Here is a 288,358-nt window from a genome sequence, read left to right as displayed (position 1 = left end):
AGTGTTTCAAATTATATAGAACTCATGAAAATTTCATTCCAGGCCAGAACACGTATATCTAGAACCTGAGCTGACAAAAATGTCATGAGTCATCATGGGGAGTTATTTGTACCTTTACTGTTTGCTTAGAGAAAACAATTCCAAAAAGCAGTACATCTGTTGACAAAACCAGGCATAATTCTCAGTGATTAAAAAAAAATTTTTTTCTTTTTTTTGAGACAGAGTCTTGCTCTGTCACTCAGGCTGGAGGGCAGTGGCATGATCTCGGCTCACTGCAACCTCCAAATCCTAGGTTCAAGTGATTCTCCTGCCTCAGCCTCCCGAGTAGCTGGGATTACAGGCACACAACACCATGGCCGGCTAATTTTTGTATTTTTTAGTAGAGACAGGGTTTCACCATCTTTACCAGGCTGGTCTTGAACTCCTGACCTCGTGATCCACCCGCCTCGGCCTCCCAAAGTGCTGGGATTACAGGCGTGAGCCACCGCACACAACCTTTCTTTCCTTTTTCTTTTTTCTTTTTTTTTTTTCGAGCAGAGTTTCGCTCTTGTTGTCCAGGCTGGAGTGCAATGGCGCAATCTCGGCTCACTGTAACCTCCAAATCCCAGGTTCAAGTGATTCTCCTGCCTCAGCCTCCCGAGTAGCTGGGATTACATGGGTGCACCACCACGCCCAGCTAATTTCATATTTTTAGTAGAGACAGGGTTTCTCTATATTGGCCAGGCTGGTCTTGAGCTCCTGACCTCAAGTGATCTGCCCCCCTCAGCCTCCCAAAGTGCTGCGATTACAGACATGAACCACCTCACCTGGCCGAAAGTATTTTCAACACAAAGGCTGTTTGTGATGTCACTATTTCCAACTTTGGTTCCAGCAGGATCCACCTATAACATAGCTGATCCTTGACAAGAAGCTGACTTCTTCCTTGCCCAATGAACACATCTTGAAACTCAGTGGTAACCAAATAGTTAGAGCCACCATTCAATGAGAAATGTTCTCAAAAGAAATTATCTCAAAATTAGAGAAGAGTCATATTCAACCAGAAGTACTGACAGAGGCCTTACATAAATAACAACATAACCTCAGAAAGAGAAAGGTTTGTAGTGCTGGCAACACACTCCAAGGCTTTCTACCTCACAAACTGACAGATATCTACTATGTATCTATTTGTATCTATGTGTCATAGATCTGCTGGCCCTCGTCATTTAAAAATGTTTCAGGAGTATATCCTGAGTTAAAGCCCCTCCGCGGTTCTGCCGTGCTGAGACCTGAGCAGGAGGCGGCGATCTTCCGCTGTACACTGGCGTTTCGACCTCACCCTGCAGCTTGTTTCTTCCCGCCCTGACCCTCGAAGCCAGTTGCTCTGCCAGCAGCGGGCAGGGTGGCTGGCGCTGGTGAGGGCGGCACACACACCACCACAAGCACTTCGTCGCCTCCATCTCGTGATTTCCCTTAGTTGAAAAGGTAATATTTAAACTTGGCCTTAACAGATGGAAGGACACTTTTGGGGTGTAAAACCAACTTATGGTTTTCCCTGAAAGAAATTTCATTCATTCTGCAAAAGGAAGCAGTCATGTGCCTGGAACAGGGACGAGGAGGAGGAGCTTCCCAGCCCTAGGGAAAGGGCGAATATGCCTGGAGACAAAGGTTAGAACCTGCAAGGTGGCATCAGGAAATGCCCACCCGGTGGGGCCCTGCCAGTACAGCCCAATACAGCCCAGAAGACGCGGTGACGTAGGTGTGCACCCACAGGTCATCTACAAGGCGCCCGAGCTCAGCAAGGGGATGTGCCAGACACATCATAAAGATTACTGAACACACAGCCCAAATGGGAACGTTTACATGGGAACCGGTTTCCGTGATGTGGCAATGTTAAAATTTAAACATTTGTGGTGAAATTGCCCTCTATTCCCATCCCTAAAAAACACACACAAATACACCCAACACACACGCCCTGAGAGTCAGGAGGTCTCACGTCAAAAGTCTGGGGCTGGAGAAGAACACAAGAGGAAGTTCCAGCAGAGACCCATGAAAAGTGAGTGAGGAGAGAGTTCTGGGAGACAAAACCAGAACAGCCGAGGACGCCGTGGTGAGACCGTCCCTGCTCCTCTCTAGAGGAAAGAGAACTGAGTATGTGCACCTCAAACACAGAACACGTCTCCTACTCCACAGCGCCCGGTATATGCTGGACGCACCTCCGCTAAGCCTCCTCCCAAGCCACTGGTTATTAGGCCCTTTGCTCCTCAAAGTGTGGTCTACCAACCAGTGGCCATCATGGGAAGCCTGTCAGGAACAGAACCGCAGGCCCCACCATGGACCTACTGAATTAGAATCTGCACTTTAGGCCGGGCGCGGTGGCTCACGCCTGTAATCCCAGCATTTTGGGAGGCCGAGGTGGGTGGATCACGAGGTCAAGAGATCGAGACCATCCTGGTCAACATGGTGAAACCCCGTCTCTACTAATACAAAAAATTAGCTGGGCATGGTGGCGCGTGCCTGTAATCCCAGCTACTCAGGAGGCTGAGGCAGGAGAATTGCCTGAACCCAGGAGGCGGAGGTTGCGGTGAGCCGAGATCGCGCCATTGCGCTCCAGCCTGGGTAACAAGAGCGAAACTCCGTCTCAAAAAAAAAAAAAAAAAAAGAATCTGCACTTTAACAAACCCTCAGGAATGCCATTAAAATCGAGAAGCACTGGTCTATACCAAAATTATGTCCTTTCAAAAGACAGACTGTACACTACATGTGAATAAAACTATCATTCTGTGTGCCTCCCACAGGACCAGCAAGGTTCAATACACAGTAAAGCATTCTATGCTCTTAGAAAACGCACCATAGGCCAGGCACAGTGACTCATGCCTTATACCCCGCACTTTGGGAGGCCAAGAAGGGTGGATTGCTTAAGCTCAGGAGTTCAAGGCCAACCTGGACAACATGGCAAGACCCCATCTCTGCAAAAAATGCAAAAATTATCCGGGCACAGTGGCTCATGCCTGTAATCCCAGCACTCTGGGAGGCCAAGAAAAGTGGATCACTTGAGCTCAGGAGTTCACGACCAAACTGAGCAAGACGGCAAGACCCCGTCTCTACAGAAATGCAAAAATTATCCGGGCACAGTGGCTCATGCCTGTAATCCCAACACTTTAGGAGGCCAAGGCAGGTGGATCATTTAAGCTCAGGAGTTCACGACCAGCCTGGGCGACATGGCAAAACCCTGTCTCTACAAAAAATGCAAAAATTAGCTGGTCGTGGTGGCCTATACCTGTAGTCCAGCTATTCAGGAAGCTGAAGTGGGAGGATCACTTGAGCCCAGGTGGCAGGGGTTGCAGTGAACTGAGATCCCACCACTGCACTCCAGCCTGGGTGACATTGCAAGATCCTGTCTCAAAACACGCACACACACACACACACACACACACACACACACACACACCCCACAGTAAATGAGAAATTAAAGAAGTTAGCACCAAAGGTTTCTGAAATTGACTACTCCAGTTTCCATTTTGTCAAGACTAAACCATCATGAGACTGTGTGGGCTATCCAGAGTCTAGAGATAAAGCTCAGTATCATTAGAGAAAAAAAACTACCATAAGATTCCATCTCACACCAGTCAGAATGGCTATTATTAAAAAGCTAAAAAACAGATGTTGGCGAGGTTATGGAGAAAAGGGAACACTTACACGCTGTTGATGAGTGTGTAAATTAGTTCAACCATTGTAGAAAGCAGCATAGTGATTCCTCAAGGAGGTAAAAGCAGAACTACCATCTGACCCAGCAATCCCATTACTGGGTGTATATTCAGAGGAAAATAAATCATTCTACCATTAAGACACACGTGTGCAAATGTTCGCTGCAGCACTGTTCACAACAGCAAAGACATAGAATCAACCTAAATGCCCATCAGTGACATACTGGATATAGAAAATGTGGTACATATATACCATAGAATACTATGCAGCCATAAAAAAGGATGAGATCGTGTCTTTTGTGGGAACATAAATGGAGCTGGAGTGCAAGGTGCAAATGGAGCTGGAGGCTACCATCCTTAGCAAACTAACAGGAATGGAATACCAAATATCACATGTTCTCACTTATAAATGGGGTTAAATGATAAGAACCTGTGAACAGAAAGAGGGAAGCAACAGACGCTGGAGTCTGGTGGTGGGAGGGTGGGAGGAGGGCGAGGAGCGGAAAAGGTAACTGTGGGTACCAGGCTTAATATCTGGGTGATGGTATAGTATGCACAACAAACCCCCATGACACACACGTTTACTTATGTAACAAACTCACATGTACCCCCAAACCCAAAAGTTTAAAAAAAGCTTTTTTCTTTTTTTTGAGACAGGGTTTCACTTTGTCACCCAGTCTGGAGTGTCTGGAGTGCAGTTATACGATCATAGCTCATTGCAGCCTAAATGATCTCCTGGGCTCAAGTGATCTTCCCACCCCAGCCTCCCAAGGAGCTGGGACATGCCCAGCTATTTTTGTATTTTGTGTAAAGACAGGGTTTTGCCATTGTTGCCCAGGCTGTCTCAAACTCCTGGACTCAAGTGATCCACCCACCTCGGCTGGGATCGTACAGGCGTGAGCCACTGCATCCAGCCAACAATATAACTCTTTAGTAAATAATTACAGTTACCAAACACCCGGATGAGGAGCAAACTCGCTATATTTAAGTATAGTTTTCATTCTCCTTAAAAGACAAGCTACCACCGGGTGCAGTGGCTCACACTCATAACCCCAGCACTTTGGGAGGCGGAGGCGGGTGGATCACAAGGTCAGGAGTTCAAGACCATCCTGGCCAACATGGTGAAACTCCGTCTCTACTAAAAATACAAAAAATTAGCTGGGTGTGGTGGTGCGCTCCCGTAGTCCCAGCTACTCGGGAGCTGAGGCAGAATGACTTGAACCAGGGAGGTAGAGGTTGCAGTGAGCCAAGATTGCATCACTGCACTCCACCCTGGGTGACAGAGCAAGACTCCATCCAAAAAAAAAAAAAAAAGACAAGCTATCGATAACACTTGTTGTAGCGCTATTCAACAACCTTAGAAATTTAGTCCTGGCTGGGCATGATGGTTCACATCTGCAATCCCAGCTCTTTGGGAGACCAAGGAGGGAGGTTCACTTGAGCCCAGGAGTTCCAGACCAGCTTGGGCAACAAGGCAAAACGCCATCTCTACCAAAAATACAAAAATTTAGCCAGCCGTGGTGGGGCATGCCTGTAGTCCCAGCTACGCAGTTGGCTGAGGCATGAGAATCGCTTGAACCCAGAAGGCAGAAGTTACAGTGAGCTGAGATGGTACCACTGCACTCCAGCCTGGGCGACAGTACAAGACTTCATCTTAAATAAACAGCCTGCCTCTAAGTTCCATCACACTGTATGCGTGAGAAGAGGCGGTGTATCTTCAACATCTAACAGTGCCTGCCGGAAGGCAAGGATTAATAAGACAAAAGTCCTACTCTCAAGATTTGCTGGAAGCACCACCCACTGATGCTTATTAGAAGTAGAAATCGGCCGGGCACGGTGACTCACGCCTGTAATCCCAACACTTTGGGAGGCTGAGGCGGGCAGATCACGAGGTCAGGAGATCAAGACCATCTTGGCCAACACAGTAAAACCCCGTCTCTACTAAAATACAATAAAATTTGCCAGGCGTGGTGGCACGCGCCTGTAGTCCCAGCTACTCAGGAGGCTGAGGCAGGGGAATCGCTTGAACCCGGGAGGTGGACGTGGCAGTGACCCAAGATCTAGCCACTGCACTCCAGACCGGTGACAGAGCAAGACTCCATCTCAAAAAAAAAAAAAAGTACTAATCGACTTTTTTGTTTCACAATTCATATGACTTCACTGTGATTACATTCACAAGTGACTAGTGGAAGATAAGCTTAAAACGTAATCTCCCTTTTCTAATTAATCGTGTTTCTTAGTACGTGTGTTTACTTTACCTAGGTTGCATATATAAATGCAAATTTTATTTATTTATTTATTTAGAGACGGAGTCTCACTCTGTCGCCAGGCTGGAATGCAGTGGTGCGATCTCGGCTCACTGTAACCTCCGCCTCCCGGGTTCAAGTGATTCTGCCTCAGCCTCCCGAGTAGCTGGGATTACAGGCACCCGCCACCATACCCAGCTAATTTTTTTATTTTTAGTAGAGACGGGGTTTCACCATGTTGACCAGGATGGTCTCCATTTCTTGACCTCGTGATCCACCCGCCTCGGCCTCCCAAAGTGCTGGGATTACAGGCGTGAGCCACCGCGCCCGGGCCGCAAGTGCAAATTTTAACATAGACTAAGCGCTCTTAGATTAATAACATTAAGAAATGTTACCATTTATTGATCAATCACTCTGCACCAGACTCTGATTAAACCCATTCATGTTATTTCATTAAACGACAACTCAGAGGCAAACGCAGTCTTTAGAGAATAAACTGAAGGTTACGGGGCTAACTGCCACAGTCACAGGGCAGAGGCAAAATAGGTGTTTTCCCTAGGATTCGCATCTGGACTGCCCTTCAGTTAGCAGTATCACTACCCAGTCCAGCTTAGAACATTATACTCATTGGTAGACTCTACCAGAGAGGAGGTGCCAGATGAGGCACCGGCAGACTGGATCATCATCTCTTTAACCAAGAGTTGACAATGATGTACATATATTTACCTATGAACTCAGTATTCTTCACGTACAAGTACCTTTTATAGGGACTTAACATGGGGAGGGTTTAATAGCAAGCATGCCCAACATGTTTGATAAACAGAACTCGTTTTCATTTCATAAAAAATTACCTAGTTTTTAGCAATAAAGATTTCATTTTTTAACCAAAACACTATTCTAACATTTTCTGTAACCAAATACAGTGTATTCAAAAAGGTATTTTTAAAATTCTTTTGAAAAATCTCAAGCCAGGAGCAGTGGCTCACACCTGTTATACCAGCACTTTGGGAGGCTGAGGCAGGCAGATCACCTGAGGTCAGGAGTTTTGAGACCAACCTGGCCAACATGGTGAAACCGTCTCCACTAAAAATACAAAGATTAGCCGGGCATGGTGGTGGGCACCTGTAATCCCAGCTACTCAGCAGGCTGAGGCATGAGAATTATTTGAACCCGGGACGCAGAGTTTGCAGTGAGCCAAGATCACACCATTGCACTCCAGCTTGAATGACAAGGACGAAACTACGTCTGTCTCAGAAAAAAATAATAAGGTCCCACTATCTCTCAGCCCACAGTGCAATGCCACGATTATAGTTTAGCGTAAGCTCAGACTCCTAAGATTCAGGCAAACCTCCCACCTCAACTGGGATTGGCACGCGCCACCGCACCTGGCTAATTTTTATTTTTTGGAGAGATGGGCTCTACAAGTGATCCTCCTGCCTCAGCCTCCCAAAGTGCTGGGATTGTAGGGTTGACCTCCCATGCCCAGACTGTAATTTACTTTATTATTATTCTATTTATTTATTTTTGAGACAGTCTCGCTCTGTCGCCCAGGCTGGAGTGCAGTGGCACAATCTCAGCTCACTGCAACCTCCATCTCCCAGGTTCAAGCGATTCTCATGCCTCAGCCTTCCAAGTAGCTGGGACTACAGGCATGTGCCTCCATGCCTGGCTAATTTTTATTTTTTTTAGCAGAGATGGGGTTTCACCATGTTGGCCAGGCTGGTTTCAAACTCCTGGCCTCAGGTGATCTGCCTGCCTTGGCCTCCCAAAGTGCTAGGATTACAGGCATGAACCACTGCATCCAGCCTACTTTATAATTTTAAAAGATATTGCAATTTTATTACAGGTCTAAAGAAGAAAAAAAAAAGATCTAAGACCCTAAGTTCACACAATGTATGCATTAAACACTAGTTTAACAGAAGTAATTCAAGACAATACTAAGTCCACAAGAATTTTTCTTCTCAAAGGGATCCATGTTACTAAAATTTTTTAAAAACCCATGCAATTAATTTACTCTTCTTGTGAACTCAATTATTTTCACTTGAGTATTAGGATAACTGAAAACATGCCCATCACCCACTTAACATTTGTCTGAATAATCATTGCAATTATCCAGAATTTTTACATTATAGTAACAAAAAGACAATTTATAATAATGGATGTAATCAGAACATCTGATTGCCATTACTTAACTGGCTAATATGGCTTGATAAGGAATGAAACAATGTATTTCTCTTTATCAATTATCGACTGTGGAGAAAATCTGTTCTTCAAGTCGAAGGCTGACAAGCCTCAAGGGCTATCGAATGTAATAAAGCACTTGCCAAGTATCATGTTTATTAATTATAAATGGATATCAGTATCTCAATTAAAAAAGCCATTCAGTATTAAAACAAATTTTACTACATGTTAATATGAGGATGCCCTGTTAAAATCTCATTTCACAATAATGTGAATTTTTGAGATTACTTCGTAATCTATTATTAAAAGGAAAAAAAAAACTGAGCTGGGCAAGGTGACTTGTGCCTGTAATCCCAGCACTTTGGGAGGCCAAGGGAGGAGGACGGCTTGAGGCCAGGAGTTTGACACCAGCCTGGACAACACAGCAAGACCGTCTCTACAAAAACAATTTTTTTAATTAGCTGAGTGTGGTGGTGTGTGCCTGTGGTTTACCTGCTCTGGAGGCTGAGGCAGGAGGAATGCTTGTCAAAAGAAAAAAAAAAAAACAAACACAAAGGCCTCCCGGTCATTTTTGAACAACGTTTTTCTTTCTTACTCAACCACTGTACTGAACAAGCAACGGAAAGTATTCACTATGGATAAGGCCAACAAGCTGCTTTTCTATTGACCACAGGTTTCTTACGACTACGGGCTTCCTAGTGCCAACTAAGAATAACAACTCTGCTTTTGTATAATAAGAATTCACACATTAAGTCCATATATTTGGCAGCAAATGGATCACTGCACACCGCTTTCATGGTATTTGGTCAGTTCAACATTTGAGAAAGGGTAATAGGAATCTTTCTAATAAAACAAGATCTATCAGCCTTTATCACTTATTTCACCAATTAACCTGTAGCAAAAACTTTGAGATGGTCTTATAGACTACACAGAAATATGAGATGCTGGCCAGGCATGGTGGCTCATGCCTGTAATCCCAGCATTTGGGAGGCTAAGGCAGGAAGATCACTTGAGGCCAAGGGTTTGAGACTAGCCTGTATCATCTAGTGAGACCCCGTCTCTATCAAAAACAAAAACCAACAACAACAAAACAGACATGGTGGCACGCACCTGTAGGCCCAGCTACTCAGGAAGCAGAGGCAGGAGGATCACTGCAGCCCAGGACATCAAGGCTGCAGTAAGTCATCATCACACCAATGCACTCCAGCGGCATGACAGAGCAAGACCCTGTCTCTTAAAAAAAAAATTCTTTTTTAAACATGAGATGGAGCAGACTCTTAGAAATTTTCTAGATGAAAATATCCTACTAAGGATATAAACACCATAGCAACACCTCCTCACATCCAATGATTTTTTTTTCAATCATGTAACTCACTCCTTGAGTTTGCAAAACTCCTTTATTTCAACAAAATGACTTTAGCTTGTCACTTATTTCCTATATCATTAAATATCTTAATTTTCTCTTCAGAAAATACTTACAGTGTATCTTTATTTTCAACACTCCACAATACTTTTAAATAGACAACATTTTCAGTATGAATTATGGTAAGATTTCATCCATCCTATAAGGCATATTATTTTAGTGGAAGAGGCATTCCTTCCTATGCATTTCCTACTTCATAGTAAACTCAGTATCGGGTAAAAACTGCTAATGTTCCTATCAATCCTATAATACAATTCATCCATTACTTGTTATGACGCTTTTATTTTACATACAAAAAAAATACACACTTTTCCCAAGCCTTGAGGAGTTGAATTTCGTGTTTGTGTGTGTGACAATAATTAAAAGCCAGGCAAGCTGGTACAGAAAATGATTTTGATACTTATCAGAAAAGCAAAACCAGTGCCTTTCGATCCATCCCAGCAATAAATGATACTATGACATTACACATCACAGCAATAAATGATACCACGACATTACAGATACCTAAAAAGCATACTTACAAAATTCCTGAAATACCTCCAAAATCCTGTTATGCATGATACTAGACTTTATCATCAGTACGTATATTCTTCAAAATGTACCTAAGAATACAGTCACATGCTCATTAAAAGAGTGGATAGTTCTGACGGCGGGCTGCAGCTCACTGCTGTCTTCCCAGATGTACCAGCAGAACCATCCAAAGCCACACACACCAAACCTATTAAGAAAAAAGCATTCACAATTCCCACCTGTGTCCTCTACATTTTCAAAACAGTACTAATTTCCTATGTGTCAATATTACATATTTAGTGGGAATTGACATTAAAATCAACCTATTGTTAAGTAATCTTGACTAATAAACCATGAGTCCAATCCACTCTGCAAAAACCTTAAACTCTTAAGTGTGATAAATTATTAACATAAAACTATAAATTTTCTATTTTTACATTCAAGACTAAATACCATTGACTATCTTTCAAAATGTGGTGTTTTTTTTTTTAAGATGGGGTTTCACCATGATGGCCGGGCTGGTCTTGAACTCCTGACCTCAGGTGATCCACCCACCTCAGCCTCCCAAAGTGCTAGGATTACAGGCGTGAGCCACCACACCCGGCCTCCTTCAAAATGTTTATGTACCAAATTGCTGTAGTTCCAAAACCCATAAACCTACAACAAATGACATTAGAATGCTAGAAAACTTTTTTTTAAATTATCAATTCTTAAAATTAAGTAATTTAAATCATCAAATCGTAACATTGACCTAATAGGACAAGAAGTTTCTTTTGGTAATCTTTATTATGATCACCCTCAAGGGTCTCACTTGCTAGCCTTTTAAACAGATTTCTAAGGCAATTTTACAGTTCATTTAAAAGGTAATACCACACACTCCTACAACCTTAGCCACTTTACAAAACAAAGGCAAAATTTCTTCCAAATGTTACTATAATTTAGTGTGTTTCTGTATTAACTCCTCTTACAGTCTCGCAGTGTGTCTCAGATTGCCATGTACATCTAGACTGTGACATGCAAAATGGGTTCCGCTTTAGAATGGGCTAATTGGCATGCAGGTTTCTGCAGAGATCCATAATCCCACAAACAAGGGGGGAAATGAACATTTTAGGGCTGACTCTGACAACATGTACTTGGCAGGGGAAGGGGAAGCGGGGCTGGCAACTTCACAACGGTGGATATGGGGAAAAGAAAGAGGACAAGAGACTGAGGTGCCCAATCATCATCCTGCCAACAGCATTCAGGTACTTACTAGCTTCCATGTACGACAAGACACGTTTTCAAAGTGGAAAGAAAGTTATCAGAGTTGGATTCAGATCATCAGTTACCATTAGACTACAGTGTCAGTATAATTCAATTTAATCTTCAACCATTAAAAAATTTTTAAGACTGTATTTCAAGGTAATAGTTCATTTCAAATTTAACGAATTACATATGCACTAACTTGTACGTGTATGTTCTCTATGTGTCATCTTAAAGCATTTTAAACATTTTTGATAATTAAAATAGAGCAGCCATGTTGAAATTAATGTCTACATAAAATGTCAGTGACTTTAATGTACTACTGGCCAAGAAAAGGTGGCTCAAAGCTTTAACTTTGAATGAGCTTGATAAAGGCTTTCAGGGCATGTTTGAGAAGCTTGTTCTACTATAAAAGGAATTATTATTATTTTTCCTTTTTTTTTTTTAGACGGAGTCTCGCTCTGTCACTAGGCTGGAGTGCAGTGGCGTGATCTTGGCTCACTGCAACCTCCGATTCTCAGGTCCAAGCAATTCTCCTGCCTCAGCCTCCTGGGTAGCTGGGACTACAGCCACCCGCCACCGTCACCATGTTGGCCAGGCTCAAGCTCCTGACCTCAAGTGATCTGCCCGCCTCAACATCCCAAAGTGCTGGGATTACAGGTGTGAGCCACCGTGTGGCCAATACTTTACTTTATAAGCAAAGCTTGAAGATCTAATTTAAAATTTGATAATCAAGGTTTTGGTTGGCCTATATATAGCAGGATAATGTATGAGACAAATTATTAAGCTTGACAAAATAAAAGGAGACTTTACCTGACCACCTTTCTATATTCTTCAGTGAATTAATCAAACAGCATTTTCAACAAAGCTTTGTATCTCGTACACTGAAGTAAAAGTTACCTAAAAGCCTCACGTCACTTTGGTAAAAGCAGAACATAAATGAATTTTCAACTTCAGAGTTACATAAAGTGGAGAGTACATGGAATGAATAAAGTTATCCTTATTAGTGTTAAAAGCACTAATTGGAAGAGAAAATGTCTCGAAATTAGTTCACCCTATTTATTAACCAAAAGCTTCACAGAAAAATAACTAAAAAAGGTGTTAAAAAAAAGTATGAGGTGTATATTTAGATAATTTGCAACCTATAATTCTAAAAGAATTGCCAGAATGCAAAGATCTTTTCTTTTTTTTTTTTAATTTGAGACAGAGTTTCGCTCTTGTTACCCAGGCTGGAGCGCAATGGCGCGATCTCGGCTCACTGCAACCTCCGCCTCCTGGGTTCAGGCAATTCTCCTGCCTCAGCCCCCTGAGTAGCTGGGATTACAGGCACGCGCCACCATGCCCAGCTAATTTTTTGTATTTTTAGTAGAGACGGGGTTTCACCATGTTGACCGGGATGGTCTCGATTTCTTGACCTTGTGATCCACCTGCCTCGGCCTCCCAAAGTGCTGGGATTACAGGCGTGAGCCACCGCGCCCGGCCACAAAGATCTTTTTAATATTAATTCTGGTGAAATCAAGTTCAAAATATAATACCTAGGATTCTTCCTTATCCAAAGAAGAAATTAAACTAGGTAATTTCTTTTCTGAAATAGTCTGCAAATTCTAATTCAAAAGAAGTACACAAAATAGGATAAATAATAAAGGGTGTGTATAAAAGAAAAGCTACAATAATTCCAATTTTTGCTCCCTTAGTACTGTACAAACACTACATCAACATAATAGAAATGGCACAGCCTCTGAGGACACGTTCCACATTTTATTTACATTTTAAGACTAACTTTAATCTCAAAATCACATATCCATATACCTATTTCCTTTTTGTTGACTTCACTTAAACTTAAATGCATGGTTTATTAAACAAAGACTGTAAACAAATATTTGCCATGTCTGTTACATGTAACACACAAGAACAGCTTTTAACAGAAATTCATCAACTCCCCCCAACATTTTTTATTATAAATACAGGTATCAAAACAATCCTGAACATATTTTTGATACTACTAGTAGTCAGCTCCCACACCGCTTCAAAAATTAACACATTTGTGACAATATTCATTGTACCTGCTATGTTTTAAACAATTTCAACTGCAGCTCTTTCACTAAGCAAGATGGATAAAGCATGCCATTTCTGTTTTCTTTCTTGAGATTTTTACTTTTTAGAAACACACATGCTTCCACTGCCATCTGACACTTCTCCACACGCCTTCATCTTGTAAACCTGAATTCTATTTCGAGTACTCCAGGTTTGTTTAAATGACAGTGCCTTAACAAGAGAAAAAAAATTGTGCTGCATTTTTCCTCCTGTTACCTGAAAACATAATGGGTGTACATATATTAAATATATTCTTACAAATGTCCAGGTCATGTTTACCAGCTGGAATTCTTTTACTTAATGTGTGGGTATTTTGCATTGTGATATTTAATCAAGACACTAACATGAGTAGAAGGTTGTTGATTTAAGACAAGTTTGAGATCCACTAAAATTAATTGTTGTATGTTTGTCCTTCTGGTGGCTGTGGAAGCTTCATATTTTCTTTGGACATCATTAGACGTCTTAGCTCTTGAAGTACAACTTTAATGCTATATGAATTTTGCCATTTTGCTAACACTGGTATGCTCCGGGCATCCACCTGAAAGAGGAGGAAAGAGCACAGTTAACTAGCAAGTTTAAAGTACTATGGCACGATCTGTCAAGCATATTCTAATCAGAATGATTCTGTACAGTTAACTAGCGAGTTTAAAGTACTATGGCACGATCTGTCAAGCATATTCTAATCAGAATGATTCTGTACAGTTAACTAGCGAGTTTAAAGTACTATGGCACGATCTGTCAAGCATATTCTAATCAGAATGATTCTGTACAGTTAACTAGCGAGTTTAAAGTACTATGGCACGATCTGTCAAGCATATTCTAATCAGAATGATTCTGTACAGTTAACTAGCGAGTTTAAAGTACTATGGCACAATTTGTTAAGCATATTCTAATAAGAATGATTTTGAAAATTCATAGCTTGCCTCTATTTTCACAAGTACACTATTAAATTACTAATACCATAATTAGTATACTTTATCATAATTAGTTTAATATTTAGGGAAAATATAAACATATAAAACATATAGTGAACTTTGGTCATCAGAAATAAACGTTATATTAAGTAACTACTTTGTAAATAAATAGACCAATTCCTTCTTAATGGAGTAAGGCCAAAAGGTTCCTCTCCATTTCCAACGTCACTACCCAAAATCTGGGGAATTACCTCACACTGAGATTTAGACGAAAGCTACTAATCTGATCTCTTCTTTCAGATTTTAATTTCCAGTGTATTCTATGCACTATTCCAAATAAGTCTTTTTTTTTTGAGACAGAGTCTCACTTTGTCACCAGGCTGGAGTGCAGTGGCACAATCTCAGCTCACCGCAACCTCCGCCTCTTAGTTTCAAGAGGTTCTCCTGCCTCAGCTTCCTGAGTAGCTGGGACTACAGGCATGCCCCATGCCCAGCTAATTTTTGTATTTTTAATAGAGACAGGGTTTCACCATCTTGGCCAGGATGGTCTCAATCTCTTGACCTCATGATCCACCCTCCTTGGCCTCCCAAAGTACTGGGAATTTTTGTTTTGTTTTTTGTTTTCTGAGAAATTCTAGCTCTGTCACCCAGGCTGGAGTGCAGTGGTAAGATCCTGGCTCACTGCCCTCCCAAGTTCAAGCAATTCTCTTCCCTCAGCCTCCCAAGTAGCTAGGATTACAGGCACCCACCACCACGCCCAGCTAATTTTTTTGTATTTTTCATACAGACAGGGTTTTGCATAGTTGCCCAGGCTGGTCTCGAACTCCTGAGCTCAAGTGATCTACCTGCCTCAGCCTTCCAAAGTGTTGGGATTACAGGCATGAGCCACCGCACCCGGCCCAAATTAATCTTTTGTGAAAGAGTAACAGAATGCGGACGGACCTCCTTCCAAGCCCATTCCCAGTTAACTGTCAGCATTTGACATGTCCTGCAGTTCCCTGGAAAACTCCACTCACAGAGCTTTCCTTTATCTGACCTCAGAGCTCACCTATCTTCACTTACCTCCTACCTTGGGCATTTGTCAAAAAAAGTTGGGTCAAACAGGAAGATGGGTTGGGTGTGGTGGCTCAGGCCTGTAATCCCAGCACTTTGGGAGACTGAGGTGGGTGGACCACGAGGTCAGGAGTTTGAGACCAGCATGGCCAACATAGATAGTGAAACCCTGTCTCTACTAAAATTAGCCAGGCGTGGTGGCATACGCCTGTAGTCCCAGCTACTTGGGAGGATGAGACAGGAGAATTGCTTGAATCTGGGAGGCAGACGTTGCAGTGAGTCGAGATCGCGCCACTGCACTCCAGCCTGGGCGACAGAGTGAGACTCGGTCTAAAAAATATAATAATAAATAAAAATTCAAAAAAATAAAAATCAGTGTAATATATCACATTAACAGAAGAGAGGACAAAACCATCATCATCTCAATGGATGCAAAAAAATCATTTGACAAAATCCAACAACCTTTCATGATATAATTACTCAATAAATTAGGAACAGAAGGAATTACCTCAACCTAAGAGTGAGTCTACAAAAAACTTACAGCTAACATCATACTTAATAAAGATCAAATGCTTCCCCTCAAGATGAGGAACAAGAAAAGGGTGATTATTCTCATCACTTCTTTTTATATTTTCTTTTTGAGTCTGCTGCCCAGGCTAGAGTGCAGTGATACAACTTGGCTCACTGCAGCCTCAACCTCCCTGGGCTCAGGTGATCCTCCAACCTCAGCCTCCTAAATTGCTGGGACTACAGGTATGCACCACCAGAGGCCTGGCTAATTTTTTTTTTTTGAGACGGAGTCTTATTCTGTCACCAGGCTGGAGTGCAGTGGCGTGATCTCGGCTCACTGCAACCTCTGCCTCCTGGGTTCAAGCAATTCCCCTGCCTCAGCCTTCCAAGTAGCTGGGACTACAGGAGTGAGCCACCACACCCAGCTAATTTTTTGTAGTTTAGTAGAGACGGGGGGTTTCACCATGCTGGCCAGGATGCTCTTGATCTCCTGACCTTGTGGTCTGCCTGCCTCAGCCTCCCAAAGTGCTGGGATTACAGGCGTGAGCTACCACGCCCAGCCCCGGCTAATTTTTTTTTTTTTAAATGGAGTCTCACACTGTTACCTGGGCTGGTGTGTAGTGGCGCGATTTTGCTTCACTGCAACCTCCACCTCCCAGGTTCAAGCAATTCTCCTGCCTCAGCCTCCTAAGGAGCTAGGATTATAGGCGCCCGCCACCACGCCCAGCTAATTTTTTCTATTTTTAGTAGAGAAAGGGTTTCACTGTGTTGGCCAGGCTGGTCTCAAACTCCTGACCTCATGATCTGCCTGCCTCAGACTCCCAAAGTGCTGGAATTACAGGCATGAGCCACTGTGCCCGACCAATTTTTTGTATTTTTTATAGAGACAGGGTTTTGTCATCTTGGCCAGGCTGGTCTCAAACTCCTGTGCATCTGCATGCCTCGGCCTCCCAAAGTGCGGGGATTATAGGCACGAGCCACCACCACCCGGCCCCATTCTCATCACCTCCTTCCAATTCAACATTGTACCGGAGGTTCTAGCCAGGACAATTAAGAAAGAAGGTGAGCTAAAAGGCACCTTGATTAGAAAGAAAGAAGTAAAACTACTTCTATTTGCAGAAGAAATAATCTGGTATATAGATAATTCTTAGGAATCCACTAAAGAAATTATTAGAGCTAATCAACAAGTTCATCAAGGCAACAGGATACAGGATCCACATACAAAAATTAGTTTTTCTTTACACTTGCAACTAACAATCTGAAATAAAAATTAATAAAATACCCAAGTATAAATTTTTTAAAACTGCAAAACTTGTGCATTGAAAATTAAGTAGCTCCCTTCCCTCCTTCCTACCACCCTCCTACCTCCTCCTTTCCCTCCCTCTCCCCCTAAGAAAAAAAGAGGAAAAAAACTTTTAAATAAAAATAATTTAAAGGCCGGGTGCAGTAGCTCATGCCTGTAATCCCAGCACTTTGCGAGAGCGAGGCAGGCAGATCACTTGAGGTCGGGAGTTTGAGACCAGTCTGGCCAACATGGTGAAAAAACCTCATCTCTACTAAAAATACAAAAATTAGCTGGGCATGGTGACGCATGCCTGTGATCCCAGCTACTTGGGGAGGCTGAGGCACAAGAATTGCTTGAGCCCGGGAGGCAGAGGTTGCAGTGAGCTGAGATCACACCACTGCACTCCAGCCTGGGTGTCAGAGCTAGACTCCATCTCAAAAAAATAAATAAATAAAAATAATAATTAAAAGAAAACTGTAAAATACAGTTGACAGAAATTAAAGACATAAACAAATATACAGGGGTCTGAAGACTTATTACTGTGAATATGACAGTATTCAAGTTAATTTAGAGTCAGTATAACTCCTATTAAAATTTCAACTGCTTTCTTCTTTCTTGCAGAAATGAACAGCCTGATTCTAAAATCCGTATGTGAACGCAAGAAACCCAGAATAGCCAAAAAAAAAAACACTAAAAAAAGAAGAACAACGTTAATGATTTCAAAATACTACAGGCCAGGTGCGGTAGCTCACACCTGTAACCCCAGCACTTTGGGAGGTCAAGGTGGGCAGATCAACTTGAGGCTAGGAATTCAAGACCAGCTTGGCCAACATGGTGAAACCCCGTCTCTACGGAAAACACGAAAACTTAGCCAGGTGTGGTGACGCATATACTACTGGTAGCAATGTAAAATGGCATATTCACTTTGGAAAACAGTCTTGACAGTTCCTCAAAAAGTAAAACAGAGTTACCATATGACCCAACAATTCCACTCCTAAAATTATATACCAAAGAGATGAAAATATTTGCCCATTCAAAAACTTGTATACAAATATTCATAGCAACAATATTCATAACAGACAAAAGTAGAAAAACACAAATATCCACCAGGTGATGAGTGGATAAAATGGGATATCCATACAGTGGAACATAATTCAACAATAAAAAGGAATAAAGTACAAACATGAATACATCCTGAAAACATTACACTAAGTCACAGAAGAACACATACGGTATTAAACTACCTACATAACATCCAGAATGAACAAATCTATACAGACAAAAGGGGGATTAATGGTTGTTTAGGGGTGAGGGAGGTGGGATGGGAAATGATAACTAATGGGCACAGATTCGCTTTAGGAAGAAAAAAACGTTCCAAAACTGGGTCATGGCAGCGATTCTACAATGTTGTGAATACTAAAAAACACTGGGCCGGGCACGGTGGCTCACACCTGTAATCCAGCACTTTAGGAGGCCAAGGCAGGCGGATCACGAGATCAGGAGATCGAGACCATCCTGGCTAACACGTTGAAACCCCATCCCTACTAAAAACAGAAAACATTAGCCAGGCATGGCGGCACGTGCCTGTAGTCCCAGCCACTCGTGAGGCCGAGGCAGGAGAATCACTTGAACCTGGGAGGCGGAGGATACAGTGAGCTCAGATCACGCCATTGCACTCCAGCCTGGGCAACAGAGCAAGACTCCGTCTCAAAAACAAAACAAAAACCATTGAATTGTACACTTTAAATGGGTGAATTGTATGGTATGTGAATTATATCACCATAAAAGTGTTTACAAATAGAAAAGAAAAATAATTTTAGAGTGATATTTATCTTAGAAACCAATGTCAGGGGCCGGGCGCGGTGGCTCACGCCTGTAATCCCAGAACTTCGGGAGGCCAAGGCGAGTGGATCACGAGGTCAAGAGATCGAGACCATCCCGGTAAACATGGTGAAACCCCGTCTCTACTAAAAATACAAAAAATTAGCTGGGCATGGTGGCGCGTGCCTGTAATCCCAGCTAGTCAGGAGGCTGAGGTAGGAGAATTGCCTGAACCCAGGAGGCGGAGGTTGCGGTGAGCCGAGATCGCGCCATTGCACTCCAGCCTGAGTAACAAGAGCGAAACTCCGTCTCAAATAAAAAAAAAAAAAAGAAGAAGAAGAAGAAACCAATATCAGGTGCGGTAGCTCACACTGTAATCCCAGCACTTTGGGAGGCTGAGGTGGGTGGATCGCCTGAGGTCAGGAGTTCAAGACCAGCCTGGCCAACACAGTAAAACTCCATCTCTACTAAAAACAGAAAAAATTAGCTGGGTGTCGTGGCGGGTGCCTGTAATCCCAGCTACTAGGGAGGCTAAGGCAGGAAAATCTCTTGAACCCAGGAGGCGCAGGTTGCAGTGAGCAGAAATCACGCCACTGTACTCCAGGCTAGGTAACAAAAGCAAAACTCTGTCTCAAAAATAAAAAAGGGCCGGGCGCAGTGGCTCACGCCTGTAATCCCAGCACTTTGGGAGGCCGAGGCGGGTGGATCACGAGGTCAAGAGATCGAGACCATCCTTGTCAACAAGGCGAAACCCCATCTCTATCAAAAATACAAAAATTAGCTGGGCATGGTGGCTCATGCCTGTAATCCCAGCTACTCAAGAGGCTGAGGCAGGAGAATTGCCTGAACCCAGGAGGCAGAGGTTGTGGTGAGCTGAGATCGCGCCATTGTACTCCAGCCTGGGTAACAAGAGCGAAACTCCGTCTCCAAAAAAAATAAATAAATAAAAATAAAAATAAATAAAAAATAAAAAAAAGAGAAACCAAGAAACCAACCAAAAGAATAAGAAAAATGTTACAATGGTAAGGTACATTTATAATACTTCCTCTAACGATTTCACTTTAAAGAGTGGCAACCTCCTTAGCCTATTTTAAATAGACTCCATAACTGAACAGTTTTTAAAAATAAGTAGAGAGAATACCATGCTATTTCCAAAGCAGAAACAAACACTTACAGCTGTAAATGGTAGTTAAATAAATTTAAGTGATTGCAAATCCTGTGAAATACCAACAGGGTGCAAAAAAAAGAAAAACAAAAAAGATGGAGAGAGAGAAGGCAGTAAAGAGCATGGGAAAATAAATATCATGTCAGAACAAAATCTGCATCTTATCAGTGTACAATATACAATGACTTCCACAAACAATATACAATGAGATATGAGATCTCAGTGCATAAAACAATGACATTTACACTTCAGAGTCCTAACCGCCCACAAGGAATAATTTTGCCTTGTTGTATTAAATAAATATAAACCAAAATTACTAAAGTGACACCCACTATCACTGCCTGTGAACTACAATTCATGAGATACTTACAGCCTCAAAATATATAAAACTATCCTGGCACAATAACCAGTGTGAAATTCTACACCATTTACTAGTTATAAAAGTAACAATCCAAACTCTCAGATGTAAACGAAAACAGATGTCCAATACATGCACCCTACCCACAACCCTCTATACACACATCTACACTCCAATAATGATTAAAATCAATATTTAATTTTTCTATTTCCTAGTCCCCATTCCAGGCTGACAGTAAGAAGCGTTGGTGAGAATACACATTCGCAGGGTCCTGTTATACACCACTGGTGGGGCTGGCACTGGCCCAGCCCTGAGGAGAGCAGCTTGGCCACATTCAAGCTGAAGCCAGGCCCCAGGCCACAGCACACTTCCAGAGGTATTCCCGAGAGCAGCACTACTCAAGGTATGTCCACGGAACGGGGCAGGCCACGAACAGAATTCTATTGGTCCTTGACAAGATAAACATTGCAATGAGAGTAAGAATTTAGAAAGTTTTACAGAAATTTGATGGAGAACATTTTAATTTAAAAATTTTAAACTTGGCTGGGTGCAATGGCTCATGCCTGAAATCCCAGCATGTAGGGAGGCTGAGCTCAGGAGTTTGAGACCAGCCTGGCCAACGTGGTGAAACCCTGTCTCTACTAAATATACAAAAATTAGGCGGGCGTGGTGGCGGACACCTGTAATCCCAGAGAGGCTGAGGCAGGAAAATCATTTGAACCTGGGAGGCAGAGGTTGCAGTGAGCTGAGATCCTGCCATTGCACTCCAGCTTAGTCGACAAGAGTGAAACTGTCTCAAAAAAAAAAAAAAAAAAAAAAAAAGCCACACACAGAATTAACTCTACTTATAATGTAGTCTTTGTCCTAGTAAGAAAAAAATCTGTTAGAAATAAGACAAACATTAAGATTTGACAAAGCCAGGTGGAGAACACAAAGATGTTGGTTGTATCATTGTCTAATTAGCTAGGTGTGGTGGCACACACCTGTAGTCCCAGCTACTTGGGAGGCTGAGGCAGGAGAATCACTTAAACCCGGGAGATAGAAGTCGTAGTGAGCCAAGATCGTGCCACTGCACTCCAGCCTGATTGACAGGGTGAGACTGTCTCAATAAAAAAGGAAGTGGGATCTGCAGGGAGAAGTGAAGGACCCACAGGAATTAAGCCAGACTGAAGCGGAAGGAGGAAGAGGAGAAGTGCAAAGGTCTTGAGGCCAAACGAAAGGCATGTAAGCCAGTGTGCAGCTTGAGTGCTCCCAGTGAGCCACGGCAAGAAGCATGCATACTGAGGCCGACGTCCCGAGAGGAGTTTGAAGTGCAGAAATGACATGACACAATCCGTCTCTTAGAAGGATCCCTCTGGCTGCTGGCTTTGGAAGGATTAGAAGGGATTTTAAAAAGCAGATCAGAGATGTTGTTGCAAGAGTCCAGACAACAAATGATGGCAATATGCACTTGGTGGCAATGTAAATAGAAAAATAAGACCTAAATCAAGTTACACTTGGAACATAAAACTGACAAGGCTTAATGATAGATGGGTTGGGGGAAGGGAGGTAGAGAGGGAGGCAGAATATCAACTAATGGACCAGAAGCTCAAGAGATCAGATAAGCTTATTAGAGGTAGTTCTGAAATTTAATCCGAATTTCCTAACTCCCATGGCAATGTAAACACACCATTAGTTACTTAATTTACAGGAGCTATAATGTAAAAACAAACTAGTAATGAAGAAAAACAGATACATCTAGTAGCAAAATCTAACAAAGATCTTCTTCATAGAGGCAATGCTGTGTGTCACACAGGAAATTCCCTAAATAATATCCTTTCTGTACAGTCATATGCTTTATAATCCTGCTTCCATCAAACTTCTTAAAAATAGATGTGTATAAAAAACAAACAAAAAAAAAGATGTGTACTTAATTTCTAGAATAAGCACTGAAAGAACACAAACAGAATGAAAGAGGCTGAGAACAACCATTCCAAAGTAGGTAAGAAACACGCAGAAAAATAGAAACCACCAACTAAGATGATCTATTTAACCCTGAACGTGTCAGTAATTATGGATATTAAATGTAAATGGACTATATGCTCCCAGCAAATCATAAAGACTAACAAACTGAGGGCTGGAGAGACTCTCAGGTCCCAGCTCTGAGCTGGCAAGGGGCCGGGGGTTGGGAGGCTTGTGGGAGTGCTGATGGCCCAGCAGGTGCAGGGCTGCGGTTTCCAATGACCCTTCCCACCTTCTTCCTTTCTCAGGGTCATGCTTTATTTGGCCTGGTGCCTCCCTGCTGGATGCACTAGCCAAGCTGGGGCCCCGCCTCAGACCTACCTATTAGGCTGGGGTTAAGGCGGGGAGCTGACTTTGAATCCAGGAGTCAACTTGTTGCCAGAAGTACAGTTACATGCAGAGGAAACTGAGAAATAAGTAAATGCACTGGGAATCATGGAAGCCAGGTTTCTCAGTGCTGGAAGAGAGAATTACAGATATGGAAAGGAAGAATCATAGAATAAACCCCATAGTTTTAGAATAAAGTTGGCAGGAGTTGTTAATATAAACTTGTGATTTTTAACAGATGGTAAATAGATGGGAAGGAAAGAGAGAGGGAGAGAGGAAAGGGGAATGAATTTGTGTACAGGTGAGAAACATCTGTGGTACAAAACAGGTTACTAGACAGAGGGAACACAGGGATACGATGAGAAGTCGAGAATACTGAGGTCTTATTTCCTAAGATGGATGATACTCATTTTATGATGATGATATGTTATTTTACCTCCTAAAAGGTATTTTGTGTGTGGTGTGCTCTCAACATGGCACCAAGAGAGCCTGGGCTTCAAAGTCTTATCATGAACCTAACAATCTACTCATACTGGAAATTCAGCTATTTCTTGTGTGGGTCAAGCAGGGCATGCCATTTTGTTTAAAGGGACAATGGGCTGGACACAATGCCTCACGCCTGTAATCTCAGTACTTTGGGAGGCCAAGGCAGGTGGATCACTTGAGGTCAGGAGTTTGAGACCAGCCTGGCCAACATGGCGAAACCCCATCTCTACCAAAAAATACAAAAATCAGCCAGGCATGGTGGCGTGTGCCTTGTAGTCTCACCTACTCGGGAGGCTGAGGTGGGAGAATCACTTGAGGCCGGGGGAAGGAGGGGAGCCACTGTAGTCTGGCCTGGGGGACAGAGTGAAACCCAAAAGTCAATAGATGACGATGCTCAGCCATGACTTGTTTCTCAAAGAAGATAATCCTTCATAAATATTCATCCTTTTCATCTCAGGAAATGTACCTTAACCCTAACATTCAAAGAGAAATAATGGTTTTTTTGTTTTGTTTTGTTTTGTTTTTTTTGATACGGAGTTTTGCTCTTTCCCCCAGGTTGGAGTGCAGTGGCACAATCTTGGCTCACTGCAACCTCCACCTTCTGGTTTCAAGTGATGCTCCTGCCTCAGCCTCTGGAGTAGCTGGGATTACAGGCGACTGCCACCTCGTCCCACTAAGTTTTGTACTTTTAGTAGAGTCGAGGTTTCACCACGTTGGCCAGACGGGTCTCAAACTCCTGACCTCATGATCCTCTTGCCTCAGTCTCCCAAAGTGCTGGGATTACAAGCATGAGCCACCATGCCCGGCCCAATAATGGTCATATTTTTACCAAATAAGGATCAACTGAATATGACTACTGAGACAATTCAAACCCTAAGAAAAGTTTTGGCCAAGCACAGTGGCCCACACCTGTAATCCCAGTACTTCCGGAGGCCCAGGCGGGAGGATAACCTGAGGTCAGGAGTTCAAGACCAGCCTGGCCAACACTGTGAAACCCAATCTCTACAAAAATACAAAAATCAGCCAGGCATGATGGCGGGCGCCTGTTATCCCAGATACTCAGGAGGCTGAGATAGAAGAATCGCTTGAACCTGGGAGCTGGAGTTTACAGTGAGCCGAGATCACACCATTACACTCCAGCCTGGGCGACACAGTAAGACTCTATATCAAAAAAAAAAGTTCTAACCACAACATACATCTATTCTAGGCAAGTACATTAAGGTTTTTAAGGATGGTCTAATTTATACTAATAAAAGTAAAATAACATAATGCAACCTTCCTTAGACTTTTGGCTTAATAAAGTTCCTCTTTTAAAAACATTTTCCTAACTACATATTCATATCTTACATATATTATGTGTGTACAATTATATATAACTCTTTATATTATGTTCTATAAAAACAAAGTGACTATATTAACTTACCAGCCCACTGGAATTATTTACTCCATTCATATTAATTTTTGTTACAAATCTAACTGACGGAGGAGCTTCGGGGTATTTAGGTCCACATTCTACTTTCAGGCTATATATTCTGTTTTCATAATTTGTCTGGAAGGCAATAAAACAAAAGGACAATCAAAATAATATCTAAAAAATTAATGTCTAAGTGCTAAAAAAAATGAAAAGTACAATATGAATATACTTGATAAGGCAGTGCTTATGATTAAGAATTTACTTTTCTACATTCAAATTTATTTGACCTATATGGTGAGAAAATACACAGTAGGCAAACTTTTAAAACTGAGATTTTACAAAATTAATTCCACAAAGTATTATCAGTATGATCACAACTTGCTTTTATGATAAAAATGATACCTGTAAACAAATTAGAAAGAAAAAAAAGAAAACCACTTAAATTTAGATTTTGCTAAAATGTTTACTGGTAGAAGGAGGGGCTACTTGAGGCTTGTGTCAAACATCTATGAAGGTTTCTGTTTTCCAGAGCAGCTCTGCTTACTCCTGCTGTCCCATAATTAACTATGAGCAGTGCCTCTTTTCATTCTCAAAAGGGTCTTGTTGGATAACAAATTATATGATTACCCTACTTAATATGACAAGCACAACTTCTCGCAAAAGGGAAAACACCACATTACACCATTTTGTAACAATAAAACATAATTATTTTATGTCTCCTATTAGTTATACTTACGCTACTGCTTCATTAATTTTGAGATTCATTAAATCCCATTATCTGAATTCAGAGATACAATAGCAAACTTTATGTTTATACATCATTTTCAAATAGGGTTTCTGAAGCATGAAGTTTAATTAACATTAATACCCTATAACAGTCATTTTAAAGCTATCACACTTAAAGCTTCTAGATTATCCAAGGCTTATTTTCATGCTTATAAATTAACTCTTCTTTCTCCTACGGCTTTTGTTCACGTGGTTAACTTATTAGCGTACCATTAAAACAGGAAGGTAGGCCGGCGCGGTGGCTCGCACCTATAATAAAAGCACTTTGGGAGGCCGAGGCGGGTGGATCATGAGGTCAAGAGATTGAGACTGTCCTAGCCAATATGGTAAAACCCTGTCTCTACTAAAAATACAAAAATTAGCTGGGTGTGGTGGCGCATACCTGTAGTCCCAGCTACTCAGGAGGCTGAGGCAGGAGAATCACTTGAACTCAGGAGGCGGAGGCTGCAGTGAGCTGAGATCATGCCACTGCACTGCAGCCTGGCGACAGAGTGAGACTCCGTCTCAAAAAAAAAAAAAAAAAAAAAAAACCACAGCAAAGTAAAAAATAAATGAATTCTCACCTGGACTCAGGAGATTAAAAAGAAAAAAAAATGTTTAAGATAATTATAATTATTGAAATGTTAATACATTTTCTAAATTATAATTAAAATAATATAAAAATAAATGCATAAATAAATGAAAGTGACAAATTTAATACCTGCTGGCTGCTGTGTAAGACCAGAGAGGGAGGAAGCTAATCAACCATCTGTAGAGCTCACCTACTCAAACGGATCCTGTCCCCATCCAAGGGCTATCCAAATGGAGGTCATATTTGCAGCGTTAACTACTCTAACGTAAAGCCTGTGCAACGATCTTACATGTACGTCATTAAATATTTCAATGCTTCAAGGGAAAAAGAGAGCAATATAAAGCTCATCTGACGTTAATAGCGAGCAAATATTAATATGCCCAATGCTTTCAATATATAAAAATGACTAAAATCAGATGTATCTCAAGATATCTTGGCTGTGGTTCCCCAATCTGGATGTATATCAGACTCCCCTATGATACAGCAATTCTATACCTTGGCATTTACCCAAGCAAAATGGAAACAAACATGTTCACAAAAAGACTTCTACAAGAATGCCCAGAGCAGCTTTATTTGTAACAGCAGGAAAGTAGATTAAGTCCAAATGACCAGAAAAAGAATTGATAAACATATTGTGGTATGTCCATACAGTAAAATACTATTCAACGATAAAAAGAAACACATTCCTACTACCTGAGATAACACAAGTGAATTGCTCAGACTTCATGCTGAGTAAAGATAACAACCGTGAGTATACACACCGTATGACTCTACTTACCAAAGCTCTACAACTTGCAAATCTCTCAGGTGCAGGAAGCAGGGGTGGGAGTGAGAAAGGACGCAGGGAGGTTTCCAGAATGATGGGAATGTTCTGTATCTCAGTATGGGGTAGGTAACAAGCTACCTCATGGCAAACTCATGGCACATCTGCGCATTTCACTACATGTAAATTCTACATCAATTCCTTTAAAAAAAAAAAAAAAACCCAAAGCTCTTTTCTGAAAGATTTTACGTAAAGAAAAAAAAAAATTTAATCCCAAAGCTAACCTAGTAATCTAATCCAATGACTACAGTAAGTATCGCCCTAACTTCTGAAACCTTTGATTAATTTTATTACCTCTAAATTTTAAATTAACAGGCCGAGTGTCGTGGCTCACACCTGTAATCCTAGCACTTTGAGAGGACAGACTGCCCAAGGTCAGGAGTTTGAGACCAGCCTAGCCAACATAATGAAACCCCGTCTCTACTAAAAATACAAAAATTAGCAGGGCATGGTAGTGCACCTGTAATCCCAGCTACTCGAGAGGCTGAGGCAGGAGAACTGCTTGAACCCAAGAGACAGAGGTTGCAGTGAGCCAAGATCGCGCCATTGCACTCCAGCCTGGCACCTAGCAACAGAGCGAGACTCTGTCTCAAAAAAAAAAAAAGGAGAAAAACAAACTAATATTTACTAAGCCAGGTAGTCAGCTACTCTCCTATTAGCTAATCATTATTTCACTTAACTCTCACACTGTTTCTATTTTAAAGATGGGGACAGTACCCTTCATTTGCATATGAGAAAACTTAAAAAGTACTAAACTAGTGACAACAAATAGTGCTTCAGAAAACTGAACACAAAAACATAGAAAAACAAAACTGCTAATCATATAAATCCAAATAAGTACCCGAACAACATAAAAACTAGGGATATTAGTCAATAAAGTACAAAAAATAAAAAACAACTGGCCAGGCACAGCAGTTCACATCTATAATCCTAGCACTTTCGGAGGCTAAGGCAGGAGGGTCATTTAAACCCAGGAGTTTGAGACCAGTCTGGGCAACATAGTGAGACCCCTGTCTCTACACTCACACAAAAATTAGCCAGGTGTGGTGGTGTAACCCTACAGTCCCAGCTACTCAGAAGGCTGAGGTGGGAGGATTGCTTGAGCCCAGGGGTCCAGGCTGTGAGCTGTGATTGTGCCAGTACACTCCAACCTGGGTGACAGAGTGAAACTATCTAAAACAAAATTACAAAATAAAAATTAAAAAATAACCAACCACGTAAAGTCTTCTTCCTCTCCTGGCTATAGATATTCTACCCTGGGGACAAAATTGCTCTCAACATCATACCTTCTAAAGAGAAAACAACTGTGGTAAGACACCAACTCCTGCCTATTTTATGAAAAGGCAGCTGAATATACCCACCGTGATCTCCTGCCCTCAAGAGAACTGGAGAGAGGGCAATGCAAAGAAGATCATCAGGTGGTAAGCAGAGGCCAGCTCCAGAAGAAGCCTGTGCCTTCGCAGGGCACACCCTCACACCTCTGCCTGGCACTAAAAGGAAGTAAGGGCGGGGTCTCTGATGAGGTTCAGGACATACTATCCCAAAATACGGCACCTTGGCACTTGAGAAAACAGCAGAAGCAAGGCTACTTTTACCTTACCTTTGCACCCTTCTCCCCTGAAGCAGACCCTAAAATCGAGCTGACCTCTCCATGAAATACGTCATGACAACCACTCCAAAGGGGTCTTGTCTTATGCCAAGAAAGGAATAAAATGCAAAGACACAGGAAGAATCTGAACAACAGGCCTTGGTAAGTTCCCCCAGTTTATTACCTAGTATGTTACCAACAGATCCAATTACACTGTTGTACCACCATCCACTCTTCATCGATGTTAGCATTAAAAAAAGGTTTGATGGCCAGGAGCAATGGCTCATGCCTGTATCCCAGCACTTTGGGAGGCCGAGGCAGGCAGGTTACCTGAGGTTGGGAACTCGAGACCAGCCTGACCAACATGGAGAAACACTGTCTCTACTAAAAATACAAAAAAATGAGCTGGGTGTGGTAGTGCGTGCCTGTAATACCAGCTACTTGGGAGGCTGAGGCAGGAAAATCGCTTGAACATGGGAGGCAGAGGTTGTGGTGAGCCGAGATCACACCATTGCACTACAGCCTGGGTAACAAGATCAAAATTCCATCTCAAAAAAAAAAAAATACGTTCCCCTTTTTCCTTGGGTCTTCTTTTCTGAATGTTCCCATGTCATGTAAAACTTAAATAAGTTTGTATGCTTTTCTCTGCCTTTTATTATAAGTGCCTCAGCCATGAAGCGTGAGACAGGTGAGGAAAAGTCATTATTACCTTTTCTCCCCTGCAGCATCAAAACCACTACCCATAGAGTAGAGGACCACAGTAGCATCTTGCCTGTGTGCCCTGTGCCCCTTGAGAGAGGAGAGCTGCAGAGAAGCAGCCTTCACCCCACCCCAGTGGATGGAGTTTCCTGAGGTTTAGTGACACCAGGAATGGCAAATAGTTGGGGCAACCTGGTGGGGAACTCAACCAGGTGAAAGACCAAGCAGGAGCCAGTCCACCACAGCTGGCAACTGTGTTAGCCTACAAGACCACTGATGAACTCATCAGAAACTCCAAAACATTCATAAAGAATAAGGTCTGCAGGCCGGGTGTGATGGCTCACACCTGTAATCCCAGCACTTTGGGAGGCCGAGGTGGATGGATCACAAGGTCAGGAGTTCAAGACCAGACTGGCCAACATGGTGAAACCCCTAAACTAAACCTCTACTAAAAATACAAAAAATTAGCTGGGCATGATGGCTGTAATCCCAGCTACTCAGGAGGCTGAGGCAGGAGAATCGCTTGAACCCCAGGTGGCAGAGGTTGCAGTAAGCCAAGAATGGGCCACTGCACTCCAGCCTGGGTGACAGAGCAAGTCTCTATCTCAAAAAATAAATAAATAAATAAATAAAAATAAGTCTCTGTCTCAAAAATAAAGTCTGCTGCAGGCAGTGGCTGGAGAAAAAACAAATCTAAATAATTTCAAATTTATATTCCACCAAGTTCTGACTGTTAAATCTTCCAATCAGTAAGTCAGAATGTTCATCAATTATAAGCACTTTTTAAACCAAACAAACCATGGTAATAATGTTCACAGGCAGTGAAACTCAAGGCCTTCATTACACACCGAGTTATAAGGAATTCTATTATCAATAGTATATTTCCTCCCTCAAATGTCTTTAGGAAAAAACAGAGCAAGGGAGGAAACAGGAAGCCTATCACTTTGGGAGCGTGCATGAATTTTGCAAAGGAACACCAGAAAACAATGTAAAACACACAGTAATTCATTCTCTACCATTAATGTTGCTAATTACCTAATACATTTTTCTTTTATAATAATCAGGAGGGGCTGAGTACAGTGGTTCACACCTATAACCCCAGCACTCTGGGAAGCCAAGGCAGGTGGATCCCTTGAGGCCAGGAGTTCGAGACCAGCCTGGCTACATGGTAAAACCCCATCTCTACAAAAACTACAAATATTAGCCAGAAGTGGTGGCACACACCTGTAGTCGCAGCTCCTTAGGAGGCTAAAGTGGAAGAATCGCTTGAGCCCAGGAGGCTGAGGTTGCAGTGAGCCAAGATTGCACCACTGCACTCCAGCCAGGGCGAATGAACAAGACACTGTCTCAAAAATAATAATAAATAATAACAATCAGGAGGAACTCTATATTCTACCCAAGAGCAAAACAGCTGAAATGCTCTCATCATAAGGTAGCAACCAGTATGCAAAACCAAAGACTTAACCCTTCAAATGTATGCTCTTTCCAACAAGCCAAAAACAGTACAGAACATACATTTCAAAGACTCACTGCAGGGAGTGCAGTGGATGGGACCATTATGTAAGGAATTCAGTGTTTAAAAAAAAAAATCCCAAGCTAGAAAAAAAGATTTTGAGTAAAAATAAAACTTCATAAACCCAAGAAAGACCTAAGGACAAAGCACAACGGGCCGGCTGCCAACCACACTAGAAAAAAACGTACGAATCACAGACTTCTTATCGAGGAAGAAAGTGAGGCCTGCGGCATTCCTACTGTATGTGGAGTGTCAGAGGGCAAACAGCAACGTGCACTCGATGCAAACCACTCTAGAAACCCTCAGTCACACACAAGAGGTTAGCAACACGTTACATCAAAAGGACTGCTCTCCCCCAAACCCCTCCATTTCCTCACCTTTTCTCCTCTCTATCTGGAATGTTCTCCACCCCCATCACCACCTTCTGAAATCCTACCAGTCAGTCCTTTAGGGCTCACTCCAAAGGCAACTTCCTCCACTGTTCAGCCTTCCTCAATTATTCCAGCTAGAAGAAACATGTTCTAAAGTCCCGTAGTGAACTTGCTCTTTCATATTGAGAATCCGTCATTTGTACTGATTTTTCTCCTTTACTAAACTGCAAAACTTTGATGACAATGACCGTATCAACCTTCCTCCCCCCAGTCCTCTAGGTAATCAAGCATTACACCCTGCACATAGGAAGCATCAATAAATGTAAACAAAATAAATAAAAAGAACCATTTTAGAAGTTACCATAATTGTTTTTTTTGTTGTTTTTTTTTTTTTTTGCGACGGAGTTTCGCTCGTTACCCAGGCTGGAGTGCAATGGCGCGATCTCGGCTCACCGCAACCTCCGCCTCCTGGGTTCAGGCAATTCTCCTGCCTCAGCCTCCTGAGTAGCTGGGACTACAGGCAAGCGCCACTATGCCCAGCTAATTTTTTGTATTTTTAGTAGAGACAGAGTTTCACCATGTTGACCGGGATGGTCTCGATCTCTTGACCTTGTGATCCACCCGCCTCGGCCTCCCAAAGTGCTGGGATTACAGGCGTGAGCCACCGCGCCCGGCCACCATAATTGTTTAATATCGACAGTATAAAATTAAATACTTACTCTAAAGTAACAATAAATATTAATAGAAAAAATGTAATTTATAGCACTGACCCTTGGTGGCCCAATAATCATGCCTGTCCACCTCGTAAGCGTCATGTCTTCGTCATCCTCTAGGCCCCAGCTCACCGTGCCGTCGCCCACTCCTTTCTGTCCTTCTTCAAGTTCTTCCAACAAGCGAAAATTACGGGGAACTTTAACTCCTGTACAAAAGAACGTCAGTGTCAATGTAAACAGTTCATAATTGTAAGAGCTACACATATTTAAATTGTTTTTTCCGAATTAACCTTTATAAATTATTTTCCAAAAAGACAAAATCCCCTTTAAAAAGCATTCTGCTCTATACAAAAAAATTAATTAAAAAAAAAGCATTCTGCTCCAGAAAATGCTGAATCTAACAACCCCTCAAAATGAAAACGCTAAAGAAAGCACTGTAGGAACACTAACAGCAGTACAGAACGTGTATATAAATTCCTCATCAATTTGATGCTGACATAAGTCAATCAATCATAAGGAAATCATTACAAGTGAACATTTTCCCTTCTTGAGGTTTGTGTTCCAGCAAGGACTCTGCATCAAATAAACAGGCATGACCAGAAAGTTCATAAAAGCCAAAGGTCATTAACGTATACTCTCTAATGGCTTTTAAAGAGTAGAATTCCGTTCCCTCCTAGAAAGTGCACCAGAAGGTACTGCCGTTTAGAATGCTGAGGCAGTCCCACCCACGGTCCCCAATCTGCCTCTTTCCTCCTGTCCCTAACCGATGAGGCCCTACTTCCGCCAAGTCAGCACCATCAGTTAAGGAACACTTGGGGAGTTACTAGACTCGAGGACAAATCTCCTGATATTCCAGACAGTTTCCTAGGGTATCAGCCTTCACCTCCTTGCTGACCTAGCAAATTTTTTGTGATCCACTAACCCTCCTCACATCTCCACTCCATGCCATACATGTTTCTACCCTTTCAGACTTTATCACTCATTTTATTTCTAAAATCTTTTTTTTTTTTTTTTTTTGAGATGGAGTTTCACTCTTGTTGCCCAAGCTGGAGTGCAACGGCATGATCTCGGCTCACTGCAACCTCTGCCTCCCAAGTTCAAGCAATTCTCCTGTCTCAGCCTCCTGAGTAGCTAGGATTACAAGCACTACAGGCGTGCGCCACAATGCCTGGCTAATTTTTTGTATTTTTAGTAGAAACAGGGTTTCATCATGTTAGCCAGGCTGGTCTCAAACTCCTGACCTCGGGTGATCCACCCGCCTCGGCCTCCCAAAGTGCTGGGATTACAGGTGTGAGCCACCATGCCCGGCTATTTCTAAAATCTTAACACAGAAATCTCTCTGCCTAGAATGGTTCCCACTCCTTCACTTGCACTGAACCTGGTCTTTGCCATCATTCCAACTTTCAATCCCTGGAATCCAACCACAATTCCCCCAATTTTCCACAACCTGTCCTAGGATTACTGGCCTGGCCTCTCTACCAAAGGATGAACACTGTGGTCTTCCATGCCCTCCACAGCATCTAACATAAAACATCCTCTAACTTCATCACACAAGTTTGTAAAAAATATGGAAATGCCCTCAGAATCCTCTCTCCCCCTCTCATATACACACAATTATAAGGCAGAAAAAAAATATCTCCTTAAAAGTAAATGTAATTTTGTGCAGCTTCTCTCTCCCACTGAAAAAGTCGTTACAATTACTGTAATTGTTAATAGTCATTTGTTTAACAAATATTATGTGCGATTTTAAATAAATTTTCCCATTTAGTTCTAAAAGTACCTGAAACTGAAAAAGTGATGTGACCTCCTCAAGGTCACATAGCTATAAATGGCAGATCCAGCATTAAAATCCAGTTTCTAGACCACAGCAACCCTTCTCACCACTAAGTGGCACAGCACTACAAGCCACACTGACAGCACAGCCCGGTAGTCTGAGCACGCATATCAGACTGCCTGAGTTCAGCTCCAGCTCTGCTGCCCACCTGACCTGTGACCCCAGCACAGTTTTCTCATCTGTAGAAGTGGGATAACAATAATCCCTACCTCACTGGATCACTGTGAAAATTAGACAAGGTAACCCATCTCAAATGCTTACAATGTTGACTATGATCATTTCGGTGTCCACATTAAATAGAATGTTATAAAACTTCTATGTACCTCCATCTAAGTTGTTGAAAATAAAAGTTCTTTATAAATTCCTCTAGGGTGGCCCCTGGAAACTTTATCCTAAGGTCTAAGTTTCTATTTATATAACACCGGGACAACTACTTTTTTATTTTACTGTACTGTGTAGTTATGACCGCCAATACACTCTCTTGAATAGCTTTTTAAAATAACTTTAAACGAGCTTGGTCACCCTTGCCATTATTAAGTCATTCCCCCAACAATAATTTTAAATTTGTGTTGAATTTCTTTGCTTCCTTTTTATACCAATTCAGTGAGGTGACTTTTATGGGCGTCCAGAACCACAGAGTAAACAACGTAAAACTAACGTTTCCTTTTACGTAAGTGCCATAAAAGTGACAAGTCTAGTTCCTGCTAAACTTGGGGAGAATCGTTCTAAGATTAACAGATAAATTATTGGCAATACTAATATTTAAAGAGCTATTGCCGCTTTTTGTTTTGAAAGTATGAGACTAACATCAGGCATGCTGGCTCACAGCCGTAATCCCAGCACCCTGGGAGACCAAGGCAGGATTACTTTAGGCCGGGAGTTTGAGACCAGCCTAGGCAACATAGCAAGACCCTGTCTCTACAAAAATTTTTAAAATTAGCCAAGCATAGCGATGCATGCTTGTAGTCTCAGCTACTCGAGAGACCGAGGTGGGAGGATCCCTTGAGGCCAGGAGTTCGAGACCAGCCTGGGCAACATGGCGAAACTCCGTCTCTACAAAAAATACAAAAATTAGGGCCGGGTGCGGTGGCTCAAGCCTGTAATCCCAGCACTTTGGGAGGCCGAGGCGGGTGGATCACGAGGTCAAGAGATCGAGACCATCCTGGTCAACACGGTGAAACCCCGTCTCTACTAAAAATACAAAAAATTAGCTGGGCGTGGTGGCGTGTGCCTGTAATCCCAGCTACTTGGGAGGCTGAGGCAAGAGAATTGCCTGAACCCAGGAGGCGGAGGTTGCGGTGAGCCGAGATCGCGCCATTGCACTCCAGCCTGGGTAACAAGAGCGAAACTCCGTCTCAAAAAAAACAAAAAACAAACAAACAAAAAAATTAGCCAGATGTGGTGATGCTCAACTGTAGGCCCAGCTACTGGGGAGGCAGAGGTGGGAGGATCACTTAAACCTGAGAGGTTGATGTGTAGTGAGCTGAGATCACACCACTGCACTCCAGCCCAGGTGACAGAGTAAGACTCTGTCTCAAAAAAAAAAAAAAAAAAAAAAGTTTAAAATTCAAAAAAGCATTGAGACTCAAAAACAAAACAGTGAGCTGTTTTCAAATTCTGGGCTAGGGCACTGTGGTCTCATTTTACCAAACCACTAATGCCTGTCAAGAGAAAAAAATGTCACGAGGTGGGGCTGTCGCTCCACAAAAGTCGCAGCACGCACGCGCCGCCCTCGGATCTCTTGCTTTAGGCAATAACCTAAAACTTACAGAACCACTAGTGAGCTGCCAAAACAAGCTGAGAATCCAAGTCTCCAGGCTTCCCACTAATCCACTCTCCTAGTTAGTACATCACAATGAACCTCCACTCATGAGAGATATGGCCAAAATTAGTAGTGATTTCCAGAAACAAAACCCTGCATGCAAACATACTGGAAAACATGCTTCCAGTTTTTAATCTGAAAGTTATGATACCGAGTTACTTGCCTTCAAATGCGCCATGATACCCAAAACATGGCACAAAGACTGCCAAATACTAGGAGAATGAGTCTTGCCATGCTGTGCTTACCAGAAACACAGATTTTCCTAATTTGTAAACCTTTGACCTTTTTTAAGTTAACAGGGAAAAAGCAAAAATAGAACTTTAGATATTTTAAAATATTAGTCTTGCTAGTGGACAGGAGCAGAGATTTTGCCACCTTTTTTTTTTTTTTTTTTGAGAAAGAGTCTCCCTCTGTTGCCCAGGCTGGAGTATGCAGTGGTGCGATCTCAGCTCACTGCAACCTCCAACTCCCGGGTTCAAGCGATTCTCCTGCCTCAGCCTCCCAAGTAGCTGGGACTACAGGCACATGCCACCACACCCAGCTAAACTTGGTATTTTTAGTAGAGTTGGGGTTTCACCACATTGGTTGGCTGGTCTCAAACTCCTGAGCTCAGGCAATCTGCCTGCCTCAGCCTCCCAAAGTGCTAGGATTACAGGTGTGAGCCACCACACCCAGCCAGCCACACACTCTTTTACACTACTTGACCAGATGACTGATCACGCTACTCAAAAATTAAAGTAAAACACCTGCAGGAACAGAAGAACTGCTTTCCACCTTATTTATTTTCTAACCCCACAGCTGGTTCACATAAACATCCAGGTGTGTCAAAGGTCCCGTCCCCTTCCCCGCTGCCCAGAGTATCTGTGGGATAAAGGAAGAGGGTGTCTGGGGGCACACAGCAGTGAGATGACTGGCACCTGCGGGGATCCACACCCAGCTTGTGGGGCGCTGATGCTGCTCACCTGACCTCTGCAGAATGCTCTCAGATGCATGGCTCAGTCTCTCTGAAGACAGTGTTCACATTTTGTAGTCCCTGAGGGTACATCTTGTTAAGGTGGAACTCATTACAAGTCCACCTGTAATTGTAGCTCTCTGGTTCCCTCCTCACTGGGGGAGTTCTGAGTTTCCCTCAAACCCGCTGAGTTGGTTAAAAATAAGGTATTTATTGAGCACTTCCTACATGACAGACATTTGCTACAAACTTTAGAGGCAGAAGTTTCTCATTGTCTCACCTTGTCAACATGACCATTATACTATCAGAAAACTGAGGAATATATTATGTTAACCCTTATGAAACTGCTGATATGCAGGCATCTTTTTAAACAACAGAAATAGCAATTTCATAAGGCTCAATCTAACAACATGTAGAGTGAGTGGGAGGGTCAGGGCTGAAATTTGGTTTTCAAAGCCAAAGCCTGTGGCCGTTATCCTTCCAGCCTCCACAGGGGACCTGGTGAGGCCTGCATGGCACTCATTTGACTATCTTCCGGCACCACTGCTCGTAATTCCTGCAGATCTCATAAGGAACACGCCCTAACCAACTGTGGGAGGAATTTTGACAAAACATACCCTGAGCTGATCTTTTTTATTTCTTTTACAAGACAGGGTCTCACTCTATCGCCCAGAGTGCAGACGTGGAATCATAGCTCAATACAGCCTCAACTTCCTGGGATCATGCGATCCTCCCTCCTCAACCTCCTGAATAGCTAGGACTAAAGGCGCTCATTCTGCTCACTGCAACCTCTGCCTCCAGGGTTCAAGCTATTCTTCTGCCTCAGCCTCCCCAGTAGCTGGAACTACAGGCACGCACCATCACGCCTAACTAATTTTTGTATTTTTGGTAGAGACAGGAGTTCACTATGTTGGCTGAGCTGGTCTCGAACTCCTGACCTCAGATGATCCACCCACTTCGGCCTCCCAAAGTGCTGGAATTACAGCTGTGAGCCACCACAGCCAGCTTTTTGGTTTTTTTTGAGGCAGAGTCTTGCTCTGTCACCCAGGCTGGAGTGCAGTGGGGTATTCTCAGCTCACTGCAGTCTCTGCCTCCCAGGTTCAAGTGACTCTCGTGCCTCAGTCTCCCAAGTAGCTGGGATTACAGGTGTGCACCACCACACCTGGCTAATTTTTGTATCTTTAGTAGAGATGGGGTTTTGCCACGTGGCCCAGACTGATCTCGAACTCCTGGCCTCAAGTGACCTGCCCGCCTCAGCAATCCAAAGTGCTAGGATTACAGGTGTGAGCCACTGCACCCAGCCAAAAGCTCTCCATGATATTTTCCAATTTTTCAGAAATTTGAAACTGAAATATGTATTTGATTTTAACTTATTTTCCTTAAAGGAACAATAAAATTATGAAAACACCATGTAGAAAAAAACACATCAGGCAGCAAAATATCAAATGACCTATTATTATTATTCTGTCATCCATTCCCTTTTACATTATTCATTCCTTCACTCAATAAACATTTTTTTTTTGAGACGGAGTTTCGCTCTTGTTGCCCAAGCTGGGGTGCAATGGCACCATCTTGGTTCATCGTAACCTCCGCCTCCCAGGTCCAAGCGATTCTCCTGCCTCAGCTTCCCAAACAGCTGTGATTACAGGTATGTGCCACCACACCTGGCTAATTTTTTGTATTTTTAGTAGAGAAGGGGGTTTCTCCATGCCAGCTAATTTTTGTATTCTTTGTGGAGAGAAGCTTTTGCCGTGTTGCCCAGGCTGGCCTTGATCTCCTGAGCTCAAGTGATCTGCCTGCCCCAGCCTCCCAAAGCGCTAGGATTACAGATATGAGCCAGCACCCAGCCATGAGAAGTGTTGGTAAGGGCTTGCTATAGTCAGGATTTTTGCTCTTGCCACAGGGAGGAAAAACAGGTAACTCTAAGATGATTTACTATAGTAACCATTTTACTATATATATACACATATACCCTAACATCATCTATACATCTTAAATGAGCACAATAAATGTTATTTTAAAAAACAAAAAACGAGCCAGGTGCAGTGGCTCACACCTGTAGCACTTTGGAGGGTCAAGGCAGGAGGATCAATTGAGTCCAGGAGTTCAAGACCAGCCTGGCCAACATCGTGAAACCCCATCTGTACTAAAAATACAAAAATTAGCTGGGCGTGGTGATGAAAGCCTATAATCCCAGTTACTCGGGTGGTGGAGGCACGACAATCACTTGAACCCGGAGGCAGAGGTTGCAGTGGGCTGAGATGGCACCACTGCACTCCAGCCTGGGCAACAGAGAGAAACCCCGTCTCAGAAACAAACCAAAATCAATGAGGCTTTTTGCCTTGTAATGTTGTTAGAATATCTGAGGACACTAAAAAAAAGCCAAGTCTTTTCAAATGCATGAGTCCCTCACGTGATAACTTCCCTCTGCCCCGTGCTCTGGATGGCATGCTCCCGCTCCCTTCGAGGCATCCTCAGTGGAAGTCCCTGTTGAGTGGGTCTGCCATCCTACTGGTTTTTAACAAAATGAATATGAATCATAAGCCCCATCACAGTTCCACGCTAAGGAAAACTGTTCCAGAATCACCCCCACTGGCTGTTTCAAAAACATCAGTTACAACCGCACTCTCAAGAACACTATTTGTTGACATCAATAATGTCAACAATGTCAAGAACACACAATTATTGATATCAAAGCATATGCTGGGGTGTGTGTGCATGTGTGTCTGTGTGTGTATTTATTTGTTTTGAGACAGGGACCCTGTTGCCATGGCTGAAGTGCAGTGGTGCGATCATGGCTCACTATCGACTCAAACTCCTGGGCTCAAGAGATCCTTCCCCCTCAGCCTCCAGAGTAGCTGGGACTGCAAGCATGCACTGCCACATCCAGCTAATTTTTTGTAGAGACAAGGTCTTGCCAGGTTGCCCAGGCTGGTCTCAAACTCCCGGGCTCAAAGGGTCCTCCTGCCTCAGCCTCCCAAAGTGCTGAGATTACAAGTGTGAGCCACCAGGCCCAGCTACAATTTTTTCTGAACTTTAAAACTAAAATACATCCATCATTTATACCTGTGAATTTATACAAATAGATTTAATATTAAAAACTATATTTACATAATTCACCAAAAAATCAGAAGGCAATATTATTTTGCTGAAATGAAGGTTTACCAGAAAAGCAATTTTCAACTTTAGCCACTAAAATATTTCAAAAAACTGTATGAGATTAAATATATTTCAAATAGAAGACATTTAAGTTTAAATTGATCACAACTGCTTAGTATTCAGGTAATAAAGGAGAACACATGTCAATATGTTTGTAGAATACAGTATTTTGAATCTATTATATATATCTACCTCAATGTGCGTGTCTTTACAGATTTTTAAGTACTGTCTTTCATCAAATCTAAGATGGCACAACCAACTACATGATGCCATAATTTTAAAAAATTTAAAAACTCTACCAATTAAACTACAACACATATACCCATTTTGGATATTTAAATGTGTTTCAGAATTGATGAAATATAGTAGTTAAAAATGTAACTTATAGGGCCGGGCGCGGTGGCTCACGCCTATAATCCCAGCACTTTGGGAGGCCGAGGCAGGCGGATCACGAGGTCAAGAGATCTAGACCGTCCCGGTCAACATGGTGAAACCCCGTCTCTACTAAAAATACAAAAAATTAGCTGGGCATGGTGGCGCGTGCCTGTAATCCCAGCTACTCAGGAGGCTGAGGCAGGAGAATTGCGTGAATCCAGGAGGCGGAGGTTGCGGTGAACCGAGATCGCAGCATTGCACTCCAGCCTGGGTAACAAGAGCGAAACTCCATCTCAAAAAAAAAAAAACATAACTTATAAAAACAAAATTCAAGTCAAACTTCATACACCTGAAGCATCTGTACTACATTTTCAAACACAAAGAGAAAAGCCTCTGGATTAGAGGATTTGCAAAGTATCTCAACGCTGTGGTGTAGAGAATACATTACACACAAGAGAGTATTAACGACACTACCGTTACTCTTTAGGCTGTAACCAACACCACCCTGCCCCCGCCACTGAAAAAAAATCAGCACCTACATGGAGACTTCATTTAGAATCTATTTGTTAGATACTAATTCAGCTAGATAAGGGGAAAATAAGCAGCTTCATGATTTTAGATTTAATAAATACATATTAACTAAAATCTTCTTTTAGTAGTTTCCCTTCAGAAAAGCAAACTAAAAATAAGAGTGAAATATTACAATATACAAAAAGGAAAAGCTATGTTTTGGGGGTTTTGTTTCTGAGACGGAATCTTGCTCTGTCACCCAGGCTGGAGGGCAGTGGTACAATCTCGGCCCACTGCAACCTCCGCCTCCCAGGTTCAAGCCATTCTCCTGGCTCAGCCTCCCAAGCAGCTGGGAGTACAGGTGTCCACCACCACACCTGGCTCATTTTTGTTTTTGTGCTTTGTTTTGTTTTGAGACAGAGCCTTGCTCTGTCACCCAGACTGGAGGGCAATGGTGTGATCTCGGCTCACTGCAACCCATTTCCCGGGTTCAACTGATTCTCCCACTTCAACCTCCCAAGTAGCTGCGACTACAGACATGTGCCACCACACCCAGTTAATTTTTGTATTTTTAGTAGAGACGGGGGTTTCACCATGTTGGCCAGGGCGGTCTCAAACTCCTGACTTCAAGTGATCCACCCACCTCAGCCTCCCAAAGTGCTGGGATTACAGGAGTGAGCCACCATGCCCAGAGGTTTTTGTTTTGTTTTTGGTTTTTGAGACAGGGTCTCACTCTGTTGCCCAGGCTGGAAAGCAGTGGCATAACCTCAGCTCGCTGCAACCTCCACCTCCCAGGCTTAAGCAATTCTCCCACCTCAGTTTCCCAAGCAGCTGGGACCACAGGCATGTACGACCACAATCAACTAATTTTTGTATTTTCAGTAGAGACGAGGTTTCGCCATGCTGCCCAGGCTGGTCTCGAACTCCTGGGCTCAAGTGATCGGCCCGCCTGGGCCTCCCAGTCTGCTGAGATTAGAGGCGTGAGCCACCTCGCCAGGCCTAAAAAGCTAGGTTTTACTTGAGCCATTTATTTTCTCATTATTAAATCCCTGACACAGAAACTGTACCACAGAAAGTGATGACACAACAGGCACTCAATAAACACTTGGTAAATTTGGCAAATGCTTACTTTTAATCTTTTGATATGTATGAACTGACAGCAGATGGTGCTGATACTGAACGCAGAATCCTTTCCTCAGGACACTACTATCTAGTGAGGAAGACAACCACACAAGTGAATACATCCAAATATAATGCAGTAAGTTACTGCAGGAGATTTCACCTGGACACACTACAAATATCCCAATGAGATAAGCCGAGGAGTGTAGCAGTTACTTCACATTCTCCAATAAGGGCAGCTAAGAGTGTTCACTGTAGAGCTATCAAGGGAGACTTCCCTTAGACTACACTAGGAGTGAAAGAAAGTTAAGTAAGCTAATATATTCTAGTTCCTCTCTAGTTTTAATTTCTAAGTAAAATTAGAATGCCATGCACTTTAAAAGATGGGAGTCCTTCTAACAGACCATTAAACAGGCGTAACTGCTCACCTGTGAGTCCAGAAAGCTGTAAGTGGCTTCCAGTCAGAAAAGCTTATTAAGCAAAATAAACAGGTACAGTTACCTCTCCAAATCACTGTTTATGAGGTGACAACTTTAGAAAATTAAAGACTTCTCAATAACAAAAGTATTTCCTCTGAGGGCATAACCACTTACATGAGTACTGTTTAGTAAACAACCAATAATTTAGGTAGAACATGACACTGGTATGAAGAGCAGTACACCAAGCAATGCACTGTCTGTACTTTTCAAGAACATTCCAATCCATAAACAGTGGCTCACACCTGTAATCCCAGCACTTTGGGAGGCCGAGGCAGGTGGATTACCTGAGGTCAGGAGTTCGAGACCAGCCTGACCAATATGGAGAAACCCCGTCTTTACTAAAAATACAAAATAAGCCAGTTGTGGTGGCACATGCCTGTAATTCCAGCTACTCGGGAGGCTAAGGCAGGAGAATCGCTTGAAGTGGGGAGGCAGAGGTTGCACTGAGCCAAGATCATGCCATTGCACTCCAGCCTGGGCAACAAAAGCAAAACTCCTTCTCAAAAAAAAGAAAGAAACATGGTTCTGGTGTGTGTGTGTTCGTTTTAGAGAGAGGGTCTTACTCTGTTGCTCAGGCTGGAAGGCAGTGGTACAATCATGTCTCACTGCAGCCTCGAAATCCTGGACACAAGTGATCCTCCTGCTGTAGCCTCTTGAACACACCTGCAATCCTAGCTACTCTGGCAGCTGAGGTGGGAGGATTACTTGAACCTGGGAGGTAGAAGTTGCAGTGAGCCAAGATCACAACATTGCACTCCAGACCAGGTGACAGAGTGAAACTCCAGCCCCAAAATAAATAAATAAATAGGCCAGCCGCAGTGGCTCACGCCTGTAATCCCAGCACTTTGGGAGGCCAAGGCAAGTGGATTACGAGGTCAGGAGACCAAGACCCTCCTGGCTAACACAGTGAAACCCCATCTCTACTAAAAATACAAACAATTAGCCAGGCATAGTGGCACATGCCTGTAGTCCCAGCTACTCAGGAGGCTGAGGCAGGGAAATTGCTTGAACCTGGGAGGCAGAGGCTGGAGTGAGCTGAGATTCTGCCGCTGCACTCCAGCCTGGACGACAGAGCAAGACTGTCTCAAGCAAAAAAAAAAAAAAAGTAAGTACTGATACATGCTACAACATGGATGGTCCTTAAAAACATTATACTATTAATGCCATTTCTTACAGTTTGTACAAACAAGAAAAAACATTATGCTAAGTGAAAGAAGCCAGTCACAAAAGGCCACATAATTATGACTCTACACATACACAAGTACAGAATGGGTAAATCCATTGAGACAGATTAGTAGTAGCCAGGAGTTGAGGTCTGGGGTTACAGGGCAGTGAGAACTACAGGGTTTCTTTCTGAGACGATAAAAATGTTCTACAATGATGCTAAGAATATGATGGCCGCCTGTGGGGAGAAAAAAAAAAAGGTCTAAAATGACCACAATTGCATATATCTGTGAACATGCCAGAAGTCAGTGAATTGTACACTTTAAATAGAAAACTGTACGGTTGGTGAATTATATCTCAGTAAAACTGTTTTGAAAAAATAGCTCCCTGAAACCAAACTCGATATTCATTTACAACTCCGTCCACCAGAAGTTCAGCGTTCTTACGAAGCATCCCTCAAAGGTATAGTCAAATACGAGAGGAAACCGGCTCTTTTCCACAGAACTTTAGATTTTGGTAACCACTTCATAACCCCTAGAGAGAAGAAGCCTGGGATACAAGGCTGTTGTCCAGTCTTCTCAGTCCCAAAACTCCTAGAACCAAGTTCTTCCTACCTGATAGTATGGTCTTATCTAGAGGTACCCTAGTTGGAGAAGTAGGTAAGAGGAAGAATAAAAGGAAGGAAGGAAGGGAGGGAGGGAGGGAGGAAGGGAGAGAGGGAGAGAGGGAGAGAGGGAGGGAGGGAGGGAGGGAGGGAGGGAGGGAGGGAGGGAACGAAAGAAAAGTTCTAAAAGGTCACCTTAGGAATAACAGCTGCAATACTGAGATGTTTAGTATAACTCATCAGGTTATAAATTCTACCTCCTGTACAAAGATAAGTTTCTATCAAACACAACACTCCCAAAAACCTCCCTCTCCCTCCACTCCCTTAGATAAACCTCAGATAGAAAACCACAGACAGACCAGGCACAGTGACCCACACCTGGAATTCCAGCACTTTGGGAGGCAGAGGCAGGCAGCGGATCACTTGAGGTCAGGAGTTTGAGACCAGCCTGGCCAACATGGTGAAACCCAGTCTCTACTAAAATACAAAAAAATTAAGGATCTCTTCGAGGAGAACTACAAACCACTGCTCAACGAAATAAGAGAGGACACAAACAGATGGAGAAACATTCCATGTTCATGGTTAGGAAGAATTAATATCGTGAAAATGGCCATACTGCCCAAAGTAATTTACAGATTCAACGCTATCCCCATCAAGCTACCAATGACCTTCTTCACAGAACTGGAAAAAAAACACCTTAAACTTCGTATGGAACCAAAAGAGAGCCCGCATAGCCAAGTGAATTCTAAGCAAAAAGAACAAAGTGGGAGGCATCACTCTACCAGACTTCAAACTATACTACAAGGCTACTGTAATCAAAACAGCATGGTACTGGTACCAAAACAGAGATATAGACCTATGGAACAGAACAGAGGCCTTGGAAGCAACACAACATATCTACAACCATCGGATCTTTGACAAACCTGACAAAAACAAGCAATGGGGAAAGGATTCCCTGTTTAATAAATAGTGCTGGGAAAACTGGCTAGCCATGTGCAGAAAGCAGAAACTGGACCCCTTCCTGACACCTTTCACTAAAATTAATTCCAGATGGATTAAAGACTTAAACATAAGACCTAACACCATAAAAACCCTAGAAGAAATCTAGGCAAAACCATTCAGGACACAGGCGTAGGCAAGGACTTCAGGACCAAAATACCAAAAGCACTGGCAACAAAAGCCAAAATAGACAAATGGGACCTAACCAAACTCCACAGCTTCTGCACGGCAAAAAAAACAGTCATTAGAGTGAATCGGCAACCAACAGAATGGGAAAAAATTTTTGCAGTTTACCCATCTGACAAAGGGCTGATATCCAGAATTGACAAAGAACTAAAACAGATTTAAAAGAAAAAAACAAGCCCATTCAAAAGGGGGCAAAGGATATGAACAGACACTTTACAAAAGAAGACATACATGAGGCCAACAAACATATGAAAAAATGCTCATCATCACTGGTCATTAGAGAAATGCAAATCGAAACTACATTGAGATATCATCTCACGCCAGTTAAAATGGCGATTATTAAAAAATCTGGAGACAACAGATGCTGGAGAGGATGTGGAGAAATAGGAACACCTTTACACTGTTGGTGGGAGTGTAAATTAGTTCAATCATTGTGGAAGACAGTGTGGCGATTCCTCAAGGACCTAGAAATAGAAATTCCATTTGACTCAGCAATCCCATTACTGGGTATACATCCAAAGGATTATAAATCGTTCTACTATAAGGACACATGCACACGAATGTTCATTGCAGCACAGTTTACAATAGCAAAGACCTGGAACCAACCCAAATGCCCACTGATGATAGACTGGACAGGGAAAATGTGGCATATACACCATGGAATATTATGCAGCCATCAAAAACGATGAGTTCGTGTCCTTTGTAGGGACATGGATGAAACTGGAAACCATCATGCTCAGCAAACTGACACAAGAACACAAAATCAAACACCGCATGTTCTCACTCATAGACGGGTGTTGAACAATGAGAACACACGGACACAGGGAGGGGAGCACTACACACTGGGGTCTGTTGGGGGGAAATAGGGGAGGGACAGTGGGGGGTGGGGAGTTGGGGAGAGATAGCATGGGGAGAAATGCCAGATATAGGTGAAGGGATGGAAGGCAGCAAATCACACTGCCACATGTGTACCTATGCAACAATCTTGCATGTTCTTCACATGTACCCCAAAACCTAAAATGCAATTAAAAAAAAAATTAGCTGGGTGTGGTGGCTCGAGGCTGTAATTCAGTACTCAGGAGGCTGAGGCAGGATAACTGCTTGAATGAAGAAGCAGAAGTTGCAGTGAGCCAAGACTGCGCCAGTGCACTCTGGCCTGGGCAACAGAGTGAGACTCCATCTCAAAAAAAAAAAAAAAATCACAGATTTATAAGAATCACTAAGGGAACAATTAATATATATGTATTTACCTACAACATCAAATATGTGCTTACAAAGAAGATTTATGTGAATATTGACCAGCATTTAGCCACTAAAATCTTCCTCTTTTTTTTTTCCTTTTTCTCTTGTTTGTAGCTTTTGGCCACAATATTAGCCACTAAAACCTTTCCCCAAATTTTTGTAACTCATTTCAACATAATCCTTCACACCTTAAAAGAATATGGAATTTTAATAATCTATTGATACCTTTAGACTCTCTCTAGGTTTTTGTTTTGCTTTGCTTTGTTTTAAAGATGGGGTTTCACCATGTTGGCCAGGCTGGTCTCAAACTCCTGACCTCAAATGATCTGCCCACCTCGGCCTCCCAAAGTGCTGGGATTACAGGTGTAAGCCATCATGCCCGGCAAGTATTTTGTCTTGATCCTTAACAGCATTTATCTGTTTTGTTTTTGGTTTTAATTTTTCTTTTTTTGAGGTGGAGTCTCGCTCTGTCACCCAGGCTGGAGGGCAGTGGCATGATCTCGGCTCACTGCAACCTTTGCCTCGTCGGTTCAAGCAATTTCTCCTGCCTCAGCCTCCTGAGTTGGGATTACAGGCATGCGCCACCATATCCAGCTAATTTTTGTATTTTTAGTAGAAACAGGGTTTCACCATGTTGGTCAGGCTGATCTCAAACTCTTGACCTCATGATCTGCCTGCCTTGGCCTCCCAAAGTGCTGGGATTACAGACGTGAGCCACCGCGCACAGCCCACAACGGCATTTACCCATAAAATAACATCACTGGGTTTCCAGGAAATAAAAGCAACCAATGCATACATAAGATACGGTGTGATACAAGGGCAGTATTAAAAACTTTTAAGGGGCTGGGTGCAGTGGCTCACGCCTATAATCCCAGCACTTTGGGAGGCCGAGGCAGGTGGATCACGAGGTCAAGAGATCGAGACCATCCTGGTCAACATGGTGAAACCCCGTCTCTACTAAAAATACAAAAAATTAGCTGTGCATGGTGGCACACGCCTGTAGTCCCAGCTACTTGGGAGGCTGAGGCAGGAGAATTGCCTGAACCCAGGAGGTGGAGGTTGCGGTGAGCCGAGATCACGCCATTGCACTTCAGCCTGGGTAACAAGAGCGAAACTCCGTCGCAAAAAAAAAAAAAAAAAAAAAAGGAAAAACAAAAACTTTTAAGACATCAACTCTAGACTCAACATCTAGCTAAAAAAAATCCTGCAAAAGCTATTTCATAATGTGTATTTCCACTGCTCATCTATAAAATGAACTTGGTCTACAGTCCAGGCAATCCATAATATATGTTGTATTAAACTGTTTTTTCTGTTTCTATTTATCTATACAAGGCCACAGGGATTTATCTCCTAAGATTTGAAACTTCTGCTGAGTTCCAACTTACTGAAAATACTATCTGCCCTCATTCAAATCAGCTAAGACTTAATAAACAAGAATAAAGCACTCCCAGCCAGGCGTGGTGGCTCACGCCTATAATCCCAACACTTTGGGAGGCGCCAAGGTGGGCAGATTACCTGAGATCAGGAGTTCGAGACCAGCCTGACCAACGTGGAGAAACCCTGTCTCTCCTAAAAATACAAAAAATTAGCAGGGCATGGTGGCGCGTGCCTGTAATCCCACCTACTTGGAAGGCTGAGGCAGGAGAATCGCTTGAACCCAGGAGGCGGAGGCTGCAGTGAGCCAAGATCATGCCATTGCACTCCAGCCTGGGCAACAAGATCAAAACTGTGTCTCAAAAAAAAAAAAAAAGAATAAAGCACTCCCAAATTCAGTCCTTAAGTTCCATCTTACATGTCACAGACTTATTTCAATCAGCTCTTTGAAAAAGAGAAATCTTTTGAAACAAACTTTCAAACATTGAATTTTTTTTTTTTTTTTTGACAGGATCTCATTCTGTCACCCAGGCTGGAGTACAGTGGCATAATTTTGGCTCAATGCAACCTCTGCCTCCTGGGTTCAAGTGATTCTCCCACTTCAGCCTCCCAAGTAACTGGGACTATAGGCAAGCCACACCATGCCTGGCTAATTTATTTTTAGTAGAGACGGGGTTTCGCCATGTTGGCTAGGCTGGTCTCAAACGCCTGACCTCAAGTGATCCTCCTGCCTTGGCCTCCTAAAGTGCTGGGATTACAGGCGTGAGCCACCACGCCCGGCCTGAACACTGAACGTTATTGTTTATTCTACTTTGCAATGCTCCTATCCATATCTATAAAGTGTTATGTTAGGCCAGGAGTGGTGGCTAATACCTGCAATCCCAGCACTTTGGGAGGCCGAGATGGGTGGATCACCTGAAGACAGGAGTTGGAGACCAGCCTAGCCAACATGGCGAAATCCCATCTATACTAAAAATACAAAATTTAGCAGACATGGTGGTGGGCACCTGTAATCCCGGCTACTCAGGAAACTGAGGCAGAAGAATCGCTTGAATCCAGGAGGCAGAGGTTGCAGTGAGCCAAGATGCCAAGATCGCACCACTGCACTCCAGCCTGGGTGACAGAGAAAGACTCGGTCTCAAAAAAAAAAAAAAAAAGCTTTATGTTAAACAGCTCCCAAAACAATGACTAAGCGGATGCTGGTTCCATATACAGGCAATCGTTACTGTGTATGGTTACCACATGCATGAATTTCAGTTACCATGGTTTAAATAACAAGAGTCTTCCAACAGTACAGTCCAAACTTCAGTTACCACAGTCTATTAACCATAAGTAATCACATAAAGTACAAACTTTGCTGCTAGCTCTTTAGTCCACAAGTCACTATGTAAATAACGGATACATATCTCATCAGGAATCAATCATATGGCATGATTCAAAGGCAGCTGATGACAGGTAATTACTCACCTGCTGTCAGTTCACGGACAATGTAACTGCTGCCTCCTTGTCTACTCGTAGTAAACCCATGCAACACTTTACAATTCATACTCAAAAAGGAAATTAATCAACTAAGATGAAAGTGCAGCAAAGTAACAAAAACCGTAAGCAGAGAACGGTGGCATGATCCCAGCACTTCGGGAGGCCAAGGCGGGAGGATCACAAGGTCAGGAGTTTGAGACCAGCCTGGTCAACATGGTGAAACCCCGCCTCTACTAAAAATACAAAAATTAGCCGGGTTATGGTGGTGCATGCCTGTAGTCCCAGCTACTCAGGAGGCCGAGTCAGGAGAATTGCTTGAACACAGGAGGCGGAGGTTGAGGTGAGCCGAGATTGTGCCACTGCACTCCCACCTGGGCGACAGAGCGAGACTCCATCTCAAAACAAAACAAAAAAACAATGCTGGAAGAGAAATTTGAATAAAATATAAAAAGTTATAGGACAGCTGACCATAGGAATGTTGACACTGCTGCCATCAAGAGACTCCAGACGCACAGCCAGAAAACCTTTGTCAAGGTGAGGTTGTCAATAGAAATAAGAAAACTGGTTGTGAGCAAAGGAGGATGTCCAATAGGAGTGAAAAACTTCACAAAAAGGAACTCACAGAGAAAGTTTCTAACATTGAAAGCACAAAGGATAAAATATTGAAAAGTGGTTCACATTTATTATAGGACTATGAGGATTCACCAAAGTTTACAAAAACGGCTTCCTCTGGAAGAGAGTGGTGCAAGATGGCAGCGCAGGACTTTCCAGCAATTGTCCTTTGCAGAAACATCAATCTGAACTATCCACACACAAAAATAACTTCATGAGAGCTATGGAAACCAGGTGAGACATCACAGTACCAGTATAATAAGGCACACAGAGGAAGGCAGAAGAACAGTTTTACATTACTCACAGCACCCTTCCCCCAAACCCAAACAGCTAGCACAAAAAGCGATACTGTCTGCTCAGGGGAAAGGAGGGGAAGCAAACACCAGACCCCAACTGTCCTGTGCTTAGACCAGGGTCAGCTGGCTAGGACCCTAATACCAGGCCTACCAAAAGTAAAATCCAGCACTGAACAGACTTGCACAGCCCAACTACAGATGGGTACTCAAAAACTGAGTCTTCAGACTTGCCCCAGCACCAGGCAGGAATGCACAGACTCATTCTGCAGTCTGCATCAGCACCGGCTAACGACTAGAACTGTGGGTTCTGGAAACACCTTAGCAGGCAGGCCTCAGTGACCACGGGCTTCAAACACAACCCCAGTGCTGTGCTAGCCTTACCAGCTGTGGGCTGTGGGTAGACCCCAACACTATGCCAACCTCAGTTGGTCACAGGATTCCAACCTGGCACTGCACTAGCTAGCTGCTGCAATCCTGGGTTTAGGGCACCCCCTAGCCCAGCGACATTTGCAGCAGTCACAGGCTTAGAGACTATTTGATTTGCCCAGAATTTCTGGACAAGCTTAAGGATGCTCCCAGACAAAGCCAGACAGCAAAGACTTCAAATAAATAACTACTTCTTCAATGTGCAGATATCGACACATGACCAAAAAGTTCAAGAACATTCAGGGAAACATGGCATCACCAAACAAATAAGGTACGATGCCAGTGACTGACACTGAAGAGATGGAGATGTGGCTGCGCACAGTGGCTCATGCCTGTAATCCCAGTACTTTGGGAGACCAAGATGGGTGGATTGCCTGAGGTCAGGAGTTCAAGACCAGCCCGGTCAACGTGGCACAACCCCATCTCTACTAAAAAATACAAAAATTAGCCGGGTGTGGTGGTGTGCACCTGCAATCCCGGCTACTGGGGAGGAAGAGGCAGGAGAATCACTTGAACCCAGGAGGTAGAGTTTGCAGTGAGCTGAAATCGCGCCACTGCACTCCAGCCTAGGCGAAAGAGTGAGACTCAGTCTCAAAAAAAAAAAAAAAAGAGAGATGAAGATGTATGAACCGCCTGCTAAAATATTCAAAAGAATCGTTTTAAAGGAGCTCAGTGAGAGTGAATAAAATAGAGGAACAGGCCGGGCGGGTGGCTCACGCCTGTAATCCCAGCACTTTGGGAGGCCAAGGCAGGTGGATCGTCTGAGGCTGGGAGCTCGAGACCAGCCTGACCAACATGGAGAAACCCTGTCTCTACTAAAAATACAAAAAATTAGCTGGGCGTGGTGGCACACGCTTGTCATCCCAGCTACTTGGGAGGCTGAGGCAGGAGAATCGCTTGAACCCAGGAGGCAGAGGTTGCGATGAGCCAAGATCACACCATTGCGCTCCAGCCTGGGCAACAAGAGCAAAACTCTCAAAAAAAAAAAAAAAAAAATAGAAGAATAATTCAACAAAATAAAAATAGTAACTGACCAGAAGGAGAAATTTAACAAGAGACTGAAATATTAATTTTTAACAATCAAACATATCCTGGAGCTGAAAAAATACAATAAACAAAATAAGTGTAATACAGAACACCGACAACAAAATCAAACGGAAAAATCTATGAACTCAAAGACAGGTTATTTCAAAATACACAGGCAGAAAAAAAAAAAAGAAGGTCAGGCACAGTGGCTCACATCTGTAATCCAGCACTTTGGGAGGCCAAAGCGGGCAGATCATGAGGTCAGGAGATCAAGACCATCTTGGCTAACACAGTGAAAACCCCGTCTCTACTAAAGATATAAAAAATGAGCCGGGCGTGGCGACACGCACCTGTAGTCCCAGCTACTTGGAAGACTGTGGCAGGAGAATCACTCGGACTGGGGAGGCAGAGGTTGCAATGAGCCGAGATCGTGCTACTGCATTCCAGCCTGGTGACGAGAGCTTGACTTCATCTTAAAAAAAAAAAAAATGTGACCAGGAAAAAAACTGTCCTTCTGACAAAGTTGTCTGTCCCAGGACAAAGCTATTCTTCAGAAAAAAAGGATAAAGACTTTCTCAGACAAACAAAAGCAGAAGGAGTCAATCATCAAAAGACCTGTCTTTCAAGAAATGCTATGGGAAGTTTTTCAAGCTGAAAGAAAAGGATGCTAATGAGTACACAAAAACATCTGAAACATAAAACTCAGCCGGGCACTTTGGAAGGCCAAGGTGGGAGGATCACAAGGTCAGGAGTTCAAGATCAGCCTGGTCAAGATGATGAAACCCTGTTTCTACTAAAAATACAAAAATTAGCCAGGCGTGGTAGAGGGCACCTGTAACCCCAGCTACTCGGGAGGCTGAGGCAGAGGTTGCAATGAGCCAAGATCGCACCACTGCATTCCAGCCTGAGCAAAAGAGTAAGACTCTGTCTCAAAAAAAAAAAAGTATAAAACTCACTGGAAAAAGTAAACACAAGCTCAAAGTCAGTATACACTAATACTGTAATGGTGGTGTGTAAATTACATATATCCTTAGTAGGAAGGTTAAAAGACAAAACTATTAAAGTAACTACAATAGTTTATAAAGGAATATGCAATATAAAAAGATGCAGCCCGGGCGCAGTGACTCACGCCTGTATAATCCCAGCACTTTGGGAGGCCAAGGCGGGTGGATTACCTGAGGTAAGGAGTTCCAGAAAAGCCTGGTCAACATGGTGAAACCTCATCTCTACTAAAAATACAAAAATCAGTGGAGTGTGGTGGTGGCCACCTGTAATCCCAGCTACTCAGGAGGCTGAGGCAGGAGAATCACTTGAACCCAGGAGGCAGAGGTTGCAGTGAGCCAAGATCACGCCATTGCACTCCAGCCTGAGTGACAAAAATGACACCGTCTCAGAAAAGAAAAAAAAGATGCCAGCTGTGACATCGAAAATTCAAAATGGGGCAGTAGGGTAAAAGTATAAAGGATTTTTAGGCAGTCAAGGCTCAGTTGTTATTAGCTTAAAAGACCTTTCGTAACTGTAAGAACTTTTCTGTAAGCCTCATGGTAATGACAAAGCAAAAGCCTGTAATAGAGAAACAAAAAATAAAAATCAAGGAACAACCCAGCAAAGGGGATCATGCCTGAAACAGCAGTGCTTTGGGAGCCCAAGGTAGGAGGAGCACTTGAGGCCAGTAGTTCAAAGCTGGCCTGGACAATATAGCAAGACTTCGTCTCTACGAAAATAAAAAATAAAAAAATTAGCTAGGCATGGTGGCACATGCCTGCATTTCTAGTCGCTCAAGAGGCTGAGGCAGGGGGATCGCTGCAGCCCAGGAGTTCAAGACCAGCTTGCGCAACATGGCAAGACCCTGTATCTACAGGAAAAAAAAAATTAGCCCAGTTTGATGGCACACACCTATACTCCTAGCTACTCCAGAGTGTGAGGCGAGAAGACTGCTTCGGCCCAGGAGCTGGAGGTTAGAGTGAGCTATGATCATGTCAGAGCAACACCCTATCTCAAAAAAAAAAAAAAAAAAAGGCAAAGAATCAAAACATGCTAGAGAAAATCAATCACCAAATAAGACCGTAAGAGAAGAGGAAAGGCGCTACAAAACAAATAGAAAACAACACCTCACCTATCAATAACGACTGAACGTAAATGAACTAAATTATCTAATCAAGGCCGGGCGCGGTGGCTCAAGCCTGTAATCCCAGCACTTTGGGAGGCCGAGGCGGGTGGATCACGAGGTCAAGAGATCGAGACCATCCTGGTCAACATGGTGAAACCCCGTCTCTACTAATACAAAAAATTAGCTGGGCATGGTGGTGCATGCCTGTAATCCCAGCTACTCAGGAGGCTGAGGCAGGAGAATTGCCTGAACCCAGGAGGCGGAGGTTGCGGTGAGCCGAGATCGCGCCATTGCACTCTAGCCTGGGTAACAAGAGCGAAACTCCGCCTCAAAAAAAAAAAAAAAAAAAAAAATTATCTAATCAAGACACAGAGCGGCTGAAGACCCAACTATATGCTGCCAACAAGAGATTCACCTCACCTGTATGGACACACGGAGACTGAAAGTGAAGGAACGGAAAAAGATACTCCACGCAAATGGAAATCGAAAGAGAGCAAGAGCCTGTATCCCCAGCACTCTGAGGCACCAAGGTATTTGAGCCCGGGAATTTGAAAATATCCTGAGCAACATGTTGAGGTCCCATCTCTAGATAAAATATAAAAAATTAGCAAGGCATGGGGGCACGCGCCTGTGGTCAACTACACGGGAGGCTGAGGTGGGAAAATCACTAAGCTCAAGAGTTTAAGGCTAGAGTGAGCCATATTCATGCCACCGCACTCTAGTCTAGACAGGGAGACCCTGTCTTAAAGAAAAAAAGAAAGAGAGAGAGCAAGAACCGCTTCACTGGTATCAGGTAAAATCCTTTTTGTTTTTATTTTCAGACACAGTCTCATTCACTCTGTTGCCCGGCTGGAGTACAGTGGCAGGATCATGGCTCACTGTAACCTCCACCTCCTGAGTTCAAGCAATTGTCCTGCCTCAGCCTCCCAAGTAACTGGAATTATAGGTGTGTGCCAGCACGCCTGGATAATTTTTGTAGTATTAATACAGATGGGATTTCACCATGTTGGCCAGGTTGGTCTTGAACTCCTGATCTCAAGTGATCCACCCATCTCAGCCTCCCAAAGTGCTGGGATTACAGGCATAAGCCACCGCACCCAGCTCCCAATAAAATGGATTTTTAAATCAAAAACTGTAAAAAGATATGTTTCTCACTGTATACAGAAAAAAAAAACTGTAAAAAGGGATAAAGACGGTCATTATATAATGATAAAGGATTCAATTTAGCGAGAACAATTATAAATATATATGCACCCAACATCAAAGCACCTAAATATATAAAACCAATTTTTTTTTTTTTTTTTTTTTTTTTTGAGACAGAGTCTTGCTCTGTCACCAGGCTGGATTGCAGTGGCACAATCTCGGCTCACTGCAACCTCCACCTCCTGATTCAAGAGATTCTTCCGCCTCAGCCTCCCGAGTAGGTGGGACCACAGGCACGTGCCACCGTGCCCGGCTAATTTTTCTATTTTTTAATAGAGACGGGGTTTCACCATGTTGGCCAGGATGGTCTCGATCTCTTGACCTCGTGATCCGCCCACCTAGGACTCCCAAAGTGCTAGGATTACAGGCGTGAGCCACCGCGCCCGGCCTATAAAACCAGTATTAACAGAGCTGAAGACAGACTGTAATACAGTAACAGTAGGAGACCTTCACGCCTCACATTTAGCAATGCACAGATCATGCAAACAGAAAACCAACACGGAAACATGAGACTTAGGTGACACTACAGAACAAATGGACCTAACAGACATCTACAGAACATTCCATCCAACAGTGGCATAATATACATTATTTTAAGCTGCATATGGAACACTCTCAAGGATAGATTATACGACAAGCCACAAAATAAGGTCTTAACACATTTAAGAAGATGGAAATCGTATCAGATATCTTTTACGACCACAATGGTATAAACTAGAAATCATTAACAGGAGGATCTTCAGAAAATTCACAAAAACATGGAAATTAAACACATGCTCTTGAACAGCCAATAGGTCAATGAATACATCAAAAGACAAATTAGGAAATTTCTTGAAACAAATGAAAATTGAAACATAGCATACATAACCTATGGGATACAGCAAAAAAGCAGTTTATAGCAGTAAACACTGACATCATATATCTTATACAAACAGGAACAATTTAACTTCTTCCTTTAGGCCAGGTGTGGTGGCTTATGCCTGTAATCCCAGCATTTTGGGAGGCTGAGGCATGTGAATCACCTAAAGTCAGGAGTTCAAGACCAGCCTAGCCAACATAGCGAAGCCCTGTCTCTACTAAAAATACGGAACATGAGCCGGGTGTGGTGGCACACACCTGTAGTCGCAGCTACTCAGGAGGCTGAGGTGGTAGAATCACCTGAGCCCAGAAAGTTGAGGCTGCAGCAAGCCATGACTATGCCACTGCACTCCAGCCTGGGTGACAGGTTGAGACTGTCTCAGGAAAAAAAAAAAGGCAATCTATGAAACTACTAGAAAGCAGGAAGAAAGGTCAATGGCAATGGTCCAGGCAATGATTTTTGGAGGATATGACCTCAAAAACACAGTCAACAAAAGTAAAACCAGACAATTTGGATTACATAAAACTAAAAAGCTCCTGCACAGCAAGGGAAACAGTAAAGAGAGAACCTACAGAATGGTTCGCTAGACTTGCAAACTATACATCTGATAAGGGGTTAATATCCAAAATACATAAGGAACTCAACTCAATAACCAAGAAAATAACCCCATGTAAAAATGGATAAAAGATCTGAACAGACATTTCTCAAAAGACATACAAATGGCCAAGAGGTATATGAAAAAAATTCCAAACATCGTTAATCATCAAGGAAATGCAAAACAAAACCACATGAGATATCACCTCGCTCCCATTAAGATGGCTATGATTGGGGGCCGGGCGCGGTGGCTCACGAGGTCAAGAGATCGAGACCATCCTGGTCAACATGGTGAAACCCCGTTTCTACTAAAAATACAAAAATTAGCTGGGCATGGTGGCGCGTGCCTGTAATCCCAGCTACTCAGGAGGCTGAGGCAGGAGAATTGCCTGAACCCAGGAGGCAGAGGTTGCGGTGAGCCGAGATCGCGCCATTGCACTCCAGCCTGGGTAACAAGAACGAAACTCCGTCTCAAAAAAAAAAAAAAATCTAAGCACACTGTTGGTGGGAATGTGAATCACAACCACATGGAGAAAGAACAGTATGGAAGTTCTTCAAAATTTTAAAAATAGAACTACCATATGATCTAGCAATGCTGCTACTAAATATATAGCCAAAGAAAATAAAATCAGCCTGTGAAACAGAGCTATGCACTCCCATTTTACTGCAGCACTACTCAAAATATCCAAGATATAGAATCAACCCAAGTATCCATCAGCAGACGAATGGATGGGCCAGGCGCGGTGGCTCATGCCTGTAATCCCAGCATTTGGGAGGCCAAGGCAGGTGGATTGCTTGAGGTCAGGAATTTGAGACCAACCTGGTCAACATGATGAAACCTTGTCTCTACTAAAATACAAAAATTAGCTGAGTGTGGTGGCAGGTGCCTGTAATCCCAGCTACGAGGGAGGATAAGGCAGGAGGATTGCTTCAACCCAGGAGGCAGAAGTTGAAGTGAGCTGAGAACACATCACTGCACTCCAGCCTGGGCAACAGAGTAAGACTCCATCTCAAAAAAAAAAAAAAAAAAAAAACAGACAAATGGATAAAGAACATGTGGTATAAATATACAATGGGATGCTAGTTCCACCATAAAGAAGAAGGAAATCCTTTCATTTGCAACGACATGGATGAACCTGGAGGACATTATGTTAAGCGAAGTAAGCCAGGCGCAGAAAGACAAATACGTATTATCTCACTCATATATGGAGTCAAAGCTGATTTCACAGAAGTAGACAGGAGAATGGCAGCTATCGGAGGCTAGGGTGCTTGCAGTTATGGCGGCAGGGGGGCGAGGGGGACTGAGAAGATGTTAGACAAAGGATACATCATCACAGTCGGAAAAGTAAGTTCAAGAGAACTCCTGCATAGCATGGTGACTAGACCACGACATACTGTATTATCGAAAAATACTGAGTAGATATTAAGTATTCTCACCACAAAAATGGTAACTATGTGAGGTAATAAATTTGCTAATTAGCTAGATTTAACCATTCCACAATGTACACATGGTGTACTTCAAAACATTAGTAGCCGGGCACGGTGGCTCACAACACTGTAATCCCAGCACTTTGGGAGGCCGAGGCGGATCACAACGTCAGGAGTTTGAGGCTAGCCTGGCTAACAGAGTGAAACCCCGTCTTTAATAAAAAAATATATAAAATTAGCCATGCGGACCAGCCACAGTGGCTCAAGCCTGTAATCCCAGCACTTTGGGAGGGTGAGGTAGGGAGATCACCTGAGGTAAGGAGTTCAAGACCAGCCTGACCAACATGGAGAAACCCCATCTCCACTAAAAATACAAAATTAGCCAGGCGTGGTGGTGGGCTATCTCCAGCTATCAGGAGGCTGAGGCAGGAGAATCACTTGAACCCAGGAGGCCGAGGTTGCAGTGAGCCACGATCATGCCACTGCACTCCAGCCTGGGCAACAAGAGCAAGAGCAAAACTCCATCTTAAAAAAAAAAAATTAGCAGGCCGGGCACGGTGGCTCACGCCTGTAATCCCAGCACTTTGGGAGGCCGAGGCGGGTGGATCATGAGGTAAAGAGATCCAGACCATCCTGGTCAACATGGTGAAACCCCCCCGTCTCTACTTAAAATACAAAAATTAGCTGGGCACGGTGGCGCGCGCCTGTAATCCCAGCTACTCAGGAGGCTGAGGCAGGAGAATTGCCTGAACCCAGGAGGCGGAGGTTGCGGTGAGCCGAGATCGCGCCATTGCACTCCAGCCTGGATAACAAGAGCGAAACTCCGTCTCAAAAAAAAAAAAAAAAAAAAATTAGGCAGGCAAGGTGGTGTATGCCTGTAGTCCCAGCTACTCGGGAGGTTGACGGAGGAGAATAGCTTGAAACCAGGAGGTAGAGTTGGTGGTGAGCCAAAATCATGCCACTACACTCCAGCCTGGGCAATAGAGCGAGACACTGTCTCAAATAAATAAATTAGCAAGCATTGTTCTAATTAGTTTTGAATATTTTTTCTTTGACAGTGTCTCGCTCTGTTGCCCAGGCAGGAGTGCAGTGGCACAATCACAGCTCACTGCAGCCTGAACCTCTCTAGCTCAAGCAATACTCCACCACAGCCTCCTGAATAGCTGGGACTGCAGGTGAACATCACCACGCCTGGCTACTTTTTCTATGGATTTTTTTATATTGCCCAGGCTAGTCTTGAACTCCTGGGTGCAAGTAATCCACCCACCTCGACCTCCCAAGTGCTGGGACTGCAGGTGGAAAGGTGGAGGCCACTGCACCCAGCCTCAAGCTACTCTTGACAAGTTTTTTTTTTTTTTTTTTTTTTTTTTAAAGACAAGGTTTCACCATGTTGGTCAGGCTGGTCTTAAACTCTCGACCTCAGGTGATCCACCCGCCTTGGCCTCCAAAGTGCTTGGATTACAGGTGTGAGCCACCACACCCGGCTGACAAGCTTTTTTTTTTTTTGAGACGGAGTCTCACTCTCTCACCTAGGCTAGAGTGCAGTGGTGTGATCTCAGCTCACTGTAACCTCTGCCTGCTAGGTTCAAGCGATTCTCCTGCCTCAGCCTCCTGAGTAGCTGGGATTACAGGCACGCACCACTATGCCAGGTTCATTTTTGTATTTTTAGTAGAGACGAGGTTTCACCATGTTGGTCAGGCTGTTCTTGAACTCCTGACCTCGTGATCCGCCCACCTTGGCCTCCCAAAGTGCTGAAATTACAGGTATGAGGCAATGCGCCCAGCCGACCAGTTTTTTTTAAATAAAATAAAACACTTTAATTCTTAATATCTGATACTTTAAATACAACATACTAAATATTAACTATTTTCATTTTCCTGCATATTTTTTTTTTTAAGATGGGGTTTCACCATGATGTCCAGGCTGGTCTTGAACTCCTGACCTCAGGTGATCCACCCACCTCAGCCTCCCAAAGTGCTAGGATTACAGGCGTGAGCCACCGCGCCCGGCATCCTGCACATTTGTAAACAACAGGGAGAGTTCTTAATGTTATGACATTTTCAAAGATCTCAGAATAACTGTAATTTTCCCAATTATTAAGATTGCTTTGAGCAGTTTTTTGCATGGCAATTTTTACCTCTGCAAACTGCTGTTCAAAGCAAGGAATGCCTGTACAGTGAGGTATCATATTATCAAAAGTGTTTTACATTTATCAATGCCATCCAGGCTCCCAAATGACCTAGAAAAATCAACCAGGGCTGGATGTGGTGGCTCCCGCCTGTAATCCCAGCACTTTGGGAGGCTGAGGTGGGTGGATCACAAGGTCAGGAGATCGAGACCATCATGGACATGGTGAAACCTCATCTCTACTAAAAATACAAAAATTAGCCAGGCATGGTGGCACGCACCTGTAGTCCCAACTACCCGGGAGGCTCAGGCAGGAGAATCGCTTGAACACGGGAGGCAGAGGTTGCAGTGAGCCGAGGTTGCAGTGAGCCGAGATCGCACCACTGTACTCCAGCCTGGGGACAGAGTGAGACTCTGTCTCCCAAAAAAAAAAAAAGAAGAAGAGAAAAGAAAAAAGAAAAAGAAAAATCAACCAAGCCAGTTACGGAAGCCTCATGAGGGAAATGCACTAGATTACCATAGTTCAGCTCTTCTACTGCTTAGCTCTGGGCTCTAGGTTACGATTTAAACCATGTAATTCTCTTCTATTACTACACCCAAGTTCTGTCCATATCCAATTAACTTCATCTAAAGAAGAGAAAAACAAGTTCATGTTGTCCAATCTTTTCACAGATGCGATGGGAAAAGCAACGTTTAATGATTAAGTGACACACCCATGGTGGCACAGTAGTCTGTCAGGGCTGCAGGGAACTCAGAACACTGCTCAACAAGCTCTTCCTCCAGTACACACATGCTGCCGACTTCTGAATAAGGCAGTTAGTAGGTTTGACTGTGGTCTGGGTTTCTGCCCACATAGCACACACAAATCTTCTTTTTTAATCCATTTTTTCTGAGTCTCTCACTACTCAAAGACATTTTCCAAGCATCTACAGTCAAAGGGACTAGAGCCTCATTGAACCACTATCATCTAAGTGATAATTTTTATTTTTTGAGATGGAGTCTCACTCTGTCACCAGGCTGGAGTGCAATGGCGCGATCTCGGCTCACCGCAAACTCCGTCTCCTGGGTTCAAGCGATTCTCCTGCCTCAGCCTCCTGAGTAGCTGGGATTACAGGCACGCGCCACCAGGCCCAGCTAATTTTTCTATTTTTAGTAGAGATAGGGTTTCACCATGTTAGTCAGGCTGGACTCAAACTCCTGACCTTGCAATCCACCTGCCTCGGCCTCCCAAAGTGCTGGGATTATAGACATGAGTCACTGCGCCCACCCTAAGTGATTAATGTAAAACATTTCATGTTACAATGTAATGTGGCATCCTGGATGAGGTCCTGGGACAGCAAAAGGACATTAGGGAAAAACTAAGAAAATCTGAACTTTAGTTAATAAAGTGTTAGTACTGCTTCCTTGTGACAAATGTACAATACTAATATAAAAATTAATAGGGAAAACTGAATGTGAGGTATATGGAAACTTTCTATACTATTTCACAACTTTTCTGTAAAACTAAAACTACTGCTGGGCGCAGTGGCTCACGCCTGTAATCCCAGCACTTTGGGACACCGAGGCAGGTGGATCACTTGAGGTCCGGAGTTCAAGACCAGCCTGGCCAACATGGTGAAACCCTGTCTCTAATAAAAAATGCCAAAGTTAGGGCCTGGCGTGGTGGCTCACGCCTATAATCCAAGCACTTTGGAGGCCAAGGCAGGCGGATCACCTGAGGTCAGAAGTTCAAGACCAGCCTGACTAACATGGTGAAACCCTGTCTTAAAAAAAAAAAAAGAAAAGAAAAGAAAAAAAATGCCAAAGTTAGCTGGGTGTGTTGGTGGACACCTGTAATCTCAGCTACTCAGGAGGCTGAGGCAGGAGAACTGCTGGAATACAGGAGGTGGAGGTTGCAGTGAGCCAAGATCACGCCACTGCCCTTCAGCCCAGGCCAACAACAGCAAGACTCAGTCTCCAAAAAAAACTAAAACAGTTTTATCGTGATTTTTTTTTTAAACTATTGTACATACTTTTCTATCTAATTATTATTTATGGTGAAATCTAATAAGGTTTTGAATCATGAGTACTAAACAATATTAAATTTCTATTCCCAAGAGCAGCTTCTTAAGCTTTGTCCTGTGAAACCCTCTGGAATCCCAGGGGTGCAACCTGGATGAGGGCTACTTTCCCCTTTCATCCATGAGAAGGGTCTAACAGTCTGAAACAACTGTGCCAGGAAAGGAAGTGTGAAAGGGAGTAACTAAGTTTCACGTTCTGAGAATATTCCAAATTCAGGGTTCCTCATAATGGAGAGACCATCAGACTGAGGGTAAAAGACCTGGATTCTAATCTTGCCTGTACTAATAACCACCTATATATAGCCTTTTATTTCTGTAAGCTTCAGTTTTCTCATCTACAAAATAAGAATACCAGATGGCGTGGGCAAAAATCTTTCTGCTTAAAAGTCTCAGTCTGGACAGGCACAGTGGCTCAAGCCTGTAATCCTAGTACCTTGGGAGGCAGAAGCAGGATGATCACCTGAGTCCAGTCCAGACTGGGTAACATATGAAGACCCTGTCCCTACAAATAATTTAAAAGATTATCAGGCTGGGCACAGTGGCTCACACCTATAACCCCAGCACTTTGGGAGACCGAGGCCAGCGGATCACTTTAGGTCAGGAGTTCCAAGACCAGCCTGACCAACATGGCAAAACTCCATCTCTACTAAAAATACAAAAATTAGCTGGGAGTGGTGGCAAGCGCCTGTAATCCCAGCTACTTGGGAGACTGAGGCAGGAGAATAGGTTCAATCCGGGAGGTGGAGGTTGCAGTGAGCCAAGATCACGCCACTGTCCTCCACCCTGGGTGACAGAGTGAGACTGTCTCAAAAAAAAAAAAATTAGCCAGGTGTGGCAGTGCATGCCTGTGTTCCCAGCTTCTCAGGAGGCTGAGGTAGAAGGATCACCCAAGCCCAGCAGGTCGAGGCTGCAGTGAGCCATGATCACATGCCACTGCATTCCAGCCTGGGCAACAGAGCAAGACTGCCTCAAAAATAGAAAAAATAACTGGGTGCAGTGGCTCACACCTGTAATCTCAGCACTTTGGGAGGCCAAGGCAGGCAGATCACCAGGTCAGAAGTTCGAGACCATCCTGGCCAATATGGTGAAACCCTGTCTCTACTAAAAATACAAAAATTGGCCAGGCGTGGTGATGCACCTATAGTCCCAGCTACTCAGGAGGCTGAGGCGGGAGAATCGCTTGAACCCAGGAAGCAGAAGTTGAGTGAGCTGAGATCACGCTACTGCACTCCAGCCTGGGCAACAGAGTAAGACTTCGTCTCAAAAAAAAAAAAGTCTCAGTCTAATTCGAATTTTTTTCCTCCCAAAATTCTCTTCCAGTAAAAGGAAGGGTTGAAGGGGTTAAAGTATATGATGTACACTAAACTAAAGATCAAAACATATTTGTCAGGGTTTTTCTTTTTGGCCTCTTAACCGTTATCAAGATACTTTGACTTAAACAAAAAACACAGGCCAGACGCGGTGGCTCATGCCTATAACCCCAGCACTTTGGGAGGCCGAGGCGGGTGGATCACAAGGTCAAGAGATCAAGACCATCCTGGTCAACATGGTGAAACCCCATCTCTACCAAAAATACAAAAATTAGCTGGGCATGGTGGCGCGCACCTGTAGTCCCAGCTACTCGGGAGGCTGAGGCAGAATTGCTTGAACCCAGGAGGCAGAGGTTGCCGTGAGCTGAGATCGCGCCACTGCACTCCAGCCTGGGTAACAAGAGCGAAACTCTGTCTCAAAAAAAAAAAAAAAAAAAAACACCTGCATTAGGCCAGGCTCAGTGGCTCATGCCTGCAAACCCAGCACTTTGGGAGGCTGGGGCAGGTGGATCACCTGAGGTTAGGAGTTCAAGAAACACCTGGCCAACATGATGAAACCCTATCTCTACTACAAAACTATATACAATAAATTAGCTGAGCATGGTGGTGCATGCCTGTAATCCCAGGTACCCAGAAGGCTGAGGTAGGAGAATTGCTTAAACTTGGGAGGCAAAGGTTGTCGTCAGCTGAGATCGCGCCATTGCACTCCAGCCTGAGCAACAGAGAGAGACTCAGTCTCAAAAAAAAAAAAAAGGTGCATTACACGCGCCCGGCCCGAAAACTATTACATTAAAATGCATTATTTTAGCAGGGCAAGGTGGCTCACGCCTGTAATCCTAACACTTTGAGAGGCTGAGGTGGGCGGATCACGAGGTTAGATCGAGACCATCCTGGCCAACATAGTGAAACCCCGTCTCTACTAAAATACAAAAATTAGCTGGGCGTCGTGGTGTCCGCCTGTAGTCCCAGCTACTCCACACGCTGAGGCAGGAGAATTGCCTGAACCCGGGAGGCGGAGGTTACAGTGAGCCGAGATCGCACCACTGCACTCCAGCCTGGCACCTGGCGATAGAGCAAGACTTTGTCTCAAAAAAAAAAAAAAAAAAAAAAAAAAAAGGCAAATTTATTACTAAATTCTCAAAAATCTCTAAGAGGTCCTAAGCACAACTCTTAAAAATATATGACCCCATTAACGAACACAGATTTCAAACAGCAAGCACAGTAAAGTTGTAACACTAAAATTCCTTTTTTTTTTTTTTTGGACAGAATTTCACTCTTGTTGCCCAGGCTGGAGTGCAATGGCACAATCTCTGCTCACTCAACTTCCGCCTCCCGGGTTCAAGCAATTCTCCTGCCTCAGCCTCCCAGGTAGCTGGGATTACAGGCATGTGCCACCATGCCGGGCTAATTTGGTATTTTTAGTAGAGACGGGGTTTCTCCATGTTGGTCAGGCTGGTCTCGAACTCCAGACCTCAAATGATCCACCCGCCTCGCCCTCCCAAAGTACTGGGATTACAGGCATAAGCGACCTCGGGAGGCTGAGGCAGGAGAATAGCTTGAACCCAGGAGGTGGAGGTTGTGGTGAGCTGAGCTCACGCCATTGCACTCCAGCCCAGGCAACAAGAGCGAAATTCCGCCTCAAAGAAAAAAAAACAAAAAACAAAAAAACATGCAGAATGTATCCTGAGGTATTACTCTAAAATAACAATTACAATATACATTCGAAGCCTTCCATTTCAGTAAATACAGATTTGAAAATTCACTTTATTATGCAATGACGGCATGAACTATTAAATCACACTGCTCTATAATCTAGTTTCAATGAAGTCTAGGAAAAGGCAGATCGTATGTGTTAACATTTTTAAATGTGTAGTAAAATTTAACATTTTTAACATTTTCGAAATGGTCTAAAACCTCAGCGTTAATACTTAGTTATGTGCTCACAGGAAACCAAACATTGTATTCAGTAGTAAAGAGGAGTTGGACAGCTTATCTAAGAAACCACTTGTTCTTCAAGTAGCTTTCATCTTGCTGTGCTTTTATTTTGTTTGCACTGCAGTTTTTCACTTAAATAAAAAAAAATACGTATTCTGTCAGGTAAGAATGATCCTCTAGCCCTCTCTTATTTTAAGGAGCAACTGATCTCTACTCCGACACCCACGTCAAGGAGAGTCCAGAGGAATGGGACCCCCGCTATGATCCAGAACACCTCTCGGCCTGACCCCTCTCCGGTGTCGGAGGTTGACACCCGCCCACCTTGGGCCTCCTCGCCTCTCTCCCGTAGAGCCTTCAGCCCACAACTAGGACCGGCACCCGCCGGACCCTGCGGGTGCACCCGCGCGGGAGACACCCCGCCCCCAGCCTGCTGGCGCGCGGCCGACGTGCAAGCACAACCCGCCACCCCGACGGCCGCCGGGGCCCTCGGCGCCGGTCCCACCCGGCCCCAGGCTTCGCTCCGCGGAGAGCGCAGCATCCGAGACAGCGCTCTAGAGCTTCTCCCGCAAGGTCAGAGCTCGGCCGCCAGCAGCAAGCGGAGAGGCAGAGCCGGGTTGGAGCGGAAAAGCAGGCAGCCCGGCCCGGGAACAGACCTGTGGAGACCGCCATCTTCTCCTGCAGCCCGACGCAGCCGCCCGCACGCACGCACGCACGAGCCGTGGCGCGTCACTTCCGGGAGAGCGCGCCGCCCTGCATGCGTCACGACGGGCTCCGCCCCCAGCCGGCGCGGGGCTCCCCGAGCCGTGAGAGCGCGCACGCGGGCCGAGGTGTCTCGGGTCTTGCTGCTGCTTCCGCAATTCCTTGTGACTCTGATCTGAAAATGAAACACTAAAGAATAAGTTCGTGAGGGCCAGGCGCGGTGCCTCACGCCCTTTGCACTCTGGGAGGCCGAGGCGGGCGGATCACTTGAGGTCATGAGTTCGAAACCAACCTGGCCAACATGGCGAAACCCTCTCCGCTAAAAAATACAAACATTAGCCGCACGTAGTGGCGCGCTCCGATAATCTCAGCTACTTGGGAGGCTGAGGCACAAGAAATCGCTTGAACCGGGGAGGCGGAGGTTGCAGTGAGCCGAGATCTCGCCACTGGACTCCAGCCTGGGCGACAGAGCGAGACGCCGTCTCAAAAAACAAAAATAAAATAAGTGGGCATTGACGCATTTGCGTTGATAAATGATTCAAAAGAGTTGGACAAAGTTAAGGAGCAAAGGAGACTGAGATGGGAGGATCGCTTGAGCCCAAGAGGTGCGCTGTAGTGAGCAGAGATCTCTGCACTCCAGCCTGGGTAACAGAGGGACACTCTGTCTCAAAGAGAAAAAAAGAAAGAAAGAAAAGTAATACAGGCTGGGGACCGCAGCTCACTACTTCTACTACTAATTTCTTCTTCTTTTTCTTTTTTTTTTTTTTTTGAGACAGAGTCTTGCTCCGTCACCAGGCTGGAGTGCAATGGTGCAATCTCGGCTCACTGCAGCCTCCGCCTCCTGGGTTCAAACAATTCTCCTGCCTCAGCCTCCCGAGTAGCTGGGACTACAGGCGTGCGCCACCACACCCAGCTAATTTTTGTATTTTTAGTAGAGACGGGGTTTCACCATGTTGCCCAGGATAGTCTCGATCTCTTGACCTCGTGATCCACCCGCCTCGGCCTCCCAAAGTGCTGGGATTACAGGCGTGAGCCACCGCGCCCGGCCTCTTTCTTTCTTTCCTTCTTCTTCTTTGAGACAGTCTTTGTCACCCAGGCTGAAGTGCAGTGGCACGATCTTGGCTCACTGCAATGTCTGCCTCCCGGGTTCAAGCGATTCTCCCGCCTCAGCCTCCCGAGTAGCTGGGACTACAGGCATGCGCCACCATGCACGGTTAAGTTTTGTATGTATTTGTTTTTAATTAGAGATGGGGTTTCGCCATGTTGGTCAGGCCAGTCTCAAACTCCTGACTTCGTGATCCGCCTCGGCCTCCCACAGTGCTGGGATTACAGGCGTGAGCCACCACGCCCAGCCAATTTTTGTATTTTTAGTATAGATGAGATTTCACAATGTTGGCCAGGCTGGTTTTGAACTCATGACCTCAGGTCATCCGTCCACCGCAACCTCCCAAAGAGCTGGGATTACAGCTGTGAGCCACCGCATCCGGCCCACAGCTCACTTCTGTAATCCTAACACTTTAGGAGGCTGAGGCAGGAGGATTGCTTAAGCCCAAGAGTTTGAGACCAGCCTGGACAACACAGTGGTGCCCTGTGTCTACATAAAATTGAAAAAAAAAAAAAAAACACCTGGCATGGATTGGTGGTTCATGCCTGTAGCCTCAGCTACTCAGGAGGTTGAGATGGGAGGATCACTTGAGCCAGAAGGTTAAGAAGTTAAGGTTGCCGGGCGCGGTGGCTCACGCCTGTAATCCCAGCACTTTGGGAGGCCGAAGCGGGTGGATCCCAAGGTCAAGAGATCGAGACCATCCTGGTCAACAAGGTGAAACCCCATCTCTACTAAAAATAGAAAAAAATTAGCTGGGCATGGTGGCGCGTGCCTGTAGTCCCAGCTACTCGGGAGGCTGAGGCAGGAGAATTGCTTGAACCCAGGAGGCAGAGGTTGCGGTGAGCCAAGATTGCGCCATTGCACTCCAGCGTGGGTAACAAGAGTGAAACTCCGTCTCAAAAAAAAAAAAAAGAAGTTAAGGTTACAATGAGCTATGGTGGCACCACTGTAATACAGCTTGGGCAAAAGAATGAGACCCTATCTTAAAAAAAAAAAGAGGCCGGGCGCGGTGACTCACGCCTGTAATCCCAACTTTGGGAGGCCGAGGCGGGTGGATCACGAGGTCAAGAGATCGAGACCATCCTGGTCAACACGATGAAACCCCATCTCTACTAAAAATACAAAAAATTAGCTGGGCATGGTGGCACGTGCCTGTAATCCCAGCTACTCAGGAGGCTGAGGCAGGAGAATTGCCTGAACCCAGGAGGCGGAGGTTGCGGTGAGCCGAGATCACGCCATTGCACTCCAGCCTGGGTAACAAGAGCGAAACTCCGTCTCAAAAAAAAAGAAAAGAAAGAAAAATAATACAGTATCCTTACAGTAAGCCACTCTAACTTGACAAGCCAAAATGAGACTTTTTCTCACAAAGGAACCTGATATAATAACCTAACTGAGGGCCGGGCGCGGTGGCTCACGCCTGTAATCCCAGCACTTTGGGAGGCCAAGGCGGGTGGATCACGAGGTCAAGAGATCGAGACCATCCTGGTCAACATGGTGAAACCCCGTCTCTACTAAAAATACAAAAAAATTAGCTGGGCATGGTGGCGCGTGCCTGTAATCCCAGCTACTCAGGAGGCTGAGGCAGGAGAATTGCCTGAACCCAGGAGGCGGAGGTTGTGGTGAGCCGAGATCGCGCCATTGCACTCCAGCCTGGGTAACAAGAGCGAAACTCCGTCTCAAAAAAAAAAAAAAAAATGCTTGATCTAAAGCCTACTCTTCTCCACTTCCGTTATCTTTTCCCTGTTTAGGATGCCATCCAATTATGGAATCTGATGGTTAACTCCCAGTGTTCATCCCATTTGACCTGCCAGCAGCTTCTAGAACAATCAGCTATTTTGTTATCTGAGAACTAAATTATCTCTCTCCCTTTTTTTTTTTGAGATGGAGTCTTGCTCTGTCATCAGGCTGGAGTGCAGTGGCACAATCTCGGCTCACTGCAACCTCCACCTCCCGGATTCAAGCAAATCTCCTGCCTCAGCCTCCCGAGTAGCTGGGACTACAGGTGTGCGCCACCACACCCAGCTAAGTTTTGTATTTTTACTAGAGAAGAGGTTTCACCATGTTGGCCAGGGATGGTTTCAATCTCTTGACCTCATGATCCACCTGCCTCAGCTTCCCAAAGTGCTGGGATTAGAGGTGTGAGACACTGCACCTGGCCAATTCTCTTTTTTTAAAAACAACATGTTATTTTGAAATATGTGTACATTATGGAATGGCTAAATCAAACTAATTAACATATGCATTATCATACACATCCTATTCTGGTAAGAACACTTAAAATCTATTCTCAGCAATTTGCAAGAATATAGTACGGTCTTAGTAACTATCCATCTCCTGAATTTATTCCTCCTGTCTAACTGAAATTTTGTATCCTTTGACCAGCATCTCCCCAGTCCCTCCCATACCCTGTAACCACTGTCTGGCCTTTCCTTTTCCCTTTCCCCTTTCCTTTCCTATTTTTTTTTTTTTTTTAATATTCACTCAGGTGTTGGTGGGCTGAGTCTGAAAAGAGAGTCAGCCTCCTCTTTTTTTTTTTGAGGCAGAGTCTTGCTCTGTCGCCAGGCGCCAGGTTGGAGTGCAGTGGCACAGTCTTGGCTCACTGCAACCTCCGCCTCCTGGGCTCAAGCAATTCTCCTGCCTCAGTCTCCCGAGTAGGCGCGTACCAGCACGCCCAGACAATTTTTGTATTTTTTTAGTGGAGACAGGGTTTCACCATGTTGGCCAGGATGGTCTCGACCTCTTGACCTCGTGATCCACCCGCCTCGGCCTCCCAAAGTGCTGGGATTACAGGCGTGAGCCACCACATCCGGCTCATTTGTATTTTTAATAGAGATGGGGTTTCACCATGTTGGTGAGGCTGGTCTTGAACTCCTGACCTCAAGTGATCCACTTGCCTCGGCTTCCCAAAGTGCTGAGATTACAGGCACGAGCCACTGTGCCTGGCCTGTTGCCCATTTTTTAATCAGGTTATTTGGTTATTTGTTTTCTTGCTTTTGAGTTGTTAGAGTTCCTTGTATATTTTTGATACTAAGCTCTTTTCAGATGTATGTTTGCAAATACTTTCTCCCATTCTGTGAGTTGTTTCTTCTTGAGAATCAGTTTTTCACCTGGCTTCAAAGCTTTCCTCCTGCTGTTCTGTTGTTTTGTTTGGACAGGTCTGACTGCGTTGTCCAGCCTGGAGTGCACTGGCACCATCACAGCTCAGTGCAGCCCTGACCTCCCGAGCTCAAGTGATCCTTCACCTCTGTCTCCCGAGTAGCTGGGACTGCAGGCACATGCCACCACACCTGGCTAATTTCTTTTATTTTTTGTGGAAGTGGGGTTTTGCCATGTTACCCAGGCTCATCTTAAACTCCGGGGCTTAAGCCATCCGCCCACCTTGGCCTCCCAAAGTGCTGGGATTACAGGCATGTCCTAGTGTTTTAAAGGTATTTCACATTTGTTTTAGACAGGTATGGAAAGGTATACAGACATGGAAATGATTGTCATGAAGAGATAATTTTCCACTCACAGATCCCTAGAAAGAGGAGGCACAGCAGGCCACACAGGGCCACATGGCACTAGGTTTGGTCAGGAGGCGGAAGGAGTAAGGAAAACGTGGGTAACAGCCCTAATTGTATCTTCCATGGGAAGGACCAGGAAAGGGATGATAAGCTTAGCAGCCGATGCTGAGCAGGCTCGGAGGCATCCAGGCTGTTCCTAGTTGTCAGTTACCTTGTCCTTGAATGATTAAGGCAGACAAACAGTGACCAGAGTGTGAGAGCTCAGTAAAGGTGGTGGGGGAGCGCTTCTGTTGGTTTGTATTTGAGAGCCATAATCCCCAAAGAGCTGTTTACCATCTCTAGGAATTAGCTAACACTGAAAGGAGCCATCCTCAAGGGTCCACAAGGCCCAAGTAGTCAATGCATCAGAACACAGATAGACGCCCGCTCCTTCTGCTACTTCACTTGCCATTTATTCTGTCTCCTTTTCTGAGTCTTCCTCTTCTCCGTGAAGTCACAGTATTGAGGACTGGTTCTTATTGGGCCTTATCAGAGCCCCAGCAGCAGAGTGGTTGGCTTGCAGGTGGGAAAAGAATTTACCAACAACAGTATAGGAATGTTCTAACAGACCGCACGCTGCAGCAGAGTGCAGCAGGGCACCTCAGCGAGAGCGGACTGAGCAGCACCGTGGATTTCCTTAGGCGTATTTGTGGCCCTTAAAGTGGGAGCCTAAGGGTCATTTGGACCATCTTAGCCACATATGTGGTGATAAATGATTGCGCCTGTAGGCATTTTGGTGCCATGATGTCAGCAACGGTTGCATAATTAGTTCCGACATGTGTGCATTCCGAAGATGTATAGAAATTCTAGTTACTTGTAAGCTTTTTGGAAAGAAGCCTGGTACCAGATGCTGGCCTTAGATAACAGGGCAGTCTAATTGCTTCTGACTTCCTCAGATGAGGACTGTTGACTCCGGACGGTCTGCTTGATGCCACCAGGTGAGCTTTGCTCTCCTCAGCTCTCAGTCCTTGTACATACATCTTTTTATCTCTTCTCTACATTCACTTGGTGATCACACGATTAGCCTCATCATTTTAAGTGGCATCCATATATATATATGTGTTTGTGTGTGTGTGTGTGTATATTTTGTTTGTTTGTTTGTTTGAGACAGAGGCTGGAATGCAATGGTGCGTCTTGGCTCACTGCAACCTCTGCCTCCCAGGTTCAAGGAATTCTCTGGCCTCAGCCTCCCAAGTAGCTGAAATTACAGGCATGCACCACCATGCCTGGCTAATTTTTGTATTTTTAGCACAGATGGCGTTTTACCATGTTGGCCAGGCTGGTCTCAAACTCCAGACTTCAGGTGATTATCTGCCTGGGTTGGCCTCCCAAAGCGCAGGGATTTCAGGTGTGAGCCACTGTGCCCCGCCAGAAGCCTTTTCTTTCTTAGTAAACAACAAATCCATTCTTGCTGAGGCCAAAATCCTTGGAGTCATCTGATTTTAATTTGCTTTCCCATATACCAGCAATAATCAAGTAGAATCTGAAATTTAAAACACAATACTGAAACTGCCTTTGCAAGAACCGTAACAGAAAAATATTACAATGAAAGAGATCTGACCTAACGGAAACCATCTTGCTTCTAAGCCCCAGGCTGTCGTTGTTCATTCCTGGGCGTAGGCTGAACTAACTTTGTTCTGTAAACAGGAACTTAGTTTACAGTTTAGCTTTGAAACAAAGACAATAATAGCCCTTTCCCAAAACAAGCCCCCTTCCTGCCTGCAGACTAGCCTGCCTTTGCAGGACTAAGCACTTAGCCACAAGATTAGAAATTATGGTTTAGGAGTCATACAGCTGGAGGCTGCAGGAGACTAAACCTCTCCAAATTGCTCCTGGGAATAACATCACTATTGCAAAAACTACGATCAGTGCTTGAGATATTTTGCAGACACGGCACTTGATGCATCAGCTGGTACCACCCAGATCGATAAACTGGCTCATCTGGCCTTGTGGTCCCCACCCAGGAACTGACTTAGCTTGGACAAGAAGACAGCTTTGACGCCCATCTCTGACTTGACCCAACAGAACTCCCAACTCACTGGCCTGCTACTCAGCAAATTATTCTTAAAAACTCCAGTCCCCAAATTCTTGGGGAGACTGATTTGAGTAATAATAAAACTCTGGGCCGGACACGGTGGCTCATGCCTGTAATCACAGCACTTTTGGAGGCCAAGGCAGGCGGATCACCGGAGGTCAGGAGTTCAAGACCAGCCTGGCCAACATGAAGAAACCCTGTCTCTACTAAAAATACAAAAAATTAGCTGGGTGTGGTGCTGGGCGCCTGTAATCCCAGCTACTTGGGAGGCTGAGGCAGAACAATTTTGTTTCATTTTTTTTTTGAGACAGAGTCTCCTTCTGTTGCCAGGCGCCAGGCTGGAGTGCAGTGGTGAGATCTCGGCTCACTGCAACCTCTGCCTCCCAGGTTCAAGCAATTCTCCTGCCTCAGCCTCCCGAGTAGCTGGGACTACAGGCGCACACCACCATGCCCAGCTAATTTTTGTATTTTAGCAGAGACGGGGTTTCACTATATTGGCCAGGATGGTCTCAATCTCTTGACCTCATGATCTGCCTGCCTTGGCCTTCCAAAGTGCTGGGATTACAGGCGTAGGCCACCGCGCCCGGCAGAATTGTTTGAACCTAGGAGATGAGGTTGCAATGAGCTGAGATCATGCCACTGCACTACAGCTTGGGCAACAGAAGGAGACTCTCTCTCAAAACAAAAACAAAAACACTCATGCCTGTAATCCCAGCACTTTGGGAGGCAGAGGCAGGCAGATCACGAGGTCAGGGGTTTGAGACCAGCCTGTCCAACATGGTGAAACCCTGTCTCTACTAAAAATACAGAAATTAGCTGGGTGTGGTGGCACGTGCCTGTAGTCCCAACTACTTGGCAGGCTGAGGCAGGAGAATCACTTGAACCCCGGAGGCGGAGGTTGCAGTAAGCCTAAACTGCACCACTGCACTCCAGCCTGGATGACAGAGCAAGACTCCATCTCAAACAAAACAAAACAAAACAGAAACTGGTGTGACACAAAGAGACTCAGGAGTCCAAAAGCTAGGGTTGGATTGGGATTCATAGTGGATTTTTAGGTGCCTGGCTAAAGTGTGGTCAAGGAGAGACTCTGTAACAATGTATATGTGAACCTCCTAACCACCTTGCATCATGGATTAGAACAAGTATCTTTAATATTCCTGTTTGAGGAATGAGGATACAGAGGTTTGGCGAGATTAAGCTGGAAAGTGAGTTCAGGCCTTCTGACCTCTTATTATTGCTCTTTTTATGAGGCTTAAAAGCTGGGGAGGAAACAGGATACATTTTTGCAGGTAAATGATAATCGCTACTACTAAGTTGAGGGCTTCCCCTGTACCAGTCACTGTGCTCAATTATTACCATTATTTTTATTTTTTTGAGACATGGTCTTGCCCTGTTGCCCAGACTGGAGTACAGTGGTGCAGTCTCTGCTCAGTGCAACCTCTGCCTTCCAGGTTCAAGTGATTCTCCTGACTCAGTTTTCCACGTAGCTGGGATTACAGGCAATCGCCACCATCCTCGGCTAATTTTTGTGTTTTTAGTAGAGACGGGGTTTCACCATATTGGCCAGGCTGGTCTTGATCTCCTGACCTCAGATGATCCTCCTGACTCAGCCTCCCAAAGTGCTGGGATTACAGGCGTGAGCCGCTGTGCCTGGCCTCTATTGTTATTATTATTTGAGATGGAGTCTGGCTCTGTCATCCAGGATGAGTGCAGTGGCGTGGCCTTACGAGCACTTCCCCACGTCCAGCACTGTGAGGAATAAATTCTATTCTTTATGAATTACCCAGTCTCAGATACTTTGTTACAGCAGCACAAATACTTAATAAAAAAGTAATTACGCTTTTACCTTGTTGTACTCCTGAGAGCAAGATGGGTCAGCAGCAGTACTGGAGCCACCCGTGAAAATTCGGCCAGGGTTCTCGCTCTTGTCATGTCTGTTCAAACCAGCAGGTCTGATCCGGAAATATGGCCTCAATATGTGCCACCAGAGTTTCCGTCAGTACTCGAAGGATACTGTTTTCATTAAGTTGGACTAAATGATCTCCCTTCAAAGGACTATCCAAGGCATCTACCATGAAACACCGTAATAGTTGGCCGGGCACGGTGGCTCACGCCTGTAATCCTAGCACTTTGGGAGGCCGAGGCGGGAGGATCACCTGAGGTCAGGAGTTCGTGACCAGCCTGACCAACACAGTGAAACCCCCGTCTCAAAAAAAAATACTAATAATAAACATTTTTTTAAAGTAATTAATTAATTTTTAAAATGTCTCTCCACCTTAGGAAGCCTAGCCACGGTCCTGCTTTCCCATGGGTTTAAGTGACTTCCCCTCTTCTTGAGATCCCCAAAATGTCCTGAGGTTCCTGGTGTGAGGTATATTGCCGAGTCAAAATGAGGAAACTGAGGCCAGTGTCAGAAAATGAGAATCCAATTTATTCAGCTCCTGGGTGAGGTTCTGTGGTCCGGGAAGGGGCCAGAGAAGTTGCACTGGGCTTCTCAGGGTGCGGGGTTTTATAGGGAGTGGAGGTAATTGATTGGTCTTTTTTTTTTTTTTTTTTTTTTGAGACGGAGTCTCGCTCTTGTTACCCAGGCTAGAGTGCAATGGCGCAATCTCGGCTCACCGCAACCTCCACCTCCTGGGTTCAGGCAATTCTCCTGCCTCAGCCTCCTGAGTAGCTGGGATTACAGGCACGTGCCACAGTGCCCAGCTAATTTTTTGTATTTTTAGTAGAGACGGGGTTTCACCATGTTGACCAGGATGGTCCCGATCTCTTGACCTCATGATCCACCTGCCTCGGCCTCCCAAAGTGCTGGGATTACAGGCGTGAGCCACCGCACCCGGCCTTGATTGGTCTTTAGGGAACCAAAGAGCAGACAGTTTCATTGGTGAGGAGGGTTGATTGATCATTAGGGAAACAAAGAGCAGACAGTTTCATTGGTGAGTTTCATTGGTGAGGGGGTTTGATTGATCATTAGGGAAACAAAGAGCAGAGAGTTTCATTGGTGAGGGAAAGTCAAGGTGCTGATGGGGCGAGCTGCCATTGGTTGCCAGGCGGGACTACTGGTGGGCTGACCGGCTGGGGAGGTCAATGTGAAGCTGCCGTTGGACAAATCTTTGGTGGGCTTTTTAAATTTTGAAGGGGTTGAGTGAGGAATGCAGGAGTGGGTGTGTGGAGCCTGCATAGAGAGAACAGATAGGAGTGGGTGTGGGGAGCGAGCATAGAGAGGCCAGCACGGGGAGAGATAAGTGTGTCCATTTAACTCCCAGTGAGGCAGCCGGCCTTACACCTGGTCCTGTGGAAAGTGACCGTGCCTTCCTCATTGTAAGGGAACCATGTGAGGGAATCTTGTGTACAAGGTACAAGGCCAGCTTTTTCCTTCAAGGGGCCTTATTGGCTCCATGGAGTCAACCTTAGTACCTAAAAATTGTCTGATTATATCTGAAAATATGACATTTCAGTCAAAGCCTTGGTAATATGACTATTGTTTCCAATTGTGTCTTGGTACAAACAGAACAGATTCTTACCGAACTTATGCAAATAATTATATTGCCATGAAAATAAAAATACTAATAGTTTCTAAATTCTGCAGGTATCATGTAGGAAGAAAGGATAAATGTGTACATTCTTGTACAAAATTATAATTTACCAAATTACTGTAAGCAATAGATAGTTTTGGAAAAAAGAAAATGGTATTCATATTTTAATGATACTGACAAGGAAATTTTGTCATTTCTTTTTACTTTTTATATTTTTTTCTTTTATATTTCTTTCCTTGAATTAAGAAATTTTGCTCAGTGGGCCGGGCGCGGTGGCTTACGCCTGTAATCCCAGCACTTTGGGAGGCCAAGGCGGGTGGATCACTAGGTCAAGAGATCGAGACCATGCTGGTCAACATGGTGAAACCCCGTCTCTACTAAAAATACAAAAAATTAGCTGGGCATGGTGGCGTGTGCCTGTAATCCCAGCTAGTCAGGAGGCTGAGGCAGGAGAATTGCCTGAACCCAGGAGGCGGAGGTTGCAGTGAGCCGAGATCGCGCCATTGCACTCTAGCCTGGGTAACAAGAGCGAAACTCCGTCTCAAAAAAAAAAAAAAAAGAAATTTTGCTCAGTGGCTCACGCCTGTAATCCTAGCACTTTGGGAGGCTGAGGCAGGTGGATCACCTGAGGTCAGGAGTTTAAGACCAGCCTGGCCATCATGGTGAAACCCTATCTTTTAAAAAAAAAAAAAGAGAAACTTTGCTATTTCAAGACATACAATTTTTTTTCTTTTTCGGTAGGTCAGTTGTTACACACTCCTTAGCGGATTCCAACTTCCATGGCCACCATCCTGCTGACATACAATATTTTAAGATAATAACTAGAATTATGACTAATACTATGGTATCAGGACTATCAGAATTCTAGGAACTTTATATAATTTCTTTTTTTTTTTTTTGAGATGGATTTTCACTCTTGTTGCCCAGGCTGCAGTGCAATGGCACGATCTTGGCTCACTGCAACCTCCACCTCCCAGGTTCAATCGATTCTCCTGCCTCAGCCTCCTGAGTCGCTGGGTTTATAGGCACTCGCCACCATGCCCAGCTAATTTTTTGTATTTTTAGTAGAGATGGGGTTTCACCATGTTGGCCAGGCTGGTTGAGAACTCCTGACTTCAGGTGATCTACCTGCCTGAGCTTCCCAAAGTGCTGAAATTACAGGCGTGAGCCACCCTGCCTGGCCACTTTATATAATTTCTTGAACACTAGTACTAAATATACCCAAAAATGTATAACTTAAAGAAGGCAAAATATAACTTTTCACTTGATAATACTTCCCGTGCAAATTTAGCACATCGAATAATCGTAATTATTTTAATATCTCTCTTTTCATAAAGAGGGAAAAGACTTCTTTTGAGATATTATAGGGGCCCTCAGAACATTCCAAAGTTATTTCAAGTTCAGAATAACTTAATTGAGGGGGCAGGGAAGGGAAAATAACCTTAATTTAGAAGTTGATTTTGGGGCTAGGCACAGTGGCTTATGCCTGTAATCCCACAACTTTGAGGGGCCAAGGTGGGCAGATCACCTGAGGTCAAGAGTTTGAGACCAGTGCCAATGTGATGAAACCTTGTCTCTACTAAAAATACAAAAATTAGGCCAGGCACGGTGGCTCACACCTGTAATCCCAGGACTTTGGGAGGCTGAGGTGGGGGATCACAAGGTCAGGAGTTCAAGATCAGCCTGACCAGGACTGTGAAACCTGTCTTTACTAAAAACACAAAAATAAGCCGGGTGTGGTAGCAGGCACCTGTAATCCCAGCTATTCTGGAGGCTGAGGCAGGACAATCACTTCAACCTGGGGGATGGAGGTTGCAGTAAGCCGAGATCACGACTGCACTCCACCCTGGGTGACAGAATGAGACTCTATGTCAAAAAAAAAAAAAAAAAATTAGCCAGGTGTGGTGAGTGTGGTGTCTGTAATTTCAGCTACTCAGGAGACTGAGGCAGGAGAATTGCTTGAATTCGAGAGGCAGAGGCTGCAGTGAGCCAAGTGCAGTGAGCTGAGATCACACCACTGCACTCCAACCTGGGCAACAGAGCGAGACTCCATCTCATTTTTTTTTTTTGATACGGAGTTTTGCTCTTGTTACCCAGGCTGGAGTACAATGGCACTATCTCGGCTCACCGCAGCCTCTGCCTCCAGGGTTCAGGCAATTCTCCTGCCTCAGCCTCCCGAGTAGCTGGGACTACAGGCACGCGCCACCATGCCCAGCTAATTTTTTGTATTTTTAGTAGAGACGGGGTTTCACCATGTTGACCAGGATGGTCTCGATCTCTTGACCTCGTGATCCACCCGCCTCGGCCTCCCAAAGTGCTGGGATTACACGCGTGAGCCACCACGCCCAGCCGGAGCGAGACTCCATCTCAAAAAAAAAAGTTGATTTTGGGAAGTTGTAAAAAATGTCAAAAGGTTTAAAATATTCAATTAAGGCCTGGTGTAGTGGCTCATGGCTATAATCCCAGCACTTTGGGAGGCCAAAGTGGGCAGATCATGAAGTCAAGAGATCAAGACCATCCTGGCCAACATAGTGAAGCCCCGTCTCTAAAAATAAAAATAATAAAAAAAGAAAAAGTAATTTTCGTCAACCCTTTTGAGTTCCAAATTGGGATGGACTCCTGTAACAAGAGCGATTAACAAGAGAAAACAAGTGTAAGAACACATACAGTACATACCATGCAGGAGAAATCTCAATAAAAAGTAACTGAAAATAGTGGCTTAGAACTCTGGCTTAGGGCCAGGGGCGGTGGCTCACCCCTGTAATCCCAGCACATTGGGAGGCTGAGGCAGGCAGATCACAAGGTCAGGAGTTCGAGACCAGCCTGGCCAACATGGTGAAACCCCATCTCTTTAATTTACTTTTTTTATTTTAAAATTTTAAATAATTTTAAAAGATGGGGTTTCACCATGATGGTCAGGCTGGTCTCGAACTCCTGACCTCAGGTGATCCACCCACCTTGGCCTCCCAAAGTGCTAGGATTACAGGCGTGAGCCACCGCACCCGGCCAGTGAAACCCCATCTGTACTAAAAATGCAAAAATTAGCCAGGCGTGGTGGCAGGCGCCTGCAATCCTAGCTTTTTGGGAGGCTGAGGCAGGAGAATCACTTGAACCCAGGAGACGGAGGTTGCAGTGAGTTAAGATCACACCACTGCACTCCAGCATGGGCAAGAGAGCAAGACCATGCCTTTAAAAAAAAAAAAAAAAAGAATAAAAGCAAACTTTTATGATATCATTAAAGGAATGTCTGAGTGAAGGGTATATGGAAATTACACTGTTCTTTTTTTTTTTTTTTTTTTGAAGACGGGGTTTCACCATGATGGCCAGGCTGGTCTTGAACTCCTGACCTCAGGTGATCCACCCACCTCAGCCTCCCTAAGCGCTAGGATTACAGGCATGAGCCACCATGCCCGGCCGGAAATTATACTGTTCTTGCAATTTTTTTTTTTTTGAGCCAGAGTTTCGCTCTTGTTAACCAGGCTGGAGTCCAGTGGTGTGATCTCAGCTCACCGCAACCTCCGCCTCCTGGGTTCAAGCAATTCTCCTGCCTCAGCCTGCTGAGTAGCTGGGACTACAGGCACGCGCCACCACGCCCAGCTAATTTTTGTATTTTTAGTAGAGACGGGGTTTCACCATGTTGACCAGGATGGTCTCGATCTCTTGACCTTGGGATCCACCCGCCTCGGCCTCCCAAAGTGCTGGGATTACAGGCGTGAGCCACCGCGCCCGGCCTTGTTCTTGCAACTTTTGTGTAAGTTTGAAATTACGGTGGCATTTTAAGGCTTCTTAGATTTAGTAAGCAACAGCAGTTTATTTATTTATTTATTTTATAAAAACCAGTCAAATTTAGCAGTGGGGAGTTGTATACCAACTTTAGTGACACTAATGTTAATAAGTTCTGATAACCCACTACCATCGGACCAGCCGCCAGCAGTTTTTTTTTTTTTTTTTGAGACGGAGTTTCGCTCTTGTTATCCAGGCTGGAGTGCAATGGCGCGATCTGGGCTCACCGCAAACTCCGCCTCCTGGGTTCAGGCAATTCTCCTGCCTCAGCCTCCTGAGTAGCTGGGACTACAGGCACGCGCCACCGTGCCCAGCTAATTTTTGTATTTTTAGTAGAGACGGGGGGGTTTCACCAACTTGACCAGGATGGTCTGGATCTCTTTACCTCATGATCCAGCCGCCTCGGCCTCCCAAAGTGCTGGGATTACAGGCATGAGCCACCGCGCCCGGCCAGCAGTTTTAAAAAGTATTTCCTAACTGATGTGCTGAGAGTCATTACATTCTAGGCTTCCTCATGCCTCTTCTTAGCCTGCACTCCTTTAGATGGAGAGATGGTTTTATCTATGATGGATGCTGAAGGAGAATGGCACATGGATTCTCCAATTAAATAAAGCAAGCCATTCTAATTAGCAAGACTAGATATCTTCCAGAGTCAATGTCTGAGGAAAAATTTCAAATGGAATGACATATTGTAGTCTAAAAATTGAAGAGAATTAAGCTGAGATTACATCATCTTAGTATGACTAATCCACACTGTCCTGACTTTTCACAGTAACAACTAAGATTTTTTGAGCATTTGTTGTGTTCCATCCACTGTTCAAAGCATTCCACGTTTTAGGCAAATGGTGAGTGGGATTTGAACCTGGGCAGTTTTGCTCCTGCACTCGGTATTTATAGTATCTTCCACCCAAAGCAGTGCTGTCAATCTTTTCTGACAGCAGTGATGTCAGGCATACCTGATGTGTGTGTTGGCTTCCACGAAATCATGAGGCATACCCTCTGGAAGGAACATTTATCAGAATTTATGGGGTATAACTGTTGTTCCTCTTATTCCTCCACTCCCCAGACTGATACTTCACTGTTTTCAAAAATGCCTTCTGACAACTTTTACACCTTCACCCTCCTTTTTTTTTTTGAGAGTCTCACTGTGTCATGCAGGCTGGAGTGTAGTGGTGTGATCTCTGCTTACTGCAACCTTTGCCTCCCAGGTTCAAGCAATTCTCCTGCCTCACCCTCTCAAGTAGCTGGGATTACAGGCACCTGCCACTGAGACGGGGTCATTTTTTTTGTATTTCTCTCTTTTTTTTATTATACTTTAAGTTCTGGGGTACATGTGCAGATCATGCAGGTTACACAGGTATACATGTGCCATGGTGGTGTGCTACATCCATCCCCCAACGTCATCTACATGAGGTGTTTCTCCTGTTCTCTCTCCCCAACATCCCCACACCCTGCTATCCCTCCCCTAGCTCCCCCACCCCCCCACAGGCCCCAGTGTGTGATGTTCCCCTCCCTGTGTCTGTGTTCTCATTGTTCAACATCCATTTATGAGAACATGCGGTGTTTGGTTTTCTGCTCGTGTCAGTTTGCCGAGAACGACAGTTTCCAGCTTCATCCATGACCCTGCAAAGAACATGAACTCACTTTTTTATGGCTGCATAGTATTCCATGGTGTATATGTTCCACATTCTCTTTATCCAGTCTATTATTGTGGGGCATTTGGATTGGTCCTAAGTCTTTGCTATTCTAAGTGTTTTTATAATGGAATGTTTTATAATCCTTTATATACCCAGTAATGGGATTGCTGGGTCAAATGGAATTCCTATTTCTAGACCCTTGAGGAATCGCCACACTGTCTTCCACAATGGTTGAACTAATTTACACTCCCAGCAACAGTGTAAAAGCGTTCCTATTTCTCCAGTCTCTCCAGCATGTTGTCTCCTGATTTTTTAATGATCGCCATTCTAACTGGTGTGAGATGGTATCTCGATGCGGTTTTGATTTGCATTTCTCTAATGACCAGTGAGGATGAGTCTTTTTCGTTTGTTTTCTGCATAAATGTCTTTTGACAAGTGTCTGTTCATAACCTTCGCCCGCTTTTTGATAGGGTTTTTTCTTTTCTTTGTAGATTCTGAATATTAGCCCTTTGTCAGATGGTTAGCTTGCAAAATTTTTTCCCATTCTGTTGGTTGGTGGTTCACTCTAATGATAGTTTCTTTTGCTGTGCAGAAGCTCTTTGGTTTAATTAGATCCCATGCCTATTTTGGCTTTTGTTGCCATTGTTTTTGGTGTTTGTTTCAGTAATGAAGTCCTTGCCTGCGCCTATGTCCTGAATGCTATTGCCTAGGTTTTCTTCTAGGCTTTTTATGGTGTTAGGTCTTATGTTTAAATCTTTAATCCATCTGGAGTTAATTTTTGTATAGGTGTAAGGAAGGGATCCAGTTTCTGCTTTCTGCATATGGCTAGCCAGTTCTCCCAGCACCACTTATTAAATAGGGGAATTCTTTCCCCACTCTTTTTTTGTATTTTTTTTTTTTTTTTTTTTTTAGTGGAGACAGGGTTTCACATCTTGGCCAGGCTGATCTTGAACTCCTGACCTCGTGATCCACTGCACCAGGCCCCCACCCTCCTTTCATGAGTTAATTAATTCTTTCTACCAACACGTTATAAGCATCTAGTGCCAAGCATGAGGCACTGCACTGACGGATATGACCATTTCTTCTCAAGAAACTTATGACCAGACTGGGTTTGGTGGCTCACGCCTGTAATCCCAGCACTTTGGGAGGCCGAGGCGGGCGAATCACGAGGTCCAGAAATTGAGACCATCCTGGCCAACATGGTGAAACCCCATCTCTACTAAAAATACAAATAGTCCCAGCTACTTGGCAGGCTGAGACAGGAGAATCGCTTGAACCCAGAAGGCAGAGGCTGCAGTGAGCCGAGATCACATCATGGCACTCCAGCCTGGGCAACAGATGGAGACTCTGTCAAAAAAAAAGGAAACTTATGACCAGTGGGCAGGCTATAGAGTTTACTAAATAACTATGCATTTTTAAGGCTGGGCGCAGTGGCTCATGCCTGTAATCTCAGCACTTTGGGAGGCTGAGGTGGGAGGATCATGAAGTCAGGAGTTCAAGATGAGCCTGACTAACATAGTGAAACCCCGTCTCTACTAAAAATACAAAAATTAGCTAGCCATGGTGGCTCGCATGTGTAATCCCAGCTACTCGGGAGGCTGAGACAGGAGAATTACTTGAACCTGGGAGGCGGAGGTTGTAGTGAGCTGAGATGTACCGCTGCACTCTAGCCTGAATGCCAGAGCGAGACTCCATCTCAAAAAACAAACAAATAAACAAAAAAAAAAAAAGAAAAAGAAAAGAGCAGCAACAAAAAAAACCTTACAATTTTTTTTTTTTTTTAGCTTTTAAGATATTTAATTCAGCATTCCACTACTTTATTATTATTTTTTTTGAGACGGAGTTTCACTCGTTACCCAGGCTGGAGTGCAATGGCGTGATCTCGGCTCACCGCAACCTCCGCCTCCTGGGTTCAAGCAATTCTCCTGCCTCAGCCTCCCGCCACTAACATTTTAATGCTATTTAAATATTCAATTAGAACTATCATTTTTTATAGCTACTTTATGAACAAATGTTGATTCTAAGTTATAAAAAAGGCCCAACACCTAAGATGTAAAGGTTTCAGGAATTCTTTACTGTAGTAGTATTTACACATAAGATTTCAGCCTATCATCATTTTATAAAGATGACTGCTCGGATTTAATTAATATTTAAAAAAAACAAGATCCATTATATTATGGTGAGTTTTTATTACCTATAAAATACTCATCACTACACATTTCCATAAATGTAGTGGTTAGTAAACCTTTTTCTTTCTTTTTTTTTTTTGTATTTTCAGTAGCGACGGGGTTTCACCATGTTGACCAGGATGGTCTCGATCTCTTGACCTCATGATCTACCTGCCTCAGCCTCCCAAAGTGCTGGGATTACAGGCTTGAGCCACCGTGTCCGGCACAGCTTTTTTCTTAATGAAAAATAATGCCAGATACCAAAATAAAAATAAAATGGCACTTGAAGAAAATAATTTCTACAGTATTTTTGAAAATTGGCATAGTATTTTTTTTTTTCCAAGATGGAGTCTCACTCTGTTACCCAGGCTGGAGTGCAGTGGCACAATCTCAGCTCATTTCAACCTCTGTCACCTGAGTTCAAGCGATTCTCCTGCCTCAGCCTTCCGAGTAGCTGGGATTACAGGCACCTGCCACCAAGCCTGGCTAATTTTTGTAGTTTTAGTAGAGACAGGGTTTCACCATGTTGGCCAGACTGGTCTTGAACTCCTGACCTCATGATCTACCTGCCTTGGCCTCCCAAAGTGCTGGGATTACAGGCATGAGCCACCATGCCTGGCCAGCATAGTTTTATTTATAATGTAAAAAATAAAATAAAACACAAGCTTCACTACAAATATTGAACCTAAGTTAGAAAATTTTTATGTAGCCAAACCATGACTTTAAACTCCATTTACACCGATGGCAGGTAACTGGGCTGCAGGCCGCACCCACGTGTGCAGCAAGCAGGACATGCAGGCAGCCTCGCTCACCAGGCTTCAGAGCAAGCGCACAGTCTTCCCAGTCACCGTCAGGAAGTCCTCATCTGCCAGGGCACGAAGTGCTTCTTCAAACATATCTTTGGTAATTGCCTGTGGAGAAGAGAAAGAAAATAAGTATTTCACACATTAAGTCCCTCCTTCACCTGTTAAGAGACATGGTAATTTTAAACTACCACCCAGAGTCTTCTCTTCTTATGGGTATCCACATGCCTTATACTCTAAAGCAGGAGTGGAGTGGTCAGTCAGATAGTCCGTATGGTACAGTTGGCATCTGTACAGTCCACGTTGTAACTATCAACTCTGCCCTCTCAGTGACAACACAGCCACGGAAAGTGAACTGGTGCTGAAAGCCTGCAGAGTTCTTCTCACTAAATAACTCACCTTACTTATTTACAAAAGGACACCTGAGTATTTCATACCTAAAACAAACTTATATTTGTAACAACTATGAAAAGGGCATAACAATTTTTTTTTTTAAGACAGAGCCTCGCTCTATCACCCAGGCTGGAGTGCAGTGGCGTGATCTCAGCTCACTGCAACCTCCACCTCCCGGGTTCAAGCAATTCTCCTGCCTCAGCCTCCTGAGTAGCTGGGGTAACAGGTGCCCGCCATCACGCCTGGCTAATTTTTGTATTTTTAGTAGAGACGGGGTTTCACCATATTGGTCAGGCTGGTCTCAAACTCCAGACCCCGTGATCTGCCCGCCTTGGCCTCCCAAAGTGCTGGGACTACAAGTGTGAGTCACCACGGCTGACCAACAATTTTTTTTTTTTTTTGGGGACAGAGTTTTGCTCTGTCGCCCAGGCTGGAGTGCAGTGGCGGGATCTTGGCTCACTGCAACCTCTGCCTCCCAGGTTCAAGCAATTCTCCTGCCTCAGCCACCTGAGTAGCTGGGATTTCAGGTGTGCACCACCATACCCAGCTAATTTTTGTATTTTTAGTAGAGATGGGTTTCACCATATTGGTCAGGCTGGTCTCAAACTCCTGGCTTCAAGTGATCCACCTGTTTCCGCTTCCAAAAGTGTTGGGATTACAGGTGTGAGCCACTGCGCCTGGCCGAAAAATTTAATTGTGATTATTTTTTGATGATGGGCTTATGGTTCATCTTCCTTTTCTTTATTCTTATCTATATTTATTTTTTAATAAATAAATAAAGGAAAAAAACCAAAAGCACAAGGAAAAAGAGAAAGCTCTATCAAACAAAAAATACATATAAACACTTACTATGTCAGATTGCCCCCGAATGTCTTCAAAAAGTTGCTGGTATTTTAGAGCTGGTATTTTGCCCTTAGATAAAATAAGCTTTTTCAATGCTTCTGCTAATTCTTCTTTCCGTTTACGAGAGGTGGCACTCATCCCTGATTTGAAAAGAAATCAATGAAAATATTATTGCTATGTTTCAAATTCTCAAAAATACTCCTTTGGTAGTATTGCCTGGAATGGTAAGGGGACAGGGCTGAGTACATTTGAAAGGAATGAGTTGTGACTGATTCCAAATGTTCTCTAAGCCACTAGTTGCCGCCTTCCAGGGAAACAGTCTACGTATTTATGCAGCGAGCAGATGCTGCTGATTAGGAAACACACAACTTCTCTAAAATGGGTTAACACAACTGGCCAGACAGCCAAGGGGACAATCTCCTTAAAACTATACACAGAACTCGGTATTAGTGAATATTTTTATTAAGAGATGATTAAGGGGCAACTTTCATCAGATTCTCAAAGGGGTCCTAATCCAAAGAAGGTTAAGAACTTTTGTTTCAAATGATTTAACTGTTAGCTTAAATCTAACATATGAACTACTCACATATTGAAATTATTTTCAAAAGCTTTTCCGTTCACTGAGAATAACGAACCTGTAGTAAGAATAGATATGTCCACGATGCCAGTCCGGGGGTCAGTTGCAGACTGCTTCAGAGCTTCCCGATGGAGGCGTTTGGCCTCTTCCACATCAATGGCTTCAACTTTGTTAGAAAATCTTACTTTAGCATGGGCTTCTGCTAAGCGGATTAATGATTCTAGCTGTCGAGGGTATGCAGAAACCATTCCACGGCTACTGCCAATCTTCCTCATATCTACATAAGCCTATTGTAGGTAGAAAAAGAAAAGCAAACGTCCTTGGTGATAACTTTAGTTTTGTGATTGAATTTTGAACACTCAGGCTTCCGTTAAATAAACTAAACTCGGATCTGGTCCTGGGCCCCAGAGCGCATCAGATGGTAAGTCTACAGAAATTTCTACAGAAATCCCATGTCCAGCGTGCAGTGGTGGGTGCACATATTCCAACTGGGAGACACTCGGGAAGACTTCTTGCAGAGGGTGGCATCTAACATAGCTTTAAAGAAGAGAAACGGGCATGGTGTGACAGAGGAAAGGGATGTGGCGTGTGGGGAGAGGAGCAGGCTCTGAGGACTCATAGGGCCAATCGGGGCCTGTCTGAGAAAAGTGCTCAGGGACGGTTATCCTGATCTACACCCCTGGCTAGGGGTACACTTGATGGGACACAAAAGTTGCTGGGAGAATGTTGCAAAGGTAAGTTGGATCAACTTCACATACAGGTGACACAGTCTTATTTCTTCATGAACCACCCCAAGACTATGACACAAAAAGTTACATAATGTCTGCAACTTTCATCTTAGCATTTTTGGGAGCTCAGTTAGGATATAAAGTTCATCAAAGCGCCAGGAACCTGTCTCTACTAAAAATACAAAAATTAGCTGGGAGTCACGGTGGGCACTTGTAATCCCAGCTACTTGGGAGGCTGAGGTAAGAGAATCGGTTGAACCCAGGAGGTGCAGGCTGCAGTGAGCCAAGATTGCGCCACTGCACTCCAGCCTGGGCAAAAGAGCCAGACTCTGTCTCAAAAACGAACAAACAAAAAACAGTATGTTATTAACAAAATAATTAATGTTTTCATAATTTTGTTTTTTTACCCATCAGCAGGAAAATAATTAATGTTTTAAAGGAGATGGCTGGGCAGTCATATTAATGCTGTGGGCTACAGGCACAGTAAGCCTTTTCTCAGCTGGGTTACCTCGATGAGAGCTTGGCTGGCTTCCTCACTTAGCCGTGGCATGATGGTGCTGTGCGCATAGGCAATGTAGTCCTTCAGGACCGCCATGTCCAGGAGCTCCTCCTCTGCCTGCTCCTCGCTCTGGTAGTACAGTGCGACCAGGTGGTGAGCCAGACGCCTGTCGTAGGCTTCGTCCTGAGGGTCCAGCATGAGGAAGATCAAGTCAAACCTAAGAAAACAAAGTAAAAATACTATTTTTTCAGCACTGGGAGGCCGAGGCGGGTGGATCACCTGAGGTCAGGAGTTCAAGACCAACCTGGCCAACATGGTGAAACCCTGTCTCTACTAAAAACACAAAAATTAGCAGTGTGCCTATAATCCCAGCTTTTCAGGAGGCTGAAGCAGGAGAATCACTTAAACTTGAGAGGTGGAGGTTGCAGTGAGCCAAGATTGCGTCACTGCACTCTAGCCTGGGCGACAGAGGGAGTCTGTCTCAAAAAAACAAAACAAAACAAAAAAAACTGTTTTCCTAGTTGAGACACCAATACACCAACAAACAATGTATTAAAAGACCGCTCGAGCAGCGCAGACGTGCAGTGAACGTGGACCCCGCGAGTGCCCCCAGGGAGAAGCGCCTTTGCCTGGTGCGGAAAGAGCCTTTGTGTCCATCCATTCAACCCACTCACCCTGTGCTGTCCCTTAGGTCTGCCCAGGGAACGACTAGGGACCAATCAGATGAGTCAAGGGAAGACTTACTTTCCTTAGGGAAAGGTTACTATAATTTTGACGATGGAGTTTTTTTTTTCTTTTTTTTTTTGAGACGAAGTCTCACTCTGTAGCCCAAGCTAGACTGCAGTGGAGTCCTCTCAGCTCACCGCAACCTCTGTCCCCTGGGCCCAAACAATTCTTGGGCTTCCTCAGCCTCCTGAGTAGCTGGGACCACAGGTGCCTGCCACCACACTTGGCTCATTTTTTTTTTTCAAATGGACCATACTGCCCAGGGTGGACTCAAACTCCTGAGCTCAGACGATCCACCCACCTCGGCCTCCCAAAGTGCTGGGATTACAGGCGTGAGCTCCCGCACCTGAACGACGATGAAAAGATTTGAACGAAAGCACATTCGACTATTTTTTTTGGGAAAAAAACTATTAAAAATACAAAAATTAGCCAGGTGTGGTGGTGCACACCTATAATCCCAGCTAGTTGGAAGGCTGAGGCGGGAGAATTGCTTGAACCCAGGAGGTGGAGGTTGCATGAGCCCAGCGCGTGTACTCCAGCCTGGGCGACAGAGAGACTCCGTCTCAAAAAAAAAAAGCAAGTAATTAAAACCTAAAATCCACTTATGAGATATGTCCAATATTTGCAGTGGGGCTGAAAGTGAAGATTATGTGACTACTCTTTAATGAATCTAACTTTTCAGAGCCTCATCTACTGTACAGAGTTGTTCTCTGTCGATTCTCAGCGGTGGCTTTAGGACTAAGGGTGGTGAGTGACAGCCATGTGAAAACGGCATGGGATTGAGATACCCCAACTGGTTCAAAAACAAATGAGAGCACACATCATCCTTGCCTCGAAAACCCTTGACCAACCAAATTTGAAACATCTTGATAAGAGTGAAGAGTTTTCATTAGCAGTTGCCAAATCTTAGTAGCTCCTTTTCAATCTCATCCTGAATATTACACAAATGAACAAAATAAAAATGTTTTAATACCTTGATAATAAAGTGTGAGGTAGCTGGATGTTTTCAATGGTTGTTTTTTTAGGATTCCACTGAGACTCAATGGGATTTGCTGCTGCCAGGACAGAGGTGCGTGCATTGAGCTGACAGATGATCCCAGCCTATCAGAGAAAACAGTGCAGTTAGAAGCCTCTCTCTGACACCAGCAAGAACAAGCACTGCCTTTGCCTGACCACCTATTAAACCCATATTCCCTCCGCTGTGTTTCTATGGCCTGAGCCAAGTTGCCTTCACTGACTTCAGCAGTTCACCTGGATAAGCCCTGTCCTCAGGTTGATGTCAAGGACTGAGTTTAGATGAGTGCGTGCTATGCCCACGTTTTTCTCAGAAAGCAAGCCCCTTGCAAGAGCTTTGGGACAAACTCAAGTTCTTTGAACATGACATCAGTGGGTTAGTAGAGTAAAAAAGACAAAACTTGATACCCTGTAGAAGATATGTAGAGATTTAGCTGAAATATGATGTGAAAAGCACTTATCGATCTCCCCAAGTTAGAACCAAAGTAGCACAGCACAGTTCCAGACACCGTCTTTCAAGGATCCACACATTTAAAACATGTCCGCGTTGACAGTGGAGAAGGCGACTTACCTTCGCAATGGACAGAGTCTGCTGTTCCATGACTTCATGCAATACGGATCTTGTACTTTCATTCATCTTGTCGAACTCATCGATACAGCAGATGCCGTTGTCACTCAGGACAAGGGCGCCTGTCTGCAGGACCAGCTGCCTCGTCTCAGGGTCTTTCATTACGTACGCAGTGAGGCCAACTGCACTGGAGCCCTTCCCAGACGTGTACTGGCCCCTGGGGACCAGGTTGAACACGTACTGCAGCAACTGGGACTTGCTGGTACCAGGGTCGCCACACAGCAAGATGTTGATCTCAGCCCGAAATTTGCCCCTTCCTGTGTGACTAAAATCCTTCCTTGTCCCACCAAAGAGCTGAAGCAAGATTCCCTAAAAAATTCAAACACACAGACATGTCTGAACATTCATGTTCTGCACAGTAACTGGGATGTAGTTTAAACTTTACAGATACTTTTCTCTTACAAAGAACTACGATTGAGAAGTCATCGGAAAGCATAAAAAGGCTTGTGAAAGTGCTTGATACGCTCTAAGTGATCACAGACCAATTTATTCATCAGCACCTATCAGTGCGCCAGAATGGTGGCCACGCAAGTCCCTACTCTGACACTGTGTGGCCTCTTCTGTTTAGAAACCTAAGCTCAGAGCAGAGATGAGGACAGACAGTGCTGTGATTCTCTTCAACCAATGGCACGTCAGGATGCCTGCACCTGCTCTAACAGGCCATAACTCATGTCCTTTATGGAGGAAGGCTCAAGGGGTAGAATGGATGTATATACTATTTGATCCCAAGGAACTGTAAATCCCAACGCCTTGTTTAAAATCCAGTTACCTTCTTTATGTCTTCATGTTCATAAATGCTTGGAGCCAAGGCTGAAGCAAGCCTCTCATAAATGTCTGGTTTCCTGGAAAGTTCCTTCAGCAATTCCACACGTTTCTCTGAAAAAAGTTTCTGTTCTGCTTCTTCATCGAGGCCATGCAGACGTTTTGCATCCGTTTTCCGATAATGAATGACATCAATGTGGGTTTTGTAGACAGACTTCACATTACTCACTCTCGGATTGACTCGAATAGGCACTGCTCGATAGATGCCTGAGGGCACAACCAGGAGATGCACTTTTACCTTCCCATGTCTTCCTCCGCGTGGCTCAGCAACCAGCGTAGGCAACAGATGCACTAGGGTGAAGCACTGCACTGCGCTGGCCCTGGAGGAGGTGAGCTCCACCATCTCCTCCATGACCCTCCCAAGCCCAGGACTCAGTCCCACATTGCAAAGCTCCCGCCCCCTCTGAGCAAGTTGGGAAAGGGCAGCAAGAAAGGGACAAACTCGAAAGAACCCAGATTGGCTGGGCGTGGTGGCTCACGCCTGTAATCCCAACACTTTGGGAGGCTGAGGTGGGTGGATCACCTGAGGTCGGGAGATTGAGACCAGCCTGGCCAACATGGTGAAATCCCGTCTCTGCTAAAAATACAAAATTAGCCTGGTGTGGTGGCACATGCCTGCAATCCCAGCTACTTGGGAGGCTAAGGCAGGAGAATCACTTGAGCCCGGGAGGCGGAGGTTGTGGTGAGCTGAGATCACACCATTGTACTTCAGCCTGGGCAATAAGAGCAAAACTCCATCTTAAAAAAAAAAAAAAGGAGACTTTGGGAGGCCGAGGTGGCTGGATCACGAGGTCAAGAGATCGAGACCATCCCGGTTAACATGGTGAAACCCCGTCTCTACTAAAAATACAAAAAATTAGCTGGGCATGGTGGCGCGTGCCTGCGATCCCAGCTACTCAGGAGGCTGAGGCAGGAGAATTGCCTGAACCCAGGAGGCGGAGGTTGCGGTGAGCTGAGATTGCGCCATTGCACTCCAGCCTGGGTAACAAGAGCAAACCTCCGTCTCAAAAAAAAAAAAAAAAAAGAACCCAGGTTTCTGCAAATGATAGACCCGAGGTTGTGTTCATCTTGGTCTACTCGTCAGCAGTGTTCTGGGGCAGCTGCAGCTCTGTGAGCACGCCCGCAGGCACACAGTCGCTCTCAGGGTGAAATGGACCTGCTGTGCTTCTAGCTCCATGCTGGGTTCATTGTGTGTTCAATAAGCAGTATTTTTACTTCCCTAAATTGAGTGTACAGAATCTGCCTAGCACTTACCTGACTGCAACAAAATGCTAAAATCCTCCAGCCACTGAGACTAGACTAGGTCCCCGCCTCCTGCCCCACAAAAGCATGCCAATCACATCCTCCTAGAAGCCAGGCTCCCCACACGGAAAAGTCTCATCTGATCTTCATCTTTTCTGGATTTCAAATCAGAAGGCTTGGACTTCAGGATGATTCCGGCAGCTTTTGGAGAAAGTCTGACCCTTCCCCCTTACAGCTATCTCAACGCAATGGCACCGAGTGCTGTCCTTTTTTATTTAGTGGGTCAGCGTAATTCTTGTTTAACACAACACACCAGTTTACACACATTCTTAGAACACACACTACTCTTCACTCCAATACAGGCTAGGGATGGACGATTATGTTTAAAGAGGCCCGTGATGATCTCACAGAACAGCATCGATACTTACATCTACACAGCACTTTCCACAGCCCCTTGGCCCCAGACAACTCGCACACGTGTATCATCACATTAACTCCACTTTGTAGGTTAGAACACTAAAATATTGGACTAAATACTCTTCTGAAGGTTACAGCGTGGCAGGACTGGAAATGGCGCATGTCATTTACTAAAGACTACACATTCTTTCAAATTCTCCATGACTACAAGTACTTTTACAACTGGATTGCTAGTGACAACCGCAGGACTTTACACTGGGGAAGAAACGGGGAGCACTGCCTCATTGAAAACAAGAGCTGATGTATGGCGTGCCCCAAGCCCTCTGCTCAGGACCAGATCCAGGCACTCCCTGCCCATCAATGAAGAGCTATGCTGCCATCAACACTCCCTTGCCCCCAGCCAAAATCCATTGTTCCTCTACAGAATCAGAAAGATTGCCACACTCAGGTGGTGGTGTGCTAACAGCACTCTCATGGCAGCAAGAAGGGACCCGGGTCCTGGGTCATCATTTACTGTGGCGTCTGAGCTACCGCACCAGCCTGTGTGCCCCTGAACCTCATGTGCTTTTGCACATGGAAACAAGGTGCTCTGACCTGTTCTTCTCCGTAATAAACAAATGTTAACCCTTGGCTGTACGTTTGGGAAACAAGTAAAAATTGCTTAAAACTCCAGCCTGTGGGCCGGGCGTGGTGGCTCACGCCTGTAATCCCAGCACTTAGGGAGGCCAAGGTGGGTGGATCATGAGGTCAGGAGTTGAAGACCGCCCTGGCTAACACGGTGAAACCCTGCCTCTACTAAAAATACAAAAAATTAGCCGGCCGTGGTGGTGTGCACCTGTAGTCCCAGCTACTCTGGGAAGCTGATGTAGGAGAATCTCCTGAATCCAGGAGGCAGAGGTTGCAGTGAGCCAAGATTGCACCACTGCACTCCAGCCTGGCAACAGAACAAGATTCAGTCTCAAAAAAATGAAAAAACAAACCAGCCCACCTCCAAGAGCACACGACTGCACTCCAGCCCGGTGGCAAAGTGAGACTCTGTCTCGAAAAAACAAATAAAAACTCCAGCACTGGTGATACTTCTCTGAGCTGCTGGCATAACTCAAAACTCTACCCATTCCAGCCATCTGAGGCTGCTCTCTCATGATGTGAACAGTATGGACTGAAGACACACACAACTCCAGGACACTGAGATAGCAAGAGGCGAGTGACCTCACGAACCACGAGCTCCAACATTCAAGTTCAGGAAGAACTGAACAATTTCATACTGCTGGGCCGTGGGACTCAGTTAAAAAGGTGGCAGATGAAGTGGGGATGTATCCCACAGTCTCAAAGACATGTAGTGACAACAGGAGGCAGAACTTGCCCATCCCAATGAAGCTGGGATTGAACCCAGTGACTCACTGAAGTGCAGCACTGAAAGCAAGACACGTGCTCACATGCTGGCAGAAACCTACACTCTTACCTGTAACATTCACTCTGTCCCCAGGCTGAACCTTGTCAACGAGATCATTGTGAGCAAACAGGATGACGGTGTGTGGTGTCTGCCCTGCAGGCATGTCTTCCGGAGACTCCTGAAGCTTGATCTGAAGAGCAAGAGAACATGTGGGCCACAGAGAGTGCAGGGGGACAAAATCTGCGTGTGTTTGTACTGCTTTGTACTATATTTGCCACACCTTCTCTTGCAATCCCTGTTTTTGCCATGTAAGTCTACAACGTGTATCTCTGCATGAATGTTTGTGCATGTTTCTCGTTATTTAAGAAGTTACTTCTAGATCTCCTGGGTGAAGCGGCACACTTTTTTTCTATTTTATCTCAGCTTACTGCAACCTCCGCCTCCTGGGTTCAAGCGACTCTCTTGCCTCCGCCTCCCGAGTAGCTGGGATTATAGGAATGTGCCACCACACCCAGCTAATTTTGTATTTTTAGTAGAGACAGGTTTTTTCCATGTTGGTCAGGCTGGTCTTGAACCCCTGACCTCAGATGATCCGCCTGCCTCAGCCTCCCAAGGTGCTGGGATTACAGGTATGAGCCACCACGCCCAGCCACTGCACACACTCTTAAGACTCACTGTCAGATTCACCTGTGCACCTCACAAACCCTGCCTGTGTCCACTCAGCTAACAGGTGTCTGTGGTGCACCTGGCTTGTGCCAGAGCCCATTCTATGTGTCAGGAACTCCAAAGTGAACAAAGTTCCCTCCCTCATGGAGTGGAGGGGCGGGGCCGGCGGTACAGATAACACACAGAAAAGTGAGCACATAACATCTGACCGTGGCAAATACAGCAAACAGCACAAAACAGGAAGGAATGCAGGGAGCTGCAGTGGGGGTGGAGGAAGGCCTTCACAAACCAGGTGCCCCTGGAGAGGCCTAAGGATGCTGGGCTTTTCTCTAAGCCACTTTGGGGGCCTTGCAGGATTCTGAGAATAGGAGGCCATGTGCCTGCCCTTCTGTGTCCAGTTCTCTGTACCATGCAACATTAAGGCAACTGTGCACACATCGTCACTGAAAACTCAAATCCTGTCCTCCCACATCAACTTTACAGTTACAATCAGGATAAATATGCAATTTTCTACCTTCCCCTCACTTATTTCTGTATCATTTTAATAACTTCATCTTAAATTTCATGAACAGAGAGGAAAAAGATCAAACTTTTTTTTTTTTAAGACGGAGTTTCGCTTGTTACCCAGGCTGGAGTGCAATGGCATGATCTGGGCTCACCGCAACCTCCGCCTCCTGGGTTCAGGCAATTCTCCTGCCTCAGCCTCCTGAGTAGCTGGGATTACAGGCACGCGCCACCATGCCCAGCTAATTTTTTGTATTTTTAGTAGAGACGGGGTTTCACCATGTTGACCAGGATGGTCTTGATCTCTTGACCTCGTGATCCATCCAACCTCGGCCTCCCAAAGTGCTGGGATTACAGGCGTGAGCCACCGCGCCCGGCCAAACTTCTTTTTTTTTTTTTTAAGACAGGGTTTCCCCATATCGGTCAGGGGGGTCTTGAACTCCCGACCTCAGGTGATCCGCCCGCCTTGGCCTCCAAAGTGCTTGGATTATAGGCATGAGCCACCACGCCCGGCCAAGATCAAACTTCTTAGACAACAAAATTTGTGAAAAAAATTCAGAAAAATTCCTCCATCCTTCACTGATGGAAAAGCTGCAGAATGACATCTAACCAAGTCTTCTGATCTCAAATGTTTAACGTTTACAGTAGAAAGAGGTTTTCTTTCATGAAAATATGGCGTTTCTGACAATGGACATGCTACTAGCAACAGCACAGGGACAGTGCCCCGAAGCAGGGGCTTTGTGTGCTCTGTGTATTCAGCCCACAGGCCACCAACAAAACCCACATGACCAGAGAGGGATGGAGCTGGATGACATTCGGGAAGCAAGGCTCAGGGTCCAAGTGACAAGTTAAAGTGGCCTTTTGAGCATACAGACAGAGGAAGAACAGAGGGAAAGCATAGCCCGGGGGGCCAGCGTGGCTGCGCACCATCTGCTTGTCGGAGAAGAGGGAGCGGTTGTGGATGAGTGCCATGCTGTGAGTGGTGTGGCAGCGCCCGCACACACTGGGCTCTGCAATGCGGCCGCGGTCCATCTCCACCCGTGTCGTGTGGGCGCACACTTGGCACTGGAAGAAGGCCTCCTGCATCTCGGGAATCAGCTGGGATGTCCTGATCACCATGCCACTGATGGTGATGAGCTGGTCAATATCTGTGAGGGGAGAGAGATCAGCACACAGGACCTGAGGTGAAGAGGTCCAGGAATGGCTGGGATCACAGGCAGGCACTAGGTGCCCGTAAGTCTGCCTAGGGTGCCCTTTCTGTGTCGTCTTCTTCAGGGTACATCTTCAGGAGACTCTCAAGCCCAGCGGATCTCTGGCTCTTTCTTCCTCAGGGCCCCTGTCCAGCACGCATCCCCTGCTCCCTTCTCGTCTGCCTACCCTGCTCTCTGCCTCCCGCCTCACTTACCCAGCACCCTGTATGTCATCCTGCTGTCTCAGGGAAAAAGTCAGATGGTATGGACTGAGTCCTGACCCTAACTTCTCTATGTACATCGTCTCCTCTATAGAATAGGGTGATATCAGCACCTACCTCAGAGCTGAGGACTGAATGAGTCAGTGTACCTCAAGCCTAGTAAGAGCACCTGGCAGAGAAAAAGCCTTCTGTACTTCATAATCATGACTGTCCACACAGGAGGACCCCTTAGATGGTGTGATCTTTCACTCTTGCTTGTTCCCTTTATGATTTGAACCTTCCCTGACCTACAACTTTTCCCCTTTGAAGGTCGTACTGCCCCAACCAATTTCCCCTGCTGGTTTCAGACGAGCTACCCTGTATTGGTCTGTGGTTAGCCATTGTTAGCCATAAACATCACCCTATCCTTCCACTGATTCATGAGACCTCTACAATTTGGTTGTTTTTGAGATGGGGTCTTAACCTGCTGCCCAGGCTGGAGTGCAGTGGTACAATCATGGCTCACTGCAGGCTCAAGCAAGCCTGTCACCTCAGCCTCCCAAAGTGCTAGTATTACATGCGTGAGCCACTGTGCTTGGCTAATTTCTTCTTAATTTTCATTTTTTTAAAGAGATGGAGTCTATGTCACACAAGGTGACCTCAAACTCCTGGCCTCAAGTGATCCTCAAGTCTTTAAAATCTATTTTTTTTTTGGAGACACTCTGTCACCCAGGCTGAAGTGCAATTGTGATCTTGGCTCACTGCAACCTCCGCCTCCCAGATTTAAGCACTTCTCTTGCCTCAGCCTCCCAAGAGTAGCTGGGACTCTAGGGGCATGCCACCATGCCCTGCTAATTTTTGTATTTTTGGTAAAGGGGTTTCACCATGTTGGCCAGGCTGGTCTCAAACTCCTGATCTCAAGTGATCCACCTCCCTCAGCCTCCCAAAGTGCTAGGATTACAAGTGTCAGCCACTGAGTCTGGCCTTAGAATCGAATTCTATCTTCCTTCCACATATTTACAATTCCTTCCTGCCTCCCTCACCACTAATCTTTTACTTTAAAATGCAATTTGGTAACTTTTGAAATCAGTTGAATACTTGGCAATTTCTTGACTTCTACACTACGATAATCTCCAATCTCACTCAGGCAATCTTTGTGTAACAATGCCTTGCCTCTGAAAGTTTAAACGCACCCCTCTTACCCAACCAAACAGCGCTCTACCTCCTCCCATGTTCCCAGCATCAAGATGTCAGGAGCCAGTTTCTTAAGAGAAAAAAACTATTCCTCCTCATGTTCACTGGCTATATCACCATGTTACTGACTTTTTGTGCCCTTAGCACATTTTATTTAGAGATATTTATTACTTTTTAACAGCTTTCATAGTTCAATCTTCATATGTGGCAAATCTATTTGTCCTGTACTTTCACTCCTATGGCCACTAAATAGGTTACAGCTTAATGCCCCATGTTTCAGCTATTGTCCAAGTATACTAGCAGAACTTCAATATGCCTTGCACATTAGAACCCCCACAAACTTCAACAGTGGCAAAATCTTTTGCCTCTAAAGGAACTAACAGCTCCTTATTTACTATGGAATAAAAACCTAGATTCTTTTTGTTTTTATGAGACAGGGTCTCGCTCTATTGCCCAGGTTGGTCTTGAATTCCTGGCCTCAAGTGATCCTCCTGCCTTGGCCTCCCAAAGTGCTACGATTACAGGCATGAGCCCCCATGCCCAGCCAAGTCCTCTCTCTTATAGGAGAAACTTCAGTTAAATTTAAAAAGTATAGCAGATTCATAAGTATATAGGATAACTGAATCTGCATTATTTTGTCAATTTATAATCCGTCACCTTGACTACCACCACCAATGACTTCTTTCATAGTTTCTTGATAAAACAAGGCTATTTTCATGCAAGGCATTTTCCTTCCACAAAAGTAATCCTATGAAATAGATTACCTTCTGGATTCAGGTTTCTCATATTCTTAGTCTTCAATGCGTTGAACGGTCTTACTTGAATCTGATGTTCTAAGATTGAGTCAGGGTAACGGTCAAAGAAGATCTCATTGACAGCCATGTCAAAAGTTGGAATAACTTCCTGTAAAATAAATTATCAAGATGCCAGGATGTATTTTTATTCATATTTCAGTGTCAAATACAATATGTTAGAGTAGCAAAGCATAAAAACAAGACAACATGGCATGCCCCCAAATGCTACCCTACAGAATCATTCACATGCTGTTTTCAAATTTAGGTATACTCAACTATCTACCTCTGCACACTCTCATTTGGTTTAATTTGACAATTTACACAAAAGTGCCTTCTCAACCAGGCATGGTGGCTCACACCTGTAATCCCAACACTTCGGGAGGCCAAGGCAAGTAGATCATTTTTTTTTTTCCTTTTGAGACAGAGTTTCGCTCTTGTTACCCAGGCTGGAGTGCAATGGTGTGATCTCGGCTCACTGCAACCTCCGCCTCCTGGGTTCAAGCAATTCTCCTGCCTCAGCCTCCTGAGTAGCTGGGATTACAGGCACGCGCCATCATGCCCAGCTAATTTTTGTATTTTTAGTAGAGACGGGGTTTCACCTTGTTGACCAGGATGGTCTCGATCTCTTGACCTCGTGATCCACCCGCCTCGGCCTCCCAAAGTGCTGGGATTATAGGCGTGAACCACCGCGCCCGGCGCAAGTAGATCATTTGAGGTCAGGAGTTTGTGACCAGCCTGGCCAACGTGGTAAAACCCCATCTCTACTAAAAATACAAAAATTAGCTGAGCGTGGTAGTGTGTCTGTAATCCCAGCTACTCAGGAGGCTGAGGCAGGAGAATCACTTGAACCTGGGAGGCGAAGGTTACAGTGAGCCAAGATCACGCTACCACACTCCAGTTTGTGCGACAGAGTAAGACCCTGTCTTTAAAAAAAGAAAAAGAAAAGTGCCTTCTTGATGTACATTGGCATATTTTAAGCTTTCTATTAGAAGAAAATATTTTTATGTCATATTTTCATTATCTTTCCCCCATAATGAAATGATACCAAAGTAAGCTAAATCCTATTTATTCAAATTTAACATACACTTCCCATTTTACAGATGAGGAAACAGCTTTTGGTTGGCTAAGGAACTCGGCCAAGGTTATGCAGCTAGTAATCAGCAAAACTGGGACTAAAAAACCAAGTCTGCTTTCCTCCAAAGCCTACACCCAGAGTCAACAGAGCTGATATTTCATTAATAAAAACGAATCCGAGGGTTAGAAGTAAGTCTACAGTACAATAAATATATTTTAAAGCAGGAAGTATGCAATGCGCTTAAAATATTTCCACTTAAGACAACTTACTTCATGAAACCCAAGAAGCTATCAGTTGTAAGCTTCACAATTTTTCTAGAGAAACGCTGCCAGTTAAACCATAACCTGTCATTGATAATAATACAAAATTCACTTTCAGAAGCATTAAAATGTGGGAAAAAAAAAAAAAGTTCATCTTAAAAGGAAATGATGGTTTTCTTTTTCTTTTTTTTTTTTTTGAGACAGTCTCACTTTATTGCCCAGGCTGGAGAACAGTGGTGCCGTCTCAGCTCACTGCAACCTTCACCTCCTGGGTTCAAGTGATTCTTCTGCTTCAGCCTCTCGAGTAGCTGGGACTACAGGCACCCAGCACCATGCCCCGCTAATTTCTGTATTTTCAGTAGAGATAGGGTTTCACTATGTTTGTCAGGCTGGTCTGTAACTCCCAACCTCAAGTGATCCACTTGTCTCGGCCCCCCAGAGCGCTGGAATTATAAGTGTAAGCCACTCTACCCGGCCAAAGGAGGTGATATGTGGTTTTTCTTACAGTGTTTGTGCATACTTTCTTCATTACTGAGGAATTTCTGTTATCTGGAAACATTATTTCTAGACAGTTACTAAAATTCATCAAGGTCAAAGTCAAATTCTTACCTGTGGGTAAGAGATGAGCTGTCTGTACATATTTTTGTCAAATGATTTGATGTGTTCACAGTTTACATTTAAAAATGGCTCGCCAATAACATTAATCTGTAAGATAAAAATGAACAAGTTATATTTTGCTAATGTAATCATTTTAAAACACATAACTGGAATTTAAAGAGCATTTGATTACCTCCCCAAGTCGTTGCATATATATAGGTTCAGTAATATCTATGCCAACATTTTCTTCTTCTTTAGCCAGAGGATCAATAAAACGCCGAAGAAATCTCTTCAAGTGAAGAGAAAAAATATTAGGCATATAGCATTTGGGAACAAGCAACTATTAAAAACACACAAAGTTATGAGTATGTCACTATCAGGAGACACTAATAAGTAACATTTTTTCTTCCTTTTTCTTTTTTAAATTTTAATTTAGAGATGAAGTCTCACTATACCAGTCAGGCCGCTATCAAAAACTCCTGGCTTCAAGTGATCCTCCCACCTTGGCCTCCCAAAGTGCTGGGATTATAGGTGTGAGCCACGACAGTAGCTCTTCTTAAACATCAGAAAGACATTAGTAATTCTAGGCCGCCTACAAACCTGCCCCTGGTCATATGGCTACTTAGACATAGGTTACAAACACCACTGTCTCCGAACATTTTCAGAGCCCAAACAAGAATTTCAATACATACAGCTCACCTGAAAATTTTCTTTGCATGCTGCCACATTTACATCTGTTCCCCAAATCACAAGCTTTTGGCCTAAAGACTGCTCACTTGCCACCATATCTTCTGCTGCTGCCTACACAAAAAACATGACAGAACCATGACAATGAAGTTACCCACGTGATATCTGCCATAAGATGGTTTCAGGAGACTGCATACCTACCCCGTCAGACTGCAGATCCACTTGCAGGCCCTTCTGTGCAGAGCCCAAGTCAGGCCTCTGTCTCACAGGTGTGCCTCTAACACCACTTCTTGGGGTTCCCTCTACCCGCGAGCTGGGAGTGCCATATGTTAGTGGCGAACTAACATCAAAGTCAAGAGGGATAGCTATAAAAACAAAATTAGGAGGTTTACAAGGAAATTCTGGTGGCATGTTAAACCTTCAACTTACAGAATGTTGTCTGTTGATCTTTATCATCTAATCTCATCGCAACAGCAAACTGAATTATTTATTGCAACCTGCGGTGGTTGAAATTCTGAGCACTATTAAATGTCATAGTAAAAAAAGCACAAGAAAAGCTGCTTCCTCTACTCACTAAGCCCTAAAACTACTATTCCCTGAGCTTTGTTCTCCAGGTCCTGTGGTTCAGAACATGCTCAGGCAGGTGCAGAGGGGATGCTTTAGGTATCATGACAACCACTGTTACCAAACTAGTAAACCTGAGCAGGTGAAGCATCAGCTGTGCATCAGGCACCCAGCATAACCTAGATCTTCAGACACGCACCTGAAGAATGCATTTGGGGAGGGCTGGAAAATAACGGGTCCTGCGCGGCAGGGCTCTGCAGGTCTGCTCCAGGCGAGGTAGGCATCGGCTGCAGCTCCCCAGTGGAGGTGGAATCCTCGCCTCTGCGTCTCTGAGAGGGAGATGACCTGGCATCCTCACTTCGAGCTTGTGTCACACAAAACAGAAAAGACGGTCATGAGCTTTCAGATCCGGCCTTCCTGGATTTGTCGGTCCTTTGGGGCACTACGGACCCACCACTGAACCAAACCAAACAGGGACACATGGGTCATCAGCACCCAGGCCAGGACTGCTGTGTCTGTGCGCACCACGGGGCAGCGCCCGGCCCGCGCACCCACCCAGCGCTGCCAGCTGCGGCGGGAAGGGCGGAGGGGCCGCGCCAGGGGCCGTGGAGGGCCGGGCTAGAGGGACTCACGCGTCTGAGCGGGGGTGGCTCTGCCACGCCGGCTGCCGCGGCGGCTCGGGGTCGACGCAGGGGATGACATGGTGCTCGGGGTACCTGCACGATAAGGATAAGGTCGCGCCGCGCCAGCCGCCCGGCTTCCCCGCCCGGCCCCGCCGCGCGGACGGCTCTGCCGGCCCCGCGCCACGCCCTCCCCGCCGGCGCGCGGTTACCGGTAAAAAGCGGCCGCTTGCAGATGCTCGGAGGGCTCCGGGAACACCTGGAGGGTCGAGCTCCCAAACCGCGAGACCGAGTTCCCGCCGGCGGCAAGATTTTCTCCGCCCCTGGCGGCGCCTCACCAATCACAGCGACGCTGGTGCGTGGCTCCGCCTCCGGGAGGCGCCACTGCACACCGGTAGGGGGGACACTGTAGCTTCCTTTGGCGCCCGTGCGGAAGCCAGATGCAGGCCTCGCTCAGGTCCCCCTCGGTCCAGATGGTCTGACCCCCGCGCTGCGGCGTTTTCGCGGGAAATCTGGGTCCGACAGCACCAGTTCTCGGGGGTGTGTTCCTCTAGTGTTGGCTGGGGAGCATGTGCCTCTTTATCCCTTAAGCGTTTTTGACTAATAAGGACATTACAGATGCATTTGTCACTTTTAAAAAATTAAAAAAAAAAAACCAACTAAGGACGGGGGGGATGGTCTCATTATGTTGCCCAGGCTGGCCTCGAACTCCAGCGATCCTTCCGCCTCAGCTTCCTAAAGTGTTGGGACTGCAGGCGGGCACCACCGCGGCCGGACGCGTTTGTCACATTTTATCGAGGAATAAACTTGGAGTTCTTGACCCAGGCCCCTTGCTTGTTTTATCTGCCTCTGGTATTTATTTAGTCAACTCCAACACCAAGTAGCCACCCCATCTACTTCCGCAGGTCACACCGATGGACGGCGTTTCTCCTGAGGTTTCGTGGTTGATACGGACCAAAGAGACGTAGCTCCAGGCCGGGGCCCTCCCGCAGGGGTCCCTGGGAAAGTTCCTGCCGCCGCACTCCATAGCCCCGCCCCCGCGCAGGGGCATTTCCGGGTCCGGGCTGAGCGGGCGCACGCGCGGGAGCGGGACTCGGCGTCATGGCGGGCTCCGGAGCCGGTGTGCGTTGCTCCCTGCTGCGGCTGCAGGAGACCTTGACCGCCGCGGACCGCTGCGGTGCTGCCCTTGCCGGTCATCAGCTGATCCGCGGCCTGGGGCAGGAATGCGTGCTGAGCGGCAGCCCCGCGTTGCTGGGTGGGTACCGGCCAGAGCTGGGCCGCGGGTGGGTCCTGGCTTCACGAGTCGTTCTGGGGCTGGGCAGCCCGGCGCTTCTTTCTGCTTAGATGACGGTATTTTGAAGTACAGCGTTTAGGTTCTTGGGGGAATTTCTGTGTATAAAAAGTGATTTGTCATACTGCTTTTTTCCCACTATTATTAGAGGAAAGATATTTTAAAACCAGAGTAGGTGAAAACGACTCGTAATTTGGCAATCATTGCTATGCAGAGTGGGGGGAGGGCCAGAGTAAGAGTGTGTGTGTGTGTGTGTGTGTTTGTGCGTGCGTGCGCGCGCGTGTGTGTGATGGAGTCTAGCTCTGTCGCCAGGCTGGAGTGCAATGGCGCGATTTCAATTCACTGCAACCTCCGCCTCCTGAGTAGTTGGGATTATAGGCGCGCGCCACCACCCCCGGCTAATTTTTTTGTATTTTTAGTAGAGATGTGGTTTCACCATGCTGGTCAGGCGGTCTCGAACTCCTGATCTCGTGATCCAACAGCCTCTACCTCCCAAAGTGCTGGGATTACAGGCGTGAGCCACCGCGCCCGGCCAAGAGAAAGTATTTGCTTTCACCTGAATCTCGACTAATTCCCAACAGTACCTTTTCCAAACCCTTATATTTGCTTTTCCTACTTTGAGAATAATTGAAAAAATATCATTGAAGTCTTTTAATTTAGCAATGCCTGGGTGGGAACTTTTTCCCCTTTGTAGTAAAAGTGCCTCTTTTCGGCATTTTAAAAATTCAGGTATTTCATTGTGTAGAAACTCCTATAATTCCTTCTTTAAAACACGAGTGTGCAGACCTCTTCTGGATGTTGTGCCCAGAACACCATCTCACCAAAAGTTAGGTGAGATTTTCTGCCGGAGAGGCTAGTACTGAATATGGTGTGGGAATCACATAAGCAGTTTAAACAAGATAGTGTATGTGCCCGGGTGCTGTGGCTTATGCTGTAATCCTAGCACTTTGGGAGGCCGAGGCGGGCGAATCACCTGAGGTCAGGAGTTTGAGACCAGCCTGACCAGTATGGTGAAACCTCGTTTCTATTAAAAATCCAAAACTTAGCCGGGCACGGTGGCGTGAGCCTGTAGTTCTAGCTACTCGAGAGGCTGAGACAGGAAAATGGCTTGAACCCAGGTGATGGAGGTTGCAGTGAGTCCATATCGTGCCACTGCACTCCAGCCTGGGCGGCAAGACTGTCTCAAAAAGATGCTATATATATGTATCTTACATATTCTATGTGTTGTCAAGAATATGTTAACAATGGGGAAATATCAAACAAAAAACTAACATTGTATAATTACTTTCTCTTCTCAGGGTTTCAAATTTATAATTCATTTTTGTTTGTTTAGCAACTTGTTTTTAAAGCACTTCCAAGCATACCTTCCATTTATGACATCTTCTTTCTTTTTTATTTTTTTATTTTTTGAGTTGGAGTTTTGATCTTGTTGCCCAGGCTGGAGTGCAATAGCGCGATCTTGGCTTGCCGCAACCTCCGCCTCCTGGGTTCAAGCGATGCTCCTGCCTCAGCCTCCCAAGTAACTGGAATTACAGGCATGTGCCACCACGCTTGGCAAATTTTCTATTTTTAGTAGAGACGGGTTTCTCCGTGTTGGTCAGGCTGATCTGGAACTCCCGACCTCAGGTGATCCACCCACCTCAGCCTCCCAAAGTACTGGGATTCCAGGCACTGCACCCGGCTAACGTATCTCCTTTTGAGAAATTCCAGGGGAAGTGTATTAGTTCCTTATTGCTGCTGTAACAATTACCACAGACTTAGTGGTTTAAAACAGCATAGATCTGTTACTCACATTTCCCATTGTAAGAGGGATTCTGTAAGTCAGAATTCCACACAGGTCTCAGGAAGCTAGAACCAAAGTACCACCAGGCAGGGCTGCTTTCTTTCTGAAGGCTCCTGGGAGGATCTGTTGCCTTATTCATTCAGGTTGTAGGATTGAGGTCCCTGACATTCCATACTTTTTGAAGCTGTCCCTTTCCTTGGATCACAGCTCCCTTCCCTCCATCTTCAAAGCCAGCAACAGCATGTCAAGTACCCCTAACCAGAGGTTTGGAATCTTCTGATTTCCCACCTTCTTGTCTCTGTGACCCACTCTTCTTTATCTTCTTACCTTTTTTTTTCCTTACGACTAAGCAGGTTCTCATTATCTTCTTACTTTTAAGGGCCTGTGTGATTACATTGGACCCTCTGGATAATCCACTATGATTTCCCCATTTTAAGGTCAGCTGATTAGCTACCTTAATTCCGTCTGCAAGCTTAATTTCCTTTTGCCATGCACAGTTAACATATTCACAAGGTGTGACCCCAGGAATTGGGATGCAGGGCCATTATTCTGCCTACTGTATGCCTGTAGAACATTGTCTAGAATTTTTTGCTTTCCTTGTTTTTTTTTTGTTTTGTTTTTGATATGGAGTTTCGCTCTTGTTACCCAGGCTGGAGTGCAATGGCGTGATCTCGGCTCACTGCAGCCTCCGCCTCCTGGGTTCAGGCAATTCTCCTGCCTCAGCCTCCTGAGTAGCTGGGATTACAGGCACGCGCCACCATGCCTAACTAATTTTTTGTATTAGTAGAGACGGGGTTTCACTGCTTTCCTTGTTTTAATACAGCAACCTTGGGTAAGTGTTTTATATTTTTAAGGCTGTGCCCTGAAAATCTGTGCAACCCCCTTAGGAGTAGTTTTACATGATGCTCTTGGCACTCTCTTAACTTAATTACTTGTTTTTTTGAACAGCATTACAGACATCTTTAGTTTTTTCCAGAGATTTTGGTTTGCTTGTATTTGTCCGAAAGTCACTCAACAGTATTGAAGTAAGTTGACAGTTTTTGTTTTGATTTTCTTGTGTATTCCTGAAATGACTCCTCTTACCCAGATTTACAATGTGTATCTCTTTCATTACAGTTTCGTGAATGTAGAGAAGAAATCCTAAAGTTTTTATGTATTTTCTTAGAAAAAATGGGCCAGAAGATGGCGCCTTACTGTCTTGAAATTAAGGTAAGAAGTAAAAAATATAACTCATTACATTATATATCAACTTATATTTAACTTACGGTGTGAGGAACTTGGATTATTATTTTAAAGATAAAAAATTCTCCTTTCTCAATGGGGAATTTGCTTATTTCTGCTTCATTGTATTACAAATGTAGGCTCTTCATTATTTTTTAGATTTAGTAAGCAAAGGCCTTTGTCAGGGAAACTACTTTGATAATTTTTTTGGTAACTACCTTAGTTTTTTTCCTGAGGAGACGGCAGTGCACCCCAGGCTCCCTGGCCCCCGACGGTATTTTACACATGAGATAAATAATACCTTTCACAAAAAGTCATCACAGGTAGTATTTTTTGAATTGTGGAGAGATTCTGGAACTTTTTTTGTTGTTGTCATTAAGATGAGGTTTCACCATCTTGGCCAGGCTAGTCTTGAACTCCTGACCTCCTGATTCACCCGCCTCAGCCTCCCAAAGTGCTGGAAATACAGGCGTGAGCCACCACGCCCGGCCGATTATGGAACATTTTAAAATACAATTTAAAAAAAGCCTTTTACTGGGTAAGATCGTGTTCCCTGTAGTTCGTGTATTCCCTTTGACAACAGTCGGAAAAGTTTGGCTCTCTTGGGTCTCTCATTCTCCAACCTGCTGTCCCCAGGTTTCCTCTTCATATGCTAGGAACTAGCAGTCATAAATGAGGTTGTTTCTTACTTGTACTGTCAAGTACCACATATCATGCATGGTAAGTTTTTATTGGTCCTGAATTTGCTTCTGGTTCTTTTGTGCTAATAGTTAATGAAGGATGAAGGAGGTATTCAATTGGAGGTCATTTCTAAGATGTTTTGTAAATTTTAACTAGTTAAAATATAAAAAATATTACTTATTTTTTTTTGAGACAAGAGTCTTGCTATGTTGCCCAGGCTGGAGTCCAGTGGTGTGATCTCAGCTCACTGCAACCTCCGCTTCCCGACTTCAAGTGATTCCCAAGTTCAAGTGATTCCCCTGCCTCAGCCTTCCGAGTAGCTGGGACTACAGGCGTGTGCCACCATGCCCAGCTAATTTGTTTATATTTTCAGTAGAGACGGGGTTTCACCGTGTTGGTCAGGATGGTCTCAATTTCCTGACCTTGTGATCTGCTGGCCTTAACCTCCCAAAGTGGTGGGATTACAGGTGTGAGCCACCATGCCTGGCCTAAAATATTACTTTTAATGGTTATCAGTCATTTTTGTTTTTGGAGACAGGGTTTCACTTTGTCTCCCAGGCTGGAGTGCAGTAGTGCTGTTGTAGCTCCCTGCAGCCTTTAACTCCTAGGCTCGGTGGATTCTCCTGCCTTAGCCTCCCTAGGGCCTGGCTAATTTTATTTCTTTGAGACAAAGTCTTGCTCTGTTTCCCAGGATGGAGTATAGTGGTGCGATCACGGCTCACTGGAGCCTCAAACCCCTGGGCTCAAGGGATCCTTCTGTGTCAACCTCCTACGTACCTGGGACTATAGGCACAAGCCATTATGCCTGGCTAAATTTTTTTTAATTTGCAGAGATGGAGTTTCACTATGCTGCCCAGGATGGTTTCCAACTCCTGGCTTCAAGCAATACTCCTGCCTCAGCCTCCCAAAGCTGTGGGATTACAGACATGAGCCACTGCATTCTTCCTGTTGTCAGTCTTTTTTAATAGGTGTTTTAAATTTTATTCCCTTTTGACTTCTAGATTATCTTGATTGGAATCTTAATGTTTTTAGTAATTGTCTCAGTAGTAGGAGTAGCTAATACTTTTTGTAGAGTGCTTTACAGTTCACAAAGTTCTTTAATTTATAGTTTGTCTTACTTAATGTTACCAAAACTCTGTGAGGTAGTTACTCCTAATCTCACTAGCTTGTGAATGAAACTTAGAAGGAACGACACTCACCTGTCTTTTGGAGCCAGGGCCTCAGTCCAGAACACATGTTGTTTAGTTACACTGTGCTCTTTTCCTGTAGAGTCCCAGCCATTCTTCTCTGAATGTCTTTTGTTTGTTTGTTTGTTTTTTCTGTAGCTGTGCCACAGAACTCTGAATATCTTTTTTATTTTTATTTTTATTTTTTTTTGAGACAGAGTTTTGCTCTTGTTACCCAGGCTGGAGTGCAATGGTGCGATCTCAGCTCACCGCAACCTCCGCCTCCTGGGTTCAGGCAATTCTCCTGCCTCAGCTTCCTGAGTAGCTGGGATTACAGGCACGCGCCACCATGCCCAGCTAATTTTTGTATTTTTAGTAGAGGCGGGGTTTCACCATGTTGACCAGGATGGTCTCGATCTCTTGACCTCGTGATCCACCCGCCTCGGCCTCCCAAAGTTCTGGGATTAAAGGCGTGAGCCACTGCGCCCGGCCTAGAACTCTGAATATCTTTAGTCACCCTTTTTATATTTCATTTCTTTCTCTTGATACATGGCAATAGGTACTATGAGAAGTATATAAGGAAGAGTGACTTTAAAAAAAATTCCACTGAGGTATCTGTTTAATTTGTATTTTTTTTTTTTTTGTTCTTGCTGATACCATTACCACAGCATATTGCATCAGTGCTTTTGATTATTTTTATTTTTTGGCTGGGCGCAGTGGCTCACACCTCTAATCCCAGCACTTTGGGCGGCTGAGGCAAGTGGATCACTTGAGGTTAAGAGTTCAAGATCAGCCTGGCCAACATGGCGAAACCCCATCTCTACTAAAAATACAAAAATTAGCAGGCATGGTGGTAGGTGCCTGTAATCCCAGCTACTTGGGAGGCTGAGGCAGGAGAAACCCTTGATCCTGGGAGGTGGAGGTTGCAGTAAGCTGAGATAGCTCCATTGCACTCCAGCCTGGGTGACGAGTGATACTCCATCTCAAAATAATAATAATAATAATTTTTATTTTCATTGTTTATTTTTATTTTGTGAGACAGGGTTTTGCTCTGTCATCCAGGCTGAAGTGCAGTGTGCGATCGTGGCTCACTGCAGCCTCCATCTCCTGGGCTCAGGTGATTACCCATCCCACCTTAGCCTCTGATGTTGCTGGGACCGCAGGTGTGTGCCACTATGCCCAGATAATTTTTGTATCTCTTTTTTTTTTTTTTTTTTTTTTGTATAGACAGGGTTTTGCCTTGTTGCCCAGGCTGATCTTGAACTCCTGAGCTAAAGTGATCTTCCCATCTCTGCCTCCCAAAGTGCTAGGATTACAGGCATGAAGCACAGCGTCGGGTCAATAATATTTAATCTTTACATTTACATACTCTTATTTATTTATTTATTTGTTTATTTTGTGAGACGGGAGTCTCACTCTGTTGCCCAGGCTGGAGTGCAGTGGCACAGTCTTGGCTCACTGCAACCTCTGCCTCCCAGGTTTAAGCAATTCTCCTGCTTCAGCCTCCTGAGTAGGTAGGCTTACAGGTGCATGTCACCATGCCCAGCTAATTTTTGTATTTTTATTAGAGATGGGGTTTCACCATGCTGGCCAGGCTGGTTTTGACCTCCTGACCTTGTGATCCACCCGCCTTGGCCTCCCAGAGTGCTGGGATTACAGGCATGAGCCACTGCGCCCGGCCTAATGTTACATTTTTGACAGCTAAATACTAAATTTTGGTATTGTTCCTCTTGGAGATGTAGTTTTAGATATTGCTGAGTCTTTTATAGCTTATTGATGATTTTGATTATGTCTTTTTTAAAACCTAGAATACTTGTACCAGTGTGTATACAAAAGATAGAGCTGCTAAATGTAAAATTCCAGCCCTGGACCTTCTTATTAAGGTAATTATGTTTCTAAGTACATGTATTTTATATTAAACATACAACTTTTGAAAGAAAGTCAGAATTTTGAGTTTTGTTTTGGGTGAGAGTTTTGGGGAAGGATAGAATCTAATCACATTGATGTATGGGTAAGATGCATATTTTCCGATGGTCACTTGACAATACCCTGGCTTTTTGTTCCCAGACTCTTCTGTGTAGTAAAAGAAGAATTTTGAGTTGTGAGGAGAATGAAGGAGGAAAATGACTAAGGAATTTATTGCTCTTTCATTTATTGCCCTTACTGGCTTTGGCGAAACCCAATGCTATCAGGAATTGCTGAAAGATTACCTCGTATCTCTGATGTTTTTCCTAAAACCTTAGCATTTAAGTTGCGTTTAAGTGGTTGTTGGGGTCACTGTGACCTCTTTCTGGTTTTTTTTTGTATCCGTATGTTAGAGTTCCTTTGTTTCTTGTTCGTCCTTGGTTTTGAGAGAATGGTTCTAGTCATCTCGGTTCTTTGGGAAGGTAACAAGCCTAAAGCACTCTTCCCCTGTGTTCTTCCACCACCCACCTCCCCAGATAAGCCGGGCTGGATGTGAATCCCGAGAGACCAAGTGTAAATCTTTGAGACATACCTGATTCTGAACCTTCGCTGTGTACAGACGCACTGAGAGAGAGGAATCCGTTTATTTTCCTCTTTAGAGAGAGTGCTAATTTTTATTTTTTTTCTTGATTCCTGCACTATACTGATGTACGAATTTTTATTCTTTTAGTTACTTCAGACTTTTAGAAGTTCTAGACTCATGGATGAATTGAAAATTGGAGAATTGTTTAGTAAATTCTATGGAGAACTTGCATTGAAAAAAAAAATACCAGATACAGGTGAGATGCATTTACATGTTATTTTCCAATAGTTTAGTAAATTAATATTAACAAATTATTAGTGTAAAATTTAGGTTTTCTGTACTAAGGTCTTACATGTTTTGCACATGAATCCTTTATTTTATTTTATTTTATTTTTTTTATTTTTATTTATTTTTTTTGAGACGGAGTTTCGCTCTTGTTACCCAGGCTGGAGTGCAATGGCACGATCTTGGCTCACCGCAACCTCCGCCTCCTGGGTTCAGGCAATTCTCCTGCCTCAGCCTCCTGAGTAGCTGGGATTACAGGCACGCGCCACCATGCCCAGCTAATTTTTGTATTTTTAGTAGAGGCGGGGTTTCACCATGTTGACCAGGATGGTCTCGATCTCTTGACCTCGTGATCCACCCGCCTCGGCCTCCCAAAGTGCTGGGATTACAGGCTTGAGCCACCGCGCCCGGCCTTATTTTATTTTTTTATTTGAGACAGAGTTTCGCTCTTGTTACCCAGGCTGGAGTGCAATGGCACGATCTCGGCTCACCGCAACCTCCGCCTCCTGGGTTCAGGCAATTCTCCTGCCTCAGCCTCCTGAGTAGCTGGGATTACAGGCACGCGCCACCATGCCCAGCTAATTTTTGTATTTTTAGTAGAGATGGGGTTTCACCATGTTGACCAGGATGGTCTCGATCTCTTGACCTCGTGATCCACCCGCCTCGGCCTCCCAAAGTGCTGGGATTACAAGCGTGAGCCACTGTGCCCGACCTGCACATGAATCCTTTTTGCTGAAAAGAAACCAAAATGGAACCAAACAAAAACAACGTGTGAAGATTTCCTTTCATAAAAACGTTAATTTTTGTTTTTTTTTGGAGACGCAATTTTGGTCGTTGCCTAGTCTGGAGTGCAATGGTGCAATCTCTGGTCACCGCAACCTCTGCCTCCTCAGTTCAAGCGATTCTCCTACCTCAGCCTCCCGAGTAGCTGGGATTACAAGCATGCTCCACCATGCCTGGCTAATGTTTTGTATTTTTAGTAGAGATGGGTTTTCTCCATGTTGGTCAGGATGATCTCGAACTCCCGACCACAGGTGATCCGCCCACCTCATCCTCCAAAAGTGCTGGGATTACAGGCGTGAGCCACTGCGCCTGGCCAAAAATGTTACATTTTTACAAAATGATTCCTTTAAAAAGAAAACTCATAAGACATGTCAAATATGATTAATACATTTGCATAGAACTTATCAGGAAAGAATGCAGTCCTAAAAGCTATGTGTTTTATGTGTCCTAAAAATTTATTTTGAACTTAACATAGTTTTATTTTGGTTATACATTTTGGTTTAACTTATTTAAATGTAATTTGAGGCCTTCACTTTTCTAAATTTTTTTTTTCAGTTTTAGAAAAAGTATATGAGCTCTTGGGATTATTGGGTGAAGTTCATCCTAGTGAGATGATAAACAATGCAGAAAACCTGTTCCGTGCTTTTCTGGGTGAACTTAAGACCCAGGTATGATGAACTTTCTGATGTTCTGCTTCCATAGACGTGGTTGTATTTTTCTCTTATAGTGACAACTTCTTAAATCTTTCCTTTTAGATGACATCAGCAGTAAGAGAGCCCAAGCTACCTGTTGTGGCAGGCTGTCTGAAGGGGTTGTCCTCGCTTCTGTGCAACTTCACTAAGTCCATGGAAGAAGGTATTGCTTGGCTTCACTTGATTTTCTTTATTCAAAATCTATAAGTCTAACGACAAATGCCTGGTCATTTCTTTGAACTCTTAAGCCAATAGTGAATTCATATACAATAGTGGGAAATAATCCAGAGGGGCCTGTGTGCCTCCCCATTTCCCCCAGCGATGACGTCTTTCCCAGCCACAGCACAGCAGCATGGTGGGTGTTAACATTGCTGTTGTCCACGGAGCTTTGTCGGATCCCATCAGTTTAACATCCACACATTTGTGTATGTGTATTTAGTTCCGTGCAATTAAACAAAATTAAAAAAATTTTTTTTGAGACAGTCTTGTTCTGTGACCTGGGCTGGAGTGCAGTGACACTTTTTCGGCTCACTGCAACCTCCACTTCGCAGATTCAAGCAGTTCTTCACCTCAGCCTCCTGAGTAGCTGGTGTTTACAGGCACACACCGCCACCCGGTTAATTTTTGTGTTTTGTTTTGTTTTATTTTTTAGAGATGGAGTCTCGCTCTGTTGCTCAGGCTGGAGTGCAGTGGCTCGATCTTGGCTCACTGAAGCCTCTGCCTCCCAGGTTTAAGCGATCCTCCTGCCTCAGCCTCCCGAGTAGCTGGGATTACAGGCACCCGCCACCTTGCCTGTTTAGTTTTTTGTATTTTTAGTAGAGACAAAGTTTCACCATGCTGGTCCGGCTGGTCTTGAACTCCTGACCTCATGATCCGCCTGCCTTGGCCTCGTAAAGTGCTGGTATTAACAGGTGTGAGCCACCGCACCCGACCAATTTTTGTATTTTTAGTAGAGATGGGGTTTCGCTGTGTTGGCCAGTTGGTGTGAAACTCTTGGGCTCAAGTGATCTGCTCAGATTCACCCGCCTAGGCCTCCCAAAGTTCTGGGATTACACATGTGAGCCACTGCTCCTGGCCCCTTTTTATTGCTTTTCTTTTTTTTTTTTTTTTGAGACGGAGTCTTGCTCTGTTGCCCAGGCTGGAGTACAGTGGTGCAATCTCCGCTCACTGCAACCTCCACCTCCTAGGTTCAAGCAGTTCTCCTGCCTCAGCTTCCCGAGTAGCTGGGATTACAGGCATACACCAACACGCCTGGCTAATTTTTTGTATTTTTAGTAGAGAATGGATTTCACCATGTTAGCCAGGATGGTCTTGAACTCCTAATCTTGTGATCTGCTCGCCTCAGCCTTTTTTTAATAATTGAGACAGGGTCTCACTATGTTGCCCAGGCTGGTCTTGAACTCCTGGGCTCAAGTAATCTGCCCACCTCAAAGTGCCGGGATTATAGGCACAATCCACCACACCCAGCGAGTTCTGTGTAATTCTGTCACATGTGTATGTGCCATTGCAGTCAAGGTATTGAACAGATTTATCAGCACAGATGTCCCATGTGCTACTACGTTAACAGCCATAGTTACGTCTTCTGCTGCTTCGAACCCCTAATCGCCACTCATATGTCTCCATTTGTGGTTTTGTCATTTCAAAAATATTACAAAGATGGACTCATAGTATGTAGCTTTTTCTGTGTGGCTTATTTCACTTAGCATAGTGTCTTTCAGGTTCGACCATATCCTGACGTGTCAGCATTGTCTTCTTTTTGAAGGCTGAATCATATTCCTGTGTGTATATGCTACATTTTGTTGATTCATTCATCTGCGTATGGACACTCGGTTTGCCTCTACTTTTTGGTTATTCTCAGTGGTGTTGCCATGATCATGGTTGTACAGATGTCTGTTAGCAATCCCTGCTTTTGATTCTGTTGGTTATATACTTAGAATTGTGATTGTTGGATTACATGGTAACCGTAGCTTTAATTTGCTGAGGAATCGAACCATTCTTTCACAGTGGCTGCAGTATTTTACATTCCCACCAGCAGTGCACAAGGGTTGCAGCTTCTCTGCATCCTCACTGGCTTGTCGTTTTCTGTTCTTTTGGTAATAGCCATCCTAATGCCTAATGGTTGTGAAGGGATGTCTCACGGTTTTGATTTGCATTTCCCTGATGAATGATGTTGATTGTGCAACTTTTCATGTACTTACTCGCTATTTGTGTGTCTTTGGCGAAACGTCTGTTCAGGTCTTTTGCCCAATTTTTAGGTTAATTGGTTTTCTTTCTTCTTTTGTTTCTTTTTTTTTTCTTTCTTCTTTTATTTATTACTATTTTTTGAGACAGGTTCTTGCTCTGTCACCCAGGCTCAGTGCAGTAGGCTCAGACATGGCTCACTGCAGCCTTAACTTCTTGGGCTCAAGAGATCCTCCCACATTAGCCTTCTGGGTAGCTGGGACCACAGGTGCACAACATCACACCCAGCTAATATTAAAAAACGTTTTGTAAAGACAAGGTCTTGCCATGTTGCCCAGGCTGGTTTCCAACTCCTGGGCTCAAGTGATCCTCCTGTCTTGGCCCCTGCAACGTACTAGGAGGATAGGTGTCAGCCACTGTGCCTGGCCAGATACCAGTTTCTTATCAGATACATGATGTATGATTTGCAAATATTTTCTCTCTCTCGCTCTTTTTTTTCCCCCCCAAGACAGGGTCTCACTCTGTTCCCTGGGCTGGAGCACAGTGATGGCTCTCTGCTTACCTCCAGCTCCTGGGCTCAGGTGATCCTCCCACCTCAGCCTCTCAAGTAGCTGGGACCACAGGCATATGCCACCAAAGATGGCTAAGTTTTGTACTTTTTGAAGAGATGGGGTTTCCCCATGTTGCCCAGGCTGGTCTCCAAGTGATCCACCCACCTTGGCCTCCCAAAGTGCTGGGCTTACAGGTGTGAGCCGCTGCACCCGGCCCTTCTCTCATTTTTTGAGTTGCCTTTTCACTGTGTTGTGTCCTTTGGTACACAAAAAGCCCTTATTTTGCTGAAGTTCAGTTTTTTTTCCTTTTTTTTTTTTTTTTTGAGATGGAGTCTCGCTCTGTTGCCCAGGCTGGAATGCTATGGCACGATGTCAGCTCACCACAACCTCTGCCTCCCAGGTTCAAGCGATTCTCTTGCCTCAGTTTCCCAAGTAGCTGGGATTACAGGTGCACGCCACCACACCCAGCTAATTTTTGTATTTTTAGTAGAGCCGGGGTTTCACCATGTTGATCAGGCTGGTCTTGAACTCCTGACCTTGTGATCTGCCCGCCCTGGCCTCCTGAAGTGCTGGGATTATAGGCGTGAGCCACCGCACCTGGCCCTTTTCTTATTTTTTTTAAGAGATGGGGTCTCACCACGTCTCCCAGACTGGAGTACAGTGGCTACTCACAGACACAGTCATCGCTCACTACAGTCTTGAACGCCCAGACTCAAGTAATTCTCCTGCCTCAGCCTCCAAAGTAGCTGAGACTATAGGCGCCACCATGCCTGGCTCCTTTTATTTTTTGTAGAGATGGCCTCTCACTGTATTGCCCAGGCTGATACTGAACTCTTCTCATCTAGTGATCTTCCCACTTCAGTCTCTCAAAGCATTGGGATTGCAGGCGTGAGCCGCCATACCTGGCCAATGAAATTCATTTCTTCTTGAAAAGACAAATATAATTTTTAATCCTAAAAGAATTTTAAGGGGTAGGAGGGGGAACTGCTTTGCTTCTCATCACTTTTTGTTTTTTTCTGAGACAGAGGTTTGCTCTTGTCATCCAGGCTGGAGTGCAACGGTACAATCTTGGCTCACTGCAACCTTTGCCTCCCGGGGTTGAAGTGATTCTTCTGCCTCAGCCTCCTGAGTAGCTGGGATTACAGGCATGTGCCACCATGCCCAGCTAATTTTTATATTTTTAGTAGAGATGGGGTTTCACCATGTTGGCTAGGCTGGTCTCGAACTCCTGACCTCAGGTAATCCAACTACTTTGGCCTCCCAAAGTGCTGGGATTAGAGGTGTGACCCACCACTACTGGCCTCTTTACCTAACTTTATCTTCAAGTAATTACCAAATGTTTTTACCTACTCTGTTTTTCTTCCATTAGGTTGAACTTACAAAATTGCTTATATCCAATAATTTTTTACCTGCAAAAACAGCGGTTTTGTTTTAAGCTAATGTTTCTACTCAAGCCTTCTTTGTTGCTTGTCAAGATTGATAAGAGTAGCCCTGTGTGATTTTTCTTCCTGTCTTCTTTCTCCTCTCTCCTGTGGCTCCCACTTCCTCTTCTATTTTTTTTTTTTTTTTTTTGAGACGGAGTTTTGCTCTTGTTACCCAGGCTGGAGTGCAATGGCGCGATCTCGGCTCACCGCAACCTCCGCCTCCTGGGTTCAGGCAATTCTCCTGCCTCAGCCTCCTGAGTAGCTGGGATTACAGGCACGCACCACCGTACCCAGCTAATTTTTTGTATTTTTAGTAGAGATGGGGTTTCACCATGTTGACCAGGATGGTCTCGATCTCTTGACCTCGTGATCCACCCGCCTAGGCCTCCCAAAGTGTTGGGAATACAGGTGTGAGCCACTGTGCCCAGCCCCAAATCTGTATTGTTTTAAGCTATTAAATTTGTGGTAAGTTGTTAATGACAACACTAGAAAATGAATTTGGCTAACAAGTGGCAAATCTGGGATTTAAGCCTTGGACTGAGGCTAAAATTGATATATTTTTTTGATGCCATGATCATGTGACTTCTAGCACTAAATACTAATCCTAATAATTCATTCATACACATATAGAAGGCACCCAGGAAATACAGAGTGTAAGTATGAGTTATAAAAATAATTATAAGGCCAGGCCTGGTGGCTCACGCCTGTAATCCCAGCACTTTGGGAGGCCGAGGCGTCCCAGAGACACTTAGGAAGCATCCTTAGGGTGGATCACAAGGTCAAGAGATTGAGACCATCCTGGCCAACATGGTGAAACCCCATCTCTACTAAATACAAAATATCAGCTGGGTGTGGTGGTGCGTGCCTGTAGTCCCAGCTACTCGGGAGGCTGAGGCAGGAGAATCACTTGAATACAAGAGGCGAAGGTCGCAGTGAGTGAAGATCATGCCACTGCACTCCAGCCTGGTGACAGAGCAAGTCTCTGTCTGAAAAAAATAGACAAACAAATTTAAAATTTTTATGTATATATAAAAATATATGTATTTATGTATATATATATTTTTTTCCTTTTTTTTTTTTTCTGAGATAGAATCTCACTTTGTTATCCAGGCTATAGTGCAGTGCTGTGATCTCAGCTCACTGATCCTCAGCCTCCTGGGCTCAAAACGATCCTCCCATTGTAGCTCTCCCCAAGTAGCTGGGGTCTAAAGGCGCATGCCACCATGCCCTGCTATTTTTTTTTTTTTTCTTTTTTGAGACTGAGTCTTGCTCTGTCACCTAGGCTAGAGTGTGGTGGTGCAATCTTGGCTCACTGCCACCTCTGCCTCTTGTGTGATTCTCATACCTCAGCCTCCCAAGTAGCTGGGCTTATGCCAGGCTGGTTTTTGTGTTTTTAGTAGAGACAGGGTTTCACCATGTTGCCCAGGCTGGTAAACTATTGGGCTCAAGCGATTTACCTGCCTGAGTCTCCCAAAGTGCTGGAATTGCAGGTATGACCCAGTGCACTTGGCCCCAGCTAGCTGTTTTATTTTTTGTAGAGACGGGGTTTCGCAGTGTCGGTTAACTCCTGGGCTGAAGCAGTCCACCTGCCTCACCCTCCCAAAGGTGCTAGGATTACGGACTTGAGGCACTGTGCCTGGCAATGGGTGCCATCTATCTAAACAGTGAAGAACCTGATGTTAAACCAGTGACTGAAATCACCGAATTCCTAAAATCATGAGCTCAGTCTAGTGGAGGAAACAGACGAACAAATAAACCAGCTCTGCTGATGTTGGGGTTCAGCAATGCCCAGAGGTGGGGTACAGTGAAGGGGAATGCCAGAATTTGGAAAGGTGGAGCACACGGCCTGCTGGTGCTTTCTGAGGTTGTAATGCAGAAACTGTGGTCAGTAGGAAGAGAGGGAGACAGCTGGGGAAGTACTGAAAAAGCGGTCATTCTAGGCAGTGGTTGCTCAGCGCCCAGCCCCATGCTTGGCCAGCCTCTGACCCTGTGCTTAGCCTGCGTGTTATAGTCTGAGAGTCTATAAGAGCTGGCGTGTCTGGAGTGTGAAGGCCAGGTGAGGTGGGCCAGGGTGAGATGGGAAGGACAAAGGGTTGGTGTGTGAGGGGCTTCTGAGCTGGGATCTCATTCCAGGTGGAGTGGGAGCCAGGACTTTTCAAAAAGGAGTCGATGTGGGCCAAGAGATATTTCACAGGGCTCTACCTGACTGCTGTGGGGTATGGGCTATGAGTTAGTGTAGGAATGAGAGACTGTTCCTTAGTGAGGGACTGAGGGCTGTTCACTGACTCCTAAGCTGAATGGGATTCAGAAAGGTAGAAACCTGGCCTTTGTGTTGGATGTGTTTAACTGGAGACACTTAGGAAGCATCCAGGCTTAGATGTCTTGTGTGTGGTTGCATGTGTAACACGGGATCTTGCAGCAGAAGTCAGACCTCAGACTATGCATTTGGAGGTCTTCAGCACATAGGTAGTATTTAAAGCTAGGAGTGTGAGCAAGATAAGCAGGGGGCAAGAGTGCAGGACCAGGCAGAGGGTCGCGGGAGAGTGCTGGGGAGGTGGTGCAGGGCTGCCTTGCCTCTGGTGGGGTCTGGGGAGGAGGCACCTGCAGTAAGTGGTGGGTTCAGCTCTACGAGAGCAGCATCCATTGAGCATTGGAGAAATGGGACCTCTAGGGTGAAGAGCAGGAGGAAGTAGAGGCCATTTGTAGAAAACACTGGTTAGACAAATCTGTTTTTTTTTTTTTTTTTTTTTGAGACAGAGTTTCACTCTTGTTGCCCATGCTGGAGTGCAGTGGCGTGATCTTGGCTCACTGCAACCTCCACTTCCCGGGTTCAAGCGATTTTCCTGCCTCAGCCTCCCAAATAGCTGGGATTACAGATGCTTGCCACTACGGCCAGCTAATTTTTTGTGTTTTTAGTAGAGATGGGGTTTCACCATGTTGGCCAGGCTGCTCTTGAACTTCTCACCTCAGGTGATCCACCTGCCTTAGCCTCCCAGAGGGCTGGGATTACAGATGTGAGCCACCATGCTCGGCCAACGCTAGGCAAATCTTATAATGGAAGAGAGCAAAGAAATGGGCTGTGGCTGACGGGAGATGTGGGTGTAAGAGAGGGTTTTTTGTTGTTGTTTTTGAGACAGTCTTGCTGGAGTACAGTGGCATGATCTTGTCTCACTGCAGCCTCCCCCTCCTGGGTTCAAGCAATTCTCATGCCTCCTGAGTAGCTGGGATTACAGGCATGCACTACCACACCCAGCTAATTTTTAAAATTTTTAGTAGAGATGGGGTTTCACTGTGTTGGCCAGGCTGGCTTCGAACTCTTGACCTCAGGCAATCTGCCTGCCTCAGCCTCCCAAAGTGTTGAGATTACAGGCATGAGTCACTGCACCTGGCCAAGAGAAGGTTTAAAAAAATAGCATTTGCACACCCATGTTCCTAGCAGCAAATCCACAGTAAGTCAAAGGACAAGAACCACCCAAGTATTCATTAAGGGATGAATGCATAAACAAGATGGGGCACATACACACATTGGAACGTTAATTCAGACATAAAAAGCCATGGAAGTCTGACGCATGCTGCCACTTGGATGAACCTTGCGGATGGGATGCTAAGTAGAATACGGCAGCCACGAGAAGCAAGCAATCTATGATTCTGCTCATACTAGGTACTTAGAGTAGCCAGATTCACACAGAAAAAGTAGAATAGTGGTTACTGGGCCTGGGGTGGGGAAATGGGAGTTAGTGTTTGAGGGGCACAGCCCTTCTGTTATTGATGGTGAAAACATTTTGGTTATAGACAGTAGTGATGGTTACACAACAGTGTGAATATATTTAGCGCCAATGAATTGTATCTGTACATATTGTTTAAATGATAAATATGTCTATTTTACCACATTGAAAACAACAGATAAAAGACCATGCTTGTACAGGGAGTGGGTTACTAGAGGGAGGGGCTGCAGGAGAGTGGATTGTGGAGGGCAGAGCCTAGGGAAGCCGGTCCTCGCTGAGTCCCCACACCCCAGACCCACTGTGCACTGTCGAGCGCCCGGTGCGCTTGTGTATGCACATTTGTGTTTATTAACATGATTACTTTCTATTTGAATGACCTTTTCCCCAACCAGTACCTATTCTTTGAGTCTCAGAACAAATGCTACCATGTCTGGAAAGCCTTAATAGAATACTCACAGTCAGAAGAAATCTGCTTGTCATGAATTCCAAAGTAGCTTTTTAAATGTCTTTTTTATTCCCCCATCCTGCAACCATGTTGATGTTTCTCTGCTTTAAGTCCTCTCTGGCCACATTCTTTATCCAGCTCCTGTCACATCATCATCAGGGCTCTGTCTCAAATATGTCAGTCCTTGCAATAAAAGCAAACAGTTCTTGGGTCTCTGCTGACTGATTACAAGTCACTGTTAGAAGGGTAGAGAAATTAGTGACGAATAAAGCATGATTCTTCATAGCTACAATGAATAATCTGATGTGAGACAGTTATACAGATAACTGTGATGTCTGTCAGGCCAGGAGTAGAGCCACATGCTATAGTTGTGTGCCTGTTTTTTTTTTTTTTTTTTTTTTCCGAGACGGAGTTTCGCTGTTGTTACCCAGACTGGAGTGCAATGGCGCGATCTCGGCTCACCACAACCTCCGCCTCCTGGGTTCAGGCAATTCTCCTGCCTCAGCCTCCCGAGTAGCTGGGATTACAGGCACGCACCACCATGCCCAGCTAATTTTTGTATTTTTAGTAGAGACGGGGTTTCACCTTGTTGACCAGGATGGTCTCGATCTCTTGACCTCGTGATCCACCCGCCTCGGCCTCCCAAAGTGCTGGGATTATAGGCGTGAGCCACCGCGCCCGGCCGAGTGCCTGTTTTTATCTTAACTTTTAGTTAATAAGTTTGCTGAGGTCAAAAGTCATATTTTATTTGTATTTGTAATTCTCATAATATCTTGGCAAGTACCTTTTTTTCTTTTTTCTTTTTTTTCTCTCTTACATGTACTGTGTGTTGAATAAGTGCCTGGGTGTATTGGGGAGAGACGGTATGTTTGGCCATGAGTAAGTTATTTTATTTAATCCTCTGAACGATCCTAAAAGAAAGGCATATACTGTCTCTGACGCAAATAAGAAAATGGAGGCTCTGAGAGATTATTTAACAGAGCTTGTAAGTGATGAGTTGATGTTTAAACCATGTCTTTGTTATCCCAGATTTCTTTGTTTTCTTGCAGTCATAACTGTGCAGCAGTAATAACTTGGAACTTTCTAGCTGGATGGAATGATGAAAGATGTTACTCTTGAATTCACAAGAGACTAATAGGGTTAATATAGGTGTCAAGCTATCTGTAAAGCGTGTCACGTGATACTGTTATTACTGTTTGTAACAGAGGCTTCTTGGTATTTCCCCAGATCCCCAGACTTCAAAGGAGATTTTTAATTTTGTTCTGAAGGCAATTCGTCCTCAGGTAGGATTAATATTACTATTAATATTACTCTAATGCCTTTGCAGTGCAGACTTTCGAATACTGATGGTGAATTTTTGTTTTCTAAAATAGATTGATCTGAAGAGATATGCCGTGCCCTCAGGTAGGATTCTGTATTTAATGAGGTATATTATCTTAGATTACTAAATTAACATCTCAGGTAAAGTTTTGCTTAAACTTTGAATGAAAGCAAATGTGATAACATCTGTGATGTTTCACACACAGTTATTTACAGGGAGACTTTTGGTGACTTAGTAAGCTCTGGTTGAAATGGTGATACTCAGGTTATATGGTTGAAAGCATTTTATTTTAGGGTATCTTTCAGGGGATCCAGGCTGTTCGATTCTGCCTTTGTCTCAGTGGATCCTGATTCCACTTCTGATTCTTGTTTTGGAATTTGTCGGCTAAGTTGTGGGCCTGTTGATTGTTGGCGTTAAGAGCGCTGACAGGGATCCCTGGGATACTGTAGTGTAACGGTACCGGATCTCCCTGAGCACAGTCTTGACTTTGACATATCCCTGCAGCTTTTTTGGTTTTCTGTTCTGTCTTATGTCCTCTGATTTTAAATATAACGGCTTTTGCATTTGCAGCTGGCTTGCGCTTATTTGCCCTGCACGCATCTCAGTTTAGCACCTGCCTTCTGGACAAGTACGTGTCTCTATTTGAAGTCCTGTTAAAGTGGTGTGCCCACACAAATGTAGAATTGAAAAAAGCTGCACAATCAGCCCTGGAATCCTTTCTGAAACAGGTACCACAAATTCAGATGTCATTTAACAATATTTCTTTCACACACAGAATTAAATTCCAATTGTATGCATGCATGTTTGAGAATAAATACAAGTTGATCCATTAGCTCTGTAGTAATGAAAGCAGAAAACTGTTGATCAGCCAGCCTCATGGGAGGCAGATAGGCTGAAGGAGAGCTAGGGAGATACCAGATTTGATTAGGGCCTCAGACCCCAGAATAAGACAGGTCTAATGGAGCAAAGACATGGTGGTAAGGAGGTGGTGGGAAGGGCTGGAGAGTGGGTGGAGGGCTGAGGGGAGCCCCGTCTCCTGGGAGCTGTCACCAGCGGATAGAGAGATGCTTGTGTGTCAGCTTGAAAACTGGGAGTTCCCCTTTGCCCTTGTGGATTTTCCTCCTGGTTAGGAGGTGGTTACAGAATCTGCACCTGCGTGCATGGCAGCTCATCTGGTCAGCTGAGGAGACTGTGATTGTCGTTCTGAGCGCTGGTCTCCAGGATGTCCTGGACGTCCAGAGGTGTCCACAGGGGCTTGGCCGCCAAGGAAGTAGACTTCTAGGGTTGCTCTGAGGGAAAGGACTGGAGATTCACAACAAATGTTTTCTTTGGGGCAGTTCCATACCTGGATAAACAGTAGCTGAATTCACAGGCTATCCATATAAACTGTGTGAACAGTGTTGCAGTTGTGTTAGCCTTAGAGTCACAGCTGGAATGTGCAGAAGGTGAAGAGAGAGAGCACTGCCATCCTTTTTTCAGGTCTGGGCCCACCTCCCAAGAAAACTTGGCCCCTGGCTCTGCTGCCTGTCCCTTTCGCCTCCTTAGCCTCCCTGCAGTACTTGGCCTTCCCATCCGGCTTGTGTTCTCCTTGAAGTGTTGGCTTTGAGGTTGCCTCTTCTTGGTCCTCATAAAACTACTGTTCTGCTTAACTTGCCTGGCCTTACTTGCTAAGGGAAATAAAAATTTGAGGAATTATTTTTTACTGATTCATATAATATGTTTGGATTTCAGTAAGCATTTGCTGAAATAAACATCTTGAGAGAGAGAATTTCATGCTTTGTTAGCAAGGAGGCGTGTCCGAGATGTGTACAGAGTGGTCATCATCCCTGGTGGCACCCTTGGAGCCTTGTTCCCTAGCAGTGCCTGCCTTTCCTGGTGCAGGGCTGGGCGGGGCGTGGGCCTGCAGAGAAACCCGTCAGCCCTCCCTGCACTGCGCTGGTTGTCTTTAACGAGCCACGCTAATCTGTATTTCACATCCTTGCCAGAGACTTTTCAGTCTCCTACTGCCCTTCTTCACAAAAACTACATTGAGTACACATTAGAGTTTCATTGAGGAAATATATTCTACCTGCTAATCTCTACCCTCTTGAGAAAGTCATTCGAGCTTAGGGGAGAAGTTCAAGAGAACAGTCCTCAGTGCTGCCCTCAAGGGCTGATGTCTGTGCAAGTTTGGGAGTTTCCAAGATACCCTCACATTGATACTCACAGCTATGGTTTATTACAGCTAAAGGGCTCAGATAAAAATCAGCCAAAGGTAGCAGCAGCACATAGTGCAGAAACTAAGAAAGTATTGAACGTTGCGCTTTCCTGGTCCTCTCCCTGTGGAATCAGGGCAGTGTGTGTGCAACAGCACGTGTGGAGAATTGACTGAGTGCTCCCCCGAACCTCTGTGTTTGGGGTTTCCCTTGGGGCCCCAGCATATAGGCATAGTAGGTTATTGGAGCTCAGTTTCCAGGGATGTCATGTGACCCAAAGCCCCCATTCTGAATCACATTGTTACCAGGTATGACCAGCCCCACCCTGAGTCCCATTGTTAGATTATCCCGTGTGACCTGAGGCCCTAAGCAAGGAGAGATACCTTCTTTCCCTCCTTATTCAGAAGAGGGAGTGAGGAGAGGAAGAAAGAGGACTTTACATAAAGGATGTGTAATTTTTTGGCCTTAAGATTTTCCACTATGTTGAATATATTTTCCTCACAGTGACATCTATATATATATATATATTTTTTTTTTGAGATGGAGTCTGCTCTGTTATCAGGCTGGAGTGCAGTAGGGCGATCTTGGCTCACTGCAGCCTCTGTCTCCTGCATTCAAGTGATTCTCTTTCCTTAGCCTCCTGAGTAGCTGGGATTACAGGCGCCTGTCACAGCTCCTGGATAATTTTTGTATTTTTAATAGAGACAGGGTTTTACCATGTTGGCCAGGATTAACTTAGGTGATCCACCTGCCTCGGCCTCCCAAAGTGCTGGGATAACAGGCATGAGCTTCTGTGCCCGGATATTACAGATGATAACATCTGTAATCATACAGATGATAACATCTGTAATCATACAGATGATAACATCTGTAATCATACAGATGATAACATCTGTAATCATACAGATGATAACATCTGTAATCATACAGATGTTATATTAATTCATAACATCTGTATGATTATCAATGGCAATGTAATATACATATATATATACACACACATATATATATGAAATTTTTTTTTTTTTTCAAGACAGTCTTACTCTGTCTCCAGGTGCCAGGCTGGAGTGCAGTGGCACAATCTTGGCTCACTGCAGCCTCCGCCTCTCGGGTTCAAGCAATTCTCCTGCCTCAGCCTCCCGAGTAGTTGGGACTACAGGCGTGCACCACCATGCCCAGCTAATTTTTGTAGTGTTTTAGTAGAGATGGGGTTTCACCATGTTGGCTGGTATGGTCTCGATCTCTTGACCTCATGATCCGCCCACCTAGGCCTCCCAAAGTGCTGGAATTACAGGCGTGAGCCACCGAGCCCGGCCTGTAATATATATATTTATGAGCCATAATGTTTTAATCTGTACTCAGTCTGCTGTTGAATAATTATTTTCAAGTCTTTAAATATTATATACAGAAAATCGTTGAATATAGATGCACTAGAAACATGTTTTCTGAGAATACAATAATAGAAAATTAGCAGTGTTTAAGTGGTTACACATTATAGTATATAATATTCCCTATTCTGTAATTAAGTAAAATGACGTTGTTTACTTGCTGAAAAACATTTGTGATGTGTTTTATGAAGAAGGAAATTATGAAAGAGTACGTACGATGTTTTATTCAAACACAAACAGGGAGCAAAGTTCCCAGAAGGTCACACGCTAAGACCTGTTGGCTTTAGGGGCACTGTGAAGTGTATGAGTAATTTGGCAATGGAAGGTGGATTTTTTTTTCTTCCTTTGATGACTGTCTGGATTCCTTCCATTCTTATCCTGGACAGTCTTTGTGCTGAAATGGGGAATGCTCTTTGAATACCTGTGTTAGTTCCTGCATTTGGGCTCCTGCCTCTTGATTTGGTAAATAATGATCTCTTTGCTTCTCAGATGACATTTTCCCCTTGCGTCACTTAATTTAAGCTTTATAGTTTGTAGCCTATATTTTTGGAAACTGAGATGCGTTGTCTTTCTGATTGTTCTGAACTCTATTTATTGATGATGTCTGAAGTCACTGATCCCCTGACAGTTCTCTTTCACCCTGTGGGTGACAGGTGAGTTCTAAAGACTGCTCTTTGCTTCATCAGAGAGCCTTAATTCAAAACCTGTTTTTTTTTTTTTTGGTCAGACTTAGGTGTATCCTTGGTCTCTTAGTCCCTTTCTCTAGGAAAAACATGTCACTTCGCCTTATTTAAGACACTTTTCTGAACCTGATAGAGACTAAGGAAAATGGAAGAAAGGGTCTTTATGGTTAAAAGCAATTGTGTGTAACTGTAACAGTACATTAGTAGCCTCTAAACAGTTCTAGTTTTTCCATGTTTGTATAGATTCCATTGTTATTAAATATTTCCAAAAAAATAAATATTATATATTTGCAGGTTTCTTATATGGTGGCGAAAAATGCAGAAATGCATAAGGGTAAGCTGCGGTACTTTATGGAGCAGTTTTATGGAATCATCAGAAACATGGATTCAAACAACAAGGAGTTATCCATTGCTATCCGTGGATATGGACTTTTTGCAGGAGTATGTCTCATTAACTTATTTTGTTTTGTCTTGGTTTCATGTGATTGTTTAAAGGAACCTAATTCATTTCATTTTGAGTAATATCTAATACTTGTAACAATACAGCAGGCCCTCTGAACTGCGCAGGTACACTTATATGCAGATTTTTTTCAACCATACATGGATCAAAAATACAGTGTGTGGCCAGGTGGGGTGGCTCACACCTGTAATCCCAGCACTTTGGGAGGCCAAGGCAGGTAGATTAAGAGGTCAGGAGTTTAAGACCAGCCTGGCCAAGATGGTGAAACCCCATCTCTACTAAAAATAGAAAAGATTATCTGGGCATGGTGGCACATGCCTGTAATCTCAGCTACTCGGGAGGCTGAGGTGGAGAATTGCTTAAACCCGAGAGGCAGAGGTTGCGGTGAGCCAAGATCGCTCCAGTGTACTCCAGCCAGGGAAACAGAGTGAGACTCTGTCTCAAGAAAACAAAAATACAGTGTGTGCTGGATAGGAAACGTATATAGAAGGCTGACGTTTTGTATTTGAGACTTCCATAGGGTAACTGTGGGACTTGAGTGCATGGATTTAGGTACACTGAGGAGGTCCAGAACCAGTCCCTTCACCACATATCCTGAGAGTCATTGTATTAGTGTGTTTATTGTCTACTGTGTACTAGAATTCTTTAGCTGTGTTATCTCAAGTTTTCCTAACTCTCTTAGGAGCTGAGTATTACTGTTTTACAGATTAGCAAACTGAGACCCAGAGAAATTAGGAAACTTGTCAAGAGACTCAGAATTGACAGAACCACGGCATAAGTCCAAGTCTGAAGAATAGAAACACCATGTTTCCCCTCTGTGTTATGCTGCTCCTTATTCTTAAAGTAAAATTGTAGTTGATTTCACTCAGTTTTAGAAAGAATTAAAAAAAAAAAAAAAAAAAGAAGTTTATATGATGGGAAGAGATATATTTAAGAATATTAGCTAGGTGTGGTGGCCCATACCTGTAATCACACCAGTTGGGGAGGCCAAAGCAGGCACATTGCCTGAGGTCAGGGATTTGAAACCACCCTAGTCAACGTGGTAAAACCCTGTCTCTACTAAAAAGACAAAAATTGGCCGGGCATGATGGCACACACCTGTAATCCCAGCTACCAGGATTACAGGTGTGCGCCACCATGCCTGGCTAATTTTTGTGGGCTTTTCTTGTTTAGTAGAGACAAAGCTTCATCATGTTGGCCAGACTGGTACTTGAATTTGTGACCTCATGATCTTCCTGCCTAGGCCTCCCAAAATGCTGGGATTATAGGCACGAGCCACCGCACCTAGCTGGATACTGTATTTTATATCTGTATGTCTTCTTAAATAAAAAGCTTATTAAACTTGTGTTTATAATCACATGGCTTAACACATACCTTATTAAATATCATTATTTTGATCTTGATAAGATTGCTGAGGACTTCTGTTTTACCTTTTCTAAAGCCTTGCAAGGTTATAAATGCAAAGGATGTTGACATCATGTACATTGAGCTCATTCAGCGCTGCAAGCAGATGTTCCTCACTCAGACAGACATTGGTGATGACCGTGTTTATCAGATGCCAAGCTTCCTCCAGTCTATTGCAAGTGTCTTGCTGTACCTTGACACGGTAAGTGAAATAGTGAAACTGAGCACAGTTTTAAGTATTTAATCTTCATTTCTTCAAATCATTTGATGGAGTCATATGATGCATTTAGTGTAGGCATCGTTGTGAACGACATAACATATTTAGTTAGTGTAAGGTTTGAATGAAGCAACTGAGATTTAATTGAGGCAACTGAGGCCAGTTACTGGAATAAAGAAATTTAATCAGCTCCTGGGCGAGGTTCTATGGTCCGACAGGAAGGGCCGGAGAAGTCGCGTTTCTCTTTTTGGGGCGTGGGGTTTTATAGGGAGTAGAAGTAGCTGATTGACTATGGGGGAAACAAAGACAAGGTAGTTCTATTGGGTGTTAAAAGACTGGGGACGGGCGAGGTGAACAAAGTGGGGGCATTTCCATTGGGTATGAAGGGAGTGAGCACGGACGAGGGGCTGGCCGAGGACGTACGGGGGAGCTACCATAGGGCAGGTTCTTGGCAGGCCTTTTCAGAATTTCTGGCGGGTGCAGGGCTGAGATTGGAATGCGGAAATGGGCAAGGGGGAGCCCGCGTGGAGAGGGCAAATGCTGAGCAATGCGCTCAGAATGATGACATAGTTTTTAGGCGCGGAGAGAGGAGGGCGTGTCCGTTCGGCTCCCAAGGAGGCACCGGCCTTACAGTTAGCATTTTGTGGCAATAGAATTATTGTCATGAAACTTGATTTTTTTATTATCCAGAGCAAGAAAAAAATTTGTTTCTCTTTCCATCTTTCTGAAAGATTCGGAATTGTTGCTTGGGATAGAATTGTACCTCAAGACAATTTTTACTCTGTGTGTATGTTTTTTATTAAGGCAATCACAGTAATAAATGTTAAACTTAGCAGGTTAGATGACAAACCATGTTTTTCTTTTAATAAGTATCTAATTCAGTTGTAATTACTTTCTTTTTTTTTTTTTGAGATGGAGTTTCGCTCTTGTTACCCAGGCTGGAGTGCAATGGCGCGATCTCGGCTCACCGCAACCTCTGCCTCCTGGGTTCAGGCAATTCTCCTGCCTCAGCCTCCTGAGTAGCTGGGATTACAGGCACGCACCACCATGCCCAGCTAATTTTTTGTAATTTTAGTAGAGACGGGGTTTCACCATGTTGACCAGGATGGTCTCGATCTCTTGACCTCGTGATCCACCCGCCTCGGCCTCCCAAAGTGCTGGGATTACAGGCGTGAGCCACCGCGCCCGGCCAATTACTTTCAATATTTGTATTATTCCTGTATTCCGTGATTCCCTCCTCTAACTCACCGTTTGCTATTTATTTCTGGTAGGTTCCTGAGGTATATACTCCAGTTCTGGAGCACCTCGTGGTGATGCAGATAGACAGTTTCCCACAGTACAGTCCGAAAATGCAGTTGGTGTGTTGCAGAGCCATAGTGAAGGTGTTTCTAGCCTTGGCAGCAAAAGGACCAGTTCTCAGGAATTGCATTAGTACTGTGGGTAAGTTTGCAATTTACTGTTTTTATGAGTAATGATGGATAATTAACACATTATTTGATATAGGTAACGAGAATCTGGTCACCAAATTATTTTGTATCTTTGATACAACTTCTGATGAACTAAATTTTGGTAGACCAAAATCTTTTCCTTTTTTCATCCTATTATCTCTGAATCTTAATAGTTTTAAGTTTTAAAATTAAAGTTATTAATGAACTTAGAAAATAAATTGAGAGGTAAAGTTGGGTTCCAAAATATAATGACTGTTGACTTTTTTTTTTTTTTTTAGTGTTTCATTGTATATTTTTCAGCATTTCCTTCATTTTTGTTTTTTTGTTTTTTCCCTTTTCAGTGCATCAGGGGTTAATCAGAATATGTTCTAAACCAGTGGTCCTTCCAAAGGTAAATTCTGAATTTTAATGTTTGGAAAATTAATCTGTTATCACAGGAAGTTAGGAATGTTGCTGAGTTTTTTCAATATAATTTTGCAAGTGGCTGTTCTTTTCTTTTAGCCATGCCTTACGTTTTGAAAAGGACATAATACCTCTATAATATTTTATTAGGTGCGCAGACACTTCTAAGGTATGAAACATCTTTAAGCATAGCTTTAGGTTTTATACATTTTTTTAAAACAGAAATGTTTTCTCTCTTGAAACTCTAGGACAATATGCTAAGGGAGGCATATCTTAGTTCCCAGAAGTTACAGGACACACAATGAGACGAAAGTTTGAAATATATAAGAAAGAGAGATTAAGGATCATAGCACATTCAGTGGATATTGTATTCAAATACCTTGTTGGTGTATCACAATTTTAGTCACAGAAGAATCACATTGTTTTCAGCTTTTTATCTATTTATTTATGTTTTGAGACAGAGTCTTGCTGTGTTATCATCCAGGCTGGAGTGCAGTGGTGCGATCTCAGCTCACTGCAGCCTTCGCCTCCGATGTTCAAGTGATTCTCCTGCCTCAGTCTCCTGAATAGCTGGGATTACAAGTGCCCGTCACCACGCTCAGCTAATTTTTGTGTTTTCAGTGCAGATGTTTTGCCATGTTGGCCAGGCTGGTCTCAAACTTTTGACCTCAGGTGATCTGCCCACTTGACTCCCAGAGTGCTGGGATTATAGGTGTGAGCCACCACACCTGGCCTCAGCTTTTTAAATTATGATTTTATAATACTATGTCTTCCTTAATTATATGGTCTCCTATGAGTGACAGTTTAATCTAGAAAATTCTGAAAACTGGCATGTTCTGTCAGCAGTGCTGCTTCTGAGAATCTGTCACTAAATGTTGTCATGCTGTCTTCCTGGCCAGGGCGCTGAGTCTGAATCTGAAGACCACCGTGCTTCAGGGGAAGTCAGAACTGGCAAATGGAAGGTGCCCACATACAAAGACTATGTGGATCTCTTCAGACATCTCCTGAGCTCTGACCAGATGACGGTAACATTTACCATTTGAAAGCCTTAAATGTACCCTACTTTCTCGATTAGTCTCTGTAGTTTAGACACAAGAATTGTTTATTTCAGAATTATATTTTACTAACTTTCAGAAGTTTAAAACTGTACTTCAAATAATAAAAAATTAAAACTATGGATCGGGAAGTTAGAATGAGAGTAGAAAAAAATGAAACAAACAAAAATATAGAACTCCTTTAACATGCATTAGTTACTGTAGCTGAGTCCTTATTTTAGCTTCAAGTAGCAGGATGGTACAGCTCGTGCTAAGCTGTTCTTCCTCACAGGTCCAGCCTCCTAGGTAACAAACAGTATTGTCACCGTGGAAGAGCTAGTCTCTTTTTTATTTGTTTAAGGTGAAGATAAATCCGATAAATGTAGTAGGCATGAAGAGGATTGGTGCCTGGCTATTCTGTACGTCACTTTGGATTAGAATAAGGCCTCTTGCTTAATACATTTCTCACAGACATTGCTTCAGTGTCTGCTTTAAGGCAGGTAGTGGCTAGTATTGTAGTGCAGTTTGACTAAGCGTTAATAGCCTACGACAAGCAATTTTTGTCAATATGTGATTCCTGTCTTGTGAAAAATCTTAGGTGGTTTTAGTTTTTTTCTTACTGAAATAAAATACCAGTTGTTAGTAAGTTTACCAGTATTTGTTTTTTACATGTGATGTTAGATAACTGTAAGTACCATAAAATATGAGACTAAATGTAGGCAGAGTAATTGGCCTATTAATTTTGGAATGGTAGAATGGCTTCACTTTTAAAGAAATGACAGATTATACTTTTAAATCGATTCTGAGGATGGATTTATATATTTGTATGTATGTATATATGTACATGTTTATTTTTATTCTTTTTATTTTTATATTAAGATGGGGTTTCATCATTTTGGCCAGGCTGGTCTTGAACTCCTGACCTCAGGTGATCCACCCACCTCGGCCTCCCAAAGTGCTAGGATTATAGGCGTGAGCCACCACACCCGGCCCATGTACATGTTTATATATGTGTTCATATGTAGTTGTATATACACATAGCCATATGGGCATGTACATATATGTTCACAGACTTATATGAAAGACATAGTGTCTATATATGCTTATTATACATATTTGTGTTTATACATACACATCTACAAATTAATTGGGGTAAATGCTTTGACAAGGATTGGCCTAAACCTTCTCAGTTACCACTGTGTACGTAAGTATTTGTTACATGATTAGATAAATGATATCTGACTGAAATGATGCTGTCATAATAGTTTAGGAAGGTGTCTTGCAGCTTGAAAACCTCCAGGTAAATCTGCTACGGTTTATAATCACTGTTGCCATAATACCCAAATCTGCACGTACATCGGTATATGTGTTTTAATGCTTATAAAATGCTCATACTGTTTTGCACAAGATTTTGAAGTTTATTGTTTTTCTTTATTTAAAGGATTCTATTTTAGCAGATGAAGCATTTTTCTCTGTGGATTCCTCCCATCAAAGCCTGAATCATTTACTTTATGATGAATTTGTAAAATCTGTTTTGAAGATTGTTGAGAGATTGGATCTTACACTAGAAACACAGACTGTTGGGGAACAAGAGGTTAGAAATTTTTATCAATAGTACTTTTTCATCATCTTTGTACCAACTGTCTTTGCATATAAATATTCAGGGCCTAGTAGCACATTTGTAGAGGACTGGAGAAAATTGATTTCTTCAGGATTATTATGTGCCATTGATGCTTTTTTGTTGGATGTAACCTATTATATAGAAAATGTTATTACTAGATGGCTCAAGAAGTAATTTATATATAAATACGTTAATTGTTTTGGAAAAAGTTATTTACTAGGCTCGTTTATTTCTTATTCCTTAGCAATAGTAAAGAGTGACAGAAGTCTTATTTTGTGTAGAAATGACTTTGTGTAGGATAGGGAAACCTGGGGTTGCTCTTGTTTATAGTTAAGGAAATTCCAAATTGTGGTACAAGGTGTTAAATATGTTCCTGAGATAGTAGAATGTAGACAATAGGCAGAGAAACAAGAAAATGCCCTCCCTTTCTTTTACACCCAATTTCCTAGCCTGGGTTAAAGATAAGTCATGGCTTAAGGCTGCCAGCCTGGAGTTGCCCTGCTCTTGCCTGAGGCAACTGGACTCCATAGTAATTAGGCTGGTGAGAGAGAGCTGAGATCCCGAGAAGGCCTCTTGCTTGCTTTCTGCTGCAGTGAGTGTTTCAGACTTGTGCTGATTAGCGTTCATGCATCAGTACCTCCACTGCAGTCCTGAGATAGACAAGAGGTAATGGAGAGGATGCGCGTAGGAAACGTGAAGGTAAACAGTACAAGTCTGTGGCAACCTCAGCTTTGTTGCACTTGCGGTATTCTATTTTCGTGTCGGGTGATAGGTAACAACATCAATGTGTACTTTATTGCTGTCTGTGCTTTGCATATGTCTAAAATAGTTTTATTTAAAAAAAAAAAAACTTGGCGAAAGGGACTTCTGGGACTGTGTCAGCTGACAGACCTGTGTTTTAGAACACGTGTGTATGTTCATTGCTGTCTTAAGTGGCTTCTCTTTCTCCTCTGTTCCCTGCCCTTCCAGTTTCATTCCAACAGATCTATGACCACCGCTTAACACTTTCCAAATACCTCTGGTCTCCAGCCTCCTCCTCCCTTGTTGGTTCCTGTTCTCTATTTCTAACTACTTGTTTAACATTTGAATTTGAATACACAGTTGTGTTCGGTAACGCAATTTGGTGACACAAACTTAACGTGTTTAAAACTGATCTTCCTGCACTCCCAAAATATCATATTTTTCATTTATCTTAATACTGTTCATAATTTCTGTATTTCGCTGTTTCTTCACTTGAAATCTCCAAGTCACCTATGAAAATTCTGTCTCTGTCACGGCGTTACTGCTAGCTCCTCAGCGGTGCTGCCCTCCTGGCATGTTTGTGTTTGACCCATTCTTTCATCACTTCCCGTGCGTCCTTTTGGTTAGTGCCTTCTGCAAGTCCTGCCCTTCTCATCAGACTGTAGCTCTTGAACGCCCATCTTGGTCTTTCTTGCTGTTGCATTCTTTCTTCATAGCATGAGTCCTAGACTATGAAGTCAGTTGGAAAGTTATTTGTTGAGTGATTTGTGATTGAATGGTACAGTGTTTCTTTACTACAATTACTCTTTAAGAACGGAGATGAGGCGCCTGGTGTTTGGGTGATCCCGACTTCAGATCCAGCGGCTAACTTGCATCCAGCTAAACCTAAAGATTTTTCGGCTTTCATTAACCTGGTGGAATTTTGCAGGTATTTTGTAAAATTTTAATTATTTAAGAATGAAAATGATCATTAGTTATTGGCTATACGTTCCTTATATAGATATAAGAAAGGAAATAATAAAAGACTTAAAATCTTTCGTTGATTATATAGATCTTTAAAACATATCTAAGTATACCAACTTACAGTTTTCATTATTTATTTATATATTTTTTGAGATGGAGTCTCGCTTTGTCAGCAGACTGGAGTGCAGTGGCCTGGTCTCGACTCACCTTAACCACTGCCTCCCAGGTTTAAGTGATTGATTCTCCTGCCTCAGCCTCCAGAGTAGCTGGGACTACCGGCACGCACCACCATGCCCAGCTAATTTTTTTTTTTTTTTGTATTTTTAGTGGAGATAGGGTTTCGTCATGTTGGCCAGGATGGTCTCGATCTCTTGACCTTGTGATCCACCCGCCTCGGCCTCCCAAAGTGCTGGGATTACAGGCATGAGCTACCGCACCCAGCCCAGTTTTCATTTTTTTTTATATTTAAAAGATCCTCAGATAGAGAAAAATGGGTTGTAGATATATCTAAACATTTTATATGTATCTAAAATTGTTGTGATGGAGTTGTAGCTTACAGTTGTTTATGTTCCTTATACTTTTAAAGCTAAATACAGATTAGTATGATAACAATTTCTACCTTCAATTTCTAATTTGTTTTTGCAGAGAGATTCTCCCTGAGAAACAAGTTGAATTTTTTGAACCGTGGGTGTACTCATTTTCACATGAGTTAATTTTACAGTCGACAAGGTTGCCCCTCATCAGTGGTTTCTACAAATTGCTTTCTATTACAGTAAGAAATGCCAAGAAAATAAAATATTTTGAGGTGAGTCTTTTTTGCAGGACATTGAATCTTCTTGTGTTTTTTTTTAGGTCATGAGTCATAAAATATGTGATTATGGCCCATGCCGTTTTAAAGTCTACTAATTTTATTATATGTATTTAACAAAATGATATGTGAGTAGCAGTTGGATGGCACTCTAAAAACTTAGTGTTTTTTCCCTGATGCTCAAGCACCTGGCTAATTGTATAAGATTAACAAGGCCTCTTAAAGTGTGGTCCTGGGACCAGCAGCCTTGAGCATTGCTTTCTGCGTCAGAAGCCCTGGGGGGAGGTCTCTGCCGCTTGTGCTAGGAGCCGCCAGGTGATTCTGGCACCTAGTGAAGTTTGAGAACAGCTGGATTAGCATTCTGGAGGCTCCAGTCAGTAACTTGTGGAGCCCACCTGGGTTATTACAGGGTGAGACGGGGAAGAGGGAATGGATTTAGCTGTATCCATGGCTTCTGACTAGCTTCCACCTTCCCTCTTCTTGATCTGACTTCTTGGCCTGTGACTTGAAATGTCTGCAGAGCTGATTCTCCCTCTGGTCTGCACTAGATGTTGGTAACTTGAAATGGATTTGTGCCTTTGAAGACAAGCTGGGAAGTACTGAATTAGGATACAGTCTCCGGATTCTTGTGCAGTGTACTAACTTGCTGTTCTATTTGACAGGGAGTTAGTCCAAAGAGTTTGCAACACTCTCCTGAAGACCCAGAAAAGTATTCTTGCTTTGCTTTATTTATGAAATTTGGCAAAGAGGTAATTTTTAAATAATTTATCTTAGTGTTATCATGAGCTATTGTTAAATGAATATCTATTGAAAAAATCCTAGTGATCATAAATCTAATTATTTTAAGAATTGAGGCCGGGCACGGTAGCTCACGCCTGTAATCCTAGCACTTTGGGAGGCCGAGGTGAGTGGATCAGGAGGTCAGGTGTTTGAGACCAACCTGACCAACATGGTGAAACCCTGTCTCTACTAAAAATATAAAAATTAGCTGGGTGTGGTGGCGTGAGCCTGTAATCCCAGCTACTCAGGAGGCTGAAGCAGGAAAATAATTTGGGAGGCGGAGGTTGCAGTGAGCCAAGATGTTACCATTGCACTGCTTCCTGGGTGGTGGTGAGACTCCCTCTCAAAAAAAAAAAATAAACAAATTGGGCTGGATTGGGAGGCTGCGGGAGGAGAATTGCTTGAATCGGGAGACAGAAGTTGCAGTGAGGTAAGATGGTGCCACTGCACTACAGGTTGGGCAACAGAGCAAGACTCTGTCTCAAAAAAATATAAAAACAAAAATTGATTTGCTAAATCTAGAGTGGGAGTATGGTCTTAAAAAAATGAATAGAGGAAATTATTGTGCTTCAAAAGTTCTCAGCCAGGTGCAGAGGCTCATGCTTGTAGTACCAGCACTTTGGGAGGCCAAGATGGGCAGATCACTTGAGGGTAAGAGTTCAAGACCAGCCTGACCAACGTGATGAAATCCCATCTCTACTAAAAATACGGAAAAGTAGCTGGATGTGATACTATGCGCCTGTAATTCTAGCTCCACCGGAGGCTGAGGCAGGAGAGTCACTTGAAGGGAGGTGGAGATTGCAGTGAGCCAAGATTGAGCCACTGCACTCCATCCTGGGTGACAGAGCACGACTCTACCTTAAAAAAAAAAGTTCCTCAGGCTCTTTTAACATAATTCTGTTGAGTAATGGCAGCTCAAAATGAACTAGATTCTTGCTTTTCCATGTGTAGGAATTATGCATTTCAACAGATTAACTTTCCTGGAGGTTAGTGCGTAATTTGTAAGTGAATGTGGTCTTGTCAATAAAGGCTACAAGCCCATTTTTTGTATTTGAGAATAGGGCAAGTATTTTTTAGTTGATTTTCAAAAGTAAGCTCTATTCAGATACACAGCACTGTCTTCCTCCTTGTTTAGGTGGCAGTTAAAATGAAGCAATACAAAGATGAACTTTTGGCCTCCTGTTTGACCTTTCTTCTGTCCCTCCCACATGACATCATTGAACTCGATATTAGAGCCTACGTTCCTGTGCTGCAGGTAGGTGTTATCTTGGAGAGCGCCACGTCTGCATCACTGTTGTGAGTCCCAGAGCACATGGAAACATTGTGCTCCTGCCCTGGCAGTCCCAGCAGGTGCTTCCCAGCAGGCACAGCTGGGTCAGGGTCTGCTTCTGCCACTTACTGGCTTTGGGACATCGACCCTTGTTGACTTCTAAGCTGCACTTGGAGGTCGATGTGAGAGTTAAACCTGTGTGTCTTGAAAGTTCTGTGGTGTACCACAGTCACAGACAGCTGCTGTGCTTGCTTTCCTCCTAATTGCCTGGACTACACCCACTTACCTCCAGCAGTGTCTGGTGTCCGGCATTAAAAGGAGTATTCATTAGAAACCACAATTAATGAGTCTATTTTTTCTTTAAATCTTATATTTCCTGCGTTTCAGTTTAACTCGTTTGTATTAACATACAGATGGCTTTCAAATTGGGCCTGAGCTATGCCCCCTTGGCAGAAGTAGGCCTGAATGCTCTAGAAGAATGGTCAGTTTACATCCAGAAAAATGAAATGCAGCCTTATTACAAAGATATTCTCCCCTGCCTGGATGGATACCTGAAGACTTCAGCCTTGTCAGGTAAGATTTAGAAGAATTGCTCTGTGTACTGTAATTAAAATGGAAATGGAATAACTATAATAGGTAGGGCTGTATTTTTGTAACTTCTGAAATTTAAACCCAGCATGTTCAAAGTATGTTTGATTGCTATTTTTGTAATTTCTCTAATTTATCTGAACATAATTGGGATGACTAAGAAATATAGTTGAGATATTAAAAATATTTTTCATTTATTTATAGCTTACTAATATTTATAAAATCTTCAATAATAAGCACTGTCTTAAATACCTTGGGACTTTTTATGGCTCCTAATATACTGCTTTGCAAAAAAACTTGTTGAATAAATCAGTCAGGAATAAAACCTTCAGAAAATTCAATACTAATTTTGTATTTTTACTTAATTTCACTAGATTTTTATTGCTTTTTAGAACTGATGAAGCACACTAATTGTAGCTAATTAAAAATTAGGGCAAAAATGTCATCATAGAAAAACTAGGTTTGGGAAAAGAGTCAAAGAAACAAGTTATCTGGCCAGGTAGAAATATTACTAGTCAAGAGAAGAAAAAGTAGGACTTCAGAGTCAGGGTGGGGGCACAGACTTACTTAAACTGGAATGAAAAGAGGCATTGTCATCTGATGGAAGCAAAAAGAAAGATTCCGTTGGGAGAAAGACTGAAGTATTTCTAAGAATTTCAACTTTACTGTCGTCAAAGTAGAAGTCAATTGTTAATTTGTAAGGTTTTTTTTCTTCATGAGGCCAAGAAAAGAAATACAGAAAAAAAGTTACCAGGTTTTACTTATGTAAAGCATTATTTTATTGTTAAATCTTATTGGCTTGGAAATACTCTATGAAAGTTGTGACAGGTTTCATTCACCATATCTGGTTTTTGTGACATCCTCAGTAAATATGCAGAGTTCATGAAGAGAGAGTCACATTTTTTTTTTTTTTTTCGAGACGGAGTTTCGCTCTTGTTACCCAGGCTGGAGTGCAGTGGTGCGATCTCGTCTCACTGCAACCTCCGCCTCCTGGGTTCAGGCAATTCTCCTGCCTCAGCCTCCTGAGTAGCTGGGATTACAGGCATGCGCCACCATGCCCAGCTAATTTTTTTGTATTTTTAGGAGAGACGGGGTTTCACCATGTTGACCGGGATGGTCTCGATCTCTTGACCTCGTGATCCACCCACCTCGGCCTCCCAAAGTGCTGGGATTACAGACGTGAGCCACCGCACCCGGCCCCAAGAGTCACAATTTTTAAAGATTATAATAACAAGTATATTTTGGAGACCAAAACTACAAACTAGTTAACCTTTATAGCTTTTAAAATTCACATTTATATAAGGAGTGCCATTATTTGAGTATTCATGACAAATATATCACTTAAATGAATATATCTGGTAACACATATCTTTGTGGTATTTTCTTTCTTGAGTTGTTAATTAACTCATTGAAAAGATTTGTTTTAGATTAATAAAGGAAGTTACTGTTATTTTAAAGGATTTGCGTGTTAAACATACGTACTCTCAAGGTGATTTGATAATTGAGAAAAGCAGAAAGTAAGCAAAATTAGGTGACAAAAGTTACTATTTTAAACTTTTTTTGACATATGAAACTTTCAGAACAATTGCCTGAACAGTAAGAAGAACTCCATGTGTTCCATGTAGATTCACCAGTTACTAAGATTTTGTACCATTTATGTTATTCCCCGTACTTTCTCCGCTGTATGCGTGTGTGTTTTTATATTTACATGGGACATTTTTTTAGGAACTGATTGTGAATAAGCCGAAGATATTATAGATCTTGAATATGTCATTGTATATTTCTTAAGAGTAAGGATGTTCTTTTACATAACTACAGTATCATTATCAAAATCAGGAAAAATAACATGGGTACATACTCTTCCAAATTATAGTCCATGTGTAGATTTTTCACTTGTCCCATTAATTTCTTTTTTAGTGACACATGTAGGCTCATGTGTTACTTTTAGTTGTAACTCTTCAGCCTTCTTTCATGTGGGATAGTTCTTCAAGCTTTCTTAGTTCTCATGTCCTGACATTTTTGAAGGCTGCAGGCCAGTTATTTTGTACAGTGTCCTTCCATGTAGGTTTGTCTGAAGTTTCCTCTTGGTGAGTTTTGGGCTGATGCTGCGTCCTTTTAGGACAGTTGGTGCCTTTGCTGGCTGTTTTCACCCTAACCAGTTGGCCAGTGTTTGCATCATCTTTTTGTGGTTGTCAAGTTACTATTTCTCCCTCTGTGTGAGTTAGTAACTTGAGGCCTTCCTAGAGTGATCAGTCCTGAGGTCTTTAGGTGGTACAGAGGAAGGTAGATGCTGGGCAGGGGGAGGTCCCAGGTGCTCTCGAGGATGTGAGGAGGGCATGCCTTAAGTGGCGGCCTGGCGTGGAGTCCACCAAGCAAGATGAGGCACCCACATGTTCGGACAGCTGTCTGGGGTGTCGGGGTGCAGGCTGGGCGAGGAGGGTATGGAGGTAGTAGTTTGGTTACATATAGGGGATTGAATAAATACATAAATTCATTGAGAATAAAAAAAACTAGGTTTCTCATGTTGAAGTGAGCTACAAATACAGAAAGACAGGAAACTGGAATGGACACGGTGGAGTCCACACTGATAGTCCTCCCTCTCTCTCTGCCCCTCCCCAGTTACATATGTACATTCACATATGGATGCATCTAAATAAATGTGGAAATAGAACTGAGAGGGAGAGAGAGATAGAGTGTGCGTGTGTGTGTGTGTGTGTGTGTGAGAGAGAGAGAGAGAGAGAGAGAGACAGAGAGAGAGAGAGAGAGAGAGAGAGAGAGAGAGACGTACTCTGGCCACTGAAGGGGCCTTCCTGGGAATGTGGTACTTGAATAGAAACAAGCAAACCTGGCATCTGGGTCATGGCCTCCAAATTGCATTTTCTTTTTTAATTTTTTTTTTTTTTTTTGATACAGAGTCTTACTCTGTTACCCAGACTGGAGTGCAGTGGTGCAGTCTTGGCTCACTGCAACCTCTGCCTGCTGGGCTCAATTGATCCTTCCATGTCAGCCTCCCAGGTAGTTGAGATTACAGGCATGCACCATCATGCCTGGCTAATTTTTGTATTTTTAGTAGAGATGGAGTCTTACTATGTTGAACAGACTGGTCTCCACCTCCTGACCTCGAGTGATCTGCCCAGTTTGGCCTCCCAGAGTGGTGGGGTTCCAGGCAGAAGCCATCATGCCCAGCACTACAGCGCATTTCACATTAATGGAACCCGGACTCCTTGGTTCCAGCCTGGGGCCAGGAAAATGTATTATGAACCTAGAATACTATATCTTATAGAACATCCAGAAAGTAAGGACTTGTTCAAAGAATCATGGGGGAAATGTCACAGGCAAAATAAGTGATGATTTGAGCATCAAAGTAAATACTTTGGAAACATTATAATCCATGGAATAGGAAGCAGTGAGCAGGTACAGATAGAAGTAAGTAAAATGAGCACGTTAAAGTTTCCTAGTGGAGTTTTTTTGTTTTTTGCTTTTTGGCTTGTTTGTTTGGGTAGGTAGTAAGTTCTTGTAAACTTAGCTTAAAATAGCACCTGTGAATTATTTCATAGATTTGTAGGACACAAGTCCAGATGGGCTGAGGCATATGGCTGAAATCGAAGTGTTGGCTAGGCCAGGCTTGTTCACTCCCCATCCAGGTTGTTACCAGGATTCAGTTTCATGTGATTGGAGGACTGAGGTTCCTGTCTCCTTGCTGACTGATGGCTGGAGCGTGATTCTCAGTTTGTGGAGGCCTCTGAGTGTCCTAGGTGGCCCCTGCACCTTCACAGCCAGCATGGCACTTTCAATTCCTCGTATGCTCCAAGTCTGACTTCCTTTTCTAATACTTGCTGCAGAAAACTGCTTTGAAGGGGCTTGTGTGATTAGCTTAGGAGCACCTGGATGCTCTCTCTTTTGCCATTGACACAATAGTTATGGGAGGAACTCCAGAAGCAGGTCATGAAGCGGTCTTAAAATTCAGTCTACCACACTTGGTTTTAAAGTACCTCACCCAAACACGTACTAATGATTGAGAGTGAAAATAGTGACTTTACAGCAGAGACACCCGGTAGAGCCCTTCTTAGCCCACTGACTAGCAGTCAGACTTGTGGGCCACACATGCGTCCTGATGTGGCTTGCTGGGGGGATCTCATTGCCACTCTGGGCCTCTCCTGCTAAGGACACATGGCCTGAGTCTCCTTTTTCAGACAGTTAAGTCAGCATAAAGCTCAGAAGTTTTTTTGGTAAGTCAGTGAATCTTTTGCTACCTCGGCAGATTACATAGAAAGAATGCCTTCTTGGCTGAGCACAGGGGCTCACGCCTGTAATCCCAGAACACCAGAAGGCAGAGGCGGGTGGATCACCTGAGGTCAGGAGTTTGAGACCAGCCCGGCCAGCAAGATGAAACCCCACTTCTACTAAAAAGACAAAAAATTAGCTGGGCATGGTGGTGCACACCTGTAATCCCAGCTACTCAGGAGGCTGAGACAGGAGAATTGCTTAAACCCGGGAGGTGGAGGTTGCAGTGAGCAGAGATTGGGCCACTGCACTCCAGCCTGGGCCACAGAGAGTAGAGATTGGGCCACTGCACTCCAGCCTGGGCCACAGAGAGTAGAGATTGGGCCATTGCACTCCAGCCTGGGCCACAGAGATAGATATCGTCTCAAAAAAAAAAAAGAAGAAGAAAAACTTCTCATGGTATAGGCGAAGACCTTAATCATTAAGCCAAAGAAGCAAACTTTTCGAGGTTGAGTGACCTTTGCTAGAAATTTAACTCATTTCAAATTATGTTTTCAGACTCATATAGTTACTTTCCGAGATTTGTCCTGTGTTATATCCCTTCATATTCTGAAACCAGTTGGCATAACTGTCAAACATCAGTTTCCAGGGAATCTGGGAGATCAGAACTATTCTCATGGAAATACTGAGATGTTATGCAATGTTAACATGATCTCCAGATTAGTCAATAAGTCTTTAAAACATTGTTTCTGTTTCCAATATGGTAACTTCTACTAGTTTTAACCCACAAAACAAAGATCTGTGGGGTAACTCCCAATTCTGGAAAGAGATCCAGATCCCAAAAAGCCTGAGACTCACTGTTTTGTGAGAAACTATCCTCCTTCCTTAAAAATAAAAAGTAGGCTAGGTGCGGTGGCTCACACCTGAAATCCTAGGTACTATTTTGAGTGACCAAGGGTGGAGGATCGCTTAAGACTAGGAGTTTGAGACCAGCCTGGGCGACATAAGGAGACCTCATCTTTACAAAAATTTAAAAATTAGCTGGATGTGATAGTACATGCCTGTGGTTTCAGCTACTTGGGAGGGTGAGGTGTGAGGATTGCTTGAGTCTGGAGGTTAAGGCTGCACTGATTCATGATTGTACCACTGCACCGTAGCCTAGGTAACAGAGTGAGACCCTGTCCCAAGAAAGGAAAAAGAAAAATCAGACTGGGTGCTGTGGCTCATGCCTGTTATCCAAGAAAAAAGAAAAACCAGGTCGAGTGTAGTGGCTTAGACCTGTAATCCCAGCACTTTGGGAGGCCAAGGTGGGCAGATCACCTGAGGTCAGGAGTTTGAGACCAACCTGGCCAACATTACGAAACGCTGGCTCTACTAAAAATACCAAAATTATCTAGATTTGGTGGCATGCACCTGTAATCCCACCTACTCAGGAGTCTGAGGCAGAATTGCTTGAACCTGGGAGGCAGAGATTGCAGTGAGGGCAGATCATGCCATTCCACTCCAGCCTGGGCGATAGAGCAAAAGATACCATCTTGAAAAAGAAAAATGAAAAAATAAAAAAACCCCAAAAGCATGCATGCAATTGTATTTTTGTACTATTCTTCTAATATAACCACACAACCACTTGTTAATTTTGCAGCTTACTAAACTCATGTTTCACCTAGAAAACTGCGGTGGGTGATTGATAAGAGCCTCACACACCAGCAGTATGAGACTCATGGAGCTCACAAATACCACTGTCTGCGGCCCCTCCAAGAGACAGCGCACACGCCTGTTAGCATGACCCAAGGCTCCCGTCTCCAAGGACCTATAAAAGCAAGAAGGAAAAGCACAGAAACACAAAACTGTGCCTTTTCATCAGTATTTAAATATTTTATTAAGATTTTGCTTAGAAATTATCAGAGTACCCAACTATCCAAAGTATCCATTAGTTCAGTCAGTCCAAGCTTGGAAATTAGCTAAAGATATTTGAGATTATCTTCCAGTTAATTGCTGGGGAAATAAAAAGTTTAACTAGATAATGATTCACTTTAGTTGACCATAGACTTATATTTTTCATAATCTTAAAAGTTGTATAGGACTGTTTCAGATGTTTTAAAAGGTCTAGAGATGGAGGTAGTGACGGTTGTACAACATTGTGAACGTAATTAATGCCACTCAATTAGACACCTAAAAATGGTTAAAAAGTACATTTCATGTTACGTATATTATACCACAATTTAAAAAAAGTTATGAGAAGTAATGTTAGCTTACTAGACTAAATGACTGTAGAGAAAACAAAGCCAAGTAGAATAAAGTATATGTTCATATTATATTTAATACTGATACATAAAATATATTTATTTAAACCAAAATATTAAACTTGTCTGTTTTCTATAGATGTGCCTTAATTATGTGAATATGGATTCCTAAATCATCCTGAGTTGGGAAAACTTAAAAGATTTTTAAAGTCCAGCACATTTAAAACACTGTTCAACTTCTTTATTTTTGGAGAATTTTAGAAATACGTAATTTACATATCTGTATAAATCAGAACAGAGCTCTTTTAATTTCAGAAACTTTATGATCTAATTTTTCAATACCCTCCAAATACAGGAGAACATTATACACAAAATTAGGTATAGGCCTTTATTAACCGTAGACACATAGATGCAAAGATACATAGAGAACTTAGAAATAGTTTCAGTTCTGCAATTTGAGCCGAAAGCCAGGAGATACAGACATAGAAAATACTGAATAGTCCAGGTATCAAAGATCTGTTTTTCCCAGTGGAATAAAGATTCTTAACTGGAGTTAAAAAAAAAAAAAAAAAAAGAACCCACCAAAAACTAGATTCTCTTATCATCTCTGGCCCATTAGAGAGTGGAACTCTAACATCTACCATAGAAGGTCACCAAACGAACCACCCAATTATAGAAAGGAGAAGAACTAGCTAGAGAGACAAAATCCCACTGCCAGGGATTCATTCTGGAACCAAGAGAAGAGTTGCTGGGGTTAAACCACCGGGAGGTGCCCTCCCACAGCGCAGCTCATCTGGCCGTGTCAGCGAATGCTCCGGACAACTCAGAACTGTTGGAAATTACTTTATAGTTGTAGAACTGTGACCCTGCAGAGAGAAAATGAACGTGTCAAAGTTTATTTAATTCAGCAGTTAATAAGGGAACTAGTAAAATGTTACAACTGGTTCCCATAACCTGAGTCTAATCATGAGAAAACATTAGACAAATGCAAATGGAGGGACCCTGTATAAAATTACTGGCATATAATTTTTTAAATGTCCAAATTGTGAAATGCAAGGAAATACTGAAGAACAGCTTCAGTCTGAAAGAGACTAAAGAGATAGGTCAACTACGTGCAATATGCTGTCCTGATTAAAAACATTCTTAGGCGAGCTCTGAGTGGGGCTGAGGAGGGAATGTTGGTAATCTGGTTTGGATGGCTGTGGGGCCGCTGTGTGGGAGAATGTCCTGTTGGAAAACACACACTGAGGCGTTGTGGGCAGTGAGGTCTTGAGTCGGAGTCAGTGCCCTCAGTGCTCCAGGAAAGAAGTTATGTACTCTCTGTCCTCTGTAAGTTTATGATTGCTTAAAAAAAAAAAAGGAATTTATAGGGGGGTACTTTAACACTGTAAATATTCTTCTTCCTCCTCGAGCTCACCATGATAGTTTAGTATTCACTGACAGTTCTTCCTGAATCAGTTCTTACGGCGGTAGTTACAAAATGGTGATTTCCTACCCCTATCGTTTCTTTCATCCTGGTTGACATTCTATTGCAATAAATAACTTTCCCTGTTATTTATCTATGTTAGTAAGATTTGTAGATTCTTATTTTTTCAGTGAGTCTAATCTTTTGCCATCATGATTGGTTTTGATGCTCGGATTGTCTGAGATTTGGCCCAGGCGTGATGCATGGGAGCCACTCCTGTGCCACAAGATAATTCAGGTTCTTCTCGACCCTGGAGGTAGCCGCTTCCTCAGGGAGGCATGTTCCTTTTGGCAGACAGTGATGTTTAAAAACAACCACCATTTTGTATTTTTTGTTCTGGAAACATACTTTTTAAAAATCATAATTAAAATTAGGAATTTAATGTTTCTATTTGACAATATAATGTGTTCTCTCTAATGTGCATTAAATGAACGAATGAATGAATGCTACTTTAAATGGATTTTTGTTTACTATTGACAGATGAGACCAAGAGTAACTGGGAAGTGTCTGCTCTTTCTCGTGCTGCCCAGAAGGGATTTAATAAAGCCGCATTAAAGCATCTGAAGAAGGCAAAGAACCTTTCATCAGTAAGAAGTCCTTTGTATTTTCTGTGCCTTACATAATACGGAGATCAGAGTCTAAACTTGTGAAAGTAAAAATCTTCATTTAAAATGTTAGTTGTTTTTGTATACAACGTAGAGCACAATATAGAAATAATTTTAATATATTGGCCAGGCATGGTGGCTCACACCTGTAATCCCAGCACTTTAGGAGGCTGAGGTCAGCAGATCGCTCGGTCCAAGCCTGGTGCAACTTAGGAATACCCTGTCTCCACTAAAAAATATAAAAATTAGCTGGGTGTGGTGGCACATGCCTGTGGCCTTAGCTGCTCTGGGGGCTGAGGAGGGAGAATCACCTGTGTCTGGGGAAGCTGAGGCTGTAGTGAGCAATATCACACCACTGCACTCCAGCCTGGAATGGCAGTGGCCTGACTCAAAAAAAATTAATATATTTTTAGCCATGAAAATATAAACTATATTGACTATTTTGTTTATTTTTTTGGTCTTGTTTTTCTGTTTATCCCTGCCCTCAAATGTATTTAGTGGATAATCAGAGGTAAACTGGTTCATATTAAATAAGCAAGTCACAATACTGATACCAGGGATACGTAAGACTTTCATTTGTGGCTAGATCTTAAATAATGTCATTTTATCAAGTTTAGTTCATTCCAGTTTTCTTTTTTGTTCTTTCGGGGTTTTTCTTTTTTTTTTTGTGATAATTTCTTGAGGCCAGTTTTATTGGAATGAGCCATATGATATGATAGTCAAAATGATGTAAATAGAGAAAATTGAGTTAGAATATTTTGGAATGAACTAAATTAAAATTTGAAAAACTTTTAACATCTAAAAGTGATAATGCAAACTCTGGGGTCAGTTCTTCCTACATCATCATTTTGGGCACCTTTTGATTGAGAAACTAGAATGAAACTAGAAACGGCAGCATAAAATTTTTTATAATTTTATCACAGCAGGATAAAACAACTTGACTATATCTCTAGTTTTACAAATAAAATTTCTTTTATTCTTATTGCTTTAATTTTGTTTTTGAGGCAGGGTCTCACATTGTCACCCAGGCTGGAGTGAAGTGGTGTGATTTCAGCTCACTGCAGCCTCAACCTCCCAGACGCAAGTGATCCTCCTGTCTCAGCCTCCTGAGTAGCTAGAACCACAGGCATGTGCCACGATACCTAGCTAATTTTTGTATTTTTTGCAGAGACAGGCTTTGTCATGTTGCCCAGGCTGGTCTTGAACTCCTGGGCTCAAGCAATCTGCCCAACTCGGCCTCCCAAATGCAGGGATTACAGGCTTGTGCCACTGTGCTTTGCCAAAATTTTTGTGCGGATATACAGTGCCAATTCCTTGGGACCGTGGTTCTCTAAGTATAGCTAGACCCTGGGCGATCCAGGGTGCAAGGCCAAAGCTATTTTTACTCTGTCTATTTGCACCATGGTATTATGCTAATCAACCACTGTTGATTCCCTAGCATTGACTCTGAGCACAGATTTTTAAGAATATTCTGTGTGTGAAGCAGTAGGTGCGCATGAAGCAGGCCTGCATAGTGAGATGTGACAGCTATATGGAGAAAAAGCACTGTATGGTGCTTTGAACTGGGAGTGAAGTAGCCACTGTTTTGTGGACACAATTTTTATTGAAAGGACAACTGACGATTAACCTGGAGAGATCCAAGATGGCTGATCACTAGCAGCTCGGGCTCATAATTCCTAGTGAAAGCACAGAGAATGAGAGGACGCCACACTTTCAGACGAGTATTTGTTGCTCACGGACTAGGAGATTCCCAGCAGAGGAGCCCCACGGGTCGCCAGCGTGACTCTTGTGGCCGGCGTGGCGGTTTTGCTGGCGCCTTAACGCGCCAGTTCTTGGTGCAGAGTCCGGAGAATCCCGGGCAGAAAAGCACCATCAATCTTAACACCGCTGTCTTGGCCGGCGCAGTGGATTGCTCAGATTTCGGCGCTGGGAATCAACAAGTTGGACGTCAGCTCAGAGACCTAGTTAGAAAGTCGGTAATTACAAAGACGACAGACGGATAAATATATAATGAAGGGAAGAAACCAACCTAAAAAGGCAGAGAACACTCAAAATCAGAGTGCCTCTCCCTCTACAGGGGATCACAATTCCTCATCAGTAACGGAACAAGGCTTAATAGATTACACCTGTGTTCCAGTAACAGAAGCAGGTTTCAAAACGTGGGTGATAAGAAACTTCTGTGAATTAAAAGAACTTGTTCTAACCCAATGCAAAGAAACTAAGAACCTTGAGAAAAGGTTTGACGAAATGTTAACGAGAATGGACAATTTAGAGAAGAATATAAGTGAATTCATGGAGCTGAAAAATACAACACGAGAACTTCGCGAAGTATGCACAAGTTTAAACAGTCGAATTGATCAAGCAGAAGAAAGGATATCAGAAGTCGAGGACCAGCTCAGTGAAATGAAACGAGAAGACAAGAATGGAGAAAAAAGGATGAAAAGGAATGAGCAAAGTCTCCAGGAAATATGAGACTATGTGAAAAGACCTAATTTACGTTTGATAGGTGTACCTGAATGTGATGAAGAGAATGAATCCAAGTTGGAAAATACTCTTCAGGATATCATTCAGGAAAACTTTCCCAACCTAGCAAGGCAGGGTAATATTCAACTCCAGGTAATACAGAGAACACCACAAAGATATTCTTCAAGAAGACCAACCCCAAGGCACATAATGGCCAGATTTATTAGGGTTGAAATGAAGGAGAAAATACTAAGGGCAGCCAGAGAGAAAGGTCAGGTTACCCATAAAGGGAAACCTATCAGACTTACAGCAGATCTCTCAGCAGAAACCCTACAAGCCAGAAAAGAGTGGGGACCAATATTTAACATCCTTAAAGAAAAGAACTTTCAACCCAGAATTTCCTGTCCAGCCAAACTAAGCTTTATAATCGAAGGAAAAATTAAATCTTTTGCGAACAAACAAGTACTTAGAGAGTTCACCACCGCCAGGCCTGCTTTACAAGAGCTTCTGAAAGAAACACTATACATATAAAGGAACAACCAATATCAGCCTTTCCAAAAATATATCAATAAGCAAAGAGTGTTAACACAATGAAAAATTTACACTAACTAATGGGGAAAACAGCCAGCTAGCATCAAACGCCGGTATTAAACCTATATATATATTCTAATCGGATAAAAAGCCAAAACCCATCGGTATGCTGTATCCAGACCCATGTCACATGCAACGATACACAAAGACTCAAAACAAAGAGAAGGAGGAAGATTTATCAACCAATCAGAGAGTAAAAATAAACAAATAAACAAAAAGCAGGAGATGCAATTCTCGCCTCTGATAAAGTAGACTTTAAAGCAACAAAGATCAAAAGAGGCAAAGAAGGACATTACATAATGGCAAAAGGATCAATGTATCAAGAAGAGCTAACGATTCTATAGATCAACGAGACAGAAAATTAACAAGGACATCTAGGACTTGAACTCAGACCCGGAACAAGTAAACTTAATAAACATTTACAGAACTCTCCACTTCAAATACACAAATCATACATTACCACCTCACACTTATTCCAAAAGTGACTACACAATTGGAAGTAAATCACTCCTCAGTAATCGCAGAGCATTTCATAGGTTTAAATGAAATATTGGTTGGCTGCTTGTTTGTTATTTTCTTCCCTTATTCCTTCCCGTCTACATCAAGTATAATTATTGGTATAAAAGAGGTTTTCAATACCCATTACTAAACTGCATTCTAGCCTGGGCAAGAAAGCAATACTCCCATTTTCTCTCTCTCTTTCTCTTCCTTTTTCTTCCTCTTCTTCATTTTTTTTCTTTCTTTCTCTTTTTCTTTCAAAAAAAAAAAAAAAAAGAAATGGCAACTGACACACGCACACTGAGGTTATTCAGAGGTGGATGTGTGGCAGACATTTTCTCTAAAATGAACAGAGCGTGCCACTTCAAGGAAAACTTTTGAAAATCTGTTGCCAGTGATAAAATTCAAGCTTTTAAGTGAACTGTAAAATTTGGGAAAACTTGTAGCTATTGCAAGTAAGTTTGATAGCTTCTTATTACTTAAAGATTTTTTCTTTTTTTCTTTTTTTTTTTTTGAGACGGAGTCTCACTCTGTCGCTCAGGCTGGAGTGCAGTGGTAGCCTCTGCCTCCCAGGTTCAAGCGATTCTTCTACCTCACACTCCTGAGGAGCTGAGATTGTAGGCGCGCAGCACCATGCCCAGCTAATTTTTGTAGTTTTAGTAGAGACGGGATTTCACTATGTTGGTCAGGCTGGTCTCGAACTCCTGACCTCATGATCCACCCACCTTGGACTCGGAAAGTGCTGGAATTACAGGTGTGAGCCACCGCGCCTGGCCTAAGATTTTTTCTGTAAGATTGGTGATGATACTTGCTGATGTTATTTTTTGCGTATATGATGAAATGTGTCAACATGTGGGATACAATCCACTGAACCAGTATTTTCAGATGAGGAATACATAATGTTTCCAAATTATACGTGGATGAAAAATCCACTCAAAGTGCAAGATCAGCCACTGGATTTTAAAGTAGTAGAGTACATAGAGTTCATGATAGCAATTCAGATTCCACGTTGTAACTAACCTTTAAGACACTACTGATGGTTCAGTTTTGCTACTATCAAATAAGAATAACCACAGTTACCTAAAAAGACTATTTATAATTTCCTGCCTGGTTTTCCAACTACACGTTGCTGTGAGGCTCAGACTGTCCCCCAGTGAGCTAGCCTGTGAAGGGGTCTGCACTACTGTGAAACAGGATCACTTTGCCCATAGTTTTTGTTTCTTTGAAAAATAGTTACTTTTTATAAAAGTGTGTCATTTGTTAACATGTAATGGGTTTAGTAGTTTTAATTAAATATTTACATAATTTCTAAGTTTCAAGTTCTAATGTCATTAATACTGATAAACAGGACCTACATAAAACAAGGCTCTTCGGGGGTCCTTGATATTTCTTAAGAACGGAAAGGATCCTGTCAAAAAGCTTGGAACTGCTGGTCTAGGAAATGGACATCTAATTGGTGTCAAAGAGTTTCTTCCTTTCGACTTCTGTTTAATCTTTAACCCGTTTGTAGTCATACATATACAATTGTTCAAATTTACAGAGTGAAGCAATATCCTTAGAAGAAATAAGAATTAGAGTAGTACAAATGCTTGGATCTCTGGGAGGACAAATAAACAAAAATCTTCTGACAGGTAAACTTTCTTTTAAAATAACCTCCGTAGATATATTTGTGCTTTTATTTAGTTATATCCAGGTTATAATATATTCTGACTGTTTACTTCTATATATATGAGTTACATATTTTAAAATAAGATTATATTATAAAGAATAATATCTTGCCTAATGAAATTCTTTGACTGTATCCATAGTAATTCACTGTACTAATAGAGCAAATGTTCTAGCTTGTTAAGCATGTTATCTAGTTTGAAACAATGTAATTTGTTACTCTTTGCTATATTAAAGCGTCAAGAATTCCAAGTTAATCTCTTTGAGATCAATATTGTTAATATTTTGATATTTTTAGAAATTTTAAAAAATGAGAATTATCATATTTGATTAGTAGGTTGGGTGTGATGGCTGATGCCTGTAATCCCAGCACTTTGGTTGGCTGAGGTGGGAGGATACTGCCTGAGCTCAGGAGGCTAGCCTGGGCAACATCATAGCAAGAGGCTGTCTCTATTTTAATTTTTTAAAAATCCACTTTTTGGTGGGGGTTGGGGATGGAGTCTTGCTCTGTCACCAAGGCAGGAGAGCAGTGGCACAATCTTGGGTCACTGCAACCTCTACCTCCCGGGTCAAGGGATTCTCCTGCCTCAGGCTCCTTAGTTGGGATTACAGGCAGATGCCACCACTCCTGGCTAATGTTTTGTATTTTTAGTAGAGATTCGGTTTTACCATGTTGGCCAGGCTGGTCTTCAACTCCTGACCTCAGGTGATCCACCAGCCTTGGCCTACCAATATGCTGGGATTATTGACCTGAGCCACCACGCTCTGCCAGAAATCCACATTTTGATTAGTAAAAATTCATCTGTATTTTTACTTTTGAAATTTGGTGGTAAATATACTAGTGACTTTTGGTCATTTTGGGAGTTAGAGCCTGTATCTGTAAAGTGTTTTAATGAGTTTTTTTTTTTTTAAAGAAAAATACTGTTCATTGACCTTTTTTTCACAAAATACCATAAGTAACTCACTGAATTTGGATATTAAACATTCAAGACTATTAGGCTTGTTTTAAAGTAATTTTATGAGGCCAGGCACAGTGACTCAACACCTGTAATCCCAAAACTTTGGGAGGCCAAGGCCAGTGGATCACGAGGTCAAGAGATAGAGACCATTCTGGCCAACATGATGAAACCCTGTCTCTACTAAAAATACAAAAATTAGCTGGGCGTGGTGGTGCTTGCATGTAGACCCAGCTACTTGTGAGGCTGAGGCAGGAGAATTGCTTGAACCCATAGGCGGAGGTTGCAGTAAGCTGATACTGCGCCACTGCAATCTAGCCTGGTGAAAGAGCAAGACTCATCTGAAAAAAAAAAAAATAATTTTACTCTAAATTAAATAGACTGATTTATAATGTTTTAATTACGTATCTGAGGCAAAAGAAAAGGGAAAGATGAATAATGTGTTTCGCTTTAACGGAATGTAGAACAGCTGGCCTTAGAAATGTTTCATTTTGTAAATAATTATGACACTATTCTAGTGCTAATAAAATGAAAAATGTTTCGAGTGGAAAAACCCTCTTCTTAAATCTTTCTAACAGTTACCTCCTCAGATGAGATGATGAAGAGTTATGTGGCCTGGGACAGAGAGAAGCGGCTGAGCTTTGCAGTGCCCTTTAGAGAGATGAAGCCTGTCATTTTCCTGGATGTGTTCCTTCCTCGGGTCACAGAATTGGCGCTGACAGCCAGTGACAGACAAACTAAAGTACTTCTGTTTTTCATTTCACCCATTATGTAGAGCCTATTGCTTTAAAATTACATATTGGTTAGGAAATAGAGAACACACTTCAGCCATTCCAATATTAGAAGTTTTGTATTTTCTGTAATATAGTATTAGAAAACTACTTATTAGAAGTCAGTGTCATTGATAAATGGAAGTTAAGCATAAATCATCTTGATGGATAATTGGGCTGGGTGCAGCGGCTCACGCCTGTGATCCCAGCATTTGGGAGGATGAGGCGGGCAGATCACTTGAGGTTAGGAGTTTGAGACCAGCCTGGCCAAGATGGTGAAACCTCGTTTACTAAAAATACAAAAATAAGGCGTGGTGGCGTGCGACTCTAGTCTCAGCTGCTCGAGAGGTTGAGGCAGGAGAATCCGTTTGAACCTGGGAGGCTGTGGTTGCAGATCGAGCTGAGATTGTGCCTTCCAGCCTGGGCCACAGAGTGAGATGCTGTCTCAAAAAAAAAAAAAAAAGCCTTTCAAAACGTTAATATACCAAAAGCTCTTCAATATATGAAATGCAATATTGAGGGCATTTACGAGTGATAATCAGTCTATGCTTGGTTATCCCCTTAACTTTGGGAGATTAGAAACATACTCAAATTTTCTTGCTGGCGTAGCATACTTTGGTGGTACTGCAGGTTCAGCTCCAGACCACAGCAATAGAGTTAGTGTCTCTTCAGCCATAAAAAAGAATGAGTTCATGTCTTTTGCAGGGACATGAATGAAGTTGGAAATCATCACATCATTCTCAGCAAACTAACAGAGGAACAGAAAACCAGACACCACATGTTCTTACTCATAAGTGGGAGTTGAACAATGAGATCACATGGACACAGGGAGGGGAACATCACACACTAGGGAGTGTCGGGGTAGGGGGCTATGTGAGGGATAGCATTCGGTGAAATACCTAAGGTACATGACCGATTGATTGGTGCTGCAAACCACCATGGTGCATGCATAGCTATGTAACAAACCTGCACGTTCTGCACATGTATCCCAGAACTAAAAGTATAATAAAAAATGAATGAATTAATTTAAAAAATATATCTTGGCCAGGCGTGGTGGCTCACACCTATAATCCCAGCATTTGGGCAGGCAGAGGCAGGCAGATTACCTGAGGTCAGGAGTTTGAGACCAGCCTGGCCAATGTGGTGAAACCCTACGTCTACTAAAAATGCAAAAATTAGCTGGACCTGGTGGTGCATGCCTGTAATCTCAGCTACTTTGGAGGCTGAGGTAGGAGAATTGCTTGAACCTGGGAGGCAGAGGTTGCAGTGAGCCGAGATCATGCCATTGTTCTCAAGCCTGGGTGACAGAGCGACACTCTGTCTCAAAATACATATATATATCTCAATGTAGCAAATCACATCAGTTTTTTGGTATTTCAGTACACATGAAAGCTATGTTTACACTATACTGTGGTCTATTTAGTGTGTAGTGGCATTGGGACTTAAAAAATACATACTTCAATTTACATGCTTCAATTTAAAATACTTTGTTGCTTAGAAATGCTAACAAAGCGAGCACATGATGTTGGAAGAATTTTGCCAATAGACTTTTTCAATGCAGCGTTGCCACAGACCTACAATTTGTTACAAAACACATTGTGTCCAAAGCGTCATAAAATGAGGTGTGCAAGTATTTATCTGTACATTTTCTATAGTGCTTCAAAAGTATTTTTACTAAAAGTAATGGTTGAAAACGTGCTAACAGATGAAGCAAAGTTATATAGTTCTTTAATATGACAGCAGTGAAATATACTTCTCAAGAACGTATTGGTGTCAATTTCTAAAGCTCTTAAATTTTAATTCTTAGTTCTTAGTTAACAAAGTGAATAGAATCATTAGTTTTATACAACAAGAAATGCTTATTCTAGTTAATTTATATTGGGGTTAATGATAGTTATCTGCATTGAAATTTTTCTTCTTAAAGGGCTAAATTGAGTGACATTTCAAATATTCTCTTGTCATCAACATGATTACTTAGACTTTGCTGTCCTTCTGGTCTGTTTTAGGTTGCAGCCTGTGAACTTTTACATAGCATGGTTATGTTTATGTTGGGCAAAGCCACTCAGATGCCAGAAGGGGGACAGGGAGTCCCACCCATGTACCAGCTCTATAAGCGGACGTTTCCTGTGCTACTTCGACTTGCGTGTGATGTTGATCAGGTAAGGGCTTTGAATCCGAAACAGTTGTAAAACTTTAAAAGTTTGGTTTGTTTGGTTCAATGGTTAGCAAGGCATGCTGCATATTGGAATTACTTGGAGATCATTAACAATACTGCTGCCTGGCTGCTACCCCAGGTGCTCTGGTTTAATCGGGCATGTTCATGACCTGGGCACAACCTGGGCACCAGGAGTCCTAAAACTCTCCCCTCCACTTTTAGTGTGTCTCAGAGTTTGGGAATTGTTGTTGTAGTTAAAAGTTACTGAGAGCCTTCCCAGGCATCTAACGGTGAATCATCTCTCACTCCTCTCATGGACAAACGTAGTCTTTCACAGGTGGAAGAACAGAGAAATAACCATGGGCCGGGAGCGGTGGCTTGCACCTGTAATCCCAGCACTTTGGGAGGCCGAGGTGGGTAGATCACCTGAGGTCAGGAGTTCAAGACCAGCCTGGCAAACATGGTAAAACCCCCATCTCTACTAAAAATACAAAAATTAGCTAGGTGTGGTAGTGTACACCTGTATTCCCAGGTACTAGAGAGGCTGAGGCAGGAGAATCACTTGAATCCAGGAGGTGGACGTTGCAGTGAGCTGAGATCACGCCACTGCACTCTAGCTTGGGCTACAGAGGGAGATGAGACTCATTCTCAAAATAAATAAAAAAAAATGGCCATGGCTTATAGTCATGGAGAAGGTTGGAAATGCTGGCAAGTGACCTATATCTGATGACTTTATGGACAAATCCTTCACTGCTGCCATAACGCAGAAAAAGATAAGAAATAGAGTACACACATGAAACTGAAACGCAAGATCACCTGAGGTTGGGAGTTCCAGATCAGCCTGACCAACATGGAGAAACCTTGTCTTTATGAAAAATTAGCTAGGCATGGTGGCGCATACCTGTAATCCCAGCTACTCGTGAGGCTGAGGCACAAGAATCACTTGAACCTAGGAGGCGGAGGCTGCAGTGAGCTGAGATTACGCTACTGCACTCCAACCCAGGCAGCAGTGCAAGACTGTCTCAAAAAAAAATAAATAAATGAAATAAATGAAAATAAAACACAAAACTCATTTATAATGCAGTTGGAAAATTCTGCAGTATACATGAGTGGGTATAGTCTAGCAGTATGTTCAGATGTACTGTGGTTAAGTAGAGTTCATGGTGAAAACTGGTAACTTATGACAGAAGTAGATTTAACGTAGCAGTGAACCTCTCCACGGAAGCCTGGAAGGCATTTGGCAGCTCCTGATGAACTAGTAGTTTCACATGATCTTTAATCTGTTAGAACGTCAGCCTGAATCTCGAGCAGCCAAGTCATCCTCTGTGTGAAGTACCGATACTCCTTTGTGCTTCTACCCAGCACAGGAACACTGCCTATTTCTGGGAAGGGTCAGTGCTTCACTTGCAAGTAGTTATTTCCATGTTTAGCATCCGACCCTCTCAAGGTCTGTGAGTCCTCTGAGAGCATGGACAGAGCCTGGTGTTCCTTGCTCTCTCTCTCTCTCTCTGCAGCATCTGCTTCAGCAGTTGGCTCTTGGCAATCAAAAGATGATTGTTACTGGGCTAGTAAGGCTAGGACATCAGCCCTACTATTTGGGAAATTCCAGTCAATAATGTAAGATAAGAAAATCATAGAAGGAATATTAGGAAGGAGAGAAGTTTATTATTTTGAATATAATTATTTTCAGAAATCTGGAAGGCCAGGCTTAAGCTTATCAGCTGAGAAACTGATAAAGGAAAACACTGATAAATTATACACACAGAATTTTCATATATCAGCTATTTTCTTAAATTAGTCTCATATAATTGATATATCAGTATTGACCACTTGAAAAATATGTCTATAACATCTTGTTGATAGCAGCATCAAACAACAGATGCAAGAATAAACTTCAGTGAGCCAGGCAAAAGTATTTTACAACTATAGAGATGAGTAGCCTATATACTTGAGCTAGAAGACTCATTACTGAAAAAAAAGTCAGTTTTCCCAAATTAATTGATAACTCTGGTGTAATTTCAGTAAAAAATATCCAGAATTAATTTTATTTTTTCACTTAAAAAAATTATCACTCTGAAGGAATAATTGCTTGAGCCTAAGCAAGACCCATTTTGAAAGGTAGCATGGTGGAGGGAGTCTTGTGTAGCAGGTGTTAAAAAGGAGCCTTATGGAGTTTAAGAGGTTGAACCAGTGCACAGATGGCTCGGTAAGAGAGCTAGGTGCTGGGAAGTGGCCCCTTGGGTGTATGTGAAAATTGCGTGTATGGTAGGAGGTCATTTAAGTGGGAAATGGGTCATTTAATAAATGGTGTTAGGTCAGTTACTAACAATGTTAAAGAAAAAAATGTGACATTCATTAAAGATGTTAAGGCAAACTATTAAAGCGCCTACTCCAGTGGGCTTTTCCACTACCGGAGAGGGATTGGGCTCTACTCTAAATGCTCATTGACCAGGGAGATTGATAGCCAAGGAGTAGGGTCAGGGTCAGTGGTTGGAAAATCACGAAGAGGAAGCGTCAGGCGTCGAGAGGATTTTGGCCGAACCAATCTAACAGTGTTACTGCAAAAACAACACAAAACAAAAAATGTACATAAATAAACTATTTTGAAAGTTAATGGTGATTACCTTTGGGATGTAGGATTGAGAGGGATGGTTTTCTATAAAGGGATATCTGTATATTATATATATATTTAGCTATGTATACATGTATTTAAAAACTTCTGTACTAAGAATAAAATAGTATGATACCTTTGTGGGGAAAAAAAAGTGATGTTTTAAGACCAGGTTAAACTTTTAAACTGAAAGTTAAAACCCTTTTATATTGATTAATCTTAAAAATTGCTTCATAGAGGCCAGTGAAGGTATTGGGGGAAATATAGCTTAAAAGGCTAAAAAAAAAAACTCTTTGGAAGAGTCTCTGTGTTATTTAGCCTGAGCCCTGGGACATTTTGCCTGGTTTTTGAGGTGTTATTAACTACAGTAGGGACCTCTAATAGCAAAGTACTTCATTGTCGAGCTCAGTAACTGGGGAATAAAGCTCTCTTGGATGGCTCAGTGCTCCTATAAAAGCCATGGCCTCTGAAGCGGAAATGTACAGGATATCAGCTTAGGAAGTGTTTGCCTTAACTTCCACCACAAGCATTTCACTCTTTGTTTTTCTTTTCTTTTTTTTTTTTTTTGATATGGAGTCTCACTCTGTCTGGAGTGCAGTGGCGCAACCTTAGCTCACTGCAACCTCTACCTCCCAGTGCAAGCCATTCTTCTGCATCAGCCTCCGGAGCAGCTGGGATTACAGGTGCCCACCACCACACCCAGCTAATTTTTGGATTTTTAGTAGAGATGGGGTTTCATTATTTTGGCCAGGCTGGTCACAAATTCCTGACCTCAAGTGATCCGCCCTCCTTGGCCTCCAGAAGTGCTGGGGTTACAGGCACGAGCCACTGAGCCTGACCATTTTTATCTTATTTAAACACCGTGTCCCTCTGTCACCCATGCTGGAGTGCAGTGGCACAATCATAGCTCCCTGCAGCCTCCATCTCCTGGACCCAAACCATCCACTCGTCTCAGCCTCATGAGTAGCTGGGACTACAGGCACTCACCATCATGCCCAGCTAATTAAAAAATAATTTTTTTAGAGACAGGGTCTTGCTATGTTGCCCAGGTTGGTCTTGAACTGGCTTCAAACAACCTTCCTGACTTGGCCTCTCAAAATGCTGGGATTAGGGGCGTGAGCCCCTGTGCCTGGCCAGCATTTTACTCTCGTGTATAATGAGGATTAGATCTGAAGCAGTTTGTCTAGTTATAATTGCTCTGATCCAATTCTCTTACTGTCCCAAGATGGGCACACCTTGACCAGGCCACTAGGTTACACTTCCAAGCTTCCAGGAAGACAGGAGCTCTGCTCCCTTGGGTATGGGTTTACTTTTCAGAAGGAAGGAGTTCAGGCCTGGAGACGTCTTGGTTTTACAAAGCCAGAGAGCATGGGGCTGTCTGGCTCCTGGAGAGGCTTTATTTGTGTTCCAGAAGATTAGACCTAGGATCCTTTTCATCCCATCTCTGTAGAGGTTTTTTCCCCTTCTTTTGGCAGCAGTGGGAGAGGCAGTTTCCTCTTTGTTCTGAACATAAGCAGATTAAATCTGTTTTTCTGTGTTCTTCCCCTGTGGTACAGGCTTTAAATTTGTATATATAGGACATTGATTGGGCTTTCGTTTTGTCACCACAAGGGGGACAGTTAAGCTGTTAGGGAACCACGGGATTATTTCCTTTATATAATAGTTGAATAATGATTATCTGTTGGTAATCTAGAATATCCCGTGTGCATATTGAAGCTCAAATTACTAAGATGAGTTAAAAACCCAACAATATGTACCCTAAATTGCCGTTGCATCAAAGGAACAATGAGCTTTAGTATGCGTATTTTTCTTTGATGGACCTTCATCATGGAATTAAACAACAAAAGGAAACTAATGGGACTGAGGATGGGGGCTCATACCTGTAATCCCTGCACTTTGGGAGGCTGAGGTGGGAGGATCACTTGAGGCCAGGAGTTCAAGGCCAGCCTGAGCAACATAGTAGGACTCTGTCTCTCAAAAAAAAAAAAAAAAAAAAAAAAAGTAAGTTAGCTGGGCGTGGTGGGACATGCCTGTAGTCCTAGCTATTCTGGAGGCTGAGGTGGGAGGATCACTTGAGCCTGAACTAAAAAAGGAAACTAATACAATCATGGTGGTAGTGTTGGTTAATTTTACCCCACTGCAAATGCCATTTAAATGGGACTCTTACAGTGTAGAATTTCTTCAGCATGAAGGGAATGAACGCTAATGATATTCTTTCTTCAGGTGACGAGGCAACTATACGAGCCACTGGTTATGCAGCTGATTCACTGGTTCACTAACAATAAGAAATTTGAAAGTCAGGATACTGTCGCCTTACTAGAAGCTATATTGGTAAGTAATAGTTAATTCTTTTCCTTGTATTCCCATTGATAAGTTGTATTTGATATTTGTTTATTTATTTATGTTTTTGAGACACAGTCTCACTCTGTTGCCCAGGCTAGAATGCAATGGCACGATCTCGGCTCACTGCAAACTCCTCCTCCTAGGATCAAGCAATTCTCCTGTCTCAGCCTTCTGAATAGCTGAGACTACAGGCGTGCCCCACCATACCTGCCTAATTTTCTGTATTTTAAGTAGAGACGAGGTTTCACCTTGTTGGCCAGTCTGGTCTTACTCCAGACCTCAAGTGATCCACCCACCTTGGCCTCCCAGAGTGGTGAGATTATAGGTGTGAGCCACTGCACTAGGCTGGCTGATGTATATTCAGAAGTTTAACAAAAGTTACCTTTCAGAATCCCAAAATATTGCATGTAGCTCGATTCTTTTCTTCTTTTCTATTTGTGAAATGATGTTGTAGTGGACATGGTGCCATATGTACTTTCTTGAGTGTTACTTTTAAATATCTGCAACTAAATGCTAGTTCTTACGTTTTGTTCTGTTTCTGGTAGGATGGTTATAAGACCTAACAAGTTTCATCTACATTAATGGTGTGAGTGTGTGTGCGTGTGCATGTGTATGGAGGGTGTGAGGAGTAAGAATGTTCTTAGACTTCATCAGTTGTGGTAGCTCTTAAAAAAAGAAATACCCAGCTGATCACAGTGGCTCATGCCTGTAATCCCAATACTTTGGGAGGTTGAGTCAGGCAGATTGCTTGATCCCAGGAGTTGGAGACCAACCTGGCCAACATGGAGAAATCCTGTCTCTATTAAAAATACAAAAATTAGCTGGGCATAGTGGTATATACCTGTAGTCCCAGCTCCCCAGGTGGATTAGGCATGAGAATAGCTTCAAACTGGGAGGCAGAGGTTGCAGTGAGCTGAGATCGCACTACTGCACTCCAGCCTGGATGGCCGAGCAAGACTCCATCTCAAAAATAAAAAATGAGAGGAATTTGTGATCATATCAGATTTTCTCCTATACTCAGATTCATTAACTAAAGGGCCGTGGAAACGGCAGTTAGCCTTTTACGCAGAGCTCTACTGACACAGATAAGCCGTGTCTTAGAATTTGGTCACCAGCTCACTGAGGGCAGAGGCAGTGAGGCCAGCTAAACTGTAGGGTCTTTTGATGATTATTTTACTATAATTTTTGAACGTGTGCAAATAAGTTTACATTGCCACACAGTCCTGGTTATGCTGCTGGTAGTGTACTCTGAGTGTGACCCTTCTTTGTGGTCACTTTATGGGTAGGAGGGAGTGACTGAACGTCCGTTAGGGTGGTGACGTGTTTATACCTGTAATTTAATTCCCTGCCGTGTCTACCAGTGAATCTTACCTATAATAAATACAGTTAATTAAAGTTAATTTATGGCTTATTTGCCTTCAGATAATTTCATTATAATGTTTCTGTTACCAAGTTTTTATTTTAGTTGTTTCTGTTTCTTTTCTCCCTTTTGATCCTTGAAGGTAGATTAAGTAATAGCTTCAGAAAGAAATCTGCTAAGTAGAATGAGATAGTCGAGGAAAGAGAAGCGGGGTGAACTCGGTAGCACAGCAGTCAAGTGAAGGGGGGCCATGCGTTCCCTGACGGCAGCACACGGAGCTGGTGACCTCTATCTGAGAAGCAGGAAGCACCCCTCCTCACATGCTCATGGCTTGTGTTACCTTTTTGAGTTCTAATTACTCCTGCAGGAAAGGATTTTGTATGTAGCAAATAACTGGACGTGTTCGGCAAAACTCCCTCATTTCAATTTTGAGTGCACATTTTTCAAGTTAAACTTTTCTTTATAGATCTGAGAGAACATCATGTATAGAAGGAAACAAAGCATTAAGCAGAATATATCTCTGTGTGGTCACTGGCCAAATGGCCATAACTCTTTTCAGCAGGTATTCAGTGCCTTTATGGGGGCTGCTCTTCATGCCTCCATAGGATTTTCCTTTATGGAACAGTATGGTTTCTTTCGAACTTCCAAGGGGCTTATTCTCTTTAACTTCAATATGCAAAGTGTCTCAGATGCTGTTACGGAGTAAAATCAAACCAGAATTCCTCAGAAATTCTTAGATGTAGCTATTTTTTTTTTAGGGAAGGGAAAGATTGTTTTAATTAAAGTTTTCTCTCCCTTCTTCATGGATTTTCAGTTTATTTATTTGTTTAAAAGAAAATGTTTTGATTATGTCTGAAGGAAATGGTTATTCAAGCCTAGATTCTGGATAAACTGTGGAGATTGGTCTTACTAGTGTTTATTTTTTTCTTGACTAGAGGTATAAATTAATTTTAACATACTTTAGTTAGATAGATCAAGGGTATTCAGTTGTCAGTGGTTACAAGAATGGATACAGTCAAGGTCTCTTTGTTTTGTTTCAGGATGGAATCGTGGACTCTGTTGACAGTACGTTAAGAGATTTCTGTGGTAGGTGTATTCGAGAATTCCTTAAGTGGTCCATTAAACAAACAACACCACAGCAGCAGGAGAAGAGTCCAGTAAACACCAAATCACTTTTCAAGCGACTGTACAGCCTCGCACTTCACCCAAATGCTTTCAAGAGGCTGGGAGCATCACTCGCCTTTAATAATATCTACAGGGAATTCAGGTTTGTAAGCTACACAACAAGGAAGCCTGTCCAAGGTGCTCTTTAAACTTGTGGTTTTGAAAAGTGACTTAGAGTTTCACTCTGTGTATCTGTGTATTCATATATCCTGCATTTAGTAAATAATTATGTACCGGATACTGTGCTGTCTTCTGGGAATTACAAGAGTTAAAATTCAGTTTGTACTCAAGAAGCTTGGAAACTGCTGAGAAATGTTTATAAACATTATCTCAGCAGTATTGGAGATGTAACAAAAGACATATATACAAGGGCTTTGGGTGCACAGATGAGGAGCAGCTAATTCGGAGTGAGCAGGTTAGCTGAGGCCTCTTGCTAGGGTTTATATCGGAGATGAGACTTGAAGGATGAATGGAAGTCGGCCAAGGCATTTTGGTGAGGGCTAGAGATAAGAAACAGGAAGGTGTCTGAGGCGATAAAGGCCTTTGAGGTTTGAGGTTTGGAGGCAGGTGTTGTGAGGCTGGTGAGGAGGGCTCTGCCTGCTGTAGCGGGGAGCATAGGTCACCGCTAGTGACAGGGGATCTGTGGAGAAGTGGGTGCAGGGAGAGATGTCTTCAGATTTCCTTCTAAAATGCACTTGCTGGTAGCTGCGTGGAGAGCGAGTCTGAGTAGACTGAAGACTGGGACACCAGTGAAGAGGCCATTTGCGAGGTCCAAGAAAAAACACCAATGGTCACTGACCTAAGGCAGTGGTGTTCATTCATTGATTCAGCATTCCTCATTAGAAATATGTGCCACATTTACCAGTGTAACAAACCTCACATCCTGCACCTGTACCCCTGAACTTAAAAGCTGGAAAAAAAAAAAAAGAATATGATGTGCCGGGCATTGAGCCCATGTTGGAGGTATGATGATAACAGCCCTTTACGCAGGTTACATTTCAGAAGGACACATAGATAATAATCACATAGATAAATGAGCATTTATGCAGACTCAAGGGACGGAGTCACTTGTGTGTGGAAACAGAGTGAGTGCTGCCTCTGATTCGTGTAGCCTTTTTCTAGTCTGTGATTGAAGAAGTATCTTTGAGAAGTATTTTAGGTTGTTTAATGTTTTGTTTTGTGGGGTTTTTTTTGTTTGTTTGTTTTTGTTTTTTGTTTTTTTTTGAGAAAGAGTTTCACTCTGTCTCCCAGGCTGGAGTTCAGTGGCATGATCTTGGCTCACTGCAACCTGGCCTCCTGGGGTCAAGCAACTCTCTCTGCCTTAGCCTCCTGAGTAGCTAGGACTATAGGAGCCCACCGCCACACCCGGCTGATTTTTGTATTTTTAGTAGAGACGGGGTTTCACCATGTTAGGCTGGTCTTGAACTCCTGACCTTATGATCCACTCACCTCGGCCTGTTGCTCAGACAAGAGTGGGGTGACGCTGTCATGGCTCACTGCAGCCTCAGCCTTCTGAGCTCAAGTGGGCCTCCTGCCTCAGCCTCCCATGTAGCTGAGACCACAGGGGTGCATCATCTCACCTAGCTAATTTTTTAATTTTTTAAAATTTTTGTAGAGACAAGGTGTCATTTTGTTGCCCAGGCTACTCTCAAACTCCTGGGCTCAAGTGATCCTTGTAGGCATGAGCCACCGCACTCGGCTGAGCCTCTGAAAAAAAAAAACAAACATTTAATTAATGCGTACCTTCTTTAATTCCATTCCTTCTTCTCTTTGTCCTTCCTGCCTTATTGTTTTCTTAGGTCAGTTTTCCTCTCTTTATTTTGCAGGGAAGAAGAGTCTCTGGTGGATCAATTTGTGTTCGAAGCCTTGGTGATATACATGGAAAGTCTGGCCTTAGCACATGCAGATGAGAAGTGCTTAGGTATGTTTTGCCCCAGTGGTCTGTCTGCCTTATGGGTCTGAAGAGTTTCCTGAGTCAGGAGTTAAGACTCCTGTGATTCTCTCCTAAGGTTTTTTTTTTCCCAAGTGTTCCATAAATCAATAAATGTGAAGGGAAGAGAAACCCCTCCAGTGCCTCAAATCCAGCTTGTTAGTGATTTTTTTATGCCTTCATTCTCTTTGACTCACCATATACTCCTGGTGGCCAATGAGCTTGACCCTGGTTGGTTGCAGATCCTGCTGAGGGCAGTGGGACAAGGAAGCCAGTCAGACACTATGATGCTGGATGACAGAACATGAAAATGTGTAGGTGTGCTGCTGAAGAAGCTGGTATCACTGAGATGTAGTCAGTATCTCTGCACTCACTCACGGTTACTTAGAAATTGGGTCTCATTACAGGACTGCAATAAAGCGATTTCATCCATGATGAAGGAATATTATAAAGATATTAAGTCAGAAGTAGGCTAAGGTAGCTGAGAGAGTAATAAGTGATTATAATTAAATTCTATGCGAGAAGCTATTAGGAACTGCATAGAGTTGTTGAGCCAGAAGACTTCTTAACTCCCCATCGGTCCCAGCAGATGAGGCCCAGGCTTGTCAGTGACTGAGAGGGCCACATAGCTGTGGCAGGACTCTGTCGCTGATACAGGTCTTGACTTTGTTTATTTTATTTTATTGATTTATTTTTGAGGCAGAGTTTGCTCTAGTTCCCCAGGCTGGAGTGCATTGGTGCGATCTCGGCTCACTGCAGCCTCCGCCTACTGGGTTTAAGCGATTGTCCTGTCTCATCCTTCCTAGTAGCTGGGATTATAGGCACCCACCACCACGCCCAACTAAGTTTTTGTATTTCTAGTAGAGACGGGGCTTCACCACGTTGGCCATGCTGGTCTTGAACTCCTGACTTTACGATCTTTCCACCCTCGCCTCCCAACGTGCTGGGATTACAGGCGTGAGCCACCAGGCCTGACCCTAGGTGAATTGTTTCAACAAGTGAAACTTTACTCTTTCTGTCATTACTGACATATTTAAAAAACATAGAAAACTTTTTCCTAGTGACACAGTTCAAAATAAGATGTATAAGCCTTCCTTCCTAAATAATTCCAGACTTCTGTGGGTGACTTCACCATCTTACCTCTGTGTCCTTCTACAGAGGTTGTATTACCAAATGATACCATAGTTTATTCTGCATAGGAAGGGAGATCAAGAGACTTACACCGCTTTAAAATAGCCTCAAATTGAAGTCCACAGGTTCTGGCCTGGTATGTGGGTTTTCTAATATCTGCAAGTTCTCTTCCATCTCAGGTCCATTAGGAGAGGCTGTGCTTTGGGTGACTGAGATGTTGGTGGTACAGTTTTTAGTTAGGTGTGGCATTGTGTTGTGTGTGTGCCTGTGCCTGTGTGTATGTGCATGTACCATGCCATCCTGCAGTCTTAAATACGAGTTTGTGTTCAGTTTCGCATATGCAGTATAAATCATTTATCTAAATTTTTTATTCTTAGGGATGAAAACATTAAATCTATAGTAAAATTACCTTTTCAATTAAAAATGAGGCCAACAAATTTGTAAAAAAAAAATCAGCTGTATATACCTTCTTTGGAAATATGTCTTTGTACGATTGAACAGGTACAATTCAACAGTGTTGTGATGCCATTGATCACCTGTGCCGCGTCATTGAAAAGAAGCATGTTTCTTTAAACAAAGCAAAAAAACGACGTTTGCCTCGGTAGGTGATCTTGCTTCCTTTTCCGCTTTTCCCCCCAACATAAAACTAAGTCTTAGCTAATAAAGGACAACCTGGGATGAATGTGTGAAAGTGTAAGTAATTAGTCTAAACCAGGAATGTGTGGAAGTGTGAAGAGTGCATTTTCCAAAAAAGTTAAAAAGCTTTATGTTTGAAAATACTTGGTTTACGGGATAAGGTATACGGTATTTGATCTGGATTGAGTTAGTAGATGCAAATTGAAAATTAGCTGTGTAACTGAGTCATTTCATTTAAGGTACACTGATTTTGAATATGATTTTATGTGGATGATTTGACCAGAATATGCGTAAACCATTATTGAGTAAATTTTGAAGTATATGCACTGAATATTCAAATAGTAATGTTTTGACAGACATGGAATTATAAAATTAGGAAATAAAACTGCTTAGAGCCAAGGCTCGGGTATTGGCCAGTGCTTCCCAGTTTTTGCCCTTATTTCATCCCAGTGGTGTTGCTTTCTCCAGTAGGGTGAGTGCTCTCCATCAGCCCCTCCTGATCTCTGCAGGGTGTCTGGGGAACGTCTGTTGTCCGTGCTAGTGGCCACCACTCTGGAGAAGCACAGTCCCACGTAGACTGGATGTTAATATTTTCTCTGTTTTTTTTTTTTTTTTTGAGACGGAGTTTCGCTCTTGTTACCCAGGCTGGAGTGCAATGGCGCGATCTCGGCTCACCGCAACTTCTGCCTCCTGGGTTCAGGGAATTCTCCTCCCTCAGCCTCCTGAGTAGCTGGGATTACAGGCACGCGCCACCATGCCCAGCTAATTTTTTGTATTTTTAGTAGAGACGGGATTTCACCATGTTGACCAGGATGGTCTCGATCTCTTGAGAGATCTCGTGATCCACCCGCCTCGGCCTTCCAAAGTGCTGGGATTACAGGCGTGAGCCACCGCGCCCCGGCCTTCTCTGTTGTTTTAAAGTTGATTCTTCCAGATGCTGTTAACTTACAGTATCACTTTAGCTCATTGGTTGTAACCTTAGCATGCATTAGAATTGCCTGGAGATCTAGTTAAATCACAGATTGCTGGGCTGACCTCACCCTCAATTTCTGTGTACGTCTGGGGTAGGGTCAGATAACTTACATTTATAACAAGTACAGAGGCAATGGTGGAACATCTGTCCAGGGAACACACTTTGAGAAGCACTGCTTTGCAAGGTACATTGCAAAGGAAACATGAAAATACTTAGTGCCGTTCTTTTAGGAAGTGCTTTTTTTTCCTTCTTTTTTTTTTTTTTTTTTTTTTTTAAGTTGGAGTCTCACCCTGTTGCCCAAGCTGGAGTGGAGTGGCCTGATCTCAGCCCACTGCCACTTCCACCTCCTAGGTTCAAGCAATTCTCCTGCCTCAGCCTGCAGAGTAGGTGGGACTACAGGCATAACGCCATCATGCCCGGCTAATTTTTGTATTTTTAGTAGAGACGGGGTTTCACCATATTGGCCAGGCTGGTCTTGAACTCCTGACTTTGTTGTGATCCACCCACCTCGGCCTCCCAAAGTGCTAGGATTACAGGTGTTAGCCACCGCGCCTGGCCAAGAAGTGCTTTAAAATTTTTGGCCACATGAGAAAATGAACATGAGCAGCATTTAGGACCCATTTAACCTGTCTTATTTTGATTGTACTCTATTGATAATATATTAAAAATGAACCGAATGCCTTTTATGAGGTTTCTACGTGTATATGTGTACTGAAGAAGAGTTTATGAATTCTAGAGCCTTGGTAACTGAATGTTGTATGTTGGAGAGGGACTAATAACAGTATGTTGTCTCTGTGCAGAGGATTTCCACCGTCAGCATCATTGTGTCTATTGGATCTGGTCAAGTGGCTTTTAGCTCATTGTGGGAGGCCCCAGACAGAATGTCGACACAAATCCATTGAACTCTTTTATAAATTTGTTCCTTTATTGCCAGGTATGGTGATCTGTATATTTTTTATTTCACTACAGTTGGCTTTATTATCCCATTTAAAAGAAGTAAAGGAGGATTGAGTAATTGGGTGATCACTGCAGTTAACATGATAGTTAAGATTCAGAATATTAACAGTAGTTGAGGTAATACAGTTCTATTTCACTGTGTCGTTAATAAGAAATTGCTAGCATCTCAAGTCTGAATGATCTCAAATCATTACGATGTTAAAGGAAAGCAGTGAACCTGTGCTTCTCAGTAATTACTGAAGCATTAAACTGCTTATGGACTAAATAATTACGAGTTTCTTAGAAATGAATGTATTGTTCAATTTAGTCCATTAAGTCCAAACCCAGGTTTGATAGCTTGGGGGTGGGGAAGCTGTGCTCGGGACAGAACAGGCCCTGACTTCCCCCATTGTGTGCTGTGTGGCAGTCCACAGCCCCATGCAGTGCTTGGACACCGCGTCAGGCTAGATGGGCGCACTGGCTCCTTGGCAGAAGTTGGGGTGGAGTTCTGTCTGGGCTTTTTCTTCACGGAACAAGAGGGAAAACGTTACTTTATGTATTTCCGGGCTTCTAAAACTTAGAAGGACTCTAAATTTTGTTATATTATAGGGCATATGATAATATTATATACTCTAAAATATATACACATACGTACTATAATTGAATTCAATTATTTGGTACATGCTATATGAATAATATGGTATAAATTTACTGTACTGTATTATTTTACATATATAAATGTATATCTATATTTTAATTTAGATAATTGTTTAAAAAACATTAGCATTTAAAAATTTTTTATTATTATAATTTTTTTTGTACTGAGATGGAGTCTTGCTCTGTCACCCAGGCTGGAGTGCAATGGCACAATCTCGGCTCACTGCAACCTCTGCCTCCTGGGTTCAAGCAATTCTCCTGCCTCAGACTCTGGAGTAGCTGGAATTATAGGAGCATGCTACCACACCCAGCTAATTTTTGTATTTTTAGTAGAGATGGGGTTTCACCGTGTTGGACAGGCTGGTCTTGAAGTTGTAACCTCGTGATCTGCCCGCCTCGGCCTCCCACAGTACTGGGTGTGAGCCAGGCAGGTGTGAGCTACAATGCCTGGCTTAGCATTTTAAATTTGCTTAATGTGTTTAGCTAACAATTTTTTTTTTTTTTTTGAGACGGAGTCTCGCTCTTGTCACCCCGGCTGGAGTGCAGTGGCGCAATCTTGACTCACTGCAACCTTTGCCTCCTAGGTTGAAGCAGTTCTCTGCCTCAGCCTCCCGAGTAGCTGGGATTACAGGCCCCGCCACCATGCCTGGCTAATTTTTGTATTTTTAGTGGAGACAGGGTTTTACCATCTGGGCCAGGCTGGTCTTGAACTCCTGACCTCGTGATTGCTTGCCTCCCAAAGTGTGGAATTACAGGCATGAGCCACTGCGCCTGGCCCACAATTTTTTTTTTTTAATGCGTTAAGTCATTCTCACAGTAACCCTGTGAAATTAGTCATTCAAAAGTGGGCCAGTAGCTATGGAAGGGGTGGAGGACAGTGGGTGGCATTTTTTCCTTATATTTAGTAGAAACTGAGACCCTGATATTATGTTGGTAGAGCTACTTATCAGCAGACCACTGTCTCACATTGAGTCTGTGACTGATGCACACAGGATTTCCTGTGGCGTCAGCTGTACTAATCTCAGGCATTTCTAGTGCTATTCTCTTCTCAGTTGCCTCTGGTACAGACCTCATGTATTCTGAACTAAATAGAGGTCCGTCTCTTGAAATTGTTTCATTGGACAAAGGCTGCTAGGTAGTAGGTGAGCCTTGCCCTTCTCCCAGCATGCAATTTATATAACATTAAGGAGCCTTCCTTGATTTATCTCTTCTGTGGCCTTCCAGGGTGTAGCCACCTTTTTCCTTTGGTATCTTAACCCACTAGTGGGTATTTTTGTTTTCTTTTTTTCCTTTTCAGTTTTAGAGGCAATAATCTCACTATGTTGTCCAGGCTGGACACAAACTCCTCGGCTCACGCGGTCCTCCTGCCTCAACCTCCTTAATAGCTGGGACTACAGGTGTGCAGCACCTGTTTATTTTTAAGAGACAAGGACTCACTTGTTGCCCGGGCTAGCTTGCAGTGACATGATTATAGTTCACTGCAGCCATAAACTAAGCTCAAGTGATCTTCCTGCCTCAGCCCCCTGAGTAGCTGGAAACACAGGCATATGCCACCGGGCCTGGCTAATTTTTAAATTTTTTTGTAGAGATGGAGTCTTGCTATTAATATGTTGCACAGGCTCGTCTTGAATCCTGGCTTCAAGCAGTCCTCATGCCTTGGCTTTCCAAAGTGCTGGGATTACAGTACGAGCCATGGCATCCATGTTCCTTCAGTGGTATTGAAGTGACTGTGTCAGGTGTCTCTTTAGGTCACTGTGTAGTGTCAGTGTTGGGTACATGAACACCCAGATCAGTAGTATTTGACAACAGGTGCGGGGTTGTCCCTCTGACGTGTGTCCAAGAGAGGCATCTCCTGATGGCTTCTGAATACTGAGACTCAGTGTGGCCCAGGCCCAGAAACAGACAGCAGGTCTTCAGTGGAGACGAAGGAAGAAGCAAGGCTGGGCGGGCTCCCCGACCCCATGCACGCTTGTCTACATCTTCAGCTTCTCTCTCTTCCTGTGTTGTTCCCTTGTCTGCTCTCTCTCCATCTGCCTTTCTATCATTTTTCTTCTGTCACTCTTGATGTAGAATTTAAATATCTTACTATTTGTATTTTTGCTCATCGTTATAGATTTGTCTCTTAGTGGAAGTAACAGAATATTTCCTCCTCTTAATATATAAAATGTTCTCTCTCATTCTGTTTTGTTGTTGTTTTTTTGAGACGGAGTCTCGCTCTGTAGCCTAGGTTGGAGTGCAGTGGTGTGATCTTGGCTCACTGCAGCCTCCCCCTGGTTTACGCAATTCTCCTGCCTCAGCCTCCTGAGTAGCTGGGACAGCAGGTGTGTGCCACCACGCCTGGCTGATTTTTGTATTTTTAGTAGAGATGGGGTTTCGCCATGTTGGTCAGGCTGGTCTTGAACTCCTGACCTCAAGTGATCCATCCATCTCGGCCTCCACTGAGCCACCATCCCCGGCTGAGTGTTCTCTTCTTAATATATCAGAGATACCTGTTTTGAATTCTTCATTAGAATCAGAATGCTTTGATCTTTTCAGTGCTACTGATTTCAGAGCATAAAAAATGTAATTTTATTTATTTGTTTTTTGATTTAGAAGAAGTTTAATATGTAAAAGAAAATTTCCTGGAAAAACCAGCTGCACTTACTGTGTGGTAGATGTTATTCTAAGCACCTATTCAAATGTTAACTACTTTAATTCATCTAATCTTTGTAACAGCCCAAGAGGTGGATATTATTGTTCTTATTTGCACATGCTGTTTTGTTTCTTAAAGGAATAATAATTTTTAAATAAAAAGGCAGGGGAAAGATTATTAGTATGCTGCTATTTCAAATCGTGTCCAACTATTTTTATAATGTTGAAGGAACCTGAAGAGAATGGCTGTGGTGGAAATACCTTCTCGGAAGTGATTACAGTGAGACAAGTTGAATGCATAATAAAATGAAACAAGATTGTCCCATATTATTTTGAAAACTTAGGTACAAAGATTAGACTAAAGAAATGTAGGTATGTGGGAGTCATTTAGGTGTCTGTATTTTAATCTTGTTTCTTTGTCCTGCCTGTAGGCAATAGATCCCCTAATTTATGGCTGAAAGATGTTCTCAAGGAAGAAGGTGTCTCTTTTCTCATCAACATCTTTGAGGGAGGTGGCTGTTGCCAGCCCTCAGGTATCCTGGCTCAGCCCACCCTCCTGCACCTGCAGGGGCCGTTCAGCCTTAGGGCCACGCTTTGCTGGCTGGACCTGCTTCTGGCCGCACTGGAATGCTACAACACGTTCATCGGGGAGAGAACCGTGGGGGTGCTCCAGGTGCTAGGTAGGTTGCCCTTGCCCTCATGCCTGTGTGTGTGGTGCTGCCAGGGTCACCCTGGACGGCAGCTCTGCCAGGTCAGAATCCCAGTGACTTGATGACAGGTGCTGTGTGGCTGCCTTGCCTGCTCTGTCATGTCACCTCACTGTGAGGGTTCCTTCCTTCACACTTCAAAGATGAGAAATACAGTTTTTCTCGTAGCTTTATATAAGTGAAAAAGTTATACTTTTTTGGTGTGTTGTAAATGTTGACATTTTAAATATACAAAACTGTTCATTTTACTTGAAAAATATATTCTTTGGACAGTAAATACTGTAGCAATTTTATATTCAACTCATTGGCTTGAAAATACAGCTGCTTTATTGGAAATTATGTAGCGTGCCTGAATTCCTATTTCCATTCCACACCCTTCAAATGATTTTATCCTAAAGTATTAAGTTTTATGCTTAAGATTTTACTATATCCCTATCTATGTCTTTTTAATGAAAGGGTATACATATTTAAAGATTCCTTGGCTGGGTGCAGTGGCTCACACCTATAATCCCAGCACTTTAGGAAGCCGAGGCAGGAGGATCACTTGAGCCCAGGAGTTTGAGACCAGCCTAGGCAACATGGCAAGACACTATCTCTACAAAAAGTACAAAAGTTAGCCGGTTGTGGTGATGCATACTTGTGGTCCCAGCTCCTAGGGAGTCTGAGGTGGGAGGATCACTTGAGCCTGGAAGGCTGAGGTTACACTGAGCTGTGATTGCACTCCTGCACTCCAGCCTGGGCGACAGAGTGAGGCCTGTCTCAAAAAAATTTTTCGGCCGGTCGTGGTGGCTCACGCCTGTAATCCAAGCACTTTGGAGGCCAAGGTGGGCGGATCACCTGAGGTCGGGAGTTCAAGACCAGTCTGACCAACATGGTGAAACCCCGTCTTAGAAAAAAAAAATTAAAAAAAAAAGAAATTTTTTTTCTTCTGTGTTATTATTACTTTGTTATTAGTGCATATTACATTTTTTACTGCCAGAATCACATAAATATAGCAGTTTTGATCATTATTACATATAAAATATAAAATTATGTGGTTGGAATTCTACTTTTGTTTGTATAGATTTTCATATTTAAAAAAAAACTTGTTCATGGTCAGACACGGTGGCTCTTGCCTGCAATCCCAGTACTTTGGCCGTACCCACCTCGGGTGCAGCACCTGAGATCAGAAGTTCGAAACCAGCCTGGCCAACAAGACAAAACCTTGTCTCTATTAAAAATACAAAAATTAGGCATGGTGGCAGGTGCTAGGCGTGGTGGCAGGTGCCTGTATTCCCAGCTACTCGGGAGGGTGAGGCACGAGAATTGTTTGAATCTAGGAGGCAGAGGTTGTAATGAGCCAAGATCAAACCACTGCACTCCAGCTGGAGTGACAGAGTGAGACTCCATCTCAAAAAAAAAAAACTTGTTCACATAAATAAATGCCATATTTGATTTATTCTAAAATGCACATTGTCCCACATTTAGCAGATCTGTGGTTGCAGTGTGTCTTACAATCCAATATTCTGTTGGATTCAAGGATATTTGGTTTTTGAGAATATGTTTTTTTTTAAATTATACTTTCTGGGGTACATGTGCAGAACGTGCGGTTTGTTACATAGGTATACACGTGCCATGGTGGTTTGCTGCATCTCACACTCCTTCATCTACATTAAGTATTTCTCCTAATGCTATCCCTCCCCTAGCCCCCAACCCTTCGACAGGCCCTGGTGTGTGATATTTCTTAATATAAGTTCTCTTAATTCTTGGGATACATCAAAATACATGTTATCAAAATGACTTTTAATGCTTTCAGTTGACAATTTGATTTACTTTCCTTAAATTATATTGGAAACAAAGAATTAGAAATAGTGAGACTTATAAAAAAGGCTTTCCTACTCAATCATTGCCTTTACTCACTCTTTCAACATTATAAAAGTATTTTAAATTGTCCCTCAGGGCTCTGAAGGGCTATGGACCTTGGAGTAATAAACTACAGTTAGAGTGGAGAGAGGTGAGGATGGATCTACCTTTGCTTAAGCAGGAGAGTCCTGATGAACAGGCTGAGATGGGAGAGGAGAACCAGCTCCTCCAGGGTGTTTTCAGACAAACGAGTTTTATGAAAAAGCCTATTGGAGAATGGATCTGAAAGCTGATTCAGTAAGATGACTGGTGCCTGTCCACACCTGCTTAAAGACTGCTCCGTAATTTGTTCCTGTCCTTTGAAGGACAGTTAGGATTTTTAATTTTTTCATTATTAAAAATAATGCTAAAAGGAACATTCTTAGAAACTGTCTTTGCAATTCTGTAGTCATTTTATTCGGTTAAATTTTCAGTGCTAGATAAAGCATAATGAATTTTTAAACATTTGATAGAAATTGGCATGCATATTTTTAAACACTTGGTATGAATTGCCAAAATGTCGTTTAAAATGATCATAATAATTTATCTTCTCACATGTAATGTTTGAGAATCAAGACTTGATCTTCCGTAAATGTGTCCTTACGGGATGAGTCTGTAGTTAATTCTGTTTAGGTTGTGTTAATTTTCAAATGAGAAAAAATAACTGCCACTTTTATTCAGCTGTTATTAAGCTGTTTGTTTCTTTTGAAAAGTTGTGAATTTTTACTGAGCGAATGTCATACCTATACATAGAGAACCAATTTTATATTAATCTTAGTGGAGTTGAAAGGAAGCATAAATTAATGTTTTAATATAATTGCTTCTAGGTATTGAAGCACAGTCTTCACTTTTGAAAGCAGTGGCTTTCTTTTTAGAAAGCCTTGCTCTGCATGACATTACAGCAGCAGCAAAGTGCTTTGGCACTGGGGTGGCAGGTGCCACAGCAAGCCCACAGGAGGAAGAAAGGTACAGCTATAGCAAGTGCACCGCTGTCGTTCGGATTATGGAGCTCAGCACAACCCTCCTGAACACCGCCCCCGAAGCATGGAAGGTAGGCTGTCCTGCTGCTCTGTTCATTCGAGCTCAATATTTGGTACTGGAAAAATACTTAAAGGTTCCTGTTAGAAGGGGTTTTGACTTTTTTAAAAAAAATCATTATTATATTTCATCCTCTCAATCCAACTTTTCCTGACTCTGGGAAGAACCAGGAAGAGAAGCCCAGGTTTTGGCTTTTCGAAAACTTTTCATTGTCAGAAGAGTTATCTGTCAAAATAAATTTGTCAATTTATTTTAGTTGTCAAAAACTGTATTTATGGTATACAGCATGATGTTTTGATATGGTTTGCCTTGTGGAATTGCTGAGTTAAGCTAATTAATGTATCTGTTACCTCACATATGTAACATTTTTTGTGATGAGAACATATAAAATCTGTTTTCTTTGCAGTTTTCAAAATGACAATGCATTGTTACTAACTGAGGTCATGATGATGAACAATGTACTCTTGAAACACGAAACTTTGCATGTCCTTCAGAGTTTCATTGTGTAAATAAAATACAAAATAGTTTTTTCTAAGTGTTTTATTGGATAGTGTATTTTGTACTATGATCAAACATCCGCCTTAGGAAGCACACATGAGCAAGTATTTATACATGTATCCGTGAGCTTTATTGTGTAAGCAAGCTCCAGTCAGTTCCTACATGAATCTCTACCATGCGCCTGTGGCGTGCCAGGCCCTGGGATGCAGCAGTCCCCTAAGTCACAGGTTGGGAAACTGTGTCCATGGGCACAACCCCACCTTTCGCCTGCTCTGCAAATAAAACTATATAGCAGCATGGTTACCTGTTGTCCGTGCTGCTTTCTAATCCGATGCATAAGGGATTGCAGCAGAGACCACCTAGCCCACAACCCTCAAGTGTTTACCGTGCTGCTATTTTACAGAGAAACTCTGCCCACTCTTTCCCTAGTCAGGCAGAAATTCCCAGCCTCATGGGCCCTACACTCTGGTGAAAATAGAAATGCTGGCTGACGAAGTATGTTTATCAAACCATCTGTTACAGCTCCTGAAGAAGGACTTGTGTAACACACACCTGATGAGAGTCCTGGTGCAGACGCTTTGTGAGCCCGCGAGCGTAGGGTTCAACATCGGAGACGTCCAGGTTATGAATCATCTTCCTGATGTTTGTGTGAACCTGATGAGAGCGCTAAAGATGTTCCCATACGAAGATATCCTAGAGACCCACCTGAGAGAGAAAATAACAGCACAGAGGTGGGCACTTGGGTCACATTCAGGGATGTGTTGTCTTGGAATTTCAGGTCCTAGTATGTTCCCGTGTAACTGCAGCTGCTCCTGCTTCCTCAGGTAAGGCTCATATCAGTGGGATGTTTGCTGCCAGTGACCTCAGCAGTTGTTTAGAAATTACATTTAACCAGTGCCTTCCCTGCACCAAGCTTCAGCAAACTTCAGACGTGGTTAGCACCGTGTTTGATCTCCACACTAGCTTGGGGTGTGTGGATTCTGTTAGGTGTTGCCTCTGTTTGATTTCATAACAGTGCAGACATTTTTCTCAGAGTATCTTGATAATTTAATGAGATCAGAGCTCACCTAGTTTACTGTTTTTCTCGAATGGCCAGGATTGAGGAGCTTTGTGCCGTCAACTTGTATGGCCCTGATGCACAAGTGCACAGGAGCAGGCTGGCTGCTGTTGTGTCTGCCTGCAAGCAGCTTCACCGAGCTGGGCTTCTGCATGGTGTGTTACCATCTCAGGTAATTATAACCTGTTTGTTTTACATGTCTTTGAGCTTTAGTGTGATAATTAGTGTATTTATTTATATTCTTAGTTAAATATCTTTTATGTATTGAGTGTGATGAAATGAGAGTTACAGAAATACTTGCTCTATTATCAGTATAAATATGAAAGCAAATGTAAAAATTTATAAACATAAATGAAAGCAAAATAAAGAACATTTGGATACTTCCAGGGCAGCTTTCTGAAAACCTTTAAGAACTGCTGTTGTGCCTTTGTGGCAAGACAACACAAACGAAGAATCTAGCATAGAAAGCAAGGGTCAGCCAGATACAGTGGCTCATACCTGTAATCCCAGCACTTTGGGCGGCTCAGATGGGAGGATCGCTTGAGGCCAAAGTTTGAGACCAGCCTGGGCAACATGGCAAGAATTCATTTCTATAAAAAATTAAATTAAAATACAAAAAACCCCACAAAATCCAGGAATGGGTGGCGTGGACCTCTAGTCCCAGCTACTCAGGAAGCTGAGGTGGAAGCTGGAGGCTGTGGTGAGCCACAATTGTGCCCCTGCACTCCAGCCTGGGCGATAGAGTGAGACCCTATCTCAAAACAGCAAGAACAACAAAAACAAAATTGAATTAAAATTTTTCTGAATATTGGAAGGTAATTGTCAGTGCTATCAAAAGTGGGATTTTTATTTAATGAGAGGAGTGAAATTGTCTTTTTTCTATGAAATATCTTTTTGCTAGGCATTTCAGTGTTGGCTTTGTTTTAGTCCACAGATCTGCATCATTCTCTTGGCACAGAACTTCTTACCCTGGTTTATAAAAGCATTGCTCCTGGAGATGAGAGACAGTGTCTGCCTTCTTTAGACCCCAGTTGTAAGCAGCTGGCCACCGGACTTCTGGAGTTAGCCTTTGCTTTTGGAGGACTGGTAGGAAAGACCCCAACATGCTGCACTCTCCTAATAACGGAAATACGTGTCTCACTTGGAGGTGTCGCTAGATACTGGCATTTGGGTAGTAAGGTCTTAGCTGGACAAGTACTGAATGATTAACATGAGCTGACTTTCTTTCTAAAAGATTATTTTTTCAGTAGTTTAAAGAAAAAAAACACAGAATATAATAACATTCTTTTAATATTGAGGTTTTGTCTGTCCCACTTTGTTTCCAAAAGGAATTAGCTACAGAACGTTTTTTGACTATGAACCTGAGCCATGTTGACATGTGGCCTCTACTCTCCTTGGTGGTCCTTCACATGGATGATTGGGAGGGCCACTGAAGGATAATCCCAGAGGCTCCAAACAAAATATTCTCATGACTCTTTGAACCGTACTGGGCTGGCCTTAAATAGTCACTGCTGTAGCTGAGATATGCAGCCAGCCCTCTGTGTTCACTCCATCCCAACTTCCTTTCTTCTGTAGCAGAAACCCCCTTTTCACCCCTTTGTCTGGTTAATGTAGACAATTAACATATTTAAATTGTGTAAAAATACTCACCCTTACTAGACTTTACCCTCAAAGGAACAACACTAGGTGGGCATATGGCTTGAGCCCAGGAGTTTCAGAATAGCCTGGACAACATAGTGAGACCCTGTCTCTACAAAAAATTAAAAAAAAAAAAAATTCGCCAGGTGCGGTAGCATATGCTTGTAGTCCCAGCTACTCAGGAAGCTGAGGTGGGAAGATAGCTTGAGCCCAGAAAGTAAAGGCTGTAGTGAGTCATGATCATGCCTCTGCACTCCAGCCTGGGCAACAGAGTGAGACCCTGTTTTTAAAAAACGATAAGGCTGGACATGGTGGCTGATGCCTATCATCCTAGCACTTTGGGAGGCCAAGGCAGGTGAATTGCTTGGTCAGGAGTTTGAGACCAGCCCGAACAACATGGTGAAATCCCATCTCTACTAAAAATACAAAAAATTAGCTGGGCATGGTGGCGCATGCCTGTAATCCCAGCTACTCAGGAGGCTGAGGCAGGAGAATTGCCCGAACCCAGGAGACGGAGGTTGCAGTGAGCTGAGATCGCGCCATTGCACTCCAGCCTGGGTAACAAGAGTGAAACTCCGTCTCAAAAAAAAAAAAAAAAAATTAGCTGAGTGTGGTGGTATGCGCCTGTAATCCTAGCTACTTGGGAGGCTGAGGCAGGAGAATTGCTTGAACTCAGGAGGTAGAGGTTGCAGTGAGCCAAGATCATGTCATGGTTCTCCAGCCTGGCAATGGAGCGAGACCCTGTCTCAAAAAATAAAATAAAAAACAAGATTTTTTGGGCTTTCACAAGAAATATGGGTCAAGGAAGATTTCTTTCCCAAAACGAAACCTAGAAAATGGAGGCTAGTTGAAATATATACAATTTCAACTTGAATCCAGGCTTCACATATCAGTCTCTTTTTAGACTTTACCACGTCATTTTCCAATTTCAAAGTTACCAATTGCCCAAGGGTCTTTCTGTGCCATGCAAAGATGTGCCCCCGTCATGGTACCTCTCCTTTCTTCTTTCCAGTGTGAGCGCCTTGTGAGTCTTCTCCTGAACCCAGCACTGCTGTCCACGCCATCCTTGGGCAGCTCACAGAGCGGCGTCATCCACTTCTCCCATGGGGAGTATTTCTATGGCTTGTTCTCAGAAACTATCAACACGGAATTGTTGAAAAATATGGATCTTGCTGTATTGGAGCTCATGCAGTCATCAATGGACAATCCCAAAATGGTAACAAAATTTTCCTTTAAGTAAATATTTTCTTTTCTTTCTTTCTTTTTTTTTTGAGACGGAGTCTTGCACTGTCACCCATGCTGGAGTGCAGTGATGCAATCTTGGCTGACTGCAGCCACGTCTGCCTCCTGGGTTGAAGTGATTCTCCTGCCTCAGCCTCCCAAGTAGCTGGGATTGCAGGCACCCGCCACCATGCCTGGTTAGTTTTTGTGTTTTTAGTAGAGATGGGGTTTCCCTATGTTGGCCATGCTGGTCTTGACCTCCTGACCTCCTGATCTGCCCACCTTAGCCTCCCGAAGTGCTGGGATTACAGGTGTGAGCCACCGTGCCTGGCCAATATTTTCTTACGTAATGCTTGTAAAAAGGTTGCTGTATTCCTGAAATATTTCATTAAAATATGACAAGATTCTTTTCTAGAAGGTTAAAAGCTCTTTCTTTTAACAAACTCAGAAAAAACCCAAACCACACCTTTTATCAATAGTTAATGAATGTTAGGCCAGGCGTGATGACTCACCCCTGTAATCTCAGCACTTTGGGAGGACAGGGTGGGCAGATCACCTGAGGTCAGAAATTCGAGACCAGCCTGGCCAACATGGTGAAACCTTGTCTCTATTAAAAATACAAAAAGTGCACCTGTAATCTCAGCTACTCAGCAGGCTGAGGCAGGAGAATTGCTTGAACCCAGGAGGCGGAGGTTGCAGTGAGCTGAGATCATGCCACTGCACTCCAGCCTGGGTGACATAGGGAAAGTTTGTCTTATAAAATAAAAAATAGTTAATGTTATTATCAGATGCTGAAACATTTTTCTGTTCCCTCATGCTTTGCAAATTTCTGAGCCTAAATATTACGAAGCAGAGCTATGCAGGATATTGATGTTTGCCAAAATATGGCCTTGGAGCTTATAAACCCGTCCTGGGGCCCAGAGGTGGCTTTGCATTCATACCAGCTGCAGGCGGGTCTCTGCGCCGCGGTAGACCTCTTCTATTCTCAGCTCTCTCGTGGCATTGATGCTGAGTTACCATTTTCTGCATGTCCCTGCTGTGTCCCCCTTCCCCCTCACATCAGCTTTCTGGAGATCAGTATTTAATATACAGTTGACTTTTCATTTGCTAAACTTCCGGGATTTTGAAATCTAACCTGCTCTGTGGACAAAAACTGTTAACTGTTGGTATGTCCAGTTTAAGGGAGAGTACATGATTTCCTAAGTTGAGCTTTTATTGCAAACAGTGCTTGTCTCTTGTAGGGGAATCTTTGGTGATAGATTGCTAGGAATTTGTATTTTTTTTTAAGATAGAAATAACATCATAGTAGATGACATTCAGATTTAACATTCTGATTTTGTAAACTATAACTTCTGATGGAAATGATAGAAAAATTATAGGCCGGGCGCGGTGGCTCACGCCTATAATCCCAGCACTTTGGGCGGCTGAGACGGACGAGGTCAAGAGATCGAGACCATCCTGGTCAACATGGTGAAACCCCGTCTCTACTAAAAATACAAAAAATTAGCTGGGCATGGTGGCGCATGCCTGTAGTCCCAGCTACTCGGGAGGCTGAGGCAGGAGAATTGCTTGAACCCAGGAGGCGGAGGTTGCGGTGAGCCGAGATCGCGCCATTGCACTTCAGCCTGGGTAACGAGCGAAACTCCATCTCAAAAGAAAAAAAAAAATTATAAACATTTACCTCTATTCTTTTCCCAAATTTCTGTAAAGTAACAGAATGGGATTTTGAAAAAGCACCACTATAATCTCAAAGGACATGGAGAAAAGGATTTCCAAGAGTGACAAGAGCTGTAAATCAAAAAGACAGGTGTGGCAGGCTGCATGCAGAGTCCGAGATAGCTGTGGGGTGATACAGCCTTTGGAAGATGGGGTCCGCACTGGCTGAACCCCAGCAGGGCAGGCAGTGGAGCAGGGGTGGGCAGAGGCTGAGAAGAGAGGATTGGGGGAAGGCCAGCTCTCTTGCAGGGCAGCCTCCTGCTGTTGGGGGTCTGATCCTCCCCACTTGAGGAGAAGAGGAGGGGGCAGTGACTCTCTGGAAAGGATAGAGACCTCTAGACTGGAGGTTTCTGGCATGTCTGAATATATGGATCCCATCAGGAAAAGGGGGAAGTTAAGTGCAGGCCTACCGAAATTCTAGACTTCGAGGCTCTCTGCCCTTTCCCTCCAAATACTTTCAGTTCAGCATCAAGAATATCCTGACAGGCCCTAAGAGAAAATAAATATGCAGGCATCATAGCCACCTGGGTCAGCGACAGTGATCCTCCCCACCAGCAAGCCCTGCACGCTGCAGAGTGCTTCCAGCCGGGTCCTACCTGTGAGCCAACAGACCAGCGGGCCAGGCACCCGAGGAAAGGAATGCCAGAGGGCACGGCAGGACACAGGCAACCGTGGCAAGGCCTGTTCAGTGAGATGGACATGTTAGGTGGAGAAAAAAACTGAAAGATGAGAGACTGTACTGTACCTGTGAAATAAGAATTGCTATCAAGAATGAACATGAGAACAGAAAAGGTCTCTTGGGAATTAAGCATAGGCATCAGAAATTAAAAGTGGAATGGGTTGAGAGTGAAAAGACAAAACAGAAAACACGAGAGAAATGAGGAGGAGCCAGGTTTCATGCACAAGGTGGAACAGCAAGGCCTTGGCTCCAGAGAGCCGGGGCCAGGAAAGCCATTTGCTGAGGACACAGCTCCAGAGGAGCCCAGAAGCACAGGCCTTGAGTGTCCAGGGGGAAGAAGGCCATGAGGTGTCCAGCATGGTGCATAGAAACAGCTCCACGTGGAACACATTTCTTGAGAATTCAGAACCCTGGGGTTTTACCACAAGAAAAAATTCTCAGGTTTCCACTGGAGAAAAAGCAGTTATGTGTGAAGGATCTAGAAATTGAATGACATATGTCTTCTTAGCAGCAGTGTGGACACTGCAAGGCTTGAACCAAATTTCTTCCACAATTCATGAAATAAATCTCCAGCCTAGAGTTCTGAATCCAGCTCGATTATCTATTATGTGAGAGTAGAATGCAGATGTTTTAGACATGCCAGATCTCCAAGAGGTCCCTTTGCACTCTCATCAGGATGCTGCCGGGTGGAGAGTGATCAGGCAGTGAGCCAAGAGAGGGGAGGGTGCTGGATGCCGGACGTCGGCCCCGCACAGAGGCATGTGTGGCCCAGCACCAGCATTGCAGATCAGGGGCTGAGTCGCCACAGAGATGGGGCAGATAGACCTGATAGGCTTAGAGGGCTTTCAGCAATTTCATTACTTGGGAGAGTTTGATGATGAATTAATGACAGACACACTGAAAACAATGAGAGCAAACAAAATTAACTTCAGGAAGTACAAAATGTGCAAAAAGGGAAAACCATTGTTTCTGCTTGAAACGTTGTGAAAAATGTTTATATAGTCAGAATGACAGGAATAGTGAATGTTAATCTGATCAAAATTAGCCTGTCACTCTGTCACAGGAGTGGTGGAGAGACGGAAATGTTTGCGCGCGTGTATAATCGTAGTTGAACAGGAAGTGTGTGTTTGTGCATTTTTGCTTGTGTGTGTATAGTGTGTGCCTGTACCGTGGTGGTGGGACCGGAAGTATGCACTTGTGTGCATGTTTGCTTGTGTGTGTGCTTATGCGTGCATGTATCGTGGCAGTGGGACAGAAGTGTGTATATGTGCATATTTATGTGCTTGTGCGTGTACACTTGTGTGTGCATGTACAGTGCTCTTGGTGGTGACAGAAGAGAGCTGACTCCTTTTGCAAATGGAGTTCTATCAAGACTGTCCAGACTAGGAAAGGCAGGAGCAGCTCGGTGAGCCTGATGACATAGCTAAGGCCATCCTGTACTTTCTATGGAAAAACTGTGGTCAAAGTGCACCTCAAATCAAACTTGAGCAGCTTTGAAGTAAACATCTATTATAGAAATAGATTCTTTATTTTGCAAGAATAGCTTTGAAATGAAAGTAAATTTTGTTTTCTCTCTGTTATTCTCAAAATTAAAAATTTTCCTTCACTCTCACCATCAAATTGTCTCAGGTGAGTGCCGTTTTGAACGGCATGCTAGACCAGAGCTTCAGGGAGCGAGCAAGCCAGAAACACCAAGGACTGAAACTTGCGACTGTCATTCTGCAGCACTGGAAGAAGTGTGATTCGTGGTGGGCCAAGGAGGCCCCTCTCGAAAGTAAAATGGCAGTGCTGACCTTACTGGCAAAAATTTTACAGGTATTTTGAGATTCCTTAAAAAAGCAGTTATGTTTGTTCTTTGAACTCTGTAACTTTTGTCTTTAAAATTTGATGGAGGTTGCTCCAAAAGCTCATTGGTTTGACAAATAAGAAAATATTTTGACAGGATAGTTGTTTATATTTACCTTACTTTTTAAAGTTTTTCCATTATTATTTATTAGACTTATTGTTTCTTCTGCTTTATCTTTTTAAAGCACCTTTGCATGTATTGTCTTAAAAGTATTAAAATATTTTACAATAAGCTTGTGAAAATATATTGAAGCCCAAAATTAAATTTACAGTTCATTTCTAGAATTTAAACATTTGAACAATGGGTTAAAGAAACAGAGATGTAATATACAAATGTGTCCTGTTTTTCTTTTCCCTCTTGTAGATTGATTCATCTGTATCTTTTAATACAAGTCATGGCTCATTCCCTGAAGTCTTTACGACATATCTTAGTCTACTTGCTGACACAAAGCTGGATCTACATTTAAAGGTAAATAGTGAAATATTTATTTTTTGGATTACATTCTCTTTCCTGTTTTTTTATTTTTGCATATTTGTGATGTTTTCTGTTTTTTATTTTGGAAAATTTCAAGCATGCTGAAAAAGAGACTAGCACAGTAATCCTCCTGTACTGATGAGCCAGTCTCGAGAACCAGCCTGTGTGGGCCTGTTTGTTTCACCTGTGCAGCCACCCCACCTGTCAGCTGGCCAGGAAGGCCAAGCGGGCCGGGCGTGTTATCTGACCTGTACCTGCTTCAGTTCAGTGTGTCTTTCCAGGACATAAGAACATTTCATTCTTTCTTTCTTTTCTTTCTTTCTTTCTTCTTTTTTTTTTGGAGACAAGGGTCTCACTCTGTTGCCCAGGCTGAAGTGCAGTAGCGCAATCTTGGCTCAGTGCAACCTGCACCTCCTGGGTTCAAGTGAGTCTCATGCCTCAGTCTCCTGAGTAGCTGGGATCACAGACATGTGCCACCAGGCCAGGCCAATTTTTGCATTTTTAGTGTATTTCACCCTAGTGGCCAGGCTGGTCTCAAACTCCTGACCTCAAGTAATCCACCTGCCTCAGCCTCCCAAAGTGCTGCGATTACAGATGTGAGATGCCACGGCCCGAGAACATTTCTTTTAAAGTATAAGATTGTCATATTTGTATGAATTAACATTTGTGTTTGCATACGTATGATTTAAATTGGCTTTTTGGGATTGCTATAATGACTATTACTCAATTATTTATTAAATAATATAAAATTTTTTGGTGATTTTTAGGGTCAAGAATTAATAAATATTGTCATTCAAAGGTTACTAAATTTAAAGTCCTAGAACAATTAGATTTTAAATCCTATTGAAATGTGGCCTTAATGCAAAAGACCTTATTACTGGATAAAGGGGATAATTCTTTGGAATTTTCAGCTGTGTGATTAATCAAGTTTCCCATTTCTCCATAAACAGTCTTGGAATTTATCTGCCATGCAAGGGAGATAGGAATCAACTCCTAATTAAGCTCAGTATGAAGTTCTCAGGTAGTTCTGCAATGTGTAGTTGTTAACCACCCCATCTACACAAAGCTTGTCCGGTACATTTTTACTAGGGTCATTATTTGTAGAAGAGGAAACACCATGTCGTATTTATTTATGTGTCTACAGCCTGGGTCAACTGACCAGCCTGGTTAAAGGTCAAAGCTGAGGTGTCTAGGCTGGGTGCAGTGGCTCATGCCTGTAATCCCAGCAATTTGGGAGGCTGAGGTAGGTGAATAGCTTGAGGTGAGGAGTTTGAGACCAGCCTGCCCAACATGGTCAACGCTGTATCTTCTAAAAATGCAAAATAAATTAGCCAGGCGTGGTGGCAGGCGCCTGTAATCCCAGCTACACTGAAAGCTGAGGCAGTGAGAATCACTTGAACCCAGGAGGTAGATGTTGCAGTGACCCTAGATCGTGCCACTGCACTCCAGCTTGGGCGACAGAGTGAGACTCCATCTCAAAAAAAAAGAGATGAGGTATAGAATTGTGTTCAGGTTGGTTTTTAATATAATTTAGAAATTATGTTGAAGTCATTGATTGATTCCAAATAGTGCTTTATTTGCAACGTCTTTAGAAAACAGTAATTTTATTTATTCTGTAGGATCTGTAAGCCACAATTAGTGCAGTTTCTTACGTCTGCCTTGCTCCACAGGGTCAAGCTGTCACTCTTCTTCCATTCTTCACCAGCCTCACTGGAGGTAGTCTGGAGGAACTTAGGCGTGTTCTGGAGCAGCTCATCGTTGCTCACTTCCCCATGCAGTCCAGGGAATTTCCCCCAGGAACTCCGCGGTACAATAATTACGTGGACTGCATGAAAAAGGTTAGTTTCTAGTAGTATCAAGTAAGATTAAAACACTGATTTTTTTTTTCTTGTTACATATCTTGATGAAAAGAAGTGTGTGGAATATGCAGAATCAGAGAAGTGCTCTAACTTTAAGAATTCATTTGATTGACTTGGAGAGCAGTGACAGGAGTATATGTGAAATCACTGGAATTTTTCTCTCCCATTTTTAAATTGTGAAATACTTTATGCATAAAATGGAATATATAAAGTGTATATAAGTTATGAACAATGATACCAAAAGAAGCCAAGAAATAGAATATTACCAATAATTTCCAGTTTCTAAAATTTAATAATGATTATTAGAGAAGCATTTCATGATTATCCCTGATACCATACGTTGAGCATCTCTTTGCTGAAATGCTTGGAACCAGAAGCATTTCAGATTTTGGAATGTTTGTATATACATTATGACATATCTCGGGGTTAGGACCCCAGTCTGTATATAGACGTGAAATTCATTTGTGGGGTTTGTGTGTGTGTGTGTGTGTTTTGTTGTTTATTTTGAGACGGAGTCTCGCTCTTTCACCAGGCTTGAGTGCCGTGACACTCTCTTGGCTCACTACAACCTCCCGACTCCCTGGTTCAAGCTATTCTCGTGCCTCAGCCTCCCGAATAGCTGGGATAACAAGCACGCGCCACCACATCTAGCTAATTTTTTTGTATTTTTAATAGAGACGGGGTTTCATCATGTTGGCCAGGTTGATTTCAGTTGCCTGACCTTGTGATCCACCCACCCTGGCCTCCCAAAGTCCTGGGATTACAGGCATGAGCCACCATGCCTGGCCTTTTTTTTGTTTTTTGTTTTGTTTTGTTTTTGAGACAGTGTTTCTCTGTTACCCAGGCTCAAGTGCAGTGGAAGCTGCACAGAATAGTTTCAGAGATGAAAGAAGGTATTATGTCCATGACATAGGATAAGGATCCTTGGAAATTAAATATGCAGAAGCAAAATTTAAATAAAAACATACCTGTTCTATTCTGAAGGTAAAATTAAGGATATCTCCTAGAAAGTAGAACAGACAGTGAGACAGGTAAGGGGAGAGTTAGGATGAGAACATTGAGGGAGCGGCCTGCGTTGTTGCCTCCATAGCAAGGACAGTGTGGAAAAGATGCACATGACCAGAATCGGAGGAAGGGCAAGAGTCTCTGGTGTGGTGAAGGGGGGGCCTGTGGAAGGCACATCACCATGACCTCTCAGAACCTGAGATAGAGAGAAGAGTAACGTTTGCAAAACCTAAAAAGAATACAGGCCCAGTATATAGTGAACACTGGTATATACCAGCCACCCACAATATCTGTAAAAATGACAGAAATATTAGTATTTGTTAAGTCTGTGAAATTCTGGTATTTTTTTATGTGTTATATATTTTTACTATACAAGAAACTTTTTAGATGTTTACATTTTTTACTATATAGTTAAACTATTGAAGCAAAAGTAAAACCCAACAAAATTTTGATGATGTGTTTCTTCCAGTTTCTAGATGCATTGGAATTATCTCAGAGTCCTATGTTGTTGGAATTGATGACAGAAGTTCTTTGTCGGGAACAGCATCATGTCATGGAAGAATTATTTCAATCCAGTTTCAAGAGGATTGCCAGAAGGTAACTCATTCTAGCCTGGGGTCCCAGGAACCATAAGCATTTCATTTTTGTCGGAAATTATCTTCTCTGTTTCAAAAAAAGCTTAGCTGCAATTGCACTCTTGCTACTAGACTTTATTTGGTTTTTGTCTTTAAAACAAAACTTTTATTATAATATTTTTCAAACATATGCAGAGCTAGAGGAAGAGTATAAATAAGGCCCTATATTGAACAAAGCTCAACATTTTCCCAGCTTCATCTTGGCCTTTTGCTTTTTTTTCTTTTTTGCTGCTTCTATTATAATTTAAAGCAAATCTGATACCATGTTATTTCACCTCTAAATCCTTCTGTATATATCTATAAAAAATGCAGTTTTCTTGAATAGCTACAGTACCATTATCAACTGAATAAAATTATTAGTAATTCCATAGTCGCATTTCCTCAGTAGTCTCAAACATACTCACAGTGTTGGGTTATTTGAAATTTGATCCAAACAAGGTTCATATGTGGCATTTCACTGTTGTGAAAATGTCTCTTCAGTCTGTCTTCATCTAGAACAGTCCCCTCCTGTTTTAATATTTTGTTGTTGAAGAAACTTGGACACTTGTTGTGTACAATTTCTTATACTCTGGATTTAACTGATTCTTTTGTTTTCATTTAACTTCTTCCTCCAGCCCTTGGATTTCTGTAAATGGAAAGTTATATCTAAAAGCACAGTTAGATTCAGGTTGAAATTTTGGCCAGACTATTTAATACTTGATGCCTTACACTGACTCATGGCATCAGGAGGTGCGTAATATCTGGTGGTCCTGCTTTTAGTGGCGCTGGGCTTGACAGCCACGTGCGTCACTGTGTTTCCCTCATGATTTAGCTCCATGTATGACACTTGCCCTAAGTGGGCAACTTATTTGAATCACTTATTTCATTAAGAGTTACAAATGGCCGTTTTTCTGACCCTTTTATTTCTTCTAAATTTAGTGTTTGGAATTACAGTGTAATGAAGGTCTCATCACTAGGAATTTTTGGTTACCAAAAATGCAATTTAATATTTTCATAAATATACAGTGGGAAAGATAAGACATATTTGATCATTGATTTTTTTTTTTTTTTTTAATTGAGATGGAGTCTGTCTGTGTCACCTAGACTGGAGTGTGGTGGCATGATCTCTGATGACTGTAGCCTCTATCTTCCGGGTTCAAGTGATTCTCCTGTCTTAGCCTCCCAAGTGACTGTAGTGAAGTGGGTGAAGTTTATGATCTGTGAAATATATAAGTCTGGGATTACAGGCGTGTGCCATCACACCGGGCAAATTTTTGTATCTTTAGTAGAGGCAGGATCTTACCATATTGGCCAGGCAGGTCTCGAACTTCTGACCTCAAATGATCTGTCTGCCTCAGTCTCCCAAAGTGCTGGGATTACAGGCATGAGCCACTGCACCTGGCATTGATTATTGATTTTTGAAATAAGGGTTTGATGCCACGGCTACTTCTTATAGTAAACTTCCAATAAATTTTTAAAATTGGCATTTATCTATATTGAATTTGTAAATATCCATGTAAATTTCTTGTGAGTTATATTTTACAGATCATAAACTTCACCCATTGTAAGTATATAGTTCCATGATTTTTAGGAACTTTATTGAGTATACAGCCAGCACCATACAACATTTTTGTTCTCTGGTAGGACCCCACAGGACCATTTACAACTGTCTCCTTGCTCATTTCAGCTCCAGGCACACACTCATCAACTTTCTGTCTTTATGAACCTGCCTTTTCTGGACATTTTATATAAGTGGAATCACATAATACGTGATCTCTTACTCCTGGCTTCTTTGTTCAGCATAATGCTTTTGATGTTCATCCGTGACATAGTTCATTCCTTTCTACTGTTATGTTAAAAAATATCACAGTTGACCAACTATAAAACAGAATGTTGCACAGCAGAACACATATTCTTTTAGAGCATTTCTTAGAACAGGCTGTATACTAGGCCATAAGACAAGTCTTGCTAAATTTAAAAAGATTGAAATCCTACAAAAGTATGTTCTCTGTCCACAGCAAAGTTAAATTAGAATTCAACAACACAAGGAAATTTAGGGAATCTGAAAATATTTGTAAATAATCCACTAATTAATAATAACATTTCTAAATGGCCCTTGGGGCAAATAAGAAATTACAAAGGAGGTCAGATCGTATTTTGATCTGAGTAAAAGAAGAACACAGTATATCCAGATGTGATGCAACTAAGATGCTCAGAGGGAAATTTATATCTTTTAATGCATATGTTTGAAAATAGGAAAGATTTAAATCAGTAATCTAACCTCTCTACCTTAAAATCTAGAAATAGAAAAAAACAAACCAAAGGTAATACAAAAAAAGGGAATAGGAAACAGAAAAATGGTGGGGAAAAATCAGTTTTTCTTTTCACAATCAAAGGTAAAGGTGTTGGTAAAACAGTAGGTAGGCTAACCAAAAATAAAGTTTGTGAAAATTAAGACTAAAAAGAGGTGGATGTTACCACTGACCTCTCAGAAACTGTAAGAAGATTATAAGAGAGTATTATGAACAATAGTAGGCCAGCAAATTCAGCAACTTAAGTGAAATGGACAAATTCATAGAAAGTTATAAATCACCAGACGGACTCAAGAAAAAGTAAAAAGTATGAGTACACCTCTAGCAAGTAATTAAATTGAATTAATAATTAAAAATCTTCCTGTAAAGGAAATCCCAGACCTAGATAGCTTTTTTGTTTTGTTTTGTTTTTTGAATTCATGGCCTCACTCTGTCATTGAGGCTGGAGTGCAGTGGTCAAGGCTCACTGCAGCCTTGACCTCCTGGGCTCAAGTAATCCTCCCACTACAGCCTCCTGAGTAGTTGGGACTACAGGGATGTACCACCACACCTGGATAGTTCTGTATTTTTTGTAAACACAGGGTTTTACCATACTTCCAAGGCTGGTCTCGAACTCCTGGGCTCAAGTGATCTGCCTGCCCTGACCTTCCAAAGTGCTGGGATTACAGGTGTGAGCCACTGTGCCTGGCTTCCAGATAGCTTTACTCGTAAATTTTATCAAATATACATATACGTACATACATGAGAGAGAGAGAGATTATATCTATATCTATCTATATATCTGTTTTTTTTTTTTTTTTTTTTGAGGCAGTGTCTGTCTCCCAGGCTGGAGTGCAGTGCCTCACTGCAACCTCTGCCTCCTGGGTTCAAGTGACTCTTGTGCCTCTCAGCCTCTTGAGTAGCTGAGACTACAGGCACACACTACTCCACCACCCTAATTTTTTGTGTTTTTAGTAGAGACAGGGTTTTGCTGTGTTGCCCAGGCTGGTCTACAAGTCCTGAGCTCAGGCAGTCCTCCTGCTTTGGTCTCCCAAAGTGCCAGGATTACAGGTGTGAAGCACCATGATTGGCCCAAATATGTATATTTCTGTTTTTGTTGGTACATAGGTGTATATATTTATGAGGGGTACATGGGATGTTTTGATACAGGTGTATAATGTGTAATCACGCCAGGGTGACTGAAGTATTCGTCGCCGCAAATGTTTATCCTTTCTTTGTGTTAGAAATAATTCCGTTATACTTAAAAATGTTGCTGACTTTAGTCACCCTATTGTGCTGTCTACCTAACCGTGTTTGTGTACCCATCAGCGACTCCCACTTCTCCAGCCTCTGGTAACCATCTTTCTGTTTTCTATCTCCATGTATGTGTTCAATTGTTTCAGTGTTTTTTAGCTCCCACAAATAAGTGAGAACGTGCAAAGATTGTCTTTCTGTGCCTTACTTATGTCACATAACATACTGATTTCCAGTTCCATTCACGTTGTTGCAAATGACAGTATCTCATTCCTTTTTTATGGCTGCATGGTACTCCACTGTTTCCTTTATACATTTGTCTGTTGATGGATACATATGTTGTTTCCAAATTTTGGCTCTTGTGAAACAGTGCTGCAGTAGACGTCGAAGTGCAAATACCTCTTCCGTATATTGATTTCCTTTCTTTTGTGTATATACCTTGCAGTGAGATTGCTGGATCATACAGAAGTTCTATTTTTGGTTTTTCAATAACCTCCATACTGTTCTTCATACTGACTCTACCAATTTACATCCTTTGTCCACCTTATTTCAGTTTTTTGGGACGTTTTAAGACTTGCTTTGTGGTTTAACATATGCTCTGTCCTTGAGAGTGCGCCGTGTGCCTGAGTGTGTATCCTGCAGCTGTTGAGTGAAATGTTCTGTAAACGTCTGTAAGGTTCATTTAGTCTGTAGTGCCAGTTAAGTATGATGTTTCTTTGTTCCTTGACATTTCTGTCTGGAAGTTCTGTCCGATCCTACAAGCAGGGTGTTGAAATCTCCAGCTGTTGTTACATCGTGGTCCGTCTCTCTCTTTAGCTGTAATATTTGCTTTATATATCCGGGTGCTGCCGTGACAGGTGTAATTTGCAGTTGTTATATCGTCTTGCTGAATTGACCCCTTAATCATTGTATAATGACTTAAAAAAATCGCTTTTTATAATTTTTGTCTTAAATCTGGTTTGTCTGTTGTAAGTATAGGTTCTGCTCTGTTGTGGTTTCCATTGGCATGGAATATCTTTTTCCATCCCTGTGTTTTCAGTCTACCTGTGTCTTTATAGGTGAAGTGTGTTTCTTGTAGGCAACAGATCATTTGGTCTTTTTTTTTTCTTAATTCATTTAGCCAGTTTAGTCCATTTACATTCGGTGCTGTTGCTGATACGCGAGGGCTTACTTCTACCATTTGTTATTTGCCTTCCCGTTGATTTGTTGTCTTTTCTTCCTTCTTCCCTTCCTGTCTTCCTTTTAATGAAGGTGATTTTCTCGGGTTGTGTGTTTTAATTTCTTGCTTTTTATTTGTTGTATTTGTTGTATCTTGTTTTTGATTTATGGTAACTGTGAGGCTTGCAAATAATACCTTATAATCCGTTATTTTAAACCACTGACGGCTGAACGCTGAGAGAGAAAACTAATAAAAATTCTGTACTTTAACCTCATCTTCCACTTTTTAATCTTTTTGCTGTTTCAAATTATACCTTATTATGCTATGTCTGGAAAAGTTATCATTTTTGATAAATTTATCTCTTTAGTCTTTCTACTCAAAATATAAGTGGTTTACATCCCACAATTACAGTGTTACACTATTCTGTGGTTTTCTTTGTACTTATTAGTGCGTTTTATCCCTTTAGGTGATTGCTTATCACTCATTAATGTCCTTTTATTTCATATTAAAGACCTTGTGGCCAGGAGTGGTGGTGGCTCATGTCTGTAATCCCAGCACTTTGGGAGGCTGAGGCAGGTAGATACCCTGAGGTCAGGGGTTCGAGACCAGCCTGGCCAACATGATGCAACCCTGTCTCTACTAAAAATAAAAAAATTAGCCAGACGTGGTACTGGGCACCTGTAGTCCTAGCTCCTTAGGAGGTTGGGACAGGAGAATCGCTTGAACATGGGAGGTGAGGTTGCAGTGAGCGGAGATTGTGCCACTGCACTCCAGCCTGGGCAACGAGAGCGAAATGCTGTCTCAAAACAAACAAAAAACAACTCCTTTCATAATTTCTTGTAGTATTTCTTTTCTGTTGTTGATAAATTCCTTTAGTTTTTGTTTTCGAGGAAAGTCTTCATGCTTGAAGTATATTTTTATAGGATATACTGTTCTAGGAGTAAAGGGTTATTTTCCTTCAACATCTTAAGTATGTTGTGCCACTCTGTCCTGGCCTACAAAGTTTCCACCCAGAAGTCTGCTGCCGGACCAGACGTATTGGTACTCCTTTGTGTGTGACTCATTTCTTTCCCCGTACTTCTTTTAGGATTCTTTATTTTTGACTTCTGGATGATTGGTTGTTAAATGCCTTGAGGTAGTTTTATTTGGGTTAAATGTGCTTGGTGTTCTATAACCTTCTTTTACTTGAATATTGATATCTTTCTCAACAAGGTTTGGAAAGTTCTCTTGTTGTTATACCTTTGAAAATACTTTCTACCCCTGTCTCCCTCTACCTTCTATTTAAGGCCAATGAGTCTTAGATTTGACCTTTCGAGGCTATTATCTAGATCTTGTTGGTGTGCTTCATTGTTTTATATTCTTTATTCTTTTTTCTTTTGTTCCCTCCATGTATTTTCAAATAGCCTGTCTTCCTGTTCACTAATTCTTCTGCTTGATCTGTTCTGCTTTTTTCTTTTTTTGAGACCGGGTCTCGCTCAGTCACCCATACTGGAGTGCAGTGGCTCAGTGTTGGCTCACTGCAGCCTCTGCCTCCTGGGTTCAAGTGATTCTCCTGTCTCAGCCTCTTGAGTAGCTGGAACTACAGGCGCGCGGCACGACACCCAGCTAATTTTTGTACTTTTAGTAGAGATGGAGCTTCATATTGGCCAGGCTGGTCTTGATCTCTTGACCTTGTGTTCTGTCTGCCTTGGCCTCCCAAACTTCTAGGATTACAGGCATGAGTCACCGTGCCTGGTTCTTTTTTTTTTTTTTTTTTGAGGTGGAGTCTCGCTCTGTCTCCCAGACTGGATTCCAGTGGCACTATCTCTGCTCACTGCAACCTCTACCTCTGGAGTTAAAGCAATTCTCATGCCTCAGCCTCCGGAGTAGCTGGGATTACAGGCATGAGCCACCATGCCCAGCTAATTTTTGTATTTTTAGTAGAGATGGGGTTTCACCATGCCCGCTTCAGCCTCCCAAAGTGCTGGGATTACAGGCGTGAGCCACCGCGCCCAGTCCCATCAGTTCTGCTTTTAGGAGACTCCAGTGCATTCTCCAGAATGTCATTTGCATTTTTCAGATTCAGAATTTCTGCTTGATTCTTTTTAATTTTTTCATTCTCTTTGTTAAATTTATCTGATAGGATTCTGAATTCCTTGTCTGTGTCACCTTGAATTTTGTTGGCCTTCGTCAAAACAGCTATCTTGAATTCTCCATCTGAAAGGCCACAGATCTCTGTCTCTCTTGGACTGGTCTTGATGCCTTATTTAGTTCATTTGGTGTAGTCATGTTTTCTTGGCTGGTTTTGGTGCTTGTGGATGTTCACTGATGTCAGGGCATTTAAGATTTAGGTATTTATTGTAGTCTTCTGGGCTTGTTTATATGCTTCCTTCTTGGGAAGGCTTTCTAGGTGTTTGAAGGGACTTGTGGGTGTGATCTAAGTCTTTGGTCACTGCAGCCATAACTGCTTTAGAGGCCACCCTATGTCATAATCTGCTGTAGGAGGCACCCCACGCCCACACTGTGGTTCTTATAGACACAGACGTACCACCTTGGTGGTCTTGGTTAAGACCTTGGAAAATTCCCTGGATTACCAGGCAGAGACTCTTGTTCCCTTTACTTAATTTTCTCAAACAGAGTCTTTCTGTGCTGAGCTACCTGTAGCTGGGGGAAGGGTGATATGAGCACCTCTGTAGCCACCACCTCTGGGACTGCGTGGAGTCAGACCTGAAGCACAGCACAGCACTGGCTCTGCACTGCACTGCACTGGGTCTCACTAAAGGCCTGCAGTGACCAGTGCCTGGCTACTGCGTATGTTCATTCAAGGCCCAGTGGCTCTACAAGGAGCAGCAGGCAAATCTAGCCAGTCTTGTGTCCTTTCCTTCAAGATGGTGATTTCCGCCTGCCTCCAGGTGGGTCCAGAGATGCCTTCTATGGGCCAGGCTTAGAGTCGGAAACCGTAGGAATCTCCCTGGTGCTCTATTGCACTGTAGTTGAGCTGGGAGGGACCCAAGCTGCAAAACAAAGTCGTTTTCATTCTTCCCTCCCCTTTCCTTAAATAGGGAAGTCTCTCCCTATGGTCACCGTTGCCCCCGGCCTGCAGTGAGTACTGCCTGGCTGCTGCTGATTTTCACGCAAGGCTCCACGGCTCTGTAGTCAGCTTTCGTGAATGCTGCCAGTCCTAAGTCTCTCCCTTCACGGCAGTGGGTTCCCTTGTGGCTCAGGGCATGTCTAGAAATCCCGTCTAAGAGCCAAGGCCTGGAACTGGGGATCCCAGGAGCCCGCTTGGTACGTTACCCTACCTGTGGCCAAGCTTGTGCCCGGGTTGCAAGACATGAAGAGTAATGCCAGTCTCCTTTACTCTTCTTTTTTTCTCAAGCAGTAGAAGGGGTTTCTCCCTGTGGCCACTACAGCTGGGAATGTGCTAGATCACACAGGAAGCTGCATGGCCCCGGGTGTTACCAAGCTCCATGGCAAGTACTACCTGGTTATCACTGATACTTCATCACCCAGAGACCCTTTAGTCAGTAGGTGATGAATCCCATCAGACTGAGTCCTTCCCTTCACGGCATGGGTTCCCGTCTGGCCCAGAGTGCATCTAAAATAATTGCCTGGAAGCCAGAACCTGGAGTGAGTGAGGGCCTCAGAATTCTTTCTGGTACCCTGTGCTACTGTGGCTCAGCTGGTGTCCCAGTTGCAAGACAAAGCCATCTTTGCTCTCTTCCTCCTCTCCTCAAGCAGAGGAAAGGAGTCACTTTCATTCTTGCAGGCTTCACTACTTGGGGTTGGGGTAGGCAGGGCCAAGCACTCCCATGGTGGCCACAGCTGGTATCTCAGGTCATGTGCCCCCTAGGTCCACTGGTTCTGAGCCCAGCCCAGCACTAGGACTTGCCCAAGAATTGCAGATTTTGTCATCTTAGTTGCCTTTCAGGTTTATTTGGGACCTCAAAGCACTTTAGTCCATGGTAGCAGGGCTTGCCAGAATGTAGGTTCTCTTATAGTGCTGGTCTAAATGTTCTCTCGGTGAGTGCTGGCTAATTCTGCCCTGGGTTGGTTTCTGCTGTGACAGGACAGCACTGAATTCCAATGCAAAGCACCCAGTCACTGTGCTTTTCGTCCCCCAGGTGCAAAGCTTGTGTGTCCTGCGTGTGACTGCTGCCGGGGGATGGGGAAGGAGTGATGTAGCTGATTGAAGACTATCTTTCTTAGTGTCTTCAGTGCCTCTTTCCTTAATAGGAAGTTAAAACCAGTACTGTGATCACTCACCTGATTTTTGGTTCTTAACGAAGGTGCTTTTTTGTGTAGATAGTTGTTTATTTTGGGATTCTGGAGGGGAGACAATCACTGGAGACTTGTCACTAGCCTTCTTGGTCCACTGCTACCACTGAATTTTATCATTCATCCATTCATTATTTTTGAGATAGGGTCTTGTTCTGTTGCCCATACTGGAGTGCAGTGACATAATCATTGCTCACTGCAGCCTTGACTTCCTGGGCTCAGATGGTCTTCTCTCAGCCTTCCTGATATCTGGAACTACAGGCATGTTACCATGCCCAGCCTGGTTTTTTTTGTTTGTTTGTTTTTGTTTTTGTTTTTTTACGTTTGAGAGGTTATTCTTAAGTTGCCTGGGCTGGTCTTGAACTCCTGAGCTAAGGTGATTCTTCTTCCTCAGCCTCCCAAAGTGCTGAGATTACAAGTGTGAGCCACCATACCTGGAATTCAAATATTTAAAAAAGAAATCATACCAGCAGTTCATAAACCCTTCAGGATATAGAAGAGGAACACTTCCCAACTCCTTTTGTGAGGCCAGTAGCGAGACCATCATAAGAGAAAGCACAGGAAAACTATAGACCAGGAAGTATCCTTCGTGAATATAGACACAAAAAATTTTAAAGATACATTAACTTACTCAGCAACACTTACAAACAGGATATGCTATAACCTATTGGTGTTTATTATAAGAATGCAAATTTTCTTTTTTTTTTTTTTAAATTGTACTTTAGGTTCTGGGGTACACCTGCAGATCATGCAGGATCATTGCATAGGTACATACATGGCAAGGTGGTTCGCTGCCTCCATCCCCCTGTCACCTGTATCTGGCATTTCTCCCCGTGTTCTCTCTCTCCAACCTCTCCACCCTGCTCTGACCCTCCCCAACCTCCTCCCCCAGTCAGACCCCAGTGTGTGATGCTCCCCTCCCTATGTCCATGTGCTTTTCTATCTGGGAATCAGTTAGTCTTAGATACCATATTAATAGAATAAAGGACAAAAACATTATAATTTTAGTAGATACAGGCACACACTTGACAAAGTACAACACTCGTTCATGATGAAAGTGACAAAGGCTGTCTATGGAAAACCAATAGCCAACAAAATATGTAATAGTGAAGGGCTGCGTGCTTCCTCCTGAGACTGGGAACGAGACCAGGGCGCCTGGAAAATAAACAGAAATAAAAGACAACCAAATTTTTTACTATTAAGTTTATTTTCTTATTCTTTTTGTTTGTTTGTTTTATAGGATTTTAATATAACTTCTTTTCTTGTTCCTTTACACTGTGCATCTTATTCTCTTTTCCTTTCTAATGTTGTTTCCATTGATACTCTGTAGTTACTCAATGGCTTTACACTTTACACTTTAAAAAATGACAGTACCAGTTTTATTACATAGAATAGTGACATCCTGATGAAGTTTAAATTTTTCATTTTAGCTATAATTTTCTTAGAACATGCCATCTAAGGACCTACAGTAAAATTTTGTGTTCTGAACCATTTGATGTAGTTTTTTGTGCTTTTTACACCAATTAGTAATGCTAATTTAATTAATTTTCAAAGTTTAGAGATTTTGTTTTTTCTTGACTCTAGTTTCTTCTTGAAGATGTAAGATATTTACATGTCTAAAATCAAAGCTGTATGATGAGCTGCACTGCAGAGGGTCTTTCTTCTGTCTCTGGCCCTTCTCTCATTCCTCTTTTGCCTCTTCACCTTCCTATCTCTTCCACCTTTGTCTTGTACAGATCATTCCCTATCAGCACATAGAGAGCCTCCTCATTCTTTTTTATTAAAAATTAGTGTTTCTTTGTTGTAAAGAAGTATTATAGTATTTTAAGGCAACCTTTTACCAGTGGACTTCCGGGTTCGATCTTCTGCTGTTAAACATAATGCCACAGGGAAGCCAGATGCGGTGGCTGATGCCTGTAATATCAGTGCTTTGGGAGGCGGAGATAGGCAGATCAGTTGAACCCAGGAATTTGAGACCAGCCTGGGCAACGTAGCAGAACGCCATTGTTACAAAAATATTTCTTAAAAATAGTAATAATGCCACAGTGAATAGCTGTTTACTTATATCGTCTTGTATTTGTCCATATATCTCTGGGGCAGATTCCTAAATGCAGATGAAAAGGCAAGTGCATTTGTAATTTGCCAGGTTATCTCTGTATTGCTTCTTTTGGGGCTGTATTATTTGAATTCCCTCCTTATTTGTAATGTACTAGAGTATCTGTTTCACCACTGTCTTGCCAACATTGTGAAATATTTGGATTTTTTCCAATTTATAGGTGAGAAAGGGTCTCTCCCCTTCTTACTTTCTTTTATTATGAGTGAAGAAAATAAAATAAAATTTTTCTTTAGTATGAGTGAAGTCGGACATATTTTTACATATTTAATTTGCATTTATTTTTCACTAACCCATCTACGGGCCCATTTATAAAATTAGGTCTTTGCTCTTTTTATATAGCTTCTTTTTACCATCTTAGCTTTTTATGTAAGAGATGTTTTAAGACTAGAACCCATGTGCATCTCTACTGTGCTTGCTATTGGAAAGCTCCTCTAGAGAAAACGAGGCTGCGATGGCGCCTGTGTTATTCCTTAAAGCACAGAGTGGGTTTCCTATAAACAACAGAAATGCATTTCTCATGGTTCTGGAGGCTGGTAAGTCCAAGAATGTACTGCCAGTAGACATGGTGTCTAATGACAGCCCACTTCCTGATTCATACGCAGCACCTTCTCTCTGAGTCATTCATGGTAGAAGGGGCAAGGAATTCTCTGTGGCCTCTTTTTTTGAGACGGAGTTTGTCTCTTGTTGCCCACACTGGAGTGCCATAGTGTCATCTCAGCCCATTGCAACCTCCGCCTCCTGGATTCAAGCAATTCAAGCAATTCTCCTGCCTCAGCCTCCCAAGTAGCTGGGATTACAGGCATGAGCCACCACGCCTGGCCTGTGGTACCTCTTATATAAGGGTACTGATAACTTCTCAGCAGCCTTATCTCCTAATAAATCACATTAGGGGTCAGGGTTTCCACATAGGAATGTGGGGAGTCATAAGCATTCAGTCCATTATAGTGCCTGCGTGAACTTTGCAAAGCCTGTGTGGCATCCAGTAGTGTCCTGCAGTCTTTTTATGACTGAGTTACTTCTGAATCTAATATTTTTGCCCTGGTTATCTAACTTCATGGCATCAGGATTTTAATGGTTACTTAGTCTTAACCCTCTTACTTTTATAGATGAGGATACTAACTCCATTCTTAATTTGTAGATTTATAGACAGAACTTTATAGACGATTATTCAAATATGTTATTTTTCAGGTGAGTAAATAAAGGACCAGTTAGGTATATTTCTGTTTGGGAAATAGCAATGGTGGTTCATTGGTAGGGAGAAATTAGAATTTTAAAATCATAACTGCTGAGTTTTATATCCTGGAAATGTGACCATTTTTAGGCTTGAGACTCTTCCAGAGAGTTCCAGATGTTCTTTAAGCAAGACCAAATTTGAAAGTAAATGAAAACAACCTTATTTTCAATGGCCACATTTGATTTGAAGATTTTGGGGAGTGAATAAAAACAATATGGTTCATGTACAAATGTTTCTTGTATTTTGTGGATTTTACATATACATAATCCTTAAAGTTATTTTTGTAATTTGTAATTATTGTTGTTTATTTTGCCTGTTATGTAGTAGGTACTGAAAGTTCCTCTTCAAAGCAGGAATGTTCATGTAATTTTATCTTGTTTTCTTAGGGGTTCATGCGTTACACAAGTAGGCCTTCTGGAAAGTGTGTACGAAATGTTCAGGAAGGACGACCCCCGCCTCAGTTTCACACGCCAATCCTTTGTGGATCGTTCCCTTCTCACTCTGTTGTCTCACTGTAGCCTGGATGCTTTGAGGGAATTCTTCAGCAGAATTGTGGTGGATGCCATTGATGTGTTGAAGTCCAGGTTTACAAAGGTATCATATGCCGTAATCAGTTAAATAGTCATAAGACATGAGCAGCCTGCTTGACTTGTGTGCTCAGACACTGCTGTGTGCTCGGTCACACGGCCTCTGCTGCTTGAGGGGTGTGCCACACAATAGACCGCATGGCATCTGCATTGACTTCCTGTGGCTTCTGTAACAACTTCAGGCAGATTTGGTGTTGGGAACAACAGAGATGTATTCTCTTATACTTCTGGCTGCCAGAGGTCTGGAATCAGTTTCACTGGGATGACATCACAGTGTTGTCAGGGCGCTGCTTGCTCTGGGAACTCAGGGAAGAGCTGTTCCCGGCCTCTTCCAGGTTCTGGGGGCTACAGCATTGCTTTGCTTGTGCTGCATCACTCTGCTGTCTTCCTCCCCGGTCACATTACCTTTTCCTGTGCATTTAATCTCCCTACACATCCTTCTTACGAGGTTGCCTGTGATCTTATTTAGCATCTATCCACCTGAACAATCCAAAATAATCTCATCACAAGGCCCTTAACTAAATTTTGTCTACGAAGTCCCTTTTTTGCCACATGAGGAGGTTGTATTCAAAAGATTCAGGGATGAGGACATCTTTTGGATACCTTTCGTAGCGCGAGGGTGGGATGTATCATTCAGCCTCCCTTGGAATTCTGTTGGGAAATACTGTGAATACCCAGATGCCACGTTGTTAAAGCAGACTTCAAAATAGCTGAGAATTTTGTGTCTTAATATGCTGAATTTTCACCTGCTGTTCCCATATCTTCAGTAAGATTTTCTGCAAACATTTTCTACCCTTGGCTCACTATCTGGATGTCATGCATTATTTCCTGCTTCACCCAGTGTAACATATTAATGTTTCTGTGTTCTAGACCCTGGACAATTGCACACTCTCTTATTGAAGTGATTTAGCATTTTTTGACTGTTAAATTCTGTCTAGAGGATATTAAGTATTAAATTTGATATGTTTAATATTTCATGCTTAATAAGACCAAAGATAATTATTTGTTACCTTTTCTAAGCTGAATGAATCTACCTTTGATACTCAAATCACCAAGAAGATGGGCTACTATAAGATGCTAGATGTGATGTATTCTCGTCTTCCCAAAGATGATGTTCACGCTAAGGACTCTAAAATTAATCAAGCTTTCCATGGCTCATGTATTACAGAAGGAAATGAACTTACAAAGACACTGATTAAGTAAGATTTTACTTAATTTTGGATTCTATTGTATTTCTCAGTGCTTTGGGTAAATATATTTTTGTGTGTGTATATAATGTGAATAAATATTTAGATACTGACCTTTCATAGTTTTCTTATGTATAAACTTAGGTGAACTTTAATTTAGAGTATTATTGAGTAACAGTTGTTTTATCTTGTACTAATCTTTTACATCTTTTACAAAGAATAAAACTTCTTCTTTTACTGTTTCTTTTCCTGCTATTTTTCCCCTTGAATAGCTTGATATATTTTTGGTGATTTTCAGTAAGAAAAGATGTAGAATTTTTTTTTTTTTTTTGTCATTTGAAATTAAAGGAATACTAAATTTTTTTTAACAGGCATTCCAAAAAACACAAAAGTAATCAAATGTATTTTCTCTAAAACTTGGTTTTACTGAAGTTTTCCTCCTAGTAAATGTTGAACACAGACGTTGCCATGTCTCATTGTGCGTCTCCAAACAAACTCATCATGACCCTCCTCTCACCTGGTGCTGTAGTACCTTGTCAGTGAGTGATGTCAGTCGTGACCGAGCTGTTATCTGTACTCCTTGCTTCCTTATCTCTTTACTTATGCACTTGATGCTGTTGCCTCACTGACCACTGTGTGATGAGATCCATGTATGTATGCCGTCCTTGCTATGAGATGGGTGACATGCTCCTTTTCATAGTCTCAGTGCCCAGTACTCTGCCTGGCACAAGCGTGATAAGAGAGGCTGAACGGCATTAGGTCCTGTTGTCTGGCATTGTTGGGGTGGAGCAGTGATTGCCTTGTTGTGGTGAATTGATTTGTCACCTGGATCTACTCTGCAGGTTGTGCTATGACGCATTTACAGAGAACATGGCAGGAGAGAATCAGCTGCTGGAGAGGAGAAGACTTTACCATTGTGCAGCATACAACTGCACCATATCTGTCATCTGCTGCGTCTTCAATGAGTTAAAATTTTACCAAGGGTTTCTGTTTAGTGAAAAACCAGAAAAGGTAGGCCTCTCCTAAGGTGTGCACTATTGTAGGAGTTCAAAAGGTAGATTATATCAGTTAAAGTTATATCATCATTTGCAGCATCTTATATTAAAGATGTGACTCTTTTAGTTCTGCATAGGTATATTTAAAGCTGGAGTGCTTTTCCATGAACTATTAAATAGCATTAATTCTAAAGTAACATCAGTTATGAGGATCTTCACCATTCAGATATTTTTACATTCTTCTTTGTATCCACAGAACTTGCTTATTTTTGAAAATCTGATTGACCTGAAGCACCGCTACAATTTTCCTGTAGAAGTTGAGGTGAGTGAAATTTTCCATGTTCTAGGTTAAAAAAAGCTTTATCAAGTGCTCACAAAGAAAAACATACTATGTCAAACATGTTAAATTGCCAATATTTGAGTCGGCTTTTAACAAGAACTGGTGGTTTCAGGTAGTTTCTACAAAAATTGGCAATTTTAGCTGGAGGTACAATCTCAGGCAATTACAAAATTTGTCAGAACTTGATTTTTTCATCTCTTGACATGGGAAGGAATGACAGTCCCAGGAAAAGGAACTGTTAGGACGTATCCCAGAAGTTTTTCTTAGTGAATTACTGCAGCCAAAGAAGTTGAGATCCTTACTGTGGCCTTGCTTGGGCAACATGGTAGGATCACAGGAAAGTCATGGGTTAACTGGAATGCTGTATAGGACAAGGCTTGTTTTAGCCAAGCTCAGATTGACATGCCAGCCTCAGCAATTGGACAGTTGGTGAGAATGTTGTGGCTGCTGCCGTCACCAGCCATTTTAAATGGGAAGGTGGGCAGAGAGCTGAGCTCATCCACCGTGGCGTGCACTGTCACCACAGCTGCTGACCTCCACCGTGTCTTAGTGCTTCATTACTACATGTGAGTGGTGACTTCCTGCCTTGTACGCCTTTGGAACAAGACTGGGATTGTTTTCTAGCCATATGTTCAAAGAAACAAAGTTAGCCAGTTTATTAAGCGTGTAGACACATGCTATATGTTACAACAATATAAGGTGTTATGATACATCATAACTGTAGGCTTGAAGAAATTGAGGGTCAGATAAATTTGTCAGCAATCAGGCATAAGAGCTTAGTACACACTGTGCAGTGAGCTATACCAGAGCTGAGATGGAGGGCAAGTACCCGGGCTGAGTTCTTTGGGAGTTTACAGGAAGGGCTTTTCTTAAGGGACGCTCAGTGGTCTTATTTTGAGGTTATTTTTGAGTGCTTTTAAATATGTTTTGTTTTAAATTTTTTTGTTTTGTTTAAAAATGTACAGTCTTTTTTTTGCCAGGTTGCTACTAAAACATAAAAAGTATGAGTGATTATAAAATGTTGTACGTTTTATAATGTTGTACATTGCTTATTTGTGCTGCCTAACAGATTCCTATGGAGAGAAGGAAAAAGTACATTGAAATTAGAAAAGAAGCCAGAGCAGCAGCAAGTGGGGATTCAGGTAGGATGTTTTCAAAATCATGAGGAAGGATTCAAATGGATGGATTCTTTTGTTGTTTTGTTTTGTTTTGTTCTAAGACACATAGAGGAGTAAGGTATTTTTTATGTAAACAGAAAATAAGTACTCTAAAACATTGAAACTGAGTTTGAAAAATATTTTAAGTGGCAAATTGAATTATATTAAAAGAAATGTACTTAGCTAAACTTAACTGCATAAAAAGATCTCAGAGTGGCCAGATGGACTCAGATACGTTAGACTTTTTTAAAAGTACAAAATTAGTTTGGTGTCTTATTGTTTGCATATGGATTTTATTTATATGTTATTTAGATACATTCAGAAATGTATATTAGAATACAAGTCCTTTCCAGCCACTCTTCTGTTCCCCACCTCACAGTGGCTTCCCATCTCCCTCAGGACAGAGCTGCTCACAGCCCCTCACCTGCCAACGCCCTCCCCTGGTGCCTTCCTTCCTGTTGACTCCAGCAGATGACCCCTGCCTGTGCCTTGTGGTTGCCAGGCTTGCTTTTGCCCCAGGTCTTTCCACTTGCTGTTTCCTCTAATACCCTCAACGCCAGCTATCAGCAAACCTCATGACATTTTGTTTAATGTCAACCCCTGAAGTAGACTCTTCCTGGCCTCCCTATTTAAAATTAACCCTCTATCCCTCTGTATTCTCCTTGTGTTTTTGTTTCTCGCTTAATTTTTCTTCGTTGCTTTTACCACCATTTCTTGACATGAGAATAACATTTGAACTAGTTTTCTAAATCCTTTAGATACTTTGGATCAGCTACTTTTCAGTAATATTTCTTCCCACATTTATGTTAGATTTAATGGGCAAAATGTACATCATCACAGTTTTAAATGCAAAGAAAATTTGTTAATCATATGCCAAATTGGATCAGTATAACAATTTTCTTGTCTGTGACAGAATAACTGCTTGATAACAACAAAAACAAAATGAAATCTCTTCCCCATTTCCTTTTTGCTTTGTTAATCTGGATAATGGGTTAATAATCACAGGGTTGATGAAAACCTTAGATTAAAATACCCTTGAATTTTAGTATCATTTGAGCTTAGAGAAGTACATTTCTTGCTGATTATGTTTGAATACATGTAATTTTCTTCTTATTTATATTTCAGATGGTCCTTCCTATATGTCTTCTCTGTCATATTTGGCAGATAGTACCCTGAGTGAGGAAATGAGTCAGTTTGATTTCTCAACTGGAGTTCAGAGCTATTCATACAGCTCCCAAGACCCTAGACCTACCACTGGTCGTTTTCGGAGACGGATGATCACATTTCACGTACTGAAAGAATATTGTTGTTGTTTGTGAAGAAAGGGGGTCACAGCTATGCCTTGCTTTTACTGCAGGAAGCCAGTTCTCTGTCCACTGACAGCCCTCAGAGTATAGAGTTAATCTGGAGAATTTTCCACAATCGAATTCCTAGCCTTTTATTCTGTAGATTCAACAGTCAGATCATCAGCACAGAAGGAAGTCAGAGGTCAGGGGTCAACATAGCAAAGTTGCTCTGGTCTGAGGTGCACCCCTGGGGAGTGACCATACAGACAGGTCAGGGATCAACATAGCAGAGACATCTGACCTGAGGAGCCATCCTGGGGAGTGACCATAGATGGGGGCCAGGGGTCAGTTTAGCAGAGACATCTGACCTCAGGAGCCACCCTGTGGAGTGACTGGGCAGACGGGGCAAGGGGACTATGTACCTGGGATGTAAGGAAGACCTGAGATCCTTTCTATGTATTAATTGTATAGTGAGTGTATTTGATATTTCTACCAAATTATCATTATTACCTAAGTGTTACATGCTGTTGCCCCAGGAAGAGCCTCCCATATCCACTACCACGTCCGCTGAATGTTAACCATACTCTCTGCTCTTCTGGGCTCTCCCTTTCGCAGGAGCAGCAGGACCCTGCAGTGCATGCTGATGTGCTGGAGCTGGAGATGGACGAGCTCAATCGGCACGAGTGCATGGCGCCCCTGACTGCCCTGGTGAAGCACATGCACAGAAGCGTGGGCCCACCTCCAGGAGAAGAGGTGCTGTTTCTGCTATTCATTGGTGTCATATTGAGAGCGAACTGTTAATATTGAAGATCAAACCAAACTGCTCATCAAATATACAAAATTTTTTGTTGTTCATGTCTTATTTTGTCGTTGTTTTCTCATAATATCAAAATGTAAGGTTATTTCATTCCACTTTTTAAGGTAATTTTGAGTGTTTTATTTCAGGAGTCAGTGCTGAGAGATCTTCCTCCTTGGATGAAATTTCTCCATGGCAAACTGGGAAATCCAATAGTACCATTAAATATCCGTCTCTTCTTAGCCAAGCTTATTGTTAATACAGAAGAGGTAAGTGATTGATTATTTTATTCTTTGAAGAGATTCTATAAGTCTGTTTATTCAGTTCTGTGAATGAAGCAGTTTGAATTCTATGAATCTACTTAAAAATATACGAAAAAAGGGAACTATAAAGGGACAAAGCACGACGTTTTTGTTACATGATTAGCTGTCCAATATTTATCTACTTGTTCATCACCATTCTTTTATCATTTTTAACACGAATAAATTCAACTCTCGAGTTAGAAGTGGGAGCATTTTTGAGTCGATTTTGGAAAGACCTTTGAGCTAGACATGGTGAAGTGCAGTAAGAGTCTGCACTCCGCAGGGTAGGAGCAGCGTAGCTGGGGTGGCCCCTGGGTGAGCTGAGCAGATCTGCACTGACTGCACAGGCTGTGGGAGTGTGGTCTGGACCAGGGCCAGGCCAGGCCCTCCAGGGCTATGCAGAGGGTTGGGATCATTCACTGAGCGGTCGGGAACCACTGAAGGGCACTAAGTGGCGCTCTGACACCATCCACTCGGCTCCATAGAAAGTCATTCTGGGCAGCTCTGCAGACGTGGTGAGGTCGTCAGGAGGCCCCCGACAGGCGGCTCCAGGGATACAGCAGGACCTGCTTTCCTCAGAGCTAACTTGATTCTTTTCCCACCGTGGGTATGTGGTCCCAGGTACTATACTGGGGGGACTCAGCTGTGGCCTGAGATCAAGCTGCTGGCAGGGTTGGTTCCTTCAAGGGCTGAGAGAGAGATTCTGGTCCAGGCTGCTCCCAGGTCTGGCAGCTTCGAGCGCCGTGTGGTATGTCAGAGGCATTCTTCCTGTGTCTTCACCGCGTCTTCCCCCTTGGATCTGTCTCTGTGTCCTAATGTTCTCTTTTTCATAAGGACGCCAGTCGTATTGGATTAGGGCCCACGCAGACGACTTCACTTTAACATGCTTACCTCCATTTTGAATTTAGGTTCAGTCATAGTGTAAAATTTTAGCTGATGGAAGATACAGTCTTGTTTTAATATTTTGGCTACTCAGGACCATTCTTTGACGTTTGACTTTTAAATGTTCTTGTAGGTCTTTCGCCCGTATGCGAAGCACTGGCTTAGCCCCTTGCTGCAGCTGGCTGTTTCTGAAAACAATGGAGGAGAAGGAATTCACTACATGGTGGTTGAGATAGTGGCCACTGTTCTTTCATGGACAGGCTTGGCCACTCCAACAGTAAGCACTGATGCATCTTTTATGTGCATATATTATCCTTCGCCTGTATCCATAGAGCCTATGACACATACTGCAGGTCCCCGGCACTGACTCGTGCTGCGGTTTTCAGCGTTAGTTGCTGCATTGCTGGTGTGCTCCTGAACTCAGTGGCCTCAGCCCGCTTCGCCTGTGTTCTGTTATCTTTGGCTGTGGTAGTTCCTCTGACCTCGCTTTTATTATGAAGCTGGCAGGTGTTTGTTTTATTTGCTGCCTTTACTTGCCTTGGAAATTAGATTTATTAAAAGTATGTGTAAACTGAATGTCAGCCAACCCTGAATGGGAGGCTTTGAAGACTTCTGACTTCAGTCCCTGGATATTGGCATTTGTGCCAGCACCTTGACCCTCAGAGTACTGCCTCATGTTGGTAATGGGAGGTTAGGGCTAAAGCAGCAGCTGCCAGATGGTGACACCATGTTATATTGAGGCAAATGTGGTACCCACCAGTGTAGACGTGTGTGTTGGAGCTTTGCCTATTCATTGAAAACTGTGGACACTGACAGCATACAAAAGTTTTCATGTGAGGAGATGGTAGGTACCGTCCATATTAAATATAATACACACACATGGGCCTGTAATCCCAGCACTTTGGGAGGCTGAGGCGGGAAGATGACTTGAGGTCAGGAGTTTGAGACCAGCCAGGCTAACATGGTAAAACCCAATGTCTACTTTAAAAAAAAAATTCTGTGAGGTGGAAGCAGAAAAAAAAAAAATTAGCTGGGTGTGGTGGTGCATGCCTATAATCCTAGCTACTCGGGAGGCTGAGGCAGGAGAATTGCTTAAATCCGGGAGGCTGAGGTTGCAGTAAGCAGAGATCGTGCCATTGCACTCCAGCCTGAGTGACAGAGTGAGACTCCATCCCCACCTTTCCCCGCAAAAAAGTACATGGCGCTTTCTCATGCGCTTGTCTCTGGATGTGCCTATTTCATTTTTTTTCACAGTAAACCAAATTTAGATTTCTTTGTATTCTGCTTAATAAAATGAAAAAATAGGGGATATAGTTTAACTTAGGATCCGTTGGGAGAGATTGATGTAGCTGTCAGAACTCAGCTGAAAAGAGAGCAAAACTGCTGGGCTCAGGGTAGCTGATTATAGCAACAGCAAGCCAGAAAGAAGGTTGCAGTGAAGACTTGACTCACTCTGGAGTCATGGAAATGAGAGGCTAACACTGGAGGGGGACTCCCCCTTTTCTGTGTGTCCCTAGAGGGAGAAACAGCCAGGTGGATTAGCAGAGACACGGACTGTCTCACTGTTGAGGTGTCCTGAACAAGAGGCTCTGCAGTTTTATGGGGGAAGAGCCGAGTCAGAAAGCACTGACTGGGTGCTGAGTCGGAGTGCGGAAAGCACCTTCATGCCAGTCCCGTGCCCTGCAGGTAGCCCCTGTTCAGAGCCTCACATAAAGGGTCCTAGGCATGGAGGCTCCAGGGAGGGATGCAGAGGTGCTTGCACGGGGGATGGTGGCTGGCACCCTGCGCCCTGGATGACGTCTCTGAGACTGCAGCGCTGGCGGTGCCCAGTCCCCTTTGCTGTTGCCTTTTTCTGAGAAATCACAGAAAGGGCTTTGAAAAGGAGCCAGATTCCTCTGGATGCCAGATTTCTTTTATAAATAGACTTGAGTTAAGAAATGCTTTTCCAGGCTCACGTCTGTAATCCCAGCACTTTGAGAGGCCGAGGCGAACTGATCACGAGGTCAGGAGTTCAAGATCAGACTGGCCAACGTGGTGAAACCCCATCTCTCTAAAAACTACAAAAATTAGCTGGGCATAGTGGCTCGTGCCTGTAATCCCAGCTACTTGGGAGGCTGAGGTAGGAGAATTGCTTGAACTGGGACCCGGGAGGCGGAAGTTGCACTGAGCCAAGATCACGCCACTGCACTCCAGCCTGGGCTACAGAGCGAGACTCCACCTCAAAAAAAAAAAAAAAAAAAAAGCTTTTCCAGAATGGAATGCCGCATATTAATATAGAATTTCTGTGCCTTTTTCAGGGGGTCCCTAAAGATGAAGTGTTAGCAAATCGATTGCTTAATTTCCTAATGAAAAATGTCTTTCATCCAAAAAGAGCTGTGTATAGACACAACCTTGAAATTATAAAGACCCTTGTCGAGTGCTGGAAGGATTGCTTATCCATCCCTTATAGGTATGTTTACTGGTTTTTGCAGTATTGTTTAGAAATTTAGCTTAAAACGTAGTGTGTGGTAAATGGTTATTACAGTGAAATTTAATTACATGAAACGATAGGAGGAAGAAAATAATTTATTGCTACTAATAATACAGTAGTACCACAGCCTCCAGAGTGTAGCAGCAGGCGTGTGTCTCGTGCTCTCCAGTGGCCCTGCCTTCCCCCTTAGCTGACCTCTGCTGTCCACACGCTGGGGCGGCCACCACCCTGCACTGGCCCATGGGGTAGAGGGTGGTGGGGGGTCGGGTAGGACTGTGAGTAATTCCTTTTAGTGTAGCCTGAGGCAAGCTGCAACTTTCAAAAAGTTTTGCTGTCAACTAAGGGAGAATTTAGGTAAATAATTAAAATATGAGAGCAGTAAAATTGCCAATGTTACAAAGCTGGAATGACCTGTGCGCAGGGGGCTGTTAGCAAGCAGGGATGTTGGATATGGGAAAAGAAAACGAAGGCATTTCTATAAAGTCAAAGCTGGACCTGGGGAAGCAACAGAAATAAAGAAAAAGCGTTTCTTACCCTGAAGATTAGCTTTAGAAAATTCTTTATCTGTCCAAAAATTAACTGGGCATGACAGCTCACAGCTGTAATCCCAGCTATTAGGGAGGCGGAGTGAAGCAGGAGAATTGCTTGAACCCAGTGGATGGAGGTTGCAGTGAGTCGAGATTCTGCCACTGCACTCCAGCCTGGGTGACAGAACAAGACTTCGTCTCAAAAAAAAAAAAAAATTCTGTATTTGTCTTCCTGCTTCTTACTTGATTATGTGACAGTCTCAATTTTCTTTTTTGTGCTTATGTTTCAGGTTAATATTTGAAAAGTTTTCCGGTAAAGATCCTAATTCTAAAGACAACTCAGTAGGGATTCAATTGCTAGGCATCGTGATGGCCAACGACCTGCCTCCCTACGACCCACAGTGTGGCATCCAGAGTAGCGAGTATGTGTTTGCTTGATGCATTTTTAGGTCACATCTACCCAAGCTGGATTGACGGACTGCAATATGGTGCAGTTTTGATAAATTTAAGGACAGACCCACATTACAAATGTTTCTGGGCCAGGCACAGTGGCTCACGCCTGTAATTCTAACACGTTGAGAGCGGGAGGATTGCTTGAGTCCAGGAGTTCGAGACCACCCTGGACAGCATAGCAAGACCCCATCTGTACCAAAAAAAAATTTAGGGAGCTGGATTTAGATTTTTTTTGGAAGAAAAAATATGTTTGGAGTAAATGAGAAATGTAGGTGTTTAAAATTAGTGTAATTTTTTCGTGTACATGCTGGCAGATGAGAGGTGTTAAGTATTTCTTATATCTAAACTGATATCTGAACATTTACCCCCGAAAGTAACATAGGTTCCCCAGGAGGCTTTGTTCTGGGCTCTCTGACCATGAGGGTTGGTGGACACTGGGCTGCACCGTCCCGCCTGGGAGCTAGGGCAGCTGGGCATGAGATGCCAAGACAAGGGGCCATCAGAAAGATGGTTTCCAGACATCACAAAAGGGTATTGCTTTGTCCTGCGCCGAACGGTTGTGAAGTCAGTGTTGAGTCCTGGCTACTCCCTGGCTTTCCGCCTGCCCTATCTGAGCCTCCCATCCCTGTGCGGGTTTCACTTTCTCTGTTTGGTCCTCCGTGTGGCCCCCCAGCACTGTCATACCATTTACCCATGCCAGAGACAATGCGTGACCCCAGGGCCGAGACAGCCAGTATTGCAGCAGCCTTCATGGGAACTTGGCTCCTTTTAGACAGTCACTGGCTGGAGCTTTGGCTTCTACAGCAGGACAGCCTTGCAGAGTTCCCTGAGTGCTGACAGTGGATGCGTGGCTCCCTGGGAAGCCTCCTCGCATAGCATGGCACTGGGAGTATGGTCTTGCTCTTTCTCATTTTATTGTCCTTGTCCTGGTATACTAGGTGGCTTTTGAAAGTGAGTCAGTGCCCCGTGATCTTGGATAGTAGCTCTTACTTTCACTGTAGCTTTCTGTCTGTCTAGCCTTGTGGGTGGGTTCAGCTGCAGTGGTTCTGCATGATGGAACAGAAGACTGCCCTGCTCCTTTCTGGTTGTGACATTAGTGCCCTCACATACATGCTTATTTGTGCATTTGTACACAGAATTTGCATCATGTTCTGTATTTAGATTTTCTCAACTTATGCTGTCAGTACGACGTGAGAAGGAAAATTGTCATTTATATTCTTGGAACAACAGAATGGATTATTTGATGCATATGTCTTTTTTTTATTTGTTATAGATACTTTCAAGCTTTGGTGAATAATATGTCCTTTGTAAAATATAAAGAAGTGTATGCTGCTGCAGCAGAAGTTCTAGGACTTATACTTCGATATGTTATGGAGAGAAAAAACGTGAGTGTGCTATGCAATTTTCAATGAATACCTCTTACTCTATTTTGATTTGTTATCCCCCTCGATACTTATATATGTATTTCCTGTATGGTATTAGAAACAAAATACCTCTGCATTTATTAATATTTTACTGTTTATTACTATGATATACCAAATACGACACTTACTTTTTTTAGATAGGACACATGATTTTTAAACACCTTGGACACTTGGTGAACATTGAGAGATCAGCGACTAACTTTGTAATGTAAAATCAGGATGAGAGTATTTAACCAGCTGTTATTACCGTGAACTTGTTTCTGAGGAGTTCCTTGTGGAGGAAATTGTCCTGGTAGAGAGGTGCCGTGGTGAGCACTGAATTCTCTCAGTCTAGTCCTCCACTTGTAGTTTTTGGTGTAGCTACTGAACAGGAGCAGGGACTTCCCAGGAGATCCTCTCAGTACTGCTGCCTTGCCCACTGCACGGGACTGTGAGACAGCCTAACTGAACGTTTGGGTGCAGTGCATGTTCGGATCAGAAGACTGAGTGAAGAAGTCTAATATTCTTTATTGCTTTAAATTTTTTTTAGAGCTGGGGATCTTGCTCTGTCACCTGGACTGGAGTCCAGTGCTGTGATCATAGCAGCCTCCCACTCCTGGGCTCAAGCCATCCTCCCACCTCAGCCTCCCGAGTAGTTGGGACTATAGGCATATACCACCATGCTTGGCTAATTTTTGGAAGTTTTGTAGAAACAAGGTTTCGCCGTGTTGCCCAAGCAGGGTCGTGGGTTTCGGGGTCTTCATTGCTGGCGTAATCACTAGGATAAGGTACTGTGTGAGACCCTGGGGATCTTGCTGCTGCAGAGCCTGTCTGGGTGGCCTAGCTGGTCACACCCCGAGGACACTCTTGGCTCTCATCGTCCTCCTGTAGCGGCCTCTCCTCCCTTTCCTCAGCTGCATTTCCCTGACCACCTCCGTAGCTCTGCTTTGGCCTCAGTCGCCGCTCCCCTGCCCACCTCATCCAGCTTCGCAGCTTTACAGACTGCTTTTATGTTGGCAATTCTCCAGTTTGTACCCCCGGCTCAGTTACTCTCCTGAAAGAAAGGACAGAGTAGATTCCAGGCCCCAGTCACTGTTGTGCTGGGTGATGAGAGGCTCAGGAGAAGCTGGGTGGTCCTGAGCAGGCACCAGCGGGCCCAACGCTGTGATTTTACCCTTGTCCATGGCACCAAGTATGGACTTGTTTGGATTTAAAATAAAATTAAGCTGCAAGGAAATAGACCCCTTTGGGAAGATCAAACACTACTTTGAATTTATCTTAGGGATTATCAGCTATTTTTGTAAATAAACAAATTTTTAAAATTCAGTAGAACCTTTTTATAAGGTGATTGTAACATCCCTAAATATGAGATTTAAATCTGTGTGATATGCTTCATTTCCACCATAAATGGAGTAAGTTACAGCAGATCCCCAGGTTTAATCTCTCATGACTTAAATTTCAACTTAACAATAAGAAACACTTTGTTTTATATATTTTTTTCTAAATATAAAAGTGATGAAGACTTATCATAGAAATTTGGAAAGCAGAGTAAACATAAAGAAGTCAGTAAGAGGCCGGGCACTGTGGCTCCTGCCTATAACCCCAGCACTCTGGGAGGCCAAGGCAGGTGGATCCCTTGAGGTCAGGCGTTCCAGACCAGCCCGGCCAACATGGTGAAACCCCGTCTCTACTAAAAATACAGAAGTTAGCTGAGCGTGGTGGCAGGCACATGTAATCCCAGCTACTCGGGAGGCTGAGGCGGGAGAATCCCTTGAACCCGGGAGGTGGAGGTTGCAGTGAGCCGAGATCACGCCATTGCACTGCAGCCTGGGCGACAGAGTGCGGCCTGGGCAACAGAGTGAGACTCCACTCAAAAAATGTAAACTGAAAAGAATACAGTAAGATAGGCTCACACTCTTCCCACATAATGGTTGCCAGCACCTGGGGCACACAGCTTCACTGTCCTTGGTCTCTCTTCATACTGTTTTTACAACTTGCTTTCTTTACTTGCTAGATTGTGACCATTTCATTGTGTTGTCATATTAAATACTTTTAATAAAAAGAATCGGTAGTGCAATTCCAGCTACCTCGGTAGTGCAGTACCAACTACCATATTCCATATGGGGTTCAGCCCATTGAAATTTGTGGTTTTGTGTTAAAGATTTTTCTTAAACATAATTTAAAAATAGTCTCATACTGTTTTGGAAAAGTATCTCTTTTCCAAAATGCTTGGAACCAGGATTGTTTCCAGTTTCTGGTTTTGCACTATTTGCATTATAGTTCCTGTTTGAACATCCCTAATTCGAAAATCCAAAATTCACATCCTCCAGTGAACGTTTGTTGCTGATGCTCAAAAAGTTTCACATTTTGGAGGCTTCTGGGTTTTCAGATTTGGGGTGCCCAGTCTGCGGTGAGTTTGCTTTGAAAACCTGTTCAGGCTTCGTGTCTTTGAAAAGGTTGCCTATGTCGCCTTCTGATGTCTGTGAGGAAGGAGGTGAACCGTGAAGGACAGCAGTGTTTTCTGTTGCCTCCTTCCAGGAGACGCTGCTGAGTGCTTCTCTGTGTGGAGCACATTTGAGGACATTCTGGTTCTAGGTTCTAGGGTTGCAGTAGGGAACGGGACAGGTCACATCCCTGCCCTTTGGGAGGCAGCATTTGGGGAGGGGAAACAGACGATATACAGATGAGTATGTAACAGTAGATAGGAACACTTGGTGAAGAGAGGTGGGACGTGAGCAGTGATGACTGCTTTGTGAATAGAATTGGTTGAAAATTCTAGTCCATGTGAATATTTTTCATCAGAAACCTGAACATCATAAAATATGTCTCAAACAATAGTTAGCTTAGCTTCTCAAAGAACTTACGGGGAGTGTTTTGGTGTTAGTAGGAAACACTAATCTTCATTGGTCTGACATCTGACACGAGCCAGACACCTGGGTGCTCACAGAGCACAGCCATGTGGACTGGTTCGCTGAGGTGTAGGAACTCAAGGATCCAGAGCCTGAGGGTGTGCGATGGTCAGTGCAGATCAGCAGACATCCCCAGCACCTACTGTCCCATCATCTGCCTTGTTGTAGGTGATAACATTGAACACCTTCCTTGGGCTCACTTAAATACTCAAGATAAACCTTACTTAGGTGCTTGACCTATGTTACTTTTGTATATTTGAAAATAAACTTAATTTTTCAGATATTGGAGGAGTCTCTGTGTGAACTGGTTGCGAAACAATTGAAACAACATCAGAATACTATGGAGGACAAGTTTATTGTGTGCTTGAACAAAGTGACCAAGAGCTTCCCTCCTCTTGCAGACAGGTATGGGCTGTCCAGGGAGCCTGTTGGGGCAGGAGGGTCCTTGGCCCTCCTCTCACCAGTCCTCTTGCTCCCCAGGTTCATGAATGCTGTGTTCTTTCTGCTACCAAAATTTCATGGAGTGTTGAAAACACTCTGTCTGGAGGTGGTACTTTGTCGTGTGGAGGCAATGACAGAGCTCTACTTCCAGTTAAAGAGCAAGGACTTCGTTCAAATCATGAGACATAGGTGAGTGGACACTAGCCCTGCTCTCACGTCCCATTGGCTCATAAAGTGTTAATTTGTTCAGATGTCTCCACCTCAAGAAGAACCTGTGGGTTTCCAAGAAATGAACATTTATGAAGTTGGAATCTCTGAAGAAAATGTGAAAGCAGCGTAAGAATAGGACGTGTGCTGAGTTGGGCCTGCTCCCTGCTCCCTTGGCCTGGCATCTTGGGAGCCACATCCCGGGGTTTGTGTTTCACCACTAAATGAAGGAGGTGGCCTGTGGGGTTGCCTTGACTCTCTTTAGATTTAAAATGTATGCTTTTGAATTCTGTACCTATTTTGCCAGGTGAGAGGCTTCTGTTAATGTGTTTCAGTTGTTGATTTATTTTCAAAATTGCAACGTAGCATAAAAGTATATGTTACAAGAGAAAGCTGCTGATCACTTACATTGTATTATTTCCCTGTACTCTTTTCCAATTCCAGTCTATATACCTTTTTTTTTTTTTTCATTATTTTGAATCAGGAGGTGCAAGTGCAGGTTTGTTACAAAGGCGTATTGCGTCATGCTGACATTTGGAGTAAAGGTGAATCTGTCACTCAGGTCCTGACCATAGTACTTAGTAGGGAGTTTTTCAGCTCTTGCCTCATTTCCTCCGTTCCCCTTCTTCTGCTCCCCAGTGTCTGCTCTTCCTGACTTTACGTCTATATGTACTCAGCGTTTAGCTCCCACATATGAGCGAGTACATGCAGTATTTGCTTTTCTGTTTTTGTATTAGTTCACTTGGAATAATGGCCTCCAGCTGAATCCATGTTGCTGCAAAGGACATTATCTCATTCTTTTTTTTATGTCTGCCTAACACTCTATGGTGTATATGCACCATTTTCTTTATCCGGTGCGTCGTTGATGGGTACCTGCGTTGATTCCATGTCTTTGCTGTTGTATATGGTGCTGTGGTGAACATACGGTGCACGTGTCCCTTTGATAGAATGAGTTATTTTCCTTTGCATGTATACCCAGGAATGGGATTGCTGGGTCAAATGATAGTTGAACTCTCACTTCCTTGAGAAGTCTCCAGACTGCTCTCCACAGCGGCTGAACTAATTTACATTCCCACCAAAAATGTATAAGTGTTCCCTTTTCTCTACAACCTTCGCAATAACTGTTATTTTTTAAGTTTTTAACAAAACCATTGTGACTGGTGTGAGACGGTATCTCATTTGCATTTCTCTGATGATTTGCTGTGATGACCCTTTTGTATATATATTTGTTGGCCGCTTATATGTCTTTCGAAAAGTATCCATGTCTTTTGCTCATTTTTTAATGGGGTTGCTTTTTACCTATTGTTTACATTTTTTATGGATTCTGGATATCAGACCTTTGTTAGGTGCATAGTTTGTGAATATTTTGAATATTGTCTCCCATCCTATAGGCTGTCTGTTTATCTTCTTGATAGTGTCTCTTGCTGCACAGAAGCTCTTTAACTAGGTCCTGCTGATCAATTTCTGTTTTCATTGCAATTTCTTTTTAGAACTTAGTCATAAATTCTTTGCCAGGGTGATATTGAGAAGGGTATTTCCTATATTTTGGATTTTTATAATTTGAAGTCTTACATTGAAGTCTATAATCCATCCTAATTTTTGTATATGGTGATAGGTAGGGGTCTAGTTTCATTCTTGGTTGCAATTTCTTCTTAGAACTTAGTCATAAATTCTTTGCCAAGGCTGATATTGAGAAAGGTATTTCCTAGATTTTGGATTTTTATAATTTGAAATCTTACATTGAAGTCTGTAATCCATCCTAATTTTTGTATATGGTGATAGGTAGGGGTGTAGTTTCATTCTTTTGCATATGATTACCCAGTTATCTCAGTACCATTTATTCAATGACACATCTTTTCGCTACAGTTTATTTTTGTTGACTTTGTTGAAGACCAGAGGGTGATAGGTGTGCGGCTTTATTTCTGGGTTCTCCATTCTATTCCATTGGCCTTTGTGCCTGCCTGCCTCCCTCCCTCCCTCCCCTTTTCTCTCCTTTCTTTCTTCCTTTCTCCCTTTTCTTTCCTTTTCTTCTTTCTTTCTTTTTACCACTACCATGCTGTAGCCTTGTAGTTTTAGTGAAGTTGGGTAATACGATGTTCTGGCTTTGTTCTTTTTGCTTAGAATTGTTTTGCCTATTTGGGATCTTTGGTTTCATATGAATTTTATAATACTTTTTTTCCAATTTTGTGAAAAGTGAGATAAGTAGTTTGATAGGAATGGCATTGAGTCTATAGATTGCTTTGGACAGTATGGCCATTCTAACAATATCGATTCTTCCAATCCGTGAGCATAGAATGTTTTTTCATTTATTTTTGTTATCTTTTATTTCTTCTCAGCAGTGTTTTGTAGTTCTCCTTGCAGAGATCTTTCACCTCCGTGGTTAGCTGTATTCCTAGGTATTTTATTCTTTCTTTGCTATTGTACGTGGGCTTACATTCTCGATTGGCTCTCAGCTATAATGTTATTGGTGTATAGAAATGTTACTGATTTTTGTACATTGATTGTGTATCCCGAAACTTTACTGAAGTCATTTATCAGGTCTAGTAGCCTTTTGGCAGAGTGTTTAGGATTTTCTAGGTATAGAATCATACCATCAGAGAAGAGGAATGGTTTGATTTCTTCTTTTCCTATTTGGATATGTTTTATTTCTTTCTCTTGCTTGATTGCACTCCATAGGACTTCGAGTGCTATGTTGAATAGGAGCGATGAGAGTGGGAACCCTTGTCTTTTCCAGTTCTTACGGGGAATGCTTCCAGTCTTTGCTGTCATTCAGTAGGTTATTGGCTGTGGGTTTGTCATAGATGTCTCTTATTATTTTGACAAATGTTCCTTTGATGCCTAGTTTGCTGAGGGTTTATATCATGCAGGGATATTGGAGATTTTTTGATTTTTTGATTTTTTTTTTTTTTTTTAGGAGACCAAGTCTCCCTCTGTTACCCAGGCTGGAGTGCAGGGGTGCGACCTCAGCTCACTGCAACCTCTGCCTCCCAGTTTTAACTGATTCTCTTGCCTCAGCCTCCTGAGTAGCTGGGATTACAGGCAGACACCACCAGGCCTGGCTAATTTTTATATTTTTAGTAGAGACAGAGTTTTACCATGCTGACCAGGTTGGTCTTGAACTCCTGACCTTAGATGATCTTCCCCCTCAGCCTCCCAAAGTGGGATTACAGACGTGAGCCACTGCACCCAGCCTTGGTTTGTTCTTGTTTTTCTAGTTTATATGCGATGTTTGATTGTTGATTTGAGGTCTTTCTAATGTTTTGATGTAGGCATTTAGTGCTATAAGCTTGCCTTTTAATACTACTCTAGCTGCATCCCAAAGACTTTGATATGTTGTGTCCCTGTTTTCCTTAACTGAAAAATAATTTTTTATTTCTGCCTTAATTTTGCTGTTTATTCAACAATCATTTAGGAGTAAGTTGTTTAATTTTTGTGAAATTGTGTGGTTTTGAGAGATCTTCATATTGATTTCTATTTTTATTGTACTGTGGTCTGAGTATGGGTTTGATTCTGATTTAATTGAGCTTGTGTTAGGATTGAGCATATGGTTGATCTTAGAGTATGTTACATGTGCAGATGAGAAGAATGTATATTCTGTGGTTGTCAGGTGGAGTGTTCTGTAGATGCATTGGGTTGGATTGTTCAAGTGTCGAGTTTAAGTCCAGAATTTCTGTTAGTTTTCTGCCTTCCTGATCTATCTAACAGTATCAGTATAGTGTTAGTTTTCCACTATTACTGTGTGGCTGTATAAGTCTCTTCATAGGTCTAGAAGAACTTTTTTTATGAATCTGTGTGCTCCAAAGTTAGGTGCTTATATATGTAATATAGTTAAGTCTTCTTGTTGAGTTGAACTTTTTGTCATTGTGTAATGCCCTTTTTTATCCTTTGTAACTGTCGTTGGTTTAAAGTTGTTTTTTCTAATAAAAGAATAGTGACCCCTGCATTTTTTTTTGTTTTCTGTTTTTGTGATAGATCTTTCTCCATCCTTTTACTTTGAGCCTGTGAGTAGTGTTACATGTGAGATGGGTGTGTTGAAGAGAGAAGATAGTTGAGTCTTTATTTTTAAATCCAAATTGCCACTGTGTGGCTTTTAAAAGGGTCCTTTAGACCATTTACATTCGGGGTTGATATTGATATGTGAGGTTTGTCTCATTGTCAGCTGGTTGTTTTGTAGACTTAACTGTGTAGTTGCTTTATAGTGTCTGTGGGCTGTGCATTTTGGTGTGTTTTTGTGGTAGCTGGTATTGTTCTTTTGCTTCATGTTAAGCACTCCCTTAAGGAACTCTTATAAGGCAGGTCTAGTGGTAACAAATTCCCTTAGTGCTTCTTTGTCTGAAAAGGACTTTATTTTTCCTGTCCTTATGAAGCTTAGTTTGGCAGCATATGAAATTCTTGGTTGGAATTTGTTTTCTTCAAGGATGCTGAAGATAGGTTCCCCGTCTCTTCTGGTTTTTAAGGTTTCTGCTGAGAGGCCTGTTGGTACCCTGATGGGGTTGGTTCTCTCAGTAAATGACCTGACCCTTCTCTTTAGCTACCTTTAAATTTTTTCTTTCACGTTGACATTGGAAAATCTGATGACTGTGTCTTGGAGATGGTCTTGTATAGTGTCTTACAGGGGTTCTCCGAATTTCTTGAAATTGCATGTCCACCTCTCTCGTGAGATAGGGAACATTTTCATGGACTATATCTCAAATATATTTTCCAAGTTGTCTCTCCTCTTTCCGGAATGCCCATACGTCACAGGTTTGGTTCTTTTTACATAATCCATTATTTCTCAGAGATTTTGTTCATTTTTTAGAATTCTTTTTTCTTTATTTTTGTCTGACTGGGTTGATTTGAAGGACTGGTCTTCAAGCTCTGAGATTGTTTCCTTAGCTTGGTCTTTTCTGTTGTTAATGTTTCCAACTGTATTGTGAAATTTCTGTAGTGAATCTTTCAATTCCAGAAGTTCATTTTGGCCCTCCCTTCTTCCCTCCTTCCGTCCTTTTTTTTTTTTTTTTTTTTTTTTGAGACAGGGTCTCACTGTGTCACCCAGGTCAGAGTACAGTGGTGTGATCATGATTCGCGGCTGCAGCTTCTCCCTCCCGGGCTCAGTTGATCCTCACACCCCAGTCTCCCTTGGAGCTGAGACCATAGGCGTGCACCACTATGCCCAGCTAATTTTTTGTATTTTTTGTAGTGACGGAGTTTTATCGTGTTGCCCAGGCTGGCCCCAGACTCCTCAACTGAAGCAACTACCTGCCTCAGGCTCCCAAAGTGCTGGGAATACAGATGGGGCCCTAGCGCCTGGCTTGTGCGTTCTTAAAATGGCTGTGTTGCCTTCTGACTTTTGAATCATTTTACTGGATTCCTTGGATTGGATTTCAGCCTTCTCTTGGATCTTGAGTTTTCTTGACATCTGGATTCTGAATTCTGTTTCTGTCGTTTCAGCCGTTTCAGTCTGGCTCAAAACCATTGCTGAGAAGGTAGTGCAGTTGTTTGGAGGCCAGGAGGTACTTTGACCTGCTGGAGCTCTCGCACTAATTCTTTGTTACCTGCGAGGATGCTGTTCCTTTATCTTTTTGGAGTTGCTGCAGCTTGGATGGGGCCTTTTGTTTTCATATTCGTCATTTTCCATGAGGGTTTGATTGTGGTGTATGCTGAGTATAATCGATTGGCTTCCTTTTTGGGTGCTTTCAGGGGCCTGAGGCTCTGTGTAGGGTCTTTCTTTATGCTAGGTTCTTGCATTGGGTTTCACAGGTGATGTATACTAGAAGAATTTTTTTTAGTGATTTAATTCAGACTATGATCCAGTATATGGCACTTAAGGGTAAGGCCTAGCACATAGGCTCTTAGATTGGAGTCCGTTCAGCACAGTGCTCTGTTCTGGGGGATAGGGGGAAGGAGACAACCCCTCTCACCAGGGTCATTCTCAGGCCCTAGAGCAGCGCCCTACAGTCACTGGTGCCATACTCACATTTCCTGAACCCCAAGGTGGGGGTCCCTGGCTGGCTGTGCTCCCCACCCCTTAGCAGTGGCCTGAGCTGAAGGTTAGGTCACCAGGAGACCGGCAGCATTTTGGAGGCCCGCTGGTCCTCTGTGCTTGGCAGAGTCAGAGTGGGTTGTGGAGTATGTCTGCGGGTGGTCTGTTGGTGTAGTAAGTCAAGGGTGGGGGATCTCAGGGCAGGGTGATGTCATGGTTGTGCAGCTCTATGTTGCCTGCAGTCTGTTGCCCGCAGCCTGGGGTTTTTGCCCAACTGACAGTTGTGGGGACTGCCCAGCTCATGCTCCCTCAGCCAAGTCTGCTGGTGTCTGCCCCTGTAGCTGGCCTGACCAGCTAGCGTAAGCCATGCCTTCTGCGCCAAGATTGCTGGGCTGTTACGTGTTTCATGCCACAGGATTCCTTAGGCAGATGCAAAGCTGGCAAACAGGCCTCACTCTTCACAGACCAGCCTTGTGGAAGGGGCTCACCCAGCATTCATGCTGGAACACGAACCCACATCTCACTCTGCTCAATGTTCTAAGCAGAGCTTGAGCTCTGACCCCAGATCTTGACTCTATATTCGTTGCATGCTGGGGGCTGAGACCAGGCCCACAACTTTGTCCTCTGTCCCTTCGGAATCAAGCAACGTCTGTGCTGGGGTGGTTGAAGTGTTCCCAGGCCACTGGCAAAGCACTCAGGCTGGGTAGTGGAGGCTATGCTGTGTGTATGTTCTTGTGGAAGCAGCCAGGGTTAGGGGAGGGGCTGGGAAATGGACAGATAGGCGCGCAGATCAGACTCGCCCCAGACCCACAGGAAGGACAGCTCTGCTCTTTCCCAGCCCAGCATTCAGCAGGGACTAGAGCAACTCAGAGCAAGGTGAGAGCCTGGAGCCATGGGTCCCTGGGGTCACTTTTTACTGGAGCTGCCCCACACTGAGTAAGACCCGCTGGGCTCCATGTAGGCTCGTGCTCTACCTGCGCCTTCACTCTGACGTATCCCTGCCAATTCAAATGTCTGTGGGGGTTGTGGGATCTCTTGTGACTAGTATCCCAGAGCTCAGCAGCAAGTGTGGGTGGCTTTATAGTCACTCCACTCACCCCTTCCTTAGGACCAGATCAAGGCCAGGAGCAGGTCCTGGCACCTGGAGACTCCGTGCAGGCTTCGCAGCTTCCTCCCTCTTCAGCCTCAGTGTCTGCGTTGCCTCTCTATCGATGCTGTGTTTTCTTTCCAAAGATCTCTTCAAAGCATGTGGTCTACTCACTATTTTGCTCTGTTTTGATGGGAGAGGCCCTCCTGACTACGTCTAGTCAGCCATCTTGTCTCCCTCCTATGGACGTATTTTTACATAGTGATGTTATTGGTAAACATGCACTGTGTCAGTAACAAAGAATGTATGTCACTGTCCTAATATCCTTACATTCACTGAGTATCTACTGTGTGAGGCATTCAGCTGGGTGCTGTAAGGAGTCAAAACAAGGAAATAGCTATTTGCCTCATTTAGGGCTCACATTGCACTTAACTTCACTATACAATATGCCACGTAGCACTGGAAGTCATTTTAAAAAATAATTTGTGAGATCCAAGATGGCTGATCACTAGCAGCTCGGGCTCGTAATTCCCAGTGAAAGCGCAGAGAACGAGAGGATGCCACACTTTCAGATGAATATTTGTTGCTCACGGACCAGAAGATTCCCAGCGGAGGAGCCCCACGTGTCGCCAGGGCGACTCTTGTGGCTGGCGCGGCGGTTTTGCTGGCACCTTAGCGCCGCAGTTCTTGGTGCAGAGTCCGGAGATTCCCGGGCAGAAAAGCATCATCAATCTTAACACCGCTGTTTTGGCCGGCGCAGTGGATTGCTCAGATTTCGGCGTTGGGAATCAACAAGTTGGACGTCAGCTCATAGACCTAGTTAGAAAGTTGGTAATTACAAAGACGACAGACGGATAAATATATAATGAAGGGAAGAAACCAGCATTAAAAGGCAGAGAATACTCAAAATCAGAATGCCTCTCCCTCTACAGGGGATCGCAATTCCTCATCAGTAACGGAACAAGGCTTCATAGATTACGAGTGTGTTCCAATAACAGAAGCAGGTTTTAAAACGTGGGTGATAAGAAACTTCTGTGAATTAAAAGAACTTGTTCTACCCAATGCAAAGAAACTAAGAACCTTGAGAAAAGGTTTGACGAAATGTTAACGAGAATGGACAATTTAGAGAGGAATATAAGTGAATTGATGGAGCTGAAAAACACAACACGAGAACTTGGCGAAGCATGCACAAGTTTAAACAGTCGAATTGATCAAGCAGAAGAAAGGATATCAGAAGTCGAGGACCAGCTCAGTGAAATGAAACGAGAAGACAAGAATGGAGAAAAAAGGATGAAAAGGAATGAGCAAAGTCTCCAGGAAATATGAGACTATGTGAAAAGACCTAATCTACGTTTGATAGGTGTACCTGAATGTGATGAAGAGAATGAATCCAAGTTGGAAAATACTCTTCAGGATATCATTCAGGAAAATTTTCCCAACCTGGCAAGGCAGGATAATACTCAACTCCAGGTAATACAGAGAACACCACAAAGATATTCTTCAAGAAGACCAACCCCAAGGCACATAATTGCCAGATTTATTAGGGTTGAAATGAAGGAGAAAATACTAAGGGCAGCCAGAGAGAAAGGTCAGGTTACCCATAAAGGGAAATCTATCAGACTTACAGCAGATCTCTCAGCAGAAACCCTACAAGCCAGAAAAGAGTGGGGACCAATATTTAACATCCTTAAAGAAAATTCAACCCAGAATTTCCTATCCAGCCAAACTAAGCTTTATAATCGAAGGAAAAATTAAATCTTTTGCCAACAAACAAGTACTTAGAGACTTCACCACCACCAGGCCTGCTTTACAAGAGCTTCTGAAAGAAACACTATACATATAAAGGAACAACCAATATCAGCCTTTCCAAAAATATATCAATAAGCAAAGAGCATTAACACAATGAAAAATTTACACTAACTAATGGGGAAAACAGCCAGCTAGCATCAAACGCCAGTATTAAACCTATATATATATTCTAATCGGATAAAAAGCCAAAACCCATTGGTATGCTGTATCCAGACCCATGTCACATGCAACGATACACAAAGACTCAAAACAAAGAGAAGGAGGAAGATTTATCAACCAATCAGAGAGTAAAAATAAACAAATAAACAAAAAGCAGGAGATGCAATTCTCACCTCTGATAAAGTAGACTTTAAAGCAACAAAGATCAAAAGAGGCAAAGACGGACATTACATAATGGCAAAAGGATCAATGTAACAAGAAGAGCTAACGATTCTATAGATCAACGAGACAGAAAATTAACAAGGACATTCAGGACTTGAACTCAGACCCAGAACAAGTAAACTTAATAAACATTTATAGAACTCTCCACTTCAAATACACAAAACATACATTACCACCTCACACCTATTCCAAAAGTGACTACATAATTGGAAGTAAATCACTCCTCAGTAATCGCATAGCATTTCATAGGTTTAAATGAAATATTGGTTGGCTGCTTGTTTGTTATTTTCTTCCCTTATTCCTTCCTGTCTACATCAAGTATAATTATTGGTATAAAAGAGGTTTTCAATACCCATTACTAAACTGCATTCTAGCCTGGGCAAGAAAGCAATACTCCCATTCTCTCTCTCTCTTTCTCTTCCTTTTTCTTCCTCTTCTTCATTTTTTTTCTTTCTTTCTTTCTTTCAAAAAAAAAAATAATAATTTGTTTGCCATTGTTAGGTTTTTCTAAAAATAAGCTCTTTTTTTTTTTGAGACAGAGTTTCGCTCGTTACCCAGACTGGAGTGCAATGGCGCAATCTCAGCTCACTGCAACCTCCGCCTCATGGGTTCAAGCGAGTCTCCTGCCTCAGCCTCCCAAGTAGCTGGGATTACAGGCGTACGCCACCACACCCGGCTAATTTTTTTGTCTTTTAAATAGAGATGAGGTTTCACCATGTAGGTCAGACTGGTCTGGAACTCCTGACTTCAGATGATCCGCCCGCCTCGGTCTCCCAAAGTGTTGGGATTTCAGGCATGAGCCACCACGCCGGGGCTAAAAATAAGCCTTTTCTCTTGAAGTAATTTTGTATTTACAGAAAAATTGAACAATAATACACATAATTTCAATATAAGCCCTTTACTCAACTTTCCTCTCTTACATAATCTTGGTAAATTTGTCAAAAGTAAGAAATTAACATTAGAACATTACTATTTACCAAACTAGACTTTACTTCCATTTTGCCAATTTCCTTCTAATATCCTTTTTCTATTTCAGTATCCAATGTAGGATAGCACATTGAAGTAATTTGTCTTATATTTAATAATCTGGCCCATGATTATTTTAAGAATGTAAGTTTTATATAAGTGTATTATCTATTATAACAAATTTTGAAATGACTGAATGGCACAAAGAAGCAAAACTTGTCTTTCATGCTTTGAAAGTACAATAATAAAAATAGTTAAATTTGTGTGTTCTTAAAACCTCTCCCATAGAGATGATGAAAGACAAAAAGTATGTTTGGACATAGTTTATAAGGTGATGCCAAAGTTAAGACCAGTTGAACTCCGAGAACTTCTGAACCCGGTTGTGGAATTCATTTCCCATCCTTCTACAACATGTAGGGAACAGATGTATAATATTCTCATGTGGATTCATGACAATTACAGGTAAGCTATACATTGACTATTTTTTTTAATATATATTTTGAATCACAGGTCACTGCAGCCTTGACCTCCTGGGCTCAGTTTATCCTCCCATCTCAACCTCCTGAGTAGCTGGGTCTATGGGTGTGTGCCACCATACCGGGCTAATTTTGTTTATTTTTTGTAGAGAGCAGGTTTTGCCTTGTTGCCCTGGCACCATTGACATTTTATATTACCTTTTTAGGGATCATTTGGGTCCAGTCTGGCATTCTGGAACATAATGCATTTTTTTAAATCATTTGATTCATAATTAAAACACATTTATTTTATTATATTGTATCCTTTTAAGAACTCATTTCACATACCTGTGTGAAATAATCAGTGAAAAAGTGTAGTGTTGTGCGAATAAAACCTATTTTCATAGTCGTCCTTTTAAAATCTGGCAAGACTAAGGAGATGAACTCTGCCAGGACCCTTATCCTCTGGGAGCACCGGGCACTACCGCACCACCACAGCTGAGTGTCACAAGACCACCTGGCCTCCTGTGGGCCCATCCCCCTGTTCCACTCTCCCCCTGCTGGGAGCAAGGATGGGTTCTCAAGGCTTGTGCACACACCCATGATGGGGGCAAGCTGTGATTTGAGGATCTAAAGTCTAACGGGAAAAGCCAGCCTTTTAAAATTTAATTCTAGACAGTGTTATTGTAGTTGAACAAAAGGGCAAGAATTGAGCATTAATGTTTTGTCATTTTGTTGTTTCCTCAAACAGAGATTCAGAAAGTCAGACAGATAATGACTCCCAGGAAATATTTAAGTTGACAAAAGATGTGCTGATTCAAGGACTGATCGATGAGAACCCTGGACTTCAGTACGTGCTCCCCTCAATAACTGGGTTGGAACAATTAAATGTTAAGGGTACTGCTTTCTAAGGTAGTATAGAGCATTTTTCAGGAATTTTAGAAATATGTTTGCAGTATTAGCAGTTTTTCTGCTTTCTGCATTTCCTAATGTTTAGTAAAAGTGTATTTTAAAGCACATTATGAAGACTTTAAAATCCTGACAACTTAAAAACACTCTTGAAACAGTGGTATGGACCAAATGCCGTATGCTACGGCAGTGAGATAAAGTGTTTCAAAATGAATAGAAAGTCTATAATGACAGTTCCTCTGTTTCCCATTTAACACACGCACTTAAGATTGTGCTACAAGTGTTAATATTGAAAATGAAGTGTTTGAAACCTTAGAAATGAGAAGAAACCATTATTGTTAGTTATATACGAAAGTGTAAATGGTAATTGTTACCCTCTAAAATGCTTGCCCTGAGTAAGTCAGTTATATGTGTTTCTTACCAGATACTGACTATATAAGAAGGGCATAAATGTTTTTTTATTACTATAGTTTTTAGAGATGAGGTCTTGCTCTGGCACCCAGGCTGGAGTGCAAGAGTGTACAGTTGTAGCTCACTGCAGCCTCTGACTCCTGGGCTCAGGTGATCCTCCTTCCTCAGCCTCCTGAGTAGCTGGGAATACAGGCTCGGCTGATTGTTTATTTTTTGTAAAGATAGGATCTTACTATGTTGCCCAAGCTAGTCGTCAGTGCCTGGCCTCAATCCTCCTGCCTTGGTTTCCCAAATTACTGGGATCGTAAGTGTGAGCACTGCGCCCAGCCGCAATGTAAGAAGACACACGCTCTTTATATGTTTCTATGTATCACTTATTTTTCTATTCCGTTACAATTTTAAATTCATGGAGCTTCTTAAAATTGTATTTGGATTTCATATGAATTCATAAATTATAGGACCGAATTATTTATTTGAGATGAAGTCTCACTCTGTCACCCAGACTGGAGTGGAATAGCACGATTTCAGCTCATTGCAACCTCCACCTCCCAGGTTCAAGTGATTCTCCTGCCTCAGCCTTCCAAATAGCTGGGACTACAGGTGCATTCCACCACACCCGGCTGATTTTTGTTACTTTTAGTAGAGATGAGGTTTCACTTTGTTGACCAGGCTGGTCTTGAACTCCTGACCTCAGATGATCCACCCACCTCGGCCTCCCAAAGTGCTGGTATTATAGGTCTGCGCTACCATGCCTGGCCCTGATTTGGTATTCAATTAATATAAGTTTTGGGTATTTTATGGCAATAATTTTTATAGTGAATTGTTTTGGCAAGGCAGTGAAGGATTTCATGTAATTTCTTAAATGGTTTTTTTTTTTTTTTTTTGGTTTCAAATAGTTAATATTATGTACTCATCATTGAAAACTTCCCAGGGAATGGAGATAAGAGAATAAAATCACCCAGTTTCTCCCCTCTTGTTAATTATGCTACGTTTTTTGTAATATTCCCATCCTTTGCTCCTTCAGTGGATATGCTTCATAACTCAGACTATCCTTTTTTTTGTTTTGTTTTTTGTTTTTTGAGAAGTTGTCTCACTCTTGCCCCCCAGGCTGGAGTGCAGTGGCACGATCTCGGCTCACTGCCACCTCCCCGGCCTGGGTTCAAGCGATTCCCCTGCTTCAGCTTCCCAAATAGCTGAGATTACAGGCACCTGCCACCACGCCTGGCTAATTTTTGTATTTTTGGTAGAGATGGGGTTTCACCGTGTTGAACAGGCTGGTCTTGAACTCCTGACCTCAGGTGATCCGCCCACCTAAGCCTCCCAAAGTGCTGGGATTACAGGCGTGAGCCACTGTGCCTGGTGCCAGGATATACTTTAGATATTGTGAATGTGGTTTCCCTCTTTGTTAAGCTTCATGTGGGTGAAGAGCTGTGCCCTCTCCACGGGACACCCTGTACAGCACATCCTTTCCCTTTTTCCATTGTCTGAGCAGTATGCTTTTTCCTCTTTGGTTTTCAGGTTAATTATTCGAAATTTCTGGAGCCATGAAACTAGGTTACCTTCAAATACCTTGGACCGGTTGCTGGCACTGAATTCCTTATACTCTCCTAAGATAGAAGTGCACTTCTTAAGTCTAGCAACAAATTTTCTGCTTGAAATGACCAGCATGAGCCCAGATTATCCAAACCCCATGTTCGAGCATCCTCTGTCAGAATGCGAATTTCAGGTAATGTGGTCTTCTCTCTCCTGGTAGTGAGTATTATAAGGTTTTCCTGTTGATGAACATTTTTAATAGCTTTGACTGGCTCTTAGCCTTCTCAAATACTCACACATCCTTTTCTGAAGCTCGTGCCTCTGCTCTTCCCACCTGAAGGTCTCCTGGCCTCACCCTCTTGGCCTCCCCTAGAGTTCTCTTCTCAGGATGGCCGTGGCTGTCGCTCCCCTCCCTCCTCCCAACCCACAGTAGATGCTGAGTTTGTGCTGTCTCGCAGCAGCCTTAATGGTGGGCATGATGGGCAGGTGTCAGAGAGCTCCTGGGGCAGGGCCCCTCTGTCCCACCCACACACTCAGGATCTGTCCCAGTGTCATGTGCACGTGTGAGTGAGTTGGGGCACTTGACTTGGGTTGTTGTGCTGAGCATGATATCAAGCCTTTTTATGCAAACATTAAGAAAGTTGGATTTTCTCCCTCAATAGTTAACTAGTTTTTCTAATTGGCAAATCACTTAGTTAAAAGTTTTAAATTACAGAAGGTTCTTCAGCTCATATGAAGTTATGGTACAGATATGCTGATGGTACCACTGGATTTTAAATAGAAATATATCAGTGTTCCTACAAAAAGAGCATCACTTCACTGGAAACTTCCTTATATACAGGAATACACCATTGATTCTGACTGGCGTTTCCGAAGTACTGTTCTCACTCCGATGTTTGTGGAGACCCAGGCCTCTCAGGGCACTCTCCAAACCCGTACCCAGGAAGGGTCCCTCTCAGCTCGCTGGTCGTCGGCGGGGCAGATAAGGGCCACCCAGCAGCACTATGACTTCACACCGACACAGACTGCAGGTAACAGTAACCCGGTCCTCCGGCCACTTATACAGCACTCTGACCTGTGGGCAGCCTCTGTCACAGAGCATTGGCCTTTTGCGAGAGAAGTAAGGGATAATAGCATAAAGCAATAAGCACTCAGGGTAGATGTCAGTCACAGGAGGGGTTCCTAGGACAGTCAGCCTCATGGAAACAGAAAGTAGAGTGCTAGGTGCCAGGGGCTGGGAAGGGGGGAAGGGGATCTATAGTTTAATGGGCATAAAATTTCAGTTTTGCAAGAGGAAAAGCGCTGTGGAGGCAGGGTGCAGTGACTCACTCCTGTTACCCCAGCTGGGGCAGGAGGGTCACTTGAGCCCAGGGGTTCTCCACCAGCCTGGGCAACATGGAAAGACCCCATCTCTACAAAACGATTTTAAAAATTTAGCTGGGCATGGTGACACACGCCTGTGGTTATTCCAGCTATCTGGAATGCAATGGTGCAATCTTGGCTCACTGCAACCTCCGCCTCTCAGGTTCAAGCAACTCCCCTGCCTCAGCCTCCCAAGTAGCTGGGACTACAGGTGTGTACCACTACACCCAGCTAATCTTTTGTGTTTTAGTAGAGATGGAGTTTCACCAGTTTGCCAGCATGGTCTCAATCTTCTGACCTTGTGATCTGCCTGCCTTGGCTTCCCAAAGTGCTGGGATTGCAGGCGTGAGCCACTGCACCTGGCCCATTTTGCTATAATTTTTCTAAGAAATGGATTACTTCTGACCAGAAAAACCAGAGAAAGTTTCAGTATATGTATGTTTTGGTTTTGGTTTGGTACAGAAAAACGTGGTGCAGCAAATTTAAGTCATCTTATCCCCAAAGCAGAGCAGCATTGACTAGATTTATAGTTTATTAAACTGTTCTTTCTCAGATGTTTAACTGCTTCCTTTGATGAGCAAAGTGCAAATTGTAGAGTAAAATATCTTAATGATTTTTATAAACCCTTTAACATTTTTCCTTTACGTAATTTTTTTCACATTTTGTTGGTTCTGGAAGTGGGACTAATTTGAATAGTCACAGTGCAAATACTATGACACTAATATTAGAAGTCAGGGGCTCTTAGCACCTTTTAGTAGATACAAAATGTTATTCCTGTGGTCAGAGAACGTGGCGTGCTTCTTACTTAACAAATGGGGACGCTGAGGTCCACGAACCCGGTTTTCCTTGGACCATACCCTGGGACCTGACAGAGCCTCTGCCCAGAGTTGGAGGTGAGCATGGAGGCCTAGGGTGCCACCAGGTGTGTCCTGGTAGGTGGCCCTGCCCCATTTGCAGAGCTGGGTGGTGCTGAGTGCCTGGCCACTCTGATTACATGTTGCAGATGGAAGAAGCTCATTCGATTGGCTGACCGGGAGCAGCACTGACCCGTTGGCCGACCACACCGGCCCCTCCTCTGACTCCTTGCTGTTTGCCCACAAGAGGAGTGAAAGGTCACAGAGAGTACCCTTGAAGTCAGTGGGGCCTGATTTTGGGAAGAAAAGGCTGGGCCTTCCCGGGGACGAGGTGGATAACAAAGTGAAAGGTAAGCTGCGTTGCTAAAGTGTGCTTAAAATAGCCTCCCCACTAAATTCCTGCAGAGCTCAGGTCTGGAGACATTTCTGACTATATCTATGTTTCCTTGTAATTCATAATCAAGCCTATTAAAATTTAATTCAGTTAATGTTGTCTAGGCACTTACCATGCTGCAGATGTTGGTTTTTGGGAGTTCCAGAAGAATCCTTCAGTAGATTATCCCCGATCCATTGTTGAGTGACCTTCAGAGCATTTAGGGGTGGGTGAGGCATTTATAAAGGGGTGATTGTAAGATGAGGTAGAATTAGCAAGCGCATTCTAGGGAGAGAAGGCTTAATCCTGGTGGAGAATGGGGAGAGTGTCCGGAGAGACTGGGTAATGGAGGGGCCTTTGAGAGGAGCCTTGGAGCTGGGGGTGCGGGGAGGGAGAGTGTGAAAAGGACAGGGACTGAGAACTGTTGGGGTGAGCAGGCTCAGAGCAGTTCTGCAGTCCAGGTGAAGGGATGCTTTGGGCCATGCTAGAGTAACGGCAAGGCTACTGCGAGGACAGGCTTGTGGGTGTGGGGGTTTGCGTCAAACCCCAGCTTCAGGAAGCAGCCTCGTAATGCATCGAGCAGAGGAAGGCCTGGGACTGAATGGCTTTCCCTGAGAGGTTTGTGTGGGGCAGAAGTGGAGTGACAGGGACTGGGAGGCAGAGGCCACAGGCACCAGGACCTGCTCTTGGCTGACTGGTGACCAGAGGCGGACAGTGCCGAGAGGCTGGAAGCAACTCTTCATGAGAAGTGCAGCTCTGGGAGGGAGCAAGGGCTCAGAGGAAGGACATGTGCAAAGAGGTGAGGGCCCACGACAGAACCCTGGGAGAGCACCAGCAGGGAAGCTCGGCTCTGTGGAAGTAAACTGAGAAGAACTTAGAAGCAAGGCTTGCTGCCTTCTTATCTACTCGTAGGAACTGAGACACATGCAACATAACTTGCTTTACTCCACCACTTCCATACTTTTCAGTCGCAAACCTGTGGCCCACCTTTTGGCACGTGCTGTGAGGTGAAGGCGCGCTGGTGGTGGTCATTCAGGTGGAGCTGCCTGGGTGCTGAAAATGGGGTCAGCAGCAGGGAACTTTCTGGGAGCTGATGGCTCAGTGGCCTGGCGGGGGTGCTGCTGTGGAGCTCCAGGCCTGGTGCCATACTCCAATGGGGATACTTTGTGAGAATGTAGGTCTTTTCTCTGTGGATACTCCCTTTTAAACCAGTGTTCTGACGTTGCACACAAGTGTCCTTGGGCGTTGGTCTGTTTCATTCTGTTTTTCTGGGCATATGGTGGGAGCTTCCAAGCTGCTGACTCTCACCTTCCAGTTCTGGAGCATCATCATGGGTGACTTGTTGAGTTCTTCACATCAGTTTGCTGTTTTCTCTTTTTGGAGTCCTAGTGCTTGGATGTCACACCTGCCCGAGTGTCCTTCTGACATGTCACATGTTTTGCTTCGCCTCTTCTAGGAAATCCCTTCAACCTTATCTTGCAACCTGTGCTTTTAAGTTATGACATATTTTAGTTTCCATGAGCTTTTTTTTCATGCTCCAAACATTTATTTAGTTCTTGATTCTCTGCTGTAATGTCTACTCTCTTCTTTCGGATAAATGATAATATTTTGAAATTTTTTCCTTTATGACCTGCTTTTAACAATTGCTGTTTCCTTTTGCTTACTTTGGCTTCTATCATTGATATTTCAAGCCTTCCTTAGAACGTGTGGTGATTTTGGGATTGTGGCTGGTATCTCTAGGTGGGGTACTAAACAGGCATTTGGATTGCTGCGGTCACAAGGGAGTCTGGTCTGCACGGTAACCGTTAAAGCCCCTGAGGCAGCTCCTCTCTTGTTCAGTTACCCAGAGGCAAAGCACTCGCGGGCGAGGCGGGGTGGAGTTTCAGAAGGTGACTGCGTGCCCTCCCCGGGGGCCACCTCTGCTAGCAGCGCTCATCCACTGCTGAGCAGTTCAGTTGCAGCTGCACTCCCGCTCCCGGTTGCTGCCTCTGCGGCACTTTTAGGTTTTGTCTTTGAGGAAGCCCGAGATGAAAATGGACGAGCGGAGCCAAGTGTCTGGGCAGCCGGGAGTAACTGGGCCTCCTTTCCCTCTCCAGGTGTGGCTGGCCGGGTGGACCTGCTGAGGCTGCGCAGACGGTTTCTGAGGGACCAGGAGAGGCTCAATTTGATTTATGCCAGAAAAGGCCTTGCTGAGCAAAAACGAGAGAAGGTTTGTATTGTCAAGAATTTGGTCAGAACGATGCAGTTTCTGTCATAGGATACGGATGAAGTGAACAGGCTTCTGCCAAACACTGGCTCCCGAGTTTGCCTGCAAACCAGGTGGTGGAGCTGCTCCAGGCCAGCCTCCTGGGGCTCCCCCGTGGGAATGCACCCACTGTGGCTCCCCGGTGAGGGTGCGGGAGTGCTGCTCCATAGTCTCCTTGGGTGGAAGCGGGGTCCGCAGCCATTCCTGGAATCAGACCGGCCCTACCTCAAGGCCCACGCCCTGGCAGGGCTTCACTGGGCCTTGTTTCAGGCGCCGGGACCCACAGTAGCCGCAGTGTCCATTCCTTCTAGAAGTATGTCAATAGGATGCATTTGTAAGAAGGGTAGGACGGGTCTTGAAGAAAAATCCCTGGAGGTGCTCCAGTTCAGCACCAGCTGCTGCCACGGGAGTTGCTCTGTCCATATCTGGGTGTGAAGGCTCGAAGGGCGGTGCTATGCCGGCCCTTTCCCCCAGCCCTGCTGCCCAGTCATCCTTGGGGAGCCTGGGGTCTCCTGGACTGCGCCCCCTGGGCTCTGCAGCTGCGCAGGGGCAGAGGTGGCCCGAGGGCAGGACCTGAGGGGGAGCAGGCACTAGCTGCCAGCTGGCCCTGCATTAAATCAAATTTTCTGATTTTATAAATATTCAGATTACTCTATAGTGAATATTTAGATAGTCTTTCCACTGCTTGTTGTGTAGTGATTTTTTTTTTTTTTTTGGGATGCAGCATCTGCCGTAGTCAGTAAAGCGGAGCGACTGAGCCTCAGTGAGCAGCAGTTCCCACCGCTTGCCCTTATGGTTCAGGGGATCCTGGCAGCCTCATAGTTCATGCAAGACTGGTTTCCTTCATTGAGAAAGCTCATCATCATCTTTGGTTCTGGTACTTATAGGAAATCAAGAGCGAGTTAAAAATGAAGCAGGACGCCCAGGTCGTTCTGTACAGAAGCTACCGGCACGGAGACCTTCCTGACATTCAGATCAAGCACAGCAGCCTCATCACCCCCTTGCAGGCAGTAGCCCAGGTCAGTCTTTGCCACTTTGTTTTCTGTTGACAGGTTAAAATCTCTGTTTACAGTTTAGGGGTCTGTCTATGTGAGGAAACATGGGTTAGACTGCCCTGCGACATAGATGAGGTGTTTGTTTGTCCTCCACAGTGGACTTGGTGTAAAGACCTTGCTCCACGTCCTGGCTCTGCCATTTCCTAGTTCTATGACTTCTTTACACGTGCTGAGATTCAGACTGAGATCATCAGTGCTGAAGACGTTGTCTGTTGATTACCACTGCATTTGTCTGAACAGAGGGATCATAAATGAACAAATTTGTTCCTAGCTCTCAGGAATCAATGGATGGTAGACATGGAAACCTGTCCACCACGTGCTGCATAAAAACAGCAGGTTACCAAACATTTACTGTGAATGAAAGACACGTGCCAGTGACTAATCTCTTTATGGTATAATTATGGGTGATACTCGTTTTCTTTTATCCTAAACCACATTTTCTGGGTGCTCTGTTCTGTTCAATTGGTCTGTGTGTCTGTTTTTGTACCAGTACCATGCTGTTTTGGTTACTGCAGCCTTGTAGTATAGTTTGAAGTTGGGTAGTGCAGTGCTTCCAGTTTTGTTCTTTTTGCTTAGGATTGCTTTGGCTATTCAGGCTCTTTTTTGGTTCTATATGAATTTTAGAATAGTTTTTTCTAATTCTGTGATAAATGATGTTGGTAGTTTGATAGAATTAGCATTGACCCTGTAGATTGCCTTGAGCAGAAGGGCCATTTTAACGATACTGATTCTTTTAATCCATGAATATGGAATATGTTTCCATTTATTTGTGGCATCTCTGATTTCTTGCGTCAGTGTTTTTTAGTTCTCCTTGTAGAGATCTTTCACCTTCTTGGTTAAGCATATTCCTAGGTATTTTATTCTTTCTGTGGCTGTTGTAAATGAGATTGTTTCTGATTTAGCCATATTTTCTAAAATCTTACATAGTAATCACTAGAACTTCTTATAACAACATAAATATATTACTTAAACAATAGGGAATAAACCAAATTTGTATGTTTTAGTCACACATAGTTTTTATCAAGTAATTTTTTTGCATTTGATCGATTGATTTTTTTAAAAATATTAAGTATAATCTTAAATCAGTAGAATTTCACAGTAAACTTTTCAAGTATTTAATTCTTGGCTGTGGTAACTAAGTGTAAACTGTTGCTTTTAGTGTTCTTTTCAGCAATATGCAGAAATCACACTAGAACATTCATTTAATGTAATTTGTTCATAAAACATCAAAACTGGATTACTATTATATCGTAAACATAATTAAAATAGATCTTAGACATGAAAAAAGAACACAATTCCAAAAAGCAGCACAAGTCTCACCTCCTTTAGAGGCAAACATGTAGTAAAATTATAGTAAAATTAACAAAAAGATATTAACAGAATTGATCTGTCAATTATAATATGATAGAAAACATTTTAACAGGGAAGATCTCTGGAAGATTACGCAAAGTAATTTTTAAACTTTATTTATCCATGCGTACATGCCTCCATTTAGCAAAGATAGACACTATATGCCAGGAACTGTTCTTGGTACTGATGTCACAGCGTGAATCCGTAAAGGGTAGTATCCTGTGGCTGTGAAGTGTGTGAGGGTTAGGGCCGTAAGTGCTGTTTGAGGGAGCTGATGCGCAGAAGCAGCCTCTAATGGTTTCAACAGTTTTAAATGGTCAGGAGGTGGGACCTTGAAAATTAACACTGGCATTTTATTTAAGCTTATCAGTTATTTTAAGCTTTACCATGATGTTGATAGGAGGAAAATACCTAAACATTTAACCTTTCTCTGAGATTTAATGGAGTGCTGCACTAAGCACTGGCGGTGCATCATCTGGGCTAATCTTCCGCACAGCCCACTGTGGTGTGCTCTGGTACCTCCCATTTAAAGATTGGAGGCCAGGGCCAGGCGCGGAGGCTCACGCCTGTAATCCCAGCACTTTGGGAGGCCGAGGCGGGTGAATCATGAGGTCAAGAGATCGAGACCATCCTGGTCAACATGGTGAAACCCCGTCTCTACTAATACAAAAAAAAAATTTAGCTGGGCACGGTGGTGCGCGCCTGTAGTCCCAGCTACTCGGGAGGCTGAGGCAGGAGAATTGCCTGAACCCAGGAGGCAGAAGTTGCGGTGAGCCGAGATCGCGCCATTGCATTCCAGCCTGGGTAACAAGAGCGAAACTCCGTCTCAAAAAAAAAAAAAAAAGACTGGAGACCAGACTCAACTCAGGAGAGAAGCTGTGTCATTATTCTGTATTGATTAAGCCAGCTTTTAAATTTTTAAATTCAGTTCTCTGGACCAAAAGTTCATGTTTCCATAACATACATCAAATATATATTTGGTTAAATCCCAAATGCTCCCCTTGTCAATGCCTGTTAAATCTTTTTAAATAGAGTTGAGAGGTATAATAGATGTGTTTGTAACAGTTTGTATTTTCCAAGCTCTGATAATATTGGTGATTTATAGCATTTTTGCTTCAGATCCTAATTTGTCTTTGTTTTGATTTTTTTACAGAGAGACCCAATAATTGCAAAACTGCTTTTTAGCAGCTTGTTTTCTGGAATTTTGAAAGAGATGGATAAATTTAAGACGCTGTCTGAAAAAAATATCATCACTCAAAAGTTGCTCCAAGACTTCAATCGTTTTCTTAGTGCCACCTTCTCTTTCTTTCCACCCTTTGTCTCTTGTATCCAGGTAAAGTCTGCACAAACTTCATCGAATATACATTGTCTGCTGTGGCTTCACGTGGTCGTTTCGTCATCACTGTGTTTCCAGTGCTGAAAATCTTGATAACCTGGTGTTTAACAGAGTCGATATACTGTTTGGGTTACTGCTTCCCAAATGAGTAGATGTCATTTATGTCCCTTCCCCCCCCAGAAAAAACGATATGTGACAGAATAACCAGAAATCAAACTTGTCATGTTTTATTTTGTAGTAAGCCAGTCCCCTCGGTGTTTTTGATGAAACCCTTCATTTGTTTGGTTGTTTTTCCTTATGTAGTATTTCACCAAATTCTTTCCTGCCTTCTGACTGCTGTCAAAAGGTGTTAACTGAGAACACGCCTGGCTTTACCTACAACGAAAAGGCAAAAATTCCTGCCCTCCTGACCTTACGTTCTATTAACAGAGAGGTGCCAGGCAGCCCACGGGGAGGTGTAGAACTGAACATTGGGTATAGTAAGGATCCTAGTACTTGAGTAATAGGGAATTATTAAAGCAGTGTACGGTAGTAATGAAGCAGGTAAGCAGGTGCCTCTTGATGGGGTGGGGTGTGTGTGCCTAGATGCAGTGGTCAAAGAAGTCCTTTCGAGAGGAACACAGTCTGATCAGAAAATTTAATGTAACATTCAGTTACTACTTAAATATATTTGTCAGAAGATTATTTTTCATGTAAGAAATGTTTTCTTTGCCAAAGTATGGATTATATCAAATTCCCTCATAGAAAATCTTTTTGATTCATTTTAGTATTTTTGTATCTATTGACATTTTCGGAAATAATTACTAATTTATATAATATTGTTTATTGGTAGTATTGGTTTACAAAGTAATTGGGTAATGCTTTGCTGAGATGAAATAATTTTCCTGTTTTATTCTTTTTGATATAACATGAAACTGTCAGTATAAATTTCTTTTATACATTAGCTCTGTTTTTTATTGGTTTCTAGTTTGTGTGGGTGTGGGTGTGTAAAATCTTCCTATTTTGTAGTGCTCTTCTTGCTTTAAGTTGATCCCTGCATTGGAAGTGTAAGATTAAAACGTCATTTCCTCCTTTGAACAAATTGAATATTGCGGGAAAATTTGTTAATAGAGTCACACAGCAAAACTTCTGGTGATATCACTACTTATATTGGTGCCTTTTATGTTTAGTAAAGTGTGTTTCTCCTTATGAAGACACGGTCCAAGTACCATAGGCTAAACAACTGCTTATGTGTGTGGTTTCACAGGACATCAGCTGCCAGCATGCAGCCCTGCTGAGCCTTGACCCTGCAGCCGTGAGTGCCAGCTGCCTGGCCAGCCTACAGCAGCCTGTGGGCATTCGCCTGTTGGAGGAGGCTCTGCTCCGCCTGCTGCCCTCTGAGCTGCCTGCCAAGCGAGTCCGCGGGAAGGCCCGCCTTCCTCCTGATGTCCTGAGATGGGTGGAGCTTGCTAAGTAAGTTTGAGGTTGAGCACTCTTGGGAGCACACTAGATTTGACCAAAGGAATACAGAAAACACTTGGCTTCATTTGGCAAAAAATGAGCTAATACAGTTGATAGTATCATTAATGTGAAATTAAAAAAAAAACGTCTTTCAGGCTGATTACCATTCTCAAAATCAAGAACAGTTGCCACAACAAGCAACGTCTTGCTCAAGGAAAGAGGATGTTGTTTAAACCTCCCGATTTCTTTCAGTATACAATCTTTTGGACTCAGTCTTATTCACCAAGTTTAGTTTCCTATAAAATGTGGCTGTGAATCATAGTTCCTGATATTTTATGTTTTTTCCTGCTTCACTACACTGAATAGAGGATGATTTCATATTTTCAGCAGGACTGAAGATTTTAGAAAGATAGTAATTCAGTTACTTTATTTCGGAAAAACAAATTTCATTTTCTAGTTACGCCATTTTGCATTATGTGTGATTCTTCCCTTCCTGTGATCTCATAACCTCCTTCTGAGGAGGTTGTTCGGGCAAGGTTGAAGTTTAACGTGAACTTCATTTTGTAGTGCAGACTTTTAGAGCTTTAAGTTCTAGGAGAAAAGATAGTAGAAGTAGGGCAGGGGAATCGTTGTGCTTTCCTGCTGTTTTGTAGCTGTTCACGGCGTTCTTGACTGAGCACTGAGTGTATATGGTGCCGTACCAGGCACTGAAAGAGACACGAAACCGGATTAGAGACACTGACCACAGACTCACAAAACTAGCGATCTAGTAGGAAGTGTGTGTGCTTCACACAGAACTAATCATAATTGAAGTAGGAGGTGGTGAGCACTGAGAGAGACGAGATAAAATGCAGGGCCATTCGGGGGGGCCTCTGAGCTATGCTGATTTTACCCAGGAGCCAGTTTTCTTTTATTGCTTCAGATATGTATGTGAACGGGAAGTTACACCTCGTATGTTTACTGTTTCCAGGAGTGGTAAACACATAGAATGTGTATTTGCTAGGTAAATGGAGCAAACAACTTTTAAGGGCCTAAATTTTAAACCTTTTTTTCTAACTGTATTAAATACATTTTCATACTTCTGTGGTATTTTTGCATTCCTTGCAGAGCATTGTGAACCTAGTCTGCCTTTTTTTTTTTCCCTGATATGTCATGGCCATTGTTTTGACCATGTTATAGTGAACATAATCCAGGGACCTGGGAACCAGTATGGGGGTACATAGGTGATCTCTTTCCTGAGTCTGCAGAACGTAGCTCTCCGTCTTCCCTGACGCTGGCCATGAGCTGCTACTCCACCACCTGTCTACCCACCCACCTTTGCTACTGATTTATTACCCCTAACCCTCTGTAATCACGATAATAAGAGAGCCACATCTAGTAGATTTTATCGAATTCAGAATCCATAAGCTCTAGGAGAGAGCCTGTATGGCTCTTTTGATGTAAATACAAGAGACTTAGTAGCCAGATGGGAACTGAAGAGCAGGAGAACTAAGGAGGGAGCAGTTCTTGACTGACTGGTTTAGGAAGAGATAACATTTGGGGTGAGACTGCAAGATGCAAATAAATTACCTGGAGGAAGAGAACAAACCTGATGGACACTCTGAGAGTATCAGTGGATTGGGAAGCTTCATTGAAAGGGTCAAGCCAGAGTTGTTAAAGTAAAGAGATGAATGAAGCTCTAACAAATTGAGATGGTCCGTGGAACATGGATTAAACATAGCCTCAGAGTCAGGATTATTTTTTATTTGCTTCTGGGTTCTATGGGCTGGACAAGGATTCAGAATGCGTCACCTGCAGATACTATAATGGATTAATACTAGAGAAGCTTACGTAATAAAACATTTTATACACTGTGAACCTTTGATATTTTCACATTCTACTTAAATGCACATGAGAATAATTTCTATCTTACGTATGACTAAATTATAAAACCTAAGAGTTACTTCACAGTTTCTTAAATTTTATATTTTTAGCAGAATTAAAGTAACATTTTATGTCTCTTGTTTTGTTCATTATAATGTGTGGCAACTTGATTTACTGTCATTTCATTAGAATAAATAATTTCAAAATACTGGGGTGTTCATTGATTTGGCCTTTTTGATTTGTTTCGTAGGCTTTATAGATCAATTGGAGAATACGATGTCCTCCGGGGTATTTTTAGCAGTGAGATAGGAACAAAGGAAATCACTCAGAACGCATTATTAGCAGAAGCCAGAAGTGATTATTCTGAAGCTGCTAAGCAGTATGATGAGGTGAGATTGATCTCTGGCATATACGGCACTTAATTCAACACTTTTATTCTCTCTGCTCAACTATGACTTGAAGCAAAACGAGGTACAGCAGATCTGCGAATAACGTTGTTTGGTTCAATGTCTTTTCATTATAATGTTGATGAGGGAGAAAATTGGTTTCATTGTAGGTTCACTTAAGTGAGGACCTGCTGTACTATGAAATTGTATGATATTATTTCTCTGTCTACTCTTACACGGTTTCTCTTTGAATAGGTTGTTTTCTTTCAATTAGTTACACAAAGATTATAAAGAAGTTGCATTAGGCTGTTCTTGCATTTCTATAGAGAAATGCCTGACACTGGGTAATTTATAAAGAAAAGAGGTTGAATTGGCTCACAGTTCCACAGGCTGCACAGGAAGTATGGTGCTGGCATCCGCTTGGCTTCAGGGGAGACTTGGGGGGTTTTACTCATTGGTAGAAGGCGAAGCAGAGCAGGCACTTCACATGGTGAAAGGCAGTAGCAAGAGAGAGACAGTTGCTGGGGGGTGCCACGTACTTTTATTTATTTAGAGACAGGGCCTCATTCTGTCACCCAGGCTGGAGTGCCGTGGCACGATCATGGCTCACTGCAGCCTTGATCTCCTCCCGGGCTCCAGCGATCCTCCCATCTCAGCTACCTGAGTAGCTGGGACTAGCAGGCATGCACCAGTGTGCCCGGCTAATTTTAATTGTGTGTGTGTGTATGTGTGTGTGTGTGTTAGAGAGAGAGAGAGAGAGAGAGAGACAGACAGACAGACAGACAGACAGAGTCTCACTCTGTTGCCCAGGCTAGAGTGCAATGGCGCAATCTTGGCTCACTGCAACCTCTGCCTTCCAGTTTCAAGTGATTGTCCTGCCTCGTCCTCCTGTGTAGCTGGGATTACAGGGGCGTGCCACCATGCCTGGCTAATTTTTTGTATTTTTAGTAGAGACAGGGTTTCACCATACTGGTCAGGCTGGTCTCCAACTCCTGGCCTGGTGATCCACCCATCTCAACCTCCCAAAATGCTGGAATTAAGACCTGAGCCACCACACCCAGCCTTAAAATTTTTTTGTAGAGTCAAGGTGTCACTATGTTGCCCAGGCTGGTTGGGAACTCCTGAGTTCAAGCCATCATGCCTGAACCTCCCAAAGTGCTACAGCCACTCATCACCATGGGAATGGCTCACTGCATTCATGAGGAATCTGTCCCCATTGATCCAAACACCTCTCAACAGACCCTACCTCTGACATTGAGGATTACATTTCAACATGAGATTTAGGTGGGGTCACGTATCCAAACTGTATCAGAGGTAAAGAAGAATTTGGGAAGATGACTGTAAGTTCAATTTCAAGTGTAGGTATTGAAGTTCAGAATCTGTGACCTGTGAGACTCTACAGTGAGCAGTTCAGGTTTTAAAATCCTCTACAATTTTCTACAAATGTCCTCTATTCTAATTTTATGTTCTAAGAACTTGTCTTCAGTCTTGCTGATTGGTTCGATTGATAACTTTCTCACAGAAATGACTTCCTCCGAGTTAGGATTGTTTCGTTTTGTTTTGGTTTTTTTCTCCCAAGACAGGATCTCACTCTCACTCAGGCTGCAGTGCAGTGGCATGATCTCAGCTCACTGCAGCCTCACCCTCCTGGGCCAGGTGATCCTCCCACCTCAGCCTCCCAAGTAGCTGGGACAGTAGGTGCGTGCCATCAAACCTGGTTTATTTTTGTATTTTTTTGTAGAGACAGGGTTAGACAGTGTTGCCCAGGCTGGTCTCAAACTCCTGGACTCAGGTAATCTACCTGCCTCAGCCTCCCACAGTGCTGGGAACACAGGCGTGAGCGCACCTAGCTGGGTTTTTCTAGTCATTCAGTACTGTAGGATTCCTTTTGGTTATTTTTCCATTCAGTGTTACTCTGAATAGCTTCTCTGAAAAGGATTGTTTTTAATGTGATTGTTACATTCTCCCGTTTTACATGTTTTCATTGGTATTCTTTCCAAATTTGTAAAATTTTATTAACTTTTATATACCAGGCTCTCAATAAACAAGACTGGGTAGATGGTGAGCCCACAGAAGCCGAGAAGGATTTTTGGGAACTTGCATCCCTTGACTGTTACAACCATCTTGCTGAGTGGAAATCACTTGAATACTGTTCTACAGCCAGTGTAGACAGTGAGAACCCTCCAGACCTAAATAAAATCTGGAGTGAACCATTTTATCAGGTGGGTAAAATTATTTTTAAGTCACTGAAGTAAATATTTTAGATAGGTGCTTTCTAGTTAACAAAGTTATTTAAAACGTTTCAAAAACAAGGTAGTTGTTGTGAAGCATTAGGGTAGTTACATGACCGGACACCACCTACAAACCTCAGAGTCTTGTCAAATCTCTTATCACTTTTAGCTAATAATCTTTTCCAAATGAATGCGATTCATTTTAAAGTAAGTATTAACATTCCTGGTATGACTACATGGTAGAATATTTCCTGTTGTCTCTTATATTACAAGAAGTTGCGCTGGGTCCCTGGCTACACACAGCTCCTGGGACAGGCTGCTCTCCTGGTTTTTCCACACCAAACCTATCCTGACTGTGCTTGTAAATTCCTCAGTTTGTGTGTAACATCCAAATCATCTTCCAGCTAAAAGTAGTTCCCATTTCGTGTAGATGTTCCTGTATGTTGTTTGATTATGAAACAACCTAATTTTAGATGAATTTGTTTTAAAAGTTGGAGTTTACTGTTTCAGGCATCAAACGTCGTCATCCCTTTGACTCTAAGTCTTGATCTATAAAAGTGCAGGAAAGAATATTATAGAAATAAAATAATTAGACATACTCAGATTGGCTTTCTGAAGTTACAAGTATCTTGTTATGTTCCTCAGGAGACGTATCTGCCTTACATGGTCCGCAGCAAGCTGAAGCTGCTGCTCCAAGGGGAAGCTGACCAGTCCCTGCTGACATTTATTGACAGAGCTATGCATGGGGAGCTCCAGAAGGTGATTCTAGAGCTTCATTACGGTCAGGAGATGAGTCTGCTCTACCTCTTGCAAGATGATGTTGACAGAGCCAAATATTACATTCAAAATGGCATTCAGAGTTTTATGCAGGTAATGCTATATATTATGTATATTATTATAGTAATGTAGATCTTTCTGAAATATACCATTTTTAGGATGTATTTAAAACTCAGTAAACTCATGGGAAAAAAAAAACAAAAATTTTCAAGTCCTTTTCTTGATACTGAATTTTGCTCTTGTTGCCTAGGCTGGAGTGCAGTGCTGCAATTTGGGCTCATTGCAACCTCTGCTTCCCGGGTTCAAGTGATCCTCCTACCTCAGCCTCCCAGGTAGCTCGGATTACAGGCGCCCAGCTAATTTTCGTATTTTTAGCAGAGATGGGGTTTTACCATGTTGGCTAGGCTGGTCTTGAACTCCTGACCTCAGGTGATTCGCCCACCTCAGTTTTCCAGGGTGCTGGGATTGCAGACATGAGCCACCGCTCCTGGCTGAGAGTAGACTTTTTCATTTAGGGTAGTGGAATCGAAGATTGGTTGCTTTGTTTAGAAGAGCAGGGGTTGATCTTCCCTGATTGTTTTCTGCCACTCTCTCATTCCTTTTTGCTTTTCTGAGGCACTTGTTTGTAAGTCAATGTCTTGTATAGGGTTTATTAATAACATTTAGCATAGGTTAATGACATTAAGCATAGAAGCTTACTCATTCGTTGTTTTCATTTTTGTTTATTGTGTTGAAGTTGATTAGCACACTCGAGGAAATTTATGAAAAAGAGAATCGTCTTCTGTAGTCAGGAGTCTTACATGATAGGATGTTGGGATTATTAAAACTTGGTGGCAAGTCGAGGCAGTGATAACCTGATGATGTCAGTTTTATTCATTACATTTTCCCAAAATGTGATTGAAACCTTAAATTATTTTTTAAAAATTTAAACTGTTTGTTAACTGTATCTGTGACCTAATTATTAACCATTCTGAGGCACATTGAGTAATCGTCATATTTATAGAATAATTGCTATATTTCATATATTAGAGGACTGCTAAAAATTTAAAGTCACAACTTGATTTATAACATGGCATTTGCTTTTTTTTCTTTTAGAATTATTCTAGCATTGATGTCCTCTTACACCGAAGTAGACTCACCAAATTGCAGTCCGTACAGGCTTTAACAGAAATTCAGGAGTTCATTAGCTTTATAAGCAAACAAGGTAATTTTTTAAATCTGTCATTTTTTTCATTTCTAAATGTGGAAGAGTTTTAGCGTGTAAATTTTTTTCTGCTTGGTGAAAGTGCTTGTTTCTTAATGTATGGGTTGTAAATACCATTGAATTTCCTCTACAAATATCTATTTTCAGATCATTGAAATAAATGTTTAAAATGGTCAGCAGTGGTCTAGGCACCAGGGATACAAAGTGAAAGAAAGCATGCTCCCTACATTAATGAAGCTTTTGCAGTAGCTGGGGGACCCCAGAGGATACCTGCCCACAAGGGTGGTGGGGCCTGCCCTAACCTGAGGGCTTGCAGGACTCCTGGAGGAGGGTCCTGAGCAGTGGGAAAGAGGCAGGGGCTTGCAGACAGAAAGCTGTGGTGCCCCTGAAGTGCATACTGAGGGCACTGGGTGCCCAGCTGGAAGGGAGAGCAGGGAGGCTGCAGGCAGCAGGGCCCACATCAAGAAGGCCTTTGTGTCACTGATGAGGGGGTTTTATCCCAGTGCCTATGGGAGGCCAAGAATCTAAGGGGAGGAGTACATCTTTGCAACGCTAAAGTGTTTTATTTGTTCATCTGAGTTTCATTTTGTCGTAAATAATTAAAAATAACTACAAAAGGTGCTTTTCAGAATACTAATAAAAACTGGTATTTATAGCTACCTAGTTATTTTCTATTTTAATTTTGGAAAATTATTTTTCAAGTACATATTAATGATGTGTCATTTATTAACTGCTTTCTACTTTCAGGAGCTACTTTAATCTCTTTATCAATATTACCTAGTCTTTATAACAGCCTTAGGAGATGTATTTTTTTCCTCCTCATTTTTTAGAGGCTTGTAGAGATTAAATGACTTGCCTAAGCTATTAAGTCAAACATTAAAATTCTGAACCCAGGACTGTCTCATCTAAGCTTGGGTTCCTGACTGCTGTTTTCCCCTAATAGAAAGAAAACACATGACCAGTGTGAACTTTCAGCTTCATGAAGATTATTATGAGTCTCTTTTCTGAGACCCTTGAGGCCAGAATGTTTTAGTCATTAGAGATATAACCTGTGTACACGCCAGGGGCTGGGACAGTATTCTGTAACTCTCCAGCTTAAGTTATGAATATTCACATTGATGGCATAAACAAAAACTAAGTAGCCCTATACCAATGAAGATCAGATTTTATTTTTATTTTTATTTTTTGCCAAGAAAATTTGCTGCAACTCTATGAAAATCTTTTTAGTTGTGAATGCTTTTTAGATTTTGATATTGGAGATGAAGGACCGTAGACCTGTAATAAATGTAGAAAGAATTTGTGCAAGTGTATTTCTCCATGTTTATTCTCTGTCTTTAAGAAATTGAGTTTAAATGTCAGAATATATTAGGTTTAGTATGGTAACTTTGTGTTCCTTTTGTGAAAGAAAAGATGATTTTTAAAAAAAATTTGGGCAGGGCCGGGCGCGGTGGCTCACGCCTGTAATCCCAGCACTCTGGGAGGCTGAGGTGGGTGGATCACGAGGTCAAGAGATCGAGACCATCCTGGCTAACATGGTGAAACCCCGTCTCTACTAAAAATACAAAAATTAGCTGAGCGCGGTGGCGCACGCCTATATTCCAGCTACCTGGGAGGCTGAGGTTGCAGCGAGCCAAGCTGGCGACACTCTACTCCAGCCTGGCACCTGGTGACAGAGCAAGACTGTCTCCAAAAAAAAAAAAAAAAATTTGGGCAGGAAGTTTGAATGTCCTATTTACTAATAGTGGCCTCACTTTATCATTTGGTTGAGCTGTGGGTATAGTCACCCTCTAATACTATTCTTAGGCAATTTATCATCTCAAGTTAACCTTAAGAGACTTCTGAACACCTGGACAAACAGATATCCAGATGCTAAAATGGACCCAATGAACATCTGGGATGACATCATCACAAATCGGTAAGATGTAGTCCCTTTGAGTCAAATGTGGATTGTTTTTTGAAATTGTTGGAATTTTTTTTTCCAAACCACGGTTTAGAGAAATGTGGGATTTGAGTCTAGGGAAGCTGTTTTCCATCCTGCCTGTTTCCCATGTAAGTAGTTCTGACAGAGCCCTCCATCTCTGCGGTGGCCTCTTTCTCACTTGCCCTGTGGGGACGCTGCTGTCAGGAGGTGCTGGTGGCTGATCCTAAACCTGCTACTCCAAGAGGGGAGACAGAGTCAGTGTGCGTTTGCTCTTCCCTTAAGACGGAATGTTAAGCAGTCAGGTGACTACAAAGAAGATGACTACATAACGATTTTTATTATCATCTTTTATAACTTGGATTTTTGACACTCATGCCTCCTACCTCCCAACTTCATTATGCAGTCGTGTGTCACTTTCCTAGGTCTCAGGTCATTTTCATATCCTTATCTTCTCCCACCCCGTAACTACCCTGTGGAATCCATAGGGCGGTAGTAACCATGTAATAAGAGCAGAGAGGTTGTGATTTATCGCACACAGATGTGCACAGGAAGTAGGACTCAGCGACGCTGACCCCAAGTGTGGGGTTCTCCCATCGTTTCCTCCACCACTACTGTGTTTTTTTAAACGTTTTATTTTGAGATGAGTTCTTGTGGAAACGTTGCAAGCAAAGTAGTGCTCTCCAGGGTGCCTTTAACCCAGATTCACTGACTTTTTAAATAACATTTTAAACGTTTTTCCATGTTAGTGTTTGCATTTGTTTCTTTTCTGCCAGACCCTACATATTATTTATTTTCTGAAACAGTTGTGAGTTTAAGCTGGATACATCCCTTTGCCTAGCTATAGATCAGTGTTCATTTCCTAAGAAAAAAGAGTATTCTTTTATGTAACTACAGTTCAGTGATGTACCTTGGTGCTTTCAGTTTTCCTCTAGAGCCCAGTTTCCATTTTGTCAGTTGTCCCTGTAATGTCCTTTGCGGCATTTTCTCCATCTGTACGATGGGTTCAGTACAGAATGAGGGACTGTATTTAGTTATTGTGTCAATTTTTAGTCTCCCAAAAGGCTTTGTGTATCATAATATTGACACTTCTGAGGACTGTTCCTCTGTTTGGGTTTCTCTTACGTTTCCTCATGGTGGGCCTCAGGTGATCTGCCTCTGGCCAGAATACTCCTTAGGGTAGCAAATCACACGTGGGGGACAGTGTCCTTCTGCCTTTTACTGGTGATGATTTATTTATTTAGATACAGAGTCTTTTTGCCCAGGGCTGGAGTGCAGTGGTGCAATCTCAGCCCACTGTAACCTCCGCCTCCCGGGTTCAAGTGATTCTCCTGCCTCAGTCCCCCAGGTAGCTGGGATTACAGGCACGCACCACCATGCTTGGCTAATTTTTGTATTTTCAGTAGAGACAGGGTTTCACCATGTTGGCCAAGCTAGTCTTGAACTCCTGACCTCAAGTGATCCACCCACCTTGGCCTCCCAAAGTGCTGGGATTACAGAAGTTACCTACCACGCCTGGCCTGGTGATAATTCTGATTGTTTGGTTAAAATATTGTTTAGTCTCTCCACTGTATGATGCCATTTTTTTTCTTTGCAATAAACAAATAACTGTGGGAACTGCTTTGAGACATATAAATGTCCTGCTTCTCCTAAGACTTACCCCTCCATATTTCGCACTTGTGGATGGCTCCTGGCCCAAACTGGCCTTGACAATAACGGCTGCAAATCATAATCACTAACTCCACCGTTCGCTCCATGTTCATTAGTCCACATCTTACTGTAAGGAGGCACCCTCCCTTCTCTGTTTATTTACTTATTTACTGTTTAAAGATTATCAGTACAGACTCAGAGATTCCTGTTCTATTTAATGGGATATAACCTACCACTGTTCTTATTTACTTTGTGTTCAATTATCTCAGGTTTGGCCAGCAGGCTCCCCTTTAAGCTGACAAACCAGGTTCATCTTGCCTATCCTGTTTTCTTTTAGAAATGTTAAAGTTTTAGCTCGTACATTTAGGTCTTTGATGTATTAGAAGATAATTTTTGTAAATGGTGTGGAGTAGGGGTAGGTGTTTACTTTTTCCGTGTGGATATCTGTCTAGCCCCATTTGTTCAGAAAGCCTTTCATAATTGAGTTGCCTTGGCAATTTTTTTGGAAAATCAATTGACCATGTATATGTGGGTTTATTTCTGGTTGCTACTGTAGCCCTTGTTTTGTATTTTTTCACAATAGCAAACTGTCTTCATTTATATCGCTTTATAGTATGTTTTGAAGTAAGATAGGTTGAGTTATTGAACTTTTCTGTTTTGAGACAGGGTCTTACTCTGTCACCCAGTGATGGCCTACGGCAGTCTCAACCTCCCAGGCTCAAGCAGTCCTCCCACTTCAGCCTCCTAAGTAGCTGTGACCACAGGCGTGTGCCACCATGCCTGACTAATTTTTTTGTCTTTTTTTGTGGAATCAGGATGTCACCATGTTGCCCAGGCTGGTCTGGAACTCCTGGGCTCAAGTGACCCACCCACCTCAGCCTCCCAATGTGCTGGGATTACAGGCATGAACCGTGACACCCAGCTCTACTTTGCTTTTCTTTATGAAAACTAATTTATTTTAGTTTATTTGCATTTATTTTGCATTTTAGAATCTGTTTGTCAATATGTATAAAGAAAAACTGCTGAGATTTTGATTGGGACTGTATTGACTCTAGTTCCCTTTGGGAGAGTTGTCATCTTAACAATACAGAGTTATCCAGTTCATTAACAGGGCATATCTCTTAATTCAGATCTCTTTAATTTCATTGATTTGTATTTTTTCAGTATAGAGATCGTGGATGTCTTTTGTGAGATTTATTCCTAAATGGTTTATTCCTTTATGGTTTTTGGCACTGTTATAAATGGATATTTTCCTCAAAATTGTTTTATATTTTCCAATTATTTGCTGCTAGTATAAATTGCTTTTTATATATTAACTTTGTATCTTTGCTAACTTATTAGTTTCAGTTCACGTTTTGTAGATTCTCTGGGATTTTCTGTCATCTCATTTGCAGATAGGGTCATTTTACTTCTTTCTGAACTTTATGCCATGTATTCCTTTTTCCTGCTTTGTTAAAACCACGAGGACATCAAGTACAGATTGAATATAAGTGCTAAAGTGGACATCTTAGTCTTATTTCTGATGTTAGAGAAGACAACTCACTCATTCAGCTTTAAAAAGTGATTTTTTTTTTATAAATGCCTTTTATCAGATTGAGGAAATTCCCTTTTGTTCCTGGTTTTCTGAGAGTTATGTTTTATCATGAATGGGTGTTGAATGTTACCACTTTTTCTGCATCCCAGCTATAGGCTGAGGCAGGAGAATTGCTTGAACCCAGGAGGTGGAGGTTGCAGTGAGCAGAGATCGTGCCATTGCACTCCAGCCCAGGAGACAGAGTGCGAGACTCCATCGCGTCCCCCGCCGCCCCCAATTTTTTTTCAATTTCTTTTTGTGTCATTTTTGTTAAATTGTAATTTTCAATCACTTTGTCCATTTCTTTTTTAATTTCTGCCTTCATTATTTGTTTTCTAAAATCAATTTGTCCATTTCATTAAAGTCATCAAATTATTGGTTTAAAATTGTTCACATTATTCTCTTATCCTTTTTATTATTTGTAGTATCTGTGGCGGGAACCCCTTTTTCATTCCAGATATTGGTGATTTGTGTTGTCTTTTTTAATCCTTGATTCATCTGGGTAAAGGTTTGTCAGTTTTGTTGATCTTTCCAAAGGACCAGTTTTTGACTTTATAAGTTTTTTTTATTATCTGTCTGTTTTCTATTTAATTGACTTCTGGTGTCATCTTTACTATTTTTTTCTTTCTACTTTAGATTTACTTTGCTTTTCTTTTTGTAGTTTCTTTAGGTGGAAACTGTTGATCTTATACCTTTTCTTCCCTTTAATAATAAGCATTTAAAGTTACATGTGTCCTTCTACTGCTTTATCTGCATTCTGCAAATTTTGGTACGTCATTCAGTTCAGCATATTTTCCTAATTCTCATGTGACTCGATCCATTAAATATTTTCAAGTGTTTTAATTTCCAGATACCTTGGTTTTCTGGCCGTCTTACTGATTTCTAAGTTCCCCTGTGGTCACAAAACACCCTCGATATGGTTTCAGTCCTTTTAAATTTACTGAGACTTGTTTCATGTGCCACCATATGGTCTATTTTAGTAAATACCCCGTGTAAATTTGAAAAATGTGTCTATTCTGTAGTTGTTGGGTATCGTGTTTTATACATGTCAGTGAGAGCGAGGTGATCAGCAGTGCTTTTCAGACCCTCCATGTCTTTTCTGTTCATGTCGTTCCGTCACTGCTGAGACAGGAATCTCAGAATCTCCTGTGGTTGCAGAATTGTCTGTTTCTCCCTTTAATTCTGTGTGTTTTTACACACTATATTTTGCTTCCGTTATTAGGTACACATGCATGGATAACTGCTGTCTTTCTGAAGAAATTCTTTTTTGTTGTTGCTCTTGAGTCAGAGTTTCCCTCTTGTTGCCCAGACTGGAGTGCAAAGGTGCGATCTCAGCTCACTGCAACCTCCGCCTCCCAGTTTCAGGCCATTCTCCTGCCTCAGCCTCCCGAGTAGCTGGGATTACAGGCGTGCACCACCACGCCCAGCTAATTTTGTGTTTTTAGTAGAGACGGGGTTTTTCCATTGTTGGTCAGACTGGTTTCAAACTCCTTACCTCAGGTGATCCACCTGCCTTGGCCTCCCAAAATGCTCAGTTACATGTGTGAGCCACCGTACCCTTCTGAAATACTCCTTTTATCATTATGAAGTAATGATATATTGATGTGTGTGTGGATGGATTTCAGGTATGTTTATATATGAAGTAACATGACACCCTAGATAATACTGTACTTTTAACAGTCATACATATTCGAAAGAACATACACACTTTCCCTCACATACTCTTTAGAACATAAGTGTGTCTTCTATGTTCTTTATATGTTAATATGTTTTTTATATGTTCTTTATATGTTCTCTAGAACATAAGTATATGTCTTTTATTATACTTGCCACTCTGTATTCATCATTTATTCCTAAGGCCCAACTTTTCCTCTTGTGTCATTTTCCTTTAGCCTGAGAAATCCTCCTTCAGCAATTCTTGTAATGCAGGTCTACTTGTGATGAAGGCTGTTAGTTTTTTCTTACTCTGAAGTTATCTTTATTTATGTCATTCTTGAAGGACACTTTCTTAGGATGTAGAATCTGGGTTGATTCTCCCTGCCCCTTGCAGTATCTTTTGGCTGCTGTGTCTCTGAAGATAGAGTCCTGGTTATTCCCGTTGTTGTGTTATATGTAAATATGTAATGTGTCATATTTTTCTGGCTGATTTCAAGGTTTTTTTTTTAATCATGGGTTATCAGCAGTTTGATTATGATGTGTCTAGGCATAGTTCTCTTTGAATTTATCTTGCCTGAAGTTCACTGACCTTCTTGAATCTGTACCTCACCAAATTTGGGGGGTTTTCAGTCATTCTGTTTTTCCAAATACTTTTTGTCCGAATTTCTCTTGGTCTGTTTGTGGGAATCCAGTTACGCATACACTGTGCCTTTGGATGTTGTTCCACAGGTCCCTGGCTCTGTCCATTTTTATTCCATTTTTTGGGGGGGTGCGTTATTCATCATATTAGATCATGTCTGTTGATTTATCTTCGATCTTACTTTTACTTTCCTTTGTCTTACTTGTTCTTCTAGTAAGTCTGCGTAGTAACTATTTTATCTTAGGTATTATATTTTCCAGTTGTAATATGGTGGCTCATGCCTGTAATCCCAGCACTTTGGGAGGCCGAGGTGGGCAAATCATGAGGTCAGGAGATCGAGACCATCCTGGCCAACATGGTGAAACCCCATCTCTACTAAAATACAAAAAATTAGCCGAGCGTGGTGGCACATGCCTGTAGTCCAGCAACTCGGGAGGCTGAGGCAGGGGAATAGCTTGAACTTGGGAGGCGGAGGTTGCAGTGAGCCGAGATTGTGCCACTGTACTCCAGCCTGGCGACAGAGCAAGACTCTATCTCAACAACAACAACAACAACAACAAAAATTTTCTCTTTTTCTGCTGAGATACCTTTTCATTTATTGCATGTGTTTTTTTCTTGACCCCCTGGAACGTAGTTAAAATAGCTGCTTTAAGGTCCTTATGTGATCATTCCAGCATATGGGTCAGGATACAGTTAGCATCTGTTTTCTGTTGAGATGAATACATTCTCCTGGTTGTTTTTATCAGTTAATTTTGGAATGTAACTTGTGAATATAGTAGTCCCTTGTCTGTAGGAGATACATTCAAAGATGCCCGGTGGAATCTTGAAACCATGGATAATACCAAACCTTTTGTGTCCTGCTTTTTCCTGTACAAACACACCTGTGATAAAGTTTAATTTATAAATTAGGCACAGTAAGAGTAACAACAATAACAGTAATAAGATAGAATAATTCAAACAGTAAACTAGAATAAAAGTTATGTGGTGACATGCGCCTATAGTCCCAAATTCTGGAAAGGCTGGGGTAGGAGGTTGGCTTGAGCCTGGGAGACCGAAGTTGCACTGAGTTGAGATCTTAACACTGCACTCCAGCCTGGGCAACAGAGACATGCTCTGTCATTAAAAAAAAAAAAAGAAAGAAAGAAAAGAAAATTCTGAGCCTGAGTTTTTATTTTGTGGAAGTGGAAGCACTAAGTGATGTCTGGAAAGTACAAGAGCTGGTGTATTAAAATGGGGAGTCAGTGTCATATGTGGAGTGTATATTTATGGTTTAAATGTGAACAAAGGCCAGGTGCGGTGGCTCATGCCTGTAATCCTAGCACTTTGGGAGATTGAGGCATGTGGATCACCTGAGGTTAGGAATTCGAGACCAGCCTGGCCAACATGGAGAAACCCCATCTCTACTAAAAATACAAAAATTAGCCGGTGTGGTGGTGCACGCCTGTAGTCCCAGCTATTCAGGAGGCTGAGGCAGGAGAATCACTTGAACGGGGAGGTGGAGGTTGCAGTGAGTCGAGATTGCACCGCTGCATTCCAGTGCAGGTGATTGAGCAAGACTCTGTCTCCAAAAAAAAAAAAAAAAAAGTGAACATTTGCTAAGTGTACAATTTCTGCCTGTAATTGCTATCCAGCAGTTTCCTATTCCTGAGTCTGTGACACTGTCTCATTTTTCTTTATGTAGATGTTTCTTTCTCAGCAAAATAGAGGAGAAGCTTACCCCTCCTCCAGAAGATACCAGTATGAATGTGGATGAAGATGGAGACCCAGGTGACAGGGGGGAAATGCAAGAGCAGGAAGAAGACTTGAGCTCCCTGATCAGGAGCTGCAAGTTTTCCATGAAAATGAAGATGATGGACAGCGCCCGGGAGCAGGTGGGTGCTCGTGTCTGTGCTCCCTGCTGTGTCACGGGATTTTGCTAAATTAGTTCTTCTCTAATTTTAGCTTTTCTTTAAAATCTGAACCTTAAAATAATTGAGTAGATGTTATTTTTTTCTGTCTCTCTTTATAAGAAAGTAGACTTGGCCAGGTAGAGTGACTCACACCTACAATCTCAGCACTTTGAGAGGCCAAGGCAGGCGGATGACTTGAGCCCAGGAGTTATAGACCAGCCTGGGCAACAGAGTGAGAGCCCGTCTCAGAAAAAAAGAAAGAAAGGAAACTTGAAGGAGCACTTATTCAAAACTCTCCAGAAAGCCCCTAGAGTTTATTATATTCCTATTAAATGTTTTAAAATGATTATTATGTGTTACTTGAAAAGCAGATAAACCTACTATCACGTTTGATCTCCTTTAACAAAATGAATTCTTACCAGTTAGTTACAAATTATTTTTAGGTTTAGTTTATAGGAATTATTATTTAATAATAGGACCCTTTCTTGATATTAACTATACATTGCTTAAAAATTGCATGTAACGTATTTAAACATATTACCATCTTTGAATATACTAGTGAAGCTTGCTATGTTAAGGACCCTATATCAGTTGCTATTGCAAGGCAAAGGATGTTGTCCTAGTGAAAATAATACTTCTTTTTTGTAGATTTAAATGCTCATTTATAGATTTTTCTTTGGATGAGTGCAATATCAATTATGAATTTTTATATTGCAAATGACAGAAAATCCAGTTAGAGGTAGGCAGAGCAGGAGCTGAGTGAGAGAAGAGCAGGGTGTGGCTGGAAGGGGCAATCCGAACCGAAGGTCTTATTGGTAAGGCAGTTGGGGTCGTGGGTAGATGACCCCAGTGTAGTTAGGAAACTGCCTGGCACGATGAGGGAAAAGACACATTTCCTGCCGTCATTGTTACTGTCTAGTGAGAGTGGGGGCAGCATGCATGATGATGGCAGCACTGGTGGGCTAAGAAGAGAGATGTCAGCAAAGCCAGAAGGGCATAGGGAAGAGAAGAGCTTCCGCCTTGGACAGGGGAAAGGGGATAATGGTCTAAGGTAGACTTTGTGAGCATGGAAGGATTCGGACATGGAGAGGAGAAAGGTATTCCAGGTGTTAGGAGACACGCACACAGAAACATGAAGGTGAGAAACAGAATGCAGAGTCTTAATGCTGGGTTCGTGGAGGGCTCGAGGCTGCATCCTTGCATGGATCAGGAGGCCAGTGAAGGTTCCATGCATGCTGGCCAGTTGTAAGCTGGCTGGGAGATTGACAGCTCTGGGGAAAGCAAAGGCAGAGAAAGACCAGGAATCCCCCCATTGGGGAGTAGGGTGGGAGCGAGCGGGGAAGAGATGTGCTGTAAGGAAATCAAGAAGGACCTGAGGTAACAGAAATGATAAGTGTGTGTGGCTGGAAGTAACTCAGATTTCTAGCCTGGGTGCTTAAAAGGGCACTAATTAGGAAGACCCACTTCTAATGAAAATGTCTTTTGAAGCTTGAGAGAGAGTTAGAGGTGTAGATTTAAAAAGACATCCATATAAGCAACTAAATTAAAAAATGGATTAGTGGTATTCAGAAGAAAAACTGTTGTGCCTTGCCTGAAAAGCTAAAGAATATGAAAAGATAGCCAGTGCGGTGGCTCATGCCTGTATTCCCAGCACTTTGGAAGGCTGAGGTGGGCGGATCATGAGGTCAGGAGATCGAGACCATCCTGGCCATGGTGAAACCCCGTCTCTACTAAAATACAAAAAAATTAGCCGGGTGTGGTGGCATGTGCCTGTAGTCCCAGCTACTCAAGAGACTGAGGCAGGGGAATCGCTTAAATCTGGGAGACAGAGGTTGCAGTGAGCCGAGATAGTGCCACTGCACTCCAGCCGGGCGAAAGAGCAAGTCATAAAGAACACTTCACAACTGAACAGAAAGTCAGACAACCCAACTAAGAAATGGGCATGAAGTATTTGATAAGACATTTCTCCAAAGAAGATAGGCAAATGGCCAACCAGCTCATATGAAGATGCTCAGTAGCACTAGGTTTGAGGGAAATGCAAATCAAAACCACAGTGAGAGACCACTTCATAGCCATTGGGATGGCTGGAAGCATACACACAGATAACAAGCGTTGGTGAGGATGTGGGAAACTGGAACCCTCCTGCACTGCTGCTGGGCATGGAAAACGGTGCATCTGCCGTGGAAAACAGCCTGGCAGTTCTTATAAAAGTTGAACATAGAGTCTGATCCAAGTGCAGTGGTTTTTACAACTACTTGATCACAACCAGTTACAGATTTCTTTGTTGATTCTCCACTTCACTGCTTCAGTTGACTAGCTTAAAAAATAATAATAATTTGAGGCCTGGCACGATGGCTCACTCGTGTAATTCCAGCATTTTGGGAGGCTGAGGCGGGCGGATCACCTGAGGTCAGGTCACGAGTTCAAGGTCAGGTTACCAGGCCAACGTGGTGAAACCCTGTCTCTGCTAAAAATATAAAAATTAGCTGGACGTGGTGGCATGCGCCTGTCATGCCAGCTACTTGGGAAGCTGGGGCAGAAGAATCTCTTGAACCCGGGAGGTGGAGGTTGAAGTGAGCCAGGATTGTGCCACTGCGCTCCAGGCTGGGCAACAAGAGGGAAATTCTGCCTTAAAAAAAAAAAAAAAAAAAAGTTGAACCTAGAGTAACCATATGACCCAGGATTTCTACTCTCAGACCCAAGAGAACCGAAAGCATAAGCACACATGGAAATTCATGCACAAATGTTCGCAAGAGCATTACTCAAAACAACTGGGAAGGTGGAAACAACCCAGATAAGACGTGGCATGTCCAGCCGGGTGCGGTGGCTCACGCCTGTAATTCCAGCACTTCGGGAGGCCGAGGTGGGCAGATCACTTGAGGTCAGGAGTTTGAGACCAGTCCGGCCAACATGGCGAAACCCCCTCTACTAAAAATATAAAAATTAGCCAGGTGTGGTAGCACACACCGGTAATCCCAGCTACTCGGAGGCTGAGGCAGGAGAATCACTTGAACCTGGGAGTCACAGGTTTCAGTGAGCCAAGATAATGCCATCACACTCCAGCCTGGGCAACAAGAGTGAAACTCCGTCTCAAAAAAAAAGATGTGGCACGTCCATGCAATGGAATATTATTCAGCCATAAAGAGGAAAGAGGTGCCGACAGGTACTACAACATGCACGAACCTGGCAGACATCATGCTAAGTAAAAGCTGCCAGACACAGAGTCACCACTTACTTTCTCATACCAGTGTTACAGAACGTTTGGTGCAGGCAAATCCATAGAGACAGGAGGGGAATTTATGGTTGCCAGTGGCTGGGCACTGTGAACGGACGTTGAGCTTCATTTTGGGGTGATGAAAATGTTCTGGAATTAGGGGCGGTGGTTGCCCAACTTTGTAAAAAATACCGAATTGTACCTTTTTTTTTTTTTGAGACAGAATTTCGCTTTGTTACCCAGGCTGGTGTACAGTGGTACAATCACAGCTCACTGTAGCCTCAACCTCCCAGGTTCAAGTGATCCTACTACCTTACTGTCCAGAGTAGCTGGGACTACAGGCACATGCCATGATGCCCAGCCCATCTTTGAATGTTTTGTAGAGACTGGGTCTCACTATGTTGCCTGATCTGGTTTCAAACTCCAAAACTCTAGTAATCCTCTTACCTTGGCCTTCCAAAGTGCTGAGATTACAGTCCTGAGCCACAATACCTGGCCTGAATTGTACTCTTAAAATGTGAACGGTGTCTCAGTGATAAATTAAAAGACATAACTGAAGTGAAGGAAATGGCTTCGCTGCTCTGTGTTGGATTGTGTCGTACAAAGGGGGAAGTAGGCCACTTAGAAACTGGTATCACTTGTGTATCCTCATACCACCTTCTCTCTTTTTCTTCTATTCGTACAGAACAACTTCTCACTTGCCATGAAACTGCTGAAGGAGCTGCATAAAGAGTCGAAAACCAGAGATGATTGGCTGGTGAGCTGGGTGCAGAGCTACTGCCGCCTGAGCCACTGCCGGAGCCGGGCCCAGTGCTGCTCTGAGCAGGTTCTCACTGTGCTGAAAACAGTCTCTCTGTTAGGTAAGGTGACTGCTTGTATCCATATAAATCTCAGAGGCCTGTTTTATATTGTCTTATGTATATTCTCCTTTGTGCTGCATCCTGTGACATTTGAGAGGTAAATCTTTGCAGTAATTTTAGTGAATGTAGCAAAGTGAGCCAGAGAATGATAGTTAGAATGATAGTTTATTATGAGAACTATATGTTTGCATATAAGATGTAAACAGACATGAAAAGCCATTTCCGGATGGGCATAGTGGCTCATGCCTGTAATCTCAGCACTTTGGGAGGCCGAGGCAGGCAGATCATGAGATCAAGAGATCAAGAATATTGTGGCCAACATGGTGAAACCCGTCTCTACTACAAATACAAAAATTAGCCGGGTGTGGTGGCAGGCACCTGTAGTCCCAGCTACTCTGGTGGCTGAGGCAGGAGAATCGCTTGAACCCAGGAGGTGGAAGTTGCAGTGAGCTGAGATTGTGCCACTGCACTCCAGCCTGGGCAACAAGAGTGAAACTTCATCCCCCCCGCAAAAAAAAAAAAACACCATTTCCTCCTTAGTTTTCTTTTCAAAACAGTGTAGTCTTTAGGACTACATTAAAGGAAAAACCTTCCCCCAACCCCGTTGCCCCATGTCCAAGGATGTGTGCTAGCAGTGCAGTCAGTCGCGATCCAGCTGGGTTCCGAGACCGGCTCTTCAGCATCAGCCTCAACAAAGGGTCTAGAGGAGAAGCACTCTTTATACCCTGATCCCAGGAGCAGACGATCATCCTAACTGAGCATGGTGGCACCACCCTTTGTCCCAGCTACTGGGGAGGCTGAGGTGGGAGGATGGCTTGAGATCAGGAGATCGAGGTTGCAGTGAGCCATGATTGCACCTGTGAATAGCCACTGTATTCTGGCCTGGGCAACATACTGAGATCCTGTATCAAAAAAAAGAAGAAGAAAAGCATCCTGATGATTTTTTGAGGGGAGGAGGAAGAGTTCGCTGATGTTAACATTGGTATCCATATACTTATATAATAACAATTACACAGTTAGGGTATGCTTATAGTTCGTAACAGCCTTGCGTGATAAGCAGGGCCAGTAGTTGTGATCCTGTATCTGAGACAACTCTGGCAGAGAATTGTCAGACCATGGGCGAGGAGGGCATGTGGTTGACCAGGCCTCCTAGTTTCAACACCATTATTGCACCTCTGGACCTTGCAGACTTAACCAGCACTGGTTCAGCTCCTTGCCCAGAACCACACAGTAGAAGCAGAACTGGAACTTTCAATGCAGCGATGTCTGTTGCTTCATTAGCCATGGGCCACAGTGTCAATTTTAAGATCCACTCTGTATTGTTAATATAGGTACAAACACATTAGTAGCCATTTTCTATTCTTTTTAATAGAATTAGGAATTTTGAAAAAGTACAGAATGATGATGCTTAAACAAAAAGTTATTCATAAAAGTTTCCAGGTTGGGCACAGTGGTTGACGCCTGTGATCCCAGCACTTTGGGAGGCCGAGGCAGGTGGATCATGAGGTCAGGAGATCAAGACCATCCTGGCCAACATGGTGAAACCCCGTCTCTACTAAAATGCAAAAAAATTAGCCAGGCGTGGTGGCGCGCACCTATAGTCCCAGCTACTCGGGAGGCTGAGGCAGGAGAATGCTTGAACCTGGGAGGCGGAGGTTGCAGTGAGCCAAGATTGAGCCACTGCACTATAGCCTAGCGACAGACCAAGACGCTGTCTCAAAAAAAAAGAAAAGTTTCCATTGTTTATCCTCTGTGAAGTTTGATACAGTTACTTCTAACAAAGAATATTTTTCATTAATATGTGAGTTCAAGAAATTCCCTAGCCAGTATTTGAGGTCAGTTTCTTGTACTTGCAACATTTATTTTTATTAACTTCTTAATAGAAGACAACTTTTAGGCCAAGCACAGTGGCTCACACCTGTAATCTCAACACTTTGGAAGACTGAGGTGGGCAAATTGCTAGGGCTCAGGAGTTTGAGACCAGCGTGGGCAACATGGCAAAACCCATCTCGAACAAAAATACAAAAAATTAGCCGGGAATGGTGGTGCAAGCCTGTAGTCCCCGCTAATTGGGAGGCTGAGGTGGGAGGATTGCTTGAGCTCAGAAGGCAGAGGTTGTAGTGACCCAAGATCGTGTCACTCCACTCGAGCCTGGGTAACAGAGCAAGACTCTGTCTCAAAAACAAAAGAGAACTTTTGTAGATAATGAATTTCTTCTTCTTAATTTCACTCACACAAACAAAGTGTTGTTTTTTGTCTTTTAATCCAACAGATGAGAACGACGTATCAAGCTACTTAAGCAAAAATATTCTGGCTTTCCGTGATCAGAACATTCTCTTGGGTACAACTTATAGGATCATAGCTAATGCTCTCAGCAGTGAGCCAGCCTGCCTTGCTGAAATCGAGGAGGACAAGGCTAGGACAATCTTAGAGCTTTCTGGATCCAGTTCAGAGGATTCAGAGAAGGTAATGCTGGATGCTAGTGTGCTGTGTGTGTCTTCAGTGTGCAGTCTTCAGGCTACAGGAAAGTCATAGTAAGGGTATTGCTTTGTGTTTTTTAAACATATTTGACAGTTATGCACAGCCAATTTTCTTATGTGGAAAATTGACATACTCTGTACTTCCTGTTTCTTTGAATGATACAGAGTTTTAATATTAAAACATGAATTTTAAATTTTTGTTGGATTGATTGGACAGTTCTCTTATGACTTTTGTTAATGAAATTTCCCCACCCATCACCATTCAGACATCCCACCAGCTTATGGAACAAATCAGCCTTTTCTGTTTTTTTTGTTTAATGCCTGCTTTGCTTGGCTTCTGGCCAGTTATTTTGTTTTTTTCAGTAACTGTTGTCCTGCCTCACTTAAGTTGTGTGGCCTTGTCTTCTCCCTCGGTGTTGCTCATGCACCGCCTGGCCTGCACTGGGCTTGCTTTTTGGTTTGGCTGTTTGTTACATGCTAAGGATCTTACTGGAATTGCTTGCTCCTTCAGAGCCAGGGCAGACTCTTGTTTTTTCCAGTTTCAGTGTTATTTTGGAGCTGTTGATCCATTTATGTGTCATGAATCATAAATAGAAAGCAGAGTTATTTGAGAGTTTAAGTCATGCTGATGTGTTGAGGTCTCTGAATTCCAGGTGATTGCAGGTCTGTACCAGAGAGCATTCCAGCACCTCTCTGAGGCTGTGCGGGCGGCTGAGGAGGAGGCCCAGCCTTCCTCCCGGAGCTGTGAGCCTGCAGCTGGGGTGATTGATGCTTACATGACGCTGGCAGATTTCTGTGACCAACAGCTGCGGAAGGAGGAAGAGAACGCAACAGGTGAATCGCAAAATTTAAAAAAAGCTAGTGTTCCATTGTGTCAGCATAAAGTCTTAGGAATTTTGTACATACTTTTGGTCTCCTATTTTTTTGTTTTCAAATTGCAAATGTTTTGAAAATCCTGTTGTCTTTTTTCTTTTTTTGAGATGTAGTCTTCCTGTAGCCCAGGCTGGAGTGCAGGGGTACGATCTCGACTCGCTCCAGCCTCCGCCTCCCTGGTCCCAGTTCAAGCAATTCTCCTACCTCAGCCTCTCAAGTAGCTAGGATTATAGGCACAAGCCACCATGTCCAGCTAATTTTTGTATTTTTTAGTAGAGACGGGGTTTCACCATGTTGACCAGGATGGTCTTGATCTCTTGACCTCGTGATCCACCCGTCTCGGCCTCCCAAAGTGCTGGGCTTATAGGCGTGAGCCACTGCGCCCGGCCCATATTGTCTTTTTAAGAGACAATAGCAGCTGGGTATAGTGGATCAGTTGAGGCTAGGAGTTCAAGACCAGCCTGGCCAACATTGTGAAACCCCATCTCTACTAAAAATACAAAAAAGTTAGCTGGGCGTGGTGGTGCATGCCTGTAGTCCCAGCTACTCAGGAGGCTGAGGCAGGAGAATTGCTTTAACCCAGGAGGCAGAGGTTGCAGTGAGCCGATGTCACACCACTGCACTGTAGCCTGGGCAACAGCGTGAGACTTTGTCTCAAAAATAAAGAAAAAAGAGGGTCGGGTAAGGTGGCTCACACCTGTCATCTCAGCACTTTGGAAGGCCAAGGTGGGCGAATCATCTGAGGTTGGGAGTTCAAGACCAGCCTGACCAACACAGAGAAACCCTATCTCTACTGAAAATACAAAATTAGCCAGGCATGGTGGCGCATGCCTGTAATCCCAGCCACTCAGGAAGCGGAGGTTGTAATAAGCTGAGATCAGGCCATTGCACTCCAGCCTGGGCAGCAAGAGCAAAGCTCCATCTCAAAAAAAAAAAAAAAAGAAAAGAAAAAGAGAGACAGTGGCCTAAGCAACATGATATACATTTAAATGGAGTTAAGCAGTCTCCTCTTTGCATTTCCTTAATTTATACTTCGGTATTTAGCTTGCAGCTTCAATATTACTGGCTCTTGTGGCCTGCTTCATGCTCCTGGAATGAATTCAGTAACTACCAACTGCCCCTTATGTACTGAGCCCAGGATGCAAACTACTTTGTGCCGAATGGGCACTCTAATGGAAGGATTTGGCTTCAGGATAGATACAAAACTGTACCTGGTATTTGTTGGTCTAAAGTAGTTCAGAAGAGAACAATGACACTACAAAATACAAGCCAAAAAGGGAACATGTTACCATTCGTTAAGTTCATGGTGTATGGAGAAGTGAATATCGTAACCGTTGCTTTCTTCTCTGCTATCCTTGGTAGTTATTGATTCTGCAGAGCTGCAGGCGTATCCAGCACTTGTGGTGGAGAAAATGTTGAAAGCTTTAAAATTAAATTCCAATGAAGCCAGATTGCGGTTTCCTAGATTACTTCAGATTATAGAACGGTATCCAGAGGAGACCTTGAGCCTCATGACAAAAGAGGTTGGTGTCTTTATTCTACTTAGCGGTAAGGAACTTTACGGAACTTAAAGATACGCTTGTTTATATCTAAACGTGTTAGTGTGTGCAGTGCCTTCATTACAGCTTTTCCCAGCCAGCAGTGAATTCTGCTACGGTCTGATGACACAGATAATTTAAAGCTACATAAATGAGTTTTCACATTTACCCGTTTTCCTCTGTGGGTGTTGATAAGAACACTGTGTCTCTGAACAGGGACCCAGAGAAATGGAGGCAGGGTGTGTGGGATGGTGATGGAATCTTGTGTGGAAGTCTTGTTACCCATGCAGATGAGGCTGTGGTCAGTCACATCTGCTGTGCCCAATGCTCACCTGTCATTTAGCCCAGAGGGAGTGAGCACGGTTCAGCTTGCATCCCACCTCCCGGGAGCACAGCATGTGCCAGCAGCACAGTATCCAGATGGGTCTGGGGCATGTGAGCATGAGTGAGGGGTCAGTCTGTAGGTGTGGGAGGAACCCGTACCCCTCCATGTGACCTGCCCCTTGGCCCTGCCCAGGGCTGCACTGGCAGCTGCAGTTCTGTCCTTTGGGCTCTGCCTGTGTGCAGGAGGGCTCCACTGACTTCATCTGCAAAGTGTAGGGCCTCTGAAAGACTTCATAGTTGGCTTTTATAGACGTGTAGCTGGAAGATAGGGCCAAGTTTGAGTTGAAATGTAATAGTCCAGAAAGGGTTACATGGTTTGCTCTTAATTAGCTTTGCATGGTGAGTTTTTAAATAATGTTGGTCTCTGGGCTGTGGGGACCCAGCTTGACTTTTAGGGCCCTAACAACTCCCTCCACATTTTTGTGGATTCTGAATAGTAGACTTTCTCAGTAAATTCAGAAATGCAACATGTCTCAGTTTTTATTCAAGATAAGTGAGCAGATAATTAAATGACTTTATTATGATTTTGTTTTTTTCCAAAATAATATAATATTTATATATAATAAAAGCAGCATTTGAATTTGTGAGGACATAAACTATTCACGCTGTGTTGTCAAGACACCCAGTAGACATGTGCAGTGGAGATGGTAGCCTTTCTCGTGAGCTTATATGAGCTGTGTGGACTGAGCCGTCCTCACACGCCACGCCATCCTCAGCGCGCACATGCAGTCAGGAAGCCTCCCCACACTTCACACCTCATACCTTATGCCAGCATTCCAAACACGTCAAGTTTTAGCTACAGAATGACACCTTAAAAGTATCAGAGGAAAATGTGAACAGGTTTTTAAAATGGTCTTGGAACGAAGAGACGAAAACCAGAATCCATGTAGGAAAATAGTTCAACACTTCCATACAGAAAAAGAAAATACTGTATACGCAATTTAAAAAAATAAATAAAGGGCCAGGTGCAGTGGCTCAGGCCTGTAATGTCAGCACTTTGGGAGTCTGAGGCAGGCGGATCATGAGGTCAGGAGATCACCAGCCTGGCCAAACGTGGTTAAACCCCATCTCTACTACAAATTCAGAAATTAGCTGGACATGGTGGGTGCCTGTAATCTCAGCTACTTGGGAGGCTGAGGCAGGAGAACTGCTTGAACCTGGGAGGCGGAGGTTGCAATGAGCCAAGATTGTGCCACTGCACTCCAGCCTGGGAGACAGAGTGAGACTCCATCTCAAAAAAATACAAAGAAAAAGAAAAATATTTGCAACACATCAAGAAACAGAAAGCTGCAATTGGCAGTCTACAAAATAAATGGTCACAATAGACCAGTAGAAAATGGTGAGAGGAAATGCATGCACGATTAAAGGATGTGAGGCAAATAAACATGGAGTATTGAGCTTCACTAATAATGAACTGTGAAAATTGAAATTAGATGTTTTTCACTTCTCAGATTGACAGTGATTTTTAAAGTTGATTATGTCCCGTGTTAGTAAAGACTTTGGAAAGTAGTCGATCTAATATTTTCAGAAATGAAAATTTGAAAAATCTTTTACCAATGTTTATTACGATTTTTAAGGTTCACGCTGTAATTTTAGTTCTAGGAATTTATTCTACAGATATATAGCACAAAGAGTTGTGTATGCAGGGATGTCTACTGCAACATTACCTGTGATAGCAAAACAGTGGGAAAATCCTAAATATCCATTATAGAGCAGTAGTTAACCAACATGGAATACAGCTGGCGAGAGGAACAAGGTAAAAGACTTTTCTCTACATCTGTCTGAGAACAGCCAGCAGCAACTGTCTCATGTGATTCCATTCTTGAACAAAAGGCTGTGCGCTCACCTACGCAGAAAGTGCCTGGGAGAGTTCAGTGGTTGCGCAGCAGAAGACAGCTGAGGGATGGAAGACTGGTGTTATACTTCTGCTTTTATACTTCTGAGATTTCTTTATGTTGGACGTATGTTACTTTTATAACAGACGATGTGAGATGTTTTAATCAGCGTTAAGTTTCAGCTCTCTATTTTAGATGTCTTCCGTTCCCTGCTGGCAGTTTATTGGCTGGATCAGCCACATGGTGGCCTTACTGGACAAAGACCAAGCCATTGCTGTTCAGCACACCGTGGAAGAAATCACCGATAACTACCCGCAGGCTATCGTTTATCCCTTCATCATAAGCAGCGAAAGCTATTCCTTCAAGGATACTTCTACTGGTCATAAGAACAAGGAGTTTGTGGCAAGGTAATATTACAGAAAGATGTATCAAATACTATAGGTTATAAAAGTGTGATTAAACCAAACACGTGGACACTTATGTTTGTTTTCAAATTAATTACAGTTGTCATTGAAGAATAGAAAAATCTTAGCCGTCCCTTTGTTGAATATATCTACTCTGGGTATGTTACTTGTTACAGGATATAGCTCGTTTCTAAAATATTTTCATCTTACGCTGCTAACAGAACATCCTACCCATATGCTTATCTGTTGCTTGGGATAGACTAGTTGAGGTGCTTTTTGAAATCAGCTCCTGAAATTGTCCTGTAATCTAAAATACACAGAAAGACTCCTCCTTTTAATTAGGACTCAGTAGACAGCCTGAAGTGTCCTCCTGTCCTCTCCTAAGTAGATTTATGAGTTGAGACTGATAAGTGAGCAGTAGTGCCTATTGCAGGGATGCTTTGTAAATGTGTAGTATTTTAGTAACAGTCTCTGTCATGAGGTTATTTTATTTTTAATTATGAGCAGATCTGCCTCATTACTTTGAATGTTTTGATTTCAACAGATGAAGAAGAGTGCCAGCTTTTTAAAAATATATATATTTATTTTTACTTATTTACATATTTATTTTTTGAGACAGAATATTGCTCTGTCAGCCAGGCTGGAGTGCAGTGGTGCAATCTTGGCTCACTGCAACTTCCGCCGCCTGGGTTTAAGTAATTCTCCCTGCCTCAGCCTCCTGAGTAGCTGATTTTTGTATGTTTAGTAGAGACAGAGTTTTGCCACATTGGCCAGGCTGGTCTCGAACTCCCGACCTCAGGTGATCTGCCTACCTTGGCCTCCCAAAATGTTGGGATTACAGGTGTGAGCCACCACGCCCAGTCAAGGCCCAGCTTCTGTTGCTTTTGCTGGGTGGTTTGTCTGTGAACACATCCCTGCCTGCCCACCATACCATTTCTCTGAACAGACAACTATTATCTTAAAAAACGAAAGAAGAGAAAAAGATGTGAAAGACAGTGTGTCAAGAAAGTCACTTTGCTGGGCATGGTGGCTTATGCCTGTAATACCAACTACTTGGGAGGCCAAGGCAGGAGAATCGCTTGAGACCGAGAGTTCATCTCTTAGTGAGACCTCATCTCTAAAAAATTAAAATAAAAATAAGCCGGGCATGGTGGCGCATGACGTACTTCCAACTATTTAGGAATGTGAGGTGGGAGGATTGCTTGAGTCCAGGAATTCAAGGCTGCCATGAGCTATGACTGAACTTGTAAGCTGCCACTGCACTCTAACCTGGGCAACATAGTGAGACCCCATTTTTAAAAAAGTGACCTTTTCTTTCATAACATAACTTCAGAAACTATATTAAGTTATATCAAAATGTCAACATCAGTTGCAAGATTTGCTGTTATCTAAGAACATCTTTTTCATTTTAACTTTTATGAGTACATAGTAGGTGTCTGTGTTTATGGGATATTTTGATACAGGTATACAATGTGTAACAATCGTATCAGGGTAAGTGGAGTATCCATCACTTCGAGCATTTATCATTTCTTTGTGTTATAAATATTCTAGTTATACTCTTTTAGTTATTTTTAAATGTACAATAAGCCAGGTGCAGTGGCTCACGCCTGTAATCCTAGCACTTTGGGAGGCCAAAGCGGGTGGATCATGAGGTCAAGAGATGGAGACCATCCTGGTCAACATGGTGAAACCCCGTCTCTACTAATACAAAAAATTAGCTGGGCATGGTGGCGCGTGCCTGTAATCCCAGCTACTCAGGAGGCTGAGGCAGGAGAATTGCCTGAACCCAGGAGGCGGAGGTTGCGGTGAGCCGAGATCGCGCCATTGCACTGCAGCCTGGGTAACAAGAGCGAAACTCCGTCTCCAAAAAAAAAAAGAAGAAACGTCCAATAAAAATTATTTACTGTAGTCACCCTGTTGTACCACCAAATACTAGATCGTTTGTCCTAACAATATTTTTGTACCCATTAATCATCCCCACTTTCCACCTCACCTCCCCATGAGTTCAGTTGTTCTCATTTTTAGCTTCCACAAATGAGTAAGAACATGTCAAGTTTGTCTTTTTGTGTCTGACTTATTTCACATAACATAATGTCCTTCAGTTCCATCCATTTTGTTGCAAGTGACAGGATCTCATTCTTTTTTATGGCTGAATAGTACTCCATTGATGTATGTACTTCATTTTCTTTATCCATTTGCTGTTGTGAATAGTGCTTCAGTAAACGTGGGAGTGCAGCTATCTCTGACATACTGATTTCCTTTCTTTTGGGTATGTACCCAGCAGTGGGATTTCTGGATCATATGACAGTTCTAGTTTTAGTTTTTTTTAGGAATCTCCATATTGTTCTTCGTAGTGCTTGTATTAGTTTACATTTCTACCAACAGTATACAAGGGTTTCTCTCTCCACATCCTTGCCAGCGTTCGTTATTGCTGGGGGTGAGAAGATACCTCGTTGCGGTTTTGATTGGCATTTCTCTGATGATAATTGATGTGGAACATGTTTTTATAAACCTGTTTGCTATTTGTATGTTTTCTTTTAAATGTCTATTCAGATCTTTTGCCCCAATTTCAAATGAGATTAGATTTTTTTTCCTATTGAGTTTTTTGAGCTTGTTACATATTTTTGTTATTAATCCCTTGTCAGATAGGTAGTGGTTTTCAAATGTTTTCTCCCATTCTGTGGGTTGTCTCTTCACTTTATTGATTGTTTCCTTTGCTGTGTAGAAGCTTTTTGACTTGATGTGATCCCCTTTGTCCATTTTTGCTTTGGTTGCATGTGCCTGTGGGGTATTACTCTGGAAATCTTTGTGCCCAGACCAATGTCCTGGCGAGTTTCCTGTTGTTGTTTTTGTAGTTTCATAGCTTGAGATCTTAGATTTAAGTCTTTAATACACTGTGATTTGACTTTTGTATGTGGCAAGAGATAGGGGCCTAGTTTCATTCTTCTGCATATGGATACCCAGTTTTCCCAAGATCATTTATTGAAGAAGACTGCCCTTTCCTTTATGTATGTTCTTGGCACCTTTGTCAAAAAATGGGTTCACTGTAGTTGTGTGAATTTATTTCTGGGTTCTCTATTCTATTCCATTGGCTTACATGTCAGTTTTTATGCCAGTGCCATGCTGTTTGGGTTACTATAGCTCTGTAATATAGTTTAAAGTTAGATAATGTTATTGTGCCAAGTTTATTCTTTTTGCTCAGGGTGGCTTTGGCCATTCTGGGTTTTTTGTGGTTCCATAGAAATTTTGGGATTATTTTTTCTATGTCTGTGAAGAATGTCATTGGTATTTTGGTAAGGATTGTGTTGAATCTGTGGATTGCCTTGGGTAGTATGGACATATTAACAGTATTGATTCTTCCCATCCATGAACATGAAGTTACTTTACATATTTTTGAGTCCTTCAGTTTCTTTCATCAATGTTTTACAGTTTTCATTGTAGAGATCTTTCACTTCTTTGGCTAAGTTTATTCCTGAGTATTTTTATTTTATTTGTTGCTATTGTAAATAGAATTATTATTATTTTTTTTGCGATGGATTCTTGCTTTGTTGCCAGGCTGGAGTACAGTAGCGCAATCTTGGCTCACCGCAACCTCCATCTCCCAGGTTCAAGCGATTCCCCTGCCTCAGCATCCTGAGTAGCTGGGACTACAGGCATGTGCCACCATGCCCGGCTAATTTTTTTTATTTTGGTAGAGACGAGGTTTCACCATGGCCAGGATGATCTCGATCTCCTGACCTCATGATCCACCCGCCTCAGCCTCCCAAAGTGCTGGTATTACAGGCATGAGCCAATGTGCCCGGCCAATAGAATTAATTTTATGATTTTTTTTTTTTCAGGCTGTTCACTGTTGGCATATAGAAATACTACTGATTTTTGTATGTTAATTTTTGTATTCTGCAACTTTACTGAATTTATCAGTTCTGATGGTGTTTTTGGTGGAGTCTTTAGGTGTCTCCAAATAAGAGATCGTGTCATTTGCAAGCAAGGATAATTTGACTTCTTCCTTTCTAATACAGATACCCTTTATTTCTTTCTCTTGTCAGCTTGCTCTAGCTAAGACTCCCAGTAGTATGTGGAATAAAAGTGGGCATCCTTGTCATGTTCCAGATCTTAGAGAAAAGGCTTTCTTTTTTTTTTTGAGACGAAGTCTCCCTTTGTCGCCTAGGCTAGAGGGCAGGGGTGCAATCTCTGCCCACTGCAAGCTCCGCCTCCTGGGTTCAAGCAATTTTCCTGCCTCAGCCTCCTGAGAGGCTGGGACTACAGGCATGCGCCACCACACCCAGCTAATTTTATGCTTTTGGTAGAGACGGGGTTTCACCATGTTGGCCAGGATGGTCTCAATCTCTTGACCTAATGATCTGCCCATCTCAGCCTCCCAAAGTGCTGGGATCACAGGCGTGAGCCACTGTGTCCGGCTGGCTTTCAGTTTCTCACTGTTGGGTATGATACTAACTGTGAGTATGTCGTATGTGGGCTTTTATTGTGTTGAGGTATGTTCCTTCTATACCTAGTTTTTTTGAGAGTTTTTATCATGAAGGGATATTGAATTTTGTCGAGTGTTTTTTTCAACATCGGTTAAAATGATCAATGGTTTCTGTCCTTTATTCTGTTGATAAAGTATATCACATTGATTGATTTGTGTATTTTGATCCATCCTTGCATCTAGAATAGATCCCACTTGGTCATGATGAATAATCTTTTTAATATCTTGTTGAATTTGGTTTGCGAGTATTTTGTTGAGGATTTTTGCATTAATGTTCATCAGGGATATTGGCCTGTAGTCTGTCCGCCCTCCCTCCCTCCCTCCCTCCCTCCCTCCCTTCCTTTTTTTTTTCAAAAAGATGTGTCTTTGTCTGGTTTTGGTATCAGGATAATACTGGCCTTGTAGAATGAGTTTGGAAATACTCCGTCGCCCCCCCATTTTTTGGAATAATGTGAGTAGGATTGGTATTAATTCTGTTTTAAGAACCTCATCTTGATACAATAGATGCTTCTCGCTTCATTTAACATTGGCTGGAATTTTAAATTACTGTGTAGTTGGTTTTTTATATCTATATATACAAGAGATACGTATGAACAAACTATAATTGTATTTAGTTATATAATTATGTAAAGCATACATTATTTTATAGATGTATAATAGGTCCTGATTTTTGAAAGATATTTGAGTACCTAAACTTTGTAAATTTTTTTTTTAATAGGATTAGAAGTAAGTTGGATCACGGAGGAGTGATTCAAGGTTTTATTGATGCCTTAGATCAGCTCTCTAATCCTGAACTGCTCTTTAAGGTAAAATAGAACAGTTTCTGGCACATAAAACATACAACTTGGGTAAAACTTAATTTCAATCTACCTTGACTTTTTTTTTTTTTTCCTGCACACACAGGACTGGAGCAATGATGTAAGAGCTGAACTAGCAAAAACCCCTGTAAATAAAAAAAACATTGAAAAAATGTATGAAAGAATGTATGCAACCTTGGGTGACCCAAAGGCTCCAGGCCTGGGGGCCTTTAGAAGGAAGTTTATTCAGGTATGGACTGGCACAGCCTGCCTTTGTGACGGTGGAATCGTTATGACAGTCAAATTTTACATTTTAATGATTTAACAGTTCTGGATTTAATATATCTGTTGAATGTTTGAGATGTCATGATTTCTATGATACATTGAAAACATATTTTTAGGTCTGCAGGTAGCAGGTTGGTCAGTAGATAAAACCTCAGTGTTTCATTACATGTTCTTTATGCTCACATTTTTAGATCTGAAAATTACATGTAGTTTGGTATTTTCAATTCTTCAAATGGCTTGAATACAAGAAGATATTTGTATGTTAAGTAAGCTGATAAATATTTTCAAGCACTTAGTTTGGGGCACAGTTCTGGGTGCTCAGGAGACACATGGAGAAGACAGATCCAGTCCCCAAATACCAAGGGGTTGTGTGACAAAACTGCTCACCAAGAGCTGCGCCCAGGACAAACGTGGTAATCGTGAGACTTTTCAGGAATGTGCTGGAGTTGGAAGGAAAACACACTATCATTTGATGGAAATGATGGAGCAAGTGGACTGCAGTCCGCCCAGCTCCCACAGCTTTGCCCACTTGGGTGCTTCTCTCCCTCCTCCATCTGGAGACTTGCCCTTAGGGCTTGGCGTTAGCATCATTTCTCCTTTGAGCCTTTCCCGACCTTCCCCGACAGTGATCTTCAGAAGAGTCAGGTCTTCTTCCTCTCTCTCCTAAAACACCTTGCTTTAGAATCTCTCTCTTTAGCATGCATCATACTGATTTTTCCTTCTAATTTTTATCAAATTACCTTTATTCATTAAACCTTAAGAAATTTAAGGGCATAGATAAGTCTTGGAACTCCTGTTGCCAGAGTTCTCAGGTTCCACTGTGTACAGTGCAAAAGAAGAGCTTTATCGTTTTTAAATAACTACGTTATTAAGACATAAGTCACTGGCCCATAGGTCATCGATTTAAAGTATACAGTTCAGTAGTTTTTAGTACATTCACAGAGTCATGAAACCATCACCACAAAAAGAACCCATACCCATTAGCTGCACCGCCTCCGCACAGCTTCCAGCCTAGCCTGTCCCAGCACGCTGCTGCCTCGACCAGTCTGCACGTAGGCTTGGAATTCATGGCCACTTTGCTGCTGGAAGCCCTGAGACTGCCTTGCAGCCTCTCCATAGGGAGTGCAGTTCTTCCCCCTCCAGTGGCACCTGGTCCTGCCGAGGCCTGTAGGGTACCGAAAGGCCTCCTGTATTCTTTCCAGGCAGGAGATGTGTTTGGAGTTTAATTTCTAGTACATTAGAAAATCTATCCAGAATTTTCTACCTTGTACAGAATCAGAAATAACTTGGATTTATTCAAATAAAAATCTACCGAAACAAAGTGCCTCAAATTTCACTTTAGAGTATGCTTAAGGGCATTAGACCTTTCAGATAGGATGATGCTGGTTACGTTTGGAGAAGAACTAATCTTTCCATGTATTCCAAGAAATGCAGATTGCTTCTACGTTTTCATCAACTTAGAGATCAGAGAAGAAATCTGTTTTATATATGTCAATTTTCCTGTAGTGGATTGTCTTAAAATAGAGCACATTTCATTTATACCAGATTTATGTTGTGGCATTACTTATAAATTTGGTAAAAACATTTCTAATTAGAGATGATCAGGTAAATCTTGACTATTGAGTAATTGCTACTAATGCTTTTGAGATTAATTTTTTATTTGATACCAGAATTATAATTCAAATAAATATCTGAGTAGACGCCAATGCAAAGAGATAATTAATATATTCCAAGATAAAGTACTTATAATAATTGCTTTTAGAAATAAACACTATTGGCTGGGTGCAGTGGCTCACGCCTGTAATCCCAGCACTTTGGGAGGCTGAGGCAGGTGGATCATGAGGTCAGGAATTCAAGACCAGTCTGGCCAACATGGTAAAACCCCATCACTACTAAAAATACAAAAATTAGCCAGGCACGGTGGCGCATGACTGTAATCCCAGCTACTTGGGAGGCTGAGTCAGGAGAATCGCTTGAACCGGAGAAGCAGAGGTTGCAGTGAGCTGAGATTACGCCACCGCACTCCAGCCTGGGTGACAGAGCGAGACTCCATCTCAAAAAAAAAGAGAGAGAGAGAAATAAACATTATCTAAATAATATTTGTATTGGTTTATAACCCAGAATAATAGCTTGAAAGACTCTTACTGAAGAAAGTAGCATTCCTTTGTTTTTTTCATCAGCTGGTATCAAAAATTGCGAGCCATTTATTTCTGTTGAATTGTTCCCTTTATTTTGTTGTTTTTAACTCTGTCCCTAGTTACTTGTGTCATAATGATGGAGACCACTAACTAGACAGTGAGTGCACAGAGGTTAAATGACTTCAGGTTTTTAAAGCTCTTATTAGGATTTATAACTAAAAGTCACTACTAACCATGCTTGGTTTTTGTTTTTGTTTTTGAGACAGAGTCTCGCTCTGTTGCCCGGGCTGGAGTGCAGTGGCACAATCTCGGTTCACTGCAACCTCCACCTCCTAGGTTCAAGCGATTCTCTTGCTCAGCCTCCCATGTAGCTGGGATTACAGGCATGAGCCACCACATCCAGCTAATTTTTTGTATTTAAAGTGGAAATGGGGTTTCACCATGTTGGCCAGACTGATCTCGAACTCCTGAGCTCAAGTGATCTGCCTGCCTCGGCCTCCCAAAGTGCTGGGATTACAGGCGTGAGCCAGCACACGCCACCAAAGTATACATCTTAAAAGCAGAGAAGAAGCCGATATCGTCGCTCACTCCATTTATTACACTTACAAGCTTAAGCCTTTTCCAAAGTCCAAACTAAACGTCAGTCTTTATAGTAAGTTCTTGTTAATTTCAGACCTTTGGAAAAGAATTTGATAGACATTTTGGGAAAGGAGGGTCTAAGCTACCGAGAATGAAGCTCAGTGACTTCAACGACGTTGCCAACATGCTGCTTTTAAAAATGAACAAAGACTCAAAGCCCCCTGGGAATCTGAAAGAATGGTCACCTTGGATGAGCGACTTCAAAGTGGAGTTCCTGAGAAATGAGCTGGAGATTCCTGGTGAGTTCACCTCCAGGGGTGACAAACCTGTACTCTGAGGAGCACAGCACTCAAGTAAGAACTCTTGGTTTCTGGAATGGTGCGACTAGGATACTGACAGTTACCTCTTTTTTAAAGAATTTTAAAATTCACCAGATTTTTCATCATTAAAAAATTCATGATTGCTATGAGTACACATTACTAAATGTTTAATGAAGTTATAGTTTTTATATTCCTGATCCTGACAAATGTTCAGATTTTCATTTGGTAATAATGGTAACCAGCAATCATAGATTTCCTCTGAACATATTCATGCTTTGCTCCTGAATGACTTTTCTTCAGAAACATAATACTGGTATAGATGCAGATTGCTTCCTGGGATGTGTACACAGTTCCACTTAAAGTGGAAAAAAAAAAGTTGTTGTTTTTTTTTTTTAATGACATATTAATGATAAGTCACTTACCTGCAGGAAAAAAGATTGTGATATCAAGGGTAGAGATGCACAGAAAATTGGCCAGAATTCAAGGCATGACTTTTTCAGAGGAAACCTGTGTGCATTTCATTTTCTTCACCCCAAATTTGCCAGAGGAAAAAATGTTTTAATCTGGTTATTCTTGTTCTCGTTCCAGTGGGTATAAGAAAAAACGTATTTGGAGAAACATTTTTCTTTGTTATTAATAATGACTATGCAGTTGCATACAGTCCATTTCAAGAACAATATTTAAATGTAAGCCTTGTCATATGCAGCTTGAGTTTCCTTGAGATATGCAGTGTTCTAGTCGGTGTATTATTTTTTTCTATTTAGGATTTGTCCATGCTATTGAAATAGAGAGCTAACTTTCATTAATCAGTCAAACTGAGAAATAACATTTTTTAATGTCAGTTTCCTCTAAATGAGAACTTTCATTAAAAAGTTTTATCATGTTAAATTGACTTTTTAAAAAGTAGATCAGGAGGCATGTTTTATAATACAGATGGTTGTCTAACAAGTTGTTCCTAAGCAAGGCTCTGGTTTGTTTCAGGTCAATATGACGGTAGGGGAAAGCCGTTGCCAGAGTACCACGTGCGAATCGCCGGGTTTGATGAGCGGGTAGGTGTGAGGGTGTGCGACCCAGTCCCCACCCTGATGATTGTCCTTCAGATACGAGAATGATCTGTTTGCCTTTCGTAAAAAAGAAACAACGGCGCATGTTGATCTCAAATATATGGGGTTTACCATATTTACTGAGTACCTTTGTGTGTGTGTGAGAGAGAGAGAGGTAAGAGTCTCACTCTGTCACCCAGGCTGAGTGCAGTGGCGCAGTCTCAGCTTACTGCCTCCACATCCTGGGTTCAGGAGAGTCTTCGTGTCTCAACTGGGATTAGGGGTGTGTGCCACCACGCCTGGCTAATTTTTGTATTTTTATTAGAGACGGGTTTCACCATGTTGGCCAGTGGCAAGGCTGGTCTGGGACTCCTGCCTGCCACTGATCGACCCGCCTCAGCCTCCCAAGGTACTGGGATTAACAGGCATGAGCCACCATGTCCAGCCCCGAATTTCTTTTTTCTTTCATATATATCTATTTTATTGCATTTTAGGTTCTGGGGTGCATGTAAAGAACATTTCTTAATATAATGTCTCCAGTGTTTGAACAGTAGTCCTATTTAAGATATCATAAATCCAAAGAGTAGGCTGTGTGTGAGTGTCCACTATACAATGTGTGTAGCATTAGCTTACTATAGACAGTTTGCATGCTGGCTGTTGCTGGTTGCTAAGGATATCCACATTCATAAGTATTTATAACCAGGAACGTGACATTTCTGTGGGCACAGCAGTCAGGCACGTGCAGGTAGCAGAAGTTAGTTGCTGGCCTCAGTGCCGTGCTCTTCTCTGGCACTGTGTTCAGAAGGCAGCCCCTCGGAGGAATGCTTGCAGCCAGCCTGGCTTTTCCCTCTGAGTTTGACAAACAGCTAGCCTGTGCCCCGAGGTGACGTTCTGATTTTTCAAGGTGACAGTCATGGCGTCCATGAGAAGGCCCAAGCGCATCATCATCCGTGGCCATGATGAGACGGAGCACCCTTTCTTGGTGAAGGGCGGCGAGGACCTGCGGCAGGACCAGCGCGTGGAGCAGCTCTTCCAGGTCATGAACGGGATCCTAGCTGGAGACTCCGCCTGCAGCCAGAGGGCCCTGCAGCTGAGGACCTACAGCGTGGTGCCCCTGACCTCCAGGTGACTGCCGGGCTGCTCCCAGCCAGGAGGCTGCTGCACGCTGCTGGGTGTCCACGGGACTGTTTTTCTAGTGAAGAAAGAGCAGTTTGGGTTTACTCGTTAACTTTTTATTCTCCCTTTCAGGTTAGGATTAATTGAGTGGCTTGAAAATACTGTTACCTTGAAGGACCTTCTTTTGAACACCATGTCACAAGAGGAGAAGGCGGCTTACCTGAGGTAAGGGCGGCCACACGCCCTGCTCCCCCAGCAGTCGCCTCCCCTCACTTCTCCAGTGGCAGGTCGGGGCCATGACAGGCGCGGTCGAGAGCCCACGCTGCCTGCCCCGAAGTCTGCTGGCTGGGTCAGTAAACCGAATGGAGTGCAGGCTGCTAACCAGTGGTTGCAGATATTTTGCCATAATACAAAATATATATTGACTTTGGGGGGCGGGGGAAACGTTGTTGAAGGAAATAATAATGAGATGAGCAGATAATGTAGTAAAACGTGTTCTGTGGGCCAGGTGCTGTTGTCAGTTTTTAACGTGTATGAACTAATTCTCATCAACGGCCTACAAGGTAAGTGTTATTACCACTTCTGTACAGATGAGTACCCTGAGGCTCAGAAAGGTCAAGTGACTTGTCCTGTGTCACCCAGCCTGTAAAGTGGGGTAGCTGGGATTATTAGTAATTAATTCTAGGTTATGATATGGATGCTTTTTAATTTTTCTTTATCCTTTTCTCAGTTTTCCAAGTTTTCTACAATTAACCTACATTTTTTAAACAGAAGTTTTTTTATTTGCCTTTTATTTATGTAAATAAAAATAAGGGCCGGGTGCAGTGGCTCACGCCTGTAATCCCAGCACTTTGGGAGGCCGAGACGGGTGGATCACGAGGTCAAGAGATCGAGATCATCCTGGTCAACATGGTGAAACCCCGTCTCTACTAAAAATACAGAAAATTAGCTGGGCATGGTAGAACGCACGCCTGCAGTCCCAGCTACTCGGGAGGCTGAGGCAGGAGAATTGCTTGAACCCAGGAGGCGGAGGTTGCGGTGAGCCAAGATCGCGGCATTGCACTCCAGCCTGAGTAATGAGTGGAACTCCGTCTCAAAAAAATAAAATAATTAAAAAAAAAAAGGAAAAATAAGGACAACATGAAAAACATTTTGAGTGTTGACAGGTTTTGATAACCAGAGTTGACAGATTTTGGTGACGAGCTATGAGATGAAGGAAGACCACATGGTCAGAAACAGCTTCGGGGCTTCTTTCTCTTTGATATCCTCTCATTCTTTCCTGAAAGTATTTAAATAAGCATTTGAGTATTTGCTTAGCATTGTTTCTGCTTTCCCTGGAAGAAAGGGGGAACTGATGAGCGCTGCTTCCTGGAGTCTCACAAGTTCCAGATCTGGTCCTGGCACTGAGGCTCTGCCTGGCAGTGGAGATGCTGAGCAGGTGCTGCCTTTCTCGTGGTACCTGCCTGCATTTGTGGGACGGGGTGGTAGCGTGGAACTGCACAGGGTCAACGTAGGTACTGGAAGAGCTGAAAGCACCTTTCAGATACGGAATTATGTAAGCAACTTCCAACTGCCTTTTTACAGGGCACTTCCAGTACTCATTATTAAAATCCTTGGTATTTTTTTCTTAATTCAGCATGTTTCAGTTTTATGACCTAAGAATTTTCATCTCAGTTTAGGAGGAGAGAATTTTAAGATGGAGTGGGCTACTTATGAAATTAACGTCTATAGCAACTCAGAAAAGGTTTCACCTGAAGTGACTGGATTGCTAAGTCACATGTGAAACTGTTCTGTCTTTAGACTTTATTGGGAAAACTTGTTAAAGCTGTCCACACGAGAGTACCCAAACATACCCAAATCACACTGTTTCCCACTGCCCGGGAACCACCTTTTTTCTAGGAAACATCGAAAACAGCTTTTCAATTCACTTTAAGCATCCATTGTCATTTAAGAAAATACTTTTGGCTGGGCGAGGCGGCTCACGCCTATAATCCCAGCACTTTGGCAGGCCGAGCAGGGTGGTCAAGAGATCGGGACCATCCTGGTCAACATGGTGAAACCCCGTCTCTACTAAAAACACAAAAATTAACTGAGCATGGTGGTGCGCGCCTGTAGTCCCAGCTACTTGGGAGCCTGAGGCAGGAGAATTGCTTGAACCCAGGAGGCAGAGGTTGCGGTGAGCTGAGATCGCGCCATTGCACTCCAGCCTGGGAAACAAAAGCGAAACTCCATCTCAAAAAAAAAAAAAAAAACTTTCTCATAGGAGAGCAGAAGGCTTATTGGAAGAAAAAAGAAAAAAATATTTTCTCATACTTACTATGTGGTTTGTGTGTCTATCTACATATTGGAAGTGTGAAGAAAGTTGTGGCACTGGCTGTTGTGGTGGCTCACGACTACAATCCCAGCACTTTGGGAGGCTGAGGTCGGCTGATCACCTGAGGTCAAGAATTTGAGACCAGTTTGGCCAACATAGTGAAACTCAGTCTCTACTTAAAATACAAAAGTTAGCTGGGCATGGTGGCAGGCGCTTACAATCCTAGCTGCTTAGGAGGCTGGAGGCTTGAGAATTGCTTAAACCCAGGAGGTGGAGGTTGCAGTGAGCCGAGATCACTCCACTGCAGTCGAGCTTGAGCAACAGAGTAAGTCTCTGTCTCTAAAAGAAAAGAAAAAGATGTGGCAGTGGTCTAAATAAGGATCAAAACAGACATAATCCATCTTCAGCAAAACTGCCGGGTTTGTTTGTTTGTTTTTGAGATGGAGTCTCACTCTGTCACCAGACTGGAATGCAGTGGTGTGATCTCAGCTCACTGCAACCTCCAGCTCCCAGATTCTAGCAGTTCTGCCTCAGCCTCCCAAGTAGTCGGGACTACAGGCGTGTGCCACCACGCAGGCTAATTTTTTGTATTTTTAGTAGAGGGTTTCACCGAGTTAGCCCGGATGGTCTCCTATCTCCTGACCTTGTGATCTGCCCGTCGTGGCCTCCCAAAGTGCTTGGATTACAGGCGTGAGCACCGTGCCCGGCCTGTGTGGGCTTTTTGGCTGTGGTGGTTACACGGTCTGATGTGTCCTGCGGCTTCCAGCAGCCACCTGTGTGGGCTGTTGCCCTCTTGCTTCTTTCTAGGTCAGAGTTTCAGAATTGCATGTCTGGTTAATAACTAGTTATGTTTAGTTCATCTTATTGTCTATATGAAGTGGGAAATTTATTGGATCTGATGGTTTTGTACCTAAATTTTTCATAGGAAATAGCTTGGATTTCTTTAGGAATAATTAAGAATGAATAATGGTACACTGAAATCCAAGATCCAGAGTAATACGGGTTCGGTGTTAATATTGAATATGATTAAAAGTCATATTTCTTCCTGCCTCTTCGCTATTTTTCAATGAATTCTTGGTGAGCTTTGCCTTTGAAATCACGTAATGCTAAAATCTTCCTAATTCCAATTTCTCTTCTCACTCATTAGTGATCCCAAGGCACCACCATGTGAATATAGAGACTGGCTGACAAAAATTTCCGGAAAACAAGATGTTGGAGCTTACGTGCTAATGTATAAGTAAGTTTGGTTTTGATTTTCCTTTGTTTTATTTACTTATTTATTTTTATTTGAGGGTATTAATCTGCCATTTTTTTCTTTTTGTTTGTGTATTAGTTATTTCATTCTTCTCCAAGATGCATGTTTTCTTTCGATTCTTAGAAAGCTTTGCCTCAGAGAGATCATCAAGATCTAGTTATTTGATATTTGACTCTCAAAAAAAGTTTTAAAATTTAAATTTCAAGTCACGAGAAAATTTTTCTAATTAGATGTTTCTATTATTAAATCATAGGGGAGCTAATCGTACTGAAACAGTCACGTCTTTTAGAAAACGAGAAAGTAAAGTGCCTGCCGATCTCTTAAAGTAAGTACCTTTCTGCCCTCACCCTTAGCGGGGTCACAGCAGCCACACAGCCGTGTCTCTCTTGCAGGCGGGCCTTCGTGAGGATGAGTACAAGCCCCGAGGCCTTCCTGGCACTCCGCTCCCACTTCGCCAGCTCTCACGCTCTCATATGCATCAGCCACTGGATCCTCGGCATCGGAGACAGACACCTGAACAACTTTATGGTGGCCATGGAGACCGGCGGCATGATCGGGATAGACTTCGGGCATGCGTTTGGATCCGCTACGCAGGTGCGCTCGCCGTGCTCTCATGGTCCTGGGCTAGGCGAGAGTCATTATAGGACTTTCAACACCCTCCAGAAATAGACCGTTTTTAAAGAAAAACAGCATGTTAGCTTGGTTTTGTCATGGCCATTGAATGCAGAAAGGGATAATCCCTGCATTTCAGCCTCATTCAGACAGGTCACAGAAGTCATGGTGATCAGTGACATCATCACAGCCGGGAGTAAAACGTGTTCCCAGATCAAAGAAAGACTCTAAGGAAGTTTTATGAGGCCCCACAATAAAAATGTCTTAGACAAAATATGATACAGATCCTGTCTCTGGTTAACCTCCGAATGTTTTGGATCGTCCTTCTCAATCTCTGTGGCTTCGTGTCCTGCGCATGTGGGTTCTGCAGTGAGGGATGATGCAAGCCGAGGTGGTTGCTGTGGAGCACAAGAACTCACATCTGTGTGTCTGATTTAAACGGAAGCGGAGTCTATATTGTTACTAAATGTGAACGGTAACTGTGAGGATGCTGTTTTGTGCTCGGTACTTTGAGAGTTCCGGCTTACATATCGTGCTGCTTGCTTTTTTTCTTGTTTAGTTTCTGCCGGTTCCCGAGTTGATGCCTTTTCGGCTAACTCGCCAGTTTATCAATCTGATGTTACCAATGAAAGAAATGGGCCTTATGTACAGCGTCATGGTCCACGCGCTCCGGGCCTTCCGCTCAGACCCTGGCCTGCTCACCAACACCATGGATGTGTTTGTCAAGGATCCCTCCTTTGACTGGAAGGTAGGTTTTGTTTCTTGTGCACTTTACACTTTCATGACAGTGTCCCCGTGATCAAACTGCTGTCTCCCGCGCATGATAGAAATGCATTGAGTTGTGTTAATGAAAATATTTACATTATTTTGTACAGGATATCTCAGCGTTAGTATTTAGCATTGTCTGGGCACAGTGGCTCACACCTGCAATCCCAAAACTTAGGGAGGCAGAGGCAGGAGGATCACCTGAGGTCAGGAGGTGGAGACCAGCCTGGCCAATGTGGTGAAAGCCCGTCTCTACTAAAAATACAGAAATCAGCTGGTGGTGTGCACCTGTAATCCCAGCAACTTGAAAAGCTGAGGCAGGAGAATGGCTTGAAACCAGGAGGCAGAGGTTGCAGTGAACCAAGGTCATGCCACTGCACCCCAGTCTGGGCGACAAAAGTGAGACTCCGCCTCAAAAAAAAAGGAAAAGGAAAAATAAAAACAGTTAAGAGACAAAAACTTTTATTTGGAAAAATAAGGGCCCCACTGAGGCCTCTCTTCTCAAGATGCGTGCACTATGCAGTCTGTATGAACAGCTTTGTAGCTGTAGACAGGAAAGCAGGGCTGCTCCTGGTTATAGATGTTCGTTTGTGTTAAGATCATTACTAGATTTAATCGTTTGGACGTGAGTGTATGTACCATTATAATAAGCAGGGAAAATCATATTCTTTTCTTTTAGAATTTTGAACAAAAAATGCTGAAAAAAGGAGGATCATGGATTCAAGAAATAAACGTTGCTGAAAAAAATTGGTATCCCCGACAGAAAATATGTTACGCTAAGAGAAAGTTAGCAGGTGCCAATCCAGCGGTCATTACTTGGTAAGATTTTTATATGTGGAAAAAACTAACGGCTACCGACATGCTACTGTTTCTCGAAGAACCAACATAGGTACAAACTGCTGCGCACTTGATATCGTTTGCATGACTTCTCTCCTGTCAACGAGGAGCAGAGCAGTGCTTAGAGAGGCTGACTTCCCCAGAGCAGGGCGAGGCCTGCAGCTCCTCTGTACGTGACCCCTGCACCGTCTTCAGGCACACTCAGTCCCTGGAACAGTGGTGCCAACAGAAGCAGCAGAAGGTGCACTCTTACACAGCTGTCATAATACTGTTACATACATGAGGAGACTTAGGTTTTCAATTTGCTTTTGTACTTTTTAGGGCATCTGACCCTGATGGACATAGTACCTAGGTGTGAAAAGCACGTTGTGGGCTTGTTAGATGAGAATCCAATTTGGGTTGGCTTTTAGGTTAGCTTTTAAATTCTTTCTTGTTGAGGTCTAAAGCAAATAGAAATTTGTGGAGATGATTCACAGGAAGGAAAAAAGTTGGACTTTAGAATTAAGTAATAGTAAGTGGCAATCTATTGTCAACTTATTTTTGACAAGGGTGCCATTCAGTGACCTTTCCAACAAATAGCACAGGCAAAACAACGAAGTTGGGCTTCTATTTCACACCATATGCAGAAATTAATTCAAAATGGATCAAAGAGCTAAATGTCAAAACTATAAAACACTTAGAAAAAAGAGTAAATTGGCCAGGTGTGGTGGATCACTTGAAGTCAAGAGGTCGAGACCACTCTGGCCATCATGGTGAAACCCCATCTCTATTAAAAACACAAAAATGAGCTGGGCATGGTGGCGCATGCCTGTAATCCCAGCTAGTAGGGAGGTGGAGGTTGCAGTGAGCCGCGATTGTGCCACTGCACTCCAGCCTGGGCAACAAAGCAAGACTCTGTCTCAAAAAAAAGAAAATAGGAGTAAATCATCCTGACCTCGGGTTTTGTTGTGATACTTGCTCTTTTTTAGGTATGTATGACACCAAAAGCACAAGCAAGAAACAAATACTACATACATTGGACTTCAGCGAGATTAAACGATTCTGTGCTTCACAGAGTGCTATCAAGAAAGCGTTTCAGTCTTCAGAATGGGATAAAATATTTGCAAGTCATATATCTGATAAGGGACTTGTATCTAGGGTACATTAAAAAACTCTTACAGCCCAATAATAGATAGAGAGGTAACCCAATTAAAAATGGTCAGGGCCAGGCACGGTGGCTCATGCTATAATCCCAGCTACTATATAATCCCAGGCTGAGGCAGGAGGATTGCTTGAACCCAGGAGATAGAGGTTGTAGTAAGCCAAGATCACACCATTGCACTCCATTCCAGCCTGGGCAACAGAGCAAGACCCTGTCTCCAAAAAAAAAAAACAACTGGTCAAAAGACTTGAACTGACATTTCTCTAATGAAAATATACAAATAGCCAATAGGCACATCAAAAAACGCACAACATCACTAGTCATCAGGGAAATCCAGGTGAAGTGCTACCATACAACTGCCAGGATGGCTTTTGTTAGTTAATTTTTATTTTATTTATTTGTTGGTTTTGAGTCGAAGTCATGCTCTGTCACCCAGGATGTAGTGCAGTGGCGTGATCTCGGCTCACTGCAGCCTCTACCTTCTGGGTTCAAACGATTCTCCTGTCTCAGTCTCCCAAGTAGCTGGGATTACAGGTGCATGCTACCACGCCTGGCTGATTTTTGTATTTTTAGTAGAGATGGGGTTTCACCAAGTTGGCCAGGCTGGTCTCAAACTCTTGACCTCAGGTGATCCACCCACCTTGGCTTCCCAAAGTGCTGGGATTACAGGTGTGAGCCACCCTGCCTGGCCAGATGGCTATAATTTTAAAATGGGGCTGGATGCAAAGGCTCACACCTGTAATCCCAAGCACCTGGGAGGCCAAGACAGGAGGATTGCTAGAGCCCAGGAGTTCAAGTTTAGCCTGGGCAACATAGCAAGACCCTGTCTCTACCAAAAATTATTAAAACTTTCAAATTTTTTTTAAAAAGGAATCTAACGAAGTGTTGAGGTTGTAGAGAAGCTGGACTCCTCAAACTCTGCTGGTGGGAATGGAAAAGGGTGCAGCTGCTGTGGGAAAGTGGCAGTTCTTCACAAAGTGAGACATAGAGTTACCGTGGGACCCAGCAGTGTCGCTGCTAGGTGAATCCTAGGAATTCATCCATGAGAAGTGAGGCTGTACGTTCACACACAAACTTGAGCAGCATAATTCATGTTCTGTTTTCCTACAAATCCAGTCTTTGACTTCAAGGTTATAAGCCACAGAAAATACTCTGTGAGTGATGAGGTGGAGAATGGGTTTATATGCTGACTGGGAATATAGGCAGCAGAGGAAAATAACACATGGTTGGTGTATTTGTGTTTGTTCCACCTTTTTCCAGTGACGAGCTGCTTCTAGGCCACGAGAAGTCACCTGCCTTCAGAGACTATGTGGCTGTGGCACGAGGAAGCAAAGATCACAATGTTCGTGCCCGAGAACCAGAGGGTGGGCTTTCAGAAGAGACTCAAGTGAAGTGCTTGATGGACCAAGCAACAGACCCCAACATCCTTGGCAGAACCTGGGAAGGATGGGAGCCCTGGATGTGAGGTTTGTGGGAGTCCACACATAGAAAGCGTTACATTGTTTAAAGAATCTCCTATACTTTCGTTGGCAGCAGTCCATGAGCTGATTTTCCTGAAGCACTAAAGAGAAGAAATCTCTTTTTGTGCTACAGTTTTGTAGCGTGAGTTTAAACAAGATTACGATGAGTAAATGTATATGGGTAAAATCAAAGATAAGGTTACAGTAACATCAGGGATTAGGTGAGGGTTATAGAGAGGTACGTATCCAGGCTCACCAAAGTATTAAGTCAAGAATATAGCGTATGATCTGCTTTGAGAGCGTTTACAAGTGCTGAACGAACGTAGGAGCATGGGGAAGCCGCGGAATGCCCTTCTGGGTCTGGCACATTGAACGCACACCCAGAAGGCTTCATCACCAAGATTTTGGGAGAGTACAGGTAACAGTATAGTTGGTGTAACATTGTAGAAGCAGTGTAGGAACAGTAAGAACAATAGGTAAAGCTATGCTTATGGCTTATTGTATTTAGAAATGACTGCATTTGATATTTTAGGATATTTTTCTAGGTTTTCTCCTTTGATTTTATTCTCTTCTAGTTTTGACATTTTATGATAGATTTGCTGTCTAGAAGGGAATGTCTTTGTTTAGGAGGGTAAAAACTTTGTTCTTAGCATTCACTTTTGCTATTCCGATCTGCAACTGGAAGATACATAAAAGTACTTTGTATTGCAAATTCTGGATAACTTCAGAAATCCCAAGGTTGGTGTTAGGGAGAGCACTAAGCGTTTCAGTTCCAGGAGAATAAAAGAAATCCCTATTTGAAATGAGTTCCTCATTTGGAGAAAAGCAAGCATGCATTCTGGCACAACAAGAGCAAATTATGAAGTCCAAAAGTGGCTCCTTCCACGTGCTGCCGTGTCCCTCCTCCAGGCCTGTACTCCCAGACGTTTCGGATCGGCTTCTAGCTTTCCGTTGTTGTTTTTCCCTTCTAACACTTGTGTTTGGAAACCCTTCTGTGATTTTGAGAAGTAATAATCTTGAGTGTTTAATAAAGTTTTTTTCCAAAAGTAATGTGTATCTCTTTTCTGTAGTTTCAAGAGCAAAATATTCATCTTACAAACTAGTTCATTATATTACTTGCCTAGTTTATTTTGATAAATGCAGGTTAGGTACATCATGGCATTTAAAATAAACATCTATGGCCAGGCACAATGGCTCACGCCTGTAATCCAAGCGCTTTGGAAGGCCAAGCGGGAGGATTGCTCGAATTCCTTGAGCGCAGGAGTTAAAGACCAACGGGAGCAACGTAGATCCCATGTCTGTTTTCAAACATAAAATAACAAATTTGTCTTCTCAACAGATGACACCTATTGAACCAGAGAAACTTCATCTGCAGGAAAAATAAGTAATCGTGTATGTGAAAAATCTAGTACACGGGGTTCAGTAAATACTTTTGCACCAAAATGACCAGAGTAAACCTACTTTGGAGTAGAGTTGATAATATATTGTTTTCTATAACAACTAATTAGCTATAATTCTTGCTTAAGTCCTAATAATTCTGGCTACATCATTAAATGGATCCACCTACATTATGGGAAACCTTGTTTTTTTAATGACTACTTTTCATATCAATAAAAGTTGATTGTTACAAGTTGTGTGTATGGGTCAAGTCTCAGCTGTGTGCATGAAAAGTTCATCCTTGCTCATGAGCGTGCAGTAAGAAGAAACTCTTGCTGTGCACAGCATTCAGAAGACATTCATGAAATTACACTAGATCTTAAATGGCCATTACA

At 43.0% G+C, this 288,358-nt stretch overlaps 3 protein-coding genes and 1 pseudogene across 6 annotated transcripts; 2 read left to right on the top strand and 2 right to left on the bottom strand.

Annotated features, from left to right (window-relative positions):
* Positions 1-13,024: 13,024 nt before the first annotated feature.
* UBE2V2 (ubiquitin conjugating enzyme E2 V2) lies at positions 13,025-65,780 on the bottom strand. The gene is made up of 4 exons (XM_021672890.2): positions 65,716-65,780; positions 31,835-31,983; positions 24,723-24,848; positions 13,025-13,917 (listed from the first exon to the last, which is right to left on the bottom strand). Exons 1-4 carry the CDS (start codon positions 65,729-65,731, stop codon positions 13,771-13,773), a joined length of 438 nt encoding a protein of 145 aa, XP_021528565.2. The 5' UTR covers positions 65,732-65,780; the 3' UTR covers positions 13,025-13,770.
* Positions 65,781-74,312: 8,532 nt separating this feature from the next.
* On the top strand, positions 74,313-74,479 carry LOC110568715 (small ribosomal subunit protein uS14-like; annotated as a pseudogene).
* A 6,779-nt stretch (positions 74,480-81,258) lies between these two features.
* Positions 81,259-102,318, bottom strand: MCM4 (minichromosome maintenance complex component 4). 3 transcript variants are annotated; one of them, XM_064384165.1, is made up of 18 exons: positions 102,216-102,297; positions 102,016-102,099; positions 101,583-101,747; positions 101,021-101,184; positions 100,832-100,933; positions 100,326-100,421; positions 100,145-100,240; positions 98,171-98,309; positions 95,750-95,970; positions 93,722-93,842; positions 90,548-90,807; positions 89,722-90,087; positions 89,110-89,237; positions 87,420-87,627; positions 86,242-86,470; positions 85,613-85,746; positions 84,380-84,478; positions 81,259-82,746 (listed from the first exon to the last, which is right to left on the bottom strand). In XM_064384165.1, exons 2-17 carry the CDS (start codon positions 102,083-102,085, stop codon positions 84,386-84,388), a joined length of 2,592 nt encoding a protein of 863 aa, XP_064240235.1. In that variant the 5' UTR covers positions 102,086-102,099; positions 102,216-102,297; the 3' UTR covers positions 81,259-82,746; positions 84,380-84,385. The 3 variants fall into 3 exon arrangements, with proteins under 3 accessions (XP_064240235.1, XP_064240236.1, XP_064240237.1); XM_064384166.1 differs by having other exon boundaries at positions 81,259-81,385; XM_064384167.1 differs by lacking the exon at positions 81,259-82,746 and having other exon boundaries at positions 84,247-84,478; positions 102,216-102,318.
* Positions 102,319-103,104: 786 nt separating this feature from the next.
* PRKDC (protein kinase, DNA-activated, catalytic subunit) lies at positions 103,105-287,636 on the top strand. 2 transcript variants are annotated; one of them, XM_064384163.1, is made up of 86 exons: positions 103,105-103,258; positions 106,026-106,102; positions 106,194-106,286; positions 109,954-110,028; positions 110,781-110,889; positions 112,257-112,369; positions 112,457-112,556; positions 121,947-122,002; positions 122,093-122,123; positions 122,611-122,768; positions 126,601-126,747; positions 128,208-128,372; positions 129,659-129,827; positions 130,177-130,226; positions 131,137-131,262; positions 132,713-132,865; positions 134,446-134,561; positions 135,242-135,401; positions 136,067-136,153; positions 137,320-137,439; positions 137,868-138,027; positions 146,455-146,561; positions 151,672-151,762; positions 153,331-153,494; positions 155,529-155,681; positions 160,512-160,619; positions 163,032-163,258; positions 164,982-165,076; positions 166,718-166,817; positions 168,626-168,759; positions 172,481-172,729; positions 175,465-175,688; positions 176,696-176,904; positions 177,270-177,402; positions 178,158-178,316; positions 179,881-180,084; positions 184,114-184,299; positions 184,694-184,798; positions 186,475-186,642; positions 188,138-188,265; positions 200,980-201,187; positions 202,201-202,379; positions 203,210-203,378; positions 203,619-203,684; positions 204,772-204,844; positions 205,985-206,148; positions 206,761-206,898; positions 207,091-207,210; positions 208,259-208,402; positions 210,423-210,574; positions 211,413-211,544; positions 212,849-212,960; positions 216,168-216,292; positions 216,368-216,517; positions 227,029-227,202; positions 227,947-228,045; positions 230,034-230,241; positions 230,890-231,079; positions 232,414-232,614; positions 234,734-234,846; positions 235,770-235,901; positions 238,441-238,620; positions 239,870-240,075; positions 242,177-242,315; positions 244,346-244,534; positions 245,189-245,413; positions 246,416-246,524; positions 248,328-248,439; positions 255,643-255,832; positions 259,750-259,924; positions 262,197-262,390; positions 263,058-263,238; positions 264,640-264,800; positions 267,230-267,441; positions 272,643-272,730; positions 272,828-272,971; positions 275,818-276,022; positions 277,025-277,092; positions 277,991-278,211; positions 278,335-278,427; positions 281,664-281,753; positions 282,025-282,096; positions 282,164-282,365; positions 282,943-283,131; positions 283,828-283,967; positions 286,387-287,636. In XM_064384163.1, exons 1-86 carry the CDS (start codon positions 103,105-103,107, stop codon positions 286,589-286,591), a joined length of 12,402 nt encoding a protein of 4,133 aa, XP_064240233.1. In that variant the 3' UTR covers positions 286,592-287,636. The 2 variants fall into 2 exon arrangements, with proteins under 2 accessions (XP_064240233.1, XP_064240234.1); XM_064384164.1 differs by lacking the exon at positions 278,335-278,427.
* Positions 287,637-288,358: the final 722 nt, after the last annotated feature.

This window comes from Aotus nancymaae, unplaced genomic scaffold (assembly GCF_030222135.1).
Source record: "Aotus nancymaae isolate 86718 unplaced genomic scaffold, 86718_ANA_hifiasm-v0.15.2.pri h1tg000036l, whole genome shotgun sequence".
Lineage (NCBI taxonomy): Eukaryota > Metazoa > Chordata > Mammalia > Primates > Aotidae > Aotus > Aotus nancymaae.
This window is presented reverse-complemented; position numbering and strand designations above follow the sequence as displayed.

Bases quoted from the DNA above. Each gene is read 5' to 3' on its own strand.
- MCM4 (XM_064384167.1), bottom strand. From the start codon at position 102,085: ATGTCATCCCCTGCGTCGACCCCGAGCCGCCGCGGCAGCCGGCGTGGC. The intron at 101,748-102,015 runs GTGAGTCCCTCT...GTGTGACACAAG, and splicing joins AGCCACCCCCGCTCAGACGC to CTCGAAGTGAGGATGCCAGG. The intron at 90,088-90,547 runs GTAACTGGATTT...TGAATTTTTTAG, and splicing joins AACATGAAGACATAAAGAAG to GGAATCTTGCTTCAGCTCTT.
- UBE2V2 (XM_021672890.2), bottom strand. The intron at 24,849-31,834 runs GTCAGTGCTATA...ATTGCCTTCCAG, and splicing joins TGATTATTGGGCCACCAAGG to ACAAATTATGAAAACAGAAT. The intron at 13,918-24,722 runs GTAAGTTAATAT...CTCCTCTTTCAG, and splicing joins TAAATAATTCCAGTGGGCTG to GTGGATGCCCGGAGCATACC.
- PRKDC (XM_064384163.1), top strand. From the start codon at position 103,105: ATGGCGGGCTCCGGAGCCGGTGTGCGTTGCTCCCTGCTGCGGCTGCAG. The intron at 165,077-166,717 runs GTATGTTTTGCC...ACGATTGAACAG, and splicing joins TGCAGATGAGAAGTGCTTAG to GTACAATTCAACAGTGTTGT. The intron at 231,080-232,413 runs GTAACAGTAACC...TACATGTTGCAG, and splicing joins CACACCGACACAGACTGCAG to ATGGAAGAAGCTCATTCGAT.